Below are 260155 nucleotides of genomic sequence, written 5' to 3'. Positions count from 1 at the left end.
GACATTGTAAAAATAATTCATGTGACATCAGTGGTTCAACCTTAATTTTATGAAGCTACGAGAATATGTCTTGTGCACAAAGAAAACTAAAACTGTGACTTTATTTAATGATTTCTTCTCTTCTGTGTCAAACTTTGATGCATGTTCACGACGGAACCATGCATGTGCATTCCTCTGCAATCTGCTGTTGAAAACTAAGCTCAGAACCAATTTGAGAAAGAATCGCGATGCATTCGGAATATCTCAGTCTATGCTGAGTAATTTCTCCATTCGCGATGCATTGATTTATTTTCTCAGTGCATTCAGGTTCTACATCAGAATGCCGGCTCCTGCATAAGCAGCAACACATGAATGTACCATGCTACTTTTGTGAATGCGTTTCAAAGACTGATGCAGAAGAGAAGAAATTGTTGAATAAAATCATTATTTTTGCTGAACAAGGTAGTTGCATTGCTGTCTATGCAGGGTCAGAAAGCTTTCTGATTTCAAAAATATCTTAATTTGTGTTCCTGAAGTTCTTATGGGTTTGGAACAACAGAATTTTCATTTTTTGGGGTGAACTATCTCATTAATTTTTTTTTTCAATGCAAGAAAAACAACAGAGTTATAAAGGTGTGGTCACATTTACTGTACACTTTTCTTGGTTTGAATAGGATCCACACAACTGGGAAATTTTTGTGAGCTTAAACATTTTCACCATGCAAATTTTGCAATGTGTTCAAGCTGTTAATACACAGTGAGTTTGTGAGATTAATCGAACCATTAACTGTAGCAAACAGTAACAAAGTATGTGACTTTTGAACAATCCATTTAAAGGAACTTTCAGACTGCACACATCTGACCACACAGATCGTGGTATTGTTTGTTTTTGCATGCAGCTTGTGAGGAGTGCTGCTCCCGCTGAGAAGCAATGCTGTTATTGGTGGCACAATTGTTGCACGTCATGCCAATAATATGTAAATATTGGTTAAGCTCCCCAACAAACTTAAATGTCTTATAGTTCTAAAAATGATATAAATTCACAATCATTAACATTCTTTGCACAAGTTCCTCTCCAACCCACAGCTCATAATACACTGCTCTAAGTCAGACTGAAGTGCCTGATACTTACACAACATAGGACGTTTTAGACAGCAGTCAATATTTTTATGTCAACAGTTTTATGTATTCATCAGCTTATGTGAGCGCTGACGCATTAACACTGACTTAATAAACTCTTATTGACACCACACTGAAGATAATGTTCCAGATAATGCATTTTGTCCAAGTAGTAATCATATCATTGAATCTGGACCCACGTCTCACAGATGGCCAACAATCAGCTCGCACTAAGGCTGAACAGCCTGTGTGTACGTGTCCACTGACTGTGTCCAGTGGTGAGTGATTATTATGACGAAGGCTGTGGTACAATGCAGTTCTTCTATGAGCTGTCCCTCTCCTTCCCTCAGAGCTGAAGAAACACACAGTCAGAGCATTAATGAGCCGGCCTACCCTGGTATAAGCACTGACATCCAGCCTTTGATACAGTCTCCTGAAACACTGGGAAATTGTTTTTCCTGCTACTTCTCTCACGCCTCAGATTTTTAGCCTATTATCTTGCAACATGTCTACTATTTAAGCCACTGTGTCATGTGCTTCTGTCCAACATGCATTTTCTTTTTCTATATCTTTGTCCATAATGTCCTCTCTCTTCATATGTGTCCACATGTCCTCTTCTTATATGTCTGATCTGTCCCAAAATTTCTCTGTCCATATACTATTTTTGCATCTTTATCGCATACTCCTTCTAGATCATCGTCCACATGTTCTCTCTCTCTTTCTGTACATTTGTCCATAATGTCCTAATCTTTTTGCTTGTGTCCACGTGTCTTCCTCCAACACATCTGTCTACTCTGTCCCCTCCTACCATTTTTGTCCAATTGTCTTTGTCTTTCTCCACATTCTACTCTTTGTACATCCTCCATAACACCTTCCTTCTACATCACTGTTCATCACAATGTCCCCTCGTTTTCTGTACTTTAGTCTGTGATGTCCTTTTTCCTTCACTGGTGTCCACATTGTATTCCTACTGTGTGACTGTGTCCATATGTTCACCCTGTGTCTCTGTCCACCCAGTCTTCACCATGTCTCTGTCCACCCTGTCTTCACCCTGTGTCTCTGTCCACCCTGTCTTCACCCTGTGCCTCTGTCCACCCTGTCTTCACCCTGTGTCTCTGTCCACCCTGTCTTCACCTGTGCCTCTGTCCACCCTGTCTTCACCCTGTGTCTCTGTCCACCCTGTCTTCACCTGTGCCTCTGTCCACCCTGTCTTCACCCTGTGTCTCTGTCCACCCTGTCTTCACCTGTGCCTCTGTCCACCCTGTCTTCACCCTGTGTCTCTGTCCACCCTGTCTTCACCTGTGTTTCTGTCCACCCTGTCTTCACCCTGTGTTTCTGTCCACCCTGTCTTCACCCTGTGTCTCTGTCCACCCTGTCTTCACCTGTGCCTCTGTCCACCCTGTCTTCACCCTGTGTCTCTGTCCACCCTGTCTTCACCTGTGCCTCTGTCCACCCTGTCTTCACCCTGTGTCTCTGTCCACCCTGTCTTCACCTGTGTTTCTGTCCACCCTGTCTTCACCCTGTGTTTCTGTCCACCCTGTCTTCACCTGTGCCTCTGTCCACCCTGTCTTCACCCTGTGTCTCTGTCCACCCTGTCTTCACCTGTGTTTCTCTCCACCCTGTCTTCACCCTGTGTTTCTGTCCACCCTGTCTTCACCTGTGTTTCTCTCCACCCTGTCTTCACCCTGTGTTTCTGTCCACCCTGTCTTCACCTGTGCCTCTGTCCACCCTGTCTTCACCCTGTGTCTCTGTCCACCCTGTCTTCACCTGTGCCTCTGTCCACCCTGTCTTCACCCTGTGCCTCTGTCCACCCTGTCTTCACCTGTGTCTCTGTCCACCCTGTCTTCACCTGTGTTTCTCTCCACCCTGTCTTCACCCTGTGTTTCTGTCCACCCTGTCTTCACCTGTGTTTCTCTCCACCCTGTCTTCACCCTGTGTTTCTGTCCACCCTGTCTTCACCTGTGCCTCTGTCCACCCTGTCTTCACCCTGTGTCTCTGTCCACCCTGTCTTCACCTGTGCCTCTGTCCACCCTGTCTTCACCCTGTGCCTCTGTCCACCCTGTCTTCACCCTGTGTTTCTGTCCACCCTGTCTTCACCCTGTGTCTCTGTCCACACTGCATTCTTTCTACACCTCAATCACATCCTTCTTCCACATCTCTGTCCACCATATCCCTTTTTAACCTCTGTCCACCAGGTCCCCTTCCTATATATTTGTCCTCTGTGAACTAAATGAAAATTTACATTTACAAATGTAACCGTTGTTGTCAAAAGCAGGTAAAGTTATCAGCAAAGCATTGTAATCTCAAATCTTGATTTATAGATCCTAGTACATGATTTAGCATTAGTATTACATTACTGAGGAACAATCGTGAATGTCCACATTTCATTAGGCTGTATCTTAAATATAAGATGCAAACTGTGTTAACTGTGAAAACTGGCCAAACCTCTGTGGACAGGTGTTGACAGCTGGATCTGTGTGTAAATAACGCTTGCTTTAACTGTTTTCCAGTAGTATGCAGCATCTAAATGCAGTATTACAAAAACAAATCCAGTCTTGTTAAGTAATGGTAACCAAACATTGTGATTGAGTTAGATTAATGTAGACAAATGATAACATTGGATTTTTGTATAATGTAAAAAGCACTACTGAATTGACTTGAGATGGGGGGAAAATATATATATTTTTCAAGCCCTATTGCAAATATTACCTGAGTGTTGGTGAAACCCAGAAGCCTTGGGGCTGGTGGTGGATGTGCTTGGCCGTTCCCACGTTGTCTCTAACACAAATACAGGCATTGATATGTTATTTATGATGCCTCACTAGTCTAGGTTACTAGCTTTGTTTGCTTATGTATACTACATTCATGCTAGGACAGTACACATATATTGGCTTTCTGTATTACTGTTTTATCATGAATGACATATAAAAACATAAAACTAAAGCTCCTCTTCAATCAAGAAAAATAATTATTTCTCACAGTCCACATGCAACAGTAGGGGTCAGTTGCTGAATAACGTTGCAAAAGCAATTTTTCTTCTTCACAGTCACGGCTGAAAATTGTTACCATGTTTTTTTTACACAGTCGACACATGTTTCTCGTGAGTCAAGATGGATTTTTTTATGCTAACTCTTGCAAAACAGCATCCTTCATTCCAAGCATTCAAGTCAAAAATGATTTTCCCACACAGAAACATTCTTGTGCAAACACAATTTGCTAATCAGCCTCAGATAGGGCACACACGGCTTCTCAAAGTCACAATTCAAAACTGGGTCTGTTGTGATAGGTTCATAGAGAGAGAGAGTGAAAAAAAAAACAGTTTTAAAAAAAGTAAATACTGTACATCTAAATATGCATAATCAGGAGAACAGATTAAAAAAATCCTACAAGGGGAAAGAAACTGCTATCCTAAGGTTGTATATCTAATTAAATCGTACAGTATTTCCATGTCGTTATAGTATTTATCAAAATCATTGGGTATTTTCACATTTGCTTTTCATGTTAGTCAGTTTGTGGGATGATATTGGGTCTATGCAGTTCATGGTAATGTTACTATTTCAATCTCTGACTTTAAAGATAAGCTACTTTTGTTCAACAAACATTGATTTCGAGTAGCCACTTTATTTCCAGTGTAAATCTGGGTAATGAACCAGCTGAGATCAACCACTATATAGTTCCAGTTCTGAAAGAGACACTTCAAAATTAGTGCAGTAGCCTTCACTAGACTGGACTTCTTTTTCAGCAAAGAGAAACAACGCATAAGCATAGAATAAAAGTGTTTACATTGCAGGAACAGCATCGCTGTACACACAGACCGCCTCTGGACAGTTCTGCCAGTGTTTACAGGGCAGTCATAGCTTAGTGCCAGACTGTTGGAGAATCATGCCAGCTCAGAATGAACAAAAATCCACGGCACATGTTTACAAAAGGCCACTGAACAGCATGGCTGTTTTAAAATAAGATTTAACCTTTCTTACATCAGGTTACTTTGAGAGCAGAAATAAAATCTTGACATCAAATCAAATCCCATCTAAAGTGCTAGTCGCACCAAGAGTTCAAGGTTCGGCTGGATATCTTTGTACCTACACCATTACATGACAATATTGTTTGCAGCAAATATTCAGCCATCGCCTGAACAGGCAGTAGTTTATGTGTTTCTATCTGGTCTATATCCTATATTATATGAATTGTTCTTTGGAATCTGCATTTCTAAATTGATGATAGTTAGCATGACTAAACCGCCACAAATTCAAAATACACTTCAATTACGCTTCAGTGGAAAACAAGAGGTCATTACAGCTTTATGCATCCCAGACAGCGTGCTGGGGTTCGTCGGAAAAGAGAAAGAAGAAAGATGAAAACAGTGTGTGAGCATGTGAGAAAGGACATGAGACTATCAGATTAATCCAGATCAGCCTGATTCGCCCCTCTCCAGATGAATAGGCTATAAAGATGATGGAGAATGCTAATGAAGTTTTCCAGCCTGTGGCGCCGAATGAGGAAGAACTGGGTTCTGTGATTGCACAACAACATACTGAGATACCTTATCAACGTTTCGCATTTTTATCAGGCAACGTGCACATGTAAAAATGAGCCTCTGGCTATATGAATGAATCACTGTGGCATATGAGACTGATACCACAGTAGGGCAGAAAGACCATAAAATGAGATACATCTGTAAAGGGCAACTAAATTATACTTTTATGTTTATGGCCATTCACATCACGTGCACACTGGTCAGTGATGCAATACTTTTATTAAAACTGAGATATTAATTCATGATGATAATACCATTTTTTTGATAACAAGAACCTTAAACTAATACAATGTATTAATCTGATATTTAAAAATGGGTAGCACACAAACAGAAAATAATACTTATCTTAATCTCAATACATTGCCCAAAAGAATATTATATTTCCATGAAGTATCAGTTCATCGGATACAAAAGGACACAAAATAAATGTAATACATTTATAATTTATGCATCTATGACAATAAAGAGTGTTGGTGAATTATTATTATTATTATTATTTGCAATTTATTTTCGCAGGGAATATGCTTGCTCCATTCTCAAGCTTATAAGCCATTCAAAGACTATTTCAGTGTTTAATCGGTTATTTATGGTTATTGCAAAATTTACTAGCAATTCTTGAGTATGTACATATATTTAGTTTCTATATTAGAGATACAGAGAACCTATTTCAAGAAGGGACAAGAAAAGGCTTTGCACAAACATACTGCTCCATAAACATACTGTTCCAGACAGTCAAAACAACTGACATACACAAATACACACATCAGTGATACCTTTAGTGCTTGTGTTGACATAGTATTTCCGTCCCTCAGGTGAAATGTAGCTTTTCCAACCCACAGGAAGAGACACACTCTCGATTTCCTCTGTTGGCATCCTGCAGGAGACTACCGGCTGCTGCTACAGGAACAAGCACCAAAAATACATACAGACATACATACATACATACTTTTCAGGCAATCAAGTCATAAATAGAGTTATGAATTTAATCTGTCAGCATATAAGAAGGACCGTGTGAAACTGAAGGCTGGAGTAATGATGATAAAATATATACAAATAGAAAAAAAGCTATTTTAAATTGTAGAAATATTTTACAATATTGCTGTTTTACTGTATTTTTGATCAAATAAATCCAGATAAATGCAAATAAATGCAGCCTTAGTGAGCATAAAAGACTTCATTATGAACATTTAAAAAGTGTAATGTTTTTTTACATGCATTATATACTTATGCATGTATGCAGAGCTCTGTCATGAAACTCCAGAAAGTCCAGAGTGATGTGTTATAACTCTATCTGATATAATCAGATCATTATTCACATGGTGCAGCCAATTGGTTGAATCTAGTTGCATTAACAACCAATGAGCTTGCAGCTCAACATTCATATATTTGGCTAGAGTTTACAGTAGATGTTGCAGCACTTCAGAAACCCCCCACCTTCCCCAGCTCCACCTGTATCTAATTTTTTTTTTTTTTTTTTTGTGTATTAAGAATTTTTTAATTAATTAACATTAATAGATAAACCAACAAAACATAATTAATACAATAATGCCATGATAGTAACATGGTAACACTCAAAACTATGTTTTTGTTGTTGTTGTTGTTGTTTTTCTTTTAGTTGAATTTGTTAGATTTTTCTTACAGTTGAAAAATACGACCATATGAAACTAAACAAAGTATTCATCTTGTATCACTGTTAAAGCTGAAGCTGTTTAACCGAACAATGGATGGACAATGGTCAGGAAATCTGTTTAAAAAAAGAAAAGAAAATTAGCAATTTTATTTGTGGCACAGAAATTAAATCGTGATTTAAAAAAAATTATTTGACAAAGTGTATTATTTTGGTGTTTGCATCTGGAATAACTGCTCGATTCTGCCTTGAAGTTGTGCCATGAAAAAATTCATAGTATGAGTGTAATGATAAAACAGCAGTGGCTGGAGGTTGCTGGGGCTGTAATGAATCAACTTGCCATCTTTCAGCACCGAGCAGAGCACCAGCTCATGGAAAAAAAGGCAAAAAGACATCAAGGGCTAGTAACTGAATAGCACAGGCGATCAAGCATTTTACAGCAGTAGTCATTGAGGATCATTGTGGACTGATTTTTCTTTTGAAGCAAAACATAAAAGAGATTCCACACCCACTCCGTGCACCCTCCATTTTTTCTCTCTGTCTGAACCTCTCTACCTACATCAGTCCCTCCATCTGTCTGCCTCATACTCCATCTGCGAAAGGAAGCACAGAAAGTGGAGGTTTCTCTCCACGAGGCAGCGTTTGATCCGTGCCATTCTGTCACTTTTTAAGATGAATTACAAGCAGTCATTTTAGTGAAACCCAGAAAGCATCCATACTCAAAAGCAAGTTAAACGTATGTAACTAGCCACTAGCTAAAGATTTTTTCCGTGTAACAGTGATTTAAGGATGTCAGATGAGGAATTCAGTGTAGAGAAAGCCCTTGTTCATTCTTAAACTTTGTAATTGAACATCATGATTGTTTAGGGTGATGATTTTTACATTTTCGATGCCAAAACATACAAATGAGGCTAGACTGATACATAAAAACCCACTTAAACGGTGTAGTATTCTTTTATATTATTTATATTCTATTAAAATGATAAATTACAGGTTTCATTTTAGTTTTACTTTAATGTGCTGTTATTGTAATTGTGTCACTTGACATGTTATTGGTTATTTTATTTATTTATTTATATGGGAGGAAGGGCTGTTGTTTGTTTATGTTTCATTTAAAGAAATCGATGTTAAATTATACATTCTATTAATAATTAAATCATTCATAATATATCATAAATTAATATTAATTAATAATTCATTCTATATTTTATTCCAGTTTAGTGTCATTCTTATTTTTTACAGTTAGCAATTTATTTTTATAAATATGTTTAGAATTCATTTCAGCTTTATTTTAATTAACAAAAAATATAATGTATTATGTTTTTTTTATTAACGCTTTTTTAATAATAACCCTGATACAGTGTAATTGTAAGATTACTTAAGTTTTTAATATGAGTAACACACACACACACACACACACACACACACACACACACACACACACACACATATATATATATATATATATATATATATATATATATATATATATATATATATATATATACTTTATAGTATCTGACATTTATACACACTTGTGTGGATTTCCTGTTAAGAAAAACTGTCAATCGCATAAAATTAGCAAAGATCACAATAAAATTACATAATTTATGATCACGAGAGAAAGCAGAATAAAAAAGGTTTGTAAATGTAAAATATAACACAATAATAAATAATAATAATAATAAAATCACTGTGTTAATTTAGTCACATAAAAATGATGAAAAGATTAGAAACCAGAACAATGTTCCAATATTGGCACAGAAATTAGCTTATTCTCTTTTGAACAGGGGCGTTTACTAATTATAAAGTTCAGTTTTGCCATTTCAAATTCAACAAATAGTGCAATTTTTACCCACATCCTATATTTATACTCAACATTGCTGTGGTTTCCAGTGATCGGCAGGCACTAAGCCAAACACTTTATTATAGCAGAAGTCATAAGATGATGTTGCCACTGATATCTAGCCTCAATTGACCAATTGGCTTCTATGGATAGTAATAGCAGAGCTGGAGTCAATGGCATTTAAATGAAACCAATGTTTTTTTTTTTTTTTTTCTGAGCTGTATTCATCAGGGTCTACTTACAGAACCATATTACAAAATGTAAGAGGGGAATTTGCCTTGGCCCAAATCCTAACATCTGATGAGTCCTACTTGTAGAGAAAGCTAATGAACACGACTATAAACAAACCAGACTTCAACTGCCATGTGGGCTTTTTCTGTTCTCCTTCAAGGCAAGAGGGGGATTTAAAGAGACAAGGAGCAAGGTCGACAGCAGGGGCTTGAGAATACAAACACTCTCAAAGATGCAATGGCCCGGTCTGAAATTTGAATTCTTTTAGTTTTGACAGCTCTTCATTAAAGAACATGCAGAAATGACGGGAAACATGTGAACACAATCCTAGAGGCAGACACAAAGAGGAGAATTCACATTTACTTCCACATTCTATTTGCGTTGTTTTAGCACCTAACTCATGTCAGGAAAAACATAAGCTAGGTAAAGGTGCAAACATGGCCAAAAAAATGATGATCTGAACTATTAAAGGCACACTCCATTTATGTATTATTTTTTAAATGGAGTTTAACAGTTGAGTTTTACCATTTTCGAATCCATTCAGCCAATCTCTGGGTCTGGTTGTAGCACTTTTAGCTAAGCTTAGCATAGATTATTGAATCTGATTAGACCGTGAGCATCTCACTCAGAAATGTGAGTCCCCATCTAGTTTGTGTGGTTGCAGTAATAGCAGAGTTGGTGGGGACTATTTTCAGGTGGTGCGTAATATCACTGCGCCTGCTGCACCCATGGTACGGAACAATGTTCCTTGATTATTACGCCGGGGTGAAAGTATAGTGCCATATCAGCCTAGAAAATCACAACTTCTCTTTTTTGTCGGTCTTAGTACATGATGTAACTACAGAAGAGTCATGTTTTACATAGGGAAAATCTAAAAAACTAAAAACACACTGCTAAGCTAAGCTAAAAATCCTACCGCAAGAACCAGAGATCGGCTGAATGGATTTTAAAACAGAAAAACTCAACTGTTTAACATTAGGGGAGTTGGAAAATTTGCCTTTAAAAAAAAAAAAAAAAGTGGAGTGTTCCTTTAAATTACCATCTTGCAGGTCAGTTGAGAGTAGCATACTACTGCAATCTGACATACTTTACTGTGACTGGACATGATTAATTGAAAAGTACACTATCTATTGAGTATTATTTAAAGAACCTAATATTCCAGATACAATACAAGTTAAAGGTGATGCACTGAAATTTTAGAAGCTAAAAATATTTGGCCATAACAATGGCATTTAGTGGCAGTGACATTTATTTGACACTTCTTTAATGATAAAGTATATATTTTATGCACAATACATGGATAAATGAAAGAGGACACACTTTGCTGGGACTAGAGTAGACTACAGTATGCAAGAGAAGCAAATTTCTTCAGCTGAAATACCAAGGCACATCTCATTGCATCTTATTTACTATGACTAATTGACAGATGATTCTTTTATCACATGAAAATGCCCTGAACAGCACAAATAGTTCAATTGCTTAATCATCCAAACCAAACTTTATTCTGTGTTTCAGCTTTCAGCTAAATGAAAACTTGGTGTTTCTGTAATTAATTTCTGTGCATCCCCACAGGATAAGTGTAGATAACAGGAATTTTGGCTGAATGTTGAGACTTCTCATAAATCTGTGTGACTATTCTGCCACATTGTGTTTTGCATTTTCTTTCATTTATAAGTAATATGAGTGCACTGTCTTTGTATATCTAAAGTCTTGCTTAAAGGCTGCGTTCATGTACACATTTGCATAATGCCTGTCTACTGGTTGCTTCAAAGAACAGTTAGGTAAGCAATGTCGACAAACTTTTTATGTGTTTTTTATGTTCATTTGCACGACAACAGGGTTTTGGGAGTTTTAAAAACAGGTTTCAAAGAGCATGTTTTTAAAAGATTACCGTTGTCATCCCTGTGTAAATTTGTGAAAAAAGGTGATGTCATGTGCATGCATTACTTGTTCGCATTGTGTTTCTTTACTTTACAAAGTGATATCGCCAACTACTGGTCTGGCATGCACAATACAGCATTTTTAGTTGCTTTTACAGGCCAGTGTGAATGGGGATTGTTTTGACAACATTGTCATCTTTTTTACGTTCTCGTGTAAGCATATTATAAAATTGACTGTGTCAGGCAGTGGGTGAAGAAATGTCTAGTATGAGCAGAAGTTTTATATCTAATTTTATAACTTTGTTGCCATGATAATGTAACATCTAAAACCCTAACTCAACTGTATCAAAGGCAAGGAAATTCTACACAGAACTTAAAGTAATGAACGCAAGTAGTTTCATAAAATGTTGCATTACTGCTTATTTACTGCAAAATTATAAGTAACCTTGAATACGTGTCAAATTCCAAATGATTGGTCTTAATCCAGAATATTAATTTAGGTGACATGCAGATGTGAATACTACATATGACTACTACTCTCTTCTAATCAAATAGCAAAAAGCTCTTACCATACTTCTCCAATCAAGCCTTTCCCAGAGATATGAAAAGAAGTCTACTTAATTAAGAAAATGCAGTCCTGTACACATCTAAGATCAGTCCAAGTGACTCAGGAGAGGCAGCCAAACTTCTCGAACATGCAACTTCTCACTCCTTCATGCATCAAATGACCCATATCGCAGGGTCAGCGCCAGAGACATGGAAAGAATGAACTAGCATGTCACTTAGCTCATCTTTTCTCACATTTCCCCAAAAAGGGCCAGAGGAAAAAATGTCTTGCTCTGGTTTCTGGGATAGAGTGATTTCTTAAAGCCTTTGTTTGGGAGTTCCAGATGTAAGAGACTTAAGAGAGACTAGTGCCGTAATCTGGCTGTTCTCTGAGGGCTGAGCAGCAGCACAATGTCTGACACTGTGTGGATGGACCCATAGCTCTCTCTTAAACAACAAGGCCTGTTTTGTACTGTCAAACTCTCCTTTTCTACTAAATCAAATTGACCCTTGTGTGCAGAGCATGCTGCCCATGCGGTCCCTCACTTCCTGCTTTAATGACACTCTCAAACCGAGCTAGAAGTGCTCTACTGTTCTTGCGACTGACAAGACGGATCGCTGAAAGGCAAGGAAGTGAAGGAGACAGAAGACAGAATGCTGTCTTGAGACTGCAGCCTAAATGGGGTACTTTGAAGGAAAGTTTTCCTGCAAAAACTCAAGTCCACTTGCTGGCAGGAAATCTGACACATCCTTGGATGGAACAGAAGTCTCAAGGAAATAAATTCGACAACTATCTTTGTAATTGCATGACCACCGACCACTAAACAGAACTTTCTCATGGTTCCTTCCTGAAATAACATGTAGGAGAAGGCCAAACAACTCATTTAAAACAAATATGCTGTGCAGTTGAAGACTAAGTGATACTTACAAGTTACTAATTCTAATATTCTTAAATATGGAGGTTTTCCACCCTTATGCATATGCGAATCAAAATGACTAGATACATATTCTTTTGTCTGTTTTCTTTATGAATACTTGATTTGTCAATAATTATAAATGCCACAGACCATTTAGATGACGATAAAACCTCCCTTTGAGGACATCCAGAGAGAGACTTGCTTGGAAAAATGATTCAGAAAATAAATATTTTATTTTTTAGGGGTAGGATTATGATTTGGGCTTATAGTAAGTATAATTAGATTTATGTAACAGTGGAAGGAGTCTATGGTCATTTAGATAGAGAGAGAGAGAGAGAGAGAGAGAGAGAGAGAGAGAGTGTGTGTGTGTGTGTGTGTGTGTGTGTGTGTGTGTGTGTGATACCAGGTTGCTCCAGGCAGGATGTTTCTGTGATAGGTTTAGTGGAAACCACATCTGTTAAATGAGTATGCTATTTATTTTTCAACTACAGTAAATATAAAACCGAATATGGACATGATATTTAACACTGCCTATATGACTACATAAATAGACAACAGATGAAAAATAAAAATCTATTTTTACTCACATATGGAAGCTTGTTAATAATACACTCCCTTATAAATGTATGCATAAAACATTAGTGAATACATTGGCAACAAAGCAAGCATGCAGGGTCATTCAGCATTATTAATATAGTATTAAAGTTTTTATTTATATTCTAAATATTATTTACTTTGAAACTTTATTTAGATAGTTGCCAAGGCGCATATATATATATATATATATATATATATATATATATATATATATATATATATATATATATATATATATATATATATATGCACCTTGGCAACTATCTAAATAAAGTTAATTGGAATCTGCAGGCTCACTTTCTTTTTCCTCCATTTTTTTTAAGAGCAATGCTTATCAATACTTGATGGATGGAACCAAATCTGCAGATCTTATTTACAATATGCAAGAAGTCATGTCACTACTTCTGTTTCATCACGAATTTAATAGCACTAGCGCACTAGTCAAACATCTGCTACAATAAGCTACCTGTGATTTTAAATGTTGCATGCAGCAAATCAGTTTTTGCCTGAAGACAGATATTTCTTGGCATCAATGAAGAAAGATGCGTTTTGGTGCCAGATGGTGTACTTACGACATTGACCAGCAGGGGCTCACTGGCCCATACTAACCAGCCAAACCTTGACCCTTGAATTGATCACAAATAAACAGAACTGCATTCACATTAATTCCTGGTCTGAATGGAGATGAACAACAGCTGCAAGAATCTGTGGTGCATGACACATCAGCAACTTCTCTTTAGTTAAATAAACCTATCTGTGGGCAGAAAACACCCACTGATCGTGGGGGCACTGTGCACTGTAAACCACATTATTAAAGACTAAGAACAGAGTCAATAAACACTGTACAGATCAAACACACGCAGAATTATGGCAGTGCCCTTACAATACAACACTCTCTAGGGTTCACAGAGCAGCTGTGCAGATACATGCAGTTCATGAGGTGACAAAAAAAGCACAGTTCATTTAACACAAGTGATTGAACGCATACAGATATCTACAGTAAGTATCAGACATTGTCAGGTATATCTTCTCAAGTTCTCCTCTGCTTTGGTGAGTCAGTAAAGCTGAAGGAATGACAGGAATCTTGACAAATTTGTGCGCTTCAATCTCCATTACAAACAAACCAGAAAGGATTTTACTGTCACTTGGTACACGGTTGTGGGCCAACAAAGCCGATGTAAACAGATAATGATAAATAAATAATAATTTGACTTAATAATTAGTAATAATAATTAATTAGTAATAATAATTAATAAGTTTTTATCTAAATATTTAGCATGGTTGTTGCAGAAATTAGATTTAAGTGACTTTATCAATGATATTTAAAAAGCATACAACAATAAGTAACATTTACTATGTTAAAGCTGCAGTCCGTTACTCTTTTTGGTTAAAAAATGAAATCAATATTTGAGCGAGTAACCAACCCGTGTTCAAAACTATTGCCTTACTTTACATTACTCCACGTCTGTAAACATAAAGAAGTTGTGTTACGACTGGGAACACAGGAACACAGGAACACAGGAGACGAGAGATCCAAAAGCAGTGTGGGTTTTAATTGGTAATCCAAAATCAGAATCCAACAAGCAGGGGGTCAAAACCAAAAATCAATCCAAAACAAACAAACAGGAACAGGAACTAGAAACTAGGAACGCGAGGAAACTGGGTGATGGAAAGTAAGGATTCTATGAAAACAAACAGAAAAGGACTGGATTATATAGGCAGGGTAATGACTATGAAGTGAAGACACCTGAGTGTAATTAACAGGAGTGCAATTACTGTGATGAAGGGACAAGGCTTTGTGGGAATTGTAGTGCCTGCGGTGAGGTGCCTATGGGGAAGTCAGACCACTAGTGGAGAACCAGGGAATCACAGACCAGACACCGTGACATTACCCCTTCCTCTACGGAACAGCTAACAGATGCTCCACCCAAACAGACCAAGGAACACAGAGACCAGGAAGGAGGTGGACCAGCGGAGGACCAGTGGGAGGGACGGAAGGCCAGGTCCATAGAGGGAAACAGAGAGAAAACAAAAAACAAAACAACAACAAAACACAAGGCCAAGAGAGAACAGAAAGTTCAGTGGCCCAGGGCCGAACCGACAGGGCAGGAATCCAGGGTGGAGCAAGGTGGAATTGGAGCCATGCGGTCGAGATAGAAACCCACCAGGGCGGCGCAGGAGACAACCACATCTGTGCGGTCGAGACAGAAGCCCACCAGGGCGGCGCAGAAGACCACCACATCCGTGCTGTCGAGACAGGGGCCCACCAGGGCGGCGCAGGAGACCACCACATCTGTGCGGTCGAGACAGAAGCCCACCAGGGCGGCGCAGAAGACCACCACAGCCGTGTGGTCGAGACAGAAGCCCACCAGGGCGGCGCAGGAGACCACCACATCTGTGCGGTCGAGACAGATGTCCACCAGGGCGGCGCAAAAGACCACCACATCCGTGCTGTCGAGACAGGGGCCCACCAGGGCGGCGCAGAAGACCACCACAGTCGTGCGGTCAAGACAGAAGTCCACCAGGGCGGCGCAGAAGACCACCACATCCGTGCTGTCGAGACAGGGGCCCACCAGGGCGGCGCAGAAGACCACCACAGTCGTGCGGTCGAGACAGAAGTCCACCAGGGCGGCGCAGAAAACCAACCACAGCCGTGCGGTCGAGACAGAAGCCCACCAGGGCGGCGCAGGAGACCAACCACAGCCGTGCTGTCGAGACAGGTGCCCACCAGGGCGGCGCAGAAGACCACCACAGTCGTGCGGTCGAGACAGAAGTCCACCAGGGCGGCGCAGAAGACCACCACAGTCGTGCGGTCGAGACAGAAGTCCACCAGGGCGGCGCAGAAGACCACCACATCCGTGCTGTCGAGACAGGGGCCCACCAGGGCGGCGCAGAAGACCACCACAGTCGTGCGGTCAAGACAGAAGTCCACCAGGGCGGCGCAGAAGACCACCACAGTCGTGCGGTCAAGACAGAAGTCCACCAGGGCGGCGCAGAAGACCACCACATCCGTGCTGTCGAGACAGGGGCCCACCAGGGCGGCGCAGAAGACCACCACAGTCGTGCGGTCGAGACAGAAGTCCACCAGGGCGGCGCAGGAGACAACCACATCTGTGCGGTCAAGACAGAAGTCCACCAGGGCGGCGCAGAAGACCACCACATCCGTGCTGTCGAGACAGGGGCCCACCAGGGCGGCGCAGAAGACCACCACAGTCGTGCGGTCAAGACAGAAGTCCACCAGGGCGGCGCAGAAGACCACCACATCCGTGCTGTCGAGACAGGGGCCCACCAGGGCGGCGCAGAAGACCACCACAGTCGTGCGGTCGAGACAGAAGTCCACCAGGGCGGCGCAGAAAACCAACCACAGCCGTGCGGTCGAGACAGAAGCCCACCAGGGCGGCGCAGGAGTCCAACCACAGCCGTGCGGTCGAGACAGAAGCCCACCAGGGCGGCGCAGGAGACCACCACAGTCGTGCGGTCGAGACAGAAGTCCACCAGGGCGGCGCAGAAGACCACCACATCCGTGCTGTCGAGACAGGGGCCCACCAGGGCGGCGCAGGAGACCACCACATCTCTGCGGTCGAGACAGAAGTCCACCAGGGCGGCGCAGAAGACCACCACATCCGTGCTGTCGAGACAGGGGCCCACCAGGGCGGCCCAGAAGACCACCACAGTCGTGCGGTCGAGACAGAAGTCCACCAGGGCAGCGCAGAAGACCACCACAGTCGTGCGGTCGAGACAGAAGTTCACCAGGGCGGCGCAGAAGACCACCACATCCTGGTCGAGACAGGGGCCCACCAGGGCGGCGCAGAAAACCACCACAGTGGGATCGATGACACAGGAGAGCAAGTCTGGATAGGCAAGTCTGAAACAGAGAACATGAACAGGTTAAGGGTGGCCTCCGTGGCCACGACAGGATCAGTCGAGCGCTCAGAGAGTTCGGCTGAGACGTGGCGAGGCTCTGGAAGTTCTGCAGAGGCGAGGAGAGATTCTGGTGGATCAGTGGTGTTTAGACTGGATTCAGGAAGATCAATGGTGACTTGCCTTTGCCCATGAAGAACACTGTGGTAGTGCTTAACTCATGAGTGTCAATGGTGACCTGACCCGACTCTGGAGTGTCAACGGTGACCTGACCCGACTCTGGATTGTCAACGGTGACCTGACCCGTCTCTGGAGTGTCAACGGTGACCTGACCCTACTCTGGAGTGTCAACGGTGACCTGACCCGACTCTGGAGTGTCAACGGTGACCTGACCCTACTCTGGAGTGTCAACGGTGACCTGACCCGACTCTGGAGTGTCAACGGTGACCTGACCCTACTCTGACCCGAGTGTCTGACCCGAGTGTCAACGGTGACCTGACCCGACTCTGGAGGATCAATGGGAACCTGACTCGACTCTGGAGGATCAACTGGAACCTGACTCGACTCTGGAGGATCAACGGGAACCTGACTCGACTCTGGAGGATCAATGGGAACCTGACTCGACTCTGGAGGATCAATGGGAACCTGACTCGACTCTGGAGGATCAACGGGAACCTGACTCGACTCTGGAGGATCAACGGGAACCTGACTCGACTCTGGAGGGTCAACTGTGGCTGTCATCTTGTGCCATGACTCTGGACCGGTACCAGGGAGGGGGTGTAATAATCTGGCAGGGGTCAGAATTGGGCACAATACCACTGCACAATCCAAGCAAGTAATATTATTCTGCAAACATCTACAATTGCAGGCTTTCAAACAGAGATGGTGACAAAGAGGCATAATTTACGGACTGCAGCTTTAAATAATCCATTTGGCTCCAAAAGAATTGCTCTGTATATTGTGCTCTCTAGAGAGAAATGCAGAACATTAATTTCATCAGGCAGTTGATATCAGTGGAGGAGCAAAACTACTAGATGGGCATAAAAAAATTATTTAAAAGGAAAATACAAAATATTGTGTGTGGAAAAAAATACATCTGAAATACTGCTCATCCTTGAGCACATACATTCATTTTTGTTTGACATTTAAGTGACCCTTATGAATGATTTAATCAATTATATTAACCTCTCTATATGTTCGTGAATTTAACTGGTGAAACAACCATTTTCAGTTCCTTATATGAGGTGTATGATGGTAAAAAGTTCTTCAAACTCATGACATACTCTTAAAAAAAAATATGGGAATTTGGTGTAACGACATATAAAGAGATACGTGATACATAATTATTATGTGAAGCCACAGACAGTCTGTGATGGATTGAACGTAACACCTCAATGGCTAAAATGTCTTATTTTGTCGACTGCAGTGAACACCATTAGATGGTTGAACATATTTGCATTTTATATTTCATGTCTTTTTTTAATGTATATATGTGTCAAGAATGTGCATTCATTTATTTGTTGGTTTTTGCTTTATTTTTGGTTCTTCACATGGCAACAGTTAGCTTCTCTATCAGTCACAATATATTGAATGTGTTACTGTGGATGCAACAACATCCTGTAAATCTTGGCACTGACAAATGGTTGCGGCAAGTCTGAGACTACACGGCTGTATTGAGAAGTCATGCGATTAATTAGCCTGAAACAATAGACTTCCTGTATCGTTTCTCCCCACAAAGCTTAGTCAAAGCTGCCCCTGCTGCAGAATCACCTTACCGTGACATTGTACTCTGAAGAAAACGTGGCCACAGTTTTAATTAACACAATCATAATTAAAAGTGAGAACAGCCCCACTGATTAATGCCAGGTGACTAAATTAGACATGATAAGATGATGATGCTGGAAAGCACTGTTGTGTACTTGTGGGCTCCATTTCAGTGCAGCGAGGGTAAAACAGCGGTGTCAAAAAGGAGACACAGCAAACAATCCTCTGTCAGTCACCCCTTTAGAGTTCTTTGTGTGGGCAGCCTTCTGCACTTGGGTAATTTGCTACAATTGTGTGCGTGTCAAGTGAGTCAACGAAAAGCTGATTGGTTACTATTGTTCAGTACATTACATTTTTTGTTTAATCAGGCACTTTGAAATGAAGATACCAACAGAAAAGTTAAGAACGTGAGTCACAAGCATGCAAATTTGAGAAAAACAAGAAGCTATTTTTGCCATTTCAGGGCTAGTACTGTACTAACCCTATCCCGTAACTGTTGGAATATAATGAAACAGAGATAGCTAAAGTTAAAAGATTTTACCAGCAGATTCACCAGCTGTGTAAAAATAAAATGATGCTGCAAGCTTTCCAAAACTCTTTTTACACCCCTCTAATTTGGCTCCAAATGTAAAACAACATTTTGACCCCACTCTACAAAATAGTGGGTTACTCGGTAAATATCCCTGACTTTTAATATTTTGGCTTTCATCACTGTGCATGCTTATCTTTCTTCAGATGAAAATATTAAAATATATATTCATAAATTTGAGCCAGGGAGCTCTGGTTGAGTTGACACTGCTGACCCAACTAGAATTAACTAACATGGTAATGCATATAATCTTGTTCACGTATGTATTTTTATTTAAAATTATTTTATACATGTATTTAATCAGACATTTATCAAAAAAAATAAATAATAATAATAATAATAATAATATACAGTCAGCATCTACAAGTTGACAGGGATCATGAATGTGAAGATGAAGGTGATAATACAAATGCAGTTATCTCTCATTTTGAAAACAATATTTTATTCATTTGATCTTTTTCTTCACACCGATAGCTTGTTCTCATAATATTGAACATTTACATATTATCTGGACTCTGGAGAAAAGTGAGGAGTCTTTAAGTGAACGTGTTGTGGAGCTGGGAACTGCTGGCTGTGCTGTATGTGTGGCGGTAAATGATTCCACGTGGGTGTAATTCACCACGTTCTCTGGCTAGATGCAGTCTTGATTATTAATATGAGTGATACATTATGAAGCTCTAGAATATTTAATGGAATTTGAATCATTCTGGGTGTGATATATTGCTTTTCAAACACAACTGCACATGAACTTATATTTGCTTCTGTTTCAGCTGACTAAAGTTGTTCAAGTAGATATGGGAAGATATATAAAGTGGAAGTTTCCAAGCTTATCTTTCCTAAGTTTCTACCTCATACAATGCCCAACGGACAGCTAGCAGACCATCTGTGCTGTTCTACATAAATCTGAATGTTTGTGGCATGGGTTTTTGAAAGACATTGAGTTTTAGCAAGCCAACTTTGAAAAGAACTCTATATTTTGCTTTTTGTTCAATGTTACATTTATTATGTTCATTATTACTTTTGGACAACTGGAATTCATGACCACAGAGTCTATTTTCTCCACTAATTTCTACAATAATTAGTCAATTATTGTGTCGTTAAGGATTTCTGGATGTTATTTTTTGTCTTGTTTTATTGTTGTGATTATGTTTTCATGATTATTTTACTTCCTTTTAAAGCACTTTGAATTACCATTGAAGTGTGCTCTATAAATAAACTTGCCTTGAAAATGCTGACTCTCTAAGACTATCTAGACCCTGCTTTTCTCTTTACCCTCTGATATACCTGGGATCTTCTTCCCATTCATTCATGAATACTTATGCATTTGCAAAATATCATGAATAATTCATTATCCTTGATTCATAAGAAAACCAGAAAAAGTTGGTGTCTAATCTGAGAAGCAGCAGTCTATAAATGTGCTGTTCTCATTTCATGCAGATACAAACAGAAGTATGTTTCACCTTATCTAACCCATATGACGTCTTAAATTAATAGTCCTATCAGACAAGATACACAAGAAGAAAGCTGCAGACAAATTGCTTCACTTTACTGATATAGATCACACTTCAAAAAGTTGGGACGCATACAAAGGCAACATTTGGGATATATAAAGATAACATCAACTTAAACTGTTTTAATGGTAAGCTACAATTCAACATTCTTGAGGTTTTATGTGCAGTATTTTTTCCTACATTTTTGGTAAAAGAGTTAATCAAAATAACACATTATTTCACTAATGAACAGTAATATATATATATATATATATATATTCATTTATTTTCTTTTTAATTTTTTTAATTTTTATATATTATATTAGTTAATTAATAATAATTATTTAATTTCATTTCTAAGGTATCCCATAGAGAAAAGGGCTACAAGAAACACATCAGCAGATGTTAACAATGACAAATGACAAATGTTCTTTTCTTTTTTTTGTAAAAAGCCTGAATAAAATATGTTTGGCAGAACCATCAAATGTCATAATAAATATAGCCATTTCCCCAAGTCTCAAGCATAGTCCCTATAGAGGTCCAGATCCAAAGTGGCTGACTGAAAAATACTATGTTTTCCTCTCTGTGAAAATATAAAATGTGTCTGCTCAGCATTTTTACCTCTGTGTAATCTGTTTGATATGTGCAAGAACTGCAAAAAAATCTGGGTTGCATAATAATGAATACTTTCTTTGTATGTTTGCGAAGGATCGTGCAAATTTGTTTATGTCTGATGACACTCTGCAAAGTAACCATTAAAACACTGTAAATGTGGTTCTGATTTTCATTTTATTACTGCTTTTAATTATTAATTGAATTGTTACAAAAAAAAAAAAACAGGGCAAGGAAATGAGACGTGGTGATAACTGATGACAATTATGATTGTTTGTCATGTGTTTCAGTTGCTTGAATAATGTGTAAGTCATTGTGTACAGTAAGTATGGATTTTAAATATGTAATGCATTTTAAATAATCACATTGATCAAATTAGAAACATCATGCAAACAGTGTTCTGGAGACAAGTTTGTCACTGTCAGTTTAAAATATAAAATAACTTGAAAATATAAAATATTTAAAGTGGGCTGAAATGACTGAGCAAAAGCATTAGATTGTGTTATTTTGTTTTCTAATATACTAACAAGTTGAATAAAACATACACTTTGAACTTGATTAAATCATGACCAAATCTAGTTATTTTAGTATTTATCAGCCCTGCTGTCCAAGAGCAAAACGGAAGTAAAACCCCATTTATTTTCTCTTTAGAGATGATCGATGAATGCCTTTGCTAAGCAAGTTACACACATACAGTAAGTGTGCTTTGGAAAAGAAAAAGTTTCTGTGAAAAACTACACTGCCCACAATCCTAAGAGACCTGCCAATCAGAGAGGTCGCTGTTGCTATGGAAACAGGAAAAGTGCCAAAAGAACTCAGAAGTGAACGCCCACTCCCACAAACCACAATATCGTCAATATCACTCCATTTTCAGACAAACCACCTTCATAAATATGACCGATAGTTTTGCGATAAACATATGGTATCTGACACTTAAATAGTCAATAGATCTATACTACAAATATTTCAGATCGGTTCAATTACAATTACCTGACTGTGATTTGCAGTGCATCAGTGGAATAAGCAGTTTAATTAAAGTTTTTATTAAGTCTTATATATTTTTTAGATTTTAAATTATTTCTAGACATGCTTATGGAGAAAAAAAAACCTTCTAAATTGCTGTCAGTTTGCCTTTCAAGAGTGAGTGAGAAGAGACTATAGGATCTCTACACATGACTCTATTTCACACAGCTCTACTTTGATTAGAATTTTTATTTAAAATACAATCCTATATGACGTTAACATCAATAGTCACATGACATATCAAACTGTTTCTGCTTTCACCTCCTGCAATGTTAGCATTAAATGGTTTAGCCTGTATACTTAGAAAATATGTCACTACTAGAACTTTTCCAGACATGCTGCTTTCATTACTACTTTTAAGTGAAGACACGTGGACTATGAATCCTTTACTCCATTCGGTTTTCTTGCCCCTGTTTACAAATAGGAAAAATATTTTATTCTTCTTAATCTCCCACAGCTTTCCATCCCACAGTGCAGTGCATATCATGAAAAGCAACTGGTGGGGACTCACCAAACAGCTCAAGAGATCCAAACAGACCTTTACTCCTAGATCCCGGTTCCTCATCTTGTTGACCTGAGACTCAGCCATGTCTGCTCTCTCCTCGGCCTGTTCAAGCTCATGCTGGGCCTTCCTCCACTGCGTTAGACAGACATTGGCTTGTTCCTCCTATTAAAGCACATATTACATGCATCTACTCACTGAGTTTTACAGATTTGAGCGTTTATAAAGTCAGATGGGTGTATTTTGATTTACCCCTGCTTGTCTCCTGTAGGCTTGATGTTTATCTGAAGATTATTTACTAGATCCTGAAGTATGTTAAAGGGGGGGTGAAATGCTATTTCATGCATACTGAGTTTTTTACACTGTTAAAGAGTTGGATTCCCATGCTAAACATGGACAAAGTTTCAAAAATTAAGTTGTACGTTTGAAGTATGGGTCTGTGTGACGTTAGATGGAGCGGAATTTCCTTATATGGGTCTTAAGGCACTTCTGCCGGAAGAGCGCGCGCTCCCATATAGCAGAGCACTGAGAGGCTGAGCACAGACATTGATTCACTGATCAGAGCGAGAGACCGAATTGTCACAAAAGAAGTGTGTTTTTGGTTGCCAGGGCAAGACAACCCTGCACAGATTACCAAAAAAAAACAGCATTAAGGGACCAGTGGATGGAGTTTATTTTTACAGAGCATCAACGGAGTTGTGCAAGTGTTTTTGTTTGTTCCCTGCATTTCGGATTGCACATCGTTTATTTCTTAAGGATAATGCAGTCCCAACGAAAAAGGGTCATGATCGTGTGTTGGAACCGCAGGCGGTGAGTAAAACGGCTTCAAATATCTCTGTGTTGTTAACTTAGCTATCGGCGCGTAAGAACATCAAGTAAACAACATGCGATGTTGTCATCAAACTGCACTTTCCACATGTAACGTTACAGCTTAAAAAAGACGACATAAAGTGGAACTTATGGGCCTTTCTGTATGCGCTGCGCTATAAAACCCATTCATCTCAATGGCTTGCGCCACGCAAGGAAGTTTTGTTGCTGCGTCGACAAAAGCGCAAGCGCAGCGGTGCGCATCATTTGCGTGCTTGCGCGCGCACCGCGGTCAAAGTTCAAAATAGTTCAACTTTTGCCGCTGCGCTCTGTGACGATTACCAGCACGACCAATAGAAACGGGGGATCCCGGATCCAAACAAGCACGGAAACAAAATGGATGAACGGCTAGTACTGTGTGTGTAAGAATTTCCTGAGCTGTACGATACAAGTTTGAGGTCGTACCCACAGCCTCTTCTTCCTTGCCTCTCTCTTAATTCTCATCAGCAGGACTAGCGCTATCGCTCGCTTCTTACAACAGGACAGATACATGTTTGCTGCTGACCGAAAGGAGGAACAAAAACAGACTTTGAAAAAGCTCCCCTGCTAAAAGTTTTTTAAAACTCCGCCTACGCCATATCGCAGGGCAGCGCAAATTCGCTTTGTATCTGAATGGCAACGCTGAACCCAGCGGTAAGCGCCGCGCATACCGCGTCCTGTGTGAAAGGCCCATTAGTCATTTTCCAAAACCTCTAAGCAAATATATACAGTTTCAGTACATACCACATAGAGCCGTCCTGCTGTAGTCGTTGCTGCTGCTGCTCTCGTTCAGTTTCAGCCTCTGGATCTGATTCTGGATCATAAATAAACGGCTGAATCTGACTTTTAGCCATGGTTTGTTTTGGATGATGTTTTTGTCCTCACGGTAATGTCACAGCTTCCAAACGCTCTCAACTCAAAAGCCTACTGGCGCTCGTGATTCTTTAGCTCCGCCCACACGTCACGCCTCCAGCCGGTCGTGTTTTTCCGGGAATCTGTACAGACTATCTTTCTCTTATGAATATAATAAAACTAAAGACTTTTTGGAGTTATGAAGGATGCAGTACTACTCTATAGGTACTCAAGATTAACTGTCTTCTTGTCCTCCTCAGACTACATAAAAACAATATTGTCACTTATTTATCTACTGAGCAACTAGCAGTTCAGATGTCTACTGCATACCTGGTAGCGCCTTTGATAGCATCAGCTCTATGCTTTTGTTCAGCATCCAGCTCATCCTGGACAATAAGTAACAATGTAGTACAGAAAACATTTATATGATCCATGTGTTTGTTTTAACAAAACACCTACGAACCCTGGATTCCAGTGTCAGGAGTTGTTTCTTCCCACCCTTCAGGGCTAAGCTTTAAATAAAGTATATAAAGTATATAAAGCTGTGTCTGATTCTATGGGTGAACAATTGTAGTTGAAAAATAAAAGCACCTCTTCATCTATTAGATCTATCCATATATTAGAAGTATAGCAGTTAGAATAAGTAGATGACTACTTACATCAGTTATGGTACCAGGACAATCTACATGAACTTCATCTCAAAACTTCATCCACTAACTTCTAAGCCATGGCCCAAACGACAGTCACTATCAAATGATGTCAAGTCATCTTAAGTTGTCCTTGAAGGTTTTGAACAAAGTCGTGTAGCGACTCAATGCAATTTTGTAAGAAAAATATCCATGTTCAAAACGTGATAATCACTGTAATGTAGCTTGAGCCCACAGTTGTACACAGAAGCAGCTCCGGATGGATGATGTATGAGGTCGGAGGTGAGTCTCGTGAATACCAATGTTTGTTAACAGGAGCAGAGTAAGCAAAGGTTCCTTACTTTAGTAAAGTCTCCTCTAGGATCACATCAAAATCTTCCGGCATTCTTCTTTACAATTCCTTGTTTTGTACTTCTAATTAGTGACCATTGCTTTGTTTTGATCTCTCCCCTGTGCTTCTGCAATCGTCACTTCTAAGCGGTGCATGCACAAAGCTGACCTCATACGTCATCTGCTCAGAACTGATTCCATGTACAACAGTGAGTGCAAGCTAGATTCAAGTGATTATTAAGATTTAAATATGGTTATTTTTCTTACAAAAAAAAAAAAAAAAAGATTAGCTACAGGAGGATTTTGTTCATCCCCCGAAGCCATGTGAGACACTTTTTTTATGGATGGACTGAAGCACTGCAACACCCACTGAGTGCCATTATATATCTTGAAAGATCAAAGACAGTTTTTAAAAGACGAAAGTCATATATAACCAGGATGACTTGAGAGAGAGCAATTTATGGGCAAATTTAATTTTTTGGGTGAACTAACCCTTTAAGATGGTGGAGCTCTAGTTGTACATGGATGATGACGTGACATTCAGCCAAGTATGGTGACCCATACTCAGAATTCATGCTCTGCTTTTAACCCATCCAAACTGCACACACACAGCAGTGAACACACACACACACTGTGAGCACACACCCAGAGCAGTGGGCAGCCATTCATGCTGCGGCGCCTGGGAAGCAGTTGGGGGTTTGGTGCCTTGCTCAAGGGCACCTCAGTCATGGTATTGTCGGCCCGTGACTCGAACATACTCTCTAACCACTAGGCCATGACTTCCCGTAATGATCTTAGTTTCCTCATGTTCCAGGGATGCCTTAAACATATCATAAATTCATTTTTGCAGCATTAACCTCACCTGTATGTAGTCTACAAACTTATTAGATATATATTTAGCTCTGTCTCCTCTAGTGCACACTGTATCTCATATTTCTCTGTCTCCATTTGCTTACTGGCCTTCTCCAGTTCATGGATGCTTTTTCCAGTCTTACCTATCAGGTCACTATGATCTGAGATTTCCTTTGTGTATGTGAATTTCCCAAGAATCTCATTTGATTTCAGAAGGTGGGAAAATTCAATTGTGTTGGTCTGTTGCAGGTAAGTAACAGGTAAAGATTTTCAGGTAAACAATATTAATTAATGATCCCATGAAACCTGTTTTATTTACCTTATTAAAATCCCTCTGATTCTTGTCTAAATTCACTGCTGAGCTATTTGTCTTTTCCAAATCTATCATAAGGTCCTCCATCTCACTCTGGCTTTCTCCAGTGATGCACACTTTGCATTTGCTGTTTTTATTTACTCCTCTCCTTCTTGGAGGTGCTGAGCAAGCGTTTTCCTGCAAAGATTAATGGGACAATGAGGTATAATGTGCACAATAAAAAAAAAAAAAGGATTTAGTTTTTTCCAATCTAGTTTAAACCATACTGCCAAATTGTTAGGAACATACTCTTTGTACTCAAGTAGGTTTAATGTGGTTTTGAACAGACTTGTAAACTATTGAAAATCAGTTGAAAATGCATGAATTGTCTTTCTTTAACGTTATTGTCCTCCAAGGGGAACAGACTACGAACAGTCACATAGCAAGAACAAGTATAATACAATAATATTTTAAATCAAATATGTAAAAAAGTGTTTGTTACAAATATGAATGTATACATGTAATTTAGTTTGTCATTTTTCAGACAAGTGCCAACATGAACAACATGTGTTTAACCCAAGTATGGTACAGTATTCCCATAGCACCCATATTACCCATAACCAAATTCCCTCCACTGGTACACAATAAAGCACTATATAAATCCATCCTTCATTCATTCATTCATTCATTTATTAGTTCATGGTGCCTTAGTTATTCATGGAACAAGACTTTATACTTCTAAGCCAACAAGGACAGATTATCAGAGTTCAAAAGCACATGTTGCTTTGCTAGCTCTGATGCCATATTATCTTGAGCATTTCATTACCTTTGACTCCTCCTGAAGCTGTCTCTTCAATTAATCGATTTGTTGAGTAAAGCCCTGTCTGGCCCAACCAACTGTGAAATCAGACTATCCTTCTCCTCAATTTGTCTAAAATACTCGCCTGTTGAAAAAACAAAGTCAGACACTGCAACAAATGTCACATAAAATTCACTGGTATCAGTGAAATCACTGCCTACCATTTTCACTTGGAAGATGGGCTTTCTGGGAGCTGAGGTCCTTAATTTGACGCATGTTCTCCTCATTCTTGCCATTCACTATAGATAGTTTGTCTTCAAGAATATGGCACATTTTCTCCAGTTTAACCTGTGATTTACAGATAGACTGTTTTAGACAATGCCATTTCCCTGTTAGGTGTCAGGATCGGCAGAGCGGTTTCTGAAAACCTTGGCTTTTGCTATAACCATCAAGTTGCCCGCTAGATCGTCAATCTCTATTTCGCATTCGCTCTTCACTTTCTCCAGTTTCTACTGGATTCTCTAGAGATTGTCGAGTTGTTCTCCAAGCTCTGCCATGCTGTCGGTATGTTTCTCGCATAGGGTTGCAGCCTCTTCAAGATCCTGAATTTCAATCTCTCGTTTCTTGTTCATCAGCGGGCACTTCTTGAAGAACAAACAGAGCAACAGCTTACATGGAGCTCTTTTATTTGCTTATGAAGCTGGGAACCCATTGATTTCTCATCCTCTATTTTGCTTAACAATTGGATGATCTCAAAGTCTTTCCTGGAAGAAGGAATTTAGAAATGGTAAATACACTTTTGTTAATAGTACATATTTTTCAATGCTTATCAGAAAAAATACTTTTTCTCTTCCAGTTGTTGCTCGTCATTCTCTAGTGATATTTTCACATCCCCTTCCAGCTTCCTCTTGGCCCTCTCAATGTCCATTTGTGTGGTCTTCTCTTGCTCAAGAGAACCCTCAAACCCATTTTGAAGAGTATTAGAATATAACTCTCAAATGAGCTTCATATATTTAGCATTTTTGTGGTTTCCATACTCACGTCATCCACTTGTTGTTCAAGCTTGGTCTTGGCTTTGGTCAGAGTATTGACTTTGTCCTACTCAGCCTGGAGATCATCAGTAACTTGCTGGTGTGCTTCTCAGAAGGCTTTCTTTTCTTTCATTAGCATTGCAAGATTTGCATCTTGGCTATATATTTCCTCTGTAAGGTTTTTAACCTGTGAAAAACCATTGTTTAAGTTGTGCATGTATGTATACATTGGGATATTCAAACCTTATTCTCAGTTGCATGCTTTTCCTTCCCCCAGATCATCAATGTCTTGCTCAGAGCATTCATCCTCTAGTTTCCTTTTCTTTGCCGTCAGCTCTGAATTGATTTCTCCTTCATCATCCACTCTTTCAGCCGGCTCTTTTAGCTCGGCCTCTATAGCTGGAGATTGCTTTTTATCAGCCCTTCACACCTCTCCTCAGCATCTATGAGATTCTCTCTGCCCTATGAGTGCAGTCAAATGAGAGAGTCTTTAAATTGGCAATAGTTTTGCATTAGATTGGCTTTTTGTGACTTTTTCCCAAATCGATATCAAGAAAAAGGATAGGAAATAATTATTAACTTGTGACACCCACAGCTCAATGTTTAGTAATCATTAGGCCATGCTCCAACAAATGCATGTTTATTAAAAAGGTAAAATATTAGACACATCATAGAAAAGGAGTTAAGAAGAATAATCACTAACACCTTTGTGTGGCCAAACTTATACTGTGTGTGATCAATATCAACTGATCTCAAGAGCTTCTCAGAAGACTTCTTTCCATCGATGAACTGTCCTTCAGGGATCGCACTGGCATTAAGGATTCTGTACCCGTGACCATGAGATTATAGATGTCATACATCTTTAGATACATATGGGAAAGTGCACAGTAAGCTGGTCATTATTGGACAATGCATGAGTGTTGAACCTTCCGATTTATTGCAACATTAAATACCAAATAAATGGACATTAAATATTGATCTGAATTTGAAATTCGTATTATGAGAGAAGAAAGAGATTATGGAGTTGTGTGGTATGAGAGAGCTATATGGAAAATCAGTAGGCTGTGACAATGTTTAGTTAATAGTCATTATGCAAATGTATATTTGACTACAGAATATATTCCACAGAGCCATGTGGTAATAATATTAAATAAAATGTGCTGATTATTCTCATTAAATTACCTCTGCTTGAAGTCAGCATAAAGGATCTTACTTGGAAAACCTTTTCTACAGATGCCTTCCAGTACGCCATTAGAGTGTAACTGGTGGATAACCAGATGGTTGGTCATTATCCCTGACGGTGACTAACAAATCATGTCATATAATATTATTTTTCAACATTTCAGTCAAATACCACGCTGAACTCAATCTCATTTATGTACCTGGTGTTTTCACCTCACTGGGGATCAGGCAGCGTACAAAGTGAGGATGTGTGCTTCCCAAGTTGGTCATTAGCTAGCCCAGGTTTTCCTGTGAAAAATTTTAACAATCCATGTCATTTCAAACACTTACAAGCAAAAATGAAGAATAAACCTCTCGGTGCTCATACTCTGAAAACAGCTGAGACCGTACGGAAAGAGCCTCCTTTCTTCTTGGCTGCTTTTTTGTCTCCTGCTCCACCGTTATTGGCCTCTTCTGAACAAAAAGTGATAGATTAATGGTTAAATCATTTAAGTTTTACTTCTAATGTTTCAGAATGATTTATCTGCTTCAGCAGAGGCATAGGAAGCATACAGGTGAGCCAGCAGCTTGACTGATGACTTCTGGTACAACTGAACAACAGACTCATTTAATGGGTTCTTGTTTTTGTCCAGCCAGCCGGAGATGTTTTAGTCGATGGTGCCAGCATAGAGCACTAAGTGGAAGTGAGAATCAGCCTTGCCTTTGGTTGGCTTGGGCTTTTGGAAAGCATTGTTCTCGCCCAGATGCTGGTCATGCAGCTTGTTCTGGAAGGAGGCGTCAGCTGCCTTTGGGAACATACACTCCTCTTCAAAGATGGAAAATATTCTCATTGTCTGGCAGACAAAACCATTCATAATTGTACACTGGCGAAATCATATTTGGTACATGATATTTCTAAATTAATGAAGAAGTGAAAAGTCTACTGAAAGCATGCACTACTTTCAAGAAGTGCAATGTTTCGACCTAATGGAATCTTGAGAAGATAAAACACTGTGCTTTTATATATAAATTATCTTTTTTGGACCATTAAAATCATACAGAGCCCCGCACATGACATGCAGGAAAAAAAAGTGTGCTAAATTGTGCACATGATTTACTAATTAATTCCCTCAATGTACTAAAACGTGCGCACAATTACTATTGCGTTCCCTCGATTTATAAATTGTGCACACGATTTACTAATTCGTTCCCTCGATTTGTTAAAACGTGCGCATTTAGCAAATCGAGGGAACGCAAAAGTAATCGTGCACACGTTTTAGTACAGTGAGGGAACTAATTAGTAAATCGTGCGCACAATTTATTTATTTTTTCTTGCATGCCATGTGCGGGGCTCCGTAAAATCAGATTTCCAAATCACAAACTCAATTTCAAGACTTTTTACAAGTGTGTTAAGTAAAACAGTTATGAATGTGCGCTCTCTTTAAGTACACTTGGCTTTCCTTTTCTTTTAAATAACATGCACATCTCTTTTAAAACTGAATTTTACTATTTTAACTACAAGTACACATTCAAATTATTATTATTATAATTAGGCATACTTCTCTTTTTTTTACCCAGTGGTGAACTTTACACTGGCCTCTCTCAACATGAATGCAGCAACACAAAGAAACAGATTTCTAGTGATTTGCAAATGTAAAAATGAAAGAAAACAAAGTTGACGTAAGCCATTGGTTTCCATAGTATGGGAAAAAATACTGTGGAAGTCAATGGCTATCGTCAACTGTTTAGTTACCAACATTGTTCAAAATGTCCTCTTTTGTGTTCAGCAGGAAAAAAAAAACCTAATCATACATGTTTACAACAAGTGTTTTGATTGAACAAATTTTTTAAAATGTAAACTTTTACACTGTAAGTCTTGTAAAGCAAATAAACTAACAATTTTAATCCAAAATATTATATTTGAAACAATTAAATTGCATTTTGTTGATGTTTATTTAACCATTTTGGTTAAAAAAAAAAGCCAACCTCAACAGATTTTCCATGAACTCCCAGTCTATTCCCGCCTTCTTGTACTCTTCTTGTTCGAGCACAAACATGTGATGGTTGAAGAACTGTTGATGCACAGCTGCTCAAGTCTATTAAAATAATTCAGCACAATCCAACTATGAATCATTTTGCCATCCACTTGAGCTGTTAACAAATAACCTTCTTATTTAATTTTCAGAATCAGAGCTTCCCACAGCTGCGACAGCCAGACACATTAATTATCAAATACGTGTGGCTCACATCAAAGATTTCAAATCCTGCAATGTCAAGTACTCCAATGAAGAAAGCTTGAGGCTGCTTGGTTTCCAGCGTCTGGTTGATTCGGACAACCATCCACGAGAACATCTTCTCGGAGACGGACTTTGCTTAGGCCAACACTGAATCCATGACCTGCGGGGTTAATAGAGTTGCTAGAATATGAAGCACATACCAGTTGAACATCTTGCCTCTTACTGACCCAACTTTCACTCTGGGATAACAAAGTGCTTTCAACAAGTCGGCAGAGTCCAGTCCCATTGGCGACTTTATCAGTCACTGCAACAGAAATATACTTACATACTTCACAGAGAAATGTGTCACCTTTTTAATGAAAGAGATCAAAGGCTTGGTGGATTTTGTAGGTACAGAACTGGGAATAGCAAACTATTATGTCTTGCATCATTGACATCAGCCTGCCGCTATGAATCTGCACATGCCATATTTGTATAGTGTATAAGTGAACAATGGCTTCTTTAAAGTCAGCATGAAATGGAAATCTACCTTAAATCTGTTTTCTCATTACATGTACAGTAATTGAATTTTTTTGTGTGTTCTTTGTACAGTTCATCAAATTCTGGCCACATAATTGAATCAAAATTTTATTTGTTTAATGTCAAATGCTGTTTCACCCAGATGTGCATCACAATACGAAAGAAAAGATCTGTTGCTATAGAATCATGTGGTTTCTGAAGCTGTATACTAGAAGAGTATTGAACATATATCTGGGATACTTTTATTATATTTTCAAGTCATTTTTGCAGCTTGACAACATCTGTCCACTTTTATTTTCATTGAAGAGCACCATGAACATTCTGTTAAATATCATCTTTTGTGTTCCACGGAGAAAATAAAAGTAACAGAGGGTTTGGAATAAACCAGGGTAAGTAAATCATTACAGCTTTTACATTTATGGGTGAACTAATGGTTTTAGTCAGCTAAATGATAAATGAGCATTAAAATGTTTTAGTCTGGCACATTAAGAATGCAAAAATGATCATAGAGTAAAAAAAAAAAAAATGATGCCTAGATATGTTAGATTACCTTCAGTGCCGCCAGGTTCAGCATGTTCTTCACGCTGCTTCTGTCTAAATGCCATAATGCATCACTGCACCTGTCATTTTATAGATGCTGCCTTTCTCCTCAGTGGTGAAGCCCAGGATGTCAACGGCTGACTGACTGCACAATTTAAAAAAAAATCTAATTGTGATTTTTATGATAAGAATTCCTGCCGCTATGAATCTTCACATGCCATATTTGTACAGTATATAAGTGAACAATGGCTTCAGTTGTAGCCTCTTCTTTAAAGTCAGCATGAAATGAAAATCTACCTTAAAATCTGTTTTCTCATTACATGGCTCATGGCCTCTGGTAACCTGATAGAAGATATCATCCTCCATCTCTCATCCTCCATCTGAAACGTCACCCTGGACATCTCCAGCAAATCTAAGAAGGACAAAATCATAGTTACCATATGGCAAGTGGTTATCATTTTGCTGATGTTCAAAAATGCTTACATGTTTCAATATCAGCAGAGCAGAGTTTTCCAGTTGTTCCAAAGTGGATTTGAATGAATTTACCCCGTCAGACTTTTTGGCAAATTAAGATAAACAAATGCTAATTAGCTTCTTATAAGTAAAACAACACAAGGGCTGAACTCACGAAGTGTGAGGAGTTGCCGTTCCTCACAGTTTTGAAATGATTTGATCTTCCAGCGTCCCCTGTGTGGAAAGATTTCAGTAAAAAATGATTGATTTTAAAAATCAAACCTGCTGCTCGTACAGTATGATCTTTTCCTCACCTGCATTTTTCTTTGCACGGCGTCTTTGTTCTTGTCTCCAGACACTGCGATAGTCTGAATGACACGTTTGGTGTTCACAGTCTTTCCTGCACCGGCTTCTCCGCTGGAAGTGACACAGTTACACGGTTACACAGCTGGAGCTTCACATCTCATCATCTATCAACTGAGAGTGTAGAGTTATAGCACAGACAAGGCCGTTGATCATGACTTGCGTAATCAAGACAGACTACAAACAAAACGGGAGAAATAATGGGAATCTCTTGCATTTCTTATGTAGAATGCATTAGGAAGTAAAGTGTTGTCTTTGTCGAACGTCAATGTTAAAAATGTTAGAACTGTTTGGCTCCATTTTCCTTATGCAACATTTAAATTAAAGATTCAAATCTTACAAATTAAACACCGTAACCACTTGTTGTGCACATGAACATAATGGCTATTCAGAGGCTTTTTAATTAATCACAGCGTCAATTCAATTTAAATTTGTTGTGCAGACAACTTAATGTAAAACTATCTTTCATTTAAAAAAAGCAGCTTATAGAGCTTTTCCTTGATTAAAAATGTGTCCCTAATGTTGTTCTGAATTAGAGCCACCTGTAAGCATATTCTGACATGCATTTTCAGACACAGTGAAGATGTGAGGTGGCGCCCCCATGCACTTTTTGCCCCATGTAAGCCACCACCACCTGAGCTATACACCGGCAGCCACTTGTAAGGATTCACAGTAACACAGAAGAGTGGGTCTGCAGAGACAAACAATGATTTATACAAATGATATTAAGTGATCCAGTCTGACCATTTTTCAGAACTGAGGCGTTCCTTACATAAATCATCCATGCCGCCTAACAATCTTCGAGGTTAAACCGCACCGAGGGCTCGTTGAGGTGGGTCATCATGACCATGTCCTCTATTTTATCATACTTGGTTGGATTCATCGGGTGACATTCCTCATTCTTCACTGTCACAGTCTGCAGGAAAATGCCACGTCGCTGTGTTATGGAGCAGTCACTGTGATGTCACTACAGTTTCTTTGTATTTGAAGTGAATGTTTAAAGACTCTTCAGTCTAAACCGATTTCATGGCGTCTCACCTCCCCATCCTCAGTCTGGACTGTAGCCTTGCCTCCCTCTCTATTTTGAACAATGCCTTTAAATGTGCAGCTCTTTGGCATCAGGAACAAAACAGGCTGTCTTGGCGTCAAACGGACGATTCTGAGTTTCAATTAGCTCCTTCTCGGGTTTGTGTGAGATAGATCTTACAGCAGGAGACCACAAACTGACAGGCTGTCTCCTTAGAGGAGCAAGAAGTGCCCTTTTATCATGATGTGCTAGAGCAGCAGAAATCACCCTCTATATTCTGACATACAATTCTATGCAAACCTTAATAATGATTCGTGTCACACTATCTTTATCTTTCTATAGCCTCGGAAATTCAAAGGCTAATTGAATGCATCAGCAGGATCACGTAACAATGTTCAAAGATCTGGATTTAAACATGCATGCCTGCATATCCTTTGTTTTTATCTCTAATAATAAACAGGGCAGGGTGATAACAGCCACTGTGAATATCATTTGTAAAGTAAATGTAGTTAAAATCTTGAAGTAAATGTTCAATGTTGGAAACTATGTCAAGTGCTAGTCATCTTTTTTCCACGCACGTCTTTTATGAAACAGACACTTTTACATGGAGTGCTTCAGATGTTCTCTTGGTTTTGAACAGAACTTGAATACAATTACTAGTTGTGCCTCGGAGAGATCTGCAAAGAGGGTTTGATTGAACTGCTTGAGTTTAGGTGACTGAACAATGGAACAATGGAAGACGGAGACATGTTTGGAAACAATCATTATTTGTCACAGCTCCATTTGGTGAACTGAAAAAACACCTTCCGAAGAGGAATGACAGCACACGAGCGCCTCTATATTCTCTCTTCTGATCATTAAGGAGATCTCTGATGCGTGACATCCCAGAAATAGCCCCATGAGCTTTGATCCTGTTCAACATGTTCGGAAGACGGGACTTTGATGATGCCACGTGAGTGTGTTTTGACACAGGATGCCAAAAGGAAACTGTGACAGATGGCTGAGGAGCCTGCAGAGCTGTTATTGACGTGAGAATTGGACTAAAATCAAGGGAATTGTGGCTAACTGAAAGAGAATCATTTTTATTTCTCTATTTATGTTTTTGCACATTAATCTGGGAATTTGTTTTGACATATAGATGTTGGAGTAAAAGTTCTTGGTGTTTTTGTTATACGTTTAGTTAATTAAGGTCACATATTTTACACTGATTCTTGAGAATTAGGATAAAGAGGGTGCAAAATTGAAAAAATAAAACTCAGACAAATTATATGTGTACAAAGCTTTGATGCAACCTCAACAACTTTTCTCTTTTATCAAAATGTGCTTTGTACCTTGGACATTGTAATATAATTTCAACTACATCTTTAACAGCAATCAAGATGTTTTTAACATTTCAAAACACATTGTCATGTTAGCAGACAGATTACGTTTCACGTGAACAACAATTCCTCAACAAATCTAAAATATAATACTCAAAATGTTCACAAATCTTCAGTTGACAAATCTGATGGTGGTGATGAAAAGCTAAATCTGTAGTCATTTTAACTATCAAATACATTAAATCAATCAGTTATTAAAACAAAAACAACAAATGCTCTATTTTTTCTCATCTCAGAACAGCATGTCTGCTGTGCATCTGCTACGGTGACAAGGTAACTTTTAAAAACAGTCAAATGAACAAATAAAACAATTAGTTGTTTACCTTTATTATCTACATTCACCAGGGTCTTAATATTCACATTTAAACATATTAAGAAATTATCCAAAAACGATCAGAACACATGATTATAATGTTATGTATAGATATGTTTTATCCAGTGTTATGTGTTCCCTCAGTCTTATGTCCTCTCAACCTTAACTCTGCTAGAGATAATGACTAAAACCAACACTGTCAGGTCACATATTTAGTATTTATACATTATTAGAATAAAAAAAATAATAATTATGTATTGTAATTAAAAATGACTTGAAAACCAGAAAGAAATGTGACGGCTTCACGTTTAATGACAGCTCAGTCATTGGCCAGTTACCAATAAGTTTGTTTGTTGGACGGCTCATTTTGGTAACTGTTTATGTTAAACTGTTAGCTCATTATTATGCATGTACCGTGTAATAACACATTAGCTTGTTTAAGTTGTCAATAAAAAATGTAAATGCACAAAAAGTAATGCGATAATGTGAAGAAACGTTATGTACCGGTCTTTTATTAAAGTCTTTTATTAAAAATAAAGTAAGGCTGTCACCTGCTGGTGGACTGTAGTCACTACAAGCTTGACAGACTGGTGCATGTCCCCCTGGAAAACCAAATAAGGGTTATTTGCCTTTTTGTAACAATATAGCAGAACACATTTGGTGCTAAATATAACCTTATTAACCTTATAACCTTAATATATATATATATATATATATATATATATATATATATATATATATATATAGAATATGCTGCAGTTGCTGATGTTTATAAGGACAAAAAGTGTCATGAAATTGTAATATCTTGTAATGTAAATCTTTTTTTAATGAATTTTTATTACAGTATTACAAGTGCGGATGACGAGGTACTGTCAACCATCTTCAAAGATGAGGATGATGATGACGAGGATGCTATTTTCCCTCCGACCATTGTTGCCAAATCTGCAGTTTTCCGGCGTTATTGGGCTACTTTAACACTGTTGCCACGGGTTAAAGAAACACCAATAATGCAATCTTTAGCCCTGTAATATGCTCATTATAAGCGGGAACCTCGCCAAAAATCATCTATACCTGGCAACCCCTGAGGTGGACACAGATCTGCTGGAGGTCTGTTGTAGGGTCGCGACTAAGCTGTCCATCAATTGGCCATCCCAACCAGTAGGGAAAGGGGCTGATAGAGACCTCTACGATGGGAAAAGGCTTCTGTCATGTCTCCCACCAGAGAGACAATTTATACCGGACTTTTTCACATCATGTTCCCATCAAGGGCTTCTGGAGACTGAACATACAGGGAATGGAGAATTTAGGGATGGCAGATCCTCCCCCTGTGAAAGCGTATGTGGAGAATCATTTCAACCGGAGCCTCACTGCCAGGGAAAACATAGCGCTTTGCAGCCTCTGTTTTCCAGAAGATTTACAAATCCTCTGCGCTGGCAGTTCACGCTTTGAACGCGACGTCTCTCCTTACAGCCTATCGAACCAAGCTATTTGAGGAAATGGGTCATCAACTTGACTTCAGATCTCCCAACCCAGCTCTCTGGGAGGAGATATGTGTCATCGCAGATTTTAACCAGAGTACATTTCCCGGAGCCAAGCAGAGTTACGGATGCAGCATGGGCTTGGCGGTTGTGGGAGAGAGATAGCTTTTTGGATACCCCCATCATTTTAAAAGCTCTGTCCGTGGTGACTGTTACAGCGAGGCCTGGTAATGTCAGCGGCCCAGGGCGAGTCAGCTCGGGTTCTGAGGAAGAAATATGCTCCTTACTGATAAAATGAGTGATAAGAATAATTCCAATGGAAGAAACGCAACAGGGCTTTTACACCAGTTATTTTGTGATTCCCAAGAGAGGGGGAGGTCTCCGTCCCATTCTGGATATACGAGCCCTCAACAAACAAATCCAAAAGTACAAATTCAAAATGCTTTCACTCAAAACATTGTGTCAAAATATTAGAGTCTAGTCAAAATAATAGACATCTTTCCTGCGCACAGGAAATATTTGAGTTTTGCATATCAAAATACAGTATAGGGGTATGCAAGAATCCCCTTTGGCCTCTCCCTAGCTCTGAGAATTTTTACCAGATGTGCAGAGGGGGCTCTTGTCTTATCTAGACGACCTGCTCGTGTGTACACCATCTCCACACCAAGCATTGGTCGATACAAATACACTGGTGACTCCTCTGGAGAGACTAGGTTTTAAGATAAACCAGACAAAGAGCTGTCTGGCCCCTTCACGGGAAATAATCTAGCTGGGTCTCAGATTTAATTCAGTGGTTTTTAGAGCGTTTCTGTCAGAGAAGCATGTCGAGGCATTTCACCGCTGCATCTCCCTTTTTTAATGAGGGAAAACAGTCTCTGTTTTGAGGGAATTTCAAAACTGGGCGGCATCACAGGGCATCTCTAGCGGGCGACGATGCACGATTGGTTGTGGACGCTCTAGTCCATGAATTCCCCCCCGTTAAGCGTAATAGAGCCGACATTACAGAGGGTAAGAGAGCTTCTCTCCCAAGTGCAGTCTCAAATTGGGAGTGTTCGAAGTCTGGTGCGGAGAAAGAAACATTGTACCTTATTTGTGTTCAATTTCGGACGTGCTATGTTTCTTGCAAGACCTCCTGGACAAAGGCAGAGTTTTTTCCATGGTTAAGGTTTATTTGGTCACTATCTCGGCATGTCATATAGGACTTGACTCAGGTCCTATAGGCCAGCATCCTCTCGTTTGATGATTTATGAGAGGAGCGTGACGGTTACACCGATCGTGTTATGTTATAATATTGCAGATATGGAGCCCTCCAAGAGAGTTACAGGCACACACAACTAGAGGGATAGCTTCATCCTGGGCATTGTTTTAGGGAATTTCTATTCAGGAAATCTGTGCTGTGGCTAGCTGGTCTTCCTCACAGTCCTTTGTGAGGTTTTACAGACTGGATGTAACCGAGCCTTCATTTGCCTACTCGGTCCTTGGAGTGAGTGAAAATGTTATCTATTAATCACTTGAGGGATTCCTTTCCACTTTAGTGTTGATTTTTTTCAAAGTATACTGATCTGTTTTTAACCACTCGCTGGTTGTTTTAGCTGACTGTGATTAATGGACTCTGAGTCACTACAGTCGCTCCACTGACACCTGCAGAATAAACACAACCCTTACATCAGATCTGATGAACACTTACAGGTCAGAAGAGTGAAGAAAGAGCAGAATATTGTGATCATCGTTTGATTTGGTGTTGATGTGTGAAGATGAGCAGTGCTGAAGAATAATGCTGAGATCAGATCAGAGAGAGAGACTTAAAGACAGTAAAGAAAAAAACCCGCCCACCTCACACAACACACACTCAACACATCTGACACACTCACTCACTTCAGCACAGACCAGAATGGATTTTTCTATTTATCATATGCACTGTGATCATATAAATTAATTAAATCATACTGAAAATTAAATATTTTATAAATATCACTTTATCAGTTGTTTTTACTTGATGTTTCCCCTATGAAGCAATAGGAAACCTCAACAATTACATACAGCTTTTCTAAATCATTTACATAAAACTACATCGTATCAACTTGTGTCTCCCGTGCAGGTAAGAATTGGTGTACAGAAAGTCTTCACCTTCATAATGAATTTGATTTATTGAATTTACAAAAATAAATCATGAATTTATGAATTGAATGTATTGGTGTAAAGTTGTGATGTGATGTGTTACCAGAAAAATCTAAATCAGAACAATTTTCAGTACAATTTAAGTTTAATTCTTTTGAATGGCATTGTTGTTCGCTGAAACTAAAAACAAGGGTCAAAAAATGTTGGACTGTAAAGAAATGGGGAATGCTGCAAAAGTCTTTGATTTCTTAAAACAGAATCTTCAAATAAATATAACCCATTTCACAAAAGAAAAATTTACCAGGTATTCTGAGACAGAAATAATGCTCTTACGTGCTGAAACAATGCCATTTCACTCATTTTCCATACTCAAGAAACTGCCCATCAGGTCCCACCACGAACATTATGATGGTGGGATCAAACTGCAATTACAGGAACATACAATATAAACATGCTGAGAACGGCTTGTGAGATTATTAGGAATTGTTTTATTTAAACAGACAGTTCACCCTCTGTGGAACACAACAGAGATATTTTGAAGAATGTGGGTAATCAAACAATAGGACAAGGGAATATTGTTGCGCTCATGTTATAGCTAAGTACAGGTGCGTGAAAACCAGTAAAATGTAGAAGAGACTGTAGACAAAGACAAAGTCTTTAACAAAAAGAATCAGTCATTTTATTAGAGCAAGAGCAGAGGTTTCAGCCATCCAGCTATTCTCAATGCTCATAATGAATCAACAACAGACATGCAGTCAATTAATACCCGATAGATAATCAGGAAATAAGTAACAGGTGCAAAGGGAGGGCCTTCAGCCCAGACCCAGACAAGTAAAAACACAATTCTTTTAATAGAAAAGTTAACAATATTTGTCTCTAAAAAGAATAAAGGCATTTACAGAAAACATGAATAGTTTATCTCTTCATTCATCCCTTTCGGGAAAAGGCTGTTGAGTTCAAAAATCCAAAAAGATCAAACAATAGACAGTTGTCATTACAAAGTCCCCCCCCCCCACCCCCCCCCCCCCCCCCCACACACACACACACACGCAGAACCTAATTTCCTCCCCACACTATGTAAGTCAATGGCTACCGTCATCGGTCTTCTTTTGGGTGAGTAAATGATGGCAGAATTTTCCTTTTGGGTTAACTATCCCTTTAATAAGGCAGGAAAACATCTGTTTTCTCACATCAGTTACACATGGAAAACTAAATGATAATTAACAAATAATTGTAACACTTTGCAATAAGGTTCGATTATTTAATGTAAGTTAATGTATTAACGTGTTAAGTATTTGAAAGTACTACCTAAATAATGTATTTCGAGTGTTCACTTGAAAAATATAAACAGCCCCCAACCTAAATTCCTTTGCTAAAGAATTATAATGTAATATTATTACATTGTATCATTTATACAACTATTATTATTATTATTATTATTATTATTATTATTATTATTATTATTATTATTATTATACGAGTATATTTTTGTTTGGCATCCGTTTGTTTGACACTGGAGCGTGAGTTTGAGTGTTGACGTCATATTTGCGCGACACGGGCATGAACACATGCACCATGCGTGTAAAATAAAGGGGCATATGAAGTAATACTTATGCGTTTAATAAATACTGTATTGTTCGCGAGAAGTTGAAAACTTCGTGGGTAAACATGGCTGGAAACACGCTGCCGTTTAAATCAAAGTAAGTGGAGTTTTCTTCTATTTCTCCGTGAGAAAGATTCTTTGAAATGTGTAGATCTCACAGTGACTAGTTAAGATTACTGTTAGCTACCTTATTTGACAACAAGTGAGTGATCATCTCGTCTGTTTTTATAGTTATGCAGTCTCCAGCAAAATAGAACCGTTCTATAAGGGAGGTAAAGTGCAGGTAAGTTCATAATTTAGTAACGTTATTAATTGAAAATCATATCATTAGTCCCTGAATTACAGCTGTTATTTTACTCCTTTTGTTTCTCCATCCAGATAAGTCATGACGAGCAGTACATATTTTGCACATGTGGTCCAAGAGTCAACATTTTACAGATCAACACAGGAAAAATTATCCATAGCATCGAGCAGGTCAGTGTCTTACAGTTTTGATTCATATGTGTGTTTCTTCAACTATGGACAGCTAATCACTCCCTTAAAACCCCTTTCTGTTTATTTAGTTTGCCTAAAAACAATTAACACACCCATCACAGTAGGACTTTGCCTTTTTCAATAAATGAACAAATAAAATTGTGACATATTACAGTTATTTATGAATTTTTTGAATTTCCTTCCATAAAACGACTTCTTTTTTAGACTAGTGGAAAGAAAACATCTGAAATACAATTTTAGGTGTTTTTTTGATTAAACTTTGTCTTTTTGCATCAGCAGATTTATGAAATAAAAGGCAATTTAAGTGCAATTTTTAATGACTGTGTTATTAATAGTTAGTGGGAAAAAAATCAAGTGTAGTATTACAAATGGTAGATTTTTATTTTATTTTTATTATTATTATTATTATTATTTTTTATGGCTGACAAAAAGAGATCAAATCCCCAAATCTCCTCCATAAAGGCTGATTTGTCAACGAAATGAAACAAGAACTTCGAACCAAGCTTTATCAGATGATCAGATTTCCATTCTGGAAATCTATGCAAACAAGTGAATTAAGTAGAAATGGCCTTACTTACGTATATTAAAACATATAGTTTCAGGAAACGTGTGGTACAAAACGGTTTTCTTCATGTATTGTGATTTAATAAACAGGGGAAGATATTCACCTTTAGTTTCTTGCTTTAAATGAACTAATATTGCGTCTGGGTCTGAGATAAGGTTAAAACCTTTTGATTAAGTGTTGGTATCAAGCTTTATTTGTGACCTTTATGTAAACAAAAATAACAGAGGTTAACTACTTAGTTTAATAAATAAATAAATAAAAATAAATAAATAAAATCAACCCCTGGGATGCAAAATTGCCTAAAACCGAAGAAGCGCTCCTATCTGAAACATGGCATGACTCAGTCGCCTGTATTTCTCCCGTTTCTTTCTCTTTTGCAGGATGATCAAGAGGACATCACCTCGTTCTCTCTCAGTCCTGATGATGAGGTGAGGCCAGCTTGGTTCAGTGCCTGTCTGCTGCTTCAGCATGACTCCAGACTGAGAGTGTTTCTGCTGTTCCTCTGCAGGTGCTGGTGACCGCCAGCAGGGCTCTGCTCCTGAAGCAGTGGGACTGGAAGCAGGAGAAGTGCACTCGGTCGTGGAGGGCCATCCATAATGTGCCTGTGGCCAGCATGACCTTCGACTGCACCTCCACCCTGCTGGCTACAGGTCAGACTCCACTATGACTAACAATGAATAACGCTAAACAACAGTTTTAGTGTCAGACATATCTTAGTAGGGCGATATGTATCTTTGTGAAAAACCTATTGTATAAATGCAACTTATTGTAAAGTTACAGACACTTAATTAAATGTTAGAATATTTGTAAAGTGCAATGTGCTGAACTTCAGAGTGTTTTTATTGGCCCATTTAAGTAGGACTTTTGTTTATACGTACTACTTTTAAATCTGTTTAAAGTGTACTGCTGAATGTGCAGACTAGCATTTATGATCAAGTGAAAAATGCTTTAATGTAATTTTTATTGAAGTTATGTATTTGATTGTATTTGTAATTACACATTTATAATGATAAAGAGCAATTTAGTAAATATATTAACTACTGTATATATGTGACCCTGGACCACAAAAGCAGTCTTAAGTCTCTGGGGTATATTTGTAGCAGTTGCCAAAAATACGTTGTGTGGGCGAAAATTATTGATTTTTCTTTTATGCCAAAAATCATTAGTATAATAAATAAAAATCATGTTCCTTGAAGATATTTTGTAAATTCCCTACTGTAAATATATCAAAACTTCATTTTTGATTAGTGATATGCATTGCTAAGAACTTCATTTGGACCACTTTAAAGGCGATTTTCTCAATATTCAGATTTTTGTTCTTGCACCCCTCAGATTTTCAAATAGTTGTATATCAGCCAAATGTTTTCCTATCATAATAAACCATACATCAACGGAAAGCTTTTCAGATAATGAAGTATAAATCTCAATTTCGAAAAACTGACCCTTATGACTGTTTTTGTGGTCCTGGGTCACAAGTGCTATCTCGAATACACACTACAGTTAAAATGATCATCAAGTATTTTGCATGTACGTCTTCAATGCAGGGCAAAAGATTTGAAAACAAAGTGATTTTAAGTCAAACTTTCAGTTCAGCATTATTACAAAGTGCACTTAAATGTATGTTAAGAAGTTTGAAAGTGTCTTGTTAAGTGCACTTAAATGGCTTGTTTATTTCATTAGTATTATATTATCTGTAAGTACATTTGTTTTAATTGCTGTTCAGATTAGTACACATTCAAAATGATTAAGCCTGCTTCTTTTTCACCATGATTTGTTGCGTTTCTAGGTGGTTGTGATGGCACCATCAAGCTGTGGGATGTCGTGAAGCAGTACTGCACACACAATCTGAAAGGATCCTCTGGCGTTGTACAGTAAGCACTGGAAAAAACCATCCAAGTTCTGGTTTGAGGTCTTCTCTCAGACCCCGCTGGTTGATATGCCATCTGTCTTCCAGTTTGGTTGAGTTTCATCCAGACATCAGCAGACTGCAGCTCTTCTCTTCTTCTGCGGACTGTGGGATCCGGATCTGGGACCTGCGGACCAGCAGGTGTATCTGTGTTTTGGAGAGCCACTACAGTGCCGTCACATCGCTGGCCTTCTCTCCTGATGGCCAAACTCTAATCAGGTAAAAACAGCAGGAAAAAAAATGTTGTTTTCTCCATGTAAAAGTCCATTTTAACAGAGCTGTCTTCATTTTCAGTTCTGGCCGGGACAAAATCTGCTCGGTTTGGGACCTGAAGAAGGCGGCCGTTAAGAGGACTGTTCCCGTCTATGAGGTCAGACTGTGACTGTGACCCATGAGCTGTGCACTAACTATCATCTGTGTTTCATATCTGAACAAGCAGATCAGTCTGGAAATACAGCCTTGTTATTTGACATGGGCTTCTCTTATTTGTGGATGCTCAGGCTGTGGAAGGTGTTGTTCTTCTCCCTGGGAACAGCGATTACTCTCAGATGGGTGTGAAGGGCGAAGACTTACACTTCGTCACGGCTGGCAGTAAAGGTAAACCCAGTTTAATATAAAATGCTATAATGTAAACTCATAAAAGCATGGACCAATCAGGTGTAAAAACCCATTGTTGGGGCAGTAACAGTATTATTTATGCGCTATATTATATTCATATTTATTATGTGCTTTTGTCTTTTTTTTTTCTATATATATAATTCTGTTTCATTTGTTTCTAATGTTTCAGTTTTAGTTTTAGTTTTTCAATTAAATATAAATAAATAAATTCCATTAACTTGTTTATTTAAGCTAGTTACCAAAGCAAGATTTCATGTAATATTTATCTTTACTTTTTTGTGGAATGGATGTCTATTTTTGGTTTCATAGATTTTCATTGTTTAAGATTCAGTTTAATTATCTATAATAACTAGGAAGTGTGCAAATTTTTTTTTTTTACAAACCACCTCAAATCACAGCCCCCCCCCCCCCCAAAAAGGTACAAAATAGTAGTACGATATTGGTTTTTGACCTATGTTAATTTGTATTTATATTGAATAGTTAATTTTTACATTTAGACATTTGCCGTCATCTAATGCTCTCTTAAACCCAAGCTTTAAAAACACTATTAATTTATTAAAACTGTTAAATATAAATCTCAAATGATCTTTTCATAATGTACGTAACACTGCAATGCCTAAATTCACATGTAGCATTGAAAAAGCTTGATTTAATGTGTTTATTGCTGCATGTAGTTTAAAAGCTTTTTGGGTGTTGTTTTAATAAAACTAAATAAAAATGTTTGGATGAATGATTCGGCCAATGGTTAAAAATAAATAAATAATAGTAATTCTTATAAAAACTTAATTTTTCTCAAAATAAATAATACAACAATGAATACAAACCCATTAAAAAAAATAAATAATAATAATTAAGTCCTTCATTCATGAAAACTGATTTTGGTGCTGTTTGGTGGCTCTTTGCGCCGCATGTGTTGAATACTGTGTGCCTGGCCCTGAGTGTTTAGCTGTTTTGCGCAGGTGTTCTTCGAGTGTGGGACTCCAGCTCGGCTCGCTGCGTGTTCACTCAGACGCTGCCTGATGCTCCGGCTCTCGACACGGAGGAGGCCGATTTAGACCCGCGCAGTCTGATGCATCTTCTGCCCATGCCACGGTCCAACAGACTGGTCACTGTCACCGCAGAGCACAACATCCTCATCTATCAGATGCCCGCTCTCACTGTTCAGCAGCAGGTGAGCCTCACAGTCCCACTGTAGATGCCTCCTGAACTTCATACGTATCAGAACCTGGTGCCACTGGGATTGTTTTTCTCTTCTTATGAAGTTTGTCGGCTACAATGATGATATCCTGGACGTGAAGTTCCTGGGGAAGGATGACACACATCTAGTGGTGGCCACTAACAGCTCTCAGCTGAAGGTGTTTGAGTTGGCCACTAACAGCTGTCAGATCCTGTACGGACACACAGGTGAGGGAGCCACTAGAGGGAGGCAGCTCTGTGCACATGGGACGCTTACTACATACTGCAGTATATACTACTGTGTGCTTCTAACTCAAATATCCTGCAGAGAAACCTACAGCAGATTGAGTTAAGTTTGGCTGTAATGAACAAAGATCATTAGAAAACACTTGCATGACTCAAGCGAACCAAAACTAGAATAGAACCAGGGTTATTATAATGAACTCTGAAAATGAAAAGAAAAAATAAAATTAAAAACTTTTACTTAAAAGAAACATTATTTTATTTCACTAGATGCCAAGGCAACACTTCTCATGTTCATTTAGTTTAAAATAATTAAAATGATTTATTATATATTTATTATATTATTATAATATAAATGAAATATAAATGAGCGGTTACTGTATAGAATAAAAAAAGCAAAAACTTGACAAACAACTAAATTGCTAAAATGTTTAACTAAAGAAGATATAAAATAACTAGTTTTAAAATATTAATTTAATAATTAAAAATATTAATTAAATAAATGATCTAAAATATTAATAAAAAGTACTATCTGAAATAACACTTGATTAAAACAAAAAACGTTTGTCACTGTGACAGTGTAAATGCTAGACTAAAATATTCATTTTTATCACATTTGTTCTTCAATAAGATTTAAAAAAAAGGTGTAGTGTTCTTATTGTTAACTAAAACAATACCGTATAATTTTGTGCAAGTGAAACAAAGTTGAAATGAAATAAAATATGAATATTTAATTTAAAGGGGAAAAAAAAGAAAACCTAATCTTAATAAAATGTAAAATCATTTTAATTGCTCTAATGCCAACACTAAAACATAAATAAAATCAACTAAATGTATATTTAGAAAAAAATACAGAAATACGTAGCAAAAGAAACTTACTAATATAATAACAATTATATAAATATAATGATAATTCTATTAAAAATACAGAAAAGCATTTTTTTTAACATAGGCTTTGGTTTGCACATTGTTTTGAGGAAACGTTCAGGCAGGAAGTCATATAAATAGTATTCTTTATAATTCTGATAGGTGTGTGTGTGCTTCTTTTATTGTGTTTTTCTTTCCATTAATGAAAGAACCATTGTCAAAGCCATTTTTATTTGCAGCCTTACATCCCAGGCAGGTAAAACACATTAGTTTTCTCACTACGGTCCTGTAGAAAAACAACTGTCTGTCAGACTGGATTCCACTTCTGTCATCGGTCTGCCTTGTTGACATTGTGCTCTGACAATCTCCTCTGATCATCTGTCTGCAGATACCATCTTATCAGTCGATGTCTTTCGGAAAGGTTCCATGTTTGCAAGCTGTGCAAAGGTGATTCTTTCACTTTTTTTCTTTTGAGCACGCCATTCAAAACATCAGCCTGTTAATGTAGAGCTTCGCCCACATTTGGAAAGATGAGGTTTATGTAATGTTTTGTCCAGGACAAGTCCCTGCGGCTGTGGAAGATGGACCTGAAGAGTGGCCGAGTGCACTGCGTGGCCCAGGGCAGCGGTCACTCCAACGCCGTGGGCTCCGTCGTCTGCTCCAGGTCTGATCGCCCTTACGAATAGCAGTTAGACAAGCAATAGAAGTTCAGCACCTGCAGTGTGTGATTAAACTCTAGCCCTGTCCTCAAACTCCTAGAAAAGTCCCTGTTTCCTGAAGGATTGATACACTTTCTGCTAAACTGAAAACACGGTCACATTTAGATCAGTAACTGTGACATTTCTGATCATAAGAACCTATTCTAATATAGTTGACAAAGCTATGGAGCACTTTCTGGCTAATCTACAACACCTTTGATTTTATAATAGTTTACTGGTTTGTAAAGTTACTTAATCACTTTGTCACTTTATATTATGTGAACTTAAAAACTGCTCACAGAAGCACAACATTTCCCTCGTACTGTTCCAGTGTTATTTTAGCTTTGAGATCCTGTTCTAGTTTTTATGATTTTCAACTATTTTAGTTTTTATATTTTCAATGAAATGTTTGTTTGTCTTTTTTTTTTTTTTACCCCTTTTTTTTTTTTTTTTTTTTTTTTTTACATCCATACAGTTTGTATTATTTTATTTCAGTTTTAGCTTTTAAAACAAAGTTCAACTACAAAATTGAAATGTTGCATTGGCAGGAGGCTAAAATAGTGTAATTATTTCATTTTGTTTCAGTGAATGTTTCAGTTTGACTTTAAATTTGAAAGGGTGATATGAATTAGATTTAATTAATGAATATCACAAATATACAAAACAAAAACGAATAATTCCACTAGTAAAAATGGGAAATATAGTGACTAACAGTAGCATGTAACATTTATTATTTTGTGAACTGTTTGTTGTAGTTTTTTTTACTGGTTTTAGTGAAACCTGTTAACTAGTAACACAATGAGTCTGTTGCTGTGCGCAGGTTAAAGAAAGTGTTCCTGGTGTCGGGCAGTCAGGACTGTACTATGAAGGTGTGGGATCTGCCTGACCCTCTTCCTGACGTGGGATGTGAACCCTTCTTGATGACGGCACGACTCACAGAGAAAGCTCACGACAAGGTGGGTCTCTACCCCTGTCACGTACGAAATGTTCAACGAAACATGTTTATCTGGTTGCAGAAATGGCTTTGACGGCAGAAACCATGCTCTTGAGCACGTTCTGTTGCTTTAGTTTTTCAGCCTTCCATTGTCTTTGATGTTTTCTTGTGTGCCCATTGCGTCAAAACAGTGTTTAGGAATATATGTAAGCATAATTCATCTTTTGGGGATAGCTAGACCTAAACAGTGTTGTCCAGTGTTGTGAGAGATGTTAGAGTACAGTTAAGCTTCTTTAAAAAAATCTGTGTGCGTGTGTTGGTAAGATTTGTTGAATGCTTTTGAAAAAAAGTGACTTGTGCTCAGCAAGGCTGCAATAATTTGATCAAAAATACAGTGAAACTGTAATAATATTGTGAAAAAGTATTACTATTTAAAATGACTGCTTTCTGTTCGAATGTATTTTAAAATGTGAATTTATTCCCGTGATGCAAAGCTGAATTTTCAGCAGCATTTCTCCAGTCTTCAGCATCACTTGATCCTTCAGAAATCAGTCAGAAATTATATGCTGATTTCCCTCCCCCAAAAAATCATTTATTTGAAATAGAATCCTTTATAAACATTATACGCCTTTACTGTGTCTTTTGATCAATTGAATGTGTCAAAGAAATCCTTTCTTTAAACAAAATAATAATAAAGCCTTTCTTAAATGAATCATACTTCTCAATGTTTAGGCGAATGCGTTTGATTATTACCTCAGTCCGTACATCCAGTATGACAAACATCGTCACCGCATTGTAGTATTTTATAGTGGAACACAAATGAAGTTATGTTACTAGTGTCACTATTTCTAATCCATCACCCCCCGGTTTTCCTTAAATCTCATTTTATTTTTCTTCTGTTGCCCGTCTCTTCCTCGAACATTCCTGTAGGATGTGAACAGCGTGTCCATCTCTCCCAATGACAAGCTGCTGGCCTCTGGCTCTCAGGACCGCACGGCTAAACTCTGGTCACTGGCGGACATGAGTCTGTTAGGTGTCTTCAGGGGTCATAGTCGAGGTATTTGGTGTGTTCAGTTCTCTCCTGTGGACCAGGTCCTGGCCACGGCTTCAGCGGACGGCTCCATCAAAATCTGGAGCATTCAAGACTTCAGCTGCCTCAAGGTGAGTTACACGTTCATGTTTAAAGAGCTGTTTAGATAACTTTCAGATATGAATTCTAGATATTTGGTCACACATTATTTAAGGTCCAATTCTCATCACTAACAAACCATTAACTTTGACTTTTGCCTTAATAAATTACTAATTTGTTAAGTTTAGGTGTTTAGGATTAGGGATGGAGCAAATGTGCTTTATAACTACTAATAAACCACCAATATGTTGAGGATTGTCTTGCTTATATGCAAATAAAATAATTAATAGTGAGAATTGGTCCCTATACTAAAGTGTTATCTAGTATTTTTCCTATTCAGTTTTTTCATCAAGCTAAGAGGTTAATCATAACATTACTAACTTTGATTTAAAGCAAACTAATTGAAAATCAAACAAAAAGATAGAGGACTGTGTACTCATAGTTTTAAAGAGGGGAAAAAAAACTACAGTCCCATGAAGCACTGCAAATAAAAACTTAAAAAAATGTAAAAGAAATATAAAACTGTTGATTTAATTTGTATATAGAAACAACATGTTGTATCATTAACCCCAAAATATGCACATATTTGCAAATATTTAAGTAGTATGAGAGTGTAGGGAACTGCCTCTACATTGATCGTAGTGTTTCATGTTGGTGGTCGGGCCTTAAAGAGGTTGCTGTGATTTCAGTCCTCTGATTGGTGGAGATTGTCTGCAGAATTATGGTTAATGCAGTTTTTCACCAGGAATTATGTTGTTAAACATGATGACTTAAAGAGATCATCGGATGCCCATTTTTGCCCACAAGTTGATATAATGACAAGTCTATAGAACACTTTTTGTTTAAAATGTCTTCTTCTGGAGGTGAGGCTAGATCACAAATAATTAACGTGAACATAAACACATTTAAGTAGACTGGGGGCGCATTTCCTTCAAAAACAAACATAAACCACTGCGTCTTCAGCGGCAGGGAGTAAATGACAACTACTTTTTGTGTAAAATGCACTGTTGAATCATTGGGGACCAGGAACAAGGATCAGGAAAGAAAAGGGGGTACATTTTGATTTTGTGTTGACATCACTCTGAGTAACCATGAGAATCCAAACTGTGTTTTAATTGCTGAAAATGAAAGGGATTGCTCACCCAAAAATGAAAACTGATTTACTCACCCTCAAGGCCACCCTAGGTGTATATGACTTTATTTTTTCAGATGAATGCCCTGGCTCTTCCAAGCTTTATAATGGCAGTGAATGGTGGTTGACATTTTGAAGTCCATAAAATTGCATCCATTCTTCATTAAAAAATGGTTAATGAAGGCCTCCTGATGCGAATTGATGCATTTCTGCAAGAAAAATATCCATATTTAAAACTTTATAACCGTTATTTCTAGAGAACCACGTTTAGTTTACAGCGAAGAAATGCACTGCTCTTAGCTTATATGAAAATCCTTTGACATTTTTCTTCTTCTAATTTGTGACCGGGGTTTTGTTTTCTGCTTTGCGTTTCCTCGTTCGTCACTTCTCACCAGAGTTTCTGCTCATCTTTCATCCTGCGTCATCCGCTGGGACGCTACTCTCTCCTGAACACTTAGCCGAACTGAAGCTAGAGATTACATTTTAAAGTTTTAAATATGGATATTATTCTTACACAAACACATCGGTTCACATCAGAAGGCCTTTATTAACACCTCAGAGCTGTGTGGAGCACTTTTTATAATGGATGGATGCACTTTTTTGGCTTCATAAACTCCAGTCACTGCCGTTATAAAGCTTGGAAGAGCGGTATAATAACTCTTAAATAATTTGTATTCATCTGAAAGAACGAGGTCATATACATCAAGGATGGCTTGAGGGTGAGCAAATCATTTGGGTGAACTATCGCTTTAACATTGCCATTCTGTTCAAACCGTTAAATATTACATTCACATCATTTCTGTGTTTTATCTCTGCAGACGTTTGAGGGACATGATGCCTCTGTGCTAAAGGTCATATTTGTCAGTCGAGGAACTCAACTAGTGTCTAGGTTGGTTATCTATTTCCTTCTTTTTTTTTTACCGTGGTTCAGTCGGTTCACATGGCCTGTGTTCATCAATGTAAACTTTCACTTTCATTTTAATGAGAAATGTTTGCAGTCTTTCGTCAGTTGAGCTTGAGGTTCATAGACTACAGCTTTGCCCTAGTGACCCGGCTCTGTTTCTCTGTCATTCTTCAGTGGTTCTGATGGACTTGTGAAGTTGTGGACCATAAAAACAAACGAGTGTGTGAAAACATTTGACGCTCACCAGGACAAAGTGTGGGCTCTGCACGGCAGCAGCAAAGACGAGCTGATGGTGACGGGATCAGCCGACTCCACCGTCACACTGTGGAAGGTATCCCACCTGAGCACTGGGCTAAAACACACTTTCCTAACACAGGAGTGTGAAATAAAACAAAGCAAACTGTGTTTTGTGCTGCATGCTTGCACGTGTGATGCATGCAATCATTGATGATTCTCCTACCAAGACAAAAGGACCATTATTTACCCTGTGGCACTCTTCATTATAATCATTTTTCTTTCTTTCTGCTGTGCAAATTGTGTGCAATAAAGCCAACAGCACTTACACACATGTAGGCGATGTTTATGATTCATTAATTCAGATGTTGTCTGATTAACTCATAAAAAGTTCATATTTTTGGGCCAAGTAGGTCGGCAGGTTAATAACAGATGTTTTACTGCCAGTGCATTACAGCATGAATCGGTGATAAATCCATGCTAAATACATATGCATATATGATTTAATGCTGCCTTTAGGCATTCATTCTAGTCCTAATTACATTGATAGATGTGCAGTTGAAAAATGTGTGCTAGTGCTAACAATACCAGTCTGTGTAACATAACCATTTAATTATTCATATTCATATACATATTCATCGGTTATGCTCGCTGGGTGTTTGTTTCCATTTCTCACTGTCTTTCTCTTTTGGTTAGGACGTGACAGAAGTGGAGCTGGCAGAGGAGCAGGCCAAACAAGAAGACCAAGTCCTTAAGTATGTCACTGCCCACATTGTTTTATGCAACTAACAAATGCAGTCAGCCGTGTAGATGTGATTGAAGACTGACAAGGCTACGTGTCAAATCATTTTAGCAAGCTAAGCAAAACACATTCACCTCATTTTGTCTTCAAAAGCTGTCATCTCGACATTGTTTATTAAATCCTTAAAGCAATTTAGTTTTACATGATCTGATTACATCTATGCTAGTCTTTAAAGATAATAGATCAAACATAAACATGATAACTGATTGAACTCTGGACTTTTTATGGTCATAATAATTATTAGTGCCATTTTCTAATGTTAAAGGCATAGTTCACCCAAAAATGAAATTTCTGTCATCATTTACTCACTGTCATGTAGTTCCAAAGCCATTAGACTTTTATTCATCTTCAAAACACAAATGAAGATATGTTCGATGAACACTTTCACACTTCATAAAGTCATACTCCATGATGTTTACTGGTCAGACCTCAAAAATGTTTGTCTTGAGGTGTTGCAATCCTAATGAATGGACCTATTCAAAGTGTTCAGAAAGACAGATCCATTTGAATTGAGAAGTTCATGTTTTATTACAAAAGGTTTTTATATATAAAAAAAAGGATAGTTGACCCAAAAATCTACATATAGTCTTTCAAAAAAAAAAGTAAATATGACATATGATGACTAAATGTAGATTTTTGGGTGAACTATCCTTTTTTTTTATACAAACCTTTTTGAATTTATCCAGAACATAATGTCACAAACATGCAGTTTGAGTGTTTATGGATTTTATTTGTGTCTTCATAGGCAGCAGGAACTGTCAAATTTACTTCATGAGAAGAAGTATCTGAAGGCTCTGGGAATCGCTATCTCTCTGGATCAGCCGCACACTGCATTGCGAGTTATCCGAGGTACTTTTTCTTTCTTTTCTCTGCATAAATGAGTCAGAATGCTTACATTATTTTCCAACCTCATTTATTTTAAGTGGGCACTTTGATTCATTGTTAGATATAAAATCAGGTAGAACCACATTTTTATACTCCATTGATGTTTACTCACCTGCAATTTGAGACAATCTTTTGTTTAGTTTTTTTTGACAGGATTATTTTTAGAATAAAAGCGAATGAGCTTTAGTTCTTGAATGTCGTAATGTAAATTCTGGCTAATTTCCGATGGTGGCTTCCGATTGTGTAAGATGATGTTTGGTGAATAATTTCTTGTTGTCTTGTATTACAATTAATTTATTTTAACCACAGTCATTTGTAGACACTCCTTGAGAAATTCCAGCGCAGCTCTTTTGGTTTAACTGGCCAGACCTCAAAAATGCCAAATCCATATTTTGTCACTATTTGTCATGAGATGAAGCAATCCTAATGAATAGACCTATTCATAGTGTTAAAAATCCTGTTTTTGCTCTGAATACATAATCTATGAATTCATACATTTATATATTATCCAAATATAATTATAATTATAAGTTTATTTTTTGTATACGCTGATGTACTCAGAAAATATACTGTGAACACACACAAACAAAATTGTGGTCAAAAGTTTATGTAAGCCTTGTAGAATCTACAAAAGTTAATCATTTTAACCAAAATCAGAAAGATCATTATGCACAATGCATGTAAATATATATTTTTTCTTCTGTTAGTTCTTTCTTTAATATTTACTCAAGCATATGTAAACATTTGAACAGTTTTATTTTTGAGGACTGTATGTAAATTGTTTTACATCTTATGTTCTAAATAAAAAATATCATGCATTTTCTATGACCCATCTCATTTTGATAAGATTCTGCAAGGGGTATGTAAACTTTTGACCACAACCGTATACAAATAAATGTGATAAATAGTATATTATGAATGATTTATATATGAATCATCCTATAGTTTGTGCATTTCATATCCATCAATGATAATTATGTACATAAAAAATTTTTTTCAGAGATACTATATTTTATTTATTAAGGGATTACATACTATATACTCACACATTTATTTTGTGCACCCTGTTTTTGAGTTTGCTTTAAATTGTCTTTGTCCCTTATATTACAGTTCTTGCAGTGTCTACTTTTATTTTAATTCAGAAATATTGAGTAAAATGTTAGAGTTAAGATTATCTATAGTAAATTTGTCTATACTATACAAGTGCATATACAAAAAAAAAAATACAAATGTGGTAACTTATTTCAAAAAGTGAAACTTTCATATATTCTAGATTCATTAAATGGAAAGTAAAACATTTCAGAAGTTTTTTTTAAATTTAATTTCAAAGTAAAAAATTCAGTATCTCAAAATATTATAATGTTTACATTTGAATTTCATTAAATGACCATCGCTACAGTATGAAGGGTATCTCCTGCTAACTTGGCAGTGGTCCAGAAGGCAATCCACAAAGTCACAGAAGGTCATTACTGGCTGTTCACAGAGTGCTGTATCAAAGCATATTAAATGCAAAGTTGACTGGAAGGAACTGTCAAGTAAAGCCGATTCAAACACTTGAGAGAGCTTCACAAGGAGTGGACTAAAGCCGAAGTCAGTGCATCAAGTCACCACTCTCAGATGTCTTGAGGAAAAGAGCTACCAAGCCACTTCTGAAACAAAAATCTCATCAGAAGCTGTTGCTCAGTGGTCCTAAGTCCTCTTTTCAGATTAAATTAAATTTAGCATTTCATTTGGAAATCAAGGTTTTTTTAAGTCCATTGTGAATTTCTTTTTTCTAATATTGAGACACTGGATTTTTGAACTTTAATGAGCTGTAAATTCTAATCATCAAAATTAAAACAAAAACCACTTTTGAAATGTTTTACGTTACATGTAATTTGTCAACTGAAAACATTTATATTATAAAAAAATGAAAATAAAAAACAAGAATAACCAAGTGAATCATGATGATGCTCTTTAATCCTCAACAGAAATTCGTCAGCAGGAGGATGGGGTACAGGAGCTAGAGAAGACCCTCCTGAAGCTCCGTCAGGATCAGAAAGGTAGTCTTCATGTTTTGGTATGCTGCGTTAGGTCACCAGGTTCATCTTGTTTGTGTGACTGTGATGTGATGTGTTTCATGTTCAGAGTCGGTGTTGCGATACTCTGTGGTGTGGAACACTAATTCACGCAGCTGTCTGGACGCCCAGGCCGTCCTGCGGGTGCTGCTCACACACTTGAGCCCAGAGGAAATCCTGCAGTATCAGGGCACTCGTACCCATCTCGAGGGCCTCATACCATACACAGGTGGGTTCCAAAGCAGTTCACCCATGATAAACAGAACAAATTGATCTTTTGAAGGTGAACATCTGCATAAACAAACATTTAGAGTTTCTAGCAATTGCATTGAAAATAGCAATATAAATATGATTTTTTTTTCTCATTGGTAGAGAGACACATGCAGCGGATTGGTCGTCTCCTGCAGGCCTCAATGTTTCTGGATTACATGTGGCAGAAAATGCGTATTACAGGTGGTAAAGACAGGTAAAAAAAAAAAAAAAAACAAGTTCCCAAAACTTCCTGGTTGTGTATTTGTTGGCAGTTCTGTAGAATTACACAAGTCACCCCTTAATTACAATCTTTCAGGAAGTGGGTTTAAATAAATACAGTGCCCCCAGATTCCCTTTTAACAAAAGTTAAACATTTCCTTCACCGTTTAAGCTTTAAAGATTCACTCAGTAAACATCTTATTGACTTTCACTTATTAAACATCTTGCTAAACTTCCCCTTGCTATTGTCATCATCGGCTTGCTTCACTTTGGAGTATGTAAGGTATTAAAGCAGTGTGGAGCTGTTTGTTGGCACTTTTCCTATGACCGTTTAAAAAATGAACAATATTGTTTCAATTGAACACTTTTATTAACTCAGCTAGTCTAGTAACCAAAGTATGCAACATGTTTCTGAAATCTGAATGATACACATGCAGTCTGATCAGTCGAAAGTCTTGTATAATCTGCATATTTTTTAACATAAATACTTTTATCCAGTAAAGATGAATTAAATTGCTCAAGTTGTCCGTTTCAATAAATGCGGTTCCATTCATCAAATGATCCTGAAAAACATTATAGCACTATTTCCACAAAAATATGAAGCAGCACAACTCTTTTCAACATAGATAATAAGAAGAAATATTTCTTGAGCAGCAAATCATCACATTAGAATGATTTCTGAAGGATCATGTGACACATAGTTTAACATATAGTAAAACTGAAATAATAACTTTTTGTATTTTAATATTTTAACGTAATGCAGTTTTTATGTGCATTCTTTTACAAACGCTTTGCTTTCCTTGCCATTCATTTGAAAGTTTGTTCATTAAATCTACTGTTGGTCTGCTGGCTTTCTCTAGTGGGAACTTGGATGATGATGAAGAGATGGACACCAGTCCTCAATCCATCTTCATCGTAGACAAGCAACCGATGGACACGGCAGATATCTGGCAGGCATCTCTGCAACAACAACAAGATGAAGAGGAAGATCTGGAGGATCCCGAAAATAGAGAGGAGCTTCTTGATGAAGATGAGAGCATCAGCTCATCTAAGTGCGCTCATGTGAACGGTGTGAAACTGAACGGTGTGAACCGTGTGGAAGACGGAGGTCAAGTGTCCAGTGAGGAGAGTGATGACGAAGATGATGTTGTGGAAATTACCACAAAGTCCCTTCCTACGGATTCAAACCCCTCCAAAACAGCAGATATAAGGTGATTGGCTACTCTAGATGTCAATCATGATTTTTTTTATCCAGTACTGATTGTTGAATTAATGAACTACTTAAGATCTTTCAGAATTTTCAAATTCATCAACACGGCGTCGCTTTCTCTCAAACAGGGGTTTCCTGTTTGTATGATCACAGCAATTGCAAAATACCGTTTTGATGATGTTTGAAATATTGCTTTTTTATGTAGTTGTTTTGCCATTCTTCAAAATAATCTATTAGATAAGAAAAATAAAATGTATTCACATCGAAGTGTTGGAAGTAACGTGCATCTTGGAAGAATATTCCCAGTTGAATATGTTTGAAAAGGAAAAATTGTTTATAGTAATGCTTTTGCAATTATCTGGAAGTCAATGGGCAACATTTAGGAATAAACATGAAAATTCAACCAATAAAAGGATGATTTAATGTAAGCATCTATACATATCAAGTGCAATACATTTTAGTGAATGGGGTATGTTTTAAACTAACAAACAAAAGTGTTCTCTTTCTATATGCATTTTTTTTTTTGACTTTTTTTTTTTTTTTTTAAGATTTTCCTATGTCACCGTCCACAGAGCTTGTACTGATCCCAGAACATTCCTTTCTTATCTGACTTTAAGAATATCACAGAACTTCTAGCACTGTTCAAACACCATTTCCAAAAACATGCTGTTACTACAATAGTGTGTATTCAGTGTAGCTGCTTGGGTTTTCCTGATATGTTTAGTAACTTGTGCAAGCAGTGAGTCACGTCTGCTTTATTGGACATCTGAGATTGCCTTTAGTGTTAGATACACCGATTGCGTCTGTGATGGACAGCTTGAGTTGAAAGAATGCAGAGTGAATACAAAACCTTCTAGTTTTTGTCCGAATGCCATCTAAACCTGTTCTTTCTTGAGTTGTTCTTGACCTTTGCTAAAGAGACGTGACATTACAAAATCACAGTGAATTGGAACATACCAAAACATCATGCAAGATTTTAGACAAGGAGATTTGATGTGAAGTGGGGCTACAGGATACCAGAAACCAAGAAACAAGTAAAATGTTTCATTTTATTTAATCACATTTGGTTACGCAAAAACAGATTTTGTTTAAGGGTCTTTGTTTAAGGTTTAAGGGTACGGTGTGTACAGTTTTGACTGCTGACATGTATTGCATTTACTGTGCATTATAGACATACCCCATGCACTTAAATCTTTTGTATAGAAAGACATGGTAGGTGAAAAACTGGAACCAGCTCTTTAAAATGTCAAGGGTGTCCAATCCTGCTACGTTTTTTGTCGTCTTTCATGCATATAAATCAAACCCATGACCTTGGTGTTGTTAATGCCAAACTCTACTCTTTCAGATAAAGGAATAAATTAGCTGGTTAAGGTGGGATTGATTGAGTTGGAGCTAAGGATTGGAGACCTCTGACTTGGATGTTGGTCCTTAAAGAACTGATCTGGCCTGTGTTTTAGATATTTTCAGCACTGATATGCTTCTTTAACAATCCATCAGCAGGAATGAACACTCCAGGAATTTTGGTTATAGATTTTATTTTATGTTTCCAGGGATTCAACGTTGGTTAAAATAATGCAACGAGTCAACTCTGAAGAGAATATATATATATATATATATATATATATATATATATATATATATATATGTATAATATATGTCAGGATATACAATGCATATAAGGCACAAGTGATAATTTCCACTATGGAAAAAGAAAGCGAAAACTAAGAAACATACAAATATTCTGTAGAAGATTCTAAAAAATTTCGATCATTATCTTTTCTACATTTCTACATACAAGATCATCTACATTTATCAGATCCCAAAGAGCAGCTTTTATAGAAACTTAGAGACCCATCATTTGTAACATGCGTAATAATTCTGTTCCAAGAATAAGATCTAAGCTTAGTTCTAGTAGTATAAATATGTAGCAAGAATCTCTCCATAAGTTGTCCATCAAATAATCACAATAGCATCAAGCAAGCGTTACTCCAGTGCACATTAATGCTGTCCTGGACGTGGACTCTCAGATGCTCTCCTCAAGCATGTAACCTGAAGTGCTTGAGACATCGGCCTAACTGGTTCTCTGCAGGTTTTTGCGTGTGACGGTGGTGCAGCGGTTGAGTATCTCCTGAGCTTGGGGTCTGGGTGGTACCTTGGGGGAGGAGGGCATCTTGTTGAGACTGGGGTCTGATCTGCTGCTGATCATCTTGTCTTCTCCGGCACTTTCAGGGCTCAGGCTGCCAGAGGAGTCAGGCGTAGGGGTGCAACTCCTGCGTAATTGCTCTCCTGTGTATGAGCAATTTAGCGAATCGCTGCCGGAGAAGCTGCTTTCGTCGCTGAAATCTTCGCTGTCGTAGCTCACACTGCTTTGGTGCCCATTCTCGACAAACTCCACTCGCACTGATGGTGGATTCAGCCATGTTGTATGAGCGTCCGGCAGTCTACTCATTGATCGTGACATCTGCTTATCTTTAGGGTCCAGGGTGCTTCTTGGAGGTCCCAGGTTGCCCTGGGATCTGCTGAGCTCACGGCTAGAGACCTGCAGGAAATTTTCTCCAGGACGTTGAAGCTGTGTCAAGTCAAGAGTGGAGCTGGTCATCTCCCTCTTAGCAGGCATCAGGTGCATCCGTGGGTCATTGTATGGTTGCAGGTACATAGACGGTACGAATCCCGCCTTTCGATTGTACCTGAGAAATAGACAAAGACAGCTCTTAATCATCAAGAAGTAGCATTAGAGCTTGTATAACATCGATGGGTGTTTTGGTGTCATTCTTTGGAAGTTAATAAGGAAGAAACATTAGCTGCACAAACTCTTCTGCTTGCCAAGTGAGCAGGTTTTCTGCAGTTTTCCTGCCCGTTAGATTACTGGTGTGTATTTCGTGATGGAGATTTACCTCACTATCCACCAGCCGTTGTCAGACTTCTGTAACACCTCCACCACAGACCCGATCTCCACTGATAGTTCATCACTGTTCATGGCTCTGTAACTTTTGGCGGCAACATAGAAAACGCCTGACGAATGGAAGAATAAGATCCGGTAATGTAAAACTTGGTGGATCAAGTCTTATACAACAGCATGTGTTTAAAGTCCTGCTCCTGGAAGGCAACTTCAATCCTAAGCAAATCAAAGTCTTCAGGATTACTAAAAACGTTCCAGGCAAATGTGTTGGGACTTTGCAGGACAGTGGTCCTCCAGGAGCAGTGTAAGACACCGATGTACAAGGGTTATTATTTTGTAAACTGCTACCTTTGCTACTGCTACCCAAATACATTCATTTTCAAAGTTAGTGGAATAAACATAATAAGGTTGGTTTCCAAAAGACGGCTGATTCAAGGCACAAGAATGTCAAACATTCACAAGTGTGACCAAACTGGTTTAGTTTCCAAATAAATCCAGCTAGATTACAATAGAAACCGCGAAACCGGTACTTACTTTCGCCGTCCATCACATCGGGACCATCATCATCCATCTCAGCTCTCTGCAGATAAGGAGCAGGAAACCAAGCGAGATTCTTGGCTTCATTTTCCACCAGCCACCATCCTGATGAGACAAAGTAAAACAAAGTCAGCAAACACTGAAGAGAGAGACTGCAGTTTCTGTGTGGTTTGGCAAACAACGAGTTCTCACCTTTTTGGTCTTTAATGAGCACATCCACAGTCTCATCCACCTCAACCTTGAAGGGCCGATTCTTGGTGTCCTTGGTCTCAAAAGTAGCTATGCATCGGTATGTTTCAGTAACAAAGGGTTGAGTAACGTTGTTTATTCCAGCATTACCGCTGCTCAGGGAGGTTTCTGATGGCATGATCACGATACTGTCGAACAAAACACAATCTTTAATTACATTCTGTTTCAGAGACTTCATATAGTTTAGAAAATTCTAGCATGTATTTAGTATTTTCTGCTCTGCTTGCCTTGGCAGCATCAACCTTACCTGTTTTTGGCAAAGTCCGAATCGAGGTCCTGGGGTTTGGGAAGCAGGAACTGGAGGAGCTCTGAGCTCTGGCAGATACGGGGGTCGCTCTTCAGCAGTTCACTGCAGTATTCTTCCAGAGCCTTCAGTCTGAGCACCGACTTACTGGGGCTCCACTTCTGCATGCTCTTCTGCACTCTTGCAGCTGCAAATTATTATTATTTTGTATTACTTCATGATGAGGGCTTGAATTTCTATATTGTTTGATGAACAACTAGCAAAGTATTTACCTTTAAATTTGGGAACAATCCTTCCTGACCTTCTAAAGGGGTTTGAAGGAGGGAATTTCTTCTTGAGTTGTCTCTACAGTAATAAGCAAATAGATGTTATTCTGCTTGATTCTCTCTCTCTCTCTCTCTCTCTCTCTCTCTCTCTCTCTCTCTCTCTCTCTCTCTATATATATATATATACATAATATAATAAAAATGAAGAAAGAGACTTACATGCAGCTTCTTGAAGTCTTCGAGCGATCTGTACACAGTGATCTCATTTTGGTCTGACCAGAGTACAGTGGTCATGTACAACTGGGAAGAGAAGGATGTATTAGACACTTTTCATTACTTTTTAATTACATTACAGTCTTCATGTTATTGTAGCCTATGTTCAGAGTAGTGTTAATGAACCGCTGTACATGCCAGGAGTGTTCCCTTATTTCTATCTGTCTTGACACTTAAAATTAAGTTACCATTAAAATTAATATATATATATATATATATATATATATATATATATATATATATATAATAACTAATGCAAAATGGGAAATTAAAAAAGGGTCTTACCTTAGCTACTTCTTTCTGCATCACTCCAACAAGCTGAATATTGAGGGGGTATCTTTGCTCGTCCATGTTGCAGGAGATGAGTCGTGTTGTCTGTTGTTTGACGGACCGCGCGTTATATTTATCTCGCCTCCAGCAAGAGGCGGGGACCGCGTCATGCCGCTTCCAGCGCGCGCCCGCTGCTGTTACACAAACCGGAGAGACCGCTCTTACGTCACCAATATTCCTCGCAAAAGGTTGGAAGGAATTTCACGTGTTTCGATCAATCGATAAAGAGCTTTCCGATTTAAACTAATCTCTTCAGTTGCGATGTGACGTCACGTGACAACATGCCCCTCTATTATCAAGATGCGTTCATGTTCATTACTATACTTTCTTGTACAATAATTCTGAAGTTTTTCTGAAGAGTTCAGGAACGCTTTTAATTTGAAACGAATGCATTTTGAGGTATCTACCTGAACAAAAACTGCTTTTACAAAACTATACCACAATAATGAAAGGGTTGGGTTGATATATTTTGGGATAGTTTTATATCTGTATGTGCATAAACAACTATCTTGATTATTGTATTTTTCATTTAACCTTTATGTAACCAGGCAAGTCATTAAAAACAGGTTCTTGTTTTCAAGATTTCCTTAAAGACACACATATAAAGCTCATAATTTTTTTTTTTTAAAGTTAAAAAGTGGTAAAAATGTTTATTTCATATACTGTAACTGTTAAGTAATAGTTCACCCACAAAATTAAGATTCTTCATGCTGATATGAATTTCTTTATTCGGTTGAACGCAAAAGAAGATATTTTGTAGGCATATACTTAAAAAGACAAGGCAAGTTTATTTATATAGCACATTTCGTACACAATGGTAATTCAAAGTGCTTTACATAAAAGAAATTAAAATAATAATGAAGAAAAATAATAATAAAAAAGCAATTTTAAAACTTTTAAAATTATAAAAAAATAACTTATTTAAAATGAATTTAAAACAGTTAGAAAATGATTTTACATAAAATAAAATAAAAGAAAACAGTGAAAATATAGTGCAATTAGTTCGGACATTGCACAGTGCTCATTCAATAAATGCACAGCTAAAAAGTTTTGTGTCTAGATTTAAATGTGACTAGTGTTTTAGCACATCTGATCTCTTCTGGAAGCTGATTCCAACTGTGGGTGGCATAGTAACTAAAAGCGGACTCCCCTTGTTTTGTGTGAACCCTTGGTATTTCTAACTGACTTGATCCTAGTGATCTGAGTGGTCTGTTAGGCTTATATTCAGTGAGCATATCTGAAATATATTCCGGTCCTAGGTCATTTAGTGACTTATATACGAGTAAAAGTACTTTAAAATCAATCCTAAATATAACTGGAAGCCAGTGTAAGGACCTGAGGACTGGTGTGATATGCTCAGATTCTCTGGTTCTAGTCAGAATCCTGGCAGCAGCGTTCTGGATGAGCTGCAGCTGTCTAATGATCTTTTTGTTAAGGCCGGTGAGGAGCCCATTACAATAGTCCACCCTGCTGGTGATAAAGGCATGAACAAGTTTCTCCAAGTCTTGACTGGAAACAAAACATCTAATTCTTGCAATGTTTTTTAGATGATAGTATGCTGATTTAGTTACTGCTTTGACATGACTACTGAAACTGAGGTCTGTCTCCAGAATCACACCAAGATTCCTGACTTGATTTTTTAGTTGTATGACCCCTAGAGTCAAGGTATGCATTCACCTTGATAACTTCATCTTTGTTTCCAAATGCAATGACTTCAGTTTTTTCCTTGTTTAACTGAAGAAAGTTCTGGCACATCCAACTATTCATTTCATCAATGCATTGGCAGAGGGAGTCAATGGGGCTGTAGTCATTTGGAGATAAGGCTAGGTAAATCTGGGTATCATCAGCATAGCTGTGATAGGCAATTTGGTTCTTTCTCATTATTTGACTTAGTGGGAGCATATACAGGCTAAATAAGAGTGGTGGGAGAATTGACCCTTGTGGGACTCCACATGTCATGGACGTCCACTTAGACTTATGCTCTCCTAGACTCACATAATAGCCTGACCTCATAAGTATGACCTGAACCATCCCAGAAAGCCCGACCCAGTTTTCCAGTCTCTCTAGTAGTATGTTATGATCGACAGTGTCAAACGCAGCACTGAGATCTAGTATCGACACTGTCAAAAAATAAATAAATAAATAAATAAATATATATATATATATATATATATATATATATATATATATATATATATATATATATATATATATATATATATATACACACCAGTGTTAATTTCGTTGACTAAATATTTTCGTCATTATTTTCGTCACGAATATATTTTTGCCGACGAAAACGAAACGAAAACTAAAATAGAAGGCACTGATGGAGACTAAAACTATGACTAAATTGATTGACATTATCGTCAACGAATAAAGGACGAGACGAAAATAGACTGTGACGAAAATCAAATCAGCAGACGGGAGAGATGCGAGGAATGAGCAAAAGAACCGGCAAAAAAGAACAGACTGCATGAGAGAAGAGAACCAATCAGAGCCTGACTTATTGAGACGTGAAGCGAAGGTTTTCAGTTTTTATGAGCTCCCGGGAAGTCGGCATTCGAAGAGGTGATAGGGACTTTAAGCAACAGCCTCTGGTGGAACGGCAACGCCATTCTGGCGTTGTATTGCGCCTGCGCGAATTTAACTGCTACTTTGTGACGTTCTAATTTAACGGTCTACTACGGGAGAACAGCTGATTCGCCGGAGTCGCTACAACGTGAGAGGTTAGGTAAATAAATGTTATGTTTTTAGACTTATTTACATCATACAATATTAAAAACTCCTCTTCTGACAAAAGATTGTCATTTAACGCCAAAAGCAATCCTTCTCCTGCTTTTTTAAATTATATATTTTTTTGGATCTCAATAAATGAATTAATGCTGCGTTGCGCTGTTCTGTTTTACCGTTGCTTAGTGACTTTTACGTTCTTGGCTACAGCGGTGTGACGGCAAACTTCCGGTCGCTGTAGCCGTTCCATTCGCAGCTGTTGCTTAAAGTCCCTACTGTCTAAAAGAGCGACAAAATGTCCACAGCTCACTTCACGTTTGACGACGAACAAAACAAACAAAACAAAGTGTAAAGCACGCAGAGCGCTCATTCGTGGCAAGAACACAACCAATTTGAAAAGACATTAACAGACGAGCCACCCGGACATTTTCTGAAATGTAATTTTACAACGATGTTCTTTTGTTTATCGAGCTAAGCAAAATTGGAATAGTGCAGTGCGTAGATGTTGTAGCATTAAATATTACGAACTGAAAAGTACTGTAAAATAGCCCCTTCTTCAAATTAGATGCGAGCACAATACTAATACGTAATATCATGATAAATACATTTGATTAATACTAATGTTTAGTATATTTTATAATGTTCTACTTGTTGACAATATCACAAATATTTCTATATTAGTCATGTGAAACATGAATGTTCACATCCTATCATTATACATACAAATCTAGCAATAATGTCGTATTTAAAACATACAATATTGCTAGACAAATGAATACCTTATAAAATCTTGTTACTTTTTTTATCCACCTAGCTGCCAACTTATTAAATATTTACTTTAAATGTATGCACTTATTGTTCAGCTCAGCTGTAAGCTTTAAGGTCCAGAACCTAACATTATTTTTCTTTTATTGATGGTCAATTGGCAGCTAGTTATTGTTTACATTATCATGACAGTGTTTGTTGCTGCATAAAAGCTTTTGAATCGAAATAAAGACACAGTTGTGTTGAAATAAAGTTGAATTTGTGTTTTATCTATTTTGGTTAAGTTTGTTTCCTATACCAGCTGTAAAAAATTGTCTAGTAAATCTGTTATTGATTTTAGTCTTATTTTAGTCGACTAAAATACCAAGCAATTTTAGTCGACTAAAATACCAAGCAATTTTAGTCGACTAAAATAAGACTAAAATTAAAACAAATCAGATGACTAAAACTTGACTAAAACTAAAAAGAATTATAGTCAAAAGACTAAGACTAAAACTAAATTAAAATTTCGTGTCAAAATTAACACTGATACACCAGTGTTAATTTTGACACGAAATTTTAATTTAGTTTTAGTCTTAGTCTTTTGACTATAATTCTTTTTAGTTTTAGTTAGGGTTAGGGTTAGCTGGTATAGGAAACAAACTTAACCAAAATAGATAAAACACAAATTCAACTTTATTTCAACACAACTGTGTCTTTATTTCGATTCAAAAGCTTTTATGCAGCAACAAACACTGTCATGATAATGTAAACAATAACTAGCTGCCAATTGACCATCAATAAAAGAAAAATAATGTTAGGTTCTGGACCTTAAAGCTTACAGCTGAGCTGAACAATAAGTGCATACATTTAAAGTAAATATTTAATAAGTTGGCAGCTAGGTGGATAAAAAAAGTAACAAGATTTTATAAGGTATTCATTTGTCTAGCAATATTGTATGTTTTAAATACGACATTATTGCTAGATTTGTATGTATAATGATAGGATGTGAACATTCATGTTTCACATGACTAATATAGAAATATTTGTGATATTGTCAACAAGTAGAACATTATAAAATATACTAAACATTAGTATTAATCAAATGTATTTATCATGATATTACGTATTAGTATTGTGCTCGCATCTAATTTGAAGAAGGGGCTATTTTACAGTACTTTTCAGTTCGTAATATTTAATGCTACAACATCTACGCACTGCACTATTCCAATTTTGCTTAGCTCGATAAACAAAAGAACATCGTTGTAAAATTACATTTCAGAAAATGTCCGGGTGGCTCGTCTGTTAATGTCTTTTCAAATTGGTTGTGTTCTTGCCACGAATGAGCGCTCTGCGTGCTTTACACTTTGTTTTGTTTTGTTCGTCGTCAAACGTGAAGTGAGCTGTGGACATTTTGTCGCTCTTTTAGACAGTAGGGACTTTAAGCAACAGCTGCGAATGGAACGGCTACAGCGACCGGAAGTTTGCCGTCACACCGCTGTAGCCAAGAACGTAAAAGTCACTAAGCAACGGTAAAACAGAACAGCGCAACGCAGCATTAATTCATTTATTGAGATCCAAAAAAATATATAATTTAAAAAAGCAGGAGAAGGATTGCTTTTGGCGTTAAATGACAATCTTTTGTCAGAAGAGGAGTTTTTAATATTGTATGATGTAAATAAGTCTAAAAACATAACATTTATTTACCTAACCTCTCACGTTGTAGCGACTCCGGCGAATCAGCTGTTCTCCCGTAGTAGACCGTTAAATTAGAACGTCACAAAGTAGCAGTTAAATTCGCGCAGGCGCAATACAACGCCAGAATGGCGTTGCCGTTCCACCAGAGGCTGTTGCTTAAAGTCCCTATCACCTCTTCGAATGCCGACTTCCCGGGAGCTCATAAAAACTGAAAACCTTCGCTTCACGTCTCAATAAGTCAGGCTCTGATTGGTTCTCTTCTCTCATGCAGTCTGTTCTTTTTTGCCGGTTCTTTTGCTCATTCCTCGCATCTCTCCCGTCTGCTGATTTGATTTTCGTCACAGTCTATTTTCGTCTCGTCCTTTATTCGTTGACGATAATGTCAATCAATTTAGTCATAGTTTTAGTCTCCATCAGTGCCTTCTATTTTAGTTTTCGTTTCGTTTTCGTCGGCAAAAATATATTCGTGACGAAAATAATGACGAAAATATTTAGTCAACGAAATTAACACTGTGATACACACACACACACACACACACACACGGCTACCATCAACTGATTGGTTACCAACACTCTTTAAAGTATTTGTGTGTGTGTGTGTGTGTGTGTTCAACAAAATAAATAAATGCATTCAGGTTTGAAACAACTCAAGGGTGAGTAAATGATGGCAAAATTTGGGCAGAACTATTCCTTTAAGACTCATCTTTATTAAAGCAACTGCAAATAGTAGACACTTTTAACAAACAGAAGCAAAGGCCTGATGTTTAGTTGAAATTGCTGATGGTGAATGAAATCCATGACTTTCTTTAAATGAGTGGTAATGAAAGGGAAATGGCAGTTCTTAAAATGGACTTGTATGTTGCAATCAGCTATAGTGGGAAATGGAAATATGCTAAATTAAGTCTATGTTATGATGTAGTAGTCTAGACCGGAAAGGAATAATGATTATATACTTATGAGTTTGTATTACTCAGTACTTGTAGCCCTTCACATCAGTGCTGTCATATTCATAAATTTATTTACTTATTTGCTGATGTGTGCATAATTCAGCAATAAACCCCAGACATTCCAGGAAATAGAAGATTAAAAAAATAAACAAAAGATTCCTGTTGGGTTATAAGAAGCTTTAAGGAAGTTTCATTCCTCTCAGATGTACATTTGAAGCAGACACCTTTGTTTATTGTATCACGTTTTTTTCCCTCTCATTGCATTTTTCGATCAGTGTCTTTTTAGAGACTCCATAGTATAATGATATATGTTTAACAGATGCTAAAAACAGTTGTTTTTTGCTATTTAATATAGCATGGACTAATGAGAACATATACAACTTAATATTACATTCAATCTATATTAACAAATATGAACACGATATAATTCATGTTCATTTGAACCAATGTGGTTAACTAACAGTAGTGTTTTTTTTTTTTGTTATGTGGTAATATTATTGAATGATAATATTCATTCTCAAAAATAGAATAAGGAATATTTTATCAGAAAAACGCACTGGAACTAGATTGCAAATAAAGAACCTTTATTTTAAGAGTGTTCCTGTTTTACTTTGCATCCTCATACTCCACCAACTTTGGTGATGATTTCACTCTTCTACAGTATTTCTCAATTTCCTGGAAACGTTTAGATGGACGCAAATATAAACATGGAGAATGTATACATTTATCATAAGACAGTAGTGAAAAGCCTTTCCACTATTGTGTATTTTCTGAAGTCCATGCCGTGTGAAGCAGGTGAATGCGGTTAGCTAAGCTAAAACCACAGACCACGATAACCCAGTTTCCCAGAGATATGGACATCAAACAGAGCTGGACCGTTTGTGTTTTTGTCATTCAACATCTGCGTGAATTTCCACCCCACACTTTATCTTTTAGCTCTTTGGTTTGAGCAGCTTTTGAAGCTGTGGCTTCTGTTAAATGGTGCAATCATTTGAAGTCACATTAATAATGAACGACATCCAGCGGACAACATATTTTAATTTCTGACATTACATTTCTAATGCATGATGCACAAAGGTAACATTATATAAGCTATTCACTATTGTAACTTGATTTGTTTCCTCATTGGGAAAGGAGAGTAACTGGTCTTCTCCTGAAGTGCATCATTTCCTGTTGTGAATCATGTGGAATGCATTCACTCCTACATAATTCTGGATGACTGGAAAGTGCAGACCACGAAGCACATGGTATACTGTATCCCATAATGCATTGCGCTCAACTTTAACTTTGGAATGTGTTGCACATTTGTTGTCAAAATCCAAATGAGTTCATATTTACAGAATACCGAATAGTTAAGTGGAAACATGGGAAATCTTTTCTATGTACTTTCGCCAGTTAAACAGTGTTTAAAGAGAACTGACAATTCAATTATTGTTTATGCATAATGCATAATGGATAGAAGGTTTTCAGTATACTGTATAGATCACAGTCCATGTGCTAAAGATATGATTACTACACCATCTACTGGTTGAGAGAGTCGCTTGCATACATTTATGTGTAATACATCATGAGAGTAACCCAAATGAATCACTTATTATTTCACTTTCCGTATGTAGTTTGCACAAACCTATAAAAAAAGAGAAAAAAGTAAATAGATTTTCTCTCTCTCTCATACACAAACACAGACACACACGCACAAACAACTCCGGATCAATAGTCTTTATTTTCTTATCCTTTTGTGCCAATAAAAAGATCACTCATAGTTATAGAGAATGAAATCATTTGTGTACACCACAAACAGCCCTGTTATGTACATCCCCTCCTCCTGTACTGTAACATCATGTGCAGTGACCTTTCATTTGCTTAGCATTTCTTTAAATAAACCTTGACCTAAAGGAAACAGAGTATTAGGCGCAGCAATCAAACATCTTACGTCTTCATAAACACTTCTCTCGGACCACATTTCTGGTTTTTAAGGACAACAAAAGAACTCAAACAGGAAAAGATGTCAAATTTACACGTCAATTTACTGCGTGTGTTTTAGACATTTTGCATGTGAGTTAATGTGCAGCATTAGAAGAATTTGGCCATGGCATGGCCAAAATAAAACTAATCAATTCTATGTACAAAATGTCATTAGGAGATCTCAACATAGCTAGGTTGAAATGTGGCGTGAACGTGTGGTTAAACACTTGCTAGTCTACAAATCCAACAAAGAGGTTTTGGTGGATGAGGTACAGTGATCTTTCATCTCAAACGCTTTTTCGTAACTCTCACATTCTTTCTGTACAGAGCTTAAAACTAATGATTATAAAAGTGGTTTAAAGACAAATCTTTGACTTTTAAGGCAAAGGGTTTGACTAAAGCTTAATTGGACGCATCTGGGTTTTGTATCATAAATGAGTCTCCGAATATTTCAGCACCGCCGTAGCTGCTGAAACATCAGACAAAAATTGCGCCTCGAGGCTGATGGGTAGTTTTAAATTAACAGTGTTGTCCACCATCTGGACTGTTTTCTTTGAAAAGTCTTCCTGAGCCCTCCAATATAAACATTTGCTTATTCATCATGACATCTTCGGCAAAGTCTGAAAGTCACGATACGCTTCTTGCGTTCCGACACGCCGCGTGACATTGGTGCCAATACCACTCAATACTCTCTGAGCTGTCAATATTAAAGTGAACAAGTGAGAAGTTATTATTCTCAAACCTAAAGAGACTTGTAAGGAAGCCTGGTTCCACCTCAGAATAATAATAATAAAGTTAATTGTGAATTTTTTTAACAACTCTGACTTTATTTCTCTCAGTTCAAACTTTTTATTAACTCAAAGAAAAAGTCAAAATTATGAGATGTTAATTTAGATTTCCGGGAAACAAATGTAGAATTGCAAGATGTAAATTTAACATTCAATGAAAAAAAAAAAAAAAAAAAAATCAGACTTGCGAGATACACACTCGGAATTCCAAGAAGAAATTCTGGAATTTTGAGATATAAATGTGAAATTCTGAGGAAAAAAATTTGAATTGCAAGATGTTAACTTTGAGTTCCGAGATAAAGTCAAAACTGCAAGATATAAACTCCAAAATCTGGGACAAAAATAAATCAGAATTGCGAGATGGAAAAAAAAAATTACTTTTTACTTTCCTGAAATTCTGAGAAATAAATTTTAAATTCTGAGGAAAAAGTCAAAGCTGTATGATATAATATTGAATTTACAAGGAAAGAAACCTAATTGCAAGATGTTAACGTTAACTCTGAATTCCAAGAAAAAAATGACAAATAAAAGTCACAATTGTAAGATACAGGACTGGAAATGTCAAAATTGCGAGATATAAACTTCCAAAATTCAAAAAGGTCATTTGAAAGATTGTCAAGAAGTGCGAAATACAGGCTTAGAATTCCAAGAAAAAAATCCAGACTTTTTCTTTCCTGAAATTCTGAGGTAAAAATTCGAGGGGATATAAACTTGAATTTCCAAGGACAAAAATTTGAATGGCAAGATTTTAAATCTGGAAAAAAATAAAAAAATAAAATAAGAATCGCAAGATAAAAGTCTGAATTGTGAGATGTTTAAGCTGCAGTCCGTGACTTTTTTTGTGTTCAAAATTTATATAATAAGCGAGTAAACCAAGAATTCATTTTCCAAACCATGTTTTTGGCTCGTCTTGAATCACTACGGTACACCTATAATAAGTGTTTATATTCGGACTATTAAGACTGGTTTGGGTAGTAGCCCAGTACCTGCGTGATTCGCCTCAGACATAAACAGAGAGAAGTAACTCCAGCTACAATGTTCTTCAGCAAGACTCACGCAGTTCTGTTTATTAACCGCTAGAGCGCCAAAAGTTACAGACTGCAGCTTTAACTAAAAATTCCAAGATATACACTCAGATTTGCCTGAAATAAATTAAGAATTGCATAATAAATAAAACAAGAAGTCAATTTGCCTTCATGTTCACATTGCGTGGTGGAAACAGGCTTCCATATACTTGAGATTCTTATAAGCTGAGATTTTTCAGGTTGCATAGCAAAACAAGGAGCGTAAAACTACCCACAGATTTAGTTTTTTTCCCCAAACTCAGAAAGAAATGTTTCATCCAAAGCAGCTTTACAAATAGCTTTACCCCCATGGGATAATATATATATATATAACTCTTTCCAAAACACCTGACTCCATCTCATAATAAAAAATATATCACACGTAGACGCAAAGGACCCAGCTGCTATATATGTGACTTTTGATGATACACCTTACGTTAATAAAAAAAAAACAGTGTCTGGGGGCCAAGCAAGCCGCAGACAATAGCAACTCTCCATATCCATCATATCGCACACTGTATCTTTAATACGTCTTCAACAGAAGTCCCAGTGTCTGCATACAGTGTCCCACTCACAGTCTTTTCAAACAGAACGATTAAAAATAAATTAAAACAGATTTCAAAACTTCTAGATCGGCCATGCTCTTTTATCAAATTACAAGGCGAAAAAAAAAAGAGAAAAATATCCCCATTGGCTCTTCCATCCAGGCAGGGCAACGAAAATAGTTTTCTAGGATGATCGGAAAACAGATGCGTTAAAAACATAGAAACATAAAAGGAAAAACAAAACGCTAACACTGCTGCGAATCCCCGAATCCCACTCGCTCGCTCGCTCGGCTCGTGTAGAGAGTCTCCTGAAAGAGTTCCTTCCTCCCTCATTCCTCCAGTTATTCTTTCACTGAGCGGAGAGGACAGCCGAGTCCTGGGCGTGATCATTAGACAGTTCCTCTCGTTCTCTCCTATCACTTCCTCTGTCCGCTGTAGATTCACCTCCAGGACTTCAGCGTCACCGGAACTCGTAGATGGGTGCGCTGTGTTCAGGGACGTGTGTGAGGTTCAAAGACTGATACCTGATAGGAACAGGATTACAGTTGGGTTCTTGAGGTCATATATATTGAAGATTTAGAATACATTTCGAATTCTATACCATTCTGAGCTTCTGTGGTAGTAGTAGCCCTCTATGGTGGCTGTAGACTTCTGGAAACAGATGTAGTAGAAGCCGGCGAAGGAAGCACCGCTGATGTCTTTGATTGTGTGATCTGGAACTAGGAACTGTTCCTGAAACAAACACAACATCAATTTTTTGCATCAATCCTTCAGTCTTCAGTTTCACATGATCCTTTAGAAATCATAATAATATGCTGATTTGCTGCTCAAGAAATATTTCTTATAATTACCAATAATGAAAGCAGTCGTGCTGCTTCATATTGATACATCATAATGTTGGATCAATATGTAAAGTACACAAGAACAGCATTTATTTGAAATGCAAATCTTTTGTAATATTAAAAACGCCTTTACTGTCACTTTTGATCAACTTAATGCATCCTTGCTGAATAAAAGTATCTTTCAAACATACAAGAGATATCTTATATCAACAGTACTGCATATGGTTTTATTCATAAAACAGAGTCTACCTTCCACCGCATGAAGACGTAGTCGCTGTTCTGTAGTTCTTCATAGTCGAAGTCATCCGAATTAAAGCTTTTTGCATACTGATAAAATGCTTGAAACTTCCCCTGAGGAGAAAGACGAGAAAAACAGATTTAACAGATCAGGTTTTACTCGCATTTGAGTCACGATGCATAATGATTCAGAATCATGATGGGTCACACACTGAATCATGACATTATTTATTACCCAGTGTTTTCGGTCGACATCCTCGTCCGCGTCCCATTTCCTGGTTAAAAAAGGCCGTTTCTTGCTTATGATCTCCCCAGCGAAGAATGTAGTAAGCGTGGGATATTCCTACAGAGAGCAGCAGAGCGACATTCACGCTTATTATTCTCCAAAAAGAATTGAACATCAAATGAATAGCGCATCATTTGCCATTCTTCCTTGTCTCAGGACATTTTGGGGTTTAAAGAGCATTTCTTATTTAAACTTACATATAGCATTAAAGTCAGTTAAGTCCAATTAATATTCATTAATCAGTTCAAAGCGTCCATTTCAAACAAGGGATTCAAAAATTGCACCAAATGTTTGCTCAAATATTAATCTAATATTTTTATATACTAGAATGATTTTTTTTAAATACTCTACTATTCAAATATATTTTTTATTTAATGTATTTCTTTTATTTTCATAAATTCATATTTTCAGCAAGGATATGTTAAATTGATCAAGTGACAGTAAAGACATTTGTAACGTTGCAAAAGATTTCGGTTTCAAATAAATGCTGTTCTTTTCAACTTTCTATTTATCACATAAATCTGAAGAAATTAAGCAACACAAGTTTTTTCAATAATGATAATAAGAAGAATTTTTTTTTTATTGACCACAAAATAAGTCACCGAATGAATCAAACAAGGAGTAATGCTGGCTGAAAATTCAGCTTTATAATTCTATAATAAAATTACATATGCAAATAGAAAATAAATATTTTAATGTGTATTATGTGTATTATTTATGTATTTTAAATGAATAATGATATGAAAATTATTAAATATCATTCTCTTAAATTTTTAGGGGGAAAAATTAAACATTCTTTGATTATTTTTAACTAATATATATATATATATATATATATATATATATATATATATATATATATATATATATATATTTTTTTTTTTTTTACATTGTTCTAGATGGCTAGACTGGAAGAAGAAAAATTCAAAATACCAATACACTCTAACTGAGCAGCAGATCAATGAAGCAGTTTAAAGTGTATGTAGGCTTCTGTATGTTGATGAAATCATGGACTATCAGTGGGAGGACAGATCTGTGTCCAAACCCGCTGTGCACTGCTCCAGCATCACAGACAAACCAGAAGACCACAAAAGCAGAAGCTCCCAGACAAACAAGAGTGTTTTTTGTTTATCTCACGTCCTGTCACACACTGATCACAGGCTACTAAAAACCACATTACAGATTTAGTAAACAGCTCACAGTATGATTATGCAGTCACTGTCTCACCTCTGTCAAACCTTTGATCTTGAGGTATCCACACAGGTATGAGTCCTCCATGGTCACATGCTGTGGGTCCAAAGCAAAGGGTTTTAATAAAATCAATGATGAACAGATCTGCAAATGTCAATGTCAATTCAATAAAACTACTAGAAAGTGCTAACCTTGCCTCAAACATGAAGTTACGACACTCAAAAATGCGACAGACTGTAACTCCAGATTCACTGACATACAATATCAGAAATGGAAATGCATTTCACAAATACATATTACACACACACACACATACAGTGGTGGGCAAAATGATTAGAACACTAGTGTTTTCACTGACACTACAGCAAAAGATAGAAATAATTGACTTTAAAGCATTTTTAGCTGGTGAAAACACTAACTGGTCTAAAAATATTGCCCACCACTGTATGTAAACTACTTAGACAGCAGTTATGGACACAAAACTACCTAGTAAACTGCCTGCTTACAAACAAACAAACATTTTCGAGCTTCGCAGTCACCGTGAGCTCTCTACCTAGACAGCAGTTCTGGACAGCAGTCATTTGGATTCTCAGAAGCGTTGACATCCAGAATGCTGCCTAGCTAGGGAGCTCACTCGTTGCTAACCACACATGTTTACCTGCAGAACTACCTCGACATCATAGGAGTTCCCTTTGCTCTTCTGGTAGCCGCGGAACTGGGAGCCGCTGTAGAGCAGAGAGGTGTGGACGCCGGGCTGCTGGGTGTTTATCGGCGGGGGCGGAACGAGAGAGGCCGAGGCCAAGCAGGCCAGCGGCGAACCCTGACAGCAGGCGGTACGGACCGGCATGATCGATCGCTTCCGCGGGGCTCTCCCCGAGCTCAAGCGGCCGAGCGGCGCTTATCTGACGCGCTGGAACGGGAGAAAACGCGACACTGACAGCGCGATTCGTAAGTTTCGGAGTTTCTCCCGCAGGACCCGAGGTTACGTCCCTTCACAGCAGAATGAGGGCGCTCAACGGCGAGTCATGTGACCCAGCGTGCTGTTAACTGATTGGATGACGCACGTCGAGTAACAATGACGCTGGATGCTAATTGGCTGCTTTTTAGAAAAGAATGATGGGATTTGTAGTTCTAACGTGACTTGATGGAAGCGTTACTGTAGACATATAGGGACTCGTTAATGTTGTAGATGTGACAGCTGTTTTAAACAACGAATTTGGCAGTATAACATGATTAACGGTCGTCAGTTTGGATAAACATATGAGCAGTAACATTCTTGTTGGTATTACGATATATTTAATCTGTGATAATTTGATAAACAAAGTACATGAAACAGGATGGTGTTAGCTCTGTTGACTTAAGTTAATTTAGATATTTATAATGCTATATATATATATATATATATATATATATATATATATATATAGCTGCCTACACCCCATTTGAGAAATGCCCTTTTATGTACAGTCAACAAATGGAGTTGCTGTAACACTGGTACTTCCCTGTAGATGGCAGCATTTCATGAAATACAAAAAACAAAAAACGTCAAAAGGGCTGCATCTCTGTATTTAATAAACAAAAATAATACAGATGCATACTTGTTTACTAACAACAAAATAGCTAAATTATTTTACAGGATTTTTTTTTTTTTTTTTTTACGAATCAGATTTGAGAAAGATTTTAATGGTGCTCAGACAATCGCATGTCCTCCAGCTCATCCTTCACGTAACTAACGTAGTTTCGGATCTCTGAGGTGCGCTTGCGATTCCTCTTCACTTCTTCATCATGTATCTATTAACACAAACAAAACAAATTCAACAATTACATTTTATTTAATAATAAAAATCAGGACAGCTGCGTGGTAGGCTGCATTGCGACAAAACAATATAATAGTTGATGTCTAAAAGCACAGGAAGTGTGTTCATTATCACATACTGATTTCAGCAGTCCGCTCATCCAGCTGTTGATCCGTGTCAGTAGCTCATCCTCCCTGTTATCAATCTTCAGCAGGTGGATGTCGTGGGAAGCACTGACTGCATTGGTTACTGTGTCTTTATCTACCAGCAGCTACATAGCAGCATAAGAAATGAGGACAAAACAGGATCAATCCTAAAATATGTGTCTGGGACATAAATAATAACCATTACTTCTTCATTCATAATGGATAAATACAAATTATTTTTTGTTTCTATGTTAAGTGATCAAGTGTTTTTAACTGACCATGGCCATATCATCAGGGATTTCCTCCTCTAGCTCATTTTTGACCACCTTCTCCAGTGTTGCCAAGGCAATCTCCAGCTGTTGTTCATGGTGCTGGTTCTCCAGGTCTCGGCACTGTGCAAATGTGCCCCCGAGTCAAAGAAGTATTTTTTAATAAATGTATTTGTGTGCGTTTAAGATTTGTTGAAAAAAGGATATATCCCTTGCACATATTCAATAAACCCTCCAACCATGTCTGAGATGCTCCTCTCAAAGTCTTTGAAGATGTCCTTAAAAAAAGCAGATTAGTGAAACTTCTATTTGGTTACGGTGTTACGATATGGTCCATATATAATAATACATTAAAGGAATATTTCTAAAAAAAAAAAAAAAAAAAAAAGACACCCTCAGGCCATCCAGCCCCAGATGTAGAAGAGTTTGTTTCTTTACAAAATTTAGCGTGACCACTTTCTCACCAGTGGATGCTCTGCAGTGAATGGGTGCCGTGTGAATAAGATTTCAAACAGCTGATAAAAACATCACAATAATCCGCACCACTCCAGTCCATTAATTAACATCTTGTGAAGATGCATGTTTGTAATAAATCAATCGATCAAGATGTCCTCTATCCATAATATTGCTTTCTCCGATGAAAGTCATCTCTTCTGAATCAGGAGAGAAATATGCACAGATCCAAACAGTCCAAACAAAAACGCAGCTTCTCGCTTCACAAGGTATCACTTGATGGACTGGATTCATTTGAAATGCTTGTGGATTATTGTGTTGTTTTCATCAGCTGTTTGAAATCTTATTCTGACGGCACCCATTCACTGCAGAGCTTCCTTTGGTGAGCAAGTGATGAAATGCTAGATTTCTCCAAATTTGTTCAAATGAAGAAACAAACTCATCTAAATCTTGGACGGCCTGAGGGTGAGTACATTTTTATCTACATTTTTGCATTTTGGGGTCAACAACTCTTTTTATTCATTCTGACCTCCAATTGGTCCACCAGCTGCAGTTCCAGACTCAAGAGGGTTTCAGAGAGCTGGCTGGCCTGCTCCTGGCACAAACTGATGTGGTCTTCAAGTAGCTCGACATCTGTGATCTGTTGCATTTCCAATATTTTCTGCAATAGAATGGAATTCCATTTGTGAGCATTTTTTTGTGTGTCCAGCTGCTTGTATCATTTTCCCAACTTGCCTGAGGGAGAAGAAACTAACCTGCCTCCGGGAGCTTTCAAAGTCAGCTGCTATTTGTGCTGCTTTCTGCCGATTATCAGCCACTGCCTCATGGGAACAGGAAAAAAAGGATTCCACCTCAGCCGTTCTCTGAGCATGCTGAGTCAAACCCGCATCAAATATCTGCACACAGAGAGCCTCCATCTTGCTCTTAAAAGTACATGGATTGTCAAGGTAAATGGACTTTTGGGGCCTTTCAGTATTTTTAATCACAGTTCTATTTTGTTTGGCATTCCTGACAAGGATATGACTCAAGCAATTCTTCCATTCCAGGGAGAAGAGCCAGTTTCTCCCCATCAGGATCTTCATCAAACATGCTGTCATAGAGCTGAGGTCCATTCAAGAACTCCACGAATGCATCCTTTAAGAGAAGGAAGCGATATTTATTCACCAGTGTGAAGGAGTATATATTACTTAGGCTAGCCCGGTTAAAATGTGTAAATTTGAATTCTGAATCCTAGAACATTAAAGGCCTTTATCTAAATGGTAACGATGGTCACCTTGTGCAGCTGAAGCTCCTCGTTGCTGATCTTCTGAGCCTCAATTGCCTGCTGCTCCTGGAGCTCATTTTCTTGCATTCCCTCAATTGCATACTTATACTTTGTATAGGCAGTTTCACGCTGTATATGTAAAAACATGTAAAACATAGTCATTATAAACAGAACTAAAACATAATAAGAATAAAAGAACAAAATAAGGACAAAGGTTATCTATCCCTTGTGAAAGATATCCACATGTCCACAAAATTAAGCCAAACAACTACAATTATATGCAGGTCTTATAAAGCAGTCAAAATCTTTGAAACAATCCTCACTGTTTGTTCATCCAGCAGTCTGTAGTCCAGATAAACTAAGTCTGGAAGATACGCTGTCACAAATGTCTTGTAGCTCTCTTCCTCACAGATAGGGTTTCCCGCAAGATTGAGAGTGCGTAAATTCTTAAATTTTCTTAGGTATAACACCTGCGGGATTGGATTGGATTTCCTTCAGCTTTATGTTTGAGTGACATTCGTGGATGAATTCAATTAACTGAATAAGTGGATAGCTTCATACCGTGAAATCACACACACTTTTTTTTCACACAAATGTATCGTTTAAAATACAGTTGGCTTACATTTTCAAGCTGAGCAATTGCATTGTTTCCAAAAGAGAGGACGTGCAGGTCTCGCAGAGAATCCAGGTTTTCGATGACAGAAATGCGGTTGTTGAATAAGCTCAAGTCCTTAAGTTTCACAAGAGAGTTCAGTCCTTCAATCACTTGAATGTTATTAAATGACAGATCTGAGGAATACAAGAATCACAGATTATTAGCGTCCGCATCGGGTTTGATATCAACAAGACCACCGGAACTCACCAAGCCAGACCAAATTAGTCAGATTTTTTAATCCTTCAATCCTCTCGATAACATTATTATCCAGCTGAAGTTTTGTTAAAGAGGTGAAATGCCACAGGTGGTAAATCTTCAGGATGTCTAAAAAAAAAAAACACACACAAAAAAAAACACATCAATATATTTATATTTTGAAAAAAAAAGACATATTTTTGTACTATTTTCTCATGCAGTTCTCATTAATGTAACGTTAACATTTATATATAATTAAAAATAACTAAATATCCACAAATGTATATGAAATATGTACTGAATTAGTTTAATTTGATGATACAATTCAGGTGTGTAATGATCAGTGATGTTCATACTCCTGTAGTCGAGTCTTAGTTGTAGCACGTCTTCATACTGGACGCCCTCTTTCTTGGATATATCTCCAGCTTGTCCCTGAGGTCCCTGTTCCTCAATTGCTTGTTTTAGCATCTCCTCATCTATTACTTTAGGTTCATCCTGTTGCCAGTTCATTTTGCACTGCTTCTGGTGACTGGAGCCGTTTTTTACCTGAAAACACACACGGCCCACGGAGATTAGAAACGCAATGACTCGGTATCTAGAGAATATAAAGCAGTTGCTTATTTTCGAGACCTGTCATCATAAAATCAGTCAAAACCAGAATCCGTCATCATTTCAAAGTTGTTTGTTTCGGTATTAAAAGCTCATATTTGGTAATAAACTCTCTGTTGATAACAGACCTGCCTGGAATAAGCGCACGTCTGTTGGACGCCAACGCAGTTGCTTAGCAACCGCGGGCTACCGCTCGTAACTTCCGGAGATTTGAGCAGCTTTGAGGCGGGCTAAAATAATTAAAACAGAATTTCATTACTTTTATTTATTTATTTTTAACTGAACCTGATTCTAATTATTTGATATTATAGTAGCAACTTTCAGTGTAATCAATCTATCACTTGTTTATTTATTTAGTTCGTTAGTTAAAATCATAGACAATAAACGAACCGTGTAAGATTTTTCATGAAGACCTAAAAGGAAATGTGTAGATTTATGAGAAATAAGAATATTTCACGTGTAGCCGTCACACAGTATGCTCCAAATTTTGATGAAATTAATTTGAACTGGAATTTGTGTTTTTATAAGGTCGTTTCCATACGTTGTCGCCCTCTAATGGTTTACGCACATTTACAGCCTTTTTAAAAGAAGCATGATTCCCGTGATGGACAGGAGTATCGACCAATCAATTAAAAGTCTCGCTTGTTTAGACCAATCAAACAGCGCTCTGGGCGGGGCTTGTGCGCGCTGTCCGCCAAGCTCTCTCTGTCGGCGGATTGTTGTTGTCATCAAGATGGAGTTCTTGCTGGGAAATCCGTACAGCACTCCCGTTGGCCAGTGCATTGGTGAGTTTAGCGGCTTATAATATCTACTTCTTCTTCTTTTTGTGTTTTTATAATAGTTAATGGGCCATATTCATCCAGTGCTCGTGTTAAAATAGTTTAATTGTGTGTATTAGCTGTCAGCTTCATACAGTCAGCACTGTTAGCTAAATTAGATGATGTGCTAGCCAGCTTCTTCATCCGGTGTAAACTCACATATGTTACTAGGAAACTCTATTCATTTGTTTTCAATATTGGGAAATTGATAACTAGAGAGTGAGAGTGTTTCGCCAGCGGATTTTGACTCGGTAACAGTCTGAGTAACTAACGTTAGGACTGAAAGGAGAAACTGAAGTCTCTGTCTGACTCTGGACTCAATCAGATCACCTTCACTGTTAACATTCAACATTAGGACACTGATAACATTGATTTAACATTTGAATTTACCACCTCAATCTACATGGCGGTAACATCTCTGTTTATATATCTAATTTTGATAACCCTCAAACTTGTAATAGTTTGTTCAGTGCTGTAATGCATCGGGTTGACAGTATTTTGATAATCAGTGAATTCATTATAATATTAGTTTTACATGAATAACTACTGAGGTATTTAACAACACATTTTATCAAATAATATATTTCATGTACTATAAGTAAATTTATTAATAATAATTAGTAAAGGTGGAGATCAGATGTGTGAGTGTTGATCATTGCTTATGTCAATAAAAGCACGATTTTCGTTTTTGTATTCATTTTAAGAATATTTTCTATATATTTTAAATATTGTCTTATATTGTTCATTGAAATGTTTTATTATTATATATTGTTATAACCCATGGTTACAGGACCTTGATTATACATGATCTTTCTTTAAATAGCCTATAGTTTTAACCTAGAATCTTGAAGTTGAAAAGTTAATGTTGGTTGTTTTCATGTGTTGACATCTAGGCCTAGTATTCAGGTTTAATCGCTTTCACTCATAGTTAACTTGTGATTTATTGATGGATCTGAAAACCAGTTTGTGTTGGCATGTCTGGTCCTGAATTGGGTTACAAGCATCAAAAGGCAGCAGTGATCCAGTCATGTGACTCTTGATTTGTTGACCTTGCAGGGTGTGCACACATCTAGCATCTTTAACCACTCTGACTTGGCTTTGTCCCTGTTTTAATTTCTACACGAGCGGTTATGCGAGGAAATCTATGTTTGCTTGTTTGTTTGCATTTAAAGTTTTTTTTGTGTGTGTGTGTGTTTGCGGTGTGTGCAATTGACTAGAGTTCCTATGTAGCTCTAAAATCTCTGAGACCCGAATAAATTGTATGATTTGTCTGTATCTCAAACAGTGCTTTTCTGTATGCCTTACAAATGCATGCTGCACATTGGCACCACAGTCTTAAATACTAGACCAGATGATTTGGAAACTGTTATGTTCAGCTGAAAGAATAGTTTCTATTTGTGGTGTAGTACATTGATCAATACGGGTCAGTTTTAGGAGTGTATTATGAGCTTTTTATATCAGTGTTAAAGTGCAGGCATGTTTACTGTTGCTCTGCAACATTTTGTGACTGAAATCTAGTCGTTTCAATAGAAATCTGCACCTTCAGGAGTTTTGTGTGAGGCCAAAAAAGTTCCCCACGCAGATGTCATGCAAATTTTGCTGCATTGACCAATAGACATCCGCTTGCTTTAAAACTTAAAATTGACTTACATGTGAGCTGTGGCATGTGAGTTTCAGAAAAAAGTTGGTCATGCAAATTTGCTTAGTTGAGCAACGAAAATCTGTTTGGTTTAAAAAGTGACTTTTGTGTGAGCTGTGCTTTATACTAGGATTGTACGATTAATCGAAATCATCATAAAATCACGATTTGAGCACGCGCGATTGTTAAATCTGCTCTGGATGTGTGTGTTCACAGTGTGTGTGTGTGTGTGTTCACTGCTCTGTGTGTGTGCACTTCGGATGGGTTAAATGCAGAGCATGAATTCTGAGTATGGGTCACCATACTTGGCTGAAAGACACGTCACTTTCACTTTTCACTTTTTTATGACTGTAAATCATGTCTGTGTGTGTCAAAAAATTGAATGAAATTAAAATAGAAATCACAAAACTAATCAAAGAAATCTCTATTTGTTTTGTCCATATCTCACAAGCCTACTTTATTCTACTTTTTGGCCTGCAGAGTTTTGCCAGAATTTCACTAATGTGACCACATCTTTAGGCCAAAACATGCTCTCAAGCATGCAAATCCAGACGTGAATGCTTAGCTGTTATATTGCAATTATATTATTTTATACTTCAGTTTTATTTTAAAGCTGCGGTAGGGAACTTTTGACGCTCTAGCGGTTAATAAACAGAACTGCTTGCGTCTTGTGGAAGAACATCGTAGCCGGAACTACTTCTTTCTGTTTATGTCTATGAAGAATCACAAAGGTACTGGGTTACTCCGCCGCGGTACCCCCGAAGCAATCTAAAATAGTCAGAATATAAACACTTATTAAAGGTGCACCCTAGTGATTCAGGACAAGCTAAAAACACGGTTTGGAAAATGGATTCATGGTGTACTCGCTTATTATGTTCATTTTTCTACATTTTGAAAACAAACAAAGTTACGGACCGCAGCTCTGATTGGTTGTTTCTTACCGGGAGCGGAGGACTTTCTGCAAATGGCAATAGGACCACTGGGAGGAGCCAGAGGAGCTTGATTTTTTCACAGATTATCTGTCTCATATTCTACTGTCAGGACATAATGACAGGTTTAATAAATATGTAAAAAATATTTTTTTACAAAAGTTCCCTACAGCACCTTTAAGTCAACTATGTATCTTGTTCAAATGCTGAAAATAAGAATCTCTTCTTTGGTTTTGAGATCCAAGACCATGTTGATGTCATCTTGCAGGACGTGAGAAAATGACACGTTCAGGAAAAGACTATTAAATAAAATAGAAGCGAACAAGGTCTCTCTCAGCTGTCGCCGCATCCTAAGTAGGTAAGAGGGAGAATTGTATTATGGACACTCTGATTTGATTTTGGCAACAATTTGCAGACAGAGGCTCACTATTTCTCAGCACCACACGTCTCTGTCAGGCCTCAGGCCTGTAGGTCATAAGTTGATCCTGCAGGTTCAAGATGTGCTGACCACAGGACAACATCCTCCTAATAGATGAGCCTTTCAGTATGAGTCAAGTGTTTTTTTTTCTTTTACTTGTACAGGACTGTTGTAAGAGCAGAGTCTTCAATTACTAGAGAAGACAAAGTAACAATAGTGACAACTTTTAAATATCAATTTAATGAATTCTTGCTGAATTAAAAGTATTAATTTCTTTAAAAAAAAAAAAAAAAACTTGTACTGACTCCAAAGTTGAATTGTAGTGTATGTATGAATGAGGAAAGCAACACGAAAAATGTGGTACTAATATGGACAAGGCACACTTCCACAATCCTGATTCATTTCCTGTGTCATCAGAAGAAGCAGCTGTGAAACAGATATGGCTGTCACAATAACAGAGTCAGTAGCAGTAACCACAGCGAAAACTATTAATGGAAGTTTTTAATGCAAGGAAATATAATGAAGATCCTTGTAGTTTTGTCACGTCAGTCTAGACTGTTGTGAAAGAACTTAGCTACCAAAACTGAGCCAGTCTCACCGATCCTGTAGAAAGACTGTAGTCATTTTTATATTAGATTATTATCGATGAACCTCTGAGGTCACTTGAAATGGTTTCTTCAGACAGTTCTGTAAGGTCACTTAGTTAATGTGGTGATAACAAGATTATGTTTGTCCTCAGAGAGATTAAAGGATGATGGTAAAAGCATTGGGTCCTGTTCGTTATTCAGGTCTGAAACTGGCCCACTGAGGCGTGAACTTTTCAGGAAGGAAAACACAGACAAGGACTTAATGAGGCTCCACATAAGTAGCTTTGGAATCTGAAGTGTTTGTTAAGTGTTACACATGACTAAAATATCTCGCTGGCAGCCGGCTTTCTTTGGAAATCTTGTCATTTTCTGTATAAATTTTTTTCCTAATATGAAACTACTTGATCTACACAGTAGCCAATTATTTATACTTAAAAAAAGTATTTTAAAGAAACTTTTTATCACTGATTTGAAGCTCATGATCCTAACATTTCACACATTCACAAACGTGTAGTTCACGAGTTTGTAAGTGGAAGTAACGACTTGTGGTCAGTGTTGTTATCGTTAACCAAAACTGAAACTATTAAGAATAATTTTTGGTAATTAAAAATAAAGCTGAAATAATATATACATATTAGATGAAAAACTCAGCCTAAATGAATATTAGAAATGTTGCTTTGCAACTACTGACATTTTTCAAAAAAAAAAAAAAAAAAAAAAAAAAAATGAAAAAATTGATAAAATGACAAAATTGACAAAAAAAAAAGAAAATATAAAATCATTTAAAAAATACTATAAAAATAAGATAATTTAAAATATGAATAAAGTATTAGTATATAAATAATACTTTTAAGTTACATTGCTTCCCGTCAGTTCATTCAGTGATGGATTTGATAGACTAAATTCTTTTTTGACTATTTCATTCAAAAAGAATGAAGAGTCATTGATGAATCTCTGTATTTCCGTATTTCCATATTTCCAGGGGAAGTCGTGGCCTAATGGTTAGAGAGTTGGACTCGCAATCGAAGGGTTATGAGTTCGAGTCTCGAGCTGGCAGGAGTTGTAAGTGGGGGGAGTGCATGTACAGTGCTCTCTCCACCTTCAACACCACGACTTAGGTGCCCTCGAGCAAGGCACTGAACCCCCAACTGCTCCCCGCGCGCGCAGCATAAATGGCTGCCCACTGCTCCGGGTGTGTGTTCACGGTGTGTGTGTGTGTGTGTGTTCACTGCTCTGTGTGTGTGCACTTCGGATGGGTTAAATGCAGAGCACAAATTCTGAGTATGGGTCACCATATTTGGCTGAATGTCACGTCACTTTTATGTTCAGCAGTTCCAGCAGCACTACTGATGGACATTAGGTTCGGCAGAGGTTGCAAGTGATCCAGCTTTGGGCCAGCTGGGCTGAGCACTCACTATCTCCCGCAGCAGGGCTGAACTCAGCCATGTGTCTTGCCTGTTTCCCCTGCCTGTCTAACATTTTCCAGCACACAATATTTTCCAGTATTTATAATTTTCTTGCTCTTGTTCATTGGCTTATTGCCTTTATAAGTTATCCACGCCACAAATCTTCTTGAGGAGATTACTGGAGGATTTTCTATTAGAAGTTTCTTGGTTTGTTAACAGAATATTCTGGGTTCAGTTCAAATGAAGCTACGTTGATGGCATTTGTGGCATAATGCTGATTACAGCAAACAAATATTTCTATCTCATCCCTCTTTTTACTAATAGAAAACAAAAATGTTGATTCCATTAGTTGACATTATCGACAGCGTCGACAAAAAAAAACTGTCGACAAATATTTTTGTTGTTGAGTAGTCATTTTATCTAATTTCAACCGATGTAAGAGCCTGCAATAACGCGGTTTGACCAGTGTGGAGTTGTACCGCAAGACTGTAATCCAGCCCTCTCCGATGCAATTCAAGACAAGAAGACAGCGCAGAGTAGTGATAGGAAGTTCAGATCAATAGCCGCATTTCCACTGTCGGGCTAGTGCGAGCCAGGGCTTAAAACGGCTGGGCGGGTCACATAGCCTTGGACCTGTGGCACCGAGGTCAGAATAGTGCAGCGTTTCCACAGTCAAGCCAGAAGCTCTGCTGCGCGTCACTAAAACATGCTCTTTACACGCCTCTCAAAACAACGTCATGCAACCTCATAATTTCACAAACAAAGAGAAGTTATTAGAAAACTATGAACTAAATCACTGAAACATGCGCGATAACAAAACGAACACGATAAAAGTGCCGTTTGTTTGCATGCTTTGTTAAATATTAAAATTCAAAAGCATTGATGTTTTACTATAGAATAAATTATAAATTGATCATAATGAATTAATTTATCAGGCCCAAAATTAATCACACAGAAATACATTTATTTTATACGCTTATGAAAGTAACCTGTTTATTCAGTCGAGTCTGTTTCTGTTTATTTGTAGCCACTGTAGCCTGTATACGTCACATTAAGAATGAATGATACTATCTCTGTTTTTATAAAAGCTCCCGAACAAAAACATTATTATAATTTTATGATCAACGTGGAGCTAAACTCTCGAGATGAGGCTTGTGACAGTTACTAAATAAATACACGATTGTGATAGAGAATAAGAAGCTGACGTCTGATTTCTTCAAGCGGTCATATTTACCATGTTTACTCTGGTAACGTTAAAGGGGGGGTGAAATGCTCGTTTTCACTCAATATCCTGTTAATCTTGAGTACCTATAGAGTAGTACTGCATCCTTCATAACTCCAAAAAGTCTTTATTTTTATTATATTTATAAGAGAAAGATAGTCTGTACAGATTTTTCCCGGAAAAACACAAGCGCCTAGAGGCGTGGCGTGTGGGCGGAGCTAAAGAATCACGAGCGCCAGTAGGCTTTTGAGTTGAGAGCATGTGGAAGCTGTGACACAGATCCAGAGGCTGAAATTTAACAAGAGCAGCATCAGCAAAGGCTTCTCTACGTGGTATGTACTGAAACCTTATATATTTGCTTAGCGGTTTTGGAAAATGACTAAGTTCCACTTTATGTCGTCTTTTTTTTTTTTTTTTTTTTTTAAGCTGTACATGTGGAAAGTGCAGTTTGATGACAACATCGCATGTTGTTTACTTGATGTGCTTACTCGCTGATAGCTAAGTTAACAACACAGAGATATTTGAAGCAGTTTTACTCACCGCATGTGGTTCCAACACACGATCGTGACCTTTTTCCGTTGGGACTGCATTATCCTTAAGAAATAAACGATGTGCAATCCGAAATGCAGGGAACAAACAAAAACACTTGCACAACTCCGTTGATGCTCTGTAAAAATAAACTCCATCCACTGGTCCCTTAATGCTGTTTCTTTTTTGGTAATCTGTGCAGGGTTGTCTTGCCCTGGCAACCAAAAACACACTTCTTTTGTGACTTTTCGCGACGCTCTCACTCTGATCAGGCTGTGCTCAGCCTCTCTCAGTGCTCTGCTATACTGGAGCACTTAGGACCCATATAAGGAAATTCCGCTCCATCTAACGTCACACAGAGCCATACTCGAAAAAAACTTTCCGAAACTTGTGACAAACCGGAAGGAGTATTTTGGAACAAAAATACTCCTTCAAACGTACAACTTAATTTTTGAAACTTTGTCCATGTTTAGCATGGGAATCCAACTCTTTAACAGTGTAAAAAACTCAGTATGCATGAAATAGCATTTCACCCCCCCTTTAATGTTTAGCGTGCATAGTGTTTTACATCGCTTAAAATATTTCTGCTTGTTTAGTGATTATAATCCACATCGGATTAGATCACGTTATTTCAAACACTCGCTGCTGACTGAAAGTGAGTTTTGAGCGACTTATTTAAAAAAGTTTTTAATGCTGGTGTTAAAGCTGTTTTTCTGTAATGATCTGCAGCACTGAGCTCTCCAGACACGGATAAACTCCGCATTTGTTCATAACCACTCTTCTAGCCCCAACCACGCTTTGGCCCAAGGTTTTCGTCGGGCCAGAAAACCCTGGCCGTTGGCCCGAGGAAGCACCGACGAGGCACAATCAAGCCCCGGAAGTGACAGTGGAAACGCGACTGGCCCTGGCACGCACTAGCACGCCCGGTTTAAGCTCGACAGTGGAAACGCAGCTATTTTAGATGATTTGAGACCTTTGAGTCTTGTTCAGCAAAATTAATGAATCGTTCATTTGATCAAATATAATTAAAATCTTACGTGTTACTTCCCTAACATGTTTACTAGTACTTACGCAAACGTTGGTCACACTACAAACAATGCAAAACTAAATTCTATAATAAACAGAAAAGATGAATTAATTGTTCACCTGGGTCTTCAGTCTATGATTAACTGTGTAAAAGGAGTTACTTTGCCAACAAATCTGTTTTTTTGTCTTGATGATTTTAAGTGTACTGCCTTAATGTTAGTATTGTTTAATAAAATTAAAAAAAGAGACCGTATAAAGGCTTATTGTTCGTTCTTTTGTCACGTGACGTGACCGCATTGGATAAAGAAATTAATTTTCAAGCTTCCTTACAAACGGATGCATAGTCATTATCATCATCATCATCATCATCATTATCATCATTATTATAATTATTATTAACTCTTACAGTTACTGTAATTCTGGTCTAGAATTATAGCTCTTTACCGCTTACAGTTTATAAATGTGTGAATTTCTGTCATGATGCTTATTTTCCATACACTGAATGTTGTAACAAAGGTCATAAAGAGTTGGTTATTATTATTATTATTAAACCTCTTTCCTTAGGTTAATGGAAAGAGGTAGCTTATGGGTCTGCCACGTGATGAACAAAGACTGGAAAAACCTGAAGACTCGTGAGATGAGCTAATCAGAGATAGCAGCTGTATTTATGGTTTTCCAGGACCGGAGAGGAGGAAATGTGGTGCTGTAAACTCTGTTCTTGTGTCTGGTGAGCAGGCAGTCTTCTCTCTGCCTCGTCACATCTGTCAGTTTGACAGAAGAGCAGCTAAGGGGTATGAATAAGGCACAAAGTATTTCCTGCGGCTCTGCAGACTACAGGAAGAGGCCTCACCCAGCCGTGAAAGCTGTGTTATGCTCCAGACACTTCCCTGTGTGTTGAGCGAAAGTTGACTGGTACTGCCAAGCTGATATCCAGCGCTGTGGATCGATGGGAGTTTAGGTCCAATTGTAAAAGCCCAAAAATGAACATTTGCTGAGAATGTACAAAGCCTCAGGCCATCCAAGGTGTAGATGACCTAGTTTCTTCATTAGAACAGATCAAAGTTATCCCAAACTTTTCTTCATACTTTAGATATGAGGATAACATCTCCACCAGCTGTGGAGAGATGAAACTGTTGCATGCTCTACATTTGGTTGCTGTTTGACACATCTGTGGTCAGCCACCCCGTAGTGACTCAAATCAGACTTGGAAACTAGGAGGTGTTGTAGCCTGATGTTGTATGTATGTTACCGAAATGCAGACTTTGCAGAAACACTTTTGATTATATCTTGACAAACAGAAGTTTCAGTAGCCATGTTTCCATCCAAAGTTACGAATTAATCTTCTGGGCAAAATTGCATGAAACATTTGCGAATAAAGCACCGTTTTCATCCAGTGAGTTAAAGAGAACAAAATCATCACTTCCTGATTACCTTGTGCTAAATATAACAAACAAAACTGAAATTTCCTGCCATAAAAGGCACTGTGTGTCATATTTTGTTTTCACTGAGGCCTAGTACAACTATGCATGCTCATTTAATAACTAACTAAATCCTAACTACCTAACTAACAGGGGATTGTTTCCAGAAAGTATGAATGAACAAATGAATTAATGAATACAGGTTAATTACAACTTTTTTTCTCACAGCTCTGATTTTTATTTATTTATTTATTTTTTCAATAATTGTGGAATGTAAATTCATAATTCTGAGAGAAAAGGTTAGAATTTAAAAATCTAAACATGCAATTTTGAGAAAAAAGTCAATTATGGGTAGGGCTGCACGATATTGGGACAAAAATAACATTGCGATATTTTATTTTTCTGCTATATATATTGCGATATGAAATCGAATCAAATTTTTTCTTACAAACAAAAATGGGGTGAGCACACTTACATTCTCATTTAAATGATTGAAACATCGACACCATCGTCTCAATTGATTAATATGCGCGAGGGAGAGAGAGCAAGACAGCGCTCGTGTTGTTTGAAGACGGTGAGCGTGCGGCCGGGGCTTGCTCGCTCGCGCTCTCTCTCTCTCTCTCTCTCTCTCTCTCTCTGTCTCTCTCGCGCACGCTCTCTCTCCCTCTCTCTCTTCTGTATCTCTCGCGCTCCCTCTCTCTCTGTCTCTCTCGCGCGCGCTCTCTCTCTTTGCCCTGTTAAACTTGCATGTGGTTTTCAGTCCTGTCAATGATAAACTTTCAGTCTATGATGGTTAAGCTGTGTAATTAATCCACGAATCACATTCGTAAAGGGCCGGGGAGGAGCTGGCCCGTACAGTTAATGAATAACGGATCAACTACAACACCCTACATCGCACATCCTGCAATGTGACTATCGTGGATTCGTACATCGCGATATCGATGCTTAAACGACACATCATGCAGCCCTAATTATGGGATAAAAATGATTTTGTGTACCATGGTGTAAACAAGCTTCCATAAGGGATGTGTTGGTGCAAGAAAAAAAAGGTTTTTTCCACAATTCAGAGATTTTTCATGGATTTTCCTTCAAAATCAGCCTAGAAACTGTCAAACTTGTGTCCTTTGGTGAAACTCTCAGCACAGTTTTTCAGTGGTGTGTGGAGCGTACAGGAAACAGAGGTTGTTTTGAGTTTGGAATGAGGTTTAGTGGCAGATGGTCTGATTGTGAACTTGTCATCCGCTCGCTCAGTTCTCCTTTGCTTTATTTCGTCATCTGTCCCCACCTTAATCCTGAGTCACTCAACGGGAAAGCAAAGATAGCTTCATGTTGAGCCACTGTAAAATCTCCCTCAAGTGTATCCTCAATAAAACTATGTTTTGCTCTGCCTCTGTGGCAACACAGAGATGTGAAAGCACATTTAGCTGCAAGCTCTTATGTACGAGAATCACACCCATGTTACTTCATGCCTAATTTCAAAAGATTGTGACACTAGATCTTATTTCATCACACTCTTTTTAAAAGTAACTCGAAGTGTTTAAATAATTGTGAAACTCCTGCTGCTGAATTCTGTGTTCTACAAGTACTCGCTGTCTCATTGTGTCTTTCTTACAAAAAGAACACCTTGGAGTTTGACTTGAAGCCTTATCCGTACTATACTGTTGTGACATCTGACAATGAAGTAATAATCCAGGGCAAGCCAGGTCAGTTCAGGTCGAGCCTCCTCGCAGATGGACGGCAGTAAAGTTGAAATCACTTCTGCTATACACTGATCTTTTTAAACAGTGTTTCAGAAAGAGGCAGTCATGGGGAGGAAACTGAAAGTTGCGTCTCATTTTTGTGACTGTGTTACTTTAGTATCATTGAGATTTGATGTAGTTTTTATGAAGAGTTCGAATTAAAATTAAAAAGGAAAAACTTTTCCTTTTGCATTTTTTGTAGCTTATCATTTTTATAACTTTTTGTTATATGTCTAATGTCTATATACCGTATTTTCCGTACTATAAGTCACACTTTTTTTCATAGTTTGGCTGGTCCTGCGACTTATAGTCAGGTGCGACTTATTTATCAAAATGAATTTGACATGAACCAAGAGAAAACATTACCGTCTATAGCCGCCAGAGGGCGCTCTATGGTTCTCAGTGCTCCTGTAGCCTCTCCCTGAAAACATAGAGCAACCTCTCACAGTTGTAGACGGTAATGTTTTCTTTGGTTCTTGGTTCTAAATAAATGCAACTTATAGTCCGGTGCAACTTATAGTCCAAAAAATACGGTAAATCTCAAGATGACAGTTTAACAGCTGAGCCAAAGCCTCCATTACTAATTTGAAATAGGGGTGCTCAGATCACGATCGGCCAATCGTTATTGCGCATCTCGTCAGTAAAGCCGGTTCTCTAATCAGCGGTTCATTCCATCAGGTGCCTGATTTCACATAGAGCAGCTGTTACTACACAGAGCCGTTGTTAATAGAGAAGATGCACAAATCCACTTCATTTTCAGCGTTTTTTGGTGCATCTTCTCAGTTAACAACGGCGTGTTAACAACGAATCGTGATCGGAGCACCCCTAATTTGAAAATGTCACTTAAGAACTTAAGAACTAGTAACAAATGAATGTGGTTGCTTAATGGAAACCTTGTTGAATTACAATATTAAAAGCTCACTGTATTGTGTATTATGTATGTAACTGGCTAAAGTAAAGCCCCGTTCACACCAAGAACGATAACTATAAAGATAACGATATTAGCGTCCACACCAGAGAACAATATCATCTGTTTATTCTAAGCGCATGTGCGTCTGCCGCTTTAAATCCTCGAGCTCGTTACAGCAGGGTGGATTCTGATTGGATGTCCATGTTTGTATCGTTCATCAGCTGAAATTTTTTTTTCTGAAAATGATTCCAACGATACCTGTTGCAGATTACCACCTCTGTCAACCTTGTTAAATTCTCAGTTCTACTGGCGGACAAATATGGACATTGATTCCGGTTAGAGAATCAGGCATGGTCGATGTGAATCCTTTCAAGCTTTTCTTTAATAGTACTTTTCAGGTAAGCAGTGATATCCCTTACAACATCATATGAAGATGTGATGGATCAAATGGCAGTATTTGACATAGGTTATTGCGTTGTGTGGTCTGTTAAACAGATAAAGAGAATACAATATGAATACAACATCTATATATATTCACTGCAAATTAACTCACAAAATATCAATAACTGATTAAATAACTCATCACAAACGAATATTTAACTATCAGATAATATATGAATATTATATATGTAAACTCCAATACAAGGCATGACGCAGCATGAAATACAACAACAGGTATGTTCAATGTGATCAGACTAACGAGTCTTATGCAAATTAGCACATATTCGCGGTCAAATCGCGATCGTCATTACACATCCACAGATCGCCAGACATTCACAATTATAACTACAAAGTGTTAATTAAATATTTACATGATTACTCACATTTGTTTGCATGAACGCACAACATTGAACAATAATGGAGATCGCACGTTTGGAGCTGGCTATTGCATCAGTCTACTGGAAGTAGCAACTACAATATCAGTCCGTCGGAAACAGTTTCTTAATTTCCGTTCCTTTCTGACAATACCGTCTCTCTGTGCCTTTATTGTTATAGTTGAAGTGTGGACTCTGCTATTCTTTAATATTGAGAATGATTTTTAGAACTATATCTTTATCGTAATCTTTATAGTTATCGTGCTTGGTGTGAACGGGCCTTAAGGCTGTTCTCGGTGGGTTCATGAGCGGTTGAAAGTTCTGAGTTCTGTTATCATTAGAATATTGCACTCCTTTCAGCCAATCAGATTCGAGAACCTGAAAGGACTGTTCTATAAACATGCATATTTGTTGCACTGACTGGGGGAGCATTCAGGAAACTTTTTGAAAACAGTCATTATATTTTGCAATAACTTTTGTTGACAACAGTGGTGCAAAAAAAATTTTTTTATAGATCTGTGAATTAATTTTAGGCTACATTTTAGGAATGAGCAACAGAGATTGAGTAAAAAAAATAAAAAAAAAATAAAGAAAATTATATCAGTTCTTTGGGCGGCACCCTGAGCTCTGATTGTTGTGCTTGCCACAGCATGCAGTCCAAAGTATAGACCTGAGAGGTGAAAGAAGCATGGCTTCAAAGTCCCGTGGTGATTTCTGGGTTAGCAACAAACATATCTGATTAATCTAATATAGGATGTGTTGGGATATTAATAACTTATTATTCGGATATTAATAATAATTTATTAACACGCTGAATGCGCTGCATTTTACAAGTGTTTAGATTCATGCTCAAATGCCATGCTCATTATTTGAGATGGTCATAGGTTTCTGATGTTATAATAATGCAGCAGTGCTTTTTTCATCATATTTCTTCAAAAGGCTGACATCAATTAAAACTTCATATGCTTTTGTACTTCATATGGCTTCGAAAATGCACAGGTGATTTCAGGAATCACTTTAAATTGTAGATGAAAATATAGCAAAAATCTGCCTCAAACATAGCATTATAATGAATGTTGTTGAAATAAAAAGTTATTTATTTAATGAACTAACGTTTGTATTTTTAATTAAAGATTAAAAAAACGTCTTTAGCAAAGGTAGCTATGGCTCAATGTGCATGCTAATGCATTTACTAAGGTTAACTAATAAGACCTTATTGTAAAGTGTTACTTATTGATCTTTATAATTCTTTTGTCTGTGTGAAATTATTTACTTTATACTTTTTTGTGTGTCTGCATTGTATGTATGACTAATATGTATTAATGTTGAGTTCTTTAATTTTCAAAACATTGCTGCATCATAATCATAATCTTCAGATCTTCAGATATTATCATTATCTCCATTACTCGAGTACTCGTTTTTGATACTTGTCGTTGATCAAAATGAGAAATTGACAAAAATGCCCATCCCTAATTAATTCATTTATTTGATTGTTTTAATGGAGTGCATGAGATGCAGCAGTTACAATGCAACCATCGTGATTATGGACAAAGAAGATATCGAATATAACCAAACTGCTTTTATATTAAACATCAAAACACATTTCAGAATACTCAAGTTTAGTTCTTTCGAATGTGTTGAATTTGAAATTTATGATAGAACGATATTTATATAAATACAACGTTTTTGTATATATATTATATTATTATTATATTTTTTTATGTGTTTGACATTGCAAGGAGTTGTGAATTTGGCCAGGTGACGTGACCGTACTGTGGCTGGAACTCAATACTGGTTTTGTAACGCTGTGTTAAGCCACCAGGACTACATGTTTTGTCGTGCGTGTGTTTTGTTTGTGTCAGTAATTGAGACGGCCTGCTGATCTGTGTGTGGTTTGTTTCTCACAGAAAAAGCCACGGATGGCTCCCTGCAGAATGAAGACTGGACACTCAACTTGGAGATCTGTGACATCATTAATGAGACCGAGGAAGGGTGAGAAAGCAGGAAACACACACACACTCACACACACACACACACACACACACACACACACACACAGAGAGAGCCTGTGGATGACTCACAGTGACTCTCACTGACTCATTCAGTACGACACTGAGCCGTCTGAGCAGCAGACTGACTGGGACTGTGCTGGCGTAGGATTGTACTCCATTCTGATTGGTTCTCACAGTCCCACGTGGCCCTGTTTAAAGCTGACATTAAGAAGCATAAAACCTTTATGACTATATACAGTGAAAGTATTTTTTTGCTTCATAGAACAAATAGTCTTAAATGTACAACCTTGGAAGACAACAACGGTTAGAGTAAAAACGTAAAGTTATAAAAAAATATATATTTCTCTTATACTCACCAAGGCTGGATTTATTTGATTAAAAAATACAGTCAAAAAAACAAAAAAATCTTATTGCAATTGAAAATAACTCTTCTCTGTTTGAATGTATTTTCAGATGTAATTTATTCTTGTAATGATTTCAGCATCATTACTCCAGTCTTCAGTGTCACATGATCCTTTAGAAATCATTCGAATATACTGATTTGCTGCTCAACAAAACATTTATTATTATTACCAATGTTGAAAACTGCTGTTCTGCTTCATATTTTGTCAGAACGGTGATACATTTATTTATAGTGCTGTCAAATGATTAATTGCTATTAATCACATCCAAAATAAAAGTTTTGGTTTGCATAATATATGTGTGTGTACTGTGTATATTTATTTTGTATATTTTTTATAAATACACACACATACAGTATATATTTTGAAAAATGTACATGTATATATTCATATAATATATATTATATAATGTAATATAAACCTAACATATTTATATTAAATATATATATGCATATATAGGGTTGCAAATGGGTGGAACATTTCTGGTACCAGAAATATAAAAAATCCCTGGAATGTTCCAAAAAATCTCTGAAAGTTTCCAAAATTCCTGGAATGTTTCTTCAATTTACTGGACATTTGTTACCTTTTTGCAACCCTAAATATATATTTGCATGTTTGTGTATTTATTAACATAATAAATATACATAGTACACACCCATATATTATCTAAAAAAAACTTGTATTTTAATGCGATTATTTCGATTAAACAGCACTGATTGTTTGAAGATTTTCTTCATGAATAGAAAGCTCAAAAGAAGAAGCATTTATATATATATATATATATATATATATATATATATATATATATATATATATATATATATATATATATCAAATGCCTTTACTGTCACATTTGATCAATTTAATGCATCTTTTTTTTATTTATTTAAAAAATCTTTCTTGTTTTTTTTTAATGATGCATTCCATTATTTGAATAATCACCTCTTTAAGCAGATTATGCCAGACTAAGCATACATAGTGCTGTTTTAGGCTATTAATATTAATATTAGTTAATTAATATTGATAGAAAGTGCATTTAAATAATCATTATTCAAATTGCCGGTCAATGCTGTCCAATGTAGCTTTGATTTTCAATTCTGCTATTTTGTACTTTCCATAATACAAGAGAGTATTACTATAGGTCCCCCCTTTCTGGTTGACTTTTCTGAACTTTTCTGCACATGCTGGCTATATCTGAAGTCACATACATCACTAGTATGGAGTAGGTGAAAAACAGTATTTGAAAAGACTTTTCATTACAAAACCGTAGGTGAAACCTAACCAGATGGCCAACTGCTTCCGACAAAATCCAATTCTTTTCTTAGGGGATTTGTGAATGGCAGTAAACACATGACAATGACAACATAGAAAATTTAATACATCTGTATTTCATTCATAATAAGTAGGGGTGTGCACAGATAGTTGAACATTTGAATATTTGTTCTGCTGTAATTATTCGATAAATAAAAATGCTTTTCGAATTTCGCTATATTTTTGCTTGCCATAAAAAATAAAAATAAAAACCTAATTCGGTCACTTTCTGTGATTCTCCACGGCATATTTGAAGATGTCTGTAGACAAAAATTAATTAATGAATGAAGAAGAACTGCGGTCTTCTACAGTACTTCAAATATGACGTGGAGAATTACAGAAAGTGATCGAATTCAAGAACATTGTTGCAGCATCTCTCAAACATCTCAGGTTCCTCGACGAAAACATGAGAGAAGTAAGAAAAAAAAACGTTTTGAACATTTGAACAGAGCGCGTTTTCTCCGCAGCTGGCCTTATTGTTAACAGACTAAGGAGCCGACTTTCCCCCGATCATGTTGACATGCTTGTGTTCGTTAACAAGAACATGTAAAACAATAGAAAAAAAAAAGAAAAAAAAGATTTGCTGACAGGTTAAATATTTCAAAGTTAAATGTAGGCTACGTTCTATATAATAGCCTAATTGCTGCAGGCTGCTTTATTTACATTTTCCTTTGTTTCCTTTTTTTTTTTTTTTTTGCTTTTGCTCTGTACTTTTTTGTTTGTTTGCACACATTGTTAAAGGTTTTCTGCTACAAAACACGTAATGTTCAAGCTTATTGTGTATAAGCTTGTTCAAAAATGACGGAAACAATAAATTTTACTGAAAAATAACATCTGTCTCATAAAACTTAATTTAAATGAACGAATATTTGAACATTAGTTTTTTGTGAGCACAAATATTTGAATGTGATATTTGCAGAAAACGCTCATCCCTAAAAATAAGTACATTCAAATTAAATATAACATACTTTTTAGTGGTTGCGAAATACATATTCAAAAGAAGTACTACTGAGGGAGTATGCCTTTTGAATCTGAGCAAATTTATCTTTTAAGACAAGTCAGTTGGCGGACAGCTTCATGACAGTCTTTATCAAAAATGCTGATTGTTCCTTTTAATTAAGGTTCCATAATGAGCATAATTTCTCCTATTCATTTTTACAGTTAAATCGTCTCTACGTCGAGGTCAGTTTTAAGTAGCTGATGTTGTTCTTGCGAAAGCTTATAAAAAGATGAGATGGGAGCTTTGATCCCACCATGGGAAAAAACCAAGCTGGTAGTTGAGTTGATGAACTTCCTGTCAATGAATTACAGTGTGTTTTTGTAAGAGGCCTTTCAGTAGTGGCGCTTTACTGGTGTCTAGTCAGAGAGAGTCTTATTCCTAGCTTGAGCTCACGAAGGGCTCTGCTAAATTGCATGTTATAAAATGGATAGTTATGATCCTGGATACTGATTAGTCAATCCAGTCAGGCTGAAATAAACAACACAGAAGCATCTTTGATGCAAAACAACAGCTTTTTACAGTAGCTACTTGTAGGGGTTTGTTCATATCCTTAACCCTGAGAGCAATACAACTAAAATGGTTAATAGTTTGTTCATATCAATATTTCCATAAAGCCTTTTCACACCAAAAGTGATAACTACAGAAGTAATTATTAAAGGGATAATTCAGGCAAAAATATAAATTCTGTCATTAATTACTCACCCTCATGTCGTTCCAAACCCGTAAGAACTTCTTAGTTCACCATCTGAACACAGATTAAGATATTCAGAGCTTTCTGACCCTCCATAGACAGCAACACAACTGACATGTTCAAGGCCAAAAAAGGTAGTAAGGACATTGTTAAAATAGTCCATACGACATTAGTGCTTCAAACATAATAATATGAAGCTACGACAATACTGTGTGTGTTCAAAGAAAACAAAATTAATGATTTTATTTAGCAAGTTCTTCTCTTCTGTGACAGTCTGCGATTGGGAATTCTGTGTGAAGGCGAAAGATTTTCCTACACATTGGTCTGACAGATTTGCCATGTTAATCTACAGAAATCTCGGCTTAAAAAGTGACTTCAGAGTAACATGTGACATTATTTACAATAGACACCTTTTTTTCTTGTGAAATTTGCCAAATATTGCAAATTTAACTGCAAGTGTCTCACTTAAAAAAAAAAAAAAAAACAATAAAGAAGTCCAGTGAAGTCCACACCACAACTATAAACAATTTTTAAGAGCATGTTTTTCCCCAAATGATGAATGTTAAAAACACTGACAGCCAGTCAAATTTCATTCAAAGTGCCGGCTGTAATGTTGACAGAACATAACTGAAGCTTACGCTTCGAATAAATATACTGTTCATTTCTGTTGTGCATGTGATTATATAGTTAACGTTATAGTTATAGTTATTCTTGGTGAGCTGTTGTCTTAATCATCTAAATTCTGTGCCCCCACAGGCCTAAAGATGCCATGCGTGCGGTGAAAAAGAGACTCAACGGCAACAGGAACTTCCGTGAAGTGATGCTGGCTCTAACCGTGAGTGACAGTGTGCTGCACATTCTCTCACTTTCACAAAAACCCTTGTGTTCATGCTGTCAGAAATGAAGGTGGAGGAGCAACATCTGGTGTTTAGTCTGGTGCTTTGCACCGTTAATAATTAATGACTACTGAGTACTTTGTAAATCCCACCTTCAGGCCTGCCGGAGGCTATTTAGAAATTTGAAGAAGGTATTTTGTGAGGATTTGAATGCATTATGCTCCTGTTTTTTATGATCCTCTGGGAGCTTCAGCTTGTCTAAGGCCCAATCCCAATTATATTTTATACCCCTTCCGCCTACCCCTTCCCCTTGTCCCTTATAACAGAGTGTCAAGGGGTAGGGGAGAAAATATTCCCCTAAAGATTGAGACACCACTACACTATGCCAACACAAGTCATCTTTTGTCATCTAGCTCTCACAATACACACATATACTGGTGTGCTGGTGCATTAGAGACTTTAATTATCGTTCTGTATTAATGAGCTGCTTACTGACACGCACACACATCTGAAATAACGCAGCTCACACATCCAGGAGAAAATTAACTTGTCAATGCTGCCCCACGACTTTTATTAAATACTGTTTAAATACTGAACGGCTACATTATATTTTCCAGCAACGAGAGGATACAATCGCTGTTTTTAAGTAAACTCACTCTAAAAAGATAAACGCACAGACGCGAATACACGCAACCTCCATTTGTCTTTCTCTCTCCCTGTCTCTCTTTCTCTATCGAATAGGCAATATTTATAATATAATACCATAGAAAATGGTTTAGCGATTTCAAATTATTGGGGGTATTAGCCCCCATCAATGTCTTCGGCAGTTATAGCCCTGATCAGACTGATCTTAGCTGCTTGTGTAATTGTCTTTTTTAGGTGCTGGAGACTTGCGTGAAAAACTGTGGCCACCGTTTTCACGTCCACGTCGCCAATAGAGATTTCATCGAAGGTGTCTTGGTGAAGATCATCACTCCGAAGACCAACCCTCCTGCTATAGTACAGGAGAAAGTGCTGTCACTGATTCAGGTGAACTGAGTGAGATTAGAAACTTCCTCTTTATCTCTTCCTCTGTTTCTGCAATAAAACCACCACCGATGGCCGTCGCTGCATTCTCAGCATTTCCATTCAGAATGGGTGCGGGCTGGACACTAGGTCTGATGGACTTGGGCTGCGAGGCTGCTTGCAATTGTATTAATTCTAGTTGACTGGAAGCCATTACTGAATCAGATTAACTCAGATTTTTTAGATTGATTGCTGACAGTTTCCTTGATGGCATACAGGGCATAGCTGCATTTAGTTGTCTCTTGGATTTTACAAATACCTGTTTTTTCACTCTAAAATGTCACACTGAAATGTCTTTTTATTTTATTTAAATTAGTTTGGTTTTATCTATTTCCGGGCTGTCGGAGAGCAAATGAATCAATTCTTATATTATCTCTAGCACTCTCTATTCTGATTCTATTTAATCTATTTATTGACTTGATCCTCTAACACTTGCACCCTCCATTGGTTTTCTAACTGCTCGTTTTCTTAAAAAAAAAAAGAAAAAAAAAAAGCTCTCCAACACTCTCTGTACGTTTCTATTTATCTACATTTTTTTTTGTTATATAAAAAAAACTAAAAACTTTACTACGTGTACTGCATTAGGCTAACCGAGACTTATGATATAACTTGCATATTACTGCTCATTTGTTGTTTTTGATTTCTTCTAATGTCATTATTTGTAAGTCGCTTTGGCGACTAGTAAAAAATATATTTTTTTAATACTTAAGTCAAATAAAACTCATGGTGCATTTTAATATTGTTGTGAAAAGAGGAGGAACTAGAAATAAAAAAAAGTTACCTGCTCTAACCTCAATGATTTCCACTTTTGTACTGTTGTACTGTAAATTTATCAAGAATGTCCATTGGCAATAGTAATTAACAAAATTCGATGTGTAAATGAGTTCATTTTACCTGCTAAAAACCATCTATTGCTAATGGTTGAAAATTTTACCTGATAACGCTAAGTTCCTGTGGGATAGCTTTTGTATAGTTCCACTACGCATTAACCAATCACCTCTCTGTCTTTGTGTTTCGGCCCAGGCTTGGGCAGATGCATTCAGGAGCAGCCCAGACCTCACCGGAGTCGTGCACATTTACGAGGAGCTGAAGAGGAAAGGAGTTGAGTTCCCCATGGCAGACCTGGATGCTTTGTCACCCATCCACACACCACAGCGGGTGAGAAACACACAACACTCACAGGGTTTAGAATTGGGTTTCTTCAATGAGTTTGCATTCATTTTGCTTCATCCTTTCTTCTAGGGAGTCCCAGAGGTAGATCCAGGCACACACAAGTACAGCGCGCCTGCTCAGCCCAATACAGCATCCCAAATGGGTCCTAGACCTGCAGCTGCTGCAACAGCTGACTTATACCCCGCCCAGATCCCACCTGTATCGGGACCCATCACAGCAAACCCAGAGCAGGTCACAATCACATCAGAATAGACTTTGCTGTATTCAGTGCTAAAATGAAATGTGTTGAAAACCTGTTCCAAAACCAATGAGCGGACTTACACCGTGTCCTAACTACAAGATTGTACACAGCCAATCAGAAGCATGTGTGGGGGCGGGCTTTCTCTGGAAGCGCACTGCACTCACAATGAAATGGATACGTTTATAATCTAATTCATAAATATCAAACCTTTTAACAGCATTACATTTACATACTTGAGTGACTGATATCATCTTTTTCATGGAAAACGCTTGTTGGTTCATATTGTGTTCCCTGATTTAACGTGCATGTTTGCTTTAATTTATTTTCAAGAACTGAGGTAAACTAACTGTTGTTGTTTTCAGTATAGCTATAATGTCATGCAAATTATTCAAACTCACATTAGACCTGTTTAACTTAGAATACAACACATAATCAATACTTGAGATTATCATATAGTTTGCATGTTGTTGTTCCAGGCGCTACATCGCAGAAATAGAAACCGTTTCTAAAAAGAAAGTTTGCATGTCGCAGTCATGGCTAGTTAGGTCAAAAACTCTGATTAACATGAAAAAGCAAGCTTTTAACATGTGTTGTGGCCGCAGCATCACTACGGTGTTATGGTACAAGCACACCAAAAGCAAATGTAATTATTTACACGAGGAGATTATATACAAAATCAATTCAAAGAATTGAACGGACACGAATTCGAGCCAGACAATGCTAATGATACAAATTGGGTGATGCGATTGCCGCAAACACGTGATATATGCATCTATTGCGTGTTCCGTGCAAAAACTTGAGAGAAACTAATCGCACGACACAATAGGCGTGTTTCCAAATTGTGCAAATATTTAGCAAAAACGTTTTTATAGCCCACATGAGTTGGTTTTTCAGGCAATTTGAAAAAGGAATAATTTGCAAAACTGCAAAGGAAACTTTTTTTCTTCGCATTTTCGGGTCACATGGCGTATGTAAAAAGTCATATGATCATTCTTCAACACTCATCATACGTGGCCGCTCTACAGTATAAGGGGCTTTTTCTTCTATAAATGCTTAGACAATTTACAGTGCACACATCTGCTCTGCAGTGTGGCTCTAATACGGCTGTTGAAGCTGATTGCGGCCACTCTAGTCAGTGCTTGTGTTTATTCCAGAATCCAGCCATGCCACGCATGTTTCTAAAGTGGCTGTCTGTGCTGCTTCTGTAAAGATACACACATACATCTCCTTTGAATAAATATAGCCAAAAACAGTCAAACCCCACCAAAATGTCTCGCCATGACTTATCGCTTAATGGCTTAATGCCATGACTTATCTCGAAGAGGCAAAAGGTTACGTTTTAGTCGCATAATATTTGTTAAAGGAATGCCATCATGTAGCAATATTTTTTTATTGACATTTATAAAATATTGCCAAAGTTTGGTCCAAATCTGTAATGGAAACGTGCCTATTGTCGCGCAAGCCAATCAATAAAGAGCTTCGTCCTGTTTGACAAGTCCAGTTTTTCAGAAAATGTGATGATTTTATTTGTGCGAATGACACAAAAATGCTGTGCAAGTAATCTATAGCCATTCAATTTAAATTAATGCATTTAGCAGATGCTTTTATCCAAAGTGACTTACAGTGCATTCAGGCTAACATTTTTTACCTAACATGTTCTCTGGGAATCGAACCCACAACCTTGCGCTGCTAACGCAATGCTCTACCACTTGAGCCACAGGAACACTACGTGAAAGAAATATTTGCTTCACTTTTCGTGTGCACCATTACAGCTAAGAACAATTTATTGTAAATAATGCTTTAGAAATCATCTTAATCTTAAACATTTTCCTAACTTCCATGCAAAAGTTCACATAAAAAACAGTTATTTTAAATGGTAGAAATATTTCACAGTATTGCTGTTTTTACTGATTTGGAAGTGTTTCCTTTGTGTGAACAGATCGCAAGGCTGAGAAGTGAGCTGGACATTGTGCGTGGGAATGTTAAAGTGATGTCGGAGATGCTGACCGAGATGGTGCCGGGCCAAGAAGACACCTCCGATCTTGAGCTACTCCAGGTCTAAGAGTTTTCCCACTGCCCTCAAATCTTTTATACAGAGATTATGTATATAAATGATCCCATATGTTTACTTCAAGAAGTTGAACACAAATGAAATCCAATGGATCTGTGTCCTAGTTCTTAGCAAAGCTACTCGGACATATTGAGCTGTGGTGCTCATGTTGGGTATATTGGTTCTAATCCGGCATGCAACATCCTATTCTCTTTTCTTCTTAAGAAAATTTTCCATGGTCTTAATACTAAACAATAAAAGACCATAGTAATAAAAAAAAGTCCAAAACATCACCACAAGGGGGTGCAACGATATTGTGTTTTAAAACAGAACCATTTCATCTACTGCATCCCTATGATCCTGTTCATTATATTGGGTTGTATATACATTATTATGTCCTTTCGATACTCGACTTGGAAATGCTCCATAATAATCAGTTCTAGACTAATAAGATTAACAGCAAAGCTGAAGTGCATCTTGTGTGTCAGGAGCTGAACAGGACGTGTCGAGCCATGCAGCATAGGGTAGTGGAGCTCATCTCTCGCGTGTCTAACGAAGAGGTCACCGAAGAGCTGCTACATGTCAACGATGATTTAAACAACATCTTCCTGCGCTACGAGAGGTGAGAAGAGGTGTCCGTCACCAAAAGTTTCCCTCATCAGCCTTTATCTGACAGCTCTCAGAGGAAGCTCTGACTTAACGTCTCCGCACTCAGCTCAGGCTTCCCTTTGATTTCCCTTCCTTTGCTTTCGAGCAGCGCGCACGGGGTCTGAAGACACATTAACATTTCTTTCATCTCCATAGTGACGAGTGTTTTTGATATCTCGCCGCTGCTCTGTGTTCTGACAGGTATGAGAGATACAGAGTAGGCAGAGCAGCACAAAACAACGGGGTGAGTTTGATACTGCAGTACTGCTTTCTTAACGCACATAATACTGTCTGTATCAGTATAAAAAAGTTCAGCTTTTGTTTGTTTGTCTTTATTGTTGAGTATTTCATTGTTTCTTGTATGGTACCTATATGTCTTGTGAAAATATTTTCGTCTTAAGTGCATGCTCTTTATTTATTTTTTTTTTACATTCTATCGTTTGCATGATGTTTAGCTGAAAGAGGCAAGTATGATGCATCATTGTTGTGTAGATGTGAGTGAAGTAGAATGCATTGCCTGTCAACTCTAGAACTAAAACTACTGTTTCTCACTGTCTTCATTAATTGTCCTGTCCGATACAGGTGTTATATGCCTTGTTTCTCTAGCAATTTTTACAGCTTTCCCATAACACAAAAAAGTCTGAGAGAAGTGTAATCCTCACCTGTGTATGAACATTTTCAGGTTTATTATATTTAACTTGATTAATGGATGGTAATAATTAAAAAGTATTGCAAATCAGGAAATATTGATTATTTAATTAAAGGGACAATTTTTCCCCCATTTCTGTATCAAGCTGTATTACAATATTAGTATGCATTTATAATGCCACTATATAACAGGTGAAGTAATAGAGAGTTGTTTTGATTCTGATTGATAACTGCGTGTGTGTTGTGAATTCACAGGTCCTGAATGAGGCTTCAGAAGGGGATAATCTCATAGATTTGGACCCTGCTTCTCCAGCTGTGGTCACTCCTCGGGTCAGCACAACACCCACTCGTACACCCACATCCACCCTGCAGCCTCCTTCTGCTCCTCCTTCTGCTCCTCCAGCTGCTGCTGCATCTCTCTCCACACAGCTGGCAGGACTTGGTGAGGGTCCCACGTGCACATCTTAATTAGGATGACTAAATAGTGGCCAATAAATCTTCAAATCAGTTCATTTAAAACCATATACATAAACGTATTTAACATGATTTTCTTTATGGCTGTAGAAGTGGGTGCAGACAGCGTCAGCAGCACTCTCAGCTCTCTGAGCGCTCACAACCCTCAGGACGACTTTGACATGTTCGCCCACACCAGGTCCAGCTCTCTAGCTGACCAGCGCAAAAAGTGAGTGCCATTTCCACACCACTGTAAACCACACTATTACCATTTTATGTTAAACCACTTTAACTCTAAACTATTTTCTTTGCTTATTTCTAGCGTTAAATACGAGGAACCTCAGGCTCTGGTGAGCCTGGCGTCTGCTTTGGATATCAGACAGCAAAATGCCACTGGGGTGAGTTTCTTACTGCATGTATATTAAGAGTGATGAAGGGTTTGGGTTTTGTGGGGTGCTAATGGCTGATGAGACTCTCTGATCACTGCATGTTATTACTTAACTTAGACCGCACTGTTTCTCAGAAGATGGGGACTCTTTTAGAGCTTTTATATCACAGGACGGTTGTATCATCTTGCCAAAAAAAAAAAAAAAACCTTCACACTGAATTTACACGATCATCTTCAAGTGAAGTGGTTTGTTAGAGTTATTGTGTGTGCATCATTTTATATTTATTTATGAATAAATTTATAGATCTGGGCACAATAGGAGCACCAACTCATTGACCCTTAAATAAAATCCCTTATTACTCTATTAGTGGTTTTTGCTAAGGGAATTTAAGGCAGATAAGTCCGTTTTTTATTTTAACATAAAAGCATGTTTTTGAATAAACATAATATTAAGAATGATGAAATCTTCAAGAGTGATATTAGGAAATCATTATGATTGTATCTCTGGTAACAGACATACATGTGCTGAAATCAGCCAAGGTTACATAACGGATGTGGTTTAGAGTTGCAATTCACACAAATCAGCCCATGGGTCAAAGTTTACACCTCTTTTTTTCCCTCTCTTTGTTCGTTTGTTTTTCCACCCCATCTACCTTAGTTCATTGACTCAAAGTTACTTTCTCTTGCCTTAAATGACACCTGATTCAGTTTTCCTGAAGATGGAGGTTTTTTATGTTTGTGGTAGGTGCTTTTGTTCTTCTTCACATCTTTAAGGTGTTTTCTGTTGTTGATTTAGCCGAATGTAAAAGGTCCTAACGCTGAGTTGGAGCCCATAGACAGCTGGCTCATTACCCAAGGAATGGTGAGGATTTCACCAGAACCACTGTCCCATCCGTGTCCACCCACAACCCTCGACCTCCACCCCTTACCTCCCACCACCACTAAAATACACCCACAGTAAAAGGGAGAGGCGCTCTCTCACAGCCTGCTGCGGTGATCCTGATTTGATATGCGGAGGAGCATTTACTTAAACTCAGGTCGTTCCGAAGTTCTTTTCTCAAGAAAACAGCTCTTACATGAGTTTATAATGACCACAGCTGTCAAACTCCACAGAAGCATTATAAAGGTGGTATATAGTGCAACAGTTCAATAAGTAAAAACTACATACATTTTCTCTATAGGAAAATTGATAACTGATGAACCTTTAAATGAAAACTTCATCCAAAAATGAAAATGCATTCACCCTAAATTCAAGATGTAGATGAGGTTTTTTTTCTTCATCAGAACATATTTAGAGAAATGTAGCTTTACATCACTTGCTCACCAATAGAGTGGATGGGTGCCGTCAGAATGAGAGTCCAGACAGCTGATTAAAAACATCACAATAATCCACAAGTTATCCACATCACTCCAGTCCATCAATTAACATTTTATGAATGGGAAAACTGTGTTTGAAAGAGACTATAAAACTGTGTTTGAAAGAATCCATCATTAAGACAACTTCAAAGTATTATTATAATTGCTATTGATGAGTTGTTTGTCCATAATATTGTTTTTTTTTTTCTGAGGAAAAAGTAATTTTATCTGAATCAGGAGAGACTTTTTCACTGGAGAAAGTGTTTGGATTATTTTTCTCAGAAGTGATAGTTTAAAGTTAAAATGCCTTAATGATGGTTTTTTTTTTTTTTTACAAACATGCAGCCTTTTTTACAGCACTTAACCTAGCAAAGACCTGATCAAATTTAACATTCACTTCGTATCTACAGATCCATCTTGATGTACAGGTGCTGGTCATTTAATTAGAATATCATCAAAAAGTTGATTTATTTCACTAATTCCATTCAAAAAGTTAAACTTTTATATACAGTATTCATTAATTACACACAGACTGATATATTTCAAATGTTTATTTCTTTTAATTTTGATGATTATAACTGACAACTAAGGAAAATCCCAAATGCAGTAAAATTAGAATATTACTTAAGACCAATACAAAGAAAGGACTTTTAGATATATCTTGGCCAACTGAAAAGTATGAAAATGAAAAGTATGAGCTTATACAGCATTCAATTCTTAGTTGGGTGTCCTTTTGCCTGAATTACTGCAGCAATGCGGTGTGGCATGGAGTCGATCAGTCTGTGGCACTGTTCAGGTGTTATGAGAGCTCAGGTTGCTCTGATAGTGGCCTTCAGCTCTTCTGCATTCCTGGGTCTGGCATATCACATCTTCCTCTTCACAATACCCCATAGATTTTCTATAGGGTTAAGGTGAGGCGAGTTTGCTGGCCAATTAAGAACAGGGATACCATGGTCCTTAAACCAGGTACTGGAAGCTTTGACACTGTGTGCAGGTGCCAAGTCCTGTTAGAAAATGAAATCTCCATAAAGTTGGTCAGCAGCAGGAAGCATGAAGTGCTCTAAAACTTCCTGGTATATAGCTATGTTAAACTTGGACCTCAGTAAACATAGTGGACCAACACCAGCAGATGACATGGCACCCCAAACCATCACTGACTGTGGAAACTTTACACTGGACCTCAAGCAACGTGGATTGTGTGCCTCTCTTCTCTTCCTCCAGACTCTGGGACCCTGATTTCCAAAGCAAATGCAAAATGTACTTTCATCAGGGAACATTACTTTGGACCACTCAGCAGTAGTACAGTAATTTTTCTCTATAGAAGCTTCTGACGCTGTCTGTTGTTCAACAGTGTCTCGACACAAGGAGTGTGACAGCTGAAACCCATGTCTCTCATACGTCTGTGTAGTGGTTCTTGAAGCACTGACTCCAGCTGCAGTCCACTCTTTGTGAATCTCCCCCACATTTTTGGATGGGTTTTGTTTCACAATCCTCTCCAGGGTGCGGTTATCCCTATTGCTTATACACTTTTTTTCTACCAGATCTTTTCCTCCCCTTCACCTCTCTATTAATGTGCTTGGACACAGAGCTCTGTGAACAGCCAGCCTCTTTGGCAGTGACATTTTGTGTCTTGCTCTCTTTGTGCAAGGTGTCAATGGTCATCTTTTGGACAACTATCAAGTCAGCAGTCTTCCCCATGATTGTGTAGCCTACAGAACTAGACTGAGAGACCATTTAAAATCCTTTGCAGGTGTTTTGAGTTAATTAGCTGATTAGAGTGTGGCAAGAGGTTTCTTCAATATTGAACCTTTTCACAATATTCAAATTTTCTGAGATACTGAATTTGGGATTTTCCTTAGTTGTCAGTTATAAATATCAAAATGAAAAGAAATAAACATTTGAAATATATCAGTCCGTGTGTAATGAATTAATATAATATACAAGTTTCACTTTTTGAATGGAATTTGTGAAATAAATCAACTTTTTGATGATATTCTAATTATATGACCAGCACCCGTATAGTGCCAAAATACAGAGAGCTGCTCCATACATCACAAGACATTAATTAATGCACTGGAGTGTGGATTACTCGTGAATTACTGTGATGTTTTTATCAGCTGTTTGGACTCCCATTCTGATGGCACCCATTCACTGCACGGGATCCATTGGTGAGCAAGTCATGTTTTTATTATTCATTGTATGGAATAAGCAGCCCCTTTCCCCCCCTTTTTTTCAACATCTCTGATCTAATAACTCCTGAGAGGCTCTAGGGCCATCTCTAGGCTCTTTTCTTTGGTCTGTCCCTTTTACTGTGACTTTCTTCATCACCTAATTTTCATTGATCATCACAGGTAGGAAACCCTTACTTTTTCAGGATAAAAGTGGTAGATTTCATCTTATCCATTTCATTTCATACACTGGCTAGACCCTGGACTTTAACATGAATTAACTCCGTTATAACCAGCCCTCTGCTCATGGGAGGTTCTGGATCCTCTGTTCTGTACAGCTCCAAACTCAGGGTTTCAAAATACATTCACACTGATAGAGATTCGCAGAAAGAAAGTTCCCTGAAGTCATTGATTTCTATTGAGAGCTGCTGATTTCAGGTAACATGAGCAACAGTGACTGTTGACGATGCAGTGTGGATGTGTCTAGTGGTGCAACAAAGTTTAACTTTATGCAAATGAGCTGCAACAGCAATAAGAAATGAAGATCTTTCTCCCACAGGAGAATGTTAGGTTTAGTGTTCAGCCCATCAATAACATCACGGCACCCAACAGTATGATGCACTGAATATATAGTAAAAAAAAAATTATATTTATAAATATGTTTACAATTTAAAATAGCTTTTTTCTATTTGACTGTATATATTAAAATACAATTTATTCCTTTGATTAAAGCTGTATTTTCATCATCATTACTCCAATCCTCTGTCATATGATTTTAAAGGGGGGTTGAAATGCTATTTCATGCATACTGAGTTTTTTACACTGTTAAAGAGTTGGATTCCCATGCTAAACATGGACAAAGTTTAAAAAATTAAGTTGTACGTTTGAAGGAGTATTTTTGTTCCCAAAATACTCCTTCCGGTTTGTCACAAGTTTCGGAAAGTTTTTTTTCGAGTATGGCTCTGTGTGACGTTAGATGGAGCAGAATTTCCTTATATGGGTCCTAAGGCACTTCTGCCGGAAGAGCGCGCTCCCGTATAGCAGAGCAGTGAGAGCACAGACATTCACTGATCAGAGCGAGAGCGTCGCGAAATGTCACAAAAGAAGTGTGTTTTTGGTTGCCAGGGCAAGACAACCCTGCACAGATTACCAAATAAAAACAGCATTAAGGGACCAGTGGATGGAGTTTATTTTTACAGAGCATCAACGGAGTTGTGCAAGTGTTTGTGTTTGTTCCCTGCATTTCGAAGATGCTTGTTTTACAAACAAGGCTCAGTTTGACAACGGATTTGCGTATCGTTTATTTCTTAAGGATGATGCAATCCCAACGAAAAAGGGTCACAATCGTGTGTTGGAACCGCAGGCGGTGAGTAAAACTGCTTCAAATATCTCTGCCTCCTTGTTAGTGCGTCCCCTCCCATGCCGAGACCCGAGAACCGAGCGAGTCATTGCTGCTGCTGCTCTCGTTCAGTTTCAGCCTCTGGATCTGATTTTGGATCATAAATAAATGGCTGAATCTGACTGTAAGCCATGGTTTGTTTTGGATGATGTTTTTTTTTTCCTCACGGTAATGTCACAGTTTCCACATGCTCTCAACTCAAAAGCTTACTGGCGCTCGTGATTCTTTAGCTCCGCCCACACGTCACGCCTCCAGCCGGTCGTGTTTTTCCGGGAAAAATCGGTACAGACTATCTTTCTCTTATGAATATAATAAAACTAAAGACTTTTTGGAGTTATGAAGGATGCAGTACTACTCTATAGTTAGGTAATATATATAGGTAAGATTAACAGGATATTGAGTGAAAACGAGCATTTCACCCCCCCTTTAAGAAATCATTCTGATATGCTGATTTGCTGCTCAAGACACATTTATTATTATTATTATCAATGTTGAAAATAGTTTTATTTTCCAGGATTCTTTGATGAAAACAATGTTTAAAAGAACAGCCTTTATTTGAAATAGAAATGTTTTATGACATCAGACATTTCTTTACTGTAACTGATTAATTCAATGCATCTTTGCTCGATCAATGTATATAATCATTAAATAAATCAATCTTAGCGACCCCAAATTTTTAATGGGTAGTGTAAATAAAATCGCTGTCAGTGTGAATACACTTAATGCTTGTCCAGTAGTTTGGTCCTTCGTATCTTAAACTGGACAGCTGTGTGGTCAGAGCCTTTCCATCTACATGATCTCCATCATCACTACTACTGACAATAATAACACAGAAAAACTCCCCTCCTCACATCATTAATCCACACCATTCTGATCTGAATGAAAGTCCTCTTCACACCTGTGTAGTTGAGCTGATTTAACTTAACAAAATAACCAAAATATAACCTGAGACAAAATAAATATGAATTAATGTGTATTTGTTATTCATATTATATTATATTATATTATCCTCCAAGTTTAGCTGCTTTTATTATTTCTTTGCTCATTACTAACATTAAGATAAATAAATATGTATTACATACACATACATACTAAGACATTACATAAGAAAATGACATTTAAATTTAAATATGTCCACAAAACATATTTCATACAGCTGAATAAATAATTGGTTTTGTCTAAACTTTGGACTGGTAGTGTTTAAAAAGTTATATTTTGAATAATAAAATAATAAAAAATATGGAGAAATGTTCACTGTAGGGGGAGCTTGTGTGCCGCTCTTCTCTCTCAGGACCTTTTTCACCATAATCCTGTATTCATAATGATAAACACTTCTCTGTTGATTCAGAAGCTTCACACTGCATCTCTCCTTCAGTGTCTTTTCATTTTTTACTGTCACAGCATGTGAAGCAGTGTTTCTCCAGCTCTCTGTGTGTGTGTGTGTGTGTGTGTGAGAGTTGTGTGGATTGTGTGTTTTGGCTCGGTTTGACGTTGATTTAGCATTTTTCTGTTGTTGTTATTTTCCTCTCAGAGCTTCTGGTGATTTTATTGTTTGTGTTTTCGTTTGTCGGGGTGTTTTTTGTTCTTTCGTGGCTTTGGGGGTCTTTGGTTTGTCCATGGCTTTGCTCCATAGATCCCCGTATCGCAGTCCTCTGTCATGGATGACATTGAGGAGTGGCTCTGTGCTGATGTGGTGAGACTTCTTTACCTTGATTTCATTCTCTCTGTTTTTGTTTCCTTGTTAGCATCACGTCTTTTTCCTCCCCTTCATTTAACCAAGTCTGTTTGGTTCTGCTGTCTGATTCTTCTCCCACCTAAGTACTTTACTAATCATTCATTTCCACCAGTCATGTTGTCAGTCCACCATAAGCCACTCATTCACATCATACTAATGAATATTAACTAGGGCTAAATGATTAGCAGTTTAAGATGTCCGTGAAGCTCCAGTCTGTTGTGTTGGTGTTGGAGTAACTCATGAGCGTGTTCAGAAGAGTGATGTTGTTGAATGTTGCAGTTCAATGGGTGCCGGATGCTTTCTCTCATCTGTTGTTATATGTCATCTTACAGATATTCAAAGAACTGTGTAGTTTGTTGAAGTCAATAAATGTGATGTGATAAATGTCCATTGAACAGTGTTGGGGAAGTTAATAGAAGCAAACTACAGGGATTCAGAATTTCAAAAAGTTGTTATGATATAAAACTGAGCGATGTTTGTTTTTAAATAACCAATATTTAAGTAATGATTCTCAGACCTAAATAGAATTGCATGGAATTTAAAAGAAAACTCCAAATTCATACAAATTGATGACATTTTCAAAAACAGTAGAATGTGAGCATTTGCTGAAGCTGATCCAAAATATTTCAAGTTGATTTATTTGGCCTGGTTTTGGAAGTATTTTGAAATACCAAGTTCCAATGACATTGAAGTTATTTAAGTGTATGTTTCTTTTACATAGTTTTCAGATAAAATATAGCCATTATAAAAAAAAAATTACAGTATTTTAACCGTTCAAAAGTTTGGATCTTTTTTTTTTTATAATCAGTAAACACATTTATACAATTTATTACACATATTATCACAAAACTTTTTTTTTTTTAATAAATGCAAGACGCTGAAAATTCTGTTTTGATCACAGGATTAAATTACATTTTTATAACACTAAAATGGAAAGCAATAATATTGCAATAATATTTCATGATATAAGTGATTTTACTGTATTTTTACTGTATCAAATAAATGCACCCTTGTAAAGCATTAGAGACTTTCATAAACATTAAAAATCTTACCAAGCCCAAATTTTGAACAGTATTGTAAATGTACATGAGCTGATCTTTGGCTAATCTAAATGGTAGAATTAAAAAAAAAAAAAAAAACATAAAAAAAAAAAAAAACCTTAGCCTGATCCTCACTGAAGACAGAACTGACAGACAGAAATAAAACCATTTCTCAAAAGTACATATCACATAAGTGAATGTGTTTGGTCATGCTACACTTGTGTTTGTTGGATGTTACCAGAAAAGCTAGACTACTTAAAAAAACAACTTAACTATTGTCATACTTAGTTAATTAGTGTCATCACATTCAGTCAGTTTCTCCCCAACACTGATCTATTGTCATAAATAATAAGGAAAATGCATACATACATAATGTACCTTTGTTTATAAAAATGTCACGCTGTAAAGTGGTTTTCCAGCTGAATGGTAGGTACTTGTTCATTCTGTGTCTTTATGGCAAACTGACTGGTCTAATGTGTTAATAATTTAATTCTCGTTACTTCCATAAACAGAAGGGTGAAGAGGCCGAGGAAGGAGTCACGAGTGAAGGTACAGTGTTAGAGAGAGAAAAATGTGGATTTACAAGGGTACATTACGGAAATATTCGAATCAGTGCTGTCAAACAATTAATCAGGATTAATCACATCCAAAATAACAGTTTTTGCTACATAATATATATGTGTGTGTGCTGTGTATATGTATTATGCATACATAAATACACACACATGCATGTACATTTTTACGTATATATATTAAATATTTATATATGATATAAATTATATGAATATAAATGTAAATAATATATAAAAACATGTAAATATTTTCAAAATATATGCTGTATGTGTGTGTCTTTTATATATTCATAGTTAATATACACAATACACACATATTATGCAAACAAAAACGTTTATTTTATTTTGGATGCGATTAATCGCGATTAATCGTTTGACAGCACTAATTAAAATACTATTTCAAATTTGCATTAACTATATAAAGCCTACTGTATCATATTTGATATGCAAGTTTTTTTTAAGTACTCAGAGTTCATTTATAGGTTTAACAAACAGATCCATTTGGAATGAATAGATTTTTAGATTTGTTTTTGAATTGAATAGAACTCATGAATGCAGTTGACAGTTGTTCTCCTGATGTCTCTTTAGACTTCGACAAGTTCTTAGAGGAGCGGGCCAAAGTCGCAGACCAGGGTCCACCGCTGGCCGCTGCCGCCGCCACCGGAGAACCCAGACCTCTAGTGAGCGCGTCTAGCAGCAACCGCAGGAGGACACAGCAGACGGAGGACAATCTCTTTGCCTTGTAGAACTGTGACGGGACAGATGCTCTCCCTGGTGACCACAACCACATTCCCTCCAGCACTCCACCTGTTCCTTTACAAACCCACTGATGTTATACGGCAGCAAGACCCCTGACTAAAACCACCCCAATCCCCCCCACCCCGCCTGATAGAGCACTGTGAGAATCCAGCTTCATAGCCGCAGACTTTGAGCTGAACGACGCCGGCAAGCGATGGCTTAAGCAAACATGTAGCCAAAATGATTCTCTTTAGAGAGCTCGCTTCTTTCATTCATGTCAAATAATAGTCGAATAGAGCTGATTGGTTTGGTCTTTATCATCCATTAATGAACTAACGCTCTTAAAGTTTGTCATTCCATGAGGTGAGATATTCATGTGGGTCAGTTCTTCTCAGTCAGCTGTGGATTGTGATTCAAACTGTTTCTGTGGTAAATAGAGCAAGAAAATATTAGATCTAAATCAGGCGTATGAGCGCATAGACAGTGGGTCGTCATGTTTATGAGGCTCTGGTGAAGAAAAGTGGCTATATTCTTGTAATCATCACGTGCGGATTACCAAAGACAGAAGAAGAAACGTGTTTTCCATCGATAAAGGTTTTTGTTAAAATATGTTGACCATTTCCAAAGAGCTGAGGTTTGCTGAGCCATTGCTGTTTTACAATTTTAAAGGCACCGTTTGAGGGCATTTTAAGGCATAGATCAGATATCAGATGCATATACAGTTTATTGATCCAAAAATACAAAACATTTGAAAAATGCATCCTAATTTTGGTTATGATGTAGGATTTACTGGAACAGGCGCGTTTAAAAACAAACGTCATATTTCATCCCAAAATCAAAAGAATTATTTTGATTTCTACAAAAATGTTTTCAACATTGATGATAATAATAATAATAATAATAATAATAATAATAATAAAAATAAATATTTTCCAGCTGTTTTCAAAACTTTTCAACATTGATAATAATAATAATATATATATATATTTTCCATCTGTTTTCAAAACAGTTCTCAACATTAATAATAATAATAATAAGAATATATATTTTCAATTATTTTCCAAACCTTTTTCAACATTAATAATAATAATCTATTGTTATTGCCATCAATGTTGAAAACAGTTTTGTAGAAACTGTGGTTATTATTATTATTATTTTTTAAATTATTATAATTGTGTTGAGCAGCAAATTAGCATGATTTCTGAAGAAATAAATAACATTTTGAAATGTATTCAAATAAAATAAAAATTGTAATGATATTTCATAAATTACTGTTTTATTGTATTTTTTAATCAAATATATGTGGACTTTTGAGTGTAAGGGACATCTTTCATAAACATTAAAATAATAATAAACAAAATTAATCAAACCTCAAAGTCATACTTTTACAAATTTTTACACCACCAGTATTTACTTTTCAGAGCGATTTATCTACAAAAAACATATTTATAATTTACTCATAATTAACGTTCAGCTTACAGACTGTACATATTTAAACTGATAGAGGAAAACAATAAGGCTTCATTTGCTAGATACAATATATCATTTCTAAAATTTCTTGTTTTTGGGGCATATGAAATATGACAGACATGTCTTCATAAATTTCGCCCTCTTTCTGCATCTTTCTGTTAGATTCCTGTTTAGATTTGATTTCACTCAGCAAAAATTGCCAGATTTGGCAGTGAAGTTAGGAAATGAATTGATATTTTGCTTTGTCCTAATTCTTGCTAGACCTAACCAAGAATTATATTAGCCTAATGGTGTTTGTAAAATATGTATCCATAGGTATACAAAAAAATGTGTATATACAATAGAAAAGTGTGTATAGTACTTAAAGTTTGTATTAACTTTGGTTTAAAAAATCTAAATATTTAATTACGTCCCTCTTTTTTAGTTTTGTCATGAAAGATTTTATGGTGTGTGATTTCAGGGCTTTGCAGGATCACCAGTGGTTTTCATTCCAGTGCGTTTACAGTCACTAACAGCTGTACTGTACACCTCTATTTGAATCATGCTAAATGTTGCTCTGCTCTCTTCCCAACAACCTGAGGAAGATGTTCACTTCAGTCTTATATGTATATAAAGTAACTGCAGCTAGATCAAGCATCAAGCATTTTAAACTCGCAAACCTCAATTGTTAAGCATCTAATGATGGGAAGGGCTTAATCTTTGTTGCCAGTTATACTAACAAACCTCCATCACTCCCCCTAAATCAGCAGATAAACGTGAAAAACACTGGAGGGCCATGTGCTTTACTTGAATATAAGGCACAAGTCAGTGTGGTTTTGAATGAAATGAAATTGCAGCACGTTCAGGAATCAATAATGGCCTGATTTCTTAGCTAAGGTCATTTGAAAGATAGATATTTGTTACGCCATGAAAAAACTGCAATATCTATTTTGTTTCTAGCCTTTTAATTGTAAGAAGGAAAGTGTTATACCTGCTATTATTAATATCTAAAGAGCTTTGCTTTCATCCTTTGGCAATCATTGTTTGTATTAACTTCTTAAATTAATGTTGCCATGTGATATTAAAAGTCTTGACTATTTTGATTATTTATCTCATAATGTCCTAAATGTATTTTAGAATAATGAAATGTAATTGAAATGTAACATTTTCCTATTGTCAGATTCATTGTTTAATCCAAACTATTTTATTAAAGTGATTCATTTGCTTAATGCAAACATTTTCCTGTGTGATTCATTTTAAGAAGCTCAAAAGAAAAAAAAAATATATTTCTGTTATATCTAGTTTTTCTAAGGTTATCTTTATTTATTAAAAAGCAGAATAATTAAAGGGCTTTCTCAATTGTATTCAGTCTTTACCATGTGTGCAGACATTTGGTCTTTTTGAGTTGTTAAAACTGAATTGGTTGCTTTTGTGTGATCTAACTACATTTTAAAAATACTGAATTGGGATGCAGTTGCCTGATTAAGTTGTGGAAATTAAATTCATGACTTATTTTATTGTGACACAACTAAAATTTTAAAGCATTAATTTAAACATTTTAAATTCTCTTTCCAGAGTTCGATTTTTATACTAGTACTCTTTCCACGTTATTTTTCAAGCTGTTTTCTGTGAAAGCATAAATGATATTATTAAATGATAAAAGTATTTGCGCTACAAACTAGTGTGTTCATGATTATGATGGTAAATTAAAACAATATGATAACAAATACCAGTTTGCAATGTCAGTCAGAATAACGGGCTATTTTTTAAAATAAAAAATACAATAAAAATAAGTTGAATAAAATCCCAAAATCCCTTTATATACTATTCTATAATATTTGATAAAACGGAACATTAAGATTATGCTTAAATAAGCACAAATTAAAATTATACGTTATCTACATCAGTTATATTTGGGTAAAACAAATTAAAAACGCAATGCAATAATCCAATAATGATAATGTATGGTTGATCCAATCCGGGTGTTTGTTCATTTAGAATAATTTTAATAAAACATTAACATGATAACAGAAGTGTTAATTACGTTAACAACAATAATAATATTATGCTGGTAACACTTTAGAATAATGGTATATTAGTTAATGTTAGTTAATTACTTTAGTTAACATGATCTAAGCAAGAACAGTCCTTCTACAGCATTTATTAGTCTTAGTTGATGTTAATTTCAACGTTTACTAATGCATTGTTCAAATCGAAAGTTGTGCTTGTTAACATTAGTTAATGCACTGTGAATTTACATGAACTAACAATGAATAACTGCATTTTCATTAACTAACATTAACAAAGATGAATAAATACAGTAATACATGTATTTTTCATTGTTTGTTCATGTTAATGAATGAAAATGCAGTTATTCATTGTTAGTTCAACCATTATGCTAGTTTGCATTTAAATTATGTTCTAGTGTTACGTTAGTTTAAACAGGAGTCTCTTTAACCACTGATTGGATTGCAATAGAGCTGCTGAAGAGCTTGATGGAGAAAAGTCTGAAGAATCGGGACTCTTTCGCCTCCTTCAGCAAACACTTTCTACATGTATTTCAGATTGTCTCGTTTCTCTGCAGTCCTTCAGCGGTGTTACTATCGGTCACTGACACACTTCACCTCAGTTTGTTGATACGACTTCAGAGACATATAGAATTATTTAACTTTGTAAACACAAAGTCAACTAATTATTTAGGTCAGAACAATCCATCCTATTATAATAATTGCATATATGTTTTAATTCTTGAGTGTATAATGTCATTTGTGAATATATTGGATGCATCTAATTTATTTTATATAATAACGTGTTTTTTGTACATAAATCAGATTATTTCAGCATTATTTGACATAAATCCCCTTTTTTAAAGTTTATTATCCTTTTTCAATGAGAAATACATGATGTAATCACGGTGCCACGCGTGTGACGTCACATCACCCCACTCGCTCTCTGGCTCTCTATTGGTCGTTTCCTCTGGTTCTACAGGCGGAGTCATCACTGCAGCTCAGACAAACTTGATCGCGCAGCGTCCTTTTTCTGCGTGGCTCTGATTGGCTGACAGAGACAAGCCCACTGAAGTCTCGACCATGCTGCTGCCGACTGAGATTTTGTAAACAAAAAAGGGACTGTTTAATCGGCGCTTTACATTTAAAACTATATCGAAAACTTATATTCTTCTAACATATATTGACTCTCAACTTATTAATTGAATAGGTCAGTATAAGTATTAACGTGTTTCAATAGCTGACAAATACTTTTAAACATTTAGAAACTTGAAACATGTAATACGATAATAAGATATGGGAGGAACAATAATAATAATAACAATCCAAAACATACTCTGTTTTAACTAAAATAAATTACAGTAAAAGTCAACCTAAAAAAATGACTTAAATTGCAGTTTCTTATCTTTCCAACCTCACTTAACAAGCTTCTTTTACTGTCTATGTCAACCAGACACTTGAATGGCAGTACCGAGAGAGGGCACGTCAAGTGAAAGAGCGTCTGCTAAAAGAGCAAGTTCTGATTGGTCGAGCGGCGTGTCAATCACCCACAGCGCTCTCGGGTTTGCCTGGCTCTCGCTCTTAGCATGCTAATGTGCAGAACAGCAAACTCTTAAGTCAACTTTACCTTGTGCGGCAGTATGGAAACGAGGGCGAGCAAGTAGTTGACTGAATCAGTAACAAAGTTGAATTTATCGAAAATTAAGCGGATCCTACGAAACGCAGCCAATAAATGTCCGGGCATATTTGCTCTCCCGGCAAGTGCAAGAAGTTCCTAGTTTACATGGAATAACGCTTGTTGTGTGTTGCACCTGAATACTTCTGAAGTCAGCCTGAAAGAGCATTTGAGGACCATGAATCTGTCTTTTGACGACCCGTCACTGGACCCCTTGGACTCCAGTCTGTCTCTTCACGACCCGAGTGAGATCGACACGGCCCTGCTCAATGACATCGATGGTGAGAGAGCGTCTGTTTACAGTCGCAGCGCTGGACACAGGGAACTGTGTGTTTGTAGTTTAGAAACGAATAACGTTACATATAGATGGTGCTGTCAGACGTATACACGTGTTTATAATAACTAAGCTTATTATTATTATAAATCCATAATGCTCGAGTTATCATATTGAACCACAGTGTCGTGTTTTACTCAGAATCAACTGTATCCGTCACACTAACACTGGAAGGCAGTAACGTTAGGTGGGCGTCAGCTACAAAAACAAATTGCAGACGCCTGGGTGCTTTATTTTCACATAGTTATTGTTGCTCTGTATGTTAGATCTCATTGAAATGAAAATAAAATGCAAGGTGTCATTAGATGTCGGACGGTGTTCATCGTCTGGCTGAAGTTGTTGCATTGAGAGCGGCCCCGCCCCCTCTAACTTGGTGTGGTGACGTCACGCGGGGTTACTCGCGGCCATCCCCTAGCATTCTGACCCACCGACACAGTTCCCTTATAATTTACAATTAAGACCTAAAACATCAAACTGACAGGTAAAACGTCAGCAGTTGTGCATGTCATTCCAAAATGTGTTTTAGAAAATGTTTCGACACTGAAATATCTTTAAAGTACGAATATGTCTCACTGTGTGTATTTGTTTACTTTGAAATATTTTGCATTATTATAGTTTTTTTTTTTTTTTGTATTTATATCAGTAATGGTTCAACCTTAAATGTACAGTGAATGTATAAGTGAGGTGACCGACAGTAACCCTGTGCTGAAGCGGATTGTGTCCGATAGTAACCTCGCAGCAAGCAGAGGAGGTACTTTCCAGGCCTCTGATTGGCTGAGCGCGATCACCTCATATAAACCATGCTCGTGCACGCTGAAGAAGTCTTGTGTTTTACTGGGTCACATCACATGTATGTATGCAAAACACATTTTGAGCAGTTGAAAAAAAAATCTCTGTGTGTATATATTTATCCTGTTGGGAATTAACTTTCCTTGTTATTTGTAATAAATTAATTAATTAAATACATATAAATAATAATAATAATTTTATAACTTTACATGAATATAATAAGTAAATAACAGCAATAATTATTAACAATTATAGTAATGTTCTAACTGTGCATAATCAGTAAATATCAGCAGTAATTATTCATAATTAAGATACCTACTAGTAGTAATAATAACAATAAGTCAAGCAGTTAATCTTTTGGGTAGTTACTTGGGAAATGTAAAAAAAAAAAAAAAATCTTTTGACCTGTTTAATTTACCCAATTAACTTTTATGTAATATACATAAGTAACATTTATCACATTTAAATTCCAGTTTATGTAATGTGATTTTTTTTTTTAGTTCTTTATCTCAGACCATAATAATATTATTGTATTATAATAAAAAGAATGTGGTTATTATAATAATGCTTTGTTCCAGTAATAATATTAACAATAATAATAACTATAATTAACTGTAACTGTATTGTTACTTTCAAGTGGTTGACTTGTTCCTTTAGGGTGTGTCTAGAATAAATTGTCTATTAAAGTGAGGAAAATTAAAATGTCTTTATGCTGGCACAACTCGATGAATGTGATTATGTGATCTTGATAAATGGTCACCCAGTGTTATCATTTATTATAAAACTTTAATTTCCTCAGTGGTTTTGTAGCCTGCAGGTTTTTGAGTTTCATAATCTGTAGTTTAAACATTTGAGGTGTCATGGTTTCCTCTAATGAATGTATTTCATTCATTGGGCTGAAGGTGATTGTGAGACGAGGATCTTGTCTCTGAGAGGATTTGTGGTGAATGATGAAACTCTGTAATGGGGCACTCTGCAGTCAGAGCAGCGTCTCCAGCCTACAGCTGAATTAAAGCCAGGCAGCATGAGCTGTATTGGTTTAGTGCAGATGTGGGATCAGACCCGATGAGTGTGAAAATGAACTTGTGCTCTGTAGATCTCACAGGCTTATTGTGTGCTGTGTGTTATACCGATCATCAACTGTGTTCAGATTAAAGTAAAGCATTTCTTGCATATTCAAGGAAGAATGATCATAGTTGTGGCCAAGTGTATTTCAAATTAAAAAGGGCTAATTTAAATAAATGTTTAAATAAATATATGGCAACTTCATAGAATTGGCAGAAACAAAACCCCACAAAAAGATATAATGTCAAGTGCAAATCTTTTAAGTAATTTTTAACTTGTTTTTTTATGACTGTAAGCTGGTGCAGGGATATAATTATTTTAATAGCCAGTAAGCTTTAGTTTACCTCATAGCCTTGCAAAACCACACTTAACTCTACCATAAAATAAAGCAATGAAGACACAATTCATGGTTGGGAAAGAAAATAAAATGCATTGTGTTTATTGTGTGCCAGGATGATCCGCTACATGCTATTATTGCTAGCCAGGCGGGGGATTTTAGGAAAAATCCTTATAAGGGAAAACAAATAACCATTCCTAACACCATGTCTACACAAGATGCGATCGACGCAACAAAATACTATAGAACCACTGATCTATGACAGAGATTCATTATTTATAGATCAGTTAATAGTATAATCAGTGATGCTGTCTACACTGGATATGGTGCGGCCGCTGCGGCATGACGCCACAAATCCCTTACAGTAAACTGCTGCCGTGTTCTATTTATGACGCGCTGACACAAATTTCAAAAAGATTTTCAATGGTCACTTTGACACATCCAGTGTAGACAGTCTTTAGCTGATCAGGCGTGGTGCCACACGACAGCTGTCGCGTCCGTCGTAGACATGATGAAGGAGAGATGACTGAGAAAGATGGCGAATGATTTTCAGATCCATAGTATAACGGAGTTAGCCTGGTAATACCAGAGTCTGCTACTTCACTTTGCTTCGTAGATAGAGTCTGGAATGGCATAATAGAGAAGTGTTTTCTCTCTCGCTAGGGGGCGCTTGTCTGAAGTTTAAAATTTAACCTACAATGTAAAACTCGGCACTTAGCATCTACGTCACGGCTCTCAGCCCGCCCTCTGTTCGTTGATTGGCCCGGCTGTTTCCAGACCGGTGGCAAACAGAAAGCTCTGACGCTGTATCAGACTGAGTACAGAAGCGAAATGAAATTGAGCGGAATTAGGAAGTCTGACGTAGTCAGGCTTTAACGGAGTACGTGCGATCGCGAATCTCGAAAGTGATAGTGAAACTAAAAATTAATTGTGCATTCAATAAGGGGGTGGGGAGTGGATCATGATGCCGGCGCGACACCGTGATGTCTATCAGCCATCGGTGATGGATGATGGCATAAATACATTGACGCAAAATATGCACATCGATTCGTCCACCTGTTTTTATTTCTCTAAAAAACCTTTGCAAAACGTTTACCTTATGTGCGCTGAATATACGCGATGGCCGGATCAACATTCTGTCCAACGTTATATAACCAATCCAGTTTTTTTTTTGCATTGATCTTTTTTTTTGGCGGCTGTCAAAGCCTTATTTGATCGGTGAGTGATGTAGAATAGAATGACTGCTGCGCCTGACAGGGGCGCGTACGAGAGAGAGCCCCGCCTGTGCGCGCACACTCACAATCTTCAAACAACACGAGCGCTTATTGCTCTCTCTCTCCCTTGTACATATTAATCAATATCATTAAATAAGATAGAAAAAGGGCGGAACGCCAAAGTTTCACGTGGAGCATTCAGAGATTTTTTTTGTTCTCCATGATAGGCTGCTGGCTCCCTCTGTAATTTTTTTTTTTTTTTTTTTTTTGGAAAAGCACTCTCTGTATTAGCTTAAAGCCCTCAAGTTTACATTGGTTACTGTATTCTTTCAATTGCTCTAAATAAGTATTTTGGGTGACCTTTTTTATTGAATGCTAGACATCAAGTTGTTGTTATTTTCATATGAAAGAAGAACTTTTTTTTCAGTAAGCTAGGGCCCTATGTGTTCAGTAAGCTTGTTTCAGTAAGCTATGTGTTTTCAAGGCTTCAAGGTTTTATTGAATGCTATCTCTATACAAGTGCAAAGTAATGCATTCTTAGTCAGTCTATTATTTTGTAATTTTAAGAGCAATAAACATATATTGCAATGTTAAGGAATTCATGTTTTTTTTATTCAGATATGTAAATCAACATGTATAAATTGTTAGTAGTAAATTAATGGGGAGATAATCTAAATCGAATCGGTCTGGAAAAATAATCGCTAGATTAATCGTTTAAAAAATAATCGTTTATCACAGCCCTAGTGATAACGTTATCAAATTGTTATGCACCTCCCTTTTATTACAGTGCTGTCAAACACACATCATATCCTTTTTGACAGTACATCTGATTAAATTCATGCATTCCCTGGGAATCAAACCTATGATTGTGGTGTTGCTTTTGAATGCTTGAAGGAGTTCATTGGTCACTGTATCCATCTCCGTTTCCATGTTTTAACAGATATGCTCCAGCTTATCAACAACCAGGACATGGAGTTTGGAGGGCTTTTCGATCATGCTTCATTTTCTGCCCCCGTAGCCCCCACGCAGGACCTCTCAGTCCTCCCCCACTCCAGCCCTTCCTCTCCTCCACCCACCTCTTCTACACCCACCAACACCTCCTCCATCCTCAGCAGCAACCCCCACTTGGATGCCCTGCTCGGACCCCCAATCACCCGCAGCTCTTCCATCCCAGACAAGGTGTTCCACCCTCCCACTTTCCAGCAGTCTCCTTTGGCACAGGTGACCTCCACCCCCGCAAACCCAACCACACTACAGACCATGCAGCCCAAAGCTCAGCCAGCTCCATCTCCCAGCCTCCACCCTTCGACCCTGCCGGCCCCTAGCCAAACTGCTCCAGCTGTGAAGAGTCCTTCCTTCAGTGCTACCCAGCAGGCCCTCTTCAGCTCACCGACACCCCAACCACAGCAGCAGCAGCCCGTTGTCACTTACCCCAACCAGAACAGTTATACTGGTAAGTTTTATCATGTAAAAAAATTCTGTGATCAATAAGTGGGCACTTACATCAACTAAACACCGAACTTAAACTTGTTTATGCATTTTAGCCATTTGAAAGCGATACCATAATTGTCTGTGTGTACTCACAGAAAAACGGTGAAAACTGTGCCGTCATGTGAATGCAGATCACATGTCAGTCTGTAGGTATGTGCGCAAATGCATGGCGTAAAAAGTCATATCATCAATACTGGACTGGAATGGAAAATACAGTGTTTTAAGTTGTTTTCGCAGATTTGTATTTATATTTAGATATTTGATTAAAGTCGAGAATTTTTTTTTAAAAATGACAGTGTTTCCATTAATCGATGTTATGTAACTAAAATGTGATTTTTTTTTTTTTCTCTCGAGATAAGTCATAGTGACAGGTGTTGGTATAGGTTTACGTATATATCGCAGCCACCACACTAGCCTGAAATCCTGTAGAATTCAACCAATTCAATGACGTTTTTGACACTCCTGAAGTGTTTCCATTACAGCAAACACTTCCATTGAAGAAAAAATCCATTACAGTTTTGCGAAATATTCCTTTTTCAGATTGCCTGAAAACCTTGTGTGCATATTTTTTTTTTTTAATTGAAGTGTTTCCATTGGCCGTATTTTCAATTCGCAATTTCGATTGGCCCAATTTGAAGGGTAATGGAAATGCAGCTAGCATCATCTGTACACAAAGCTTTTCAAAATTACAAATTAAAAACATTGTAAATTTAAATCATGGTAACATCAAATTTTTTTTATACATTTCAGTTCATTGTTTAAATTATAAGAGACTATACATCCAAATTTGGCAGATAGACAACATCTTTAAAAAGGAATTGAAAATTTTAAGGCAGTAAATGATATTACGTTTTTAAGAGAATTAGGTAACGTTTTTATCTAGTATTTTTTGACATTGTTTTTAAAATATATGGCCAAATACAGCACTTTGAAGAGACAAATCTCTCATTTGTGTGCAAGACCTACCAGTGAAAATAAAACCGCAAGAAGGAACTTTCAGAAACATGCCATGTTATACTTATCTTACCAATAATGTGTCAGTTACATCTATTAGCACTAAATCTCACAGGGTGTAAATTACAGCTACCTGAGAAGCTAATTTTTCAAAAATGGTCTTTAACAAGTAACTACTATATAACTAAAGCATTTGGTACAGTGAGGGTTAAGTGACTCCCTCTAATGATTTACATGTTTCTTAAGTCGGAAAGCTGAATAGCCTCCCAATAAAGTGGGTATTAAATTGCCAACTAAACTTTTTCGTCTTCTAAATACTTCACATTTTATTAAATTATCACCTTAATTTGGATGCATTGGCCTTTTCAACTGTCAGGTGTTGATGTGACTTCCACAGTTACTGTCAGGCAGTAGAAACACTTGCATACAAAAACTGAACATTCAATATTGAACATAAGCAACAAATAAAGTCAAATTAAAGTGCTTTTTCTAAGAAGTGTGGAAATGCTTTCTTGTTTCCTTATAATTGATAATAATAAGTTATACTTGGTAACAATGTGTAAGAACATTTATCGGCTCAGCAATAGTGGTTAAATCAGCTGGGCTAATTATTTGTTCTAGTGTTATCATATTATCACAGTCATTTTTAAATCAGTGCAGTGCTTTATATATTTAATTTAATGGTTGAATCAGATGTGTGCTTTTATGAAAGCATGTGTTTGTGTCCCATGAAAACATTTTATAGTAACTAGATCAAAAGTTGTCATCGATCTCAAATATTTTTTATTAAAGATTTAAGAGTTCTTTTCTGTAATGATTATACATGTTGTTCATGAGTTATGCACTGAATGAACATTGTTTCTGACTACCAATATTACTAAGACTATAAATTGAATCACCTTTGATCAGTCATATGTACAATGGCCGAGACAGCTCAAGGCACTGCAAATAGATAAAAACACCCGCAAATTAAAAAAAAAAACTTCTTCAATTGGACAACACACGAGCTGCAAATGCTCACAACACAACAAAAGAAACGCGCTGCAAATAAAAATCTTTATTTGGTTGTGTTGTGAGCATTTGCATCACCTGCTGTCAAACTGATGAAGTTTTCTTGATTTGCTGGTGCTTTTTCCTATTTGCATGTGTTTTCTGAAGTTGCAGCGCGTTGCGCTCTCTCGGCCACCGTACATATGTCAGAAAAGGCTATTTGAGTTCAAAGTGCAGACAGTGAAGTCACAGTTGTCAGTCCTAGAAACCTAGTGAACTTTTACCGTACAGTGTGTTCATGTGTAAAGCTGCCCAGCCCATATTCTTTCTTTGTATATGCTTTTATAATGTCCTTTCAATCTGCTTATCGTTTTTAAACCTTAGGGTAATGACACCACCAGGCCAAAGAGAGAATACAACATCACACTAGTGTAGATCGAAGTTCAGTCAGATTTTGATTTGGCGAAATTTTAGCTTTACATCACCAGTGGATCCTCTGCAGTGAATGGGTGCCGTCAGAATGAGAGTCCAAACAACTGCTTAAAAATATCACCATATCTTGCTGATTGTTAGTGTGTTCACATATCAATAGATTTCAAACAATAATATTTTTTCCTCCAGGGTGGAACAAAAAGTGGTTAAGGTTTCTGCCTGAATGCTGTTTGTTGTTTTAGTGCAACTTCTTTCCTTTCTTTCCTCTCATGATCTAATTGGTTCTTGCAGCTGTCACCCAGCAGAGCTCCCCTCAGCCAATCTCGAGTCTCTCCACATCGCCACAGATAGTTCAGCCAATGGCCATCCAAGCCCAGGTGCAGAGCCTCTCGGCTTCACCAATCCTGACCACCTCGTCCAGCCCTCCAACACAGACCATCTCCCCCCAGCTTCAGCAGGTTCCTGTAAGTGCTTTTATTTGCTTGCTGATGCCCACATGCACAATAACTTACATTTACAGTCTTAATTGTGTGCACTAAGCATTGTTCATGTGTTCTGCAGGTGTTGTTGCAGCCGCAGTTCATTAAGGCAGACTCTCTCTTACTCACAACTCTAAAGCCTGATGCATGCATGGTAACAACAGTCGCGTCACCCTGCATCACATCGCTGGCTACATCCACGGCACCAGTCCACAACACCTCACTGCAGGTACACAAACACAGTCCCAAGTGGAAGTCAAAACTCACAGATTTGCTTCAGCTTGTTGTTTTGTTCTTGGATTAACTGACCTTTAATTGTATTAGTAGTGCTATACATTCATGTTCAAGAAACCGCTATTTTAAATATTTCTCACTTTTTTTTCCCTGATGTGTTTCTGAAGACCTCTGTTTTTATTTTGTGGAACTGTGCATCTCTTGTCTCAGGCACTGATGAGTGGAGGCACCATCCTGACCACCGTTCCGCTGGTGGTGGACACGGAGAAGCTGCCCATCAATCGCATCGCCATCAGCGGGAAACCAGGCGGCCAGCCGCACAAGGGCGAGAAACGCACAGCCCATAACGCCATTGAAAAACGCTACCGCTCTTCCATCAATGACAAGATCATTGAGCTCAAAGACCTGGTGGCTGGGACAGAAGCTAAGGTGAAGCCAAAACCCAATTACATAACTGGTCATAGCTGGTTTCCTCATCTTAGTCACCCTTGAAGTTCATTTGAAAACTTTAACCAAATGAGTTTAACTAGATGAGCTAACCTAGATTAGTCGATTTTCTAGCTCTTACTTTTTACCTGGAAGATGCCTTTAACATCACTACAAGATGAATTTTTTGTCTTATACAGCTGAATAAGTCGGCCATATTGAAGAAAGCCATTGACTTCATTCGCTACCTTCAGCAGTCCAACCAAAAACTAAAGCAGGAGAACATTGCACTCAAAATGTCCATTCAGAAGAACAGTAAGTTCTGTTTAAATGTATATTAAATGCAATATGATTTAATATGTTGAGTGCCTTTTTGACCCTCTTAAGTAGGACTTATTTAAGGCGCATTTTTATATGTAGCCTGATTCATAATTACTTCTGTTGTCTTTGATTATATGGTTAAAGTACTGAATGTACTAACAAACGGCATTCTATAGAAACAACATGCATATCATATATTTAAATTCGTAATTACACATTTGTAAAGATGACATTTCAGTTTAGAACATTTAAAATGTCTATCAACTTTAAATGTATTATCAAAAAACACATTAAAAAAATGCTAATCAAGTAACTCACATGTGCTTTAGTTTGCCAATCAACATTAAAAGAATTGTACTTTAAAGCATGACAAAAGTTTATCAAAGCATGATGTATAATGTACTTTAAGTAAAATCTATATTTAGAAATTTGTAATTATTACAAAGTGTACTTTTAAGTGTAAAGAATTATAGTCATGCAAGTAACTCTTTAAGTACACCTAAAAGGCCTTTTATTCTAGTAATGTATTATCTGAAAGTACACTTTTCTAAAAGATTTGAAGTATCAAAAGTGCACAATCAGTACAATTAAGCTCATGGGGAGCGTGGTTGTTTTTGCATTGACTTGTGGCTTCTCCTCCTCAGAGTCTCTGAAGGACCTTGTGATCATGGAGGTGGATGTGAAACCAGAAATCCCCACCCCTCCAGCATCAGATGTCGGCTCGCCTCAATCCAGCGGCCCCTTCTCGCACCACGGCAGTGACTCAGAGCCGGACAGCCCGATGGAAGAAGACAACAAGGTAGCAGAAACCCAGCTCTTCCAGAGCTCCTTTCATGGCTTTAATGAATTGGCTTCGGTCATGAAGTAATTGGACGTGGTAGTGTGCGGTGGATAATTCGATTGCCTGAGGTCAAGAACTTGGAAGAATAACCATGTAATGATCTAACGCCAATTTCTGTTTCCTGTTCTCTCTATTAGCATGTGGTTGAGAGGGCTGGAGGAATGCTGGACCGCTCTCGCATGGCTCTGTGCGCCTTCACCCTGCTCTTCCTGTCCTTTAACCCATTGGCGTCTCTGCTGTGTGGCGGCTGGAGCAGCTCCGGGACGACTGTCTCTGGACACACAGGAAGGAGTATGCTGGCAGTGCAGGATGCAGGTGCTAATACTCCCGATATGTTCAGAGTAGCGTCCCATCCCTATCTGAATGCTAACAATGCGATCTTGTTTTGATGCATGTAGCCGAGTCTTGGGGTTGGATGGATTGGATGTTGCCCACTCTTCTGGTGTGGCTGTTGAACGGTGTTCTGGTTGCTGGAGTTTTGATCCGTCTGCTCGTGTATGGAGAACCTGTGACCAGACCTCACTCCGAATCATCTGTCCTCTTCTGGAGACACCGCAAACAGGCCGATCTGGATCTAGCCAGGGTATAGAATGCTTTCTTGCACTCATCTGTTATTGGCATGGCGGTCAGAGTCCACCAGATTTTCTTTGATGGCAGTTCGTCTAATGGTTTTCTGCAGGGCGACTTTGCTCAGGCCTCTCAGAACCTCTGGACGTGTCTCAAAGCTCTTGCTCGGCCTCTGCCCACGTCTCAGCTGGACCTGACCTGTGCGGTGCTGTGGTCCGCCCTGCGTCTGTGTCTGCAGAGACTGTGGGTGGGCCGCTGGCTAGCCAGCCGTGCCGGAGCCCTCCGTTCCAACCGCCCCCTACAGGAAGATGCCCGTAAGAGCTGCCGCGATGCAGCCTTGGTCTACCACCGTCTACACCAACTCCACATGACCGGTAAGTCACTGTAGCTTATAGAGGAATCAGGTAACCTTGTGAAGAGCAACTGTCAGGACCAATTTATCACCTTATCTCCAACATTTGAATTTCATTGTATTATTATTGTTTTTACATGTCAAGTGTAAAAGCGCAAGGTTGTGGGAATTATGAATATATGGATATAGCCAAACAAACGTATGACAGCCAACATGTTTGAAAGAAAACATTGTGGTACATCGCAAGGTTGTGGGAAATCTGGGAATCGAACCCACAACCTTGCGCTGCTAAAGCAATGCTCTACCACTTGAGCCACAGGAACACTAGGTCGCCCCTTAGTTCACCATAGTATAATGAATTATGAATATATGCATATAACCAAACAAACGTATGACGGTCAACATGTTTTAAAGAAAACATTGTGGTTTTGTAGAGCTAATCATCGCAAATAATCATTTAGCAATTATAAAGCAGTTATTTTGGGTACAATCAATCTATATTGCCCTTTTTACAGAAGAATACGGAGGCCCGGACATAATATATGGAGAGAGAGAAAATAAAAGATATTGTGGCCACGAATTAAGAAATTATTATCGCTAGTTTTTAATTTGTTCCCTACTTTAAGTTAAATTATGGTCACACTGTACTACGATGTTTCCTTGTTTTAATGTATTTAATTTATGGCCACGACTGAACTAAAACAAGAACAAATGATTAAATATTGAGAATTAAAGTGTAGCCACTCAAAATGAGGAAATAAAAGTTTGGTAAACAAAAAAAAGGGTATTTCTCACTTTCCGCTAATAGCCAATGATTCACATCCAGTCAGGTGGTTTTTTATTTACTAATTTTTCAAAGCAACCATACAGTGTTATTTAAGTGTCGTTGAGATGATTATTATTTTTATTTATTTAATATTTTTTAACTATTAGTGAAAAAAGTTAGTTTTACTAATTTTTAGTATTTTTAAAATAAATGATTTTTTTTGTACACCATTTTAAACCTAATTTAAATGCAAAATTATCCCTATTTTTTTCTGATAACATTTATTTGAAGCAACAAAAATGTTTGATTTGTATTTTTTTATTTTCTTCTGGTTTTAGTTTCAAATAACTATACAGTAATAACCCTGCAACTGAAGCTCAAATTGGACCCCAAAATTCTGCTTATTCATATGATCGCATCTCTGTGCTGCTCCTGAATTACTTGTGGTCTGTCATTTGTTATTTGTCAGAGACCGATTTAGAACATTAAGTTCTTCTACAGGAAACCGTGGCACACCTTAACCAGACATAATACATGATAAATCATCTCGCCATTCATCGTTTGCTTATGATGTGTGTGCAGGCAAGCTTGGAGGAAGCCATCTCTCTGCGATCCACATGGCACTGAGCGCTCTCAACCTGGCCGAGTGTGCAGGAGACTGTCTCCCTGTTGCCACACTGGCAGAAATCTATGTTTCTGCAGCCCTACGGGTTAAAACCAGCCTTCCCCGCCTGCTTCACTTCACTACTGTTAGTACACACACGTGCACACTCACACCCCTGATCCAAATCCTAGCGAGCTGCTCTGCTGTCTACTGCATGCAAATATTGACTAAGATCAAACCACAAAAGCAGGTGTACATGGGAAGCAAATGACTCCACGTTAAGTCCATATACTTCCATATCCGCTACAGTTATTTGAATGGCACTTCCTTTCATATTTGTTTGATAGTGTATCCATATTTTGATGCTAAGTGGAGACTTTTATTTTTTCTGTCCTGCAGCGAGTGTTCTTGAGCAGCGCCCGGCAGGCCTGTCTGTCTCCCAGTGGCAGCGTCCCTCCTGCCATGCAGTGGTTGTGTCACCCGCTGGGTCATCGTTTCTTTGTGGACGAGGACTGGTCCATTCGCAGCACCCCTAAAGAGAGCATCTACAGCCAGGCGGGAAACTCAGGTCAGCGCCATACAGACCAAATCAGACTGAAGGGATCATGTGTACAATTCCCCTGGCTCACCCTTGTGTGTTTTTGCATTCGTCTGTAGTTGACCCGCTGGCTCAGGTGACCCAGGCCTTCCGCGAGCATCTGTTGGAAAAGGCCCTGTACTGTGTGGCACAGCCGCGAGGCGACAAGACCCTCACTGATGGAGATGGGTGGGTGATCATTCTCAATGCTAGTTTACATACAATCTCACCCATGCTACTGTAGGAAATAGACCTGCACTGCTTCAGAAACCTGACACTTTATTTAACATTCAGTGCCCCGTTTACTTTACTTCTGAATCGGTCGTATAATTGTACAGTTGGGAAGCTGATTTGTGTTGCGTGTGTTTTTTTTTGACAGCGAATACTCAGATTCTCTGGAATATCTGCAGTTGCTCACCAGCGCCTCAGACGCAGCAGGAGCCACGACGCAGTCCTTCGCCATCGGATCAAACATGGCCACCGTAACAGGTCAGTCCTCAATGATCTTCTGCTCTGATCTTGGCGATATCAGAGAATACGATTTCATTTGTTTGTACAGCTCGGATGAGTTTGCGTTGTTGCTTCCTGTTCAGCTGAGCGCTGTTCACATCACACTGCGTTCATATCAGCTTGTTTTCATTCAAGCGGATGTTAGTCGGGTGAATGAAGGACCGTTTGTGAGTGTGCGTGTGTGATCACCATTATGTCCCTGACCTCCAGGATGTGACCCTCACTCCAAATGGTGGTCGTCGGTTGCGGTTGTGATCATTAATTGGCTCCAGGGAGATGACGTGGCGGCAGAGAGATTGTACCCGGCAGTGGAGCACCTGCCACGCAGCCTTCAGACCGCTGAGTGAGTGACATGTGACAGTCCAAAATAGTAGTATTACTATTTTATTGAGGTTTTATTATTGTCATTATTAGTATGGTGGTGGTCTCGCCAGGAAAAGCTGTGTTGAATTCATCCCCCAATGCCACTCTCAGACTATATTTACTTTAAGAAAATATCATTAGCACAAGTAAACAAAGAAGAAATTGGTTGTAAAGAGACTGCAGAGTTATCAGTTGCTCTCATCAGAGTGGCTTTTCCTGGCGAATCAGTCTTTGTTGATACAGCCGCATTTATCTTTCCGCTCGCCGTCCGGGAATAACGCTTGGTTTGATGTGCATTTTGTGTGGGTTTATTGCTTTTAGCTCTGTCTGTGCTAAGCGCATCCTGTTTGTGTTGCAGGAGCCCGCTGCCCAAAGCCTGTCTGAACACTTTCAAAGCGGTGCGCTCCCTGCTGGCCAAACCGGAGAACTACCAGCTCAGCCTCGGCTACTGCGAGAAAGCCAGCGCTCTGTTCAGAGAGAGCCTCAACCTCGGCCCACACTGCAGCACCAACACGCTAGACAAGGTAGATGCCCACATGGACATGTTTTATGGGGAGCTATTAGTTTGCGCCGTGTGCTTTTTTTCTTGGACAGCGCTGTAGTGCATTGTAGTTGCATTGCATGTGCCTCAACTGTGCAATGTTCCTGCAGTGCAATACAGAGCTGGACCGCAGTGACTCCTGAACACACTGATTTTCATGATGTTAAACGGATGGCGACACATCATTTGTATGACAACCAGAGCATGTTGTTTTTTTGCTGGTATATCTGTGCTTTGGTTTTGTGGTTGTCTGATTTGTTTGCATCTGTGTGTGTGTGCTGTAGCTGGTGCAGTTGCTGCTGTGTGATCTGTTGTTGGTGACGCGCACTAATGTGTGGCGGGAGCAGCAGGTGGCGTCTCAGCAGAGCTCCCCGGCGGCCGCCTCGCCTGCAGAGCTGCAGGGCTTCCAGCAGGACCTCAGCTCGCTCCGCAAACTCGCCCAGAGCTTCAGACCGGCCATGCGCAGGGTGAGAGGCCAGAGTCCACGCTGGAAACATGACACGCTCATATTTATGTCTAAGGTTCACTGAACTAGACAATTATCTGTTTGAGCAAACTATTGCACACAACTTGTCCTGGGTCAGGCAGTGTGATCAAAATCTTATATAAGCATCAAACAGTATATACCCATAATGCCACCAACTCTCTATCTCAGACACACAGACTTTTTATTTTTTACTAATATTTTTTTTTTAATTCTTTCTTTATATATATCTTCATACATTATTGTCCATTGGTTTGTGATTTTATTTTTTTATTTTTTGTTTGTAAATAACACTACATGCACACAAATATATTTTTTTTGATGTTTGTTCATATTTAAAGTGGATTAGGAAAAAGGTTGCATGCTAATCTTGTTTTCTATAGAAGATTGAATATGTTTGGCATCAAAAGCAGGTTATTTTCTTGGTTTAACAGCCGTGCTTCAGGCAGGGTTGTTTCGTGTGGGTTCAAGTGTTTGCCTGTTTAACACAGTCGCTGTGTTTTTGTGTCTCTGCAGTTGTTCCTGCATGAAGCCACAGCTCGGCTGATGGCGGGAGCCAGTCCAACACGCACACACCAGCTCTTGGACCGCAGTCTGCGCCGCCGCGCCACACCTGGAAGCAGAACAGGTGAACATGCAGAGCATTTACAAGCATTTTGGATTTTTGAAATGTCTTTATTTGAATCAAATTGACAACATCTGAGAATTTTGAGCAACGGTGTTTAAATGTGGCATTCAGGTCCAATTTTCCAGTCATGAAATGTGCCATTTTTATTTATCATATCAATACAGTTCATAAGTTAGTGGGTCAATAATATTAATTTTTTTATAAACAAATACTTTTCTTCAGAAAGGACACGTTAATATGTTCAGAAGTGACAAGTTATCAGCCAACAGAAGAGTGACTTGTTGTTGTTAGTGTGCTCCCTACTTACATTTACTCTATATTTGTTTGTGTGTGTGTGTGTGTGTGTGTGTGTGTGTGTGTGTGTGTGTGTGTGTGTGTGTGATGCACAGATGAGTGTGAGATGCATCCAGGCCAGAGGGAGCAGGCAGAGGCCGTGTTGCTGGCATGCCGCTACCTGCCCCCTTACTTCCTGTCCGCTCCGGGCCAGAGGGTGGGCATGCTGGTGGACGCCGCCCGGACGCTGGAGAAACTAGGCGACAAACGCACCCTTCACGACTGCCAACAGATGATCATCAAACTAGGCAGCGGAACGACGGTCACGTCCACCTAGCCGACCACACACACGCTAAAGAGCACTTTTACAAACACCCCCCAAGGTCTCTCAGTCCAGAATCAGCACCCCTCAGTCAGTACCACCAAACTACGCCAAGACTGTTTCGACTCCCCCCAAAAATTCACAACAACAGCATATTAAAAACCAATGTTGAGATGCAGAGGCAAAAATGGGACCCTTATCCAAACACACAGTGTTTTCTCAACCTTTTTGATATTTACCTGCCCTAAAAGAAATTGAAGAGTTGTTTTCTTCCTCTTCTTTGAAATGGCTTTGTGAAACGATGCACTGTAAATACTGACTTTGGCCACTAGATGGTGATCTGGTGGGGTGAACTGGACGCTGGGCCGTGGTTGAGTTGGACACATATCGAAGAGCTTTGCTTTACTATTAGCACCTTTTGAGAGAAATGAACATTGCGATGCCAACCTTGAGTTGAATAAAGTAGTTCCTACTTACAGCATTTTATCGTCTGGGATGAATTCTACATATTGATTTAATTGAGGCTTTATAAAAGTTATTTTTCTTTGTGTATGTATATATATATATTTTAAATAAGTGTATTTATGATTTGTCTGACGCTGTAGGTGAGCAGTATTTGAAGAGGGACTGATGGTACATTTTTGTCGTGGTGCTGGTGCTGCAGTTGAACCCTATGTAAAAGTCAGCAGAACAGAAAACAGTTTCTACCAACAGACACAGTGTGATGTTTACTGGATTTGTGTCCATTTGCACTATTTAGTGAGTGGGCTGCTCGGTCTCCTACAGACAAAAAGAAGCCCACTGGTTGCAATTAAATCCACTGTTTAGTTTGTATTTTCAAAGCAGTCTTCCCCTGGAGTAAATCCAAACGATTTCATCTGCGTCGAAGTATTGACTAAAGCAAAGACATCAGCGTTAACATCTTTGTCCAAAGATAAGGTTTGATAGCGGTATGAGGATCTGCTTACAGCTATTTATATTTCCTCTCTGGTCACAGTTATGTATGAACTCTGATTACTAGACACGTTTTCTATTCGCAGTAACCGTGACATTGACATTCATTACTTGTACGCTAACTATTCTGTAGTGCTTGTGATCAAGTCTCAGAGACGAAATATTCAAACTTGCAGGCGCACACATAGCATTTCCTGTTGTCTTCTGTTTGATTTATTCTTAAGAATGTAAATAAAAGTCTTTTGTAATTAAATATTTCGTTGTGTTGTCTGCATTTTTTTTCATCTCTATATTTTTTCGGCACAAATTGTGTGCTTTTCCTGGGTTAGTTGGAGTGAACTACTGCGCTAATAAATCTCTTGAACGCATAAACAAGAGATCAACGGTTAAGTAATGCTATTTGTTACAGTTTGTTTCTTACCATACATTATCGTATACCCGCAGGACACCTGGAATATATGACATTTGTCACATGTGAGATACTTGGGAGTCATTTTTAAAATCTCCATGCACTTTAATTATGTGGACGAGCATGCATTAGACATTTTTTAAATTTATTTTCTGGGTCTGATAAAGAAAAAAGGGCATATGGCAATAGAACAACACTAGGGTGAGTAAACGATGACAATATTCGTTTTTTTGGCTGAACTAACCCTTTAAAATATATTCAAACAGAAAAGTTATTTGAATTGTTGTAAAATTTCACAATCTGTTTTTGATCAGATAAATGAAAGTTTTGATGAACATGACACAGCAAACGTTCGTTTTTGGTTCCTGTTTGGTTAATCTTATTTTTGGGAACCAAATTAGGGGAATGTTCTTTTTAGGTTGTAATGTTTTCTTCTAACCATAAATTAGCATTGATAGAACATTGCATGGTGGATGTTATTAATTAAACAAAAATAATAACTTCTAGAATGTTCTCTAATGGGTATAATGACGTTATACAAACCAAACACTAATATTTAATTTCTGTAAGGAAAACCTTTCTTGCCAATCAAAAGGAAACATTCATTTATAAGAAATATTCATTTTGATAGGCCTGCTAAAAAAAAGGCATAATTTCCAGAAATCTAAATAGGAAGTCATGTGTGCTGGTAGTGAGATGTTCAGATTTGCTGGAGATTTGTGCAAAACTCTTTATCCTGAAACAGAATGGTTTTGCTTTTACCGTGCTAAACCAGCAGAAGCGCCCAGCAGAGTAAATAAAGGTGTTAAGAAAGCAAGCAGGCATAGATCTGTTTCTGCATGCCTCCAGATGTAATTTCCGACCACAAACTGTGAGACAGAGACATCTTTAAGGATAATAGCACTGAATTACTTGTGCTGAGTGCCAACAAAGACGCACAAAAAGAAAACAAAACGTGATTTTGATCTCAATTCCAAAGACAGCTGTTCATGTGCACACATCCATTATATTTCATGGCAGCGTTACATAGAAAAACATCTCAGAAACATCGCAGTATGAGCTGTGGACAAATACAGTTCCAAAAAAAGTCCTTTTGATTCAATGTTTTAATAACTTTTGTAAGCAATAACAGATTTGTTTTATAGAAAATAAACATCTCTAAGAAATACTATACACAATTATAATAGTACATCACATCTTACATTTAAACAGCATCAAATACTTATATACACCAATTACTTAGAATCAGGCATCAAATAATTACGTGATGGTTCTTTCATCTCTTACCTGTTATACTGCAGTGAAGTAAAGGTTATAATATGTTAGTCACATATATATCTGATTAAATGACTATGAATTTTCAGTTTTTACGTTGTCTTCTGCATCATTTCAGAAATGTAAAATCATTGTACATTGCTGTGGCTTTCGTGAGCTCATAGTTCAACCAAAAATGAAAATTTTGACATTATTTACTCGTTCTGCTGTCGTTTTAAACTCATATGACTGACTTTGTGCATTTGAGTTATTTAGAAGAATGTCCAAGCTGCCCTTTTCCAAAAAGTCAGTGGGGAGTGACTTCCAAAATGGCAAAAATGCACCATAAATACTTTATAGTTGTGAGATATACAGACAGAAATTTAAATAACAGTCTGACATTTCACGTTTGTGTTTGTTTCACATAAGAAGCGCAGGTTTGACATGACATGAGGGTGAGTAAATGATGACAGAATTTTAATTTTTGGGTGAACTATCCCTAAATGCTGAGCAGCTGATACACATAACATGAACGCAAGATATTTTAGTCATCCGGATGCACAGTTGGACATCTCAGTGGTGCTTGTCTTCAAATGCACATGAAAATAAGCCTACATCTTGGAGTAGCAATATATTATAATAATGCATTTATATGTTCTTTTTATCATGATAGAATATTTAGACCTGTAAAGCACACCATGTACAATTTCATTTTTTTTTTCTTTGTAACATGTAAGTGTCCATTGAAATACATCCAGTGAGTGCATGTTGCATGACATCTTGAAATTTCAATTGCCCTTCCACAGCGGAAATGCATCTGTGCCAGCCAGTGCTCGGGGCAGCAGGCCAAATCTGCCACCAGGTGTCCCCGACTGATAACATCCGCTCCAGAACACAGAATAAAAATGGAAGAATGGCACATTCGGATTCATAACAAAAGCGTCTTTCCCTTTTTCTGCATTTAGTCATGAAGGTTGTTGTGTTTGGACCGGGCCGGATGGATTCAGAGATGATCTGATCTTGGGTCGGTATTGCTACAGTGTCTTTGTGCTTCGACTGAAGCTCCAGTTGTTCTCAGTGTTTTGGGTGTCCACGGCACCTCGCAGCACTCCTTGTTCTACTGCATAGGTGACATTCACCAGTCCTCATGCGCTGGGATATTACATCGACTGAAAAACAGAACCATTTGAAATGTGTAAGAGTGGGGAAATATTCTGGAGCTTTCTGAAATATTGAAGGGTCATAATACATCTTCAAGTCTACCCATACTCCCATAATTTACAGAATTAACCATTTTTAAAGAGGAAAGCAATTTCCATTCCATTTCTTTAACTGACAAAAGGCAGTTCCTATGACATCATTCTCCAGACACTCTCCATCATTTTTGGAGAAATAAAAATAAAAATAAAAAATAAGTCTAAGCAATGGGTTAATGAATTTGTAGCATTGGTTGATTTGTCTCACTTTAAAACATATAATAATACAATTGCATATTTAATACAATGACATTATACATTTTTAAATAACCTATTTAATACAATTACAGAAACATCAGCATTAGTTTTAAAATAGCGAAATTACTCATGTAAGCTGATGCCTAAATTCTATTCTGTTCATTTTCTTGCCATAAAAATAAAGTGCTGGGATTTGATTATTTATTTGATTATTATATATATATAATATTTGTCTTGTTTGTTCATGTAAATATAATTGTATAAAACAGAAACAAAATTAATTTTGAAACAAGATATTAAACAAAAATTTCCAGGTAACCAGTATAACAAAAACAAAAATCTGATGCACACAAATTTGCACAATATTTAATTTACACAATATTTAACTCAGTAATAAATAATACAATAATAATAGCAACAATAACATTTTTTTCAACTTTGCAATTATTATTGAGTTAATATTAGGCTATTTGTATTACTATTGACAGATATATTATACATACGATATTTGAATTTTTATTGTTGTTATATATCTATATCTGTGCATGACACGTGTGTTATGTATGAGGCACCAGAGGCGCATTATGTGCATGACACGCATTGCACGAGCTCTCTAATTGCCTGCGCAGGAGCAGTGGCCGCTGCGCCGATATGAAAGCACCGTCGAGCCAGGATCTACAGCCGACCCGCTCTCTGAAACACTGCAGGACCGTTTCCTAATTGCGCTGGCATGGATGCTATTTTTGTTTTATGTATCTCTCCTCCTCCGCAGCTTTTCCTGCCGTGGCGCTCGTTCTCTTTCTTTCCCTCCTCTGCTCTGGGTCTGATCCCTCGCTTTCTCTCTGATCTCTGAACTAATCCTCTTGCTCTTCACCGCTGGTAATCAGCATCTCTCTCACAGCGCGACGCAACCGCAGCCCTTGTTTCCAAGGAAGGACTGCATTGATATGCATCAGACGTTCTGCTGTTCCAAACAAACATCGGCGGTTAGTTCAGCCCGAAATGCTTAACTTAGGGTTTGTTTACATCTAGTAATATCTCTTGTGATCCGATCACATTCACAGCATTGATAACAGATCCCTCGGATGTGCTTCACACGATCTGCGTCACTGCATGCTTTGAAGTCCAGATTTAAAATGTGAACTTTTTTTTTTTTTTTAATTGAGAAGAATCTCTTTAGAACTTACATTGAGAGAATGTTCCGCATTAAAATTCAGAATGCTAGAACTGGCAATTCCTTCGGGAGATTCAAATGGAGCTTTTCCTTATGCAAGAATAGGGGAAAGAACTGCTGCGTTGCCCCCCTTCGGCCTGCCCTAAAGCGTCGCCTGTGCTGCATTGCTGTTGTCATGTTCTCAAGAAACGTGAACCTAAAACAGAGCTCGCCACTGAGTGCGTGTGAGGACAGAGGAGAAGAGGAAGATGAAGAGGAGGAGGAGATTTCCTGGGAGACCTGGACGGGGGTGGTATCTCTACAGCTCGCTTTCATTAAAGCGGCAAATTGGCATCCCAGAGACCCAAAGCCCTTAGATCCCCCTGCTGATGTGTGCTCTGCTTGTTCTGAACTTTCTCCTTTGCTCTGTTTGTCTGTCTCTCCTGTTCTCCTCTTCCTTTGTCGTGGGAAGGCGAAAGAGGAAGGGAGGGGGAGAGTGGAGGCTGGGGTGGGGTGTTTTGATCTCCATCCAGGTTTTGTCTCGCTTTCTCAGAGAGGAAGCTGTACTATTACTGAATATCATTTCTCTTTCTCTATTTCTGCAATGCCCATTTTCTCCTTGGTATTTCGTGTTCAGTCTATCTCTTTTCCTTTCTCTCTCCCTGACCTACCTCTGTTGTAGTTCACAGATTACCTGTAGGTGGCACATGGGCCAGCAAAGTGGAACAGTATAAAAAGAATGAAGAGGCAGGTGAATCTAAGCAAAGGTGAGCATAATGAATATTACTGCAGAAAGCTTAGGATAGGGATTTGAATGAACCACTAATCCTAAATATTAATCTTGGTCATGTAACTTGTCATCAGTGAAAAAATTCAAACGCCGAACTACGTAGCCGTCTTATCACAACCCACGACACCCTAGCAACTGCACAGAGTAATGCTAAAGAACACCTTTGCAACCACAATTGGCATGACACAACAACTAACAAGTAGACTAAAATGTGTATATTGACCAACATTATGCCACAATGGTTATCAGATGATCATAATTTGTGTTGAACCTGGATAATTCCTTTAATTCTGGTGCTGTTCCTAACCCATTTACATATTTATATGTTTAGTAGAACACCGGAGAAAACATTCTGAAGGATCTTCATGCAGCTCTTTCAAATACAACGGTATTCTGTCAAGCTCCAAAAGAACAAAACACCATAAACAAAGCACACAAAACTAGTCCTTTTGAAGTCATATTATAAATATGAGCAGTCATCTACAATGGCACCTCAACCTGGATTTGTGTTTTAATGGCTTTGAATGTAATGCACAAGTATTCAGACTTTGTTATGGCCCTTTTTGGCCTTTTGGGTACTTGACATTTGTGGTGAGCAGTGGCTGTATGGAAAAGATATGTGTAAAGATCCTTCAGAACTGTTTCTGTTAGTGAGTTTGGAATGACTTGAAGGGTGAGTGAATAATGCAGAATGTTTTGGGTTTAGGAATTGAAAAAAAAAAAATCAGTATGAGCTTGGATTTGAGCAATTAAGTTTTTGGATGGCTTTCGGCTTCAGGCAAGATCCAAGACCTTGAGTGAAAAAATTGTCCGTTCCCCATCGAGTAATAATCATCAGGCAGCACTTCTAAATGTCTTCTTTTTTCTACTCTTTAAAGTTTGTTGCTCCTAAAGAGGAACAAGGAGACTGAGAGAGTCTAGAATATCTAATTAACATCCCTTCACTAACTTCTACTGTCAGTGGAGAGCTGCCCAGTCAATAGCAGGCAGATAAGGGTGAGATATGCTCAGGGCTCATCTGTTGCCCTGATAGATGGTGCTGATGAGGTACTGTGCTCTGCTGTCAAGATTCACTCCTTGCTGTTGTTAGGGAGGTGGTAGAATGTTACAAGGACACTGAAGTTCATGGTATAATGGTGGTGTCTTTTAGATCAGAGATGTCCTTTGTTGCGTGTAAAACCAATTCACCTGCTTACCTTGTGTTTCGGACACCTAATTGAGAAGGTCTCTTCTTGAAATGTGCAGCCTGGGAAAAGATACAGAGGAAAGAAAGGCAAGAATTAAAGGTAGAATTTAGAAGATGCCACTGGAAATGCAAAGTGAGGCCAGTTCTCCATTATTTCTGAGCTAACCCATATCCAGTGATGTATCCACCACTTTCTATGATGGCAATTTCTGATGGCAGAGAAAAATTCATGACGGAGGGGAACTAGTCTCAGCCTTGGATGACACGCCATGGAGCATTCATGAACCATCTGGTGCATATTGTCCAGAGCCGACGATATCTGCCAGTTCCATTTCTATGCAACTTCTGGGATTTGGAGTACACAGGTTTTTATCAGTCAAACCAGTTCCCAGGAAGCTGCAGTAAGAGCTTCCAAGGAACAACTAGTCAAAAGAATTATAGTAGGTAAACTAGATATGGTCATGTATGCGCATCAGGATAATTAAGTGAAGTAACTTACAGAAAAAAATATTGTGGTTGCACAAGTGTCAGAATTTACCTATAGCTAAAAGAAATGTAACATTCCGATCAGTAAGTTAACCCTCTGGAGTCTAAGGGTATTTTTGGGACCTGGAGAAGTTTTGTCATGTATGGTATATGTGTCTAGGAGGAATCTAGTAATTATGTATGCTTGCATACCCTTCTTAGTTCCTAAACAGAGCTTCATGGGTGGAGTCACTAGATGGACAGTAAATATTGTACAAAAACACAGAGCACATTTCTACTGTAAGTGTCAGAACTCTTACCCATCTCTTTGGCGCAGACATAATGGTACCTCTGAGTACAGCTCTTCCAGCTACAGCAGATGGAAGCTCCTTCACCTTGGCACCTGGGGCACTTCTGTGATGAGACAGAAAGCCTGAGGAGATTCTCTATAGTCTAAAATACAAACTCTTTTCCTGACAGCCCCCTGAGCCACCACCAGTTGCAAATAATACAGTATAACTCATACAATTACAGACCCACTAGAGTCAATGTATATATTATTATTATTATTATTACTGGGTTCTTTTTTTAATACAGGACAAATCAACCTCATCTCAGAAATGTGCTTATTTTTATTTTTAATCTAATTATGTGTGAGAGCTCACACGTGATATCACAAGTGTTCTGTTTTCATTTGAGTCAAGCACATTACATTGTGGGATACAGTGTGGTGTGTATTGCTATTTCTGAGTATGTTATTCCAAACATCAAAACATATTCTGATATCTGCTCTGTAAAAGAAGTTATTAATGAAGTGCATTTAATTTTAACGCAACACTTACTGCATGTGCAGCTTTCTGAACAGCCTCCATCAGCCCAAAGAGTTTGCCTCCTACTAGTATTATGCCTGTGGTCCAGACAGCACACGCTTCATGAGCCCAGTGCTCTTTCGCCTCAGCCTCCGTCTGCAATCTATGAAGAGCCGTTGCACTGCCCTCCTCACCAGCAGAGGGAGAAGTTCCACTAAGTCTTCTCTGCAACAGTAGCTGTCTTTTGAATCTCATCCGCAAAGTGGGATGGGTTCTTATCTGTTCCCTAATTGCCCTTTTGCCCCTCCTGGGATGCCCACTGTGTCCTTGACTTGCCCTTTCCTGATCGGCATCCTTCTCACATGCACTCTGTGAGTTAATTTGCTCTGTGATGCAGCTGACCTCTGTCTCATTTGCACAGTTGGTGTTTTGCCTGAAATCATTCCTGTGTGTTGACGAAAGCATTTTTCGTGGTATGCAGTCCTCAGGATAATAGGGGCCACACAAATCCCCAAGCTCTCTGTAATTTGCTGGCTTTCCACATAGGCAGCATGTTAGACACCTGTCAATTAGGCTTTTGTTAACTAAAGGCCCCTGGAGCATTACCGAGGAGTTTGATACTGCCTTGGTAACTGTGACTAGATTTTTCATTTTAGCTGCACACTTTTTCCTTGCCTGGCTGAGCATCTGCTCTTCCTCAGGCCTGTTGATGATGGTACAAAGAGATGCTGGCTCCAAAGAGCTGTCAATGTGTACATATGGTCTAAAGGAACATTTGTTGTTACTCATTGCTGAATACAAGTCTGATAATGTCCCTTTCACTGTTGGGCAGAGATCATTGCTGCATTTTTTCTTTATGTTAGGCCTCTTCACTACAACTTTGAGGACATTCATAACCTTTTTTTTTGGCCCAGGCTTTTTTTTCTCCTTTACTTTGTCATCTTCTGTTTGACTTGAGAGTTCCTCTTGTTTGATTTTGAGTGATGGCCGCCTGCCACGTTTGGGTTTTATTTGTGGTAAGTATAATTCTGTTGGTGGCTCCTCATACTGTATCTGTTCACTTGATTCAGGTAAAGAGATGGTGAGTGTAGGTGGGGAAAAAATATCAGTCTGTACAGGATCCTGTTGCTCCACAATGGGGATGCTTTCTGGTGGTTCAATGCCTTTTCTTCTCCTCTTTCGTTGCTTCAGATGCATCTCATGGTTGTTTTTAATGGCTCTCTGTTTGGCTAGCCTTGGTGTGTTGATAACGAGGCTCCCAGCCTCCAGGGCTACATCTGGTGCATCACTGCTCTCTACAGTTGCCCACTTTCTCCTCTTTTTCCTTGGAGTTTGAATTCCTGTATTTTGGGTCTCTTGTGTACTTATTGTATTCTCACCCACATTGTGAGTCACCTCAGGGATGTTCATCATCTCTGTCTGCTCCGATACCTGTGGCACTGGTTTTAATGTTGATTCTTCTGGTACAGTATCTGGTTGGATATTTACAGGTTGCTTTTTGGACCCCGGGGATGTGATTTTCTGAACCATTGCCTCATATTTAAGTCCCCTGCCTTTCCGAGGAGGCAAATATTTGGTTTTAGTGGGACACTGAGGAGGTACAGAAGGCATGTCACTGATTTCATCAGTGGGAGGGTTATCAGTGGTCACAGTGGTGCTTTCAGATTCTGGTTGCAAGTGTTGTCCTCTCTTTCGCTTTCCCTTTGCATTACATGCTCCTGTGACTGTATCTGATGAAGGCTCCTGTGTCTTCACTTCACTTTCTTGCACACCTTTCTTTCTCTTTATGATTTCTGAAGACAGTAAACTGGATTTTGTTTTGAGGCAAACCACCTCTTCATTTGGTTGTTGAAGTGAATCTGTGGAAACATCCTTCTGCGAAGGTAATTCAAGATTTGAAGATTCAGTCTTACATGACTGATCCACAGTAGCATCCTGTATTTGTGAGTGTATGAACATTGCTGAAGGTTTCTCAGATGATTTATCATTCTCTTGCTCTTTAATTTCAGTCAGCTTTTCTTTTGTTTGTTTCCGTGATCTCAGCACCATGGACTTTTGATTTCTTGCTAAGGACTTCACACAACTACTGTCTAGAGTAGATTCCAAAGTGGAACCCACAGTTTCATCCTTAGTGGGGTCCACAACACCCACAAGTGTGTCCAAAGTGAATGCTGTGGTCACATCTTGCAAAATAAGTTCATGTGTACAGTGTGTGTCCTTGGTATGGTCTTTTGTAATCTGAACATTTTCATCTCGATTTATTGATTTGATCTTAGAAGTGATTCCTCTTGGTCGGCCTGGTCCTTTAGGTACTGAGCCCTCAATTGTCTTTGACTCTGCAGTGTTTTTACTTGGCTTTGGAACAAGTATTTCTCTTGCTAAAGCTGCAGGGTTTGAGCCTAGTTTAGAAACAGATTTAGGACCAGGTTTAGTACCTGGCTTTAAAGCAGATTTTGTACCAGGTTTTGTGTTTTCTGTGGGTCCTATGCATTTTAAACTTGGTTTGGGACCAGGTTTTATACAGGGCATAACGTCAGGTTTAAGTCCTGGTTTTAGACCAGGTTTTGAACTTGATTTTGGACTAGGCTTTGGTCCAGGTTTTAGATTTAATTTTGGACCAGGCTTTGGACCTGGTTTTGGACTTGGCTTCACACCTGGTTTTGGACCAGGCTTTGGACCTGGTTTCTTTCTCTCTTGAGGGCAGACTTTTGGGCTACTTTGTGAAACGTGGGAGCGAGTGCACATCCGTGATGGTAAACTCTCTGTCACAAGTTTTGGTGTTTGACTGCTAATATCCTGGTGGGCAGTTTCCATCTGGTCAAGAATAAGGGTACTTTTGCTGGAGGGCATACTGGGATTTTGGGCAGAAGGTGGAGCACTGTCTCCTTCTACACTAAGCTGCCTTCTGATTCCCACACTTGAATGCATTAGTCTTCTCCTGCCCCGTGCATGTTTCTTACCGAACATTCTTGTTTGTGCAGATGGGGCCATAGGCTCTGGTTTGGCTGAGGGAGTCACTGCACTGGGACAGCTTATCCCTGGTTCCATATCCTCATCCCCTTTTTTGGGAGACGGTGGGGTGTCAGCCCAAGATGGTGCTGAGTGCAGTATTGACTTGCCCGGCAACTGAGGAGAGTCAGGCTCCAGTACCTTTGCTTCACTACGATCGATGTGATGATCTCTAGCCTGAGCCAAAGGTGTTGTTTTCTCATTGAGAGCTGAGAAGCCACTCTTGCCAGTGTGAGGCTGAGGTGCAATGTCACATATGGCTGACCTCCTTTCATTGCTTCTGTGTTGTGTGTCATGGGCAAAGCATTCTGCAGTTTCTGTGTTGACTTGTAGCATGTTTCCCATTTCCTTAAATGTACTGCAGTCTTCTGTAAAGGAATCTTTTGGTCTTGCTCTATTATTAACGACCTCTTCTGAAGTTGTCAGACTCTTTTTTTCATCTCTCACCTCAGTGGAATTATGGGAGAGGACAGACGGCTGGTCCTCAATGGTGTCCACTGGTCCTTCAGTGCATGTGAGGTTCTCTATGGGATCCTCACTCTTTGAATTTTCCTCTTTCTCCGGCAAATACAGATCAGTGCCTGAATTGCTGGGTGATGTTTTCACAAGCATTTCAGCATTGGTCTGTAGTTCTGATTTGAAATTTTCTGATTTTATTTCTGTTCCTTCATTACATTTGTGGTTAAGTTCAGAAAAACAGTTCATCTCTGATGAGTTTTCTTTTTCTGAGTCAAGTTTGTTTTGCAGCCCTTGGTAGATATTTTCTTCTGTTTCATAAGAGTAACCTTCCTGTAATACTGCTTTGTTAATTTTATTAAAAAGAGAAGGACTTTTCTCATCCTCCAGCCACTTCTCTTGCTTTTCCGCAACCTCTCCTTTGCACTCTTGTTCTGCAGACAGCTTTCTTTGTCCAATTTCCTCCTCATCAGCCATCCTCTCAGTCCATGCTGACTCCTCAAAGTTCTCCTTTAGAGTGCTCTCTGAATGCTTTATGTCTGGTGGTGAATTGCTCTCTTGTTTCATAGGACTTGGAGCTGTTACACTGATAGAAGACCTCTTATCTCTAATGCAATGGAGAGAGCTGTTGGGCACTTCTCCAGTCAGTACTCTCTGAACTCTTGGGTCACAGTTGAGATTATCCTCAGACGCTACACTCTGGAGACTTCGAACTGAGTCACCTGACCTAATGGATACATCGTCAGCTGAGTTTAAGGAGCATGTAGACAGTGTGTCAAGGCTGATACGTGAGTGTGTCTGGGTTTGTGCTTGACCTTTTTCCTGACCAAAATAGTAGTAGCTCCTGTCCATCTGGTCCTCAGTGCTGCTAGAGTATCCTCCCTCCTGCAGTTCTGCTGTCATGGACCTGGAAATGGTGTAAGCATCGGATGGAGAAGGACCATGTTGGTTATCAGGACAAGATGACTCTTCCATACCCTTTAACTGACCTCTATAGTCTTCTCCCTTTTTTGGATGATTTCGCTTGCTGGTCTTTTTGTTAGCAATAAGGGCCTCGGACAGCAGAAGCTGCTGGACATTGTTGGAGATGTTTTCAACCTGAGATGTCAGGGCATTAAGGCTCCACAAACTGGGGTTGGACAAGAGCTTTTCTGAAAATCGTTCTTTCATGGAGCCAGAATAGCTCTGGGATTGGTGGTTCACACTGGGTGATGAATGAGTATGAGGAGGCATTAGCATATTTTGGTCTTGCAGACCTGCAGATGACGAAGCCCCGGGGTTGATCGGAGGTTGGCCATACTGAAATGAATCAGGGTTTGGCATTAAGGGGGAAGGTGTGGAATTGTACGATGGAGATCTTCCAACAGACCTTGCAGGTGAATGACTAGAACTTGGACTGCAGGTCTGATAGTATTGTTCTGGTGACCTTACAGATATATCTGTTATGCAGTAGTTTTGCTGGGGCTGATTGAAGTGCTGGAATTTCTGAAGGTTCTCTTGTGTACCAGACATTCCTTGCAGGGAACCCTGTTCAAATCCAGTCCTTGATGGAGTTTGAGGATAACTGTAATTATTCGGAGGTCTGTATCCACTCTGCTTTAGACTGCTGTGATTGGCGAGTTGTCTTCCATACTGGGCATTAGATGGTATCCCATAGCCTTTGTAGCCATGTGGCATTGCATTACATTTCTCCATATATGATGATGAAGATGGGTGTTGCGAGTGCTGGGGGAAATTGAGCTGACCCTGTGGATACATTAAAGGAGAAGGTGCAGGATTGGGTGGGAGGCCCTGTTGATGAGGACTTGTATAGGTTGGGGCAGAGGACTGCGAAGGTAGATGGCACTGACTTTGAGAGATAGCTAGCATGTTCTGCTCTAGGTACTGGGATGACCCACTGACCCCAGACTCCAGCCGTCCCACCATGTCCTGCTCAAACTGGGTCATCTGAGGTGACTCATCCCATTTTTGCTGCACGTGACCTTCACTCATGTACTGGGCTGTGAATCCAGTGCCCATGTGATTGCTGTAGCCAGCCTGCAGATGCTGGTTTGGAGTTTTGGCTCCTCTATAAGGTTTTTTAGTTTGAGTACCACTCGTGCTGGTATAGATGGGATAGGTCAGCTGTCCATAACAGTCTTTAGAACCCGCTCCTGCTGTTGACATCCCTCCAGCAGCTAGAGAGTGTGGCTCGTAGCCTTGTCTGGACTGGCTGTGATGATGTCTATAACTCTCAAGGTGTGATAATTCTTGAGGTTCCTGCTGGTAGCAGTGCTGGTTGCCATGGAAACCACTCCGCTCTCTGAAGGACTGCATGACTCCGGCTAGGGGGCTCTTTGGAAAGAGAGAGAAAAAATAGAAAGAGAGAGGCTGTGCTTAGTGGTTTCTTTTCTTTTTGTTTTATGAGTGATCATTCTCTCATTAAATTAATTTGCATTCATTGCTGTGTTTGTCCTAAAACAAATCATATTACAATATACACACACTCATTCATAAAATCAAATCAGATATCTCTCAACGAGAGATAAAATTTTACTCTCTCTTACTGCAGCTGCAATCAATCATTGTTGTACATTATAGATCTAGGAATCTGAGCCTATCTTGTATATGTTTTGGTGGTAGCATCCTCTGTGGTAAGTACCTATGATACGTACAGCTACAGTATTACTATTAGGTAACACTTTAAAATAGGAACCAATTATCACTATTAACTAGTTGCTTATTAGCATGCCTATTAACATAGAGAACTGGAGAACTGGACCTTAAAAAATAGTACAACCTTGTTATTATTATTATTATTATTGATTTTCTTAAACACACAATGGTTTTAAAGGATGTGATTATGAAAACCATGTACACAAACAAACAAAGCAGTTTATTATTGGTTCATGAAGTGTTATATTAAAATAAATATTGTACATGTGCAATAACATTATTCTATTATTGGTGTTGCTTTGTTTTTGGTCTGCGCTATTTGCATATATCTTGCCCTGCTATTTAATACAGTTGTCAATGCGATTTTCTGGTAAAATTCTTTTCTCTCAGCAGTGAGTTCAAAGTAGCAAGTGTGTGTTTTGTAGGCATAGATGGAGGCTGTTCAATTTCTTCACTCCAGTGCTGTAGGCCTGTCAAGGGATGGCCGCCCAGTCCCATCAGACACACACATTATTCATCTCACTAGCGCACTGTCTGAAGCCATCAGGCCCAAGAGCAACGTGCTCCCCTCTTAGCAGCCTCCCGAGAGACCCCACCATCCACTACTGCTTCAGTTGTGCTTGTTTGCTGCTCTGCTTGTTTACACAGTGACCCAAATAGGTCCGCACGGGATCTATGCTTTAAGCCGTTAAAAATGCATACAGTATGTGGTTGAATGTACAAGCTGGCCAGAGTGAGCAAATGACATGATTGATCCTGCTTTCCCTTCCGCATATTATTGCAACTGCATTTTGTTTGCGGAATCATTGACATTCAGATCATCTTGGTTGAACATAATGCATGACATCCACTGTGTGCAGCTGATTAAAGACTTGTGTGTGGCTGTGTTGCTGAGAGCATGGTCTAAAAGGTACAGTAAGTTTTCTAGGTCTGCTGAGAGGGCAGAATTTGTCTCCTGGGGTGCCCAATAATGATAAAGCTACTCTTACTGTAGAACTAACCATGAGTGTAGCAGCATGGACTGGCCCATGTCCAAAATGAGTCCAAATCTATGGCTATATTTCTCAAACTTAGTTTCTGTAGTGCTACAAAGTAGGTGTGAATGGATACCAACTTTAAAAACGATATGTTAGTAAAATTCTATTCCTATTTCCTTGATTCATAGGCGCTGTTTGCAGTGTTTCTTCTTGGTCTTGTATTTTTTAGGCTTGCTGATGCAGAAACAGAGACTGTGGAGGAATATATTTAAGCCAGCTGTGAGTGCAATGAGCTTCTACGTACTTTAAGGCAGAATTCCCCATGAGATTTTTCACTACAGAATGCAATCATTCATTAACAGTAGAGTGACTGCATTTATAAATAGAATATGCTCTGTTATGTCTGCATGTGTGTTTATCTCAAATGCAGTCAATAACCTTTCGTTGATTACATCACCTCTGGAGGCAGGTTTCACTGTCGCTCTCAGATTGAGCATTGGGCAATCATATCTCAATTATGCATTTCCTATGGATTATGCAGGGAAATGTGGAAAGGTCTCTTAAAAATCTCTAAAATTTCTGAAATATATGAAAGAAGTGAAAATACTGGAGAGGGGCGAGGCCGAGAGCCTTAGGAACGGAGCGAGGCCAGTGGAGTGATGGGAAATTAGCGACACCTGCGACACTCACCGGTCTCGAGTACCACGGAGGAGATTGCAAGGACACAAAAGAGGAGCAACGACAGTGAAGGACAAGAGCGGACCAGGCCTGGACTTTATTTTGTGTTTGTTTTTTATTTGTGCGACAAATAAAATATTTTGTGGTTATTTTGTAATGAAATTCTTTATTTGAATGTCTGCCGGTTCCCGCCTCCTTCTTCACGAGATTATGAAGTTTTAAATTACACTGGTTCCGAAACCCGGGAGGAAGAAGGGACATGCTGCCGAAGATCCCTTGCCGCTGGGGTGAATCTGCGGTGCCATTGAGCAGGCGTAGCAGTCTTGCGCCTTGGACGCTCGGGTCGGTGGGCTGGAGTGAGATGCTCACTGCCGGCTGCCCGTGATATGGAGGGGCGGCTGCCATCCATGAGGGAGTGGAGGAGTTGGCAGCTGTCTGCCAGGGAGCCCAAGCCTGCTGCCATCCGCCTGAATGGGGAGGAGCAGGGAACGGGGGACTCCTGCCAGCTGCCCAAAACCGGAGGAGCCATCGCCGTCCACCAGGCAGTGGAGGAGTGTCGTGCCATCTGCCCATGGAAGAGATTGGAAGGATACAAAAGAGGAGCGACGACAGTGAAGTATGATAGAGAACCAGGCCTGGGCTTTATTTTGTGTTTTGTTTTTATTTGTGCACGACAGTTGTCCGCGAGGGGCTGTCACACTGTTTTTAGTTTATTTTGTTATTATAGGCGTTATTTGAATATCCGCAGGTTCCCGCCTCCTTCTTCCTGATGATTGTAAAGTTTACATTATTACAATCTGAAAGAAATATAATTTGTAACTCTAAATTATTATTTAGTACTGAAAAGTACTTTTTTTGTTCTATTCTTTCAGCATTTATTTATGTCCACTACAGTCACTTATCACGTTCTAAGTTGATTTTTTCATATAATTTGGAGCACATGCAGTCAAGCACTGTATTAAATCAAATTCCCCGCTTTAGAAGAAAGGTGAAGGAATATTCTCACACTGATGGATTGGAGAAATATTAAATCAATAAACCAGCTCTCTGGCATTTTCCGGATCCTTCATAAAACAGCTTAGTTATGAGATTGAGGGGCACAAGGCACAAGAAAGACAATCTGCACATAAGGAGCTTTCAACCAAAGCAAACATTGAGTCAGGAAAGAAGATGCCAAGGAAGAAGGAAAGGAGGCAGGAGTGAAGGTCGGGGTAGGGGGTTGATTCAATTTCTGTGCAGTCCGTTTAGGACATGAATTAAATTTGAGGATCAAATTTCAATCTGTTTCTTGCAAGAACTGCACACACATGGTAGATGCATTAATTTAGTAAAAACATACTTTACAACCTGAATCCAAAGGTAAGTAGCGTGTTCTAGAGATGATTTGGGGTTGAAAATATTATTATATAAAGTTTTCCAGAGATGGCTCATATGGCTTTGTATGGTTCACAGTGGACTGAAAGACGCTAATCAGATTGGAGGGTTTCAACTGGACCTTCTGTCTTGGCCAGGCGCGAGGCCTATCTCTCAGAGATGTCATTTTGATTGACATCACTGCGGCTTTTCACTGACCTTTAAAAGAACACAACCATAGAGAGAAACAGCAGTCTCCAGAAAATAAAGGGTGAAATGCATTATCCGCAATGGATGCCTGGAGTGTTTAGAACATTCTGTTCTTCTTCATGGTATTTCAAGTGTTGTTGTTCTGCTCACCAATTTACCTTGAAAAAGAAATTTGAGTAAAAAGGCATATCCGGTCACACTTTATTTGAAGGTAAAATTTTCGCCATTAACAAACCGTTAACTATGACTTAATTTGCTGCTTATTAATTGTTAGCAAGGTAGTTGGATGTAGAATATTGTCATGCAGAATTATAAGTATCCTACTAATAAACAGTCAATATATTAATAATAGGCATATAAATAAGCAACTAATGAGAAATAACCGAATTAAGCGAGAAGTGTAACCGCATTCTATTGCAGTCTATTACAAGACTAAAGGAAAGGTTAATAAAGAGTACAATATTATATATTTTCTTAATTACAAATGAATCAGCTTCATGTATTTTCCAATTAACTTAAAATGTCCCAATTTGAACAATTTTCAATAATTTACCTTTGCAGTAAGCATTACGATCTACACCATATAGTACACATTTCTATTTTGCAGGACAACACTCCACACAAACCAGTTTGGAATTGTACTTATAATTCTTTTTAAACTGTATACCCAATTTGTGTTGGTACTAGTCACTGAAAAAAAGATATGACTGCTTATAGATATTATGTGATAAAAGGATTACGTAAGACCTTTTCAAATGTGGTGATGCTGTATATAACCGTCTTTTTACTGACAACCTCGTCATTTAAAAATCATGAGTCATAATATAAAAAATGTGATAATGACTGCATCAGACTGCAAGGATGACTTGCGCAGAAGACACAAATCCTCCAATTAGCTTAGAATTGCACTCAATGCTTTCCCTCTCGAATACACTGAGTTATGTTGTTGCTTCCTCTATTAAGAGTGCAGAGAGTGCCCTTTAAATGCTGAAACCTGCCACCGTTGGCATGGTGATGCTAAGGGGAGTGAAAAAGCAAACCTGCCCTCCCTACAGTGAGGTGCCTAGTGCCCAGTTCATCTGTGCCAGTGTTGCTCAAGGCATCACACCTCAGGGGTCTGAAATGAGAGCTGTTCAGAGAGGGAATGGCATGGTGAGAGCCCTCTCCCTTTGATCGATTTTTGTCTGTGCATTAGAGTATGTGATACTAGGCGAAAGACGGGGGTGGGGGGGTTTGGATGTGTTTGTGAGGACGGAGGTAAATCAGCTCTAAAGCTCCTCTCCGAGAGCCAGAATAAAACCTAAATAAGATTGAAGGGCATGTTTGCACCAGCACGATAGGCTTTAAGCTGCTTTATGGCAGACTTAAGAAACATAAATGCCGACTGCTGATGGCGCACAACATCTCTCAATTCTTAGATGCAGAGAACGACAGATGCAGCCTCCGTGGCAACAAAGAACAAGCCTGTGAGTGCGCATATAACCAGGCACACGGTATCTGGGGAATTGTGAAGCTACATTTAAAAGAAAGAGCTACTATAAATTGGGGCGCAAGGCTGATTTATATTCTTCAGCAGGTCTGCGTGTGCAGGAGAGGGCATTAGCCTAGTGAAGGGGTGAGATGCAGCAGATGTAGAGAGAGGGAGGTTTTGCGGCAGGTGAGAGTGCTGCGCTCTAGTCTCCCAGTGCTGCGCTCCAGTGAAGCAGCGCTCCGCTTTGATCTCACCCTCTCTCTGATGCTGCGCTCCGCTGTGGCCACGCTCTCCACACCCCAGCCCGCACTCACGCTCACTACGTTTCGTTCTCCCAGCGCATTTTCCGTCCTGAAGATCGCTTGCATTGATCTTTCAGATGGAATGAGAAGTCTCAAATGGTGGCGTGCCGAGGGATTATTTTCTTTGAGACAGACTTCATCAATAATGCTGGTACAAAGGCACAATGACATTACTGGCCTGAAATGCTATATGCCTTGCTGCGCTCAATAAGGGCATAGTCATTTATTTCTCCCTGTGAGGCACGCCACTTCGTGCTCTCTCCTGTTTGGTGCCACTTCAGATCGGCTAAGTGATGATGCGAAGCGGTCGCAGTGTCTCTCACGCTACTGATATCTCTCTCTCTCTTTCACACATATTTTCTCTTGGTCTCATATATCTGCACTGCACCCCTGCTCTGTCCCATTTTGGCTCCACCTTAACTACAGATTAACCTTTCTACCCTGAAGTGGAGGACACGCTGGCAGTGACCTTGAGACGACGCTGTGTGTTGTTGCAATCAGGAGCTGTGGAACAGTGACAGACAAAGGCCTTGGCTCAAAACCAAATCAGCTGCCTACCTAGTTGGTGTTTCTGGGCAACACATGCATTGGTTCATAGGTGTTTTCTAATGTTTCCTTAGTGGTTCTTAAAAATGCTGTCTAGTGGGCTTTGATGCCTAAAAGTTCTGCACAATATCCAAACATGCTGTCTGCGCAGACAAGTCACTACCTCAGCTGGCTGCCCCAAAATGCTGCATTTACATACAGTATGGCCCCAAAACATGCTGACTAAGTTAGATCACTATGTTTTGAAACACAGCCCATGTTTATCCACACACCACTACCCCTTTTGTACTTTACTCTATTGCTTTTCTCATGGGCAGCTTCCCAGACAGAAAGCAGTTACTACCCAGATCCTTGAAATCCATGCGGGCCAGATGTGGGCCAGATCTGGGCCGAAACATAAGGGTAGCAATGGAAGAATAAAAATTTTGATTCTTCCATTGCTATCAGTTCCCAGCGTGGCATAAGTCGCGTTTCCATGACCCTTCAAATTGAAAATGAAAATTGAAAATACGCCTTAATGGAAACGTCAATTTTTCAAGAACTCTCATACATCACAAGAAAGCATGAGGTGGTTTTTCAGGCAATTCAAAAAGGAATATATATATATATATATATATATATATATATATATATATATATATATATATATATATATATATATATATATATATTTATTATATGTGTGTGTGTGTGTGTGTGTGTGTGTGTTTTGCATTTACAGGTCTCCTGGCATACGTAAAAGTCACATGATTAATCTTTAAGTAAGGGATAATGTACATCCAACCTGTTGTTATCTCAGAATAAACCCTGATAGGGTGATCAGGACCCCGACACGAAGCGGATGGGTCTTGTATCAGCCTGAAGGGGTTTATTCTGATTTAACAACTGGCTTGTTTTTACAATATATGTTTTTAATTGTTATAAATTAATTCTGATGTCTTCCATTGTAACACACAGTGGTAAAGTGTTTGCAGTCACAAGATGGAACCATACAGTCAACATTAGCGTGACTCTTTAAGCATATTAGTACCGGTCGAGATAACTCGTAGTACCCGGATAAGCAGTGTTTTATTCAATTTGACAGTTGTTATCTAGGAATAACATACCGCTGGATAGTGCAATTGACCAATCAGAGTCAAGTATTTCACAGAGCCGTGTAATAATGTACTAAAACATCCAAGAAAAATAGTCACATAACATCAGCTAATGGAAACGCCGTCAATTCTCAAAAGTTTTAAAATATCTATAAAGTTTTGAGCTAATCTATAATGGAAACCTGGCTATAAATATCTGTCTATCTGTTTATCTCCCTGCCATAATTGTCAGATGGGCAGTTTAGTGGAAGGACATAACAGTCACTACTCTGTTTGAATGACCAATATGCATATCTCTAAAGCTTGGCCACAAGATTGGGCCAATTTGATCTATTTTACAAAGCAGATCATTTCATCTCATGCCCCTAGGAGACAGAACCATCAGAGACTGTCACTCTCTGCTCCAGCAGTGACAGCTGACACGGACACTCACTTGGTTTGGGCTTTTATTTTGGTAAAAATGCAGGATGAGTGAAAAAACTGTCTGAAATTCAAGGTTGCCAGGTAGAGGATGCACAATAAAGGACATTATAATACTATTAAAGGAGAAAAGAAGAAAGCGGTGTAAAACTAACTGGTGGTAATGTTTGGGGAGTAGCAGAAGTGCACATGCTGGGGTCTTTTCTCATATTTTGTGGCAGAACCTCAGGCGATTCCCGGAAGGTGCCCTTGATGTTCCCGGTCTCTTCGTGCTCCATGTATGTCATCCCAACTTTCTTCCTTATCAACCACCGTTCTGTTACCTGAGGAATGAGCAGGGAAATTTTCTAGTGGTGAAAATCCAGATGGACTGACACTAAAAGCCTCTCTTTCAGCAGTCCACTGACAGCATGGATGAAATCAGAGCAGGGTGAAGGGGTAGACTGCAGGCAAAGCGGGAATGAGATAGTAGATGAGGAAGGGAGGGAGGGAAAGATGGTTGAAGATGGAATGGAGATTCGGTTTTGCCATTGATTTCCCACCCCCCTCTTTTCTTTGTGGCAACCTCATCTAGTGGAATCAAATTGACTTTGGGAAGAGGCACCCAATGTCTTGTGAAATCCTGTTTTGGATCTATTGGTTGGTTTCTTTAAGACCCTAATGCTGACCGCCTCCAAATGCATCTGTGCTCACTTCCTTCAGAACGCAAATGCACACATCCACGCAACAACATGCTCTTTGACAGAGCATACGATTCTTTCTAGGTGGTGGGGGAGAGGATTTGCTCTTTGAAAAGTGCCCACCAATTCGATTGCTCTGTCAGAAATGCTTTATCTGATGCTTAGACAGTCTGCGGCTTGCGAATAAGGTCTAAGACAAAGGGACGCACGGGCTTTGGCATATTTATTTCCCGCTTTCTTTCATTCTCTTGTTGTCCTTCTCTCTTGCTGTCTCTCTCTCTGTCCAAGACTTCCGTGCCGCTGTTTGCTAGGGGGCTGTGAGTGTGTATGTGTGATGGGGGAGTGTGGACAGGGATGGGTGAGTGAAAATGTGCTGGTGGATCTCAGCCAAGCCAGTAGAGGGCTGGGGGAGTCAGGATTCTTTGTTCTTTGTTGATGAAAAGCACCACTGGATCTCATCTAGCTCAGCCTGACATCAGGACACTTCACAAGCAGCCGGTTCACCGTGATTATATTAAACCCAGGCCCAAATTACTCCAGTCGCCCTAATTAAACTTTAATCTCCGATACCACACAAATTACCTGCAACGTAATTGACCGAAGATCTGTGATTTAAAGAGGGCTGTGTTTGCGGCTACAAGCTAACGGGGATGGATGCAGGGATAGACTGAAGGTCATGTCCTCCTGCTGGGGAAACATCTCTTTCTCTCTCTTCTTTTTTGAGCAGATAGAGGACAGTGGTGTCCATGCTGCTCTGATAATGGAGCAGTCACTTGAGGTTCCTGTCTGACTCAATGTGCCCTGCACCTGGGTAAAATCTACACAATAGCACTCCAGTTCTCTGTCTCTCATCTGCCTGTCTCATACTGTCACCCTCTATCTCTTTCTAATGCGGTCCCTGTGCCAGTATTCTCTCTCTTTCACCAACAGATCTCATTTGGTTATCTTCAAATTTCCTGTGCTGGAATGTGTGTGTGCATGCAGTGTTGTAATTAAGAAACACGATTGATTGCTGTTGATTTGACACTGGGCCAGCAGGTGTTTGAAACACCACCCTCAAGCTTTTCAAGACCTATTCAAAGAGAAGATCTTTCATATGAGCCGGGATAGTTTCTCCTCCCTTAGACACAATCCTTCAAGACTGCAAAGAGAGTTTCACAGAGATGAGAGATGGAGGAGAAGGAGATAAATATGGCAAGAGCAACACATAAAGAAGACAATGAAAGACAACAATCCATATGAGCATAACTTGCATAACAAATGCAAATGTTTTGGTAATATATTGCCATGGAGGAATAAGGACTGTTTCTTTATTTGGGTATCTAGCTAAAACTTTCATTTATTCTATAAGATTCTCTTCAAATGCTGCTCTACCATGGTAGCAGCTGACCTGAAAGATAAAATGATTAGAAACTTTTACAAATACCTGCTGTAGTGCCCCTTGTGGCAATGCCGAGAAAGCAGATTTCGGAACTCTACAAAGTGTGAAATCGAATTTGCATATTTGCGTGAAGTACGTTTCAGGCCTTAGCCTGGCTGCGTTTGAGATTCTACAGTCATTTTTATAAACTGGACCAACTATGAATAGCAGCTATGAGGGTTTGAGGCTGAGATGAAATGTGTTTGCGTGCTTGTTTGTGTTTTTCAAGGGAGGGCTGTGTGCTTGTGCATAGTGGTTTGTGCTAGGGCTATGTCTGCACATACATGAGCCCTGGGTGATAAATGTGTGTGTACTGCATGACAGGTTGTTTTAGGATATTAACTCAGCGGCTCAGTGTACGCCTTACAGGCTCCTGACTCAATGCTGTTTGGGGGTTTTAACCAAGTATATCAGCACAGCTGAGCCTCCCTGGAGAGGTACCATCAATCTGAAAATATTTTTAACCTAAGCAACATTCAGTACCTCTCTTCACAGTGCTATTTATGTAGGACTTTCATAATGCACGTCTTGGGATCTTAAATCGTTGAAGGACTTTTACACCCCAAATCTGATTCAAAATCAAAACACTCCGACTTTTCAAAAAAAAAAAAAAATTTTTCAAAGCCTTTTGACAGCTTTATGTGTGGAAAATGGCAGAAAATTACAAATCCTAAATGTTCCATTACTCTGTGTTTTAGTTGGAAAAGGGCAGTGTGCACATTCTTCAAATTTGATCCTTTTGCGTTCCATGAAAGAAAGTCCGAAAAACCTGAGGGTGAATATATGATCACAGATTTTCCTTTTTTTGGAATTAAATAACCTTTTAATTCACAACCCAAATAAAACCCTGCATATTCAGATCAAGTAGTCCATGCAAATCCTGTCTTGTGAGTATGGCTCAGATAAAGGTCTCTTAAAGGCATTGGCATTTGCCTGTGTTGGGTGCTTTGACACAGCGCCACGCAGGAGTCGTGTCTGCACATACATTCTCTGACAGCTTAGAGCTTTGAGCTGGAGAACACTGTCTCTCCCTCACAAGATCCCCATCTGCACACATGCGAGAGAGGAAGACAGAGAGGTAGCGGCGGGGGGAGTTGTGCGTGAAAAGCGTGAAAGCAAATGATGCCGTCGGCCTGCTAAGTCTCTCACCAGAAGGCGCAAACAGCCATGCCTGAGAAAGCAGCTTAACAGCACACACAGGAAGTTCAGGGCTGCGGTGCGACAGTGGTGCCACTGTAAGGCGTAGAGCAGATGCGGATGCCAGCCACTAATGCAAAGACTGGCAGAAGCTACGCCGACTGCGGAACTGCAGCAGGATTTCCATTCACCCGTGGATTCAGGTGCACGCCGCCGTGTGCGTCATGAATAACTGATTGGAAGCTGGAGGCACAGCAGGTTTGAAAGCCCCCCCCCCCCTCCTCGCCAGCCTGAACCATTTGCATAGGATGCTCGATTTGCATACATATGAGGTGAAAGAAAGGACTTGTGTGCAAGAGATATGCATTCCTCCATTGAGAATAGATCGGAAAAGAGAGAAGCCTTTTCATCAATTGTCACAGGAGCCTCCTCTCTCTGTCTATCTCCCTGAACATAGCAAACACCTCAGAGAGCTTAGATGAGACCTCCATTAAAATTCTCTCTTTCTCGGTCCTGTCTGCATTAAAGAAAGGTGGTGACAGTGAAGGGAGAGAGGGAGCACTGGGCTGACAGCATGCATGTGTGCGTAGGTGTGCGTGCTCCAGCTGGCTATGCGCTGCCGTGGCGGCTCTCCGCTGCAATCCCTCAGTTCAAACACATTGATTCGCTCTGAAACCTCAATTCCCCCCTACAGACACGGCCACAACACCTACAGCGAGCATGTGTCCCATCCCCCAGCTTAGACATACATGCTGGTTTGTAGAAGTCATGGATTTAATCACAGCACCCGTACAATCAAGGAGCTTTGATATAGTGTGTAGAATTCGTATGTAATTCAGAAGTAATTTACACCACAAGGCCTGAGATGCAGTGCAGTTTTGTGAATAGTCACAACTAAAAGGTGTTTTAAAGTATTTCTGCTGGAACAAGTCAGATACAGATCTGGCACCTCTGAAATTGGATCCGGCATGTGTTTTAGTGGATCCCCAACCTCGATTGCCCTCATGCATTGACGCATATAGATTTCATGAAAAATCATGAATAACAACATAAATCTCCACAGGTTTGCATGAAATGGAAATTCACCATCTATTTTCTAAATGCATGTTAATGATCTTATTGTGAATGCTATTGATCTTAGACTTATTCCCCTCCACGGCATTAAACAAAGCTGTGTACACTGCAAGAGCCTGACGTCACGCTGTTTACATTGTATCAGCTCCAGTTCTATCTGCTTTGATGATTATAGTTGGAGAGCTGGCTGTATTGGGGCGCTTGATTAGGGGTTAAACACATTCTCTCATCTCACAATCTCACCTGCCAGATTCGTCACTTCTATAAACCTGCGTGATCCTTCACCAGTCTTTGTTCTGGTTCCACTATTTACCAATTAAGCACTGGGCACAATGCACAATACAGCACAGTCTCGAGACGGCAAAGTTCCAAAAACATACATCACGTATATTTTGAATGAAATCTACAATAAATGCAAATGCAGATATGTGTGACAAACATGCACATGCCTGTGAGATCGGTAGCTCTGAGAGTTTCAAATAAGCGTTTACTCCATCAGGCATACAGGCTCTCACACTTTGTCGGTGGGTGGCTGTCTGTTTCTCCCTCTCTCTCTTTCTCTCAGCCCTAAAGCTCATTGATTTTCTTCCTTACCTCCAGCCTGCCTGTATTAGCCCATCCCATCAGCGCCAAATCACTCCTCATCTGCGCTGGCACAGTTTGTGCAATTAGTCGCCCGCGTCCATGGGGATGAACCAAGGAAGCGTGTAATACTGACGCCTCTCTGGCTCCACAACGACACCGCCTGGGCACAGAGGCTGGAGCTGGTGCCAACCTTGCCCACTTTAGCTCGGCTGCTACATCATGTGGCATCTGCAGTGAATCACCCACCTGGCATGGAGACGGCACAATACCAGCTGACCAGTGTGCTGGATGCATTCTAACGCTCTGTTATCAGCGTCCTCTCTATTCTGTGAGGTGATAACTGGGTTATTATACCGTAACACCTCAGAGGGCCTGATGGACAATTGTTAGAAAGTTTTGGAGAGGTTGAGTGGTCACAAAACACAGTATGTGATGCCAAGATTGACAGGTTCGAGTATTCACAATTTTACAACTGAGGTAGACTCCAAACCTGTATTTCTTAATTTCTCATAATTCAAGAAATTAGTCATTTCTTCTATGAAACACAAAAAGTCAATTCTCAAATATCCTGGCCGCTCTTTTCCATATAATTAAATTAGACGAGGCTGTGTCTGTCAAGCTCCCAAATATCATCAACGTTGTTTATACGACATATGGACTGTGCTAAAAGTGTTCTGAGGAAAGGATTAAAAGTAAAGTTCTTCACTGATGATCTTGCCCTCTGTGGAGCTTTGAAACAGACATCAAAAGTTGTATGTACTACAACAATTCTGTGTTGCCAAATGCCACTTGTTCTAACCTGCATTGTAACCACACATTAGATTCACTCTCCAGTTATTTATTTATTTGTTCCAAACAATTTATGTGTACTTAAGCCCTATTCACACAGGATTAGGATTATCTGGGGACCTCGTGTGATTTAGAAATTGCCCCCTACATTTGAATTTCGATGTAGCGCATTTACACGGGATCAGCGAAGTTTGTGATTTTACTCGAATTTACTGCTCTTCTGATGGTTTCAAGCTTTCTCTTTCTGCAAATTGTATAGTTGTATGGTGTATAGCGTTATAACCCAGCACCCAAAATACCCAAAAAGCATCCATTCTTCGTGAAAGATGGTTAAAAAGATACACAGGAGATAAAAACCTTGAATATATTATAGCCTATACGACCCTGCCAAATCCTGACCAAGTTATAGTGATCCTAATTCACAGGACCTCGGAGTTAGGCGAAATATGGTAGGTCATTTGCGGGGGAACTTTTACTTGACAAATTACAGACATGGCTGATTCGTACGGTGATTAAGATCACAGAGAACCTCCGCAACTTTTACAATGGACTAGAGATCACCAGGTAATACTAATTGTATGCGAATACGACTTCAGAGTACATTTTCATAAGTCTGTTAAAACAACTATAGGTTGAGTATTTGGAGCCCCTACAGGAATTCACTGTTGTAAATACATCACTGCCATAATTACAGTGGATAGCTGTAGGTACATGTCCATTTGTTGTACCCCTAAAGCAATCCACGTAAATTTCACATAATTTTTGAACCCTCTCATCCAATTTACATAATCCCGAAACAGAAGCTTGGCAGAAGTGAGGAAAATAAACAGAAGCATTATGGCTTATTACACATCAGTATTTCATCATAATGATTCTGAAACTGACATTTCAAGGTAAAAACAAAACAAAAACAGTCAGACAAAGCCGCATGCAGTTGCTTTAAGTTACACTTAGGCAGGTTTTTGAGCCCATAAGTCACGACTTCAAACACCGACTCACGATTTGGTAGCGTTCCAGGCATGTCACGCCAAACTTCCTGAGCGCAAGGAATTGTAGTTAGATTATTTTATTGCAACGTTACATTGTCCTAAAATCTATTTTGTAAACATGAACCACTTGAATAAACCCTGCATCCATAGGCAATATTATCCATAGGGGCTGCCACTGATGTTTCGCGGGATATGTGACGTCAGAAGTACATCTATCTAGTACGAGTTCACGGGTGGGAAGTCACGGGTTTGACTTCTGTTCCAGTGCACTTTCACGGGTAGAAGGTTGGAAAAACACAGGTTACGGGGGTTGCCTGGAACACGGCATAAGTACATTTTTAAAAAGTACACATTGATGATGTCATAATAACATTTTTAATTTAAAGCAGCCTAATTGTTTTAATCGTATGGGTATGAGTTTGGTAAGGTGATTAAATGATGACAGAATTTTCTCTTATGTGAGAACATCCCTCCTGTGGAGAGAGAGTGTAAGCGGTGTACAGTACCGAATTACATGAGAGAGAGAGAGAGAGAGAGAGAGAGAGAGAGTGTGTGTGTGTAAAAATTAGGGCAGTGGTGAAGAGCCGGGCCACAGCAGGACAGCTCTGTTGTTCCTGAGGGAGGACCTGCCATGCAGCATGCAGGATATTTTTAGGAGGGTGACTCTGATGCTAACCTCAGGTACTTGTCTAAAAAAAAAAAAAAAAAAAAAAAACACTGGGGGGCACAGAAGGAAATAGAGGACCATTTCTTTACGCTGTTTTAGGCCTACGTGAACCGGCTCTATGCAGCCATTAGCATACATAAAACTGCCTTTTTATTTTGCAGCACACTACTCGTTGAAATCCGGGCTAAACAGCGGGAGTGCTCATACATAAAACATTTAAATCAAAGGCATTCTCCAGTCCTTCCCATCTGTGGCAAAATGAAATTCTTTCATCTTATCATGATTATCTCTCCGCGATGCAAAAAGTCGCTGCCTCTTTGAAAGCACTCGCTGGGCTCCAGACGGGAAGACATAAATTTTTGGGTTTGTGCTCTGTCAACCCAGGGACTTGCACACTCTGACATCTGACATATATCGCCTCCAGACAGCGGCGGAGCCCTGCACTCAATGGCAGCAGGAGCTGACTGCGGTCATTTCATATCCTCCTTTTATACGCCGCTTATTTTGGGCTGTGTACGTCAGCGCTGGCGTGCGCGCTCGGCGACTGAATCACACGCGGCGTTGACAGAGCGCATCTGAAGTCCTCGTTATCTCTAATTCGAGCTGTTTTGATTTTCACATGCATGCAGGTGAAAGCGCCGCGGATTGACGTGTTTCGCAGCAACGAGACGTGTGCGCTTTAATCGTCCCCGCTAGCAGAGCGCTCACATCTGCTCGGGATCGTCTGCCCCCGCGCCGCGCGGCTCGAGCGCGCACACTGGCCAGAGATAAACAAGCGCGCTCGCGTCTCTGGGGAGGTAACCGTGGCAACCGGCGAGCTCATTTTGAGCTGCCTGTCCTAGAGGCAAGACAATAACAGGTTTCAAGGCCAATGTCACTGATTTTTCAAAGGGAATGCAATAGAGAAACATTGCAAATAAAACTAATGTCGCCAATTGAAAAAATTGATGTCGCGGTTAAAACTTAGTAAACAAAACAGACCCAAGGTGTGTGACAGTGAACATTTTAGTCCCAATGGTGGCTGCCTTCTCATACACAGCTACTGAACGCTTTATGTCTTAATATGTCCAGACGTGAACATCACCACCACCACCATCACATTTGAAACTACCTGTAATTCTCTCCTGCCATGTTCTCTCATCGAAAATGGAGGCAGTTTTGATCCGGTGCACAAAAGCGAAAGAGCTGTCAGTATGATGCCTCGACCCACCTTCTAATGGACTCGAAGACATTAGAGAGCACTCAGACCACAAGAAAACTGAAAGGGGAGAACAGAGGTATATACACTCCAAAAATCATTGTCAGTGGTTCTGCTTCGTTTGCCAGTGACCATATCGAAACATCTTTCAAAACATTTTACGTGAGACCTAAACATGACTTGTTTTTTTTTTTATTTTTTTGAGAATCGACTCTCTAAAAGTGCTAACCTGCAACTGTTACACTGAAGAGCTACAATCTGATTTATCATATAGTAAATAGTTTTGTTGGTATAGATAAACGTATGTAGGTTGTTAATACCTTTTTTAGGTTACCACTTTAGGCAGTGTACCTTGAATTAAAGGGATATTTCACCCCAAAATGAAAATTAGTCCAAGATTTACTCACCCCCAAGGCATCCTTGGCATGTCTGACATTCCTCTTTCAGACGAACACATTCGGAGTTATTCGACATTGTCCTGTCTGTTCCAGTCTTAGCGTAAAGAACATTTTAGAATTCTAAAGAACCTTTTTCTTTCACTATAAAGAACCTTTTGTGGAATGGAACGATTCCAAGGATGTTAAAGGTTCTTAAAGGAACCATAGATGCCAATAAAGAAGCTGTATTTTAAAAAGTGTTTGGAGTATACTGTCTTAGTTTCTTTACCTAGACTCTCTATTTAAAGATTTTGATTGTGTGTTGCCAAACCTATTCAACAGAAATACTGTATCAGAAGTTAAAATAACTCCTCACTATTTTCAAAAATACAAATTAAGAAAATTATTATGATTTTCTTTTTTTTTATGCCGTGTGCAAGGACAAAGGAGGTGAGATGGTAAAGAGACCACTGAGATGAGAGGAAACTGGACAGAGGGAGGGAGAAGTGATTGGATATTCAGCGCTGGTGCTGTCGCGCTTGCAATCCATATCAATGCATCTGTCCATCCATCCAAGCAGCGCAGCCTCATCTCCCCTGTGATCTCTCTCTCTCTCTCTCTCTCTCTCTCTCTCTGTGTAATATCTGAGAGAGGGGAAGGAGGGGGGAACAGCAATAAAGCAGACGGAAGCCACAGCTCTGAGGCAGGCTGGATCAGCCATAAGTCAATAAGCTGGCACATTGCTCTTATGACTTAGGATATATTCTCAGCCTCCTCTGTGAGGCCCGTGGCAAGGCTAGCCTCATTAATACACTAAACGCTAAGTTAGTATTATTAGCCAGCCTTTCCCTGACCAATTCTCATTCAAATTTCCACAGGAGAGTGTTGTGCGTCTCAAAAGGATGATGGGGGTCACAGCGTAGGTACAGCTTTGGGATGTGTGGATTTGATGCAGGTTCAGCGCTATGCATGATCGTTTGCTTTCTGCACTAAATAACCCTGCCTCAAAATCAGCTTGAACCAATCCGGCTAGATGGTCTACTAACTAGAACTTTTTTTTTTTTCAGAAGGACATTCTTCCACTTTTATTTTTTCCGTTTTCAGTTTTAATAATCGATCCACAGAAGGGAGTGTTTATTGATGTTGGGTAAGCATGCTGGCTGGTGTTATGTTGACAGTCTCTTAAATAGAACCGCACGTATAGACATGCATTGGTAAGTGTGTGTGTGTGTGTGTGCGTGTGAGGTGTTTGAGAGTGCAGTGCAGTAGGGTTGCAGTAATTACCTTTTGCTCCAGGTAAAGAAGGAGGTTTAAACACAAACACTCCCAGTAATAAGCCTCATATCAGTGCCATCACACTGTAGTCTCCCACAGACGCAATGGATCACCTCATGAATACTAAATCTAATGGGTGACCTGTCTCACGAGAATAAAGGTCAAGTTAAATAAACCTAAATACTATTAGAACCCAGATATAAATGTGGAAAGACGACAAAACTCAAAGGAGACGTTCATCAGCTTGTGAAAAAGAAGTACGCTTTAGTATACTTTTAAAAAGATTGCTTCTTATGGAAATAATCTATTTTAAAGGACTACATAAATTTAGACTGAATGTAATGTTTTCAGAATTGCATGTTATTTTTAACTTATTGACAAAGACTTATATTAAATGCAAGTAGTATAACTTAATGATTCTTTGGCATGAGTAGGATTTTAGTTTATCTTTATGTAATTCAATAATTATATTGTCTTTGAAATATGCTATAAGTGTACTGCTGAAGTACTGACAAGCATTTATGCTAAACTAAAATATACTGTATGTCATATATATATATATATATATATATATATATATAGACAACACTTCAAATAAGTGAATTTTATAAAGCATAGAATTAAAGATTATTAAAGCAAAATGATTTAAAATGTACTTTAAATCTGCGGTAGGGAACTCTTGATGCTCTAGCGGTTAATAAACAGAACTGCTTGCGTTTTGCGGAAGAACATCGTAGCCGGAACTACTTCTCTCTGTTTATGTCTATGAAGAACCACACAGGTACTGGGTTACTCCGCCGCGGTATCCCCGAAGCAATCTAAAATAGTCCGAATATAAACACTTATTATAGGTGCACCCTAGTGATTCAGGACAGGCCAAAAACACGGTTTGGAAAATGGATTCATGGTGTACTTGCTTATTATGTACATTTTTCTACATTTTGAACACAAAAAAAGTTACGGACCGCAGCTCTGATTGGTTATTTTTTACCGGAAGCGATGGAGTTTCTGCAAATGGCAATAGGAGCACTGGGAGGAGCCAGAGGAGCTTGATTTTTTCACAGATTATCGGTCTCATATTCTACTGTCAGGACATAATGACAGGTTTAATAAATATGTAAAAAATATTTTTTTACAAAAGTTCCCTACAGCACCTTTAAAGTACACCTTCTAATTTGAGATTATTACAAAGAGCACTTCTTAAAAGTGTACTTAAGTGCATTAAAAATATAGATAGAAAAGTTTACTCTTTTTAAGTACAGTTAATTCACTGTTCGCAGGGATTGACAGGAGAGCTGTCCAATCATTAAGCTGAATTTGAACTTGAAAAAAATGGTGTATATTGATGTCTTTCTGATGTTAAAACAAGATCAATTCTGATGTTCTTTTATGTTTATTTCATGAAGAGGAAGAGGTGATCGGTTCATGTGCCGACTAGGTGCTAGAGCGAAACCAATAAACAACCACAAAATGCTTTTTATTTTTTGAAATTTCTTAAAAAATTATAATATATGAAAGCTGAGACCTTATCTAAAGTAACCAGCTATGTTTTATCTTTTGGTATGTCGGAACAAAGAGGGTTTCTTCTGATATGGAACAAAATCCCAGCTTTCAAATTGTATAATTTTTTTTAAGAAATTCAAACAAAAAATACAGTTTTGTGTCTCTTTAATATGTCGTGTCAGATTGCTGTAGTGCCTTTGTTCAAGCGTCGTATCGATCGTCTTTTCATATTCACTTAAACGGACAAAATAAACATGAATGTACTTCAGAAGTATTTTATAACTGTGCAATACACAAAATGTTTCAAGTTCAAATTCTACAAAGTTAATCTACTCTCCTGTCTGATTTGTTTGTCGGAAAAAATGGCGTATTCGGCAATATGATTGGTCAAATCGCTGTCTGTCAAACTCTTTGCGAAGGGTCAGTTGCATGTACTGTTTCATAAAAACATATTTTTAGGATTTGAAACTTATTAAAAAATTAAGTGCCCTACTTTTTCAAGAGGGTCTAAGGACATGAAAAGGGCATGAAATCAGTTAGTTTGGTTTGGACAGGCAGGGCTGAGTACATCTGTTGGAAATTAGACGAAAGCTGTGCGCAGCAATCTTTACCTTTTCATTATAAACGTCTTTCGAAGATTTGACTTCAAAAACGTCACACATTTTCTAAGATCCGGTGTTCAGTTCTTCCTCAGAAATGCATTTAGCAGACTGGTGCCATGGAAACCTGTCTTTGTGTTCTGGCACACTCATAAAATGTGCATTTAATCACAGTTTTATGTGTAATATGCGTCATATAGTCAAAAAGTAAGTCCTTGGGTGTTACCATATGAGGCTTAGACTTGGATGGACTTGGCTCAGAAACTCTAAAGTGCGAGAGAGAAGAGAGAGCGAGAGACAGATTTCGACGGTGACCTTGGGTCTGTCAGCGATGGATACTGCGTAAAGATTCAGAGGCTGAGCTGAGGGCCCCATAAGCCAGAATCCTGTCACGAATATCACCTCCATTACTGATGCGAGGAGCGGATGGTGTGGAGAGGGGCGACGCACTTAAAGTGATTTTGTTCCCTCCTGTACCTCTCGCTATCTGTCTCACGCTACCTCTCGTCTGTGAGGAAAGTGATGTCATCCCGACTCTGGTTTCACAGAGGCAGGGAAGCATATTTTCCTATGTTAGCATGAGGCACATGCATGCACAACAACACCCCCGCCCCACACACACACACACCTTTTCCCGTCTCGCTCTTTCTCAGTCTTGGCTCGTTCCGCAGCGGTCCACCTCTTTACCTCATCTCCATATTTAAAAGTGCCAGTGTCATTGTGTAGTGCCAGGAAAATGGAGGGATTTAATCAATGGGATAGAGGAGAGAGAGGGAGAAACAGACAGAGATTAGATCATTGTACAGATGTAAGTGATGTAATGCGCCTCGCGCACAATGGCATTCGTATGCGCCGCCCATCGCTTTCCTCCACATCCCTTTATCCAAGGAGAGCAGGTGAACGGGTCAAAAGAAAAGCGACGATGAGCATGAAGCCGCAAACCACATGTTTCACACTTACAAGTGACAACACCTTTAGACTGTGGCTGGAAGAGAGAGAGAGAAAGAGATGGGACTCAACTAAAAAAACAGGTCATCTTAAGCTGCACTCTTACGCAAGGTGGTCTCCTTTTCAGACACAAACTCAACTCCAATCTTATTTAACCGTTTTGACCTTTTGGACAGTGCTTGTAACCCATTTTAGATCTGAAATGTGAGTGAAAAGGACGTTTAATGAGAAAAATCATGCAGTTCATTACTTGCTTTTAGGATTTGACTGGGTCATGAAGCAGTCTGAATGGGTGGAGATTGATAGAGAATGAGTCTTCTGTTATGTCGCGCGAAAGGAAAGTCATTTTAGGCGTTTATAGAGTTATTGTGATTTGATACAATACAAAAAGACAAATTTTCCCTAGGATAACTTGCACAAAGGAGATCAGGAATGCATTAAGAGAATTATAAACTATTATTACTATACACTATTAGTTTGTTACCTTTTATGAGTATTGTTTAATTACTGTATTTGAATCACCATTCAAAAGTTTGGGGTGATTATGTTTTTTTTTTTTTTTTTTTATGAGCATCAAATCACTATATTAGACTGATTTCTGAAGGATCACGTGACACTGTAAAGAAACGATGCTGAAAATTCAACCAATGACATTTCAAATTCACAAATCGGTGCAAATATTGACTCTGGTGGTGCATGGTAAAGCTTTACTGCTTATATTGTGAAACTAGACTACTCTATCACACACACACACACACACACACACATCATACAACATAAACTTCACTCGCACATGCACTGCTCCACCTGAAGCTTCTTGAGTGTTAATCAGGCTACAGTTCTCTACTTTAACTCCCGCAGCCAGCATCTGCAGCACTCATACCTACACATACTGCCTCACAAATGTCCTCAAGATGCTTTCTCTGAAGCCATGCTAACCTCATGTACCCCAGACATTTCACATACACCACAGACTTTAAGTGTTTACACTCACTTGCATGTACAACAGCACATTTCAAACTTATAAAACATAAATGGAAGAGACACCGAAATCATCAATCACAGCACAAAACACCCAACCATACAGATATTTTGCGCTTTAACGTGCGTCCCACACCATCACCGAGTGAAATAACAGTGTGTGTGGCATGATTGTTCCTAATTTAGTGGCGAGCTAGATGAAATGAAAGTGATGGATCTTGTGACATTGGGCTCTCAGCGGCACGGTGGCTGGATTGATCAAGGTGGGAGGATGGACGGATAAAAAACATGGAGCGAATGAGTGGAGGAGGGGATCAGTCTTGGCTCTGGGAATTGGTGGCACGGAAAATGGGGGGAGGACAGAACGCTAATGGCCGCGAGACGCAGCTGGCTACAGATGCTGAAGGACAGAGCGAGACCTAGAAAATGACATTATCCTTTTGTTTTGTGCTGCTTTTAGCTGCTGATTTGCTTGTGAGAGTGGAGCGTGTGGAGGCGCATGTTAATGTCAGATCGCAGTGAATGTACGCTTTGAACACTATTGCTCTTATGTGACATAATTAAAGACAAAGTCAGAGTATAACGAAGCGTGAAATCCTAATGAGAGCAATGAGATTGAGCTCTCTGTTCGTCTCTCGGTCTCACAAGCACAGCATTTTGAAGGGTTTCTGTTAACAAAATGAAGCTAACTGACAACCCATCCTCTATAATTTATTTTTACACTAAACTATGTTACACTACACCTATGTGGTACTGTATTATATGTATTATATATGCTATAATACGCTCTGCTATGCTGTTAACTGATAACAATACTGGTTCTGGGTCAGTGTTGCTATTGTTAGCTAAAACTGAAACTATTCAAATTCATTTTGGTGAGCCTAGTTGAAATACTTTTGAAATAAATATAAATATTTGATGAAATAATTAAGCTTGAAATCAGAACTGTAATCTCGGCAGCTAACCGAAATAGGTTTAGGTTAAAGTATTCAAATGACTAAAACTACAACTAAAATAAAAAAATTAAGTTAAATGGCAAAAGCACAATTACAAAAAATGAGAAATGAAAATATAAAAATACATTTTATTCAAAATATGAATAAATACTATAATAGTATGAAATAATAAATACTAAATATATAACACTCTCTGGTTCTACTTTATCCATAACCAAGGTTCTGCTTGTTATTTTTAAACATATATTTCATCACAAATTAAAATTCTGTCGTCATTTACTCACCCAGTTGCTTTAACTAAAATAAGTTTTAAAATGCTAATATATATATATATATATATATATATATATATATATATATATATATATATATATATATATATATATATATATATATACAGTACAGACCAAAAGTTTGGAAACATTACTATGCTTAATGTTTTTGAAAGAAGTTTCTTCTGCTCATCAAGCCTGCATTTATTTGATAAAAATAAGATCTTTTAAATATCTGTTAAAAATAATACCTACGTTTTTTTATGGTCTAATGTTGTTTGGACCCCATCATAATAATTTATTTTGTTCAAAAGTGGAAAAACAGGTTTGGAAGAATTTGAGAGTGAGTAAATGATGACAGAATTTAAATTTTTAGGTGAACTCTAATAAATGCACCGAGATCATATGTTGATAGTATGCTATACTCATGTTTGCATGTTATTTATCCAGCAAATGTCAGGCTTTTGTTGTTTACTGCTGCCCTGAAATCAGCTGCTTTGTGTTAAAGCTGCGGCGAACCTCTATTCCCATCAGCCACCTCTGCTCTGAGAGCAGCGTGCGCTTCTCAGCATAACACAGAATAAATTATCCCGCCGTATTGGGGTGATAGGGTTTCAGAGCTACATTTAGAATGGGGAGATAGTGACAAGTGCGAGAGGAATGAATCAGAGAGAGGGATGGTGGGGTGCATGCACATGAGAGATGCTTAGTGTTAAAATTGGCAGCTAGACGAGAGAACCAGAGCGGGAGAGAGAGAGCGAGACAGGGTCATAGAGAGAGCACCAGATAGAGAGAGAGAGAGAGAGAGAGAGAGACGTGGAACGGGAGAGAAATTGTTATCGCAAAAATAGATAGAAATGGGGAAAATGAGATGAAGAAAGAGAAAGGGGGAGACGGAAACAAAAGGGTCAAATAGAAAGTGAGAGAGAGAGAGAAGCAGATGCAGAGGGTGAAAGGGATGATGGGTGGTTTTAAAATAGACAGACGTGGAGGGAAGGCAGAGGTGCTTTTTTCTGCTGTATTACTGTGTGTGTGTGTCTCTCTCAGCATCTACCTCCATTTCCATTACACACACACACACACACACACAATCACACTCTCACAGACAGATTCACTTGCTCAAAGACTCCCCTTCTTTCTCTTTAAATTGCTCGGAGGCTGCCGGGCTCACGTTGACCGCGCTGTGGCCCGCTGCACAAGCGTCAGACTGTGCCTGTGTGTTAAAAAGCCTAATAAAATCAAGATACAACACACAACCCATTCAATGCTTTTCGGAGCAGTTTCTATACTGCTCCTGTTTTCTATTTCAATATGTTTTAAAATGTAATTTATTCCTGTGATGTAAAGCTCAATTTTCAGCGTCATTACTCCAGACTTTAGTGTCACGTGATCCTTCAGAAATCATTGTAATGTACTTATTTGCTGCTCAAGAAACGTTTCTTACTATATCATTAATGTTGAAAAGAGTTGTGCTGCTTCACATTTTTTTTTTTTTTTGTAGAAACCTTGACACTTTTTCCAGGATTATTTGATGAATAGAAAGTTCAAAAGAAGAGCATTTATTTAAAATAGAAATGTAAAAGAAATATCTTTACCGTTACCTTTTAATCAACTGAATGCATTCTTTCTGTATAAAAATATACATTTCTTTTAAAAAAATGCTCACTGACCCCAAACTTTTGAACAGTAGAGTTGAGAAATGCCACCAAAAATATACATTTGTCTAATAATAATAAATTTACTGCTGCTACTACTAATATCTGTTCTTTTCTAATTATATGTTTTATTTCAATGACTCAGCAGCTATATTTTTATGCTGTGATGAGTAGTGCTTGCCTGTGAAAATATATGACACAATGTCATTGTTATGTGGTTTCTAAGGTGTTCAAGTTGGTTGTTGGCATTTCTTTGTAGTTTCTTAGGTAGTTTGAGTGGTTACTTGCATGTTTGCTAAGCGGTTTGGTTTCTTATAGCACCAAAAAAAAAAAAAAAAAAAGTATTCTCAGATGTTTAAAGAGATCAGAAAGCAATAGACTGATCTGAAAAACGTCTTAACTCACATAGCTCTTAATAAAGAGTGGGTTTTTAGACTAATTAGAAATGTTGTCTAGGCAACTAACTGAAATAGGCTTCAGTACTAGCGAAATAAATAAATAAAAAACAAAGCCAATAACCATATTATTTAAAATTAAACTAACATTAAAACTTTATTTAAACTTTATTTTCACAGTGTGTTTATATGGTTGCATATGTGTGTTTGAAGAACATGATGTTTATGTTGATTATTGTAGTATTGATCGGCTTCAGTATGACTCATAACAGCCATGGTAATGCTGTCTGCCTCTACACACACACACACACACACACACACTGATCATTTAGACCCCCCATCTGTCTGCCGCCCTCTCCCATTAAAGATCTACACACACACACACTTCATTTAGCCCAACTCACCTCTCTCCAATCACACCTCTACAGACACAAACACACAGGGGATTTATCAACAGAGCACATCCTCTTCACATAATCACACACAACATGCACAAACGTACAGACACAAATGCATCCGTCCGTCCGCTTTCTGTGCCCCCCCCCCCCCCTTACATCTGTCTGTAGTGCTGCTGCGCGAGTGAATTTGAATGTGTGTCTCTTTAAATTGCCCTGTGTGTGAATACGTGTGCATGGCAGTACTCTGACGATCTATTTGTGTGTTCACACCAGAATTACCTTACCATTTGTGTGTGTGTGCATGATATATACTGTCATTCTGAGTGTGTATGTGTGTGCATTTAACACTCTGAATATGAAAACAGTGAGAGGATTAGTATCTTCAGACACACATGTCTTTCCTGCAGACACACATCTACGCACTATGGCACACTCTCATCTGTCCTGTAAAATGATGTGTGTGTGTGTGTGTGTGTGTGTGTGTGTGTGTGTGAGATGCTATGATTAATCTCACTTGTGTTCTAGTGTGCTGCTGTTTTTTAAATAGTATGCAGTATGCATTATGCAACACTGGTGAATGTTTATTTTAGTGACGACTAGTCTATGAAAATAGTAGGTTAAATAGCATGCAAAAAATAATAGCCTGACCTCCTCACAGTGCCAACAAAATTAAGATTTTGTTGCATTTTTATTCAAATTTCATGTAATAATTAATGTAAGGAGCAAAATTTTGCAATTTGATTATATACTAGTTTAAAAAATAGATTAAAATTCCGTCTGCAATTATTTCTGGTTCATTCAACATACTGAAAATGGAAGATGAACACATTGCATTATGGGATATATTATTTCACACAGGAATCTCTGTTGTGTAGAGCAAATTTCAGCATATTTAGGAGACCACTGGGGTATTCCTTGAATAAATAAAATATGCTAAGCAATTATTACTATTAGAAATAACAGTAGCATTTTAGTATGCTATTCCGAACATAGTCAAAATGAGCTCTGTTTACTACACGGTTACTTGGTGAATATATTATTTTGGTATTCCATGCAATGCACCTTTATGCACAACATAATGTCCATACCGTGGTAGAAGTAGTGTGATTAGTATGGTATTCATGGTATGTTAGTATGGCATTATAAGCATGTCTGCAATGAATACTGCACACTTTAATAGCTGTAATAAGTTATTTTGGTATTCCATGCATACAAGCTCCCTTCATGCACATGTATACACACCACACCAGTAAAAACTATAAAGCCACAGCATTCTGTATACTACATGAATACCTGGCAAATGTAGGAGTCATTCTGATTTTCCATGCATACAAACTCCCTTCATGCACAATGTGTATACTGCAGATTATAGAAATAGTGTGAGAACTGTGTTAGTATACTATTATAGATATACTGTAACTGCAGTGTGTTCTGTTGTATACAACATATTTTGGTAAGTGTAGTTAGTCATTTTGGTATTTCATTTTCATTTTAGTGTTCTTCTTTGCATATTACACGTTTTGGCCAATTAAGTAGGTCATTTAAGTATTCCAGACTTTCTTCATGCATAATACATACAGCAGCAGTAGTATGAGTAGTACTGTAGTATGCTCTATTTTCAAGCACAGCCTACTTCTCCAGAGGCACAAAGACAGCGTTAGTTACTCTACACCCTGATAGCTTGTAGCAGGACGCGGGTGTTAGCAGTCTAGGGACAAGCCGAGACGCAGAAGAGATGGCCGAGAGGAAATGAAACGCTCTGTTTGCATGTCTTAGTGTGTGCGCAGATGAGTCCAGACAGACTAACTGCACCGTGAGTGTGTCCGGAGTATGACTGACATTAATAATGGAAGTGCGGCTAGTTAGCGTCAGACGGCCGAGAGCAGTCTGCGGTGTGACAGTGTGCTCTCTGACCGGCTAGCGTGCCTGTGTATGCCTGTGTTTTGTGGAGGAGGGGTGCGTTTCTGTCACTCCAGCTTTTGTGGCGTTTGCTTTGACGGGCCCTCCCAGGCGACAGAAGCACTACAGCCTACACGCGCTCATAATTACACACACATCTGCAGACGCACACATCTGAGAGACAGACAGACAGACAGACAGGCAGGCAGTGGGTTGGGCAGCTCTGCTCTCTGCGTCCCTTCATCTGCAGTGTGCTCTCTTCTTTCTCTCTTTTCACTGTGTTTTGATGTAGTGTGCGTGTGCCGGGAGCATGCCTGCACCATTATCAGCACTGCCGGCGCAGCGTGCCCATTGTCTTTGCCGATGGAGAAGTGCCGAGGGCATTGTTTTCTGCTGGCGGTGGGCCTGTATTCACACAAACAACAAAGTTCAGAAGCCTCGTGAACCACAGATCAATCAGCTAAGTGGATTTTGAATGCAAATCAAAAGGCAAAAACTCTCTTTAAAAATTAAAGGGATAGTTCAACCCCAACTTTTTTTTTAGCATTTATGTTGGTCCAAACCTATATACGTTTCTTTTTTTTTTCTTTTCTTCAAAATATATTTTGAAGAATGCTGGTAACACACGAGCTGCTGGTAGCCATTGATGGTAGTATACCTTATGTGTATGGTAGTATACCTTAAATTTGCACCTATTTAAGGTATATATATATATATATATATATATATATATATATATATATATATATATATATATATATATATATATATACATATATATATATATATATATATATATATATATATATATACATATATATATGTAATATATTTAAATATTAGGAAATCACATGAAATGTGCTTTTGTATGTAGTCAACATTAAAAGTACTGCATGACAAACACTTATTAAAACGCATTAAGTAACACTCTTAATTTGATATTTTTTAAAGTGGACTTTAAAGTGCACTTAAGTGGGTTAGATTTAAATTGCAGTTTTACTTCATGTGAAGATAAAATGTAAGACATGATTTTATATGTCACCAGAAGAAGCCACATATTTTCAAATAAAATAATACTAATGAAATAAAAAGTCACTTAAGTGTACTTGAAGATAATACGATTACATGACTATGTCTTATAGGGCAGCAAGTGAGGCACAACCATCACGGGGGCCCAAAATATGTGCATGACACCCCTGCCAAAGCTGTAGAGTTGGCATGGAGGGTTGTGCATTAGGTGGATTTTTTTTCTCTCTCTCTTTCTCAACTTCTGTTTTGGCTCCCTGCAGCAAACCATTTTAATTGTATTTTTCTTATAATGGTAGATGGATACAGTGTGGTTGCCATGTGGACAACACATAAAAATAGAGATTAGACTGAAAAATAGCACTACGATTCATCTTGGCATTGATGTATCTCTTGACATAAACAGCTCAAATAAATGTGGATTTTCAGTGTAAATATCCTTCCATTGCAGGGTCCAAGCAGTCTGATTCATCAGTAGGCAAATACCAGAATCTTGTGTTATTGAGTAAAAATATATAAACATTCTGAAAATAAGATACCTACCAAAAGTAGGTTAAAAAATGATATCACTCAAATAAACAAATACACAAATAAACAAATCAGTTGCTTTTTCAATATCACAATACTAAAAAGCCATAATAATAATAATAAACCTTAATAAAGTCTTCACATAACAAAAATGCTTGAAAGTATCCTAGCTGATTGTATGTAAAATATTCAAGTTCTTGTTTTCACATTTAACTGAACATTTTCTTCAGTTCACTTTATTGGCCATTTGCAGTATGAAACCACATTGGAAAAATTTACCCTTTACACCTTTAGGGGTGTACCATAAATATCGGCCGATAATTAATGAGCATCCATGACGTGAATATGCGCAGCTTCTCAGTTAACAACGGCTCCATCTATTAACAGCTGCTCCATGTAAAATCATGCACCTGATGGAATTTACCGCTGATTCGAGAACCTGCTTTAATGATGAGATGCTCATTAATTATCGGCCGATATTAATTGTACACCCCTAAAGAAAACGGATAAGGAATTAGTAATAAAACTAGTCACTCCTAGTTTTTTTCATATTCTTCATAAAAACTGATTTTAGAAACGGAGTACATTGGAAACATTTAACAATTGCACACAAAGAGAAAAAAATAAATAAGTTTATTATTATTTTGTGTTTTGCATTGGGGTTTTGCAGTGTACTGGTCATAGTACCAAATTTAGTTACTTCATATATTTATTTTTTTGTATTTACATTTACCCAATTCATAAGGCAGATTTAAACGATTAAACAGCTTTAGAACTTACTCAATATTTGTAGTGTAAAAATGTTTTAAAGATAAAGTAAATGATTGTTTTAGAGTGAAGCATATAAGATATATATATATATATATATATATATATATATATATATATATATATATATATATATATATATATATTAGGGGTGTAACGGTTCACAAAATTCACGGTTCGGTTCGATACGATACACTGATGTCACGGTTCGGTTCGGTTCGATACGTTTTAGATACAGCAAAATGTAAAAACATCTCAACTTTTCAGAATGCCGCAAGCGCACCGCGGGTCATGTGACAAGAACCAACCAATCAGCTTCATCCTTTCCCGTAACAACGTTGAGAGCTCAGCCAAGATGAAGGAACAGCTGATCATAGTTGTATATGGATTGCAATTTTGAAATAAATTCAGTAGCAGAGCTACTGCAAGCGATTTTTAGAGCTGCAAATCCATTTATCCTTCGCTGAAATTTCCGCGTCTCATGGAGAGAGCACGTCATTGTTGCTTAGCAAAGACAGACGCCTCAGGAGAAAGACGCGCTTAGCGTTTTCCATGCGTTTTTAGGCACGATATGTGAACGGCCCCTAAGGCGCTCGCTCACTCAGCACGCGCTGAAGGCTCGTTGCAAAATGTCTAATGCATTTAACAGACCAGAAATATAAGATCCTAAAATAACCAACAGGTCTGGTGTTTGGGTTGGATTCCCTGTAAGCTATAGTGTCTAAATGCTGCAGGGATAGTTTGCTGCGTGCATGTTTCTCCTTTTTTTCGTCTTTTCCCAGATAGTACTGACACATATATCCCAGATATTCCCGCTGTTTTTTTTTTTTTGTTTTGTTTTTTTTTTGTAATCCCGCTGGTGTACCCTGTCATGTTGCAGATGCGACATACCGTTGTTTATTTATCCACCACTCTCTTGCCATCACCATTATAGCTTAAAGGGAATCCAAAGTGCACCCAAACACCAGACCTGTTGGTTATTGGAGGATCTTCTCATTTCTGGTCTGTTAAACGCATTGGCCATTTTGCAACGAGCCTTCAGCGCGTACTGAGTGAGCGAGCGCCTGCTGAGTAGCCTAACATAAACATATAAGATGGTGTTTTTTTCTTCTTCGGGAGTGTCAGGGGCGTTGCCTGTTACGTTGTTTGGGTTATTGGGCTACCTTGTTGAACGCATATCATTATATTTCTTTCTTTCTCTCTCTTTTTTTTTTTTTTTCAAACATAATTAATTACTCCAACGAACCGTTCGGTATACATAATGCGTACCGCGTACCGAACCGAAAGCGTCGTACCGAACGGTTCAATACGAATACGCGTATCGTTACACCCCTAATATATATATATATATATATATATATATATATATATATATATATATATATATATATAATAAAGCATAAATATGACTAAATCTTATTAAAGATGTATTTTCTGTAACCAAATCGTAATATCATGCGATTTTGCTTCTCAAGTAAATGTATTGATTTTCAATTATGCAAATTGTTTTATTGTAATTAAGAAAAAGAAGGTTGAAGTTCAACAAAAAAGGACAGATAAATTGTATCTTCTGCTCTATTCAAGAGATTTAACAGCATTTTCCAAATCTAAGACGGAGGTGTGTTTTCATGCCCCACTTTACTACACTGTGGTTTCTCAAGGGTCTCACGAAACATGCTGTCCCTCAAGAGATCGTCTCTGTCCTCCCCCAACCCCAACCCCGACACCCACCCATACAAACACACACCAGCTAACCACAAACACATGCAAACACAAAGATGCATGTACCTCAACACACACGAACACTGCCCCCAATAGGTGAAGGCCATTTGATGCAGCAGCTAGTCAGAGCTACGAGATCTTCTCAAATCAAACCGACGCAGTTGTCAGCTTTTGTAGTGCTATGAAAGGACTAGTTTTTGGTTCATTTTCAAAAGCAGAGCCCGTTTTGACTACAGCACCTTGTTGTGTGTTCTTTACTACAGCGAGGGGATTGATGCTAACATTAGGCTAAGCGCCGTCTCTCCCTCTCGCCCTCTTTCTAACGGTTATATAATTCAAACGGCTGTTTGAAGCTGCAGAAGTTTTCAAATGCTTTTGGAGCTGCTGTGATAACGACAAGGAGAAAAAATCATCTGGGCAGCATGGCTTAAAATCACAACCCCTCTCATCTGTTGCTGGCCCCTGAGAGCCGTTGAAAAACCCACGCAATCCGCTTTGCGAAAGCAGCCTCGGAGATCAACCGACGCCACCCAAAATCGCGCACCAGCGTCTACCTGTAGGTGCCCTTGATAGTGTCGCACTCTGGTAGGCCAGGATGTGCTGATGCTAGGTGGTAAATTGGTCTGTGCAGCTGGTTTCTCCTGAGGGGATGTGGTATGGATCACATACAGTCAGAATTGGGACGCAAATAAATCACATGCAAATGCTTTTGCTCCGTCTCTGTGGGGGCTTGAACCTGCAGCTCTGCGTCAGCCGTTAGCTTTCAGCTTTACCATATATGCAAAGTGTTATTTCTACTTATTAGTGTCTTTGGTAAAGCACAGATATCTACATAGGGTTAGGGGTTTGTTCTAAACCATTAACCCTAATTATGAAACCTCTGCCTGTAACGCTTTATTGTTTGAGCCACGGATGTGAATCTCAAATCACACGGCTTATTTAGGAAGATGCGGTATTATTATAACTCCCTTAGACTTACACAGAAACAGTCATATATCTACTGTAGATACCAGTGTATATCATAGAGGCTTGGTAGTGGCCCGTTTTGAATAAACCCCATAGTAACCACCAAGAACCAGGGTATTATGTTTTGTATATTTTTGTTTCTACTTTTCAGTTATTATTATTAGTTTTGCTATTAAAATGTATTATTTTTATTTAATTTTCACTTTATTTATTATTTTAGGTCAACTATTTTATTATTTTCAAGTTAATTGGATTTTAAATGTTTAACAGCTTTAATTTTCTCAACAGAGTCTAGCAGTTTGGCTCTTTAGTTGCATTTTCATGTTTAATGTTCACATTAGGCAAATTTTAAAATATACCAAGAATACACTTTTTAATTTTACAACCTTGTTTCACTTTGTTTTAAAGTCACAGTAATTCATTGCATTTTTGTTTAATTTTTGTGCTTTTTTAAATTTCAGTAACAAATTTTCATTTCATGTTTGTTAACAATAAATTCACTATAGCTTTTTTTATTTCTATTTTCATCTTAGTTTAACTTTTCGTTTTCACTGCAATATTATTTAGTTCTATTTTTTGTTTTTGTTGAGTGTTCTAGTTTTGTTATTTTTTATAATTATTACCTTTCAGTAAAGCTCACTGGTATCATTCAGTGTTTAATAGTAATACATGTTTCATCACACTTAGGTTTAATATTGAAAAGTTGAAAACAATAACATTCACAATCAACAACTGAAACTGGTTATAATAAATCATTGTATTTTGAATTCATGATCATGTATTTTGCTTTTGCTTCAGTTTTCCATATTAAATTAAGGAAAATTTGTATATATTAAAACAATCATAAATAATAATAACTTAAGTCCCTAGATCACCAGAAGCAGGCACCACCCACAATGTCAGAAGAAAGGGAAACGAGAACATGGAATCAAGCACGCATTGCCCATATGAGTGCTGCAGTTTCAGAGCAGCTATGATAAATGCTAAGTCACGGTAAACACTGGAAACATAAGAAACTGTAAAAACATAAAATCCTCTTTTTATTATGGAACCGTTTCTCAGCCATGAGGTGTGGCAGAAAGCAGGAGTGTTTGTGTGCGCATGCGTGTGTGCACTAGTGTTCTGGCCCAGTGGACTGGTAAATACAGCGGCTGTGGAGTGGAAATGAAGGCTGGATCTATTTGGAGAAACGCTAGATGACCTTCCTCTGAGCTGGATGACATCCAAGCGATTTCACTGTGCTACCACCAACGCCATACGTCACGCTCCCAACCGCACACAGATGTGTATATTCAGACACACGTGGACGTGAGGGGCGTAAACATGCACACAAACATAAACAACAGGCCATGAGTTAATTGAGCACAACCACACACATACACAAACATGCACGTACACAGTTGTGGAAACAGCCAAGAAATGGAGAGCTAAAGACTACATTGAAAACCCTTTTTGTATTCAATTGATATTCTATTGACTTTACACCATTAGCCACCAATATGTCATGAGAAAGAACCATTTTTGCTTTGATTACCCTGACAAATTATATCATATGTCGCATAAAATCATGGAAGTGGTGCACAGCAGTTTAAAAAAAAAATATTTTTAGGTGGATAATGGTTAACTGACATCCCAGAACAGTTTCTCTGTTGCTTTTTTATTTTAATTTAATCAGTTTCACAAATATGCATACATTAGCGTTTGCAAATTTCTATTGGCAGAGCAAATTTATATTACATTTTGTTCCCCCTCTGTATCGAAACCATACCGAACCATGACGTCAAAACCGAGTAACGTACTGAACCATCATGTTTGTGTACCGTTACACCCCTAATATAGATAGACAGATAAAAATTTATAGATATAGTAAGTATACATTTTTCTATGGCCATAAGCAAGTGGTTTACAATGTGACACTGACGCAGCAATATTGACCAATGCTGTGAGTTTAGGGTGGGACTGTCTGTTTGATTCGGCCAATGGCAGACGGAAGGAGGGTTCTGGAAACCTGTTTGGAAACAATTAGCATTTTTGGTCTCCATTTATAGCTACAACTCGCAAGAAATCGCACAAGTCAGCATCAAACAAATCAGTATTTTTTGCCTGTAAATATGACATTCGTTGAACGCAGGTTGTTTTGCGACCCTCGATTGCGTATTAATGCGTCTGAGCCACCGGTGCATTTGTGAAACGTTTCTGTGGTGTCGATTCATTACGGTGTCACATATCTGACCCCCTGACCGTCGAGTTTGTTGTTTTATTTCTTCTCTCCCTCCATTCATTTCCTGTTCTCCGTTCGTTCGGAGCAAGAGTGCTGAGCCTAGTTCTGCAGAGACAGCAGCATCTGGAGATAAATAATTCCTCCATCGCTCCTCTCCTCGCTTCCTCCCTTGCGCGCTTTGCCCCGTCCTGACCTTATGGATCTGTTTTGAGCCGTGCCAGATTGTTGTTCAGGACTCTCGCACCTAGAAACAGCGGAAGGGGGAGGGGTGCTGTCTTTCCCTCTCTTCACCTCATATCCGTCTGTCTCTCTCTCTCTCTCGGTCTACTCTTTCCCCTTGCCTCTATCTAATTTCATTCCTATCACCTTCTATTCTTGAAAGAGCCAATGGTTTCCAATCTGTCTCTCTCTCTCTCGCTCTGTTTTTCACGGTTGTTCTCCGACTGACCCTCAGGTGTGTGACAGTTTCAGGGGATTGCATCAGCCTCCACGCTACATTCGGTATAGTCCTGACAAAAAAATATAGGGCCATGGAGAGCTGGGCGGCGTGATGGTATATACCGGGAGATGGTAGAAATTTGTCAACTGCTACAGATTTTGCTAGAACGATGTATTTGCGTGGGCAGGACTGCATTAGGTTATTTCCTGTACCCATGAGAAACTGTGGAATAATGCAAAGAAGTAAAGATGACAGAGTTTAGCTGTTTATGGTTGCCGAGCAACATCGAAACTGGCCGCATTAAAATAGAATTCACCTGATGTGTTTATTTCAGCTATTGTACTGCAGCTTCGATGTGGCTCATCGAATCAGAATTCAGGGTTGCTATAATGTTAGTTATAGTATAATCTTACGCCAGATGTGTTTTTCATTTTCTAATCTGATCTTTTTCATCAACAAATTCAAAATAAAAAGAAAAAATAGCAAAGTGAGATGGAAAAAGATAAATAACATTTACTGGATTAAAAAAAAAAAAAAACATTTAGATTTAGAAGAAAAAAAAATCAAGACAAACACATTGCAGTACACCAATAACACAAAATAATGTTCTTTTTAGCAGAATCATATGACCCTTTTAAATGTAATTTTTTTTATTGTATATATATATATATATATATTGTTTTTACAGATTAGTATTGTATTTTGAGTTGGTATCCATCAAGTTCCAAATACATAATAATAATAATAATAATAATAATAATAATAATAATAATAATAATAAATAAAAATTTATTACAAATAATTACCTTTCACTTATGAAATATTTAGGAATTTACTGGATTATCAAAAAGCAGTCAGCGATTATTATATAATTATCTAAATTATCATGAATTATGACGAATACAAATTGTATAATATAAAAATGTATGTATTTTATCATTGACTTTTTAGAATTCAAAATGTCAAGTTATATTACCATGGTATAAAATGACTCATAGCATGATATAAGATTGTGGTCCTACCGCCCGCCCCTTGCAAGCATGTGTGTGTGTGTGTGTTTGGCACATGATCTCGTCTGCTGATGTCTTGGGTTGTTTTACATTGCATCCTGACACTCTTAACCTTGGGAATACAGTTGCAACATTATTTTGTGGATTTATCTAGTATGTTATTGCAGATGTTGGTATCAACTTTTCACTCTTCTCTCTGATTCAATCACTTATTCATGTCATCCCTCCATTTTTCTCCCCTGCCTTCATCTTCCTCTCACCTCTCTCTCTGCTCCGTATCTGTCCGTCTCACACATACCAACATGCACACACACACACACACACACACACAGCGCTCTCCACCTGTCAGTCACACTTTCTCCGCACATAAGCGCATCTCTCTCTCTCTCTCTCTCTCTCACACACACACACACACACACACACACACACACACACACACACTCACACGTCTCTAAATGGATTCTTGTGAGAAGGGCTGTCCAGAGCATCAATATCAGTCAGCTGTAACACTGCAGTCTCAGTGCAGTATTTAATAGGTTAGAGCTGTCTTACCTCTGTGTTTCCTTGATCAAGGGCATGGTGCATGCAAAATAACACACACACCAACAGAACGAATTCCCTCGAAATGCATGTAAATAGACCTATATGCTTTCCAGAACGTCTCAATCACAAAATCATCCTCATAGTATCGCATAACCACAGGTTAAACCCAACACACACTGCATATGCATAATGTGTCGTCAACATAAACACAAGAGCATGTTGAGTACGACATAAACGCTCACGTTTTGTGTTGTTTTTGATTCCGTCTCAACATGCAGAATCACAGAATCTTCCTTGTATGATCACATAAGCACAGGTTTTCCTATAAAACACACTGTATATGCATAATGCATCTTTAACATAAACTCAAACGCATGTTAAGTCTGGATTTGTGTTTTGCGCTCCAAATATGACTGGTTTAGTACATTTCACAAACACAGAGTGTGAATCACATCTAGACTGAAGCTTAAAAATGCATTTTTTTATTGTTAAAACACTCTCATAATAACACTTTTTTTGTTGACATGCATGGTCCCATATAGAACCTATAACATCAGTGGAACCTTTTCACTGCTAAAAATATATATTATTAAAACGTTATTCACATTAAAAAAGAAGAAAAAAAAAGGTTCTTAAAATGATGGCACTGACATCATATAAAGTCCAAACCCACCCCCCGACTCCTGGAACCTGATTTTGCACAACATACTAAACACAGTTTAGACTCAAACAAAATAGCCATCTCGCAGAGTATCTGTTGCTGCTATCAGTTGCCAGATTTGAGATCAGCGCTGTAGCTTTTGAAACGGGATTCGCACAGGAGCAGACTGAACTAAGATCAGACTCGGAGCGCAATGCCAAACACATGGGCATCCTGTTATTCAACACGCCCCCCTGTCCCCATGCATGCGGCTGTGGAGAGGCACAGCAGCGCTGCGTCCCGCATTCCCCATTCATTCATCCATCCATCCACTCGCACTGACATTAAGCCCTTTAAATGTGGAGAAACATGCGTCTCTACCTGCGGCGGTGTCTGTGCCTGGATCCCGCTCCTCTGGATCAGGGCTGCAGCCTCCTGCAACGTGGAAAATGGCAGATATTCCCTGTCAGTGGCAGACTCGTCTCTCTCTCTCTCTCTCTCTCGCTGGTGTGTGTTGTCGCTCTATTTCACTTTCCTCCTTCCCTTTGCTGCCATGTTCGGAGCGGGGCGGGGGCTGGGGCTGGGGGTGCAGTTTGGAGGAGAGGAGAGGAGCGTAAAGGAGAGAAAGGGGGCTCAGGGGGATAAGAAAGCAATTAGAGGGCAGTCCTCTCTTACTTCCAGACGGAATGTATAATGGAATTAGCTCAGGGGGGATCGCAGCCCGTCCACAAGCCAGTGAGAGATGGATGGAGCCAATGCATGTGTGAATGCTGATTTGTGAAGGGGGGAGTCGATTGGAGACCACCTGCTCTAGCTGAGAGGGAGAGAGATAGAGAGAGAGAGATGGAGGGGAAAGATGTCAGCTTCAAAGGCTGCCTCACAGGTTAGATCTCTCATCAGAACCGCTGTGTGTGTGTGTGTGTGTGTGTTTCGAGAGAAAGAGTGCGGTGTGAATCAGGCAGGAGTTGAAAGAGTTCACTTAGATGGGGAGAGACCCACAGAAAAGAAAAATCACAAATGAGATCTGTTGAATATTTCAAAGATTTTTTTCCTAGACAGCCCTGAGATTGGATGGAGGACAAATGGAGACCCCGTGAAATCGAAATGGGTCGTTTATATGGTAGTGTACTCCTAAACGTGGATGCAGTTAGGCCTAACATTCAGCATTTTAAATCTACCGAGTCGATGACTCATCCTGCACTCACAGAACTATGCAAATTTTCGCTCAATCATATGGTCTCTGCAATGAGAAAGTCCCGCCTCCTAAGTCACCTGCAACCAATTAGCAACAGCAAAACATGGATCAAGGCTGTAATGTACAAAAAGACCGTAAGCTGTTTAAAAATAGGGATGATCGATTTATGATCCCTACACCAACGTCCTGTTTCAGAAAGTACATCAACACAGGAGAAAAACTGCCCTTTTCAAGCCAATTCTTGATGTCTTCATGTCATCTGACCTACCTGTAATGTAGCCTAATGTCATCTTGTAGTGCACTTCAAATCTTAAAAGTATACTTAGAGATAAACCATATATATATATATATATATATATATATATATATATATATATATATATATAATATAATATTTTTGAATCAAAAGGCCTCTTAAGTCTGTCAAAAGCACTTTTAACTGTATTCTAAGTGTATTCTAACTGTATTCTAAAAAAAGTATAACTATTCTTTATTTTAAATCTAACTATATTCTAATGTATATTCTTTTAAAGTACACTTTTTCTGTAATAAATACTCTTTTAATATTTATTTGTTTTTTTACAAGGGAAGATGCCAACAATTTTATATGACATTTTCATAAGCTATGTTGCTATGTTGTCTCAAAAGCAGTCTTAATTTCAACTTATTGCATTTAAATAATCAAAACTATATTTTATTTTAATTTTAACTTACATTTAAGTATATTCTTTCAAAGTACACGTTTTCTGTAATAAATAATCTTTTAGAGAAATTAGAAATTAGAGATTTTAATATGAAATCTTCATAATTTCCCACAAACTCTAGATGAAAGACCAAATTATCTGAACTATGTTATCCACATAATATATTATTATTATTAAATGTAATAAAGAATACATTTAATAAAAAAAAAAACACCTCTAAATTCTTACTGTATGTCAACAAATGTCATTTGGGTCTATTCTTACTAGTAAAGACTGTTAGGAGAAACATCTGAGACGTAAAAGAAACCTAAGTGAGATCTCCTGAGCTGTTTTCCTCCGGGGAGAAACACAGAGGCTGTGGGGGGAGGCTGGGGAGATTTTTATGATGCAGAGGCTCGTGCCAGTGACTATGACTATGAAAGTGTGTGTGTGTGTGTGTGTGTGTGTGTGTGTGTGTGTGTGTGTGTGTGTGTGTGTCCTCAAAGACAAGATAAGAAGTGTGTGTGCGTGTGTGGGTCACAGATTGTGCCATGAATAAGAATAAGCAGAGCATACTAAAACCTTTCTGCCTGTAATTGCAAGTCCCCCTCTTTATTCTCTCTTTATGCAGAATGCATTCATCAGTATTGCTGCACAACAATCTTCATTTCTTATTCATCTCTGTCAGAAGTGCAACATTCACATTAAACAACCCGTTCGTATTAAACGACTAGATTTTAAAGTGTTTCTGATCGTGCCCTGACAGTGTCACTCTCTTGAAGTTTACCGTCAGAGCCCAGCAGAGGAACCGATTGATTTGGGATTTCGTTTCTTTCCAGACATGCGCCACTGTGCGACCTTGACGAGGAAAGACCAGACTGATATTTTACAGGCGGATTTATATCTAGAACAACCTAGAGTCCTAAAACACTTTGAATTAATCTGCTACTTTGACTTTACGTTGTTTGATGGCATCACATTTAAAAAATAATATAATGCAAACATTTAAATAAATAAAAAATAACATTGCAAAAGAAATTCACAGTAAATATGAACAAATTGAATCCATCAGATTTACTGCTTTAAATATTCTCTAGTGAAGTAAACAATAATAAAAACATTTATTTTTATTTTATTTTATCTTTACAGAGGATAATCATTCCTGGTTTCAGAATCCAATATTATTCATATTATATATAAACAAACTTTCTTGGCTCCTCTTTTCCTTATAGTAATTTTTATATATAAAATAAATTTAAATAAAATAGAATAATTTACAAAAAAAGATCCTAAGATAATGAATAAGTAAATCATCATACAAGTTTAAAAAATTTAATCCATTAAGGCTTATATCCATACTAAGCCTTCTTAATCTTTTTTGTTGGGTTTACAGATAGATAGATAGATAGATAGATAGATAGATAGATAGATAGATAGATAGATAGATAGATAGATAGATAGATAGACAGACACAGGTTCATTAATGGCTCATTGAGGGGGAGATTTGGTCACACGTTCGTCTCTGTTTGGGACATACTAATGAGGCCACCACGCAGCAATTAATGAATGTCTGTGTCTTTCCTCTTCTTCTTCTTGTACTTGCTCTTTTTAACGGTGAATGGATGTCACACAGAGGAATCATGTTAATGAGTGCTGGGTACTGAGAAAGAGAGCGAGAGAGAGGGATCTCTGGGTCAGAAGCTCTCCTGAGCACATGAGCCTCATGATCAATGGAGAAGAAAGATGTGTGTGTGTGTGTGTGCTGGGGGACAGGGTGTCTCACTGTTACCATAGAGACGAGAGGACAGTGGTCTTGAACATCACTACTGAGCAGGAGGGATGCTCACACAAGCTTTGGGAAAGGTTATAAACGCTGGTGTGCATGCAAATAAGGGTTCGGATTAGATTGGAGGACGTGGTTGTAGTGAGGTAGAGTCAAAGCTGATCAATTACTAGTGCAATAATAAACATTTCAAACACTTGATATAGAAGGTGCAAATAAAATGTTGTTGGCTTTGTAGCTTTAAAAAGGCTCAGTGTCGTGTTCATCAAGGTATATTTATATATCGTTGCTTTCTGACACGGTTATTGGAATCGTTCATGATGTTGTCGTTCATTTGGCAGATGTGGGAGAATATGTGTTTACTACACAGTCTGTGACTAAGTAAGTAAACACTGCTCGGATGATAAAACAATAACGCGCGCGCTGCCATCTAGCGGCGACACGGAGATACGACGATCCTGAGGAGGACTGGGATGATGATGATAACCCAACCAGACCCGTGGAACAAACAGTTTTAATTTTTTGTTTTTAATTTAAAGTTTATGCTTCTCATCTAATATTTATATATTAATTGTTTAGTCAACCTTATTTAAATAAAGACAAGCTTTTATGTTTATATTTTTAGTTTACATTTTAATTTTAGTTTAAGTTTGAGTAATTTTGTTACGTGCTTTTGTCAATTTTATAAACTTTATTTTAATATAAATATTATACTTTTGCTCATTTATTTCAGTTTTAGTCATTCTAGTACTTTTTTTCAGGAAGTTGCAAAGACAACATTTCTAAAGTTTTTTTTTTCTTCTCATCGAATATTTAGGTTATATTTATGTCAGCTTTATTTAAATAGTTTAGTTTAGATTTAGATCGCTGAAGATTCGAAGTATGCAAAACAAACCATTTTCAAGCAAAGAAAATAAATAAAAATATAAAATTCATTGGTTCATATTCATTACCATACTGTATGGTTACATTTCCCTTAATATACAACACATCTGAAATTGTGTCTTTTTCAATTCAACAGAGCTCCTCTTTTGTTCCAGATATAAAATAATTACAAAACCCAACCATCATGACAGAATATTCATTGTACAGGACAGACCAGTCATAGAATATAAATACATATTATGTTATTGAATATAATTTATTCTTGAATGTCTTCGAGGATCTGTAAATCTCTGACCCAGTGAGTGTCATGTTCATCTCGTGTCATAATCTCTCTAGGTGGTCAGATTAACACATTTACTTATGAAATGGAAGGCACTCATCCTCTGAAAATCACAGCTCAACATCAGACCAGACCTGCTGTCACTGAACTGACAAAATATTGTACATGTAGTGTGTCTACTCGAAGAGCTCATCTCAAAATACAAGCTAACGATCATTAGCAGTGGTGTGTTGTAGCCTTACATTTAAACATCTGAGCTGTGTGTTCTTGATCAAGACAACTTTAGGCTACTCTGGGGGACTTAACTTGTAATTAGTGTACTGTAAATTGCATTTAAGCATTAACTAAATGACTTAGTCGTAATTAAGAGTTCAAGTGTGCAGTTTTCTGTGTTACTACAGCCACCTAGCGGAAGAACAAAAGTAAAGCATATTTTTACACAACCTTTGCAAACGCCTTTCATCACACCTTATCCTTATTTAGTATGGTATTTGGGACTTGACAGTAAAGATTTAACACATGTGGCAAAAACTTGAAGTTTAGCTTAACATGTGGAGAAGAAAATCTGCAAGTGAAACCTTAAACATTCCATAAAAATCTTCCATCTTGTAAAATCCCTGCCTCATTGTTTTACAGAGTTGTCTTTCTTTGTGCATTTAAGTAAGTTTTCCAATTATTATTATTGTTTTTTTTTTTTTTGCTTCTTTAACGAAATCTGAATTTGTTTTGCTACCCCAGCTAAACACCCATTGGCTCAGCTGGCTACAGTAGCCACGCCCCAAACGCTCGCTATTGGTTGATCTGGAAAGCGATTGACGTTTCTAAAAGGTGCCTGGGAGGGGATATAAACAATAAACTGGTTTTAAGAGAATGTATTTTGAATGTAAAATATGGCTTTCATTATTGAAAGTTTTAAACCTGTCAGTTAGCCACAAATGATTTTGAATCATTTGAATGTGTTTCTTTTAAACTGGCATAATAATAAATTGGCAGTCATTTTAATGAACTTAAATTAATAATTTAGTAAGTAAGGTATCATCACTGGCCAATATTGGGACAGCAAATGCACACAAGATCTTGAATACTTAGGAGTTACTCATTGAGGCATAATAAATCCTGAATATAAACGTGAGAAGAAAAAAGAAAAACCAATATTGCATCTCTTGAATTTGAATAAATAAAACTATGATTTTTCAATTGGTTGCATGCTCCTTAAGCTTGGCTTGCACCCTCAGGGCTAAACGTAGCTCATAAGCAATATTAATCAAAACCCACAATCAAGCCACCTGTCTATGTGATGAATATGCATGACCTGTTTACATGATTTGTATATTAATTTGTCACTGTCACAGCATGAACGCTCCAAATCAGACCCCTCAAACCTCTTTAATATGAAATGCCTTGTTTTTATATAATATTTCACTTCACTAAACTTAAAAAATAACCATTCACGTGCAAGTCAATCTGTACTAGACAGGGGAATTCATTGCCCTGCAAAACTAATTTCAATCTTGCATAGGAAAATGCAAATAGGGAAGAACAGGGACACATTATTGGTATTGACCTTTATGAATGAAATTTCAGTCCTAAATGGCTGAGTCAAAAGCACCGTGAGATCTAATGCAAGTCTCTTTCAGTGTGAAATATCAGCTTTGAGAGTTTGGATATCGCAGGCAGAGCTTTTTAATGTCAGAGGCAAGGTAAAAGAAAAAAAAGAGGCTTTTCCCCTTTTGAATTGCAACCTGCTGTTTAGCAATAGGGGATGAATACGACATCAACATCTCAGTTTTGTTTACATGTGAGATATTGCCTCACAGTGCACCACAAGCTGTTGCCTGGAGACAGCAGTTGGGCCCTCCGTCATCTTGCCGTCTAATCCGTCCGGCGGGCGCAGGTTTAGAGGGGTCCATTTCAGGACATGAAACACATCCAAATGTCCTCCTCACATGAAAGCCTCAGGATGGTTTGACTTTGTGAAGGAAGCTTCTTTGAGAATTCAAAACAGAGAAAAGGCATCCTATAGTATTTGCTGTGATATGATAATTTAAATCTTTTTCTTTTAAACGTTGTACCGCCATCCAGTGGTCATGTAATACATTGCATGTCCTATGATGCACAAAAAAATATTTAGGCCTACATTTAAGAATTATGTACTTGAATTTACACATTTTTAACAATGGAAAACTTATCAACTTAACGTGATGCGTATTTGTCATTCATACATCACTGGAAAATAAACTGAATGAATTTTAAAAACACAATAACCAGGTTTATCGATACTCAGTGAACTCAATTAGTTTCAATCTCATATGTTTTAACTAGCTGAATATTGCTTATACAACATCTATTTTAATAACCACTCTATACCAGCTATATATTCTAACCATGTGAATACTTTTTCAGCTGAACATCTTGACATATTTTCACAATAAACTGATTTATGTTGATTCTAAGCAATTTGAATAAATGCATTTTGAAAATGCAATAAATTATTGAAATAACAATTAAATAGATGCCATGTTTTTTTTTCTTTTCTTTTTTTAATGCATAAATACTATGACTGACAAATATGCCTAACATTACGTTTTGTAGTTTATATTAAAACTGTACTTTTCATAAACGATCCAAACATAGAACTTAAAATCGTAAAATCTTAAAATGCATAAATTTTGACTTAGAAAAAGGAGTCTGTTTTGCTCAAATGGTGACAGACACCAACAGATGTAACTGAAAACTAAAACTTCATGTTTATGATGCCGACAGGAAGGTTTTTAAGGTCAGAGTGACATTGCTGTGTGTCCTGTAACTGCTTCAGCATGTGAATGATTATAACGTAATAGAAGTGAATATAGCAGGATATGGGCGAGAGAGATAGAGGGTCTGCGGATTAGAAGGGTATTATGTATCGACTCAAAAAGTATGTCTGTATGTGACCTGGCCGAGTGTCAGAGTAAGAGCTGCCTCACATATCTGAGCTGATAAATCTGCCTGCTTTTGAGGTTCGTTTTACCGATAGTCCAGCGGCTGAGTTTAAGATATTAAAATACAGCCACACTATTTTCTTCATAGACTTGATTTGAGATGTATTGTATGACGTCTTAAAGGAATGCTACAGGTTGAGCTTTAGTATCACAGAAAGGAAAGTCAACACTAGGTTCCTCAGTTGTAAAACCATGCAAGTCTAAAGGGCAATTAATATGAGACCAGATGAAAATCACAGGTTTTATCTACTATTTAATAACTCCTGTTACGACTAAGTAAAAACCTGATAACTTTATATGCACAAGGATATCAGAAAGTGACTGTTCAAACTGAGAAAAGTCCAAAACATACATCTATAACCGCTTGTGAAATAGAAGTGCACTTCAATATACTGAGAGTCATGTTTTCATACATTTTATTGTGTTGTTTGCAATTAAATGAAAATGCATTATAGCTTAAATTTATATTAAAAGCAGTGTTTACAGTAATGCTTGTCCTACTTAAATATGACATATCTTTATATGTACACTATATACACTGCTGAATGTATTAACAGGCATTTATGATAAACTAATATATATATATGTGTGTGTGTGTGTGTGTGTGTGTGTGTGTGTGCGTGTCACTTCTATTGTAACTAGTGTTATGTATTTAAATATATGTGAAGAGTTTATTTGTAAAAACAGACACTATTTACTTTGCTTTTTACACAGAAAAGAGTTCAACAACATAGCTTCATTTATTGCACACTTTTATCATTTTGCAAACAGATCTTCACAGTAACAATGCCTAAGAGAGGAAAAGAAAACTGAAGCATAATTATTTTTTTTTGCACCGAAAACAGCCTCTTGGTTGAACGTATCATATTTACAGATATATACAGAAAAACAGAGAGTATTGGGAACATCTTTAAGTCTGTTTGGCTAATACAAGCCTTGATCATTTCATAATTACTCTCTGCCAAAAAAAAAAAAAAAAAAAAAAACACACCTTTGAGTCCAGGCCAGGGGCTATTAAAAGGTCCGTTTGTGAATAATCCCAAAACATTCAAGTTTCTTGAGCATTGCACAGGCACTGGGGTTAAACACAAAACACACACGTGGCCCCTCACTTTACACTGAGCAATCAGACTATCAAATCATCTTTACAATGTCTGTGAGGAACAGGGACTTCATTTAACACACACACACACACACACACAATCTCAAATGCAAAATAAGACCTAAAACCCAACAAGATTTCCTCCCAAATGTACTCTTTCTTAATAAATAGCATTTTGAGCTTTTAAAATACAACACAACTACTTCCAAAAGGTTCGTTTAGAGATCAAATAAAACTCCTTTAAAATGCGATGGCGTGAATATGAGACTGGAAGTGGCAGTCACCACTGCTATAAAGATAAAAAGGCACTCTTTTGCCTTTTTTTTGGCCATGGTTTACACAATACAAAATAAGTGAGAGCTGAAAACATGTTTTGTACTGAGCAATGGAAGGATTACTTTTGTTGAAAGGTCAGTATATGTGAGTAACGCTGAAAAACAAAACAAAACAGTAGGAAGGAAATTATGTCCTATAATTATGTATTATAAAACGATCTATCAGCATTAAACCATATCCTATAAGCACTTTCCACAGGCAAGTCGTTTGCTAACCAGTGCTGGATTCGCCAATGATTCTTAAGAGCAATGCTCTTCTTAACTTATTTTCTTTCTACTTTTTTTTGCATTTCTGACTTTATTTTGATAGTACAGATCAGAGCTGGCAGGAAGCGAAGTGGGAAAGATCAGGAAAGCTCCTTGAGTCGGGTTTCGAACTCGGGACAGGCATTGTATGTCGGCGCACTGCCCACAAGGCTATCGGCAAAATGTCTAAAATCATATTGGGAGAAGTGCAATGGAATGCCACATTTGTGTAGAGTAGATATGGATATATGATCACGCTAACATTGCAGCCCACAGGGAGATTTACACTGTTAAAGCTAAACATTCGATTGTAAGTTAATGCATTAATGAATCCACGCTCCCATATTCATGATAATAAAAAAACTAGAGAAACAGGTGTGTAAAACACTGTGATCGATCCTCTCTGTTAATAATCACAGAACAACAAATGCTTACACTGAGTACTATTATATAACCTCCCCAAACTCCCAAATTTCTAGGACACATCATCACAGACCATTAAACACCGGCAGGAGCATTTGGTTTGCTATGTCATGTTCTGAACACGGATCCCACGTCTGACTGAATGGAACGCAGCATTATACACAAATATGTGAAGGAGGATTTCAGACCAGTGAGAGTTCACTGTTGGAAAGCTAAAGAAATAGACTCAGAAGAAACCAAACAAAATGTCTTGTCTAGAGGTGTCCTGTCCTGCTCCTGAAGGGCTACTGTCCTGCAGAGTTTAGCTCTAACCCTAAATAAACTCACCTGAACCAGCTAATCGAGCTCTTCAGGGCTGCTAGAAACAGTACTTGGTGTTTCATAGTACGTTGGAGGACAGTGGCCCTCCAGGAGCAGGTTTGGACTCCCCTGGTTAGGACAAAAACTCATTTTAACATGAAATGATTTATCATTTGTTGTTTCCCGGTTAAGACCGATTGGTTTGTTTCATTCCCTCGAGCCTGTGCCATACTCTGAAATCACTCCACCAGATGAGCCTCGAGATACCTGCAGTGTGAAGTACGACTAACATCATCATGAACTTCCGCTAGCATAGCATCCGCCCGTCCTTAAGGTTCTCATTAAGACAGAGCAGGTGTATTCAGCATGAGGCCTGAGATGAGAAACACTGACGCCTGAAGAACCAATCAGCGTGATTCTCTCCTTCTCCACGGAGATGTTTAAACATGTGCTTTCCGCTGAATAACCTCAAATGAAGCGCGCACTTCACCTTAAGTGAAATAACAAACGTGCCGAATCTGACACGATGATTGAAGGCTTGATGGCACAATGAGCAATTGAAACGATGGCTTAGTTCAGATGGCAGGAAATGAGGTCGAATTGTGAATGCACAGGGAAGGATGCATTTAAGTGTCTTTGCACAGTAGTACTGCACTGCAGTACCATCATTAAAGCTCGTTTCCGTGCCCTTATGTCGAAGACCTACATGGGCACAGTTGTGTTTGTCTTTCAGCTTTTGGTTCCAACTTGTCTGTACACTCGTCAACTCGAAATATGAAAATGTGATAAATGATATCAGCAGATTGTCAAACAAATTAGGATGCAACAGAAAAGTATGTGCTGCAGCTCGGCCATCCAGAAACGACGTCTTCGTCCCAGAGTTCGTCCTGCATCTACACACACAATAGGGTGGCTCCTCAGAGGCATTGGTGGCTAGTCGGGGAATTCACTGAATTCAGAGTGTGACTCGAGCACAAGCCTCAGTGGGGCTCATGGTGGGGGACTGACTGGCGATAACCGAGGTTCAGGCCTCACTACCTCCCTCCGTGCGCCTGGTGGTGGTGCGAGGACGGCTGTCCGTCCAGGTCATTCTCCACCACTGATGGGAAGCCTTCTTTCTCCACGCAGTCGGCCAGCACTTTGAGCACCAGGCGCAGGCGGCGGTCCATGGCCTCCAGGTGGGGCTGGATGAGGACGGGTGTCAACTGGTCCTGTAGAAGCGATTCCTCCATTAGAGAGCTCAGCTTGAACTCCTCTTTAGCCAACAGCTGTAGCCGTAGGTACGTCGACCTCTTCACTCTGAGAGAGAACAGTAAAAGGTATAACTCTATTCAAATACAGACGGAATTGTAAGTTCCAGTTATGAAAATTTAAAGTGTCACGTTGAATGTCTGGAAATTTGAAGGCCGCGTTACACTAGTGCATTTTCTTTTTAAAACGGCATTTTAGAATTAAAATGATCCGCGTTTACACTGGCATTTCAGCTGCATTTCAGAAACGGTCTCCGTCTACACTACATGACCGAAAACGCATGTCACGTGACCTTTCACGCACACTGAGCATGCATGTAAAAGTCAATAATGAGCATGATTACTTTTTATGATACGGTTACACGGTGGGCAGCCATGCCATCATTTTCGAAAGTCTCTGTTTTGGTCCGTTTACACTGAAATGCAACCACAGAGTTTTCAAACTAAAAAGAGGTCAGCAGCGTTTCCAAAAGTTTCTGTTTTCAAACGTGGAAAACGCCGGAGTAGTGTAAACGACATAATCGTAGCAAAAGTTATGCGTTTTAAAACGAAAACGCACTAGTGTAAATGGGGCCTTTAATCTCTAGAGCTGCTCACTTCATAAGCATTTCATTGGATAAAACATTCATCAGATTGATACAAACAAAAACTCAAAAGTCTTCATGACAACCCGTCAAGTTAAAAGTTGCTTTAACTTGAAGTAACCAATTGAAATCTGTTACTATAGTACAATAGAAAGTAGTTTTCACAATAATAATAATTAAAACTTGATTATTTAAGGAATAGCACACAAGGTTTCTTCCATGTTTTCATTTTAATTGGCAACTTTTGGGACTTTGTTTGCCAAAAAATAAAAAGAATTGATACATTTTAAAAGATGAGTGAAATTGTTAATGTATTACGCCTTTATTTTATCACCACCATTTGGGATAATATATTTGTATTATAATTTCAGAAATATTTTAATAGACAACAACATTTTGAAATAAAAAATAAACATTTCATAGGGTCTTATTATTGTAAAATAAATAGATAAAAACATAATAATTTTAGATTTTTACATTTCATTAAACCATTATGGTATAAAATAAAATGGGATTCATCCTTCAAATGTTATTTTGGTGACACTTTAGTTTAAGGACCAATTCTCACAATTAACTAGTTGCTTATTAGCATGTCTATTGTTAACATATTGGCTGTTTATTAGTTCTTATAAACCACATATTCCACATGACCATATTCATCCCTAATCCTGCCTAACACCTAAACTTAACAACCACCTAACTAACTATTAATAAGCAGCAAATTATGAGTTTATTGAGGCAATGGTAGATAATAATAGATAATGGCTTGTTAATAGCGAAAAGTGGACCTCAAAATAAAGTGTGACCATACTTTTTATTAAACTTTTAGTTAATTATTGTTAAACTCGTATGAGCTTATGATAAATATTTACATTTATTTTAACCATGAGAAAGGACAATTTTAATTCAGGAAAAATTTAAGCGAAAAAAGTGAAACTTCAGTTCCAATAGGCAAATTCAGACAGAACACATTTTTGCACAAGCGAGCAGTACTATTAAAAACATTTTATTTTTACTGGATTTATTTTAAACGGGTGCCAAATGAGCATTTTTAGACCGTGCTGTGCCTGAGATTCTAGAAAGACACAAGGTGTGAGTTCAATAGACAACTGTCTAGTGAATGTTTGCACAGAAAAAATAATGTGAAAGTAGTCAAGTGGAATGCAAAATGTGTTTTGTGTGAATGGCCCCTTTAGCCACATGCAGAATGTTAGCAACAAAGTGGAGAGTACTACGCTCAGAATTATGCAAATTGGAACACAGTCAGTGTTTTTTGCAGCCATTCATATAGATTATTCTAGCAAGAAAACATCAGCCACAGGAAATAAATGTAAATGTGCAATAAAGGACACAGCTAGAATAACAGTGCACAGCAGACAGGAGGATGTGGTTGTGTCTGTGCTATACTGAATTACTGCACTGCAGTCACTCTCTCAGTTGGGAGGCTATTGCCTCAATTCAAGAGATGTCTGAAAGTGGAGAAAAACAATCTTACCTGCAGCACTGAGTCAAAGGGACCAGGATGGACATTTCATCATGTGAATGCTTTCCAAATCTGCGGGGTAAGAGAGAAACAGAAGTCAAATGTCTGATATATTTAAATGGTTCTCTGGTGAAAATGTTTATTTAATGTGTACTTCAAATCTTAAAAGCATTTAAAAAGAAGTACTTGTAGATAATATAATATTAATGAAATAAAAAGCCTTAAAGAGAGTCACTTAATGAGAGACACTTTCATGACTGTTAAATAAAAGTTAATAGTTTATGTGTACTAAATTACAACTTTATTATTACAAATGTATACTTACAAATACATGACATACAAGTTTCAATAGAAATTACGTTTGTTCACCATAAATGTTTTAGACAATAAAAAAAAAATAATAAAAAAACGCATCGTTTTCTACAAAGTCCCTCCTCCTGACAAGCGCAGTCTGCTCTGATTGGCCAACTGCCCCAGTGCATTGTGATTGGCCGAACACCGTAAACACTCGTCGGAAATCCTTTTCCATAATCGCAAGCTTCATCTTTCAAAATAAATGTAAAGACAGTTAATAATGTCCTTAGTTTTACCATCAGTTCAAGCTTGAAAGTGGAACAGAGTCATGTGACATACACAGTGATGAAAATTTGGGCGACATTACACAAATATTTCCACATAGTGACGTAAACATGTGGGGTGTGTTTGAATGCGCCGTTTTAGGGGGCGTGGGGGAGTCTTAACTTTGATAAAGAATATCTCTTTGGATTTGAGACTTTAGTCTTTGCAACTTTACAGATTTTCTTCATTAACAAAGAGCTTGTTACACTCCAAAGAGAAAGAAAAAATTGAAATTGCATCATTTGACCCCTTTAAAAGTATGCTAAAGTGTTTTTACTAGGGTAAAGATGCTAAAACGCTCAACAACCATTTCCAACATACTATACTATAACTTAAAAGTTAGAATTTGAAGAGCTCACCAAATTGTATATTCAGGACTTTTTAAGAAGAAGTAAAACCCTTCTTATAACACGGACACTTAAATCACTCTCTGTTGTTGTCTTACATATCTTACATTTTACAGTTATATTCATATTTATCAGTATAATAAAATGTATTATCTTCATCCTGCAAAACCGCATTTGTAACACAAGTAATAGAAGAAAAGTAACTTCAACAAAAGTACTGACATATAAAGAGTAGTCCTCTATATAACTTCATGACAGGACCTTGCAACTTATTTGTAGCAGTACAACTCCATCAGAAATTCAGTTCAGTATAAATTTGACACAAATAGAAGAAAATAAAAGTAAATTTTAGTCAGGATTTAGATTAATCTGGCATTGAGAGACCTATGGCTCTACATAGCGGCCTACTTCAGTAACAAATGTAGAGAATGAAAAAGCAGCCACTTCAGTTGGGCAGAATGTCAGTTTAATCAAAATCCTTTATCTGTGCAAGCACCTGTGTGACTTCTACCCACTGTGAGCCCTTCAACGGCACACATATTACACCCTGAGCCATGACGCTACACGAATCTGACCTTCCACTCAACATCTACATATTCACGCCTCTTAAGATAGAAACACTCTGTTTCCATGGTTTCTGTGTTAAAAGGAAGTGGCTGTGGAGTCGTGTGGAGCTTTGAGGAGCGAGGTGTGAAGGACGGTGAGGATGTTACACTAAAATAAAAAACGGCTTACCCTCTGCCGTTGTCCAAATGAATAATGAAAGTCTCATTTCCAAACTTCTCAAAAGTCTCGTAATGGTGGCGATCCATGTTGCCTGTTCAGTGCGCAAAAGGAGAGAGGGAGAGTGAAATACAGGAAGATTGATGTGGGATGTTGAAGTAATGATAAAAGGTAGTCCATCCTTCCTTTAAGATAAACATGTAAAAGAACAACCCAGTAAATTTGATGTTTTATTTTTAAGGTAAGCCTTTCTCTGCAAGCTAGTACTGCACGATTATGACAGAAATCATAATTGTCGATTATTCCCTTGAAGCTGGAATTGTAATTATTAATTACAATTACCTTAAGATAACATATAGACATAAAAAAAAACGATATATATCGTAAGCGTGCAGAATAACATAAGTGGACTTTAATTGAGTAATTGCCGCTTTAAATTATTACGTAATTGTGGCATCCATAATTGTAATCGCAATTATAAATTTGATGAATTGTGCAGCGATACTGCAATCTTAAAAAAAACAAGCTGTTCAGATTTCGCTCACCCTGCGATGCAGAATAGGGATCTGCTCATAATATTATCGCCCCTTAATCTGCAAGTTCCCACCCACAGCGCCGCCATTGTGTTTTTACAAGTGAAAGTAACACCATAGTGAAAATTCAGGCAAAGCATGATAACTGTTCTGTCTTTGGCTGCATTGATGATCACTTAAGAGTCCCAGCCTCAGAGTAGACACTGGATTTATTGATTTGTTAACTGTATATTAAGCTGCTGCCTGCCAAACAGATCTAATATAAACGTCAATTATTTCCCAGCTGTTTACCTTCACAGACATAACCGACTGTTTTTTGTAACTCGTGTGTTTTTAACATAAACTTTTGGTGTGTATTTGGTGTGTATACACACCGTTAACATAAACGGTGTGTATTTGACCGTTTAAGCGTAATAAGACATGAAAGAAAACTTACAAGTAGTTTAATACTCACATGTCGTGGCCACGAGATATTAACTTATGGGAATGTGACAATATGGTTTGGCCACCAGATATTAATTCGTTGCAATGTCAAATTAACTTGTGGGAACGTGATATCACAAAATAATTTTGTTGAGGTAACGACATACTTATGTTGTGGTCTCGAGATGCTATGTTGAGTGAATTACATCCATTTCTCGTGACCATGACTTCTTATGTTGAGGGAACGACACATTTTTCTTGTGGCCAAAAGTTTAATGGGTAAACAAACCTGTGTGACCATAGTAACCCGGGATTATCAGAGAGAGAGATAAAACAATATAATCCATCCCACAGTCTTGTACAGTAAATCCATTAACTGATTGTGTCTTTTCATTCAATATTTGCATAATATTATTATATTAACTGGTTAGGGGTATATATTTATACTTATTGTGTATAGCTTTACCTAATAAACCTTCTGTATAATTTTGCTAGTAGGCCTAATTGCTATTTTGCAAATACTGTAAATTATATCAATTTATATTTATTGTAATAATTTCTTAATTGAAAATAACATAATAATTCCATCTCTGATAATATCGGGTTACTATGGTCATGCAGGTTTGCTTACACATTAAACTCGTGGCCACAAGAAAAATATATTGTTGCCACAACATAAGAAGTCATGGCCAGGAGAAATTGATGTCTCGACAAAATAATCTTGTGGCCGCAACAACACAAGTTAATATGTCAACATAGACACAGTACCGTATTTTTCAGACTATAAGTTGCACCTAAGTATAAGTCGCATCAGTCCAAAAATACGTCATGACGAGGAAAAAAACATATATAAGTGGCACTGGACTATAAGTCGCATTTATTTAAAACATTACCGTCTACAGCCGCGAGAGGTTGCTCTATGTTTTCAGGGGTAGACTACAGGAGCACTGAGCAGCATAGAGCGCCCTATGGCGGCTGGAGACGGTAATGTTTTCTCTTGATTAATTTCTCTCGGTTCATGTCAAATTAATTTTGATAAAAAAGTTGCACCTGACTATAAGTCGCAGGACCAGCCAAACTATGAAAAAAAGTGCAACTTATAGTCCGGAAAATACGGTAATCAAAACCAAAGCTGTAAAAGCACAGCCTTGTTCTGGATAATGGGGCGGGAAGCAGCAGCTAATTTGCATTTAAAGAGACATGCACTAAAACAGTGTGTATCTGCTTCAACTCAAAATATTCTTTTTCAAAATGATATAATAAATGATCTGTGTGGTATTTTGAGCTGAAACTTCACACACATTCTGGGACTTAAATTTTTATATTGTAGGCTAAAAAGGGGCATAGTAGGTCTCCTTTAAGTTATTTTCAACACATTCCAGTTCTGCAGTTGATAATTTTAGTCATATTTATGACTAATGTTGACACTTAAAACAGTTCGAGTTGACACTTGAATCAGAATCTATATTTATCCACACACAAGTAGGGCTGGAGGAGTTGGTTTTCTAAAGTGTTCACACAATGGCCTCACAGAAAAGCACCAGGAGCTTTTTGATGAATGGGGGAAATTCCCTCAGATCAACCTGAGGTTAACAGCCTCGCTCAAGGGCACATGGCTCATGAACAGATCAAAAGACTGAAGCTCTGAAGACACATCCAGAGATCACCCACAGACTGCTTTTAATCTCACAACTGTGAATTTATATCTTGAAACTGTGACATTATTGAAATTGAGACTTCATACTTAACATATTCGTGGCTTTATACATTTGTTTTTATATCTCAAAAAATGTTTTTATCTCTCAGAGTCTTTACACTTCTAATTGTGACTTTATATCTTGCAGTGTGACTTCATCTCACAAAGTGACAATATACTTTCTTTTATCCAAAATTGTGACTTTATTTCTCAGAATTGAGACTTTATATCTTTCTAATTGTGACTTCACATCTGAAAGTTTACTTTATTTCTCAAAATTGAGACTTTATCCTAAAAGTTAGACTTTATATTTTGCAACGTGACTTTATATACTTTTTATTCCACAGTATGATTTTATCTCACAATGTGACTGTTGTCATACGACTATTTTAATTGTCTTTATCTATAAAGATTTCTCGAAATTGAGACTTTGCATCTTACTACTGTGACTTTAAATCTTGCAGTGTGATTTCAGCAATGTGACTTTATATCTCACATTGACTTTTTTTTATCTTGCAGTATCTATATTTCTTACGATGTTACTGTATATCACAACTGTGACTTCTGTGCAATTCAACTTTTTTATCTGACAGTGTGACTTTTTTATAATCTAACAGTGTGACTGTTCCTTGTAATTGAGACCTTATGTCTCCCAATTGTGACTTTTAGCTTGCTATGTGACATTATATATCACTATATGATCTTTTTATATCTCACAGTGATTTTTTTTATTTCTTGTAATGTGACTGTATATCTTCCAACTGACTTTCTCACAATAAAGCTTATATCTCACAAATGTATTTCTTGTATATGACTTTATATCTTATTATCATGATTTTATTTCTCAAAATTGACTTTATACATCCTAGTCGTGACTTTATATCTTGCTGTGTGGCTTTTTTTTTTTATCACAATGTGACATTGTTTCTTAAATTTGCAGCTGTATATCTTCCTATTTTAACTTTATATCTTACAACTTGACTTTATATCTCAAAATTGTGAATTTATTTCTCAAGATTAAAACTTTATATCTTCTAGTTGTGACTTTATATATTTAACGTTGTGACTCCATCTTACAATATGACTTCATATCTGCCACATGTGAGTTTATCTTGAGATGTTGAGACTTTATATCTCATTGACATTCTTTAATACCTTGCAATGCAACTTTATTTGCTTTGCATTTTATATAAGACTTCATGTTTTCCCCCCTTCTAAGCAAAATTGTATAAAGACGTTTTTAAACATGTTCAACCCTTACCCATTAGAAAGTCAAAAATAGTCATGTCCATGATGTCCAGGAGTCGTGTGCCTCGGTCATATGGAGGGGTCTGTTTGACTTCATCACAATAGTCCGGATCCACTTCCCACCTTACAAAAGAGAAAAGCGAATAAGAAACTCACTTCACCTTTAAATTTGAGCTGCATTTTGTCCCTTCTTATTTATAACCCTACTAGCATACAACTGCCATCTCAAACAGGATGGCCCATTGTTTTATTGCACAGATAGGATTTCTCTGAGAGTAAGTGAGAACCGCAGTAGTCTTTTTTGCTGATAAAGCCAGACTGTAGTTTAATGAAGATATGGGGTGTTGCGTGGAGACCTGAGATAAAGTGGACAAAAAGAGCTTACTCAGCTTTCTTGCGTTTGTGGTAGGAGCGGCGCCAGGGGTTCCTCCAGGTCTTGCGCTTAGCTAGTGCCAAGTCAGGAAGAAATGCAGCCAGGGAGCCCTCGATCTGGTCGGGCTTCCCACACAGGGCATGTTCTGTGGAGCAGTAGTAGGAGCACTCGCCGTAGAAGCAGATGTTGTTGGCTGCAGAGGTGAGGAAGAAATGGTCTTAGAAAAGAGAAAACTGATCTTGGGGGTTTTAAAATGGACCACCAGTCAAGCGAAAGGAAAAGTCCCTCTGGAGTAACATGGGGTTAAATGTCTTTAAGTACACAATGGTAATAGCTCATTGATTGGTTTGAACCTACAACCTTTCGGAATCCACAGATATTTAAGTCAAGTTTAATATAATGTGAAGCTGTTTTTTACTGATTTTTAATGAATAAATGATCTTATCTTCTGGTTAGCACTCATAAAGTTAAATAATAATAATAATAATAATAATAATAATAATAATAATAATAATAATAATAATAATAATGAATTATATATCATACCCCCCCCCCAAAAAAACTATTTTGTGATACACACCATAACCAAGTAATGTGCTTATTTATATAAGCACATAAGACTTCAAATTGTAAACCTCCCCTCAAATCTTAAAATAAAATTTGACTAAACTGTGCTTGCAGATATATTTAATTTAATTTATTTAATTACATTTATTTATACCCTGCTCAAAAAACAAACAAGCAAACAATAGAAACCATCACATATTTTGTAATGGTTTTATTGGTTATAATAGGAATTGTACTGGTTTTAATGGAAACTGTAATGGTTTCCTTATTGGTCTCTACTAGTAATTGGTTGGCCTCTATTGGTGGCTTGTTAAAACCACTAAATCCTAATGGAATATGTCCGAAAACACACTACAGGAAAGCATTTCCTATTGTTTTTAATAGTTAAAAGTTGATGGTTTGTAATGATATTTGTACTAGAAACCATTAAAATTTCTATAATGGTTTCTATTGTTTTTCTTTATTCGGCAGAGAAATAAAAGGTAACTTAAGTGTATTTTAAGAGAGACACTTTCATGACCATGTTTCTTAAGGTGCTTATAGTAGTATTACAGTACCTATAATAAGTACATTTTTGTAATAATGTCAAATTAAAGTTTTACTTTAAAGTATATTTTAAATCATTATGCTTAATAATAACTTATAACTTAGTCTTGTTTTGATTATTTTGATATGTTGACTGACCTACTAGAGCACATGCAATGTACTTGTTTCTAAATTATTTAAACACATAACATACAAGTCCAATAGAGATAACATTAAAGTATATTTTAGTTGATCATAAATGCTTGTCAGTACATTCAGCTACACCTTAACCTTATTTCTGCACAATTTAAGTATTTATGAAAATAAATAAGTATTAAATTCTACTTAAGTGGATCAAAAGCACTCTAATTTAGCTTATCGCATTTAATATAAATTTAACTCTAATATATTTTCATTTAATTGCAAAAAAACATGCAATTAAATGTCCAAAAGCAGCCTTTCTCAGTTGGCACATACTGTATGTGTACAGTATATCATCATAAGCCATACTTTTCACCATCATGATGGTAACCAAATTTGACAACATGCTAACTATGGCAATCTTTTGTGCAGCAGCCTTGTTTACAGTGTTACAGTTTTTGAAATAGGTGACTTCTCCAGATGTGCCTTTATGTGATGAAGGATGTCAGTGATCTAAAATGCTCGCATTCACCAAGGGCTCATTAAATGCTGTTGTTTAGCCAATGATGAATCATTGTATATAACGCCTTTTTCAAATGTTTCCTGACATGGCTCCCCGGGGGAAGCGGAGCCCTTTCACTCGTTCCCACAAAAACACATTTGTCATGAAAAGAGGAGGCAGAATGCTAATGATAGCCCTGCAGAGAAAGAATATGGCCAATCTGTGTGCCTCATCCGAACACTTATGTCATCTAAATGTCGGTAATTTAGTTGCCAAACTTGCTGCACGTGTGTTATTGCATGCTTGTTATTCCCTAATTAAAGGCTGTAATTAGCCTAGCATCTTGGCTGGGTGTCGTTAGCTGGTCTATGGCTGGTCTACTGCACACTTTTTGTGCTAATATTTGTCACAGTCTGTAACTGGTTAGTTTAATGGCTCTTTATGAACATTTTCAACTGTTAAAACTGGAATAAGCAGTCGAAAATACACATAGCAAGATGCTAACATGCTAATCTAGCTAAATGCTAACACTCTGACACCACAGGGAAGTTTGTCATGAAACCGAATGATTGTCTGACTCTCAGAAATGTGGATTTTCCCATTGTCTGAACTCTATATGCGATAGAAGCCAACAAACAGGGGGAAGCATGGCCTTATGGGGTAGAAGAAAAGGCCCTGTGGAAGCCACTCATACCTGGGGATACGAAGAATGTCCGCCAGAGCTTTTTGTCACGGGTCACGTCTCGGATCTCACGTGTCATGTTCACCAGCCTGCCGGCCACCGGGGGAACTCTCCGGAAATCCAGGATTCTGTGCGCCACAAACAAACAACATTGTCAAATGATTCATTTGCAATGCATTATCAGATACAACACCTGTGGTGTTCACAGGCTGCTTTGTGAGAACAGTGACACCAGACATTCAATCTCCTGCCGCATTCAATAATGAGGAAGCAAACAATAAAGAGCACAGAAAATCCATACAATAAAACCATTTCTAAAGTGGCTGGGTAACGATTTTTTCTTCAAGGTGCTACTGCTAAGCAACTGAGCCCACTCTTTACTCACTGGCTTTATGACACCTCCGTGATTGCCCTTTATTAGACTTTTATTGGCGTTTTAGCATCTGGCCACACACCGCAGGATAAAAATGCCCTCTAGATTCTCTCTCATTTTGTCTTTCTTGTGTATTTGTGTTGGTCAAAAATCAGAATTGGCTCTTTTTCAATTATGAGAGAGATTTTAATTAAACTGGCCACCCGCCTCACAAGAAGTTGAATTAGAATAATGGGGAGAAGAAAAAAATACGGAATGCAATTTTCAGAAATTCAACACAAGATTTCCAATAAAAACACATAAATATGCATCATTAATATGTGGTTTTTATCCTTTACCATGTAGAATGTTTTTCCTCAATTACTAGACATACTTCCATAAACTAAGTTTAATAATGTCAAAACAAATGACACATCAAACTGATTTGAATTTTGCCATAGAGCACCACATCTAAAATGAGAGTAATTTATTAAATGTAAATACAAGTTATTATTATTATTAATTTATTGCTAGTTAGCAAGGTAGTTGTTAGTTTAGGTATGCGATGGATTAAGGACTCTTAAATATGGTCGGGAAGAATATGTGCTTTGAGTACTAATAAACAGCCAATATGTTAATAATAAGCATGCTAATAAGCAACTATTTCATAGTGAAAATTGGTCCATAAACTAAAGTGTTACCATTTATTTTTATCTTACCAAAATACATTTACTACTATTAAATTAATTAATACTAAATATAAATTCAGGAGTGCCAACCAATAATTATGAATAAAGTGCTTCATATGTTGTGTGTATGATAATATATTTATATGTAATTGATACTGAAAAATGAAACATTATTATAAACTACACTAAGAACAGTTAGAAGTTTTTCCATATTTTCAATCATTCCATTTCAGTTTAACTTCTATTTAAATTGGAATTACAATTTGAATTTGCATCCTGTTTGCAATTTCAACCCAAACAGAGGAACTGAACTGTAATTTAGAATTCTTTCTGAATTCAGTTCTGAATGGTGGACACGCATGCTGGAAGGTTTGCTCGTCTCTCAGTCTTTGTCTGTGTTCAGTGGGCCGCCTCAGAGAAAATCCCACATGGTGTGGTGCATGGGCTCCTGGCCCCTGAGAGACAGAAACCCAAGCCTTTGAGATGAAACCACTCAGGGGTCGCAAGTTGCAGAGTCACTCTGGACGCAGGCGACAAAGAGCCCAGTGTGGAAACATTCTGTCAGACCTTTGTGGAAATAAGCTACAGTATAACCGCGAGGAAGCGGCCAGTGGAAGTGGTTTGCGTTAAAGTTGAGAGTACTGCAGTAGCACAACATTTCTTGTCAAATTCAGTTGTTTCTCTAACACTTAGCGAATATCAATATACCACTTCACTAGCAAAGCGTTATCACTCAGCTGACAATAAATTGGCATATCATTCAATGCTTTTTCCTCCCCTAAATAAAATACATCATGGACATGACAGGCGCCTCAAATGAGAGCGACAATGTTCTGGAGGAAATGGAGTGGGTCTCACAAGCTCAATTAGCTCTCAGACTCCACAAAGCCTCTCTCTGTGGGGCTTCTTGTTAAAGTCAGCGGGGAGTTTCTTCTGACTTCTGACTGCACTCACATGCACCTTGTTACACTCGGAGTAACTGTAAGGTGTATCGACTCTATCGACTCTAAGTGCTTTTCAGGCCGGTGTCCAAAAGTCTTGAGTGACATGCGCAGAGCAGCGAGAATATAATAAGAGTTGGTTTGCTTTCCGACATCACAATGGTGCGAGCGCTCTTGTGTGTAAAAGTGAAATGTGGAGATGTGTGTGTGTATGTGTGTGTGTGTGTTTATGGTGTCTTTTTCCCAGCCAATGTCCATTCTAGAGCAGTATCAAAGCACTACAGGTGTTTTCAGTGAAAGAACTGGGAGGAAGCCAAGCTGAAGGTCTCTTTAAGAGGAATTTCCTCTTAAAGGCCACTGAGGTGGTTCAATGGGGTTCGGATGAGCGTTACACAGGCTACCAGATTTGTTCACCATAACAAATTTATTTTTTATAATGGACTTTTCTTAAGCTTTTCTGTTTATCGGTGGTACATAAAATAAAATAAATAATAGTATGAGTTTACAACATGTTTCAATTTGTTCCAATTAGTTAACTACACTAGTTAACACAAACTAACAATTTTTTTATATTCTAGTATTTACTTATTCTAGTTCATTTAATCTCGGCATTACTAATGCATTTTTACTATTCACATTTGAATGTATTAATGTTATTTAATGGACCAGAGCTGACATGAGCTAACAATGAACAGTTATATATTTATTAACTAACGATGAATAAATACTGTAACAAATGAATTGCTGTTTGTTAGTTACTTTTAGACAATGCATCAACTAAATTTAACTGATGGGACCTTACTGTAAAGTATTATTATTATTATTATTATTATTAATAACATTTATACATAATAACATAATTCGTTTATTAGGTTATTTTGAATCCATAGCCATGAGCCATAAGCAGTAGTAATAATAATGCTTGTCTTCGTTAACTAGTAAGCACAGTGCAAAGAACAATGTGAGGAAAGACTGAAATAATCGAATAATCTAATATCGTCTCTTCCGACCTTATCATTAACATCACAAACCTTAAAACAAATCCCCAGACCTGTCACATCTAAACACCTCCAAACATTTCTCTCAAACGAAGATAAAGACAGAGTAAACAAAAAGTTACTAGTTTTTCTCTGAAACAGACAGACAGACAAGAAAATAAGGAATACAGCCAATAGAAACGGGAAACAACTTCTCAAAACTCTCACAACTGACCACTGGGTTGCCCAACAGAGCCCTGCAAAAACTCTTTCTTTCTCTCTGTAGGTGTTTTTTTCTTACCTGTCCAGATGAAATGCAGCGATCTCTGCGTTGTGCCGCTCAAAGTCAGAGAAGTAGAAGAAGTCTGGGGGTGTTTCTTGCTCCCTGGTTTGTCTAGAGGACAGAGTAGAAAAAAACAAGACTGTATGTTAGTTTCCACTGAATTGTCTCAGAATGCAATCCTAAAGTATTGCTAACAGTGTTCAACTTACACTGTATACAGTATTCAACATTTCAAAGAGTAGCATGCTCTTCACTTTACTGTTGCATGTTGAATAAATAATATTTTTGCACATTTTGTATTTATGATCACATTTTGTGTAAAACTATTCCAACTTTCAGCAGTCTAATCAAAATGTAAGTATAAAATATGTATGTACCTGCATGTATAAATATTTTTTAAATAATTGTTGACTTTGCCTTCAGGTCATTAACCACACTGGCATACTACCATCCTGCTCTTGCTAATATATATATATATATATATATATATATATATATATATATATATATATATATATATATATATATATATATATATATATATATATATATATATATATATATATACAGGTATGCATAAAACAGCTGTATGACCCACTACTGTACATTTGCCATAATGTTTAGTAAAAAAGAATATACTGCAGTGCTTCCACTGTGGAGCCTCTGATTATTTGGTCAGAAAATATGAAAAACTGGATTAAATGTGAGTTTATTGAATTAATATTTAATATTTTAGCCTTTTAATTATTCTCTATTACATATTAAAAATATACATGCATTTGTGTGTGTGTGTGTGTTGACAATCAAGAGAGCTTAGCCTGCAACAAAAGAAAAAGGGCTTCCAGCAGTCTTGTTGTGTCAGGTAGCGCTATGTGAGCTTTAGTTAGCTGTATTTACAAGCAGACATCCTGACACTAGTGGACAGACAAATAGACAACATGGACATCTGCCGAGTGGACTGCATGGCTGGATCAGCAACTAAAGGAATGTGTGTGTGCACAGAACAGATTTTGGCAGGAAACAAGCGACTGGTGCATGTTCTCTCCACGTACCTATGCGTTCAGACAGACATATTACAAGACTCAGACAGACAGGCGCAGAAATGCCATAGAATCCAGGCAGACATGCACCAAACCACAGATCTTAACTCTCTTAACCTGCGACAATGATATCAGCTCAACAGCTCATGGTATCTCTTACAATGTGTTTTCCTGAAACAACTGTAAGATCTTTCCTGGAAGCATTACAGAAAGAGGCCAGAAAATGGCAAACCAGAACTATGCTAGGCTAATGCTAGCTCAAAACACATCACATTGTAGGTGACTAACAAACAAAGAAGACAACTGTATTGCTCAAAGCTGGGATTGCTGAATGGGGTTTCAAGTATCAACTGTATTGACAGAGAATAGCAACGTAAAATGAGAAATGTGAACTTTGGTCCCTTGGCAAAGTTTGAGCCATCGTAGAGATCTCTTCTGAAAATTTTTATTTATTTATTTATTTTTTTTTTTAGAGAGAATAAATTGAGGTATTAAAGAGATCTCTACAGGATTTCCTGCTTTGAAAAAAAAAAAAAAAAAAAAAGATCTCAATAACATGAGATATTATATTAACTTTTTAGTCCCCAAATTCCCATTTTCAACCAGCCATTAACTCTAAGAGCTGCTTATATCCTCTTCCCTCGCCACTGTCAAAACACTAATGGAAAATACTTTTTTGTGACTTCATATATTCTCATTTGAGGGACAAAGCAAGCTTTTCGCACTGAAATCTTCCTCCACCATTATGATCCACTCAATTTCCTGGATCAAAAGGGAACTAATGGATTTTTATTTGCCAGATGAGGCCTAAAATGTACTACTGATTCAGGCGACCTCTCTGGAGAGAAAATGAGGGCTAAAGCTTTTGGTCCTGAATGAAATTAGTTGGATATAAGTATATGCAAGTATATACTGTATATCCGATATGCCAATATTTTTCAACTTATTTTGGCCAATAAGCGATACCACTATATTTCCTTTTGTTTGGAAACAACACCAAGTCTCTCTTGTGCGGAAATTCTAAACACATTATTTTTAATAGATAATAGGAGACATCTTGAAAGGCTACTTGCTGATTAACCTCGGACCTTGTGAAGAAATCCCAAATGGTGGTCTTTGGTTGGGTTTGTAGCAACTATAGAAGAAGAAGAAGAATTCAATGCACTTCTGGTCCAAGTGCCTTGGATTCTTCTTCTCCTTCTTTTTTTTTGTAATGTCATTTTTTTATTTTGTTTAGTTTTTAACGAAAGCTTATTTGTAAGAATTTAATAAACAATTGTGAATTTCTTTTATAATGACATTAAAAGCTTTAAAATAGTTATAAATCTACTATATATACAGTAAATACACACAATCGCTGCATTATTTTTTTCTGAAATATGCAGTGTTAACCTTATTGTTTTAAAGGGGTCAAATGATGCGATTTAAATTTGTCCTTTCTCTTTGGAGTGTTAACAGCTCTTGGTGCATAAAGTAATATCTGTAAAGTTGCAAAGACTAAAGTCTCAAACCCAAAGAGATATTCTTAAAAAGTTAAGACTCATCCAAGCCTTTCTTAAATGCCTCGTTTAAACATGCCACCACATGTCTATGTCATGATACTGTATGTTTACATATGTAAAAGATTTAATACTGATGATTCAAACTCAAGTTTTGAGCAGTGTTGAGTAGTGCTTGTCGTTGGTTGTTTCTCCGATCACAAATGCAGACACAGTACAAGTCATTATAATCTGTAATTATGTCCACACTGCATGCAACAAATGCCTTGTATGTAATGGGTTTTATTGTTTTTGTCTTGTAGCGCCAGTGTTCTGATCAGGACACGCATTCCAGTATGACAAGGGGCATAACATTTCCATCACACGCTTGAGGCATTCAGCCAGTCACAATGCACTGGATGGCCATTCAGAGAACACCTCACTATCAGACCGATGAGCTTTGTAAAAACAATCGGTTCAGAAAGACGGGCATAGAGGAGAAACAATAATGTACAGTGTGTGGAAAATAATGTGTTTTTGAACCCTAAACAGCATAAACACATTTCATTACACCAAATACACCAAATAATGTTCTTTTTAGCAACATCATTGTAGATTGTCTAAGGCAAAAGATTTGTAAAAATGTACAACTGCTGTGCTAAAATCCGCTGACTCTATCACACACCAAACAAATCATAATGTACGTATGTGCACTCTCAAAATAAATGCAGCAATCTAAAACAGTGAATCTAATAATCATTTAGGAAAAAGTTCGCTTCAAGAATGAGCTACACTGCTGACGTGATATATTTGCTAACACACCCTGAGCACATTTGAGTTAATACTCATTTTCATCTGATTACAACATCGGCCCGATAATATCGTGCATCCCTACACTTAAGGATAGAGTAAGTGCTCTTTGTAATAATGTAAAAAAATTACATTTAAGTAAATTACATTTTAAATCATTGTTTTATTAGTCTTTTGTTGTGCTTTAAAGGAGAACACTTATTTTGATTAGTTGACTAACATACGTTAATGTAAATACTATATAAATATACTGTCAATTATGTAAGATGCAATTTACACTACTATAATTTTAATACTAATACTATAATTTTGACTTGGTTTTTGATGTTACATTTAAAGTAAATATATTTCAAATTGCAACTTTATTATTATAAATATATTTAAATGCATGACATACGAGTTTCAATACAAATGCAATTAGTTTATCGTAAATGCTTGTTGTTTTCTTTAACCATATTTCAAAGACAACCTAGTTATGAAATTGCATATAAAATGTACTTAAATCATATTTAGGTCTACTCAAATATATTTTTTTTTAAGTTCAGATAACTGAATTTAATATAAATTTAAATGATAAACTAATATTCATTTAATTGTGAATAACAAACAATTGTCTAAAAACATTTAATTCAGTTCACACTTAAGTATATTCGGTAACACTTTAGAATAAGGTTCCATTAGTTAATGTTAGTTAACTACTTTCGTTAACATGAACTAATCAAGAACAATCCTTCTACAGCATTTATAAGTCTTAGTTCATGTTAATTTCAACATTTACTAATGCATTATTTAAATCAAAAGTTGTGCTTGTTAACATTAGTTAATGCACTGTGAATTACCATGAACTAACAATGAATAACTGTATTTTCATTAACTAACATTAACGAAGATGAATAAATACAGTAAGAAATGTATTATTCATTGTTTGTTCATGTTAATTAATACATTAACTAACATTAACTAATGGAACCTTATTCTAAAGTGTTACCGTATATTCTTTTAAAATATTTCCATAAGTTCTCTTAATTAATAGTATGCTAAAGTGTACTAATTTTTCAATAGAGTCAGTGTGTTCCAATGTTCCAAATTTTTTTTTTTCAGAATATCTTCTTTTTATATTCCACAAAAGAAAGAAAGTGATCTTTTTTTCTTCTTCTTTTTTTCAAAGTTTTAACCATATTCATTAGCAATAACAGTCCAGAGACAACAGGGAATGATCTGAAGATGGAGGAAAGGGGAATAAAACAGGCCTGATCTGCTTCACCAAGGCACATGTCAGAGCAAGTGCATTAGTCATGACTCTAAAACATGAATAGAAATGACTTTGAAATGTATATTAAAGTATATTTGTATAGTTATGAATATCATGCAAATGCAGCAGAGGATAGCATACTGTAATAGACAGTGACTCAATTTTCTACCTAACATGCAAAATAGTGGAAAAGCACTGCTTTTTGTTTCTCATTATGTCCTCAAATCCCCCATAACAAAACACAAGCAATGTTTATTCAAATGCTCTTGACATAGTACATCTCCGTCACCTTGCGCTGTGGCTAAAAAGCGCTCTGAGCACTTTACTGGATGCACCATTGCCTCTTGCTGGGCTGTGATTGGCAGGACGGTTGCCACGGTCACCCTGACCCTGTGTGCAGCCTCCAGTCTGGGAAGGAGTCTTGGCAGTTTGACATGTGACAGCTCATGGCTCTAGGGGATGGTGGGTGTATCGCTCAGCGGTCGAGCCATATTAATGTGCTTTTCCCGCTGAAGAATGGGCAGATCAATTATGTTGATAAAAATCTCATTGGCAATAAAAGCAGAAGACAGCCTGCATATTTGTTGTTTGCCAAGCGGTAGCAATATGTTTGTCACTCAAAAAGTCCCCATCCACATTGGTAAACACTGATAGGTCACCTAACAGTTAAACAGCAGCCTGCTGAGAGCACTTCAAGGACATTTTGTGACAACCCTGACATGAAACATATCACCACATACAGTAGCAGAGCATGACATGCACATAGTCTGAACTGCAATCAGTGAAAGAGCTTGCTGGGTTCAAGCCAGCAAACAAAGATGTGCATCATGTCCCATTATACTGGTAAAATGATATGGACAGAACTATTGGGACACCATCAACAGGGACTTTAATCACAATCCCTCAAAGCTGTAAGCATAGCGTTGTCCAAAATGTCTTGATATACTGATTAAGATTTCCCTTCACTGAAATTAAGTCTAGCCTCCATACCATAATCCCTCCTATACCAAACTTTACAAGTCGCATAATGCAGTCAAACAGGTAACATTCTTCTAGTATCCCCCAAAATCAGACTCGCCCATTAAACTGGCAGAGAGAGAATTGGGATTCGTCACAGAACAGGTTTTCACTGAGTCCAGTAGGGGTGTGCTTTACACCAATCCCTATGACCCTCGGCTTTGCTCTTGTGACGTGAGGGTTGCATGCAGCTGCTTGGCCATGGAAACCCATTCCATGAAGCTCTAGCTGCACAGTTTGTGTGCTGATATTATTGTGTGTGGAAGTATGGAGCTCTTCGAGCTATGGACTCAAAAGAGCATTGGTCACTTTAACGCACCATGCACCTCAGCACTCTGTGGCCCACTCTGTGACTTTACAGGGTCTTCTACTTTGTGGCAGAGCTGCTGCTGTTCCTAAATGCATCCACTTTCCAATAATACCATTTATAGTTTACCATGGAATATCTAGCAGGGATGAAATTTCATGAACTGAATTGCAAAGTACAGTACCATGCTTGAATTCACTGAGCTCTAAGCAACAACCCATTTTTTTTTTTCACAAATACAGACTGCATGGCTAGGTGTTTGATTTTATACACCTGTGGCATAGGTCTGACTGAAATGCATGAATTTAATAATGAAAAGTTGCGTCTTCATACTTTTATCCATATAGTGCATATTTCTGTGTACAAAATGTGTATATATGTGTGTATATAACTAATGTTAACATTCTTGTAAAATGGTTCCAATTTTTTCTTTTTGGGTGAACTATCCCTTTAAGAAGAAGAAGAAAAAAAACATTAAGTAATTAATCCTCTTAGAAGCTCTTTTGGTTTTGATGGGGCAATCTCTTGATGTGGGAGAGACAGACAGAAGGGAGGGCAGGTCAATCAGACACACGAAAACCTTGCGGACAGAATATGCTGAACTGGCTATATGCGTAATTGTCCCTGCGATGTAAAGCAAAATACTAATAAAATCTCTGGTCTGGAAACAAGCCTTCTAAGAAGACAATAAGGAATGTGGCATGGAAGTCATAAACAATATTGACTTTAAACTAAATTATATTTTTGCTGTGTCACTAAGGTGACTGAGACTGCCAAACTGTAATTTATGAAAATACAGTTAATGTATGAATCATCTTTTTGCCACTAAGTTTTTGGACTGTAATGTATGGGAGATCTGAATATCGCAATGTCAGCAAAAAGAGATGCTAACTTATTCAACTTGCAGTGTGAATTTTCTCTCTTCTCCTACTCTTCATAAACTTTTTTTTTAAGCAAAGCAATTTATTTTAAAAATTGGTATTGGCACTTTTTAGGAGAAATCTGTATGCATTACATGCATAAGTGCCTACCGAATTTATTTTAATAATACTTTAAGAAAGTATAAGCAAGAGATTGCACCCGAAAAACGCTGTAAACTTTTTTCCGTTTGGATGGCATGAGTGCAGATTAAACGTCAATATGAAAACATTCACAACCAATTTTATTTCCAAAAAACAAAACTATCTCACAACCAATTCGTATTTTGCGAGGTCGCTAATTCGTACAACCTCACTCGTAAGATTTGTCTAAACCCCTGTGACCGGATAGGTAGGTTTAGGGGCAGGGTTAGGTGTAGATCAGTCGTGCAAGTTCATACAAATGGCCAACTCGTAAAATATGTACGAGTTGGCAAAAATCGTATGAATTTGTACGAGTGAGGACATAAGAAATTCGTACGAATTAGCCACCTTGTAAAATATGTAAAATATGAACTGCTGTGAATTAGGGCTAGGAATGATTAGATTGTGAATGTGATCTCTATGACAGGTGGGTGGGGAGATTGAAAAAGAAGAGATACAGATTTCATCTGAAAAGATATTACATTTTGATTAAATATTACAAAGACAATTTTCTTTTTATAGAATAGCATACACTGATGAATAATCATGAATAATGCCATCCATGAAAAAAAGTAAAAAGGATCATGTAAAAGCAGATTGATAACCAAACGAAATTCATCTAGACATCACAAAATGGCGTAATTCTTCAAATAATCTGTCTCAAATTGTCAGTGCATAAGAGCACTTTACAGAAACCTCACTAGGAAGTCCCACCGAAGTTAGCAGGGTTATGAGTTCACATCCTAAAATAATAATGGCATATCATCAAGGAATAGCAACAGCTGTCAGTCAGCTAAATCAGCAACACACGACAGCACATCCAGATGGTTTTATCCTGCCACAGATGTCCCGAACCATGCACCGAGAGTGGCAGAGCTTCAGCACAGCAATTCTTTTTCTCCCATTCCTGTTTTTCCTCTCTGTTTTTGCTCTCCTGCAGTGTCCTCCCAGCGTTTCCCACAGGTATTAAGAAGTCAGCGCCACCTGCTCAAACTCTGTGACCTGTGGTGCTGTCTGTGCTGGAGGGGCCGAGGGCAACACCTCAACACTGTAACCAACACCTGAAACCTTTAAGCAGGTCATGAATTCTCCTTGAGTGCTCAAACACACAGGAACAAGCTCCGGAGCTCGGCCCACCTGCGCAGAACCTCCTTGAAACCTGTCCATACTCCTGCAGGCAGATCCAGGGGAGGGATCTATCATCCGGGCGTAATCCTGGATAAGGTTACTGCTCCAATGACAGGACTGATTGTAAAAGCCCACGTGTAGACTGTGCCGGAGGGGGCAGGATAGCAACTCATGTTTGACCTGAACTCACCATCTCGCGTCGGGATAGAACGAGAGATATGGCAAAATTAAAAATAAAAAGAGCATAAAGGAAACCAATTTAAAGATATAGGTAAGTATGAGAAAAACAACCAGTAAAGAAGAGTTAGAAATGATAAGGAATTAGAGATGAGATCGACTGGAGGGTCAGTAATACAAAGCAAAGTTCTACATCCATCCTGAGAGATCAAAGATTTCAGAAACAAAAAGAAAAGAAAATCTCTTCGGAATGACATATTTGTGCAAAAGGCCTGAAAATGTAAGGACGAACATTAGTGTCTACAGAAGGCTTACCCAAGGCTTACGTAAGCCAGTGCACAGCATATTATACAGTATCTGCTTATGAGGTTCCCAATTTAATTCAGACAAACAAATATTTCATACAACTGTTACAGTTTTTTTTCCCTTCTGTTCTTTATTCTGTGTGCCCTTTGCTTTTACATTAAACCAAATTATCGTATGAGTGATTTGCACATAACTAATGTTTTGTGAATTCACTACAGATTAAATAAAAAATGTAATAAATAAATAAATAAATCAATAAATTAAAATACATTTACTTTAACAAATAAAAAACAATAATAATAATAATTGCAGATCTTTTTGACATTCTATTCATCAATGAATCCTGGAAAAAATGTAGTAGGGTTTTCCAAAAAATATTAAGCGGCACAATTGTGTTTTGAATTTTGCTAAGCATCAAATCAGCATATTATAATGATTTTGTTGGATCATGGGACACTTTGCCATCACAGAAATAAACTACATTTTATAATTGATTAAAATTGTTATTTTCAAAATATTAGTTAATATGGTACTTTTGATCAAATAAATGAAGCAATAGTGAGCTATGTAAAACGAATGTAAATTCCTTTGAAAATGATGTCTGCCATATGTTTGGATAACTGGACTGCGTGCGTTTGGAAATCAGTGAAACTTGACACATTTTCATAAGCTCTGTAATTAATGCAGCAATGATTTTTTATGTCTAATTTAACTCTGTGATGCAGTTAGGTTTTGGAAGCTTGTTCAAGGCTCCGACCTTAAAGTGTGATTAATAACTAATGAAGAGGTTAGTACTGATTGGATGCTGCAACAGCTGATGTCAGACATGCAAGAAAAGGAGAGGATGTTTCAAGTGACATTTTTGTCTCAAACACTTTGCTTCATGACTTCAACATACATTAAGGGACATACAATGATTAGAAGCAGTGCAAATTACTGCAGTAATTATATTCCAAGGTTAAGAGAATTAAGGGTCATTGTGATTATTAATTAGAATAGCACTAGGGCGCCCTAGGAAGATTATAGTACATTGATTTAATTTCTCTCTCTCACGCTGCGCTAAACCCTTTTCTCACCAAATATAATTGACATTTTCCCCAGGCCGTGGTTCCCTCATGGGTGGGGATTCAAGCTTGTGTCACTGTTGCAGTTCCCACCCAGCATGCCTTGAGTTGTTTCCTTCTGTAACCTTCATCTTGTTGACCAATGTTTGCCTTTTGACATTGACTTAAATCTTATGCATTCTCTCTGAAGCCCCTTTCACACTGCATGTCGGACCCGGCAAATTGCCGGAACATTGCCGGGTCGCCTTCTGAGTGAAAGCAAACACGTCCCAGGATTGATTCCAGCATTGAATCCGGGTCGGGGACCGGGTCGGGGACCTAGTAACATTGCCGGGTTCAATCCCTGGATGAGCTCTGTGTGAACAAAAGCCAGATCTAATGCCGTTAGATCAGCTGACGCTGAGATCGTTCGCTTGCTTCAGTGAAAGTATAACTCGCCTAACGTTTTCGACTCGTACATTAAACGTCACACGCTGATGTCACGTGTCGTTACGGGATCTTTACATGTTGTGTGTGAAAGCACGCACATATCCCGAGTAATCACTGGCAGTGTGAAAGTGCACAATCTAGCGACCCTTGAACAATTGCCGGAAAACTTTACCCGTGTACTTGCCGGAATCGCAGTGTGAAAGTCTGCTCTCACCTTAGGACCCAGACCGATGGACTACAAGGATCTGTGTAAACAAAGCAATCCAGCTAGTGGCTGCCCTGCTGTAAATTGGAGCAGCCCCCAGGCATCCCAGCATCCTATCTGACCCCCTGTGTCTGTCTGAAAGGAGTGTGAAGCCTGGACATATGTCAGTAGGTTGTTCTTACTACTAGTGTGCCACTGTGAGAGCACATATGGATGACATGCTTCTCAAGGTCTCTTTAATTAACAAGGGAGAGAGAGAATACTACTAGCTGAGAATCTAAAGGGGGAAAACCGAAATGAATGAGGCGACAGAGCCAGACTCCTGCTCAGCACTCGAGACCCCTGAGGCTCAAAGCACTAATTGCAATTCACAGACATAAAAAACAGACTGGTCATTGTCTATTCCACAAACAGCATTCATTTTTTTCCTTAAATATTCTTAGTATGTTCTTGTCAGTGTTCCTTGCACCAAATTAGGTTTTCTTATTCCATACTTTTTGACACTTAGAATTAAAACAGGCTGTGTAGCTACTGTATCTTTAAGAGTATACATACATACATATATATATATATATATATAAAATGTTAAAATAGTGTGAGATCATTCAAATTATTGAGGTCATTCAAGCCACCAATTCACTAAAATGTAAAATAGTTATGAACTGCCATAAGATTATGTTAATTTTAGCATGACCACAATCAGTATCACTTAAATGTGTAAAAGCATAAGTAAACCCCATTGTACAATGACATGTTCGTTACAGCAGCATTTCAGAGAAATTATGATGAGGAGCAAGCTGCCTAATGAATGAACCACTACTACTGCTTTCTTCAGTTTTGTGTAAATAAACTATAGCACTCTGACATTAATTGCTATCGCAATATGTTTAATTAGCAGAAGTTATTACTCTACCATCTGTGCATGTCAGTAATGACAATGTTACTACAATTTTGGGAAACTGCTGCAGCTAGTTAATTTTTCCAGCAGTGCATCATACTAAAGCAGCTAGTTAAGTCGTTGAATGGGAAACGCGCCCCAGGGCAGGCCAAGTTGTTGAATATCAAATGCACTTGAAGTTAATAATTTCGTGTTACCATTAAATGCAGTGCGCGACTCTTTTTGAGAGACCAATTTCTTCTCCCTGCATGCATAATGGAAGGGAGTGGGTAGGGAATCCTGTAAGATGGAAAAGTCACAAGGCTTCACAATTTGACATTTGAAAAACTTTGTAAGAGAAATAATTCAACTAGCTCCATCCTGTGAGACTTGATGGATGGTTGCTTCAACTTTTTCAACATCGTCAAACTCGAGCACGTTCCTTTACTCTGTTCACAAGGCTTGCTGGAGAATATCAAACCCTATGAAAGCTTCTTTGTAGCTCAGAGGTTCCCATTCGCTACCACATACCCTCGTCGATCTCTGAGGAAATATTGTGCACCATATCTTCAGCAGGGACCTTTCCATAATTCATAATCCTCATCTTGAAATGGATTTCTTGGAAAGCAATGGTGGCAAATTCTTTTTTTTCTTTTCGCTGGCAGTGCATAGAGCAATGAGAGGAAGCCAAAGCGACATTAAATGAGCTTCCGACTGAGCTACTGAATGGAAATGAGAGTAATACAAACACATTCCACTTCACTGCAACCAATCAGAGAGGGATCAAATTAAAGTTGATTATATTCTTTGTTTAGTGACATTTTATGAATGCTGAGATTAGTGCTAGTGGACACAGCACTTGCAACACACGCTTGAAGAGCATTAGGTGTAAACTAGTTCATCTGGTTCCTTTTTAAAGCAGCAGCTCAAAAGAACAATTCATTCATTTACTCAAAGATCCAGTTTTAGTTGTTAACAGTTCACTGTAGAACAAAATCTGTGAAATGGGTTGATGACATTACTTTTTTCACATTTTTTTGTTTGTTGTCAATTTCTGTTATATTGTACATATATATATATATTTTTTTTTTCAAACATTAAAAATGCAGTTTATAAATAGCTTTAATTCAAATGACTTAGAATTACTTCTAATTCAATCCTTCCATCTTGAGAATATATTGAATTTCTGAATTCATGTAACATGGAAATCAACATTTCTGAATGATTCATGATATTTGTAAAACAACAGTGTCTTGAAAAATAAATTGTACAAATATTTTTGAAAATCAACACTTAGGCTGTGTACACTTACATGTATTTAAAGGGATAGTTTACCTAAAGATTCTGTAATTAATTACTCACCCTCATGTCGTTCTAAACCCCCGAGTCCTGGAGCTTTACTGGGGATGAATATTCTTCCCCAAAATTTCCCCTAATGTTTTCCACATTAACAAATATTATCATAAGGGTTTGGAACGGAATGGGGCTTACCAATTAACAATGACAGGTTTTTCACAACTAAAATGTTTTAATATAAAAAATACAAAAATATAAACTTATAATGTATAGCACAGCATTTAGAACATTTATTAACATTTCATAAGAGATACCAGAAACTGCTGGAAAAAAATCAGCACTACATTTTTAGTTTTGTCCCAACTTTTGACATTAAAAAACCCATGTTTACATAACTCCGACTTATTTATTTCTCAGATAAAGTATTTTTTTTTTCTGCTGTTCATCTGTTATCACCCCACACTCCAACAACGAAGCCTCTCAACTGAGCGGCGCAGCAAGTAAATAAAAAAACAGCGCTGGAAAGTTAATGGATGTGTATTGTCAGCCATGGAGGGAACGGCGGACAATTGAAGATACACACAAGCGAGCCATTACAACAGGACCAGATAATGAAAGCACAATCACAGTTTAAGAGTGCCACGGGCTGGTCATTTTTCCTCATTCCTAAGCTCTTTGTGTGTACAGCCCAGATTTACCGGAATAATGGGCAGCCGGGATCCAGAAAAATTCCCCTCTCGAGAGCCGCAGTCAAAAGCCTCAATCCTTCACGGCTTCAGAGAGCACACAGAAGGATGGATGAGGTGTTAAAGGAGGAGAGGGCAGGCGGGGAGACGCTTGGTGTTTTAGCTTTACTTCCCGGGCTAACAGCCAGCTTTGGTATTAATATATGAGTGCCCAACTAAAGCCAAGAGAGGCGGCGAGAAGTGATCAGGAGCATTAATGATGACTAGCCCAACCACTTCCAGCTTCTTAACTCTGATAGCCATCTTAAGCACTTTTGCTGTGTCTTTCCCAGCACACAAAATCAATTGGTGTTTATCAAGCTCCTATCCCTGCGCCGTCTTGTATATTGAGTTGCGGCCTTTTAGCATGCAGGGTGCACTGGTCCAGGGATTGATGGCAATTCGAGTTGCTGCGCCTGGCGAAATTGCAGGATCTACAAGAGGCTCATCTGTGCGCTTGACAGCCGCTGAGAACGAATATAAAAAACACCCTGTTCTTCCACCTGAGGGCTGACTTCACATTCTAATCTCACAAGCATTTTTGGTTAAATGAGAAAACACTACAGACGAAACGGAGCCACGCGTCCATCACACTTCCAATTTAAAGGTGTCGTTGTTGCCAGGAGCACACAATTCTCAGGGGCTGATGGAACATCTCTAAAAAGACATGCCTCAAACTGTCTCGCCGCTGTACATGTTGGGCTACCGTTCTTACTGCAAAGCACACAGACGCTAAAGATAAAATCTGCCTGATGGGTTCATAGATGCAGAATGGACATATTAGGAGCGGAGGATGAGAAAAGCAGAGGAACATAGAATGACCATAACAATTTCATTTCTTAATAAATGTCAGTGATCTTTTTGAGCACAAATCATCATGCACTATACCAACCTGCATTGGTACGACCAGCTGATAACTGGTTTATTGCTGGTCAAGCTAATGGTAAATGGTAAATGGACTGCATTTATATATAGTGCTTTCAACAGACCACATGGCCATCCAAAGCGCTTTACAATTTGCCTCACATTCACCCATTCACTCACTCATTCACACACCGACTGCGGTGACCAATGTTTGGGCAAACTAATGGCAATCTTAGAGCAGCCAATAATAACTGACTTTAAATTTGAATACACTGACAATCCCTGAACAGCTAATGATCAGCTTGAACTAGCTACTTACAATCTTAGAGCAAAAAAAGCCTTGGATCAGATCAACTAACCATTTTATACTAGCTAATGTCCAATTTTGACAAATCAATTACCATTTTATAGCAGATAATGACCAGCTTGGACCAATTCATATCCATTTAGGCCTGATACTGTCGATCTTAGTGCACCAAAAACTAGCTTGGACCAACTAATAACCATTTTATACCATTCAATGACCAGTTTGAACCAATTAATAAGCATTATAGACCAGCTAATGACCATCTCAGACCAGATATTGACTAACTGGAACTATCTAATAACTAGGGTTGTGCCCGAAGCCGAATACCTTATTCGGAAAGGCACGGATAATGGCTTCAAAAACGAATAACGGATAACAAATAATTCTGCACGAATATTCAGCTTGAACTAACTGATGACAATCTCAGAGCAATGAAAACTGCTTGGATCAACTAATTACAATTTTAACCCAGCTAATGACCAGGTTGGACCAATTAAAAATGATTTTAGAATGCTACTGACCATCTCAGATCAGCTAAAGTCCATCTTCTTTTAGACCAAATAGGGCCCAGATTGTACTAGCTAATGACAGCTTTAGAGCTAGAGCAGAAAAAAACAGCTTTGACCAACCAATTATCATTTTAAACCAGCTATTGGCCAGCAAGGACCAATTAATGACCACTATGAATGACCACTTTTGGTATATTAATGACAATTATATACAGCAAAAAATAACTTTGACCAATAAATAACCATTTTAGACCAGCTATTGACCATCACAGACCAGCTAATGGATAAGCTAGAAACCAGACACCCAAAACACAGCTGTTACAGCTATCTCCACCCAAGTTTCTGAATTTTTCTTCAGTTGCTTGCTGAGTTGTAAAGAGGCCAGTATGAACTTGAAATAATCTGAATCTCATTTGAGCTTTTGAGTCACCAGGTGTGCTCTGGCTTTGCCAACTTTCTAAAGTTATCCTCTCAGACAAGCTCCTCTTAACTTTTGACTCTTAACATTTGACTAATGAATCTCAGCAGAGTAGTTCTCTTCCTACATGCACAGCGTTGAAGGCTTTTGGAAAGGCTTCATGTTTTGAACCAAGTTTCACGAGTTAAACGACTTTTGGGAGTTTCGACTAGATGAGGTCGAAAACAGTTTGTAGATGTGAGAATCTGGCAGCTGCTGGAGTCTGATCAACAAATCTAGCAAAAATGAGAAAGACAAACGACGACCCAAAGAAAGAAACAGTGAGAGAGGGAGAAAGAGATATGGAGAAATCATATTCTGTCAACTCTCCCTCTGTGTTTACTTAAACAAACTGGATGTGCCACAGAAAACGACCACAATAACAGTGCGGCTTTTTCACAGCTTTCAATTTTGGGCTCTTTACACAGAGTTCAACAAAAACAACAACAACCTAAGAATACACCGCGTCCACCGACATTTACTGGTAATAGAATTGCTGTTGATTTAGAATCTTTTATTTAGCTGACAGATGAATGGTTACATTTTTTTGAAATGCAGATGTTTCTTGTTTTGTAACATCCGGTCGCCTAGGATCCAAAAGTGCTCAATTTTAGACCCTGAACAGCAAAAGTGCTTGTCACTTAAGGCACAATCAAACAGAAATACATTTAGCTAATTAATGTCTATTAAAAAGAGAGAGAATTATTAATCATGTCAATATTAGAAAATGACTTTTTAAGCACTTCCACTGGAAGTGAGTGTAGTGAGCCCTATAGCTACTTTATATGAATGCTTCCAATATATTGGAAAAACATTCTGAGATTTGAACCTCTTGGGGGGGGGGGGGGGGGGGGGGGGGCTTCTTTTTATTCCTCTGGTACAATGTTAGTGAAGCCATCATCTTCTCTGTATGGTTTCTAAATCTGTATCTACTTCATAAATAGAACAAATGCATAAACAGCATTTAGTGGATTGTGGTCTTGGTGGAATGCGAGCGGATGGTGGTGGCTTTCCAGGATAAAGGGCTTTTAAAAAAAGACTAGACTTGTTTTTCCCTTTCGGATACTGAGAACTGTTCACTGCTGGAACTGAATTAGAAGATTCTTTCAGGCCCTTCCGGTGTACTTCCCTGGAAGGTATTTTCAGTCTAGGCTCCAAACACAAGTAACACTCTCAGGCCTCTCAATGGTGTTTGCTTGATTACAGCAAAACTTTCTCCTTTAGTTCCAGGAAAAGCACAAAGTGCTTCAAGAACCTGTCGGCAATTGCGAGCAAGGGCTGAAACACTTCTCAAATAAAGCCATTTAGGCAAGATTGCTGAGGGCCTTTAGCACCATTATAACACATCATTTTGTTCCACCTCTAACTGTGAGCTGAGTTGGGAAGAAAAACCTTCTCTGTCCATGGCAGTTCAGCTGTGCCTTGAGGCATAAGAGTTCATGAGAAAGACAACGGCTAAATGTCCAGGAAATCTGCAGCTAGAATTGAGCGATGTATTGAATATTCACAGTATGTTTGCTTTGGTTGTTCTGGCAACATCAAGTGTAGCAATGTGCAATGTTTTTATAAAGCTTTTTATGTGGCCATTAGGTTTCAAGACTTGAAAGTATGAGAGCATAAAAAATTATGTTTGAAAAGTGCCTCTGTGTTAAACTTCAGCATCACAAGCTGTGTTACTGTTTAATTCATGAATCATTTCTAATTGTCCATTTTTATTAACTGAATCAAATCACTGGTTTACAATGTTTCAGGAAATAATGTTCTTTATAATCGTATATAGTATGAATACACATTATAATGGTGAATATTGTTCATCTAATGAAAAATGTGTAAAGCATGCCTTAGATATTATTAGATATAACATGTTTACTAGATATTTTTGTTGTTGTTCTAAAATAATATGAATCTGCTGGCAACAATAGCTGTTTGGTTAAATCCCCTACCTAAAGAAATACACGTTTAGACCAAAACCATAGCTATTGAAATAAATAGCGAATATATTATCAAAATGCTGAGAAAGATTATTTTAGCTTCATTAACCAGAACTAATTGCAGCTCTGCAGAAGTAGGGTGAAGAAGCCAAGCTGTAGGATTACATTACTGCAGCTCTGACCAAGTGATACCTGACCCGATGATCAGAGATCTGACTATCCTGGCTAGAATAAGCAAAAAGAAAGGGTTCATGTAGAGATAATGATTGCTTCACTCCTTCATGCTTGAGAAAAGTGCATAATTAAGATGTAGTTGGAACATATTCCAGTACTAGTGTAACTTTGAGAAGTCTTGGCCTCTCTTTACCTATTCTTCTTCATTAAGACATCGCTCTTAGTCCCACGCTTAAGTGTGGGATGGTATTCCTTCATTTATTAAAGTTTTGTCATTTTACTTGGAGGTAAAACGGCGGTTAAAGATATTCAAATGCTTTTTTCTTCTTGTAAATTCAGATTGGAAGTGAAATCTACTGCCATGGCACTGATTTAATGATCACAAAGTGCGGGAATAAATCCTTTTTTTTTTTTCTAATGTGCGCTGAAATTTTCCTTGGCTAATTGAAATGTATTCATCCATAACATTTAACATAATTGAAAACGCCACACATCTAAATGAATCTACCATTAGCAAGAGCGGAAACACAAGTTACATTTTTTTAGCACTTATGCACGATTAATTAAACAAACAGGTAGGCATAATCACAGACATTAAATCTCCCCGTACAATTAGAGGGCAATTACTGATGGATGCTTTAATAAAGCATGCACGTTACGATGTGAAGTGCCTTAACCTGAGTGGGTCTTAAAGATGTTCTGAATCTTCTGTAAGATATGACTGGAAACACATTACTGTTCTTTGTCCCTAACCTTATTCTTTAGAGTCTCGCTTCTGAGCTGAATGTGCAGGTTATCGCACAATTCTACACATCCCAGATTACTGGGGCCTGACGTGCTGTCAGGGAAGCTGTATCTGTTCTTTCCATTAAGATGAGAGGATTAATGAACTTGTCTGGAGATAATCTCAAACTCAAAGCCTAGAGATCACCGATTTGTCAGTTCGTGCGGGCCATTATTATACACTCCATTCTTTTTCCCATTCAGTTTCTTGAATCTGCTAATAATGCAGAGTCACTCGCAAAAGATTTCAGAACAAGAAATTGGTAAAAAAAAAAATGTCATACAGAGTCCTTATGGTGCTTTTATACCATCTCCATTTGTGTTTTACAGAACAAAGAAGTAAGATATTTAGGTGAACTGGTGCCATTGGCTTTATCAAAATCAGTGTTGTGTAGATGCCATCAAACAAAGAATGCACTCGGCGGTCATGTACTTACAGTGGAAGTATGCAGGTCAATGCACAACTCTTCCCCATAGACCTCCACTGTAAATATATTTCTGTCAACATGTTTTTTGTGTGTACAAACTGGAGATCAGTCCAAATGTGGCAGTCGGCAGCCAGCCGTAGATTATGTTGATGATGGTGATCTTAATTTGTATTAAATATGGAGCATTCCTTTAAGCCACCAGAAGCACTCTGTGGCGAACACTTGCACACTAGTCAATCCTAGTCAAGTAGCTGTGGTACAAGTTAGACTGTATGCATTGCTTTTCATAAATTAAACAACAGCATGGAATAGCATATATCTGGAAATCTCACAAAAAAAGGCTAGACATTCTGGAAATAGTTTCGAATGATGCGGACAAGGTGATATGGGTTGGAAACAAAAACACAAGATGAGACAAAGACCTTAGCCAGAGCATGTCCTGTTTTAATGACACTGAAAAAAAAAAAAAAAAACAGCAAGATGGAAAGAAATTTCAATTGAGGAATGTTTTGGTAGAGTTTGACTGGCGTCTGCTGTGATGAGAGAGGATGGACAGATCAATCTTAATGCAGCTATAATACACAATGGACCATCTGCTTCCTTAGCCATCATTTATGATGGGCAGATCACAGATGGATCGGGGTAGATGCTATAATGATATGACAAGTATGCTCAAAACTTTTCAAAAATCTCATCACATTGTTCTGGAAACGTTTTTTAAAAAGCATTTTGATGACTGGGATGAGATTACTGTAATAAGTCCACACTGCTGTTTCAGCGCTTCAGTAGTTACTCTTACATCATTGTCAAGGGGTGATTTTATTGGTCAAGTTCAGTGATTGGTCAAGTTCAGTGATTAATTCTGACACACATTCCCTTTGTCACATACAATTCAGCAGATCTGAGGGAAGTGAGCGGGGACGCAAGTGAAAATATGAGACAGAAAAAAAGATGAAGAGAAAGGAAGAGAGACAGTTAAAAAGGGTAGGAGAAAGAGACAGGTAGACTAAAAGGAAGAGAGACGCGAAGGAGAGAAAGAGAGGAAGAGGAGGAAACAGGTGAAAAAGGATATAAAGAGAAAGGTAAAGTGGGAGGTGAGAGAAAAAGACAAGTAGACAGGTAAAGAGAGAAACGAATGAAGGAATTAAGGGAGGAAAAGAGAGTGAGAGACAGGAAGAGGCAGAAAGAGTGACTGTTAGAGAGCGGGGAAGAGATAAACGAGTAGAATGAAAGCAGAGACAAGTACTGTACACGAAGTTAAAAAAGTACAAATAATGGATAGAGAGATAGGTAGGCATGAGACAGGTAGACAGGAAGAAAGACAAATAAAAAGGGTAGAAAGAGACAGGTAACGAGCGAGGAAGAGAGACAGGTGGACTAGAAGGAGTGAAAAGTTAAAACAGGGAGATAGGTAGAAACGGGAGAAAGAAAAAGGGAAGAAGACTGATAGACTGGTAGAGGAAATAAGAGAAACAAGCAAATGAGACTAGAGAGAGAGAGAGAGGAAGAAAGAGGAATAACCAGGTAAAGAGGGGGAAAAGGTAGAGAGGAAGAAGGGCAGGTGGAGAGAGACAGGGACACATAAGATGGAGAACAACAAATAGAGAGGAAAAAAGAAAGAGAACCAGGTAAAAAAGGAGGGAGAGTTAAAGAGTTAGAAAGATAGAAAGCGAGGGTCAGAAAAATAACTTGAGAGGCAGTGAGAAAAAGAGAGATAGTTATGGAGAGGGAGGAAGTTGTGAAGAGGATGGCAAAGAGAGGCAGGAAGAGAAGCAGAGAAAAGGATAAAGAGAAGCAGAGTCTGAGGGGATGGTGAGCACAAAAGGTAAGTCATAAAATTAAGGAGAGGTTTGAAAATGTTGGGACATAAGAAGGAAGACGGAGTGAGACAGGCAGGGATGGAGAAATGAAGGCAGGTAGAGAGACAAGTGGATAGAGAAAGACAGGTTAGGACAGACAGGACCAGAGTGAGACAGACAGGGAAAGAGGAACCGAGATGACAGTCATACAAAGTCAGTAAGCGTATGCTCATGAGAGAGAGGGTTATTTTCTGAGTATGTTTTGACTGCCTGCAATCTTACAGATGGAATCACAAAGAGGGGAATGAGAGATGAGGGGGTGGGCAGAGGGTCACATTCGCTCAGCAGCCCAAACTGAAACTAAAACACAATGCTGAGATTGTGAAGCAGGAACCGCTCGACTTTACAGCAGACATGGTTCCCAGCATTATATGCGGCATGTGAAGCATGACTGATGGGGGAGGTGTGGTGGAATCTGACCAAAATAAAACACAACATGTGACCAACATGACTCAAACATCCAAATCAGAGTCAATCATAACATCTGGTGATGCTAGTTTCACAAACATGCAGACTAAAGTTTTCCCTTAACAGTCTCCCAGTAAAACTATAAAATAACACTTTCACTCAACAGCCAGGAAAAGGAATTCAAAAAATAATCCAGCACCCCTACCATCATGTTTTTAGCTCCAAATAAGAAGAAGAACCTTCACCAATCCCATCTGATTCTCCAGATATATTTGAACAAGTATGTATTGCATTCCAAAAGTCATAAACTAACAAACTGATATCTAATGTGCCAATAAAAACCACAGTGAATAACTAATTCCCTGGCTGTAATGTGAAAACTCTCTAACGGGACAATCATTTTGAAATCGGACTCTATGCTGTTTGATAGCACAACTCCTGTTGGTTGGCTCCCTGGTGCATAACAATATACTATCAGGAAGATAAATTGTACTGTGGTTGCTTTCAAGGAAGATGAGGAGGAACTGAAAGAACAAGGACCAGTGGTCACAGAATTCAGAGCTAGCATTACATTCTGCCTTCGTCACTGAAGCTGAGTCACCATAGTGCGGCAGGATTGCCCACGCCCAGTTCCTTTTCATGTTAATAGGAATTAGAAAGAAGGAGATGACAAAGAAAGTTTTGATAAGGCAATGAACAACTCATGAAGTATTGTGAATTATGCAATCAAATCAGCAACAGTATACAATCCTTTGCTATAAATCAGGGGTGTCTAATCCTGCTCCTGTAGGGCCACTTAGCTCAAACACCAGTTAAACACACCCGGACCAGCTAATCAAGGTTATACTAAGCATACTAGAAACTTCCAGGCATGTGCGTTGAGGCAAGTTGGAACTAAACTCTGCAGGACAGTGGGCCTCCAGGACCGAGTTTGTAACAAAATGTAACAGAGGCTAGCCAGAAAAGGCTGTGCAGGTAAACCTCACTCTTCTGGTCTCAAAAGGTGTGTTAGTGACTGACATTAGAGGTTGTATCCTTTATTCTCCCATGCCAGTTTACGTTGCTTTGAATCCCACTCATTTATGCAAGATTTAGACCAACATCCGTGGTGCCGTGACCCGGATGGGAGTGAGCTTTTGGGGGTGAATGTAACAGTGGCACAGAGGCTAGCCAGAAAAAGCAGCACTGGCAAACCTCACTCCTCTTGTCTCAAAAGACATGTGAGCAACTGACAGTAGTGGATGCATCCTTCAGTCCCCATGCTGGTTGATGTTTATTTGAATCCTACTTGTTGCTGCATGAATAGGACCAATTTCAGTGATGTCTTGACCCAGATGGGACTGGTAAAGGGCAGATAAACCTGAAGCCTCCCATGCAGGTTGACACTGGTTCAAATTCTAACTGTTGTGGTATGAGTAGGACCACTATAAATACAACACAGTATAGATACAACTAAAGCTCATTCTGAAACTACATCATCTAGAAGTTAAAGCATCTTTTGTTGTTGACAGCCATTTCAAATGGTAAAATAAAGTATTCTGGCTAAATCAAAATGGAAACCAACATTTATTAAATAATATACTTTTTTACAAGTTTTAGTTTTTTCCCCCCAGTTATTATAGACCTTAATATTAATTATAATGAGCAAAACTATTGTATATTTATTATCTATAGTTACAATTTTAATGCTTTTGCAAAAGAAGTTTTTCAAAATGGTACTTTCAGCCGTAAGATCACAACACTTGCGATTCACCACACATGCGCACACTCCTAGCCACCATTCAGCTGAGCAGAGAAACAGACTGCCCTCTGTACACAGAACCTGGATCAGTGCAGAAAGCCGTGCAGCTGTGCAAGACAGCTGTCAGGAATAAGGCAGACAATGCGCTTTGACATGTTGATTCACTGCTTGCTGGCTACGAGCAGCCTGCATCGCTTCAGAAATGCATGCATTAATGGAGGTTTCTTCCACCCTCCTCAGGGGCTCCGACATAAATGATTTCTGCTTGGAGGACTTGGAAAACATACAGACACGAATGGATGGGTTGGGTTTAACCACAGTCATTGGCAGGTTGTTCTTGTGGCAAGCAGGCAAACCAAAATAACCTGTAAAAATAGAAGCAGGAAGAATCTAACACTAACATTTGTCTTCCTTTTACCGATATGAAAGTGATGTGGAAAAACCTAACAGCAAAAAAGCACAGTTTCATGTGGGAAAAGCAATTAGTCATTAACAGATGGTATTTCTGATGGCAAAGTTCATTTCACACTTTCAAGTGGCCTAAAAAATAAATAATAATAAAATAAAATAGCCAATTGATACTTTTGAAAGGCCATTAATGGAGAAAGAAGCTAATAGTAACCAAGCCAAACCGTCAGCCCTCGGTCCATAGATTAAACATTTTGTCCCTTTCTCATTATGGTTTACCAGCATTTTTATGTTGTCCAGATCTTACTGCATCATCAACAATCTGTTGCAGTCAGATTTGACATTCTGTAATCCCCAAACATCATGTCTTTCAGCAGGTCCCACGTCTGCCACTCTTAAAAATCCTACCCTTCGCCACATACAATGCATAAATGCATCACTTCAGCTTAACTTCCTGCCACGGCTGAGGGCTCAGACAGCATGCTCTAAACATTACACAAGTTGTCATATTTCATGGAGTTTGACATGTGAACTGCTGTAACAGGATTTTAACCTAAAATATTCTAAGCCTCTTTCACTATATCAAAATATTTCAATATGAGATCCAATAGTGTAGCAAATGAACTGTTTTATATATTTATTTTAAATACGCTTATGCATTGACCATAAAACATTTTTTTTTTTAAATCATGCATCTTATTTGATTCCTGTCCATATTTTAAACCAGCAAATTCTCTCCCTTTTTTCATTTTACATGACGAAACGCATTTGATGCTGTGAATAAACCTGAATATTCCCACTGGATTTTCCATATGCATTCCAAAACAACACAAATAAATCCTGGTTAGTCTGACAACCCCCGATGCAGGTTTTGACATGCATCATGCTTTGTCAAGATGATTTTCCATGTCATAAATAATGCATTAATAACATAAAGGTACATGCAATCTGTCCTCATACGTTCCATGAAGACACTTGGCTTCTGAATAGCCCACAACAGAACCAACTACACTAAAGAAAATTATAAACTCAACACTTTAGTTTTTCCCCTCATTTTTCATGAGCTTAAATCAAAGATCTAAGACTTTTTCAACATACACAAAAGGCCTATTTCTCTCAAATGTTGTTCACAAATCTGTCTAAATCTGTGTTAGTAAGCACTTCTCCTTTGCCAAGAAAATCCATCCACCTCACAGGTGTGGCATATCAAGATGCTGATTAGCAAAAACAAAAGTGTTGCATTTATAATTTTGCTCAGTGTAGAAGCTGGAACCACAGAGATACAATAGAGTTACAGTGACAATCAGATAGAGTATGGGAGTGATTGTGTCTCCCTTGGTGAGCTGCATGTAATATTCTACATGACATGAACATATTCTGAATTATAGTGTTAAATGCACAACAGCTGTAGCCGAAAATACTTTCTTTGTTGCTGCTTTAAGAGTTCATATCAAAGCACTGCAGCTATTTCAGAACCAATATGAGAGGGAAAAAATAATTAACATCAAAGGAGTGGAAAACTCAAACTTGGCTCTTAAAGATCCACAAGCTATTTTGCTGTGTGAGAGTTTTTGTTCCTGTTAAGGCACATATAGTCTGACATACACTTTAAAGAGCTGCTCAACAACAAACTTTTAGCTTATGAATAAATGAGAGCTGTTTGAGGCTAAATAACAGTGTCTAAAACAAACATGCTTAATAGGACATGTTCTCCAAGCAACAACATTTACGGTCCTGGAACAATATTCCTATTAAACAGTCACTGGCCCTTTAGAGGTTATGATAAGTTCATGGAGTCAGAAAATGAATTATGGATGGATCTGATAATAAATATTATCAGAGGAATATAAAAGGAAGACAAAACAAAAAGTTGTCGTACATATGCACTTTTGAAAATGCTGTTATCCAGTACCTTGCATTTGCATTCAAGGCATGTTTATCAGTTCACATATTCCCCCAAAATCGAAATGAGCAAAAATAAATATTACAAGCCTGAACACTGCAGAAATGAGAATAAATTGATAAACACCACTAGATGCAATATAAACAATATATATATATTTTTTTATCTCAAATCTAGTTGTGTTTATGAATTTTGTGGCCTACACACCTTGTTTTTGCTCTTATAATAAAGTGTTATGCATAATCTCTGGTTGTTGTTTTGCCCTGTGAATCAAACCTTTGACTTTGGCATTGCTAACATCTCACTCTAAAAATGGGAATGTGTGACTATTTACATATTAACATTTCAGTAACCACAAAAGGTAAGATTACAAATCACTAATGCTAATAGTCATGTTCGGTTAATGAGATTTCAGTTCAAATGCTTCCTGGACATAAGTTGAAAAAAATCATACTGTTGTTTGGCTAACTGCTAGGGGTGGCACAAGACATGGTTGTGTGAGATGAATTGACTACACACATACCCATTTAAAGCTTTTGATGAATTGTCTGGAGGAACCAATCATGTTAAAGTGTCATTGTTAGGGTTAGTGCTAATGCTAGCACTAGCTGACAAGAATGTTGTTACATGAACAACAAAAGATGTTGATTCTGGAACATATCCTGAGTAAATAATGTTGTGTACACACATGCAAACAATCTAAACATCTGATTCACAGTCTCCCATTGTTGTAACTTGACGGATCACTGGAAGGAATCTTGATTGTCAAGTTTGTAAATCTACCCTAAACAACACCATGTCTCCTTCTTTCTCTTGTGAAAGAAGTGCAATTTTTTATATTTAATATGCACTTTTTAATCCTAAATATATGTTTAAAAACTGTACTCGCAGGTATTATGATATATAAAAAAGCAACTTAAGTGTATTTTATGAGTGCACACTGTTTTCAACACACTTGAGTGAAGTGTGACTTTTACACCTGACTTTTGTATAAATGTCAAACTAAAAGTTTAACTTTAAAGTACATTTTAATTATAAAACACTGTTTTAATAACATTTAAATGCATGACATACAAGTAATTTCATATAAATTTAAACAATCATCCTTTTTTTCATTTAAAGGTGCTGTATGTACGTTTTTGATTCTACTAAAGCATAATACAATAATATGTTTGTTGATATTTTAGAAACATGATAAGTTAACATGTTTATCTGAAAACAATGCTACAGTCAGTTCTTCCCCTTTGAAAATGTATGTTCCAGGCCGAAATGTCTGTCATCATTTTGGTTTGTGAAATCAAAGTCAATCTGGCAACCTGTGTGTTCGGGTCTGTGGAGGAGGAAATATTTTGAATTTGGACTGCAATACCTAGTTCAACCACTCTGTGTCAATCCTATATAGAGCACCTTTAATTGTAAATAACATGCACTTAAGTGTATGAAAACATTACTGTCATGCCCCTGGACTATCTTTGTTGTGTTTTCCCTTCCCGTGTGCTCAATGACCCAGTTTCTCTCCTGTCTAATTATAGAGATTTCCACTGCATGATATGACATGGTATGGCTCAGTACGGTTCACTTTTGGGGGGTTTTCCACTGGGTACAGTACCTCGTACCTTTTTTAGTACCACCTCGGTTGAGGTTCCAAGTGAACTTTACCGTAACCTAAATGTGACGTGTAAACTCTGCTAATCACGGATTGACCGGAGAGAATTGTTACTTAACTTGCGACACAAACACACTAGATATAAATCAGTACAACAAAGTATCGAACGCAAAAGTTTCGTTGACTATTGTGGAAGTACAGATGTTCCTCTCGTTGACAGCAGGGGAGCGGATTTCAGCGAGAGCTTGATGGGGTGACACGGAATGAAAAATTTTTTTAGGAGTCATGACAGTAGGGGCAGCACAACTATAATGAAATAGGAATAATCCAACCTTATCTAAAGCGATACTAAACTGCATTGGAAATGCAAACGGCACCGTGCCAATCTGTATCATACCGTACTGGCATTGTTAAATGAGAGAAGACCGGACGAGTACCGTTAACCTTGCGTTTTTCCCTCCATTTTTTTTGTATTTCTTCCAGTGTTTTGTTTTCTGTTTTCCCTGTTGTTTCCCGTATGGATCCCCTCACTGCAAGGTTCACTGCCCTTGCCTGCAAAGACCTTTCCCTGTTGGGAGTATGCGGTTGAGTTCAGCCAGCTCGCCATGGTTACAGCGTTCTACGATGCTGCGCTGAACTCGTTGTTCTGGATCGGACCTAATTACTACTGCCCCTGTAGACCTCCAAGACACCACTGGACTGAACTGGAGGGAAACATTCATCGGGTGTCTTGAGAGTGTCTACGTCTGATCCAGAGCACAGCCAAACCCAGAGCTCAGCCCACCATCTCCCCGCTGCGTGGAGCATTAGCCTGAAACTGAGCCCACCATTGACGGAGACACCGAGTTCGCACAGTTGATGAGCCGTTGCCGCGTGGATCAACAGAGCAATGGATCGCTGCAGAGCTGGAGCTGCAAGTGACATCAGTCAAGGTGGGAGAGCCCTGTGGCTGTGGGTGAGCTGATAATGGATATGGGACTCCTGGACTGCAAAGGAGAGGTTATAGAAGAGGATCTCATTGACTGGGATGCTGATCTGGCCCCTTTCCTCCCTTCTGCTGTGGATCCCTCTATCTCTCCTGCTCACACGTCCAGCCACGAGAGGGCTGTGGTGTCTCATCGGCTCTCCATATCCACCTCGGGCTCCTGTACCACCTGCTTCACCGCTGTTAGTCAGCCACCTGGAGTCGTCAGCCCTTCCTCCTCCAAGTCCCTCCTGTTTCCTTCCTGGCTCCTGCCTCTGTCTGATCCACCCTGCCTCCTCCTGTTTCCTCTTTGGCTACTCCCTCTATTGTCACCTCCCTGGACTCTGTCTGCCAGCCCCCACCCGGGTGTCCATCCTCTTCCTGAACCTCCTTCCAGGTTCCCACCCATCCCTTCTTCGGTTATCGTTACAGCACGGGACGTGCCTTCCGGTAGGGGGTAGTAATGTCACGCTGTGGACTGTCTTTGCTGTGTTTTCCCTCCCATGTGCTCCATGACCCAGTCTAATTAGTCATTCTGTTCACCTGTGTTTCTCCCAATTCCCTCGTTATCCTGTGTATTTAAGCCCCAGTCTGTTCAGTCTGTGTTTGTCGAGTCTAAATGTTGTGAACGTTTCATCTTACCTTCCTGGTGTGGATTTACCCTTGTTTGGATTTAATAAAAGACTGTATTTGCTATTCTATGTCTCCATCGTTCCTTCTGGCAGCATTACGTGACAATTACTTTCAGTTCACACAAGTATATTCTTTCAAGGTATATTATTTCTGTAATAACTACTCCTTTAAAAGTGTACTTCTTTTTCACAAGGGCTTTTTCTAATCCTATCTCTTTCTCATTCCATGGCGATCAGCAACTTTCATTGCTGTGGTGTGGAATAATTAAACCATTCAGTGAGCATGACTTTCCTGTAAAATACAGCTACTCCTTCCTCATTTTGATGGGATGAGTGCTTTTCCATGGCACAAGTCCCACCGGCTGGTCTCTGAATGAACATGGAGAAGGTAAAATGAAAGGTTGCACAATGATTTATTGCTGTATTTGCACCTAGATCCCAGTCAGATAACTCAAGTTCAATAAACTCCTCTCACAAACACATACGCATGGCTTTCTAAGATGGCAGGAACCAGAGCTGTTATCCCTCCATGTGCCTGCAGATAGATTAGCATCCCGCTCAAAGCGGCAGCACATGAAAAGAAGCTTTGATGCTTAGTATGGCTGCACAGAAGGGCAGGTGAAGGAAAGGGTGGCCCCATGCTGTCAATGAGGATTTTGGGAAATACTTTGGGAGAAATCTATAGCCTTCTCGGAACAGGAGATAGATGTAGAGCCTGGGAAAAGGGGGAAACCTGCAGCTTAATTTGGGATGAAAATGCACCTGTTTGCTGCGGTGAGGGTGGCCGTGTGATCTGGATGTTCAGTGGTTTTAGTGGGACCATACGGAAGGCAATTCATGTCAATGAAATGATGAACACATGATTCTTCAAGCTTAGTACTTGGTATTTGCTTTTAAGCAGTGATCATTCAAAGCATAAATGGAGAAATGAATGCCAAAACTTTATTAACACATCCAAAGTATAATTGCTCAAAACTGTGAAATGCAGCTAAAGAGAATTCTGTGTTTGTCAGTCTAATCCATCAGTTGTTGTCTCTGTCAAAATTTGTGTTTAATTACTGCTTTTGTTACATGCATTGTTAAAAACTCCACTAAAATATTGTCTCCTTTCATTATCTTTCTTGAGAACTAGATGAAAGCTGGGATTTCAGCAGAAAACATGCAACACACAGTGTTTGTTTTTTGTATAGATAACATAAGTTATCTAGCAAATGAGTATCTTATAAATCCAAACCAAGATTTCCTCCTGAATCATTTAAAAAAAAATGTGTCAAAAGAGCCTCCTCCTAAAACTCAGTGCTTAATGTCAGATTGAGGACATGCAACATGATCGAGCGCAACTGTCAATGGAAGGCGACAAACTTTACACTGTAAACTGATGTGTTGATTTCAGCATGCCTATGGTCATAGAGCTTTTAAATTTGGCATATCATTAAAATCTGAATTTTTCAGGTTTTAAGTGCTATAATCGTCCCCGTGCATCTACCAACCTAGGAAACATGAAATTAACCCAGTATCTTTGTATTGGTAAGACTTTTTCTGCAAGCGTCTTAGCAAAACATGCTAAGAGTTCTGTCTTTGGCTGGACAGACAAGCACAGAACACTATTTAGAATCCCAGCCTCAGAGGAGACAACAGAGCAGTGGATTTATTGATTCATTTACTGTATATTTCTGCTGCCACACAGATCTAAAACCTTCACAGACATAACCGGCTGTTTTTGTAATTCCATGTGTTTCAGATGTGTGCATTCAGAAAACCCTTAATCAGAAGCTTAAACGAATATGGTTTAAAACGCATGATTTCAGCACGATAAACATGATAATCAGATCCAAAACAGATCTTTCTAGCAGGTCGCTGCTTATTTGCATTTAAAGAGACAGGCACGGAAAACAGAGTGTTTCTGCTTTTGCTCAATACAGGCAAAATTATATAATAAATGATCTTTGGTGTATTTTGAACTGAAACTTTACAGGCACATTCTGGGGACACCAGAGACTTATATTACATAATGTAAAAAGGGGCATAATATGTTTAATTTAAAATGGATATCAAGGCTTTTAAGTCAGGTAGTATCTGCAATCTCTGACCCAGTTAGTTTGCTGGCTTCCATGGGTGCAACCCAGACTGTGGGAATATTATTGTAATTGGGTGGAATCACACAGACCATTCTGACACAGAATGGAACTCACAATTTCTTACTGGTAAGCTAAAGCAAAATATAAAAATGACCATCTTAAAACAAACAAACAAACAATCAAACAAAAAACATTTGACTTGCCTAAGATTTCTGTACAATACTGTATTTTCCCCCCTACATGAAACCAGAAGTGATTCATCTTGGCCTAAGACAGTCATTGTTTTCAACAGGGAATGCTAATCCAAACATGCATAAGCCATCTTGTCTGGTGTGTGAATTGCACATCTCCTGATGGTACTTCTGTGCAATAACTGTGTGTGTTTTTAGCCACCAACTGTTTGTGTCTGTACCCACCAGGAAAGACTAAAAAATCACAGATGGCAATGACAAAGCATAATCAAAGAAAACAAAGACGAAAAAGGTTTTCCTCTGGGTGAAAGCAATCAAGCATCCCCTAGCAATTATCCGATCACAAATGAGTCAGGTAGCCCTGGCAGTGTTGTTTCAACAAAGGGAATATGGCAGACACACTCCGTCGATCCACCCTATTTTATGTGTGGCTGTTACAGCTTCTGCTTGCAAATATCCCCGAGAGCGTGTGATAGTGTCTCACAGTTTTTAATTAATGTGTAAGCCTGGCGATGTTAATTAAAACCAGACTGATCATTACCCACCAGGAAAGATCATATGGATGCTTGTGCTGCCAGCCAACACATGTTGAGAACAACTGAGGAGTTACACTAACAAGAATTAAGCACAGGTGCAGTCTTTAGGGGCATTCATTATTATTATTATTTTTAAATGGGGATTTTTAGGTAAATAACTGCTTATTCAATTTATCAATACTTTGATAAATATCCTAATAAGGGGGCTTAAAGGGATAGTCCACCCCAACATTTTCCAAAATCACAGCGTGGAACTGATTTAGCCACCCTCATGTGATTCCAAACATTTATGCATTCAATGTTTTATCAGTTTATTTCCCTGCAGATCACAAAAGAAGATATATTGAAGAATGCTGATAACCAAAACAATATTTTATAGAATGTTAGTAACCAAGATATTTTGAATAATGTCGGTAACCATCAAAGATATATTGAAGATTGCTGGTAACCAAAATAAAATTTTTAAGAATCTTTTAAATAATAATGGTAACATATCTATCTATCTATCTATCTATCTATCTATATATATATATATATATATATATATATATATATATATATATATATATATATATATATATATATATAGTTAAGAATGTTAGTAACATAAAATTATATTTTAAAGAATGTTGGCAACAAAAAGTGTATTTCAAAGAATGTTGGCAACAAAAATATATTTTGAAGAATGTTTGTAACTAAAAAGATATTTTGAAGAATATTGGCAATACAAAGTGTAACAGTTTGGTTATCAACATTCTACAAAAATATTTTTGGTTACCAGTATATTCTTCTTATTTTACTCCACAAATGAAAGAAACACATATATAGGTTTAGAATGGAATGAGGGTCAATAAATGTATATGTAAAAATAAATTTTCATTTTTGGATGGACTATCCCTTTAAACCCTATGAGTTAGAAAAATGACGTGAGTTCACTTTCAACTGATTGCGTCATTTTTTAAGCTCATTCTATTTTGAACATACTTCTCGTATTTTACAGATGTAGCAAGACTACATCTAAATATACCATAATCATCTTGGACAACATCCAAAAGCAGAACAACATGTTTTTGTTTAAACGAAAATGACTTACTTAAAAAAAAAAAAAAAAAAACTGGTTCTCCACTGGGCATGCATTCATTAAATTGAAAGATATTGCAATATCACTTACTTCATAGGTTTGAACAGGGCTTGTCCATAGTTCTGGAATGACATGATGAGCTTCAGCTGAGTGCCACCTGACTTCATAGCTGTGAAGGAAACATAATTACTGTAACACCAGCTGACCATCTTTCTAAAAACAAGACAATATGCACCCACACACACTAACACAATCTTCTCTTCCAGCGTTCATGCTAAAAAGCTTTCGCTCTAACTCACACACGCATGTATTAGCAGTGATGTTTTGCAGTCTTGTAAACAGTAGGGATTATTTCTTAGTGTATTTCATCAGACTGTCAGAAAATCTCATGAATATATGAAAATCCCCTTGACTAGTTAAGCAACCATCTGCTGTTTATGAGAGTAGAAGAGTTAAATGGTTGAAAAATCAGTAACGAGTTATGGCACAAATTTGTGAGTTACTACAAAATGAAAGTCTCATGTTACTTCAAATGAAGGCTCAATGACATAAATGTAATTTTTGTTTTATTTTATTTTTTCACACCAGGGTTATTATAGTTAAAACAAAAATAGTAAAAAAACAAACCAGAAAAACAAGAACACACACTCAAAATATTTTATGTATTTGAAATTCATTAAAATATAGTCTCTTTACATTACTATATATATATATTAGGGGTGTAACGATACGCGTATTCGTATTGAACCGTTCGGTACGAGGCTTTCGGTTCGGTACGCGGTACGCATTATGTACCGAACGAACAGTTCGTTGGACTAATTAATTATATATATATATATATATATATATATATATATATATATATAAAAATTGAAATATAATGATATGCGTTCAACAAGGTAGCCCAATAACCCAAACCACGTAACAGGCAACGCCCCTGACACTCCCGAAGAAGAAAAAAACACCATCTTATATGTTTATGTTAGGCTACTCAGCAGGCGCTCGCTCACTCAGTACGCGCTGAGTGAGCGAGCAGTTCATGTACGGTACGCGGTGGCCAGTGCGTTTAACAGACCAGAAATAGAAGATCCTCCAATAACCAACAGGTCTGGTGTTTGGGTGCACTTTGGATTCCCTGTAAACTATAATGGTGATGGCAAGAGAGTGGTGGATAAAAAAACAACGGTATGTCGCATCTGCTACATGACAATAGGGTACACCAGCGGGAATACATGTACACTTATTCATTTAGCAGACGCTTTTATCCAAAGCGACTTACAGATGAAGAATACAAAAAAAAAAAAAAAAAAAAAAACACCAGCGGGAATGCTTGAAACATGTCAACTCATTTACGCCGACATCACCTTATTGTGTCAGTATCTGGGAAAATACGAAAAAAAGGAGAAACATATACGCAACAAACTATCCCCGCAGCATTTAGACACCGGTACACCATTATAGTTTACAGGGAATCCAAAGTTTACCCAAACACCAGACCTGTTGGTTATTGGAGGATCTTCTATTTCTGGTCTGTTAAATGCATTAGACATTTTGCAACGAGCCTTCATCGCATACTGAGTGAGTGGACGCCTTAGGGGCCGTTCACATATCGTGCCTAAAAACGTGTGGAAAACGCTAGTCGCGCCGCTTTCTCCTCCTTTCCAAAGCGCTCGGGCAGAAGCGCCCCTGAGGCGTCTGCCTTTGCTAAGCAACAATGACGTGCTCTCTCCATGAAGATGCGGAAATTTCAGCAAAGGATAAATGGATTTGCAGCTCTAAAAATCGCTTGCAGTAGGCTAGCTCTGCTACTAAATTGATTTCAAAATTGCAATCCATATACAACTATGATCAGCTGTTCCTTCATCTTGGCTGAGCTTTCAACGTTGTTACGGGAAAGGATGAAGCTGATTGGTTAGTTCTTGTCACATGACCCGCGGTGCGCTTGCGGCATTCTGAAAAGTTGAGATGTTTTTACATTTTGCTGTATCTAAAACGTACCGAACCGAACCGAACCGTGACATCAGTGTATCGTATCGAACCAAACCCCGTGAATTTTGTGAACCGTTACACCCCTAATATATATAAATATATATATATATATATATATATATATATATATATATATATATATATATATATATATACACACACAAAAACCCCCAAAACACAAAACCCATATTTACTGTACACACACGCATGCATATATATATGTGTGTGTGTGTGTGTAATACACTACATTATATTTTATAAAGATTACATTTCTACTTAAAATATATGCTAAAATATGAATTTTTGGGAGAAAAATGAAGGTCCTCACGGTGACCTAAGAACTGCAGGTATGAAACAGCTCATCATATCTCTTCAAAGGAAGGTAAACAGACTTCATAAGAATAAAACCAGTGAACCATATGGACGTTTCATCACAAATGACATCCCTTGCAAGTGTGCACAAGTGGTTTGTGTATGTATAGGCTTTTGGCAGCTTAAGTTAGTCACAACAAATCATATTTACTACAAAGCGAATAATCCCCCAAAATTACACCATGCTGTCTACAGTGAAGTAATGTTTCTCACGGATTTCCCAGCAGGGGCTGTGTCTCGCAATATCTTTTCATATTGCCAGATCCAGGCAGTCTAGTTCTGGAAGTCTTAAAACTATGAGAGAAGTCGGGATACTGCCCTTAGATCAGCAGAAAACAATTTTGTCAGGCTGATTAATGAGATTGAACAGCAAAGATGGCTGATACGGCTTTACGTTGAGTAATCCAAAAATTCTGTGTCATATTTCCCCAGAGGGCACCTGTGCAATTCTGGAGCAGTATTAAGTCTTATTAAACTCATTAGTTTAGCAGAGACACGTCAGTTGGAACCAAGCCATAATGCCATAGCATAATGGTGGATCTGGGTCTTCACATATACAAATAAGTATTGTTAAACCATACATCTTTTGATTTGCTTCAATCCCTGGAGAACTGCTCTATTTATCTGATTAAATTCGTCCTATTTTTGCTAAATGTTTCCAGCAAAACACTATTTTAGAGCACTGCAATCACACCAGAGTTACTCACTGAGTGCTAAATTTATAACCTTAATTAATCCTAATATGACTGAAATTACCTCCAGGAAAGAGCTATTTGTTCCAGAGGCTGCACTGAACCAAGTAAAGAGTGAACAAAGACAGCTCTTTTTGTACCATAGGGGGTGAAGAGTGATTTTGTTCATGTTAAATATCTTCTCCTATCCCTGTTTAATATGCAGAAAACTATAATTAAGCCATTTGTAACTTTATGAAAAGTTAATATATTCGAATGTACTAAATTTCAACTGTATCATTAAAAATTGTGTAATATACATTTTAATATGACAGTACACTTTAACCATATTTCAAAGAGAAAAGGAAGGGATTATTAAAATTACACATACAGTAAGTGGGTCGAAAAAACAGACAAAGTTCAGCTAATTGATATAATATAAATTTTAACTATAATACATTTTTATTAACATGCAAACATTAATCTCTCACCAGTTCTTTTAAACTACTGTATATCATTTCCATGACAAGTGTTCTCTTTATAAGCTAAAGTGTACCTCTTTTTAGCAACATTGGTGACACTAGGGGTGCAGAAATGACTTCACTATTAATAATCTATTTTCAATAACCCTAAAAATGACTTTATTTTCTGTCAGGTTCATTAAATGATATTTTCAATTCAAATAAATCCTTTTCATTTAGATGATAGCTACCACACAAAGCAAAGGTAAACTGATGTTTGTAGTTTGTATAGTTTCTTAAATCAGAGAATGTTTCATAAGAGCACCACATTAAAGATGTCTCACACTGCACAGGGCTGGGAAAAATAAGTCACTTAAGATCTTCAGGTGGACTTTCAGAGAATAATGGAGGAAGTGTAGTTGTCAATCATATTCTCTCTTGGGAATAAAAGGACGTGTGCGTCTGCCGCTTCTGCCTACAGAAATAGGTCCTGATGTTCACTAGCCATCTCAAGTGCCTGAGTGCATGCACACATAAACATGTCTATGCAGATCATTCTGTACACCTCACAAGCTTCTGCATACAATACTTCCAAATTGCACTTTCCACGAATAGTGGACAAAATACGGTCTGAAACTCTTCAAACCGAAGTCAAATTTTTCCTTTTTCAGGAAATGAACAGTGAAAAATGCTGCTTATCCTTCAGAAAAGTCAAACTCAGACTAAATATTATATTATATTAAATATTATATTAGCATTATATTATTTTACTAAGTATAGAAGCCCATTTCTACCACATAAGAAAAAATATGAATGTGTTGAAAAGTCAAAATTATGACATACATAATGTCATATTTCTGAAATGAAAAGTCGAAAATATAAATTTAAAAGTCCAAAATTATTACTTAATGACTTTATATTGGTCTGACACAACACAAGTGGTCTAATGAATTGTGAAGAGTAATATGTGGGACATACTAAAATTAACTGGCTTAAAACAGTTTGGAGAACAAAGTTCAGTACACACCTTATTAATGAAGCATTCTGTTTACAGACAAGCATTGAATTTGCACGTTAACTATTTTCTTCCCTATATAAAATAAAAGTTATAAAGAACATAAAAGTTAATGTGGCTTAATGGAAAAAGTTGATGATAGAAAAGTCCAAATCTTTATTTAAAATATATACTGTGTACATGTGTAACCCCTGTCCCCGTGTCCTCACCACTACACCTCATTCTCGTTCCGAGTGAATCCGGGTCTCCGGCATGGGAGGCAGATGCACTAACAAGGAGGCTAAAGACTGCAAACACTAGCATCAGTCGCTAGTGCATCTCTTGACATCACGGGATTGAGATTTTACTTGTATATTACCTACTCACTGCCACCGTTACACTCACCCCACTAAACCTCACTCCCATCTGGGTCACGGCACCAATGTAACGCCTCTCTCCCGTGTCCTCACTACTACACCTCATTCTCATTCCACGTGGGTCTTGAATCAGGGTCTCCGACTTAGGAAGCAGACGCACTAACAAGCAGGCTAAAGACTGTAGCTGCTAGCGTCAGTCGCTAGTGCGTCTCTTGAGATCAGGGGAGTGATGTACACAGGCAAGCAGATTATTACAGTATATCAGTGATTTTCTGAGGTGGGTAGAGTACCAAAAAACTGTAGGCTACTCAAGTAAAAGTAAAAGTACTTATAGAAATATTTACTCAAGTAAAACTAAACGTAATAGTCTGAATATTTACTTGACCAAGAGTAAAAACGTATTGAATAAAAAAAAAACTATTTAAAGGGGGGGTGAAATGCTCGTTTTCACTCAATATCTTGTTAATCTTGAGTACCTATAGAGTAGTACTGCATCCTTCATAACTCCAAAAAGTCTTTAGTTTTATTATATTCATAAGAGAAAGATAGTCTGTACCGATTTTTCCCGGAAAAACAACCAAAACAAACCACGTCAGATTCAGCGTATATTTATGATCCAGAATCAGATCCAGAGGCTGAAATTGAACAAGAGCAGCATCAGCAATCAGTCTCTATGTGGTATGTACTGAAACTGTATATATTTGCTTAGCGGTTTTGGAAAATGACTAAGTTCCACTCTTTTTTTTTTTTAAGCTGTACATGTGGAAAGTGCAGTTTGATGACAACATCGCATGTTGTTTACTTGATGTGCTTACGCGCGGATAGCTAAGTTAACAACACAGAGATATTTTAAAGGGGGGGTGGAATGCTATTTCATGCATACTGAGTTTTTTACACTGTTAAAGAGTTGGATTCCCATGCTAAACATGGACAAAGTTTCAAAAATTAAGTTGTACGTTTGAAGGAGTATTTTTGTTCCAAAAAAACCTCTTCCGGTTTGTCACAAGTTTCGGAAAGTTTTTTTCGAGTATGGCTCTGTGTGACGTTAGATGGAGCGGAATTTCCTCATATCGGTCCTAAGTGCGCGCTCTTCTGCCGGCAGAGCGCGCGCTCCCGTATAGCACAGCACTGAGAGAGGCTGAGCACAGCCTGATCAGAGCGAGAGCGTCGCGAAAATTTTGCGACGCTCTCGCTCTGATCAGTGAAGTCTGTTGTGCTCTCTCTGCTCTGCTATACGGGAGCGTGTGCTCTTCCGGCAGATGTGCCCTTAGGACCCATATAAGGAAATTCTGCTCCATCTAACGTCACACAGAGCCATACTCGAAAAAAACTTTCCGAAACTTGTGACAAACCAGAAGTAGTATTTTTGGAACAGAAATACTCCTTCAAACGTACAACTTAATTTTTGAAACTTTGTCCATGTTTAGCATGGGAATCCAACTCTTTAACAGTGTAAAAAACTCAGTATGCATGAAATAGCATTTCACCTCCCCTTTAAGTAGTCATTTACTAGTTACTTTGTGTCATATACTGAATGTCTATAGTCTATTTTTATTTAGATATATAGATAAAATGTATGTAATGTATGTACATATATGATAAACTTTTCTTTTTTTCAGCCTTTACTCCAGTCTTGCAGTGTCACATAATAAGGGTTGGGTACATGTCTGTTCTGCAAAATGTAAGCAAATGTATATTTCTGCAAGCATAAATATTGTGGAAATATCAATATTAATTGTGTCTAGGCAAAGACATTCCTCTTGGCACAGAGCTTACACAGTTTTGGAGGGTATTCATTTCATACTCTGTGACAGCTTATTTAATGTAAAAATTATACATTGTTTTTAAAGTATAATGTATACAGCATACTGAGTTTTTTTTACACTGTTAAAGAGTTGGATTCCCATGCTAAACATGGACAAAGTTTCAAAAATTAAGTTGTACGTTTGAAGGACTATTTTTGTTCCCAAAATACTCCTTCCGGTTTGTCACAAGTTTCGGAAAGTTTTTTTAGAGTATGGATCTGTGTGACGTTAGATGGAGCCGAAATTTCCCTTATATGGGTCCTGAGGGCACTTCTGCCGGAAGAGCGCGCGCTCCCGTATAGCAGAGCACTGAGAAGCTGAGCACAGACATTCATTCACTGATCAGAGCGACAGCGTCACGAAAAGTCACAAAAGAAGTATGTTTTTGATTGCCAGGGCAAGACAACCCTGCACAGATTACCAAAAAAAAAACAGCATTAAGGGACCAGTGGATGGAGTTTATTTTTTTACAGAGCATCAACGGAGTTGTGCAAGTGTTTTTGTTTGTTCCCTGCATTTTCGAAGAGCGAGTCATTGCTGCTGCTGCTCTCGTTCAGTTTCAGCCTCGGGATCTGATTCTGATTTCATAAATAAACGGCTGAATCTGACTGTTAGCCATGGTTTGTTTTGGATGATGTTTTTTTCCTCACGGTAATGTCACAGCTTCCACATGCTCTCAACGCAAAAGCCTACTGGCGCTCGTGATTCTTTAGCTCCGCCCACACGTCACGCCTCCAGCCGGTCGTGTTTTTCCGGGAAAAATCGGTACAGACTATCTTTCTCTTATGAATATAATAAAACTAAAGACTTTTTGGAGTTATGAAGGATGCAGTACTACTCTATAGGTACTCAAGATTAACAGGATATTGAGAGAAAACGAGCATTTCACCCCCCCTTTAAGATAAAGTAACGAGAGGAATGTTGCCCACAATAACAAAGTAAAAGTACAGATTTTTCCCAAAAATTTACTTAAGTAAGAGTAAAATTACTGATCTTGAAATATACTCCAAAAGTTTAAGTTACCCAAAAAATTTAGCCTCTGGCGATTTTAATATCACTGTCTTCTTCCATTAAGCTTCTATTAGTTTAAAAAGTGCTACCGTGCAATTTATTCTGCTTGTCTGTAATTTGTATACTTTATTAATGAGGTGTGCACTGAACTTAGTCCTTCAATGTACATTTTTTGTCCACCATACAAAGATTTGTGACTTTTATTACCATAATTTAGGTCTTTTACCAACCCAGATTTGTATGATTTGTTTTGCATTTTCATATTTTCATTTTCGAGATTTTCTAAATTAAAGAAAGGTTCTTTTATGCACCCAACTGGTAACAGGGTTGGAGATTTAGCCAAAACAAAGTTGTTAGCTTTATTGATAAGCTTCTTTTTTTATATATTTTAAATGCAATAATTGAATACAAATGTACAGTATTTAGAAGGGTCCAAAACAAGCCATATTCATGTTATGTTTGATAACATGTTTGATGTTACATTATCATTTATGTAAAATCTAACAGCAAATATTCTCAAACAATCCCAGTATCCCCATTCCACAAGCGCACAAACAGTACAGTGCACATACATCCAAAAAAAGCCCATCTAGCCCCTAAAATTCATTGTAATTCAACCACAATTACACTTTGCAAATCATTGACCTATTTGGCTCATGTCATTCCTATAATAGCTCTAAACCACTTGGCAATAATTGCTTTAGGGATGGCAGCACAAGGCCTAGAGCATTCCCACTTCAGCTAGGCTGCTTCATTAAATAGGAGCAGGTCCTGCACCCGAACTCACCTACGCTGGTGATCTTTTGGGAGACCAGGTCCTTCAGCAGGGCGCCGATGACGGGGTTGTGTCTGGAGTAGAGCTCGTATCGGTTAATCCCGATGTGGAAGCGGAGCCAGTTGGGATATGACTCAGCAGTGGCCTCCCCTGTCGGACTGTACTCCTCCTCCTCCACGTTCCCCTCGTTATGCCTGCCGGTAAAGGACGGTGGAGGACATTAGTCACCATCAACACAGATGCTGTCTGACAATACGGAAAATATATTTGAATTTATTTTAAAGCATACAAGAACTTTTTAACATTTGAGAAATTCAAATGAGGGGGAAAAAACTTTGTAAGGGCTATTGAAGAAATCCTGACACATTTATCTTTGAACTACAGCAACATAATATTGCAGTATAATTGTCTATATAATTACTAGACCCAGATCCATTCTGTATACATTTCCACTGATTTGCTTGGGAAATCAAATCAGTTCAGTGGATTTCAACATGATGAAACAAAGCTGAAAACACTTAATTTTCATTTCTCACTAAAAGCAAAACTGAATTAACCAAAATAAGTACACATCAGCTTTCAAACAGAGCACTTATTATGGCAGTGATTATGTTGCCCTGCGAATTGGACATCACAGGATATTACGCCATGATTCCAGTTCGAAGTGAACGTATATGTTCCAATCAAAGTGCATTGAAGTGTGATACATTAATTTAGATTGTATTGATTAACAGAGGTAAATGATGTCACAGTTGTCCGTGTGTAAAGACCCTGCGCAGCACAAATCAGTGAATGAATGTTCCGAAGTGAGGTAAACTTCTACGGATTTCCCCTGCTCTGGGAGTAGGGAGCAATGAACAATGGGAACACAGCTCACTTCTAACGAGCTGATTATCTGAATCAGGTGTGTTAACAAAGAGACGTGCAAAATATGCATAGAAGTGGGGCGCGAGGACTGGAGGCGTTTCTCAATGTCAAGGATACTTTCTTGGCAGGACTGGTCCTTCCAAGTCACTTCCTTCAGAGGCTAGGCGAGACTCCTCTTTAGCATTCGGAGAACACGTAAATGGAACAGGCTAGCAAGTGCACGTAACTGCGTCATTACGTCAGTGTAAAGGTCCGTTTGAATTACGCTGTGAATGGTATCGTTAAATTACTTTGGACAAATTAACTAGTTATTTGTAAAAGAAATGCCGATGACGAACAATTGTTAAATGACAGGTCCGGTTCAGTTAACCATTTGTATTTGTATTTGTATAATTTACAATATCAATATGGCAGTAATTTGTACTGGCATTTAAACATTAAACTTTACTTATATTTACTACAGTTATAACAAATGTTTAGTAACGTAAAAGAAAACCGTTAACGCTCCGACTCCGCCAACATTCAACATTTTTGAATTTTTGAACAAGATAGCAAAGCTGCGCGCATAGGATTGTGGGTGATTTGAGAGCGCGAAGAGCATGAAGGATATACATATGCATCCTTTCCTGTGTATGGGATATTTTTTGAGCGAAGGACTCAGTCCTTGGTTGAAATTCCGATCCTCGACATTGGAACAGTCCTTCGACGGATGTCGATGACGCAGCATCCTCGAAATACTGGCTTCCGAGGATCCTTCCTTGACATTGAGAAACACCTTGGAATTGAGAACCGCTGTATTATGGAAATAATATACTTGGAATGTAATTTATATTGAACGTTGATGTATTCGAGCTTCATGTATATGTAATTACACATTTGTTATGGCATAGCTGTTATCTCGTACATTTAAAATATATCAACTACACTATACAGTAGTTAAAATTATAATCTAATTTCTGGAAGGGGATGATTTAATTTAACATTTTGGACTTATGCTCTAATGGGTGTGGTACTATAGATTATATAGCTTTTTGCAGGGTGCAATAACTCACTTTTTTCTATATTTAGGTAATCATTAGTATTGGCCTTTTTTAAAGTATTTGTATTTGTATGTTTAGAATGTGTATTGGTACATATTGATATTGTATGTTTCTGTGTAAATATGCACTTATACATATGTATATATAGGCATATATCATTATATATTTACTTATTTATTTGTTACTTATTTGCTGGCATGTGTGGGGTTTGTTCTGTAAAATGTGAAAAGCTTTAAATAAAATATTTAAAACTAAAAATATAATCAAGTATTTTGCATATGCTTTCAAATATAAATCTGCACGGTTTTCAGTCATCAAAAAGCTTAATTTAAGTTAAATTAACTCTACATTTATCTGAAGAGCATTTTTTTTTTTTTTGCATTTTTATTTATTAATTGAAATGATATAAAACTGAGCATGTTTGAATGTGACTGATACCATGCAGAGATAAAACTGACCTCACAATAATACACAAGCATGAGTTCAGTCTATTAACATTGTGTCCCATCAAAACATGAAAAGGAATAATAAACAGTAATGTGACAGCATCTGGATGACAAGCTTGTCATGCATTTTCACTGATTAACAAAACACTGTTAAATCAGCCTTTTTACTCAACTATTCATGTTCAGCTCATCTGGATCTGGATCCAGATCACTCAGGCATGGTTAAAAGGCATGCTTAGTTCATTCAGGCCTGGTTAAAGGCAGTGAGAATAAGCTATACCTGAAGGACATGAGAGCTTGCTGGGTGAAGAACAAAAAGAGAGGACACAGGAGCAAACAAAGGGCATGACACCAACAAAAACCCCTTCAGCTTAATGCATCTGACAGCTCTGAAGAAGACAACACATCACACCAGAGGAACAGAGATGAGTCCTAGCAGCAAAGCTTTTAACACTCACAATGAGTCAGTATGAACTGGAAATTATGAAAAGCACCCAAGCCACAGTATCACTTCTTTCCACAACATGTGCGCTCTTATTTTTACTTCTAATTTTAAAAATACATGTACTTCTCTCCTAAATTATTGCTTTTAATCTCTTTTCCGTTGAGAATCTGACTTTATTATGACTATCACTTACTCAGAATGAGAAAATTATGACCCCTGGGTGTGATGTGAGAAACATTTCTTCTTAGCTGAAAGATGTTTGTGAAGCTCTTAATTTCCCTGGTACTTTAGGATAAACGCATTTTCAACACTCTTCTCAGTTTCTGTATATATATACACACTATATACACATACAGTAGGTTCCTGAGTATTAAAAAAACTATGCTATACTTTTCAGCTAAATTTAAATAAGAAACCAAACAAAACAATTCATGAAACAACACAAATTATCCCAGTTATCTTAATATGACATCTGGTTAATAATAAAATAAAATAAAAAAAATAAAACTTGCAAGATAAAACTTCATTCGTTTTAATCGTTTTAATTATACAAATAACTGGGATACATACATACATACATACATATATAATAATTTCATATGCATATAAATATGTATTCATTCCATTCTTCTTTTTTTACAGCTGCTTTGAGATAATTATATGATCTCTTTAGAAGGAAAGACTGGGCAAGCTATCACATTTTTAACGCTGTGAAGATTTCTCAACACAGATTCGTTTTCTTTTACCGGACACACCTGGTTTTGTCAACAAACAAAACATTGTGAATCATTCAGCAAAGACATGCTGTCACTAGAATATGTGCTTGTCACAATGAAACCTGCAGTGTATTAACACTGATTTAAGAACAAGTGTCTTTGTTTGAAATATGAAATGTTCTCCAGCACCCGGTTTCTTTTAATTATGCATATAACCGGGACTTCAAATCTATTTTTTTATATAACAGCATGCATTTCACGCCAGGTTTAAAGAAGCACTTGCCATTCTTGTTGTCCGGCAGCTTTGGGGTAGAATCTGACATCACTGTTGAGGTTGAACAAAGTGTCATCTTCAGAGAGATGAGGCAGGTCGGTCTTGTAGAGGGGTTGCTCGTAGAGCGCCTTCAGACTGGACGAACCCTGCACCGCTCTCTGCTTCTGTCCGCTCACCGTATCTCTCATCAGACCTCTCTTCTCCGAGTCCGGCTGCAGCGGTCTCACTCTCTTTCCAGACTCGGCTCTCTCAGTCACCTTCTCCCGCGAGTGCGAAGTGAGGTTGGAGTTGGGTTCATTGCTGAAATCCTGCAGTAGTCTCAAAGAGTGTTTATTAGGCCAGCCCGGTTCCGCGGCGGCGGCGGCTCTGGAGCGCTGTTTGGCCCAGGATCGAGGCTCCTCGCCCGGTGTGTGCGCGCAGGAGCAGCCGCCTCCACCTCCAGCGCTGGAGCTCGATCCCGCCGCGCGCTTCTCCAGCTTGGGTAACAGGTCTATCATTATGTGCATGGTGCAAGCGACGAGAAACACCATTAAAATCAACACGCGAAATTTACGAAATAGGATCATCTTTAAGCACTTGCCACAATACGATACAGGCTAGATATAATAAAGAGATTCAGGGGCGCGTGTGGTGTCCTACTGTAATCCGCGTTATGATGGGAGATCCATGTTCAAATCTAGGTGCGCAAATCTTCTTCTGCATCCAGCGGTTTCCGGATGTATCAAGAAAGATTTCTTTACGGCATAGTCGCTCGATTTTGATTCTAGGTGAGGTTCAGATGTCCTGTCGCATCCTTACAGGTTCGTGCCAATGCGCATCTGTAAAATGTCCCGGTAAATAGTGACAAAGCACGAGGAAATCGCCGCTGTGACTTCTCAAGAACCGCACGGACGTCGGATCGACAGTCCCGTGTGTGGATATCTTCAGTATGTGAGGAGGGAGATAAAGTGCATTAGTTCTTCACGAGGAGCAGTCAGTGACAGGTGTAGATGTATCAGTGCCCTGTGTGTTAAATATTGGGATCCTGCCTCTCCTCGTCACAGCATTCAGATTGGCTGAGTCCTGAGACTCAAGGAAGAGCGACTCAAAGATACTCGGCTTGGAATGTCAGTGTAGTTCCCACTTTTGAAGACAGAGGGCGCTGATGCGCATCAGACTGACATTATCCTTATTGTCTGACATTCATGGAAAGCTAAATAATGCTTAATAGATTAGAGCATACATGACTATTAAGGTTAACATATGAGCCAAAGCCTCTTGGTATTTTTGAATGTGTATCTGTTAAAGAAATCAGTCAAAATAAAATCCTCTCTGAGGAAAGAAGTTCATACAGGTTTGGAACGGCACAAGGGTGAGTGATTGAATAATATGTGTTAATGTTATTCATGAAAGGTTTCAGTGTCTGGTGTTATGGGATCTGTTGAAGCTCAACATTTAAGTTTTAAAGCCAAATACTGTATAGTGATATGCAAGAGCCATAAACGCAGAGACTTCTAGTTGGGAAAGATCA

At 38.0% G+C, this 260155-nt stretch overlaps 9 protein-coding genes and 1 pseudogene across 17 annotated transcripts; 3 read left to right on the top strand and 7 right to left on the bottom strand.

The window, feature by feature from the left end:
- Positions 1 to 752: 752 nt before the first annotated feature.
- On the bottom strand, positions 753 to 12105 carry LOC113046633 (growth arrest-specific protein 7-like). The gene is made up of 4 exons (XM_026207490.1): positions 11789 to 12105; positions 6409 to 6532; positions 3808 to 3876; positions 753 to 1450 (listed from the first exon to the last, which is right to left on the bottom strand). The coding sequence occupies exons 1-4, from the start codon at positions 11789 to 11791 to the stop codon at positions 1329 to 1331; spliced, it is 318 nt and encodes a 105-aa protein (XP_026063275.1). The 5' UTR covers positions 11792 to 12105; the 3' UTR covers positions 753 to 1328.
- A 10899-nt stretch (positions 12106 to 23004) lies between these two features.
- On the bottom strand, positions 23005 to 37692 carry LOC113046548 (myosin-1-like; annotated as a pseudogene).
- A 4202-nt stretch (positions 37693 to 41894) lies between these two features.
- On the top strand, positions 41895 to 58725 carry LOC113046629 (transducin beta-like protein 3). Its single transcript, XM_026207486.1, has 23 exons — positions 41895 to 42057; positions 42192 to 42243; positions 42339 to 42434; positions 43401 to 43448; positions 43529 to 43670; positions 44807 to 44891; positions 44975 to 45145; positions 45221 to 45296; positions 45427 to 45523; positions 46504 to 46715; positions 46807 to 46948; positions 48219 to 48277; positions 48388 to 48494; positions 49349 to 49484; positions 50393 to 50623; positions 52542 to 52612; positions 52802 to 52958; positions 53558 to 53616; positions 54409 to 54512; positions 56519 to 56590; positions 56676 to 56834; positions 56978 to 57071; positions 57937 to 58725. The coding sequence occupies exons 1-23, from the start codon at positions 42026 to 42028 to the stop codon at positions 58289 to 58291; spliced, it is 2757 nt and encodes a 918-aa protein (XP_026063271.1). The 5' UTR covers positions 41895 to 42025; the 3' UTR covers positions 58292 to 58725.
- Positions 58726 to 59923: 1198 nt separating this feature from the next.
- noxo1a (NADPH oxidase organizer 1a) lies at positions 59924 to 63276 on the bottom strand. Its single transcript, XM_026207487.1, has 8 exons — positions 63040 to 63276; positions 62701 to 62781; positions 62488 to 62560; positions 62219 to 62402; positions 61915 to 62099; positions 61720 to 61827; positions 61181 to 61298; positions 59924 to 60973 (listed from the first exon to the last, which is right to left on the bottom strand). The coding sequence occupies exons 1-8, from the start codon at positions 63103 to 63105 to the stop codon at positions 60358 to 60360; spliced, it is 1431 nt and encodes a 476-aa protein (XP_026063272.1). The 5' UTR covers positions 63106 to 63276; the 3' UTR covers positions 59924 to 60357.
- A 7634-nt stretch (positions 63277 to 70910) lies between these two features.
- Positions 70911 to 77170, bottom strand: gid4 (GID complex subunit 4 homolog). 2 transcript variants are annotated; one of them, XM_026207485.1, is made up of 6 exons: positions 76795 to 77170; positions 76161 to 76220; positions 74883 to 74990; positions 74660 to 74761; positions 74170 to 74300; positions 70911 to 74092 (listed from the first exon to the last, which is right to left on the bottom strand). In XM_026207485.1, exons 1-6 carry the CDS (start codon positions 76969 to 76971, stop codon positions 74029 to 74031), a joined length of 642 nt encoding a protein of 213 aa, XP_026063270.1. In that variant the 5' UTR covers positions 76972 to 77170; the 3' UTR covers positions 70911 to 74028. The 2 variants fall into 2 exon arrangements, with proteins under 2 accessions (XP_026063270.1, XP_026063269.1); XM_026207484.1 differs by having other exon boundaries at positions 76783 to 77164.
- A 462-nt stretch (positions 77171 to 77632) lies between these two features.
- On the bottom strand, positions 77633 to 81728 carry drc3 (dynein regulatory complex subunit 3). 4 transcript variants are annotated; one of them, XR_003276317.1, is made up of 13 exons: positions 81533 to 81689; positions 81259 to 81448; positions 80915 to 81031; positions 80675 to 80841; positions 80376 to 80522; positions 80062 to 80181; positions 79810 to 79922; positions 79544 to 79718; positions 79318 to 79449; positions 78543 to 78613; positions 78345 to 78468; positions 78060 to 78246; positions 77633 to 77915 (listed from the first exon to the last, which is right to left on the bottom strand). XR_003276317.1 is itself a non-coding variant. In XM_026208974.1 (13 exons), exons 2-13 carry the CDS (start codon positions 81410 to 81412, stop codon positions 77805 to 77807), a joined length of 1563 nt encoding a protein of 520 aa, XP_026064759.1. In that variant the 5' UTR covers positions 81413 to 81448; positions 81640 to 81728; the 3' UTR covers positions 77649 to 77804. The 4 variants fall into 4 exon arrangements, 3 of the variants coding, with proteins under 3 accessions (XP_026064760.1, XP_026064759.1, XP_026064758.1); XM_026208974.1 differs by having other exon boundaries at positions 77649 to 77915; positions 78060 to 78191; positions 81640 to 81728; XM_026208973.1 differs by having other exon boundaries at positions 77649 to 77915; positions 78060 to 78191; positions 81533 to 81688.
- A 481-nt stretch (positions 81729 to 82209) lies between these two features.
- LOC113046627 (TOM1-like protein 2) lies at positions 82210 to 117493 on the top strand. Of its 4 annotated transcripts, none has more exons than XM_026207480.1 (16): positions 82210 to 82296; positions 96874 to 96958; positions 101138 to 101216; positions 102097 to 102246; positions 103306 to 103440; positions 103525 to 103686; positions 105636 to 105752; positions 106235 to 106368; positions 106596 to 106638; positions 107298 to 107484; positions 107610 to 107724; positions 107818 to 107893; positions 108680 to 108745; positions 114440 to 114499; positions 116094 to 116130; positions 116742 to 117493. In XM_026207480.1, exons 1-16 carry the CDS (start codon positions 82245 to 82247, stop codon positions 116897 to 116899), a joined length of 1656 nt encoding a protein of 551 aa, XP_026063265.1. In that variant the 5' UTR covers positions 82210 to 82244; the 3' UTR covers positions 116900 to 117493. The 4 variants fall into 4 exon arrangements, with proteins under 4 accessions (XP_026063265.1, XP_026063264.1, XP_026063267.1 ...); XM_026207479.1 differs by having other exon boundaries at positions 107607 to 107724; XM_026207482.1 differs by lacking the exon at positions 108680 to 108745 and having other exon boundaries at positions 107607 to 107724.
- A 4363-nt stretch (positions 117494 to 121856) lies between these two features.
- srebf1 (sterol regulatory element binding transcription factor 1) lies at positions 121857 to 138743 on the top strand. The gene is made up of 19 exons (XM_026207478.1): positions 121857 to 122302; positions 126701 to 127213; positions 129919 to 130091; positions 130189 to 130335; positions 130551 to 130769; positions 130967 to 131081; positions 131732 to 131886; positions 132066 to 132243; positions 132327 to 132511; positions 132608 to 132869; positions 134196 to 134362; positions 134617 to 134785; positions 134875 to 134983; positions 135174 to 135283; positions 135515 to 135647; positions 136026 to 136191; positions 136493 to 136675; positions 137209 to 137320; positions 137710 to 138743. Exons 1-19 carry the CDS (start codon positions 122200 to 122202, stop codon positions 137928 to 137930), a joined length of 3420 nt encoding a protein of 1139 aa, XP_026063263.1. The 5' UTR covers positions 121857 to 122199; the 3' UTR covers positions 137931 to 138743.
- Positions 138744 to 140364: 1621 nt separating this feature from the next.
- rai1 (retinoic acid induced 1) lies at positions 140365 to 189977 on the bottom strand. Of its 2 annotated transcripts, none has more exons than XR_003276131.1 (5): positions 189602 to 189977; positions 146423 to 152188; positions 145901 to 145994; positions 143174 to 145175; positions 140365 to 141701 (listed from the first exon to the last, which is right to left on the bottom strand). XR_003276131.1 is itself a non-coding variant. In XM_026207477.1 (5 exons), the coding sequence occupies exons 2-5, from the start codon at positions 152168 to 152170 to the stop codon at positions 141693 to 141695; spliced, it is 5901 nt and encodes a 1966-aa protein (XP_026063262.1). In that variant the 5' UTR covers positions 152171 to 152188; positions 189602 to 189976; the 3' UTR covers positions 140365 to 141692. The 2 variants fall into 2 exon arrangements, 1 of the variants encoding a protein (XP_026063262.1); XM_026207477.1 differs by having other exon boundaries at positions 145126 to 145175; positions 189602 to 189976.
- Positions 189978 to 197748: 7771 nt separating this feature from the next.
- fam20ca (FAM20C golgi associated secretory pathway kinase a) lies at positions 197749 to 259726 on the bottom strand. Its single transcript, XM_026207476.1, has 10 exons — positions 258655 to 259726; positions 254870 to 255051; positions 246493 to 246571; positions 214389 to 214481; positions 211141 to 211256; positions 208724 to 208904; positions 208352 to 208461; positions 204451 to 204532; positions 202763 to 202822; positions 197749 to 200732 (listed from the first exon to the last, which is right to left on the bottom strand). Exons 1-10 carry the CDS (start codon positions 259209 to 259211, stop codon positions 200468 to 200470), a joined length of 1725 nt encoding a protein of 574 aa, XP_026063261.1. The 5' UTR covers positions 259212 to 259726; the 3' UTR covers positions 197749 to 200467.
- Between the last annotated feature and the right edge of the window lie 429 nt (positions 259727 to 260155).

The sequence above is a fragment of the Carassius auratus genome, chromosome 28 (genome assembly GCF_003368295.1).
Source record: "Carassius auratus strain Wakin chromosome 28, ASM336829v1, whole genome shotgun sequence".
NCBI classification, from domain to species: domain Eukaryota; kingdom Metazoa; phylum Chordata; class Actinopteri; order Cypriniformes; family Cyprinidae; genus Carassius; species Carassius auratus.
The sequence above is the reverse complement of the archived record's forward strand: the minus strand, read 5'-3'. Positions and strand labels throughout refer to the sequence as shown.

Coding starts and splice junctions, on each gene's coding strand:
- LOC113046633 (XM_026207490.1), bottom strand. Junction 3,877..6,408: donor TGTCAACACAAGCACTAAAG/GTATCACTGATG, acceptor TATTTGTGTTAG/AGACAACGTGGGAACGGCCA. Junction 1,451..3,807: donor TGGGTTTCACCAACACTCAG/GTAATATTTGCA, acceptor GTGTTTCTTCAG/CTCTGAGGGAAGGAGAGGGA.
- LOC113046629 (XM_026207486.1), top strand. CDS start 42,026: ATGGCTGGAAACACGCTGCCGTTTAAATCAAA. Junction 42,058..42,191: donor ACGCTGCCGTTTAAATCAAA/GTAAGTGGAGTT, acceptor CTGTTTTTATAG/TTATGCAGTCTCCAGCAAAA. Junction 45,524..46,503: donor CGTCACGGCTGGCAGTAAAG/GTAAACCCAGTT, acceptor TGTTTTGCGCAG/GTGTTCTTCGAGTGTGGGAC.
- noxo1a (XM_026207487.1), bottom strand. CDS start 63,105: ATGGACGAGCAAAGATACCCCCTCAATATTCAGCTTGTTGGAGTGATG. Junction 62,782..63,039: donor TGCAGAAAGAAGTAGCTAAG/GTAAGACCCTTT, acceptor TTCTCTTCCCAG/TTGTACATGACCACTGTACT. Junction 61,828..61,914: donor GCTCATTAAAGACCAAAAAG/GTGAGAACTCGT, acceptor TTGTCTCATCAG/GATGGTGGCTGGTGGAAAAT.
- gid4 (XM_026207484.1), bottom strand. CDS start 76,971: ATGCCGGTCCGTACCGCCTGCTGTCAGGGTTCGCCGCTGGCCTGCTTG. Junction 76,221..76,782: donor ATGTCGAGGTAGTTCTGCAG/GTAAACATGTGT, acceptor TTGGACCCACAG/CATGTGACCATGGAGGACTC. Junction 74,762..74,882: donor ATGTCGACCGAAAACACTGG/GTAATAAATAAT, acceptor CTTTCTCCTCAG/GGGAAGTTTCAAGCATTTTA.
- drc3 (XM_026208974.1), bottom strand. CDS start 81,412: ATGAACTGGCAACAGGATGAACCTAAAGTAATAGATGAGGAGATGCTA. Junction 80,523..80,674: donor CAATTGCTCAGCTTGAAAAT/GTAAGCCAACTG, acceptor CCAATCCCGCAG/GTGTTATACCTAAGAAAATT. Junction 78,614..79,317: donor AGCTGGTGGACCAATTGGAG/GTCAGAATGAAT, acceptor GCTTTTTTTAAG/GACATCTTCAAAGACTTTGA.
- LOC113046627 (XM_026207479.1), top strand. CDS start 82,245: ATGGAGTTCTTGCTGGGAAATCCGTACAGCACTCCCGTTGGCCAGTGC. Junction 96,959..101,137: donor ATTAATGAGACCGAGGAAGG/GTGAGAAAGCAG, acceptor GTGCCCCCACAG/GCCTAAAGATGCCATGCGTG. Junction 105,753..106,234: donor CCGATCTTGAGCTACTCCAG/GTCTAAGAGTTT, acceptor CTTGTGTGTCAG/GAGCTGAACAGGACGTGTCG.
- srebf1 (XM_026207478.1), top strand. CDS start 122,200: ATGAATCTGTCTTTTGACGACCCGTCACTGGACCCCTTGGACTCCAGT. Junction 130,092..130,188: donor CCCAGCTTCAGCAGGTTCCT/GTAAGTGCTTTT, acceptor TGTGTTCTGCAG/GTGTTGTTGCAGCCGCAGTT. Junction 137,321..137,709: donor CACACCTGGAAGCAGAACAG/GTGAACATGCAG, acceptor TGTGATGCACAG/ATGAGTGTGAGATGCATCCA.
- rai1 (XM_026207477.1), bottom strand. CDS start 152,170: ATGCAGTCCTTCAGAGAGCGGAGTGGTTTCCATGGCAACCAGCACTGC. Junction 145,995..146,422: donor TTCAGAAAGCTGCACATGCA/GTAAGTGTTGCG, acceptor GTCTCATCACAG/AAGTGCCCCAGGTGCCAAGG. Junction 145,176..145,900: donor TGTCTGCGCCAAAGAGATGG/GTAAGAGTTCTG, acceptor ATCTTTTCCCAG/GCTGCACATTTCAAGAAGAG.
- fam20ca (XM_026207476.1), bottom strand. CDS start 259,211: ATGATCCTATTTCGTAAATTTCGCGTGTTGATTTTAATGGTGTTTCTC. Junction 255,052..258,654: donor GCTGCCGGACAACAAGAATG/GCAAGTGCTTCT, acceptor CTTTACCGGCAG/GCATAACGAGGGGAACGTGG. Junction 204,533..208,351: donor TATTTTTGACTTTCTAATGG/GTAAGGGTTGAA, acceptor CGCACTGAACAG/GCAACATGGATCGCCACCAT.